The sequence below is a fragment of the Pseudopodoces humilis genome, chromosome 6 (assembly GCF_049639895.1).
Source record: "Pseudopodoces humilis isolate 2021_Gansu_Grassland_sample_001 chromosome 6, ASM4963989v1, whole genome shotgun sequence".
Lineage (NCBI taxonomy): Eukaryota > Metazoa > Chordata > Aves > Passeriformes > Paridae > Pseudopodoces > Pseudopodoces humilis.
In genome coordinates, this window is record NC_142205.1 from 18,299,074 (window position 1) to 18,556,057 (window position 256,984).

At 39.1% G+C, this 256,984-nt stretch overlaps 6 protein-coding genes and 1 long non-coding RNA gene across 20 annotated transcripts in view; 5 read left to right on the forward strand and 2 right to left on the reverse strand.

The window, feature by feature from the left end:
- SLC34A2 (solute carrier family 34 member 2) overlaps window positions 1-11,504 on the forward strand; it is a 17,529-nt gene extending 6,025 nt beyond the window's left edge. Inside the window, exons 3-13 of the mRNA XM_005517793.3 lie at window positions 71-208; window positions 682-810; window positions 1,712-1,855; window positions 2,447-2,558; window positions 3,406-3,601; window positions 4,333-4,428; window positions 6,807-6,927; window positions 7,628-7,795; window positions 9,151-9,267; window positions 9,356-9,480; window positions 10,529-11,504. Coding sequence (XP_005517850.2) covers window positions 71-208; window positions 682-810; window positions 1,712-1,855; window positions 2,447-2,558; window positions 3,406-3,601; window positions 4,333-4,428; window positions 6,807-6,927; window positions 7,628-7,795; window positions 9,151-9,267; window positions 9,356-9,480; window positions 10,529-11,104 — 1,922 coding nt within the window. The 3' untranslated portion in view covers window positions 11,105-11,504. The remainder of the gene's footprint in view (window positions 1-70; window positions 209-681; window positions 811-1,711; window positions 1,856-2,446; window positions 2,559-3,405; window positions 3,602-4,332; window positions 4,429-6,806; window positions 6,928-7,627; window positions 7,796-9,150; window positions 9,268-9,355; window positions 9,481-10,528) is intronic.
- A 7,877-nt stretch (window positions 11,505-19,381) lies between these two features.
- On the forward strand, window positions 19,382-30,470 carry LOC148184120 (uncharacterized). Its single transcript, XR_015772655.1, has 2 exons — window positions 19,382-19,510; window positions 30,138-30,470. It is a non-coding gene; the product is annotated as an uncharacterized LOC148184120 (long non-coding RNA).
- On the reverse strand, window positions 29,307-63,805 carry SEL1L3 (SEL1L family member 3). Of its 2 annotated transcripts, none has more exons than XM_014262751.2 (24): window positions 63,363-63,805; window positions 58,646-59,213; window positions 56,955-57,081; window positions 54,039-54,160; window positions 52,584-52,699; window positions 51,758-51,813; window positions 50,610-50,742; window positions 49,887-50,019; window positions 49,035-49,181; window positions 48,412-48,623; window positions 46,719-46,898; window positions 45,401-45,520; window positions 44,614-44,754; window positions 43,374-43,436; window positions 41,709-41,885; window positions 40,021-40,148; window positions 39,306-39,389; window positions 36,996-37,086; window positions 36,800-36,884; window positions 34,964-35,073; window positions 33,578-33,705; window positions 32,004-32,106; window positions 31,837-31,909; window positions 29,307-30,551 (listed from the first exon to the last, which is right to left on the reverse strand). In XM_014262751.2, exons 1-24 carry the CDS (start codon window positions 63,417-63,419, stop codon window positions 30,442-30,444), a joined length of 3,264 nt encoding a protein of 1,087 aa, XP_014118226.2. In that variant the 5' UTR covers window positions 63,420-63,805; the 3' UTR covers window positions 29,307-30,441. The 2 variants fall into 2 exon arrangements, with proteins under 2 accessions (XP_014118226.2, XP_005517849.3); XM_005517792.3 differs by having other exon boundaries at window positions 29,307-30,611; window positions 63,363-63,804.
- Window positions 63,806-63,932: 127 nt separating this feature from the next.
- Window positions 63,933-70,191, forward strand: SMIM20 (small integral membrane protein 20). The gene is made up of 3 exons (XM_005517791.3): window positions 63,933-64,102; window positions 68,396-68,452; window positions 69,743-70,191. Exons 1-3 carry the CDS (start codon window positions 63,994-63,996, stop codon window positions 69,778-69,780), a joined length of 204 nt encoding a protein of 67 aa, XP_005517848.1. The 5' UTR covers window positions 63,933-63,993; the 3' UTR covers window positions 69,781-70,191.
- A 2,880-nt stretch (window positions 70,192-73,071) lies between these two features.
- LOC106629130 (uncharacterized) lies at window positions 73,072-157,573 on the forward strand. 10 transcript variants are annotated; one of them, XR_015772848.1, is made up of 12 exons: window positions 73,072-73,385; window positions 74,264-74,495; window positions 74,702-74,755; window positions 76,170-76,303; window positions 77,783-77,904; window positions 78,243-78,501; window positions 139,844-139,919; window positions 140,912-140,955; window positions 153,778-153,878; window positions 154,115-154,231; window positions 154,409-154,632; window positions 157,307-157,573. XR_015772848.1 is itself a non-coding variant. In XM_088057124.1 (10 exons), the coding sequence occupies exons 6-10, from the start codon at window positions 78,464-78,466 to the stop codon at window positions 157,348-157,350; spliced, it is 303 nt and encodes a 100-aa protein (XP_087913250.1). In that variant the 5' UTR covers window positions 73,072-73,385; window positions 74,264-74,495; window positions 74,702-74,755; window positions 76,170-76,303; window positions 77,783-77,904; window positions 78,243-78,463; the 3' UTR covers window positions 157,351-157,573. The 10 variants fall into 10 exon arrangements, 1 of the variants encoding a protein (XP_087913250.1); XR_015772847.1 differs by having other exon boundaries at window positions 154,115-154,632; XR_015772842.1 differs by lacking the exon at window positions 154,115-154,231.
- Window positions 157,574-162,294: 4,721 nt separating this feature from the next.
- On the forward strand, window positions 162,295-220,791 carry RBPJ (recombination signal binding protein for immunoglobulin kappa J region). 3 transcript variants are annotated; one of them, XM_088056552.1, is made up of 11 exons: window positions 162,295-162,352; window positions 194,588-194,627; window positions 197,891-197,986; window positions 204,695-204,860; window positions 206,009-206,183; window positions 207,701-207,838; window positions 208,058-208,170; window positions 210,345-210,485; window positions 214,800-214,955; window positions 215,714-215,817; window positions 216,628-220,791. In XM_088056552.1, the coding sequence occupies exons 1-11, from the start codon at window positions 162,334-162,336 to the stop codon at window positions 216,941-216,943; spliced, it is 1,464 nt and encodes a 487-aa protein (XP_087912678.1). In that variant the 5' UTR covers window positions 162,295-162,333; the 3' UTR covers window positions 216,944-220,791. The 3 variants fall into 3 exon arrangements, with proteins under 3 accessions (XP_087912678.1, XP_005517847.2, XP_014117852.2); XM_005517790.3 differs by lacking the exon at window positions 162,295-162,352 and adding an exon at window positions 171,406-171,424 and having other exon boundaries at window positions 194,589-194,627; XM_014262377.2 differs by lacking the exon at window positions 162,295-162,352 and adding an exon at window positions 194,187-194,204 and having other exon boundaries at window positions 194,589-194,627.
- A 15,327-nt stretch (window positions 220,792-236,118) lies between these two features.
- CCKAR (cholecystokinin A receptor) lies at window positions 236,119-243,117 on the reverse strand. 2 transcript variants are annotated; one of them, XM_005517789.2, is made up of 5 exons: window positions 242,730-243,117; window positions 241,733-241,984; window positions 239,473-239,734; window positions 237,734-237,861; window positions 236,119-237,116 (listed from the first exon to the last, which is right to left on the reverse strand). In XM_005517789.2, exons 1-5 carry the CDS (start codon window positions 242,851-242,853, stop codon window positions 236,590-236,592), a joined length of 1,293 nt encoding a protein of 430 aa, XP_005517846.1. In that variant the 5' UTR covers window positions 242,854-243,117; the 3' UTR covers window positions 236,119-236,589. The 2 variants fall into 2 exon arrangements, with proteins under 2 accessions (XP_005517846.1, XP_087912775.1); XM_088056649.1 differs by having other exon boundaries at window positions 236,119-237,158.
- Between the last annotated feature and the right edge of the window lie 13,867 nt (window positions 243,118-256,984).

The window sequence follows — 256,984 nt, forward strand, 5'->3', positions numbered from 1 at the left end:
ATAAGTTTTGGAGATCCCTGGAGAAGATGGAAAGTAACTAAACAATTTTTTAAATATTCTATTTCATCAGGCAATGTGACTTCACTTGGAAATAAAGGGGAAATTCAACCTGCATTTTCCACAGTAGCTTTGATAGATGAGACAAGGCCAGAAGAAGAAGACCCGTGGGCTCTGCCGGAGCTGCAGGACACTGGGGTCAAGTGGTCAGGTAGCCATTTCTCTGTAAATAAGTTACCCACATTGTTTTCCTATCACGTGTCTCATGTTCTTCAAGAGTTAATGGGTGTATTATATTCAGTCAGTTAAGAAAAATCCTGAAATCATGCTTCTTACCCTCATTAAAACATAAGGAAATATGCGTAAAACAGTCCAGAACTGATATCGTTTTATATCCACACACCTTTTGGTCTTTTTTTACTCAATAGGATGACTATAAAACCAAGGGTCAATGTCAGATTTCATAAGGCTTTTGCCACATACCAAAAAGATTTTTTGTGGTTAAAGTAGGTAAACAAAATACCTGCTTCTGCAGTTAAAATATGATTAAGAACATTCTTTTGGGTTTAATCACACACTGGAGCCATGTCACTGTCTTTGTCTTCACTGTCTCTGCCTGTGCACTAGAGTATCCCAGAGAAAAATTCGAACAATTCTTTTATATATAATGTATTTGTTTTGCAGAACTGGATAGAAAAGGAAAAATCATTCGTGTACTCTATGGGATAGGGAAGTTCATTATGCTACTTGGATTACTCTACATGTTCGTGTGTTCTCTGGATGTCCTGAGCTCTGCTTTTCAACTGGTAGGAGGTATGAAAATATCTCAAGTATCAAGAATAAACTATGAATAAGGCAGTAAATTTTGTCTAAGACACTTAATTACAGCTACCAGTCTTCAAGAACATTCTTCATATGTGATGAGATGTAGATTGAGAAGGAAGTAGCTCTGACTGAACACTGACTTTCATTTGTTTGAAAGGGTCCTCTGTCTCCAGCTCCAAAGAGCTGTTGACATAAGGGTTCTTGGCCCCAGTCTCCCAGTAGATTCCAGTTACTTTAGTGACAGTTTACAAAAATATATCTGTGCATAAAACTGTTCCATGTAAAAGACATTTCAACAAGGTGAAATAGGAAAATTATGCTTTTGACCAAAGCATCTAGCACTGAAATGTCACCCAAATCCTTCAAAGATGAAAACTATTGAAATGTATTTTTTACATTTACTTCAAAGTGTTGAATTCAGGTGATGGACTCAGGAGTAGTTATCAGAGAAATATGTGCACTTCTGTGGAAGTATTTTGCAAACACCAAAAGGTACAGGAACAGAATTAATCAGTATTATTAAAAGCATTTTCCTTAATTCAGTATCCAAAAATACCAAGTAAAAGCATTGAAATCAAGGAATGTGTGGGTTTTTTGTCCTACAGTCTTTCTGCTGATGGCTGTGACATTATGTTCTTCTCTGCAGAGTTCAGCAGGGCTCATAGTCACTGAAAAGAGAGAATTTAAAGTATTCTCTAAAAACTGAGAAACTGAGAGTCCAGAACATGAATCTGGATCTCTGGGCTACATTGTACTTTTTTGGGATAACAAACATGGTTGTATATGTATCAATTAAATGGCTGAATGATCTTTAATTAAACACTCTGATAATTTCTGTGAATTTTACCTTGTACTTCCATCACTCTGAGAATATGGGGTTTTTTTATAGGTAAAGCAGCAGGAGACATATTTAAAGATGATTCAGTGCTCTCAAATCCTGTTGCGGGACTGGTGATTGGAGTTCTGGTGACTGTTATGGTACAGAGTTCCAGTACTTCCTCATCCATTATAGTCAGCATGGTGTCCTCCACGTGTAAGTCTGCCTACATTACCTTCCTAGAGATCACTCATAAACCTTTTCTCAGGTGCAAACATTCCCACTTGTGTTCAAGTTGTAGAAGCTTTGGGTAGAATAATAGAGACTGTAGGAAAAGATTTTCACAACTATAAATGAAATTTTAAAAAGGAATAATAATGGTATTAATATTAGTAGTAATAACAATAGTAGTAGTAGTACTAGTAATAATAGTAAAACCACAACTGCAATGAAAATCATTGTAAGCTTTGGCACTGAATGACTTAGTTTTGGAGTTATCTGCATACTTTTCTCATGTTAGGCAGTTAAATATTTCATTTTTTCTGTGGTATCATTTCAAAAATCTGTCCCTCTAAGATGTGGTGAAAATGGATACCCATGGGCCATAGTGTCTGTGGGGATCATGGAACTATGGAAGTGCCGAGTTCCCAGGGGGCTTGATAAAAGAAAATCTGTTTGGATTGGAGCAGCTAATCCCACTGACATCTGGGGAAGTCAAGGTTTCACTGATAGTAACAGAAGTTTTCATTGAAGCATAGAGCTGATGATCTGATTTTTTCATTCAGTGTTTCCTTTTCTGCTTTCCAGTGCTGACTGTTAGAGCAGCAATTCCTATCATCATGGGAGCAAACATTGGCACCTCAGTTACAAACACAATTGTGGCTCTTATGCAAGCTGGGGACAGGAATGAATTTAGAAGGTATTGTGCTTAACTGTTCAAGAAGTTAATATTACCTGAATTTGGTCTGGTTTCCTTAAAAGAGATTTCAATGTTGAAAGCTTCTTAAATCTACAGAAAGCAAGAGCTGGTAACAGTAGAGAAATGAAGTGTTCTGGCTGTCAAATATATACAAATGTATACAAATATATACAGTGACAACTTTTAGACTGACACTTGACATTGCCAATGAGAGAGTTTGTGGAGCTCATGGAGCACTTAGAGGCTTTCTGGAGATGGGCAGTAAACTTGGGAGGGATAGGAGCCTTTGGTACCTTGTCATTTATGGCCCACTGGGCATACTGAAATACTCTTAGCCAAAGCCTCTGAGGGAAGAGCTGTGGCTCTTCAGGCTTTGGAGGAGATGTAAGGGGCATCATCAGTTTGCAGAAACATGTGGGAGAGGTGCAAAGCACTCTTGCCCCAGGAGTCAGGGAGAACAGGTCCCGGAGGCAATGACTGGTTGAGGATTAAAAAGGTACCAAAAATGGGTGAGAGGCAAAATGAATACAGGCTGTACAGCCACTTCTTTCTTCAAACGAGTTCTCTTGGCAACCTCATGTTAAGGATCACTTTTGTCTTTTCTAGTTTTTCTTGCCGTTTTCTCGTTTTTCTTGTTTTACTCACCTGTCTGGCTCTTTAATTGGTCATCAGTGTGGAGACAACCCAGCACTCCATAACAAAGTAGCTGTCTCTTTTGACCCCAGAAATTAAATTATTCCCACCTTGAAATGGCCTTCATCTCTACTTTTATGATTTCATATCTAATTGATGTTGTACATGTTTTGTTTAATTAAAATCAGCTCTGATTTTTAATTTCTTCTTGCAGGGCCTTTGCTGGGGCAACAATCCATGATTTCTTTAACTGGCTAGCTGTGTTTGCGCTGTTGCCCATTGAAGTTATTTCTGGTTATCTCTACCATCTCACCAATGTTATAGTTGAGTCCTTTCATCTTGAAAGTGGTGAGGATGCCCCAGAGCTACTAAAAGTTATCACAGACCCCTTTACAAAGCTCATCATTGAGGTAAGCTCTTTCTCACTTCAAGGAATCTGCTTACTTGGTTCAGTCACAACTAATCTAGATGCTCTGATTTCTCTGCTCCTTTCTCTGTGTCCTCGGGGTAAAGTTCCTTAGCAGATGAATTCTTCTCTTTATTCATATTTCATAAAGCCCCATCTCTATTTTCCAGTTCCTATTTCCCCCACATTTCACCACAGCAATGGCAGATCTAGCTAGGAGGACTGGGAAGGCAGGTGAGGACAAGCACAGCCATGTGGGATGGATGGGAAGGCAGCCTGTTGCCTGGACATTGACAGACAGCACTAGCTGAGACAACCTGCCACAGCCAGAGGATCAGCATAGGACCTGATGATGACACTGAAATGATGGGATGTCTTGTGCATACAATCATGTGCATCTAGAGGCTGGGGAATGCACACAGCTTCTGAAGTGACAGTAAATACAGTCAGGCAAGTGTGTCAGAGCAGCTGATTAAACAGAAAGGGTGAGATGAGGTAGTGGATGATGTGGGGAGAATGAGACAAAGCGTTTGTGCATGTAGAGTTATACCTTTTTTCTAGGAGTAACCGCCCTCCTACCTGTTGGGTGGGAGTCCTAACATTAGAGTCATGCAGATTTTATATGGTTGAGCTTCTAAAGGGGGTTATTTGAGTAGAGCTGAACAGAAGTGTTGATACAAGCTGGAATAATTTAAATTTTTAAATTTTAAATTTTTTTTTATTCTTCTTTTTAAGCTTGATAAATCAGTAATAAATGCAATTGCCACTAATGATGAATCAGCAAAAAACAAAAGCCTGGTAAAGATCTGGTGTGTCACTGAAACCAATGTGGTGAGTATCGTGTTAAATTAATTGTCAGGTACCTCAGGAAATATGCTACTGCTCTGTAGCTGATGCTCCTTATCATAGGATTGTGAAATTAGAATTTTTAAATGAGGGTGGGGTTTTTATCAGCAGAAAAAGAATGAAAAAAATTGAATGTAGTTTTTGCTCCACTTAAACCAAGCATGGTCACCAGTGGTGACCCTGACCTGGCTGCTTTCAGTACGGTGCAGGCCCTTGCCTATCAGAACTTGGATTGGCACCAAGTCTTTTACTCCTTTCAAACCAAAATGCCTTTAAACTCTGATACTTCTACCAACTCCTTGAAAGTGGAAAAAATTGGCAACATAGGCCAGAGAAAAGATCACTTCAACCGCTGTTTATCTACTGATCTAATCTGCTTTAGTTTTACGTGTGTTGGGGTGATCTGGTGGCAGCTGGCTATTTCCAGCTTTCATGGAAAACTGCCCTTGGAGAAAGCCTCTGCAGGGCTGTGTCCTGTTCCTCTTCACCCAAGCAGCCCTGCAGCTCGGAGGAATCTCTTGCCCAGATTGACACCAATGAGTATTTTGGTAAACTATGGAGCTGAGTGTTTGGTTTGCATTGCTCAGCTAACTAGCACTTACAGCATTAAATATCCTTTGATTCTCTAATTTGAGTATTCTACTTGTTGGCATGTATAGAAAAGTAATTCCTGAAGTCCTGAGGCAGAAGATACTTAAGGAACACACTGTGGAGGTTGAAATTAAGTGCTCAGCTCCTATTGAATGACAGTTTGGATGGCCAGTGAAATGCTACCTATGGAGATAGTGCTGGAGCAGTGTTCTCACTGAAACCCTGCTCAGGTTACGCCGCAGGGTCTCTGGGGGTTTCACCCCGGGAGCCGCCACCAGAGCCCGGTCAGAGCCCCAGCCTGGTGCCCTCAGAGCCCCTGCAGGCACAGCCCGACCCTCAGCTGGAGAGGTCCAAGCCCTTGAGTCCTACACAAGACAAGAAACTACACAGAAAGTGCAGGCTGAGGGAAATGTGTATCTCTAGACACACACTTTATTCTGTGTTTGCCTGTATTTTGGCTGTATACCTACTGCTCAAGATTATAGACAAATTATAAAAACATGTGAAACCCCCAGAATTCTTACTTGATCTTGGTGGTGGAAAAGGAAAACCATTTAATTCACTTGCATTCCTACTGGGTTAAATGAATTTCTAGCAAAAATTATAAAATAGACTTATGGCAAGGCTATATACATGCAGACCACATATGTTTAAAGCAAAACAAATATTTTGACCTAGTGTAGCTGCTTTGAAACTCAGATGTTTGAAAAAATTTCAGGAAGGTGAGAAACAAGATTGTGTTGTGTTTGTAAAGATTTACAGGATGAGGGGCCTGGAGCCCAGATGCTCCCTGGAGATGTGGGGGCACTAGATCCACTCCCAGTTTTGCCCACCTGCATCATCTGCAGGGAGGTACAAATGCAGGTGTCAGTAGGAAGTACCCAGCAAAAAACCATGATTTTTCTTTCCCCATTTCTGCAAAAGAAAATCAGTCAAGCACTTTGGAAAGATACCTCGTGTTCGGGAGCACGGTTCAGAGTCCATTTGGCTGTTAGCTGCTCTCGTGTGGAAGTACAGCTCAGTCAGCAAACGCTTCCTTAATCTGCGTAATGACTTATGGACCTGGTGTCAGAATGCAGTATATCCGGTCTAGGAGGGCTTGTAAGGAAGGTTTTATTGTGGTAGACATAGAAATTCAGTAATTTAGTAATGCTAATCATAGTGCTTGTAATAAGCTCTTAGATAGCATTTGAACTTTGAAAATTCAAGTAGTGGCAGCACTTCTGTTTCTACAGACATGGAAACTGAGGCACAGAAAATCAGCTCAAGCACTTTGTGCTCATCCAGCAAGAGAGGCTGCACTAGTGTTATAGCATTCTGACTCACAGTCCTGTAGTACTCATCAGACCACAAACTGCATGGAGATGTCAGTAAAGGGGTCTCTCTTTGACCAAGGAAGCTGTGGCACTGGCTGGAAAAGGAAGGCCACTGTCCCACAGCTGCAGCTAAACATGAAGCTCACTCCACAAAAGCTGTCATCAGTAGTTAAGTTCCTTAGCTATTAGTGCCTTGGTGCTGTGTTTATTACAATGTAGAAGATTTTGGGGATATTTTAATCTTTAAATGTTGTACTGATTGGCTTAGGTAACAGCATAATCTCTTATTTTAAGAATGCAAAATGCTACCATGTCATTAATTAATGTGGTGCCAACATACAATTCTGACTTTTTAGCTGATGAATCTTGGTTGCAGTAAAATTTGAAAATTCTACATGAGCTCTTAATAAAGGATTGTAGATGACTGAACTATCTGCTTTGTCTGACAATCTTTAGACACAGCAGAATGTCACAATTCCATCTCCCGACAATTGCACATCTCCTGACTTCTGCTGGACTGAGGATAACGTGACATGGACCCTCCAGAATGTAACAGAAACAGAGTATATCAGTAAATGTAAGTAAAACTACTTCTCTTCAATATCTTTGTGTAGCTTTCTAATGGTGCTAACAGCCTGCTTCAGAGGTGTACCCACAAGCCCTCTCCTGCATACGGACACGTGGCACTGCGGGTGCTGCCTGAGGAGCTGTGCTCTGTTATAGCTCACAGCTGCAGTTACCAGCACCATCGTGCTATCTGGCTGCAGATGGATCTCTTTCCATGCTGCCTGATACCAGTAATTGAGGTCTTCAGTATCATGTCACCCTCGATGTTCGGATGGCTTGGAGCTACGGTTACTTCGCTGTAATGGTTGCTAGGATATCTCCATCCCCATGCATGCCTTGCAGGACTTTCAACAGCCCTTCTCAGGCATGCAGCCACCTCTGGGAAAAGCTGACTCACCATGCAGCTTGGAGCACGCCAAAATTTTCTCCTGCCTTTGTACTCCTCTCCCTTGCACATAGTCACCTAGTTCCCCCCATAGGGATGCCTGCTGTGTATTTTATAGGCATTTCTATAGAAGCACCTCTCCTGCCTCACTCAGACATGGCTTTTGTGGAGGACAAAAGATGGCATTTCCCCTCTTTGCATCAACCCCTCAAGTTTTGTGTGCTTTGGTCTAATTTTCTCAAGGCAGTGAATGAAAACCAGAGCTGGGCTTAGGATCACAGGCAAAAATGTGGGTAGGCTAATTAATTTTCCTTTTCTTCTTCAGGCAAACACATCTTTGTAAACTCAGACCTGCCTGATCTTGCCATCGGGCTCATCCTTCTGGCTTTGTCCCTGCTTGTTCTGTGCTCCTGTTTGATAATGATCGTGAAGCTATTAAACTCTGTGCTTAAAGGACAAGTGGCGAGTGTTATCAAGAAGACAATCAACACCGGTAACTATCTGCTTTTCCTAAGGATTGTTTCTAGGAATGACAAGGACACTGAGCATGTTTATTGATGTCTCCTGTTCTGGAAGACACTATAGAATATTTTAAAGAAAATACTATTGGATGAAAATCATGCACACTGCCCAACATTTTTTCTCCCAAGCATTTTTTTTCCTTTCATTTAAAAATCTATTAGTGAACAGCTTGATTGAGAAATGCAGCAGATTAACAGCATTAGAGACCAAAGTCCATGCTCTGTTTCTAGATGTATAATCATTAGCTGTTAGAAATGTAGTGTTCCTATCCTCAAAAGAGAGCACTGAAGTGCTGAGATTGTGATTGCCTATATATTCCTTCTAAAGTAAATTGAAAAAGTTTGTAGCAATGATCTTATCCTGTTCTGCTGCCTAAGCCTCTCTTCAGCAGGATAAGGCAGCCTGGAATGGTGGTGTTTTTCTGTCTTTCCCTGTGCTGTCCAGACATTTTTTTCAGCCTGGATCCATTGAGTGCAAATGTTAGGGTTTTTTTTCACCAGGCTGCTTTTGCTTCATACTGTCTTTTATGGAGAGATTAGAAGCTGTAGCAGAGAAAAGCAGTCCTGGTGCAGATCTCAGGCTGTGGTTGAAGTGAGCGTTCACAGAAATACAGAAGGCAACAAAGTGGTCCCCAAGCTGTCTTCTCCTGGGCAAAGAACATTGCCATAATTAAAAGCAAAGTGTAGAAAGTAAACAGCTGACCACTACTGCTTATTTAATTTGGGATCTGTTCTGCGCTCCTCTGCGTCTTTCCAGCTGATTAAGTCCTCACTTCTCAGTTCTCCCCATTAATCTGCAGACTACAGGGGAGCATTTGTGCCCCATTTCTCTAGTCAGTGTAATTAGCTGTTCTCTGCAAGAGTTAACAAGTGAATTTTTAGGAGATAATCTGCTTGGAACTAGTTAGAGCAAAGAACTTGGTTCTGTCAGGATGGTCTTCAGAGCTTTCTGAAGATCTGATCCATGCAGTGGGTGCCTGGTTGCAGAAACCAAGGCTTTCAAAACACCCACAAGGTTTTGTGTTGACCTCTGAGGAAACATTTCTGGTACCTAACTGTATCACAAAATGCACGCTACCCTGGGCCAGGACAGGTGTCTAGCTAGTCTGGTGTCCATCTCAAAGTGTATCCAGTGGTGCAAGACTGTAGAAGGAGCACAGCAAACAGGATAAATCAAAGTTGTAGAACTGACCCCAAATTGTCATTTGAGACCCAATATCCAAACAATATATCTACGTTTTAAGTGCTTAACAGTCTTCACTGTTGTGTTACTGTTGCATAGATCACTCTATTATGCTAACAGCAGTGCTTTCCTTTTAATTTTTAGATTTTCCATTTCCTTTTACTTGGCTTGCTGGATACCTGGCTATGCTCGCAGGGGCTGGCATGACCTTCGTTGTCCAAAGTAGTTCTGTTTTCACATCTGCTATTACACCCCTTGTTGGTAAGTTGTAAATTCTGTGCTCTTTATTACCATGTTTTATCTTCTCCATCACTCTGAAACCAACTCAGTTGTGTTTCTTTTCTTGTAGGAATTGGCGTTATAAGCATTGAGCGCTCTTACCCCCTCACTTTAGGAGCCAACATTGGCACAACCACAACAGCTATACTTGCAGCTTTAGCAAGTCCCGGGAGTACATTAAAATATTCATTACAGGTCAGTATGAAACAATGCTTTCTTGACTCCATTTATAAGTTGTAACTTTTCTGAAGAGAAACATGGCAGACAAAAGTGGCTGTGATGCAAATAAGCTGTTCATGTTGTGCCTCCTTTTGTGTGTGCTGTTAATGACAATGCATTCACTTCAACTGCTGGAGCAAAAAGGTTGCATTAAAAATTCTCAGAATATCAATGTACACCTAATCTTGTTTTCGTAAATTGTCTTGACCTGTGTGAATTGATTCAGAACTGAGACAGGGGAGGACACTTGACCCCTGAGTGTGGGGTCTTTGCTGCATGGAGTTCAGTGCTCACACACTGAGAACCCTCTGAGGGTTAATGACTTCTGTAAGCTCTCTTCTCAGGACCCTAATTCAGTTCATGAAGAGTACAAGGACTCCTGTAGCCTAAGTGAATGTTTCACAATCCTTGAGCTGGCAAGCCCTCTATCTATCTGACGTTGCAGTGAACATCATGGCATCTGTTTTTCTCATTGTAAATGCAATTTGAGTGGGTTTTATTGAATTCCTTTTTGCCTCACACTATTTTAAAAGTAGGAAGCCTGGCTTTGGCCTCCCTTTTTCCACCCAGTTAAGAACCTGGCAGAAAGTAACATTTGAATGAATGCTTTACATCAAAGAGTGAAAAGATAATGACGTTTCCTTGGTGAATACGATGGTGAATACTTTACTAGCTAAAGTAAATCATGAAAATTACAGAAGTCATTTTATTGTCCTCAGGCAACAGATGTAATCATGAAAAGACGCTATCTTGATAAAGCTCAGATTTCATGATAACATGCTCATTTTATAATGCCCTTTATAAATAAACCCCTGTACTTTCATGTTTACTTTAGTCTGATAACAGTTACAAAATTTAAATAGATTAGGTGAGCAGGGAATGTATTGTTTTGTTCAATATACGCTTATTCTAAGTGCCTCCTGTAAGCATTAAAAGGCTCAGGCTTGCTAAAGCAATTATCATGCGGGTAGGAGCATTTAATGGTGTTTTAGCTAATGAACTTCTCAAATGTTTTTGCTTTCAGATTGCCTTGTGCCACTTTTTCTTCAATGTCTCTGGGATTATTCTGTTTTATCCAATACCTTATACGCGCCTGCCAATCCGCATGTCCAAGACCTTGGGAAATATAACAGCCCAGTACAGATGGTTTGCTATATTTTATCTTCTCCTCTGTTTCTTTCTTTTGCCTTTGTTTGTATTTGGTCTGTCACTGGCAGGTTGGCCAGTCCTTTTGGGTGTTTGCCTTCCCCTGTTTGCTCTTTTTATTGCTGTGGTTGTAATTAATGTTATGCAGAAAAGGCGACCACATTCGCTGCCTGAGAAGCTCCAAAACTGGGATTTCCTACCTGTCTGGATGCACTCCCTAGAGCCCTGGGACAATATAATTATGTCTTCACTTGCTTTTTGTGGGAAACACTGCTGTGGCTTCTGCAAGTGTTGCAAAGTCAATGTTGAACAAGAGGGTGCCAAAGACAAGCAGCTAAAAACTATGGAAGTTTATGAAAACACCATGGCAATGGCTGATGAAGAAAGAGGTGGAAGAAGGGCACCAGCTGTAGCTTGTGTTGACAAATCAGGCACAAACAACACAGCCTTATAGTATTGGATGCATACATATTAGCAGAGATACAGCACAGGACAGCCAGGCTCATCAAAACCACCTTGGACCTTGCACTGAGGACAGAGTGAACATTTTGTTAGGTTTCTGAAGCCAGTGATACATCACTCATCAAGGAAGGGAGTCAGACAAGTTGACAGAGTCCCTAGAAAATCTGTGCTCAGTTGCAAAGCTAATGACAGATTTGCTCACAGAGGATCTACTATGTGGAACCTTCCTCCAATGTTATCAGTAGCAAACAAAAGAAATCCTCATGTAGTCCCATGAAGAGAGGGATGAAGGAAGTGGCAGTCAGTTCAAACTTTAAAAACCAATAAACAATGCACTTGTAGAACAGCCTTTCTGACCTACTGACTCAGCAGAAATTACTTCATAATACCTAAAAAGCCCTTGAAATAAAAAAAAAAAAAGGGGGGGGGGGAGGAATAGGGGAAGAAAAGGAAAAACAAAAAAGGGAATCCTCATGTTTTCATTGACCTGTCTGTAGTGGTCAAAATGGAAAACAGTAGCTTTCCTAGAATACACAGAATCTATGTGTGTGAAGGAAAATGAAATGCTGGGACACCCTTCTGAAGCTCTTGGAGTCCTACTCTGGCATAAGGGTGCACGTAAGCCCATTTGGAGCCCTCTCTATCTCCTCCAATAGTGGGGACAGGAGCTATAATCTTTTGTTATCTCAGGCTAAAGACTGTAAAAGTAATTGCTGCTCCCTCTGCCTGCTGAATGTTAAGAACTGTGCATGGAGACATCAGGCTGCTATCAAAGGCCTTGACTGACTGAGGATGTGATTGTGTGTCCACTCCTCTCTCTACATGGTTCTCTTCAGTCCTGTTCACCATGAAATCCCACAGCTAAGGACTGGTGCAGGACAGAGGACAAGTGGCCACTGTAGGAGAGGAGAGAGCTGTGCCAGCCTGGGTTGATGCCAGGAGATCTGTGTGCAGCTGTGGCTCCATTTGCCTGCATCACAAAAGGAGATAGCAGTGCAGACTGGCTTTAGACGTATAACAGAGGCAGCCTGCAGAGCAGATTATGGCTAGCACAGGGCATCTGGTAACGTTTACTGGAGAGAAAGGGGTTTTCACTACCCCTTTGTGTTCCAAACCACCCTACTTGGAAATAATGTGAATTCCACTAGCAATTTTATGTAGCAATCCAAATCCCAGATAAAATCCATTAGGAGTGTAGTCACTACAACGTCTAGCAAATCCATGGGTAGTGCAATACTTGGTAGGAAGCTGCTTGTGCTCAAATTTTACCTTACTGATGTTTTAGTAAATGCTTGTGAGACTGCTCTGAACCATGGGCTGACAGAAGACATAATTTCAAAGTCAGAAGAAGATAATTTCAAAGATGCACTCAGTACTTCTGCTGGTTTTCAACAGTTTAGATTTTACTAAGTATGGGACATTATCCCATCACTAACATTCAGAAAAAAAATAGGTGGCTGAGTATAAACCAAGTGTCATTGTCAAAGCCCATTTAAGTGGCTGAATTTGAAATTAAACGTGTAATGAAATGCTGAGAAGACCCTTAGTGTAACAAAGCCACTCAGTGCTGCTAGAACACAATTACTTCTGAATAGTTGTTTTCTGCAGAGCTTGGAATTCAATAGGTTAAATTCACCAATTAGGTAAATGCATACCTTTTAGAAGTGAAAATTGTTTTCATTTACTTTTTTAAACTAACATTAAAACTGGCAAAGTATCTGTTTGCAAATTGCATTCAAACTGAGATTTTAACTGTTTCTGCAATTGTGAGCCAGTGACAAAATGCTTAGAATCAGAGTGAATTTCCAAGAACATCTAGTTTTGGTATAGTTCTGCTCTTTTGGAGTGTAGTATCAAGCAGCAGAATTATGTCAAGTGTTCTTTTTAAAGTTATTTTCCTTATGCTTCATATAGTTGAAACAGAATTTTGTCAGCACCTAATTTTTAAAGTGGAATTTTTATATCTTCAGTAATTCTCCTTCAGTTTGTGCTCACAATTCTGGATGCTTTTTGAATTTGTTTCTTTAAATGTCAGTGTGCATTTCCCATGCCCTGTTTCTTTGGGAAAAATATGAGAAAAATATCCAGAATTGTTTTCAAGTTATCTTACGTTTCCATTGACCACCCATTGAAAGAGGAAACATTTTAGTCTATTTTTACTCATTTCTTAAACAACATGCACCTTATTTTGCTTCTTGAAGTAAAGCCATCAAGAACAGTGATAATGACTGTGGGAAAGCAATTCTTCCAAAAGAATCAGGGTAATAATTGTCAGGCATATCAGTACTTTATGGCTCCTCTTTGTAACGTCACCCCTATGATCTCCTCTCCTTGCTCCAGGCCATACCGTACCATTGTGTTAAGCAGATTCCAACAAATATTTCTGCTTAATACATCATGATATGTCCTGGTACACTCACCCCCACACTCTTACTAAAAGATATTTACATTTTATTTATAATTGTTTGAGTGTACAGAATTTTTCATAACTTATAGAAAAAAAGGCTTGTGATTGTGTTATATATTGCATATTTGAAAACTATGCAATGTTTATCTATAAAAATGTAAAAATAAACTACTGTATATTTTGTAATATAACTTTTCAATTGTTTGTAACTGTGTATACTGTGTATTATGGAGACTGTTGGCTCCATCAATAGGTTACTTAAAGATTGTTAGTAATGCAGAGACAGATTTCTTAAAGATGAAAAGCAACTATAGACTTTCATAATAGGGCTTAATACACAAGGATATTAAACACTATGTTTCTAAAAGATCTGAATTTTCTGTAATGATGAATTTTGGAAATACAATCTTTCTAAAATACTTTTTTAAACTCTTAAACACTTTATCTTTTAACTGTTTCAAGGAGAATATATGTCTTTATATTTTGTCATGAATGTTCATCTTGTCTGTCCTCATGCATTGAATGTAAAAATAAAGAGAAGTTTAAAAAAATCTTTTCATATTATCTATTAATATTCATATCATAGAATCCTGCTGAAAAATAAGTATTCAGACAAGTTCTAGCCTGAGCTGATGCAATGTGCAAGAAAAGAGAAGGATTTTTTAGCACCGAGCACTAAAGAAAAGCACCTGTGTGTCAAATATTTTCATGTGAATGAGAGATTTTCATATGGAGAAAAATAAAAAGAATTGCCTGGTGCAACTGCGTGGGTCAAGATATTTTCTGGCAGAGTGCTACAGATTATCCTTAGTGAAGGCAAGCATGTAAGAGCAAAGTCAATGCTATTGTGCCAATAGGATGCATGACTAGTCACCACAAATTACCTGTGTCACTGTAGGAGGCTCAGACTCCTCCTGCATTCTCTGGCAGAGTGTCTCCACAGTGCTTCTTATGCCCTGTGACCCGAGTGATGTCTGGCTTATAACTGGCAAAAATATCCATCTTTCTCCTATTTTTTCAATCACACATGACCTATGGAGCTTAAAATTAACCAGAGAGAGAGAAATAAAAAGTGGTCTTTAAATGTGTTAAAGAGTACTGAAAATGTTATTAGACTTCCTAATCATGAGCTCAAGAGTAGCTGAGGAACCAGCCCCAAAAGTGCCTTTCTTTCCCATTTACACCATGTTTTGTTGAAATGAGGAAAGCAGAAGTATTTCTTATAACACCAATATTTATGCACTAAAGTGCAGACTAGCTTCTTCTGAAAGTGCAGTAAGCACCCTAGGCCCATAACTTAGAGCTTCTTACACCCATGCATAAATACTGTAATTCATCACCTTCCATGACTCTCTGTCAGCTGGGAGTCAAAACACACCCGGGACAGGCACACATAGTGCCACCCACCTTTCCATTTCCAAACTGCTGGGACAAAGTTCAGCAGTGCTTATCACTATTTAACCAATAGCAGTTAAGTAATGGAGCTCTGCACTCATCAGAAGCTTTCAAAATGTGCAAACAATGCTTCAGCTCATTGCCTGTTCTCCGTCCTCTTCCCTTCTGCTTGCAACTTAACCATGTTGTCTACAGCTCCTTTTGGTGCTCCTGTGCCTTTTTAGTCTCTGCTGAAGTTCCACATTCACTTCCTCCAGTTTCAAACTCTTTATAACACTGCATTGAACTGCACCAGGTCTACCACTGTGCAGCTCACTTCTGGTTAGTCTGAAATGTTGCTTGAATGCTCCATCATCTCTTCCTTCATCTCACCATGTGGTGGTGGGCAGCCAGCCAGGCCCTTTGGCAACTCACTGTGCCATTGAGAAAGGCTATTCTCTGATTGACAGTAAATTATTGGGGGTGCAGGCTGCTGTGGTACCACTGGCAGCGGCTGAACCAACACACAATCAACAGTACACGATCTCATCAGGTCTTTTAAACATAAAAAAGTGTAAAGCAAAAATCTACTGTTTCAACAACTGCATAAGGAAAAATATTACACACACACACCAGGGAACATCAGACCATGTTTCTGTTGCATCATCTCAGTGGGCTGTGCTTCATGCAAGCACTTTATCTGCATTCGGATGTTTTTTTCACTATCTAATGGCCGCTCCTGGTGTTGCCACATGCCAGAGGCATGACACTGGATGTGTAAACCCAATCATGATATTTTTACAGAATATTCTTCAGATCTTAATCCCTTTATGACAATTCTACTACAAAGAAAACACATGATCCATATGAGAGAACTGAGTGTTCACTTTTCATATTGGATAGTAATCTCACTGATTTAATGGAGTTGTCCCTAAGCAGATTTCCCCTGACAACTGAGATCTGAGTGTTTCAACAAGACAACAAGAGAGGCAGAGCTAAGGCTAGAATTAAACTGTCACAAGCATTGTATCTTACCCAGCCCCTGATGAAATTCCCTAATAGCCATTTACACTTTTGGTGTATCAATCTTTTTACATGGCTCAACATCTAAGGACACATTACCATGACATAAACAGTCAGGATAATTACAGGAGCAGATGTTTTGCAACCAACACCACAGCTGATAGACTGGGTTTTTTTTTTACACAATGCAAAATGCATAAATTATAGGACAGGCAAACAATTTGTGGACCAAATGCTGCCCTCGGTGAGGCAATACGCGGCCATAATTGACATTAGGAAAATTGGTTCTCATGTGAGTGAGGAGAGAATTAAGCCCTATTTTAACTGACTAATGCAATGGCCTCAGGCATTGGATCTCAAATGGTTGCCAGCTCGAAGGCTGGCTCTGGTGTTGCTGCATAGTACAAGCAAAAGATACTGACTCCTGCTACTTGCTTCCTGCTCTTATATAATCTGAAAAGATACTCTTAAAGGTACTTATCAGTGCAATTTCCCTGTCTTCCTCAAAGACTGTGCTAGAACAGCTTCAAACACTCCCCAGCAGAATGGGATGCATATAGCTGCTCCCACCCACAAGGTGCAGAGCATCCTTTGGCCTGTGCTTGAGGACAGGCGTGACACAAGGAGCTTTTCTGAAGAAAATGACAGCATGATAGCTTAAATCACAGGCTTCAATGCTGGAAGTGGAAAGAAGCTGAATCTGAGTATATCCTGGGGAAATCTACTTAGCCTGGTTGCTGCCTTTGGCCAGGTTGGGCATGCCCTCACTGCCCTCAGAGCTGACACCTCTATCCATGGACAGGGGAAAGAAATCCCAAGCAGCTCATTGTGTCTCAGGTGGGACCCCATCTCTGCCTTCAGTTCTTTGTGCTTGTGGCAGTTCTTCTTCCTTCCCCTCAAACAGAGCAATGCTGCTAAACCAAGGAATCCCCAATCTGATGTTCACCCAGCTTGGGAAAAGGAAGGGCAGGGAATGACATTTTGTTTGTCCCTTCCCTCCATCACATTGCAAGCTTGGGTTGCTGAGGATTGAGGAATCACAGAGCAGCAGTGGGGCTGGAAGAACAGAGCTCCAAATCAGGTCAGGACTTCTGGGGGTGAGATGAGGTGGAATCGATACTGGGGCTGGGTGGCTGGCTGGACCTGATGGTTAGATAACTGCATGTACATGGCAGCAGGCAGAGCACTTTGCATTCATCAGCAGCAATTTCAACACTACCTTGAAACACAGGGAAAGGAATAAGTTTTACTTCCCTTGGAGTAAAACTAAGTGCCTGGTGAACCAAGCAAGGCATCCTAAGCTCAGAGGCATGGAGCTGGACATCTTCTCTAAGAATCTCATAGTTATGGATGTGATGGAGCAGCTCCAGTCCACCCCTCCTAATCAGGTGACCACCAGCCATGTATACACAATCTCAACAAAGCCCTAAATAAGATGGGCTCAAAGCATTCACTGAGGTGCTGTGAGGAAGGAGGTCAGTGCTCAGGGGCACCCCACCCCAGGGCTTCATCTCGGACACTGCCAGGGGAGGGATGGAGGAGACCTCCCTCCCTCTGCAGGACAGCAGCCAGGCCACTTCACCTCAGGTATGTACACACATGGAGTGTTGTGGGCAAGCACTTCAGGTGGGTGCACTTAGGACAGATGTCTGCAGCTGGAAGAATGACCCATGAGGGAAAATAACCAGACACCAGTGGCTATAAGGCTGAGATACTACAGCTAGGGAAACAACACTGTTGAAACCAGTAACTGAAAAAGGGTCCGAGAGATGAACTTGTGGGTCATTCAAGGTCATCATTAGTCCCTTCAGAGAATAAGAGGTCTGGTTCTTGATGAATTTGGAGATTCTGATTAAGCGGTCTTCTACTGTTGCAATGAGCTGTCCTGTGATAGATACAAATATTGCCTAAGAGCACCACAAAGAGTCTTCCTCTATTAAACTAACTTCTTACCAAGTCATGTTCAGCTGCCCCTCTTGGATGTGAGTCAGAGGTATAATACCTGAGAGGCAACTTTTGAAGCTGTTAAGATGTCTTGACCATGTGTAACAGGTGATTTGAATAAATTACATTAAGCCACAGCTTAGTGTAAAGCTTTTGGGCTTTCTTACACCATGTGCAGCAATTCCTTGCCAGGGAAGGCTTGTCACACCATTCTGGCAGGAGTGTTTGAAGCTACCTTTACTCAGCCTTTGTCACTTTTAATTAAAACCCAGTTTCAGGACACCCCATTGGGTAACTTTTGAGCAAGAGTAATTAACAAGATGTTCAGTCAGTGAAAATGTTTCCACAGAGACACTGTAGATGTCATCCTGGAAGGTGTTTTGGGGGTCAAAAATCTCAAGCTGATAAGAGCTGGAAGGACCACTCAGCCAGAGCATCCACAAAGGCAAAACATAACCCTTGGGTGCATTAGGGCATTTGCAGGGCAGAGATGCAGCAGGATACAGTAGCCAGGTCTGCTTTTCAGAGGTTGTCCCCATACTCACCCCATCAATGTGGTGGAGCTGCAGGGTCTTGAGGACATCCTGGTTCTTGGAGCTTCGACACCAGGGCTTGGGGCTGACTCAGACACAGGGCAGAATGTAGGCAGAGATCAGTGCAGGCTCCTCCCTCTTTTGTTCAGTCATAGACCTAAGCCAAAATGTCAAATACATGAGTTTTACAAAATGCTCTATTCCTCGCTAGATGGTGAACATTATTGCTTTCACATCAAATTTAGCGTTTAAAAGGTTTAGCATTCTTTTAAAATTGACAAGGCAGACTAGATGGCAGAATTCCTGTACACAGAGCATCTTCAACAAAACCAACTCTGGTTAATGGAGAATATCACAGAGCTGAGAACAGATTTCACATGTGACCAGTAGAAAGGGCCATTCCAGCACCATCTGTTGACACATCCTGGCAATTCTCCTAGCTGCAAATCCCAGAGGAATTTAAAATTTCCTCACCTGGACCAGGTGCCTTGCTCACCTCAGGAGGAGGCATTGACCTCAGCCTCTGTAGGGCATGATTTTCAAAGCCTGCCTGTGCCTGAATGTGCATGACGTATGATGGGCAGTTCTTAGTCTTAGGCCTGCAAATGACTGGTAGGATAACTGGTACTGGGTAAAATATCACAAGCAGTCAAAATTGTTGTTTATTTTTAAACAATCATATGTATTTCTATGCATGGAAATAAGAAAATTAAAGATAAATTAATAATGAAGTAGCCACCAAAACATTACTTTAAATTTATTGGATTACAAACAAATGCCATTCAAGATGGGCTGGAAAACTTTTTCCTGTTAAAAGTTTCAAGCAGCTTTTCAGCCCAAAAAGGATGAGAAAAATTGCTCTAGAAAAAGGAAGTATCTGAAATAGCTAAATCAAGGTTCCTGGGGCACAGGTGGGGAGGCTTAAAAGTAAAATAAAGGGATTAAAAACAGCTGAAAAGTGACTGAAGAAAAACAACTCTTGATAGGGGCAGTCAGCTGCAGGCTTGCTGGTATGAATCAGAAACAGCTCTGTATTTGTGTATCTGAAGTTTTGCTCATGGTGGGCAGGGCTGCTCCTGGACACACATAGTCTAAAATGTGGTTGTTTAATGAAGAGGTAGGTGTTCAATTTTTTTGTAATTTGGCACCTGTTACTTGGTCTGAATCCACAGTATTACAAGAGGAAGAAACAAGGTTTCTATTCAGAATATTTTCTTGAACCAGAGGAGATGTGGGGGAAGGACTTTTTTTTCTTGGGCATGTCAGCAATGTTCTGAAGGATGTACTCACTGGGGATTTTTTTGTCGAGTTTTATTGCCAATGTTATTCTTTTCTTTTTCTTCCCCAGTCACGAGCTAACTTGTGTAGAGTTTTTAAATGTAGTCAAAATTTGCTCTGTTGGCTGTGTGGTGGCTGCGATGGGAAAATACCAGTTGATTATTTATTATGTCTGTAGGAGAGAAAAAATTATTTCTGCAAAATATCCCATTTCTATCAGAAACTGTCCTGCTGGTTTTGTACAGTATTTTATCTGAAGTCAAATGTTCACAGGAACAATCTAATTCTTTGCTTTTTTTATTGGTGGCACACAAATGCTGTCCTCAGGATAGTGTTATGTGTGCTACTAGCAAACAGAGATCTTGAAGGATACTGAGAGAATGATTATATGTTCCAAGTGTAATGGAGGTAAAATAAATTTGTCTTGTGATGTAGATTATGTACCTTATGAATTTATGTCACCTGTGCCAATAAGTATAGATTGGGGTGGACTACCCTTCAGTGGTTGAGATATATGCTGGGGCTGGTGGCACAGAAACTATGGCAAAAATATGGAAAATTTACAGGGTACAAGCAGCAGACCCCAGTCCATCCATGTCCTGGACCAGTCATGGATGTTCAAAGTCTGAGATGCTTCCTGTGGGATTGCTGCTCAACATCAGCAATCTAATATGGCTTATGAACTCAAGCTGGGTTCAAGAGCTGTTACTGTCCGGACTTCACCCATTATTGTGGATGAAAGGGAACCATTATCTCCTCACTAAAGAGTAGAGGTCAGCTTTCTAATAGCATCTGGGATAGTCCATGCAAGGATGAATCATTCCTGGACTACTTTGTCTTCTGCTATACAAAACCTTCCAGGAGAATATTCTAAGCTCTTCTGTGCTGTTATAAACAAAATCACTGTAATTATCGGAGAAATGCAATCAAGACTAAGTGACCTGCTCTTCTCTTTCTGTATAGAAGAGTGATGGAAACTGTAAAAGGCGTCAGAATACTCTCAGGATTCCAGTGACTGGGGGGTTTGGGGTTTTTTTGTGTGTCCTTTTTACTTTTGTTTTTCCATTGCTTCCATTTATTCACAGCCAAAAATTGCTTTCTTTCAGAGCTACCCTCAATTTAAAGTATAAAGCTCTGGTTTTGTTTGTTGTGCTGGCTTTGGCTGAGTTAATTTTCTTTATAGTAGCTAGTATGGGGTCATGTTTTGGATTTTTTTCAGAAAACTGTTGACAATATGAAAATGTTTGCATTATTGCCAAGCAGTGCCTGCATGGTGTAAAAACTTTTTCTGGCCCTCACCCCATCCCAGCAGTGAGGAAGCTGGAGGTGCACAATGAGTTGAGAGGTGACATAGCTGGGACAGCTGACCCCAACTGACCCAAGGGAGGTTCCAACATACTGAGCACATACAGCTGGGGAAAGAAGAAGAGGGAGACATTTGGAGTGATGTTTGTCTTTCTGAGTCACTGTTATGTGTGATGGAGCTCCGTTCTCCTGGGTCTGTCTGAACACCTCCCTGCCTATGGGATGCATGAAAGAATTCCTGGTTTTACTTTGCCTTTATGCATGGCTTTTGCTTTACCTGTTAAAACATCTTTATCTCAATACACAAATATCCTCACAAATATCAAGGGTGAGATAAATATCTAAGATATTTTAGATCAATTATTCTTTAGTGAAGTAGCATTAATTGTGTATCTTCAAAAACCACATCTTGAACATCTTTGTCCTAGTCATGTATTTGTAACCATTTAAATGTTTCAAAGAAAATACTTTAATTGGATTAAGTGAAAGAATCAATTGCAGGTATCTTACATATTTGCAGAAGGGGTCTTTATTAAACCCAGACTCTCATCATCACCCCTTCAAGTTGTTCTGGAATTATATGAGGCACACAAAGCACTGGATAGATATCTGAATTTCTGCTTTCATCTGCAAGTGGTGGTGGGGTAGGTGGGTGCCTGGGTAATTCAAATGTTACGGTTTTTATAGGCAGACTTATGGTCATAAAAATTATTTCATCTGAACGAAGGATTTTTTTATATGCATGTACCCCTAACAAGCATTTACTGCATCACAAAATAATCTAAATATTCCTGGCATAATGGTTTTGGGACACAAGGTCAAGAGGCAGGGGAGGAGGTAGGGGTTTGCAAGCTAGTCTGGTTCCGTCTTGTTTTCTTTCTTTTGAACTGAATTATCACATGGGGTAACAAAGCTTTCTTGGAAGGGTGCATAGGTATTTTATTAATTGAAATGCTGAACAAGGTGGTTTCTATCTGACGTATCAGCAATAGAGTGTAACCAGCCCTGTTATGCACTACCCCTCTGCAGGGCTGATAATATCCAAGTGCCAAGGATATCCTGTGCATTGGCACCAGATATTTGAGATATGAAAATGAAGCTTTTTATCTCCCTTTAACTTTGTAAAGGCACAGAGGGTATGTTTGCAGGTCACACTAATGTAGTGCCACGCAGGATAGAAGAATTTGCCCTAGGAGAGCCCGAAAAACGGGCTGGGCAGCAACACTGCCTGACAGCCTCTGGCCCCTGGCACTAAGGGCTCACACCTGCACTTGCCATGGCTGTCACACTTCTGGTGGGTTTTGGCCTCCGTAAGGATGTGCTTTTAATCAGTGTAGATAACCAATATTAATCCTCTTAATTCAAATTGGTTATTTGAAGAATGTGGCAATTACTCTAGGCTTTGGAATATTTGGACTCATGTCTCTAATCTATGGCAGCTTTTCAGGTCAGAAAATTAAATCTTAAATATTGGCCTATTAGTGCTTCTGAAGGCTGCTGGTGATATTATAAAAACTTATTGATTTGGGTCAGACAGAGCTGAGCAGAAAAGGCTTAAAAAGATCTACAGGAAAAATTTCTGATCATAAATAGGGTAAAGATGGAAGAGACCAGGACTGGTTGGTTATCTGGTCCAACCTCCCTGCTCAGGTGGGATCACCCTAGAGCACACGGCACAGGGTTGCATCCAGATAGTTCTTGAATATCTCCAGTGACAGAGACCCCAAGACCTCTCTGGGCAACCTGTTCCAGTGTTCTGTCACTGACACAGTAGAGTTTTTCCTCATTCTCAGGTGGAACTTCCTGTGCATCAGTTTTTGTCTGCTGCCTCTTGTCCTATCGCTTGGAACCTCTGAGCAGAGCCTGGCTCCATCCTCCTGGCACCCTCCCTGCAGATACTGACAGACATTGGTGAGCTCCCCTTTCATTTGTGTCTTCTTGAGGCTCAGCTCCCTCAGCCTGTCCTCGTAACAGAGATGCTCCAGTCCCTTCATCATCTTTGTCACCCTCCACTGCACCTGCTCCAGGAGCTCCATGTCTCTTTACTGAGGAGCCCAGAACTGGACACAGCACTCCAGATGCCCCTCACCAGGGCTGAGTAGAGGGGCAGGATCACCTCCCTTGACCTGCTGTCAGTGCTCTCCCTAATGCAGCCCAGGGTACCATTGGCTCTCTTGGCCACAAGGTCGCTGCTGGCTCATGGACACTTGGTGTCCACCAGGTCCTTCTTTGCAGAGCTGAGCTTTCCAGCAGGTCAGCCCCCAGCCTGTGCTGGTGTATGGGATTACTCTTCCTCAGGTGCAGGACCCTGTATTTGTCTTTGTTGAATTTTAGATGGCTTTTCTCTGCCTGTCTCTTCAACCTCTGGAGGTGAGGGACGGTATCAAAAGCCTTGCTGAAGTTGAGGCAGAAAATGTCCACAGCTTTCTCCTCAACCATCCAGGTAGTTCTTTCACCACAGGAGGCAAGAAGGTTGGCCAAATGTGATTTATCTTTAGTGAGTCCATGCTGACTATTCCTGATCACCTTCATTTCATCCATGTGGATAGAGATGGCCTCCAGAAAGAGGTGCTCCATCATTTCTCCAGGGACTGAGGTGAGGCTGACAGGCTGGTAGTTCCCTGGGTCCTCTTCCCTGCCGTTTTTGAAGACAGGGGTGACCTTTGCTTTCTTGCAGTCCTCAGACACCTTTCTCGATCTCCATGACCTTTCAAACATGATCATGGGAGTCCTTGCTATGCCAGCTCTCTCAGCACTTACAGATGAATCCAGTCACGGCCCATGGACTTGTGGATATCAAGTTTACTTGGGTCTTCTCTAACCCAATTCTCCTTGTCCAAATGAAAGCCTTCTTTCCATCATTCCCTTACCTTGGTCTCCTGGGTCAGAGACTCCTGAGGGCTGCTCTTGTCAGTGAAGGCTGATGCAAAATAGGTGTTTGGTAACTCCTCTGCTTCCTCTGTTGAGAGTACGCCTCCATTTAGTGACAGGCCCACATCATCCTTTGTTTGCCTTCCATTATTGGTGTGTTTGAAGAAGTCTTTCTTGTCCTTGACATCCTAGGCCATATTTAATATCAGATGGGCCTTGACCTTCCCAGTCTCAGTCCTATGTACTCTGAAAATATCCCATATTCATTCAGAGTGGCCCAACCCTGCTTCCATCTCAAGTGTCTTTCCTGCTTACACCTGAGTAAGGACAGGAGGTCTTTAAACATCCACACAGGTCTCTTCACACCTTTGCCTGACTGCTTGCTTGTTGGGAGGCACTGTTCTTGAGTCTGAAGGAAGTGATCCTTGGCTTTCAACCGAAGCCCTTGAACCCCTTTTCCCTACAGTGCCTGTTTCCATGGGATTCTTCCAAGAGCATCCCTGAAGAGGCTAAACTTAGGCTCTCCTGAAGACCATTGCTGCAATCTTGCTTCCTGCCCTGTTTCCTCCTTGCCTGATACTGAACTCCAAATCTCATGGTCACTGAAGCCAAGGCTACCCCCAGGCTTCACATCTCCAGCCTTGGAGGCCTTCCCTGTTTGTTAGTATGAGGCTGAGATGCACAGTATTCCTTGTGGGAACTCCACTACCTGTGTCAGGAAGTTGTCATCAGTGCTTTCCAGGAACCTCCTGCATGGACTGTTTGTGCTTCACTCTATTGCTTCTCCAGCTGATGTCAGTGTAGATAAATTAATTCACAAGAACCTAGTGCCTGTGATTTTGAGGCTACTTACAGCTGCCAGTAGAAGGCCTCACCCATTTCCTTCTCCTGATCAGGCTGCCTGATCCTCTACAACTTATAATATTTGTTTAATGAACTAGCCTAGAGTTTTCTACATTAGAGTAGGTGCATCTGGGTTTCCCCTACTGGTATTGTAACCAACTCAACTGCAAAGGTTAACTTATTTTCTGGGACTAGTGTACTGTGCTTAACTCAAAAATTAAATTGGAAAGCTGTCCATGTGCAATGGGAGCTGGCTTGGAAGAGCAATGCAGCACTGATGAGAGATAGGAGCCTCTAAACCCTGTCACCTGGGTAGGACAGAAAACAGCGCTGACATGGGACAAGGAAGCAGGGACAGTGCTATTGCCACTACTAACTCTCCAGAGCAGAAGGGGAAAACTACAATCTGGTCTTCATGAAACAAGATAAAACATGAGTGGAGACTTTAATTTTTAATTCCAGTTAGTCAGTACTGGTGTTTTTTGGAAAGGCTGTCCTGTGTTCTACAAACACAGGCTGAGCACACTTGTTTCAAGAAAGCAAGCCTTCAAAACAGCTCTGAACACACTGGGGCTGCTGGAAGGCTCACACTGATAAACAGGCTGGCAAAATTGGAAGGACTAATTTCAGTCATTGCTTGCAGATGGAGTGGAGGGGGAACCTCATGGCCTGTAAAAGGCAAACAGTCTTGGTTCATCCGCACAACCAAACTGAGCAAGGGTCTGAAGGCACTGGGTTGGGATTATCACAGCTGTTTGGGGGCATGCTGCTTGACCTAGCTCAAGCCCATTTGAGAAGAATCCTCCTAGACCATGGCTGGGCACCATTACAGGACTTTATGGGCCAAGACGGGTCCCAAGAAGTAGCAGATGAGGTAAATGGGTTCACAGGGGAAGCTTAACTTACCACAACCAGACGGCAGAGCCTGGCCTTGGTTAGTTTATTAATACAAATCTATCCAGGGAGATTTGCTTGTAACTTGCACAATTACTTGCTGTGTAAATCAATTTCTCAGGACATGCTGCAATGAACAGATAGAAAATGCCAAGCAGGCATCTCAGTTCCTGCCTTGGCAGGCTATCAAAAAAGTGTGCTAGGTTTGCTAATGGGCTTGTGCTTTTTCCTGCTCACCTGGTATAACCGATAAGAGCAAATAGCAACGCTGAGCATTAGGAGCTATCTAGACAGTTCATGGGTGATCAAGGAGAGGTCAAAAGAAACAAACAAAAGACATAACAGAAATCAGAAAATGTGAACTGGGGAAGGAAGCAAGGTCAAGGAATACGTTAGCAGAAAGATCAATGAACACAGTTATAAACAAAGCTGTTGCAGCCAGTTTTCTTCTAAGGGGTTATTAAGATGCCCAAAGGTAGATGGGTATCTGATAGCACTTGTTAAATAACTCAAGTCCCTTAAGTCAACAGGCACTCAGCACTGTTGTTGCAATTTCAGTTTGGAACACCAGTGCTTCAGAATATCTGATTTGCTGCAGGTAATTTGGCTTCTGCTTAGTTGTGGTTTTTAGGTTTTTTTCTTGCTTACCTGTAACTATTACACAAGTATATACTGCAGTAATGCAAGTATCTTCTCCTTTCCATTTTGGTTACTCATTTCTCCTGGTCTGATTTTGATGCTCACTTATCTATATGTGGCTGCTTTTATGCAGACACCTTCTACTTAGGTATAGGCTCGCTGTTACTTTCCTTATTGCAAATATAACAAAGTCTCCTGGCGTAGGAATTACGTATTTAGATAAATAACAAAGCTGTGATGTGTTTCCAATGCACCTGTATTCCAGATGTGTTTTATTTACAATTTTCTGTTGATTATTCAGTAATTGTTCCTGTCACCTACATCTTAGAAGACAGCATAGGAAATTGCTCCATGCTCAGATTCCCGTTGACATTCTTTCATTTTCTTACCCTTGGGCTTTTTCTTTTAAAAATCCAGCCTTTTATTTTTGTTCTTTCTACATCCCAGTCTTTTAATAGAGTTCACATATTTATGTAAGGAAGGACAGAGTGCATGGATGGAATTCCTCTGCCAAAGCTTATTCAACTTGTTTCATGCCTTTGTGCTATCTTTCATCCAGGATAAGGGTCAACAGCCAGTGTTAAATGTCATAGTCCATTAGTCAGTGGGGACAGCTTACACAGACAAGAATCTGCTTTAAATCAATTCTCTTCACAGAAAATCCATGTTTCACATGTGGTTTTCAATCATCTATACTTTTCCAGTAGCTCAAATGGGAATACTAAAATACCAGTAAGGGGTATGTTTATAATATGTAATCACTATACCAGGATTAATTCACAAGTGTCCCCTCTATCACTGAGTAACATTGATACTGCAAGGTATTCTAGAACTTTAATTCTGTCCTCATGCCTATTTATTGGGATGCAAAGCTCCTCACTGTAGTCTGGGAAGCAACACCATGCAGTCAGTGGTCGGTCACCCCCATAAGGGTGTTCCCCACATTCGGTGCTGTCCTGCTACCACCCTACTGTTTGATCCAGAGCTGAACAAACTTTTCAGCATAGCTGCAAATCTTTCATAACTGGTTTGAATTGACTTCTTCATAAAGCTGTAGTTGGTAGCTACTCAACTGCTCAACATTAACTTCTTTTTTAGCTTATCTTTACCTACCTGATTCTCCCTTCTTCCCACAGTGTTTTGATACATTGCATGTAGCAACCTCTCTCCCCTTCATTTTCTTCCATTTACTTGGTGTAAATTGCATTCATTTTAGATAATTTGGCACCTGTTCTGTAAATAATTCTTCCAAAATTCTTTCTTGTCCATAATTTATTTGCTAGAGATGATTCGGAGCAGAACAAAGGGAGAGAGAAAAAGTCATCGCTTACACTGCCTTATGCATGACCTGAGTTGTTGAGATGGCTGGACTTCTAGCAAATGTGTATAAACAAACTACAGAGCAGCTCAGCCCTACATCCGAGATTTATTATTTCATTATTCCCACCCTGAACACTCAGCATGGGCTGCAGAAACTATAAACTTCAGTGATCATGTTTCAATTTATGAAAAATAATTCTTAATGCAGCAACACTTTTTCCCTTCTCTCTCTGCTTTCCTTGCGGCTGTAGTAGAATTATGTAGCTGCTTTACGTAACCATTCTCTTTCTCACTGGGAATTGGTTGATTCTCTAGATTGTCAATAGCCCCCTGGATCTTTTAAGAAATGAAGGATAATAATTATTTTAGCCTTCAGGATTGCCAGTTTATTGTGAAGAGCTGCTTATCTTAAAATACTTTGGTAGAACTTCTGATGTAACAGGTAACAATAAACAAAGATGGAACTATTAACTGCTGGCGTCATGAAATACATTGCAGCTTCAACAATTGCCATCTGAATATAGATGTTGAATCGTGTTTCTGGCAGAACTCTTAAAATTAGTTAATTACTAGAGTTCAGAACATGGGCTTTAGAGAGGACAACAGAGTGAGCCAGAGTGCTAACACTTAACTCTGACGTGTATGTACACAATCTAAACCACTGCTGCTCGGAGAGCTCCCAGATTGCAACACATGGGCCACAATCACACCACCACTGACAAACTCCCATGGGATTAGTATTTCACCAGGGGCTTCAGTTTTGCTACATGTGGCATTTGTAGCAAAATACACATTTAATGTGTAGCTAACTATAAGCAAGATTTGTCTCATGCAAGCCTAAATAGTTTTTTGTGAACATCTAACTGTGCGTGCCATTCAGTACCTAACCTAACACTGCCTATGTTGCGATACTTGTCTGCTTGCCCTCAAGGGCTACACTTGGCTTTCTGCAATGCTTTTGGCTTTACCATCTAAACCTGCTCCAGTTTTAATAGATGCACAGTCCTCTTTTATTAGGTGACAAAAATACAGTTGAGAGGGCTCTTGAAATAACTGTATCTTTCTGTTAAGGAATTTGATATAATCAAATTTAGCTGCACAAGTTTTTGCAACTCAAAACAGACTCTAAATAATGGGCACCATTTGCAATGAATATGAAATAGGCATAATCTAACCCCAGTGACTACAACAGCTTAGTATGTAAAAGTCAAGCTCCTTTCTAACACATGAAAATACTCACCTATACATAGAAAGAGCAAAATATGTATCTACAACTGTACTAAGAACAAAAAGTATTGTTTGCACAGTTCTTGATCAAATAAATTAAAAACTCAGTAAATTTACTTTCTTTGCGGGAGGGGGAGGAGTTCCAACATATTCATTTTTATCCCAGAGCACTGTTGCCCCAAAGCATCAACTCTTCCCTCAACACTTCTGAATTTTCAGTTTTCTGCAAGTGAAATGTGCCTTGATGATAGGTGTGTATAGACGTTTATATATAAATATAAAAATCTCTCTTGAAAGTCAGAGCTTTTTGCCTTCAAAATCATTCCTTTCTTACTGAAACTTCCTCGGTCTTGCTTGAAAAACAAATATTCTGGGTTTGCTCTGTAAGGAAGCTGTTTTCCTCAAAGAAAGTGAAAGCTGATTGTGTCATCTGAAGCTAAGAAAACAGACACATAAATAATGATATTGAGAGACTGTAACAGTAAGATAGTATTTCATCCTAGAGGTGCCTTAAAAGAAATTCCTCCACATATAGCTTGAATTAAAAAAATATTTTTATTTACAAGAGTAAATAATGTAGTGCAAGGCAAGTGGATTTAACCCTCAATAATGCATAGATTGATGCAATTTATAGTCTGTGATCTACATCATTTTGCAGAGGTGACTGCACATCTGCTTTAAAGGTTAGACTTTTCCTACAGCCACTTTACAGACAGCTTTAAATCAGATAGAAGGTATTTGCACTCCATACATGGTATTTATACATCCCATTCAACATTTATCAAATAAACTGTCACTTAAGTGTCTTTTAGAGTCACTATAGAACATGAAATAAATCCTTGCCAGTGTTATCTACAGAAGAATCCAAAAATAAATTTTTGTTCACTTTGTGTCATCTGATCACACTTAAACATTCTTTTATTTATTCATTGGGGAGCTCCTTTCTCTAATCGGTGGCTCCTGGCAGGAAGAGAAACATTTTCTTGTGTCCACCAGGGAATGCGGATTCTTGTAAAACTCTGAGTAAAACTTAGCAATCATAACTAATATGTTATGAACATATTGCAAATATTCCTGGTCTGTTTTCTTTCAAAACAAAACACTTTTCACATTGAAAAATCAGCATGGAATATAAAATGCCAAAAAACTTGTTACCATTGCATGTACCAAAGTCCCGACTGGTTTCCATGGAACTTGGAAAGTATTGGTAACTGGCTTTCGCTTTTATGTAATTTCCATGATTCAAATTTGGAAAACTTTGCTGATTTCAGCAATAAATAAGCTCAAATGCAGTAAAAGCAGTTTAATAAGAGATTAGACATGTAAGTAAAACTTCATTAAAACCTGTTTGCTTCTTTTTCAATTAGGCGAAGACTTTGCAGGTTTCCTTCCAGGTCCTTCCATAACATACAGTACGATTGTGTGCTGGGTATAGCGAGATAATCTGCATCATCACTGGAGTTAAATAAATCTGCATCATCATTGGACTTAAATAAATTATACGGATGCTTTTCCTCTATAGTGGAGAAGTCAGATCAGTGAACTTCCCTACACCTTCAGCTGTTGGACTGCATTATTAATGCCATGTACAGGGCTGGTTGCCAGTTCTCAGATTTGTAGTTGCTCACATCCCATCTTCCCAATGGACGTAAATCTGAAGAAAACTACACTTCAGCTGGTAACAAAGGGATTCTGAGGGTTTGACTCCTGCTGGGACAAATCATTTGAAAGAGTAGGTTCATCTCGCTGTACTGGTCTGGTAACATCCTCGCTGTCATTCCCTGAGGAAGAAGGGACGTCATGTGACAATGGTTCTGATCTTCTTCCAGGAGAATTACGAGCTTCAGAAGAATGTCAAAAGAAATCATTTAAGAAAACCCCACTTTGTCTAGGAAGTCTATTAATCAATATTTAAATATTATGTGGATGCAAAATTACACATAAAGAGAATATTCTAAGGTATGGAAATAATGAAAGAAGAGTATCTAAAATTATATATTTTATACATTTGTTGCATGATTACCAAGTTATGTAAATTGATAGCTAGTAAGAAAGGAAAACAGGATTTCAGAATTATTTCCACATTCAGCATATTCTTCAGAGTTACATGTCTTAATTCAAGTAATCTTTTCAAATGTAATGCTGTTGGGTTTTTTAAAATACTACTTCCTATAGGTGTAGATTATCAACATAAAAGTAATTTTTTCAGTATTTTATTACAGAACTATATCAGAAAGCATTATTTTCTGACATATACTTACTACTGGGGTTAAAACACAACATAAGAAAATGTATGTAGGGGAAGAAATTCTTTTTATAATGGGTAATATTCACAATTTCCTGATCAAGTCTCAAGATCTGAATTGAAACACTTGACTGAAGCAGGAAATGCTTTTTAAATGATGACTAATTATTTTTCATGTGATGCTAAGGGTTTTCTCCCTTTACTCAGCAATGTGATTTTGTCTCTGATATCTTTTTCAGTGTGGTAGAAAACATGATGACAGTTTTAATAGACTGAAGTCTAGCATTTCTGTTTGTTAATAGTCTTTGTCCCATCAAAAGACAACATAGAGCAAAACCTTCTGTTTTAGGACAGGAGGAGTTTGCAACTCCTGACTGAATGCATTTGCTGATTCTGTAATAGATGTTAAGAGTCTGAACTGATTCTTACTAAGTTACTCTAATGTAGCACCAGCTCTTTTTCTCCCACCTTGAATCTGATCCAGTCCTATGAAACAGGAGACACACTTTGGTTGCATATAGCAGAGATTACACAGGGAATCCAAGTCATATAAATACTGTAACAATACTGCATGTTGAGAGATGGAGAATAATCACCTACAGTTAATGTTTTTATTAAGAATCTCCTTTATTAAGAGAAAAAAAAAGGTTTAAAGTTGCTTTTACTTCATCTACCCCTTTTTAATGATCAAAAAGAATGACATGTTAAAGAAGCTATTGCTTAGAGGTACTTCTATCAAATATAGAATTCTGACTTCATTTTTGAATGTTCTACTGCCATAAAAAGACTATTCCTCTTTCTTCAGTTTTACACATACTCACCAGATGAAGATTGAAAAGACTGCACTGCAAATGCAACAAGTATTGATAAAAGAAAGGTTCCCATGAAGTAGATCTGTGACAATAATTTTAAAAACATAGTAAGAGCAGTGCAAAGCCAAGGTAGAGTTCCAAATCAATCGTGCATGTAATAAAGGAGCACTACATACCAGAGTAGAGTGTAAAACATTGTTCCAGAGAACTCTCATGTGAAAATAAAGTAATGCTAATGAACATGGACTAATTGATTCCTGGTTACTATTATTCCAGCACCTACAACAAGAAGATAAAAACAACTAATTAGTCCTCCTCTACAATTTTGGGGCATTGATCATCTGGGACTCTCAAAATTTTGTTACCTACACAGAACATTGATGCCAAAACTCCTTTAGAGATAATGCTGTACAGCAGTATGAAGTCAGAGCTTGAAGAGTGTTTTAGCTGACTAGCACAAGGCACCTATCTCCTGTGGGGTGAGCTGAGCAGCTTTCTCGATTCTATCAAATGAGTTCACCTACTAGAGCAGTTTAGACAGCTAAATCACAGGCATCTATTTAAAGCTTCAATTGATTCTCTTCTACAAAGCTAAGGAGAGGGAGTGGTGACGCATATATAGATGTATACCTTTTCTCTACAAATTGTTATACATTTAATTTAGTTATGAAGTCATAGACTGTGTGTGTATGTACATATATATGTATAGAGAGAGACACAAATACATAAAGGTATGTGCCCTTTTAGACAGACCTGTATGATGATGGGAAAGCCCTTCAGCACTGTCAACTCTGGAATTACTCTCACAGCAAAGCAGGTGCATTCAGCCCAAGTGAAGGCAGAATTCAGACTCAAGCTTACAATCCCAGATGGTCCAGAACCCCTATGTCTCTGACTAGTAGTTTCACGTGCAGTGGAAGTAATTTAGGATACAAGTTCAGTCTAACTGCAGTGAAGAACAATTTCAGCAAATTGCTGGAGAAGAGACAAATGAGGTTTTAACGTTGGTATTAGCTTCACTCTTTTGGGTTCACTCAGTAGCAGAACAGATGATAAACCACTCATCATTCACAGCCTCATGTATTAACCATTAGCTCCTCCTTCTTCAAATATTTGAAAGGCAATTCCACAAATTCACCAAATATTGTGTAAGCTTCAGATTCCCACTGTGCCTTCCAACACCTGTTGCTTTACCTGGGTATAAAGGGAAACCCAGGTTCTGCACCAGAACCCCAGAGTGTTCTGCGTGGTTTGTCAACAAACAGTGCTAGCACAGGTCGTTCAGGCAGCAGACCTGTAACATTCTCAGATACCTATTATTCTGTGCCAGCCTGGATATATTTGCAAAATCAATAGGTTTTATTATTTATTTATTTTATTGCTATTATCCCAGTTACACATTTTCAAATTCTGTATTAAATTATGTTACATTTATGAAATATTGGTTTGGACTGTGCACAAATCACCAGTACCTAACTTAGGAACTTACATATATTGAACTGGAAAAGATCACCTGGATTGTTGAATCCAGTCCCTACTATTTCAGGTAACCACATATAATCACATCTCTTTAAGAGGCATAAACTGAAATATACTTAGGGAATTAAAGAATTTCAAGTATGTTGACCTTAACCTGCCTTAAATCATAAAAGTGAACAAAGTTAATAGTAACATGAGTTGCTGTCCTCCAGGATAAATGTTACTCACATGGAAAAACAGAAGATGCTGATTAAGGGTAAAAAAGACTCACCTGTAATACAGTTCTTGAAGAAGTGATGTATTACTAGAATGCAATGCTTGATCAATTTCCAAGTGATCCAAAATATAGGAAGGTATGGAGTTGCCCTCTTCTATGACAAGGGCCAAATTGAAGAAACCCTAACAGTAAAAAAATGCACACTTTTTAAACATTAAATTTTCATATCTGAATTTAAGCACCAGGTATCTAAATAATTGTAACTTCCTTTCCTAAATTTGTTTAGCATAATGTGATATGCACCAAATAATTATGAGAGCCCTTTCTCCTAACCATATGCTCAGGTAAATAGCAAAAATGCAAAAGAAGCATTCAGATGTTGTGACACTGTTTTTTTAGCTCATATCCTTTTCCTGATGGTTTCTTTCTTATTTTCAGTTGCTCATTAAGCACAGTTACCATATCAAAATGTCATATTTTATCTCCTAGGGAAATACAGAGTGAAAACAGAAATTGATTTCTATTGTATTACTGTTCAATTCCCCTTCACACAGCTCTACAGATCAACAGAATCTGAATAGTGAAATTAAGAGCAGAAATTTCCTTCAGACAATTTGAGTCCTTAATCTTACAGTTTTGCTTATTTGGACAAGTCTTAGGCAATCCTGTGTCTCTTCAGAGTCAGGAAGATGAATACACATGAGACATTTTACAGGTTTCCCCACCACTTTGGCTTTCATGCTTTAAAGTAACTATGCATCTCCTCTTTCCTTTGCTAGTTTAGCAGTAATGTTATGTCCCAATAACCTCAAAACAGAACCAACCCATGCTACCTCTGATAAGTCACATACAAGACACTGCCTGGTGATATTGCCACAGAGACAGGGAGAACAGAATACTATACCCAGGAGGTGCAATAGGAGGGCCTGAGAACAGGAAACTCAGTGGTGAAACACTGCATGTCTTTGCTAATATACATGGTGTATTCTTTATTAAGCATTTTAAGATAAAGCCTTCATTAGCGAATAAAACTCACTCTGGGATTCACTTGGTATAATATACAAAGGGAAATGGGCCAGTCTTCTTTTTTTTTTAATCATAAAATGGCAGAGGATAGGACTAGAATACAACCCAGCAGTCTATTAATTCTTCCTCTTGCAATAGCAAAAACACTGAGTCAATTGTGCCAAGGGAAGGTAGCATTAAATTAGGCCATTTACCTCTAGCTTACAAAGCAGCCTAATTCTAGGACCATTCACCCATGCTAAGTTTATCTTCTATTATGAAACAGCAACTACTGACTCACAAGGTATTTTGAAATAATTGTAACTTATTCTAGTAGTATTCTTTGGTGCAGATGAGGCCAAGCAGAAGAACCAGTCACAGCTAAATTCTCAGACTGTTCTACACTCTGATGTTTTGCCATGACTGCAGACCCACCTGTGAATCACCCTCCAAGGCAGCCTGGGCATACATCCGCATGGAGAGCTCAAGGTCTTTACTCTGGTTCTGGTAACCATAGTAGTAGAAATCACCCATCTTCAAATAAGCTGTGGAAGAAACCAAAAACCAGGAAGATCATTTAGACTATTTATAGCAATAGAATTAACCAACTATTAATGTGATGGAGAAGTTAACAGTAATTCTATATAAAGCACAATATTAAAAAACAAATGTACTCTCTCTCTAATTGTCTCTGTGGCTACTTTATATCAGCCTCCTACTGAAAAGAATTATCCTGGATGAAATCTCTCATTGTTTCTCTAATGAATTTAGTGAGTGACATTGCTTTTACAAAAACAGAGGCTTGAGAGTCTTTATATAGCATTCCTTCTTCACTTGCTGAATCTGCCTTTGGACAACCTGAAGCTTTATTTAGTCAGATTAGACCTACTAAATTGATGAGGCTTAAAATCATGCCATCTATGTGTTTTCTCTGTACCTGACACTATGGTGGCTGAATCTTTCCCAAAAGTTATAGAATGCTGCTGCTGGTAATTTTATTAGTTTCAAATCCAACTCAACCCAGGACAACAGTAGGGTTACAATTTTCCTGTCCAGAAGGAAGCAATGCCCAGCAAATATTTTACAAACATCTTTCTGTGACATTGGACCATAATGAAATCCATCAAAAGAGAGGGCATTGACCCAGACAGGAGCAAGCATGATGTTGCACTAAGCTGTGCTATTGAATTCAAAAACTCCTATGGGTGTGTCTACACTTACCTGACCTAAGCTTTCCTCAAATGGTTTGAAACTCTTCTACACTTTGGCTTGTGCATCTATAGCAGCTCCCTAGAAATCCCATGAGTTTTTACAGTGGACTGAAATGGAATGACAGTCCCATCCTATGAGTCTGACCTCCAGAAGTTTTTCTAATGTAAGCTTGTACCAAAGGATCCACCAAAGGGTCAGCAAAACTACACCTTGCTAAGATGTCTACAAACTCTTCAGGAAAGCCAACAGTGTTTGTCAGCTCCTTTGGCTTCTGGCTATATCCATGTGGTATTCAGTTTCCACACATTTCCCACACTGTGTATTTAAATGAATAGCATGAACTATTTTCACACTCCACTTTTCCACATGCTTCTTACAAATCACTTAAATGCTGTTGTGAGACAATCAGATCAGTGTTTTTAAATATTCAGTAAAGCTTTCAGAGGCACCAAAATGACTTAGCTATGGAAGTCACAGATGTAGTAAAATTTAAGGCCTGAGGAATGTAACTTATTTGCAAATAGACCTTAGAGAATCCTTTAGTTCTCCAAGGTAAGCTCTGCCAATGTTGATAAACTCTGTACCCTAAGAGAAAAACTAGTAATAAATTAGATAAGGAATCCCTTAGCCTTTATTAGTTTCTCATGACTCAATTATGATATGGAAGTATATTTGCTTTTGGATTTTCCCTTTGATAAACCAAACAGCATGAGCTCCTAAGGTCTATTGCTTTTTTTCTTAAACTTTGAGTCAACTGCTCAGACTCCTAAATAACTAGCCCTTCCTCAGGGCTTAGCTTTTTTATTTTATTTTGTTAAATTTCTATCCATTTAATGCAATAAAAAGGAAATTTTCAGAAAACCCGTGCTGAAATACAACACTTAAATTACCTTTTTTCCCTTTATATTCATATCAAAATATGAAAAAGCAAAAGTATGATTAGTAGGAATTAATCTTCCCTCAACCTGCTTACTCATATATAAGTCATAACAAACACAGTTTTTGAAATTTAGAAAAAAAAAGTAAAATTAACATTTAGAAATAATTCTTTATACATACCAAATGATGGAGCATTGACTTGAGAAACAGAGAAATTGTAGTATCTCCAGACACAATCAGTTGCTAGGTATTTTCTTGCTAGGTCCTATAAAGAAAATAATTGGTGAATTCATATCCCAGGTAAGAGAACAATGACACACATTATCATTAACAAAGGCTCCTTTCAGGATAAGGAGTTATAATTTCATTTACTCACTGGTCTTTCTTCACAGATGTGTGCTAAATTTGACTGTGACACTTCAATCCCGGTTTCAGCTGCTAAAATGTAATGCAGCAGAGCTTCATGCCTAATGTTAGATAAAATAAATTAATGAAAAACCTTACAAAAATAACATGCATTTTAGTTACAGTTAAAAAAAACAAAAATCAAAAGCACTAAATAAATGTATAAAATTGTCTACAAGAAAAACTGTGGTACAAAGCTTAAGAGCAAGAGGCTGGGAAACCCATGCAACAGCGACATACACAGGCAATGCTTGGTGTAACCAGCCATGCTGGATCTCAAGAATTTGCAGCCCTTGCCCTCTTGCATTGAGGCTACTGGCTCCAGTGTGCATTTACTCCAAGTGCCAGACTGATGGGAAAGAAGAATTGATACTAAGCCAAATTTTCTATTTATATATTTCAGATAAAACATTCTTAAAAGACTCTACTTAAAAAAAAACCCTATAATTAACTTAACTGTGTATATATATCTGTCTAACATTCATCTGAGTATTTCTTTGGTATGCTTTACCTTTTATTTATGTGACTTTCTTGTCTTTTTAGACAGAGCTTTTTGAAAAAGGATTTGTCTATCCTTATATTTTAATGTATGAATAGATAAACAGTCTTGGTCCCTCTAAGGACTTTTTTCCTCTCACTGACTAAATCAAGTTGTAAAATTTAATATTGCATTTGCAGTATAGCAATTCAGTATTCTGATACTAGACGAGAGCATCTCTCATATTCTCTGGCACCCATCTACTCCATATTATGAAGACTACGCATTTAAAATTAAGAGGAAGTCTTTAAAATCACGTGTGTAGTTTTAAAATCCCAAGAGAGTAAAAAATCCCACTTGGTGTACTTTTTTCCTTCTGAAGTTTCCTATTAAAGAGTAGTGTTGCCAGTGATTTTCTTCTCCACAACACAAAGGTAAAACCATGGCAAGTTTCAGGGTTCAATGGCTGGTTTAACTGGAAGCTAACTGGAAGATATGGTAAATACACATTTGACTTCAACAGTAGCTGCTTAAGCAAAGCAACTTTAAATCAAATTGTGAAAGCAGTTGTTCTTACAAAACTGGCAGGTGTACCCTCCTGTTATCCAGCTACTTCTGCATTATTCTTGTACTTGCCCTGTACAAATATCTAGTACAAGAGAGATCTAGACTACAGAAGGAACTCAGGGGAAAGCTGGGAAATTGGTTGATCCTTATGTCTCAAAGGGCAACTAAGAAAAGAAATTACATTTACGACCTTTAAATCAATCTTTGAAGGTCCACCTATCGTGACAGACAGATGTGTTAAACACATGTCTGCAAATAATGACTGAAGAACACCTATTACTTGTACTTGGATGGATTAGCAGTGCAACAATTTATACCTATGCAATTTACACCCAGGCATCTCAAGTAGGACTCCAGGAGATTTCCCCCCCCCAGCTGCTGAGCCCAGACTTTCCAAAATCTAAATGCTCTGTCATCTGCCTGTGGACTGCAGGATGAACTGGGCAGAGCCACAGGCTTGCACAACAGCTGCTACAAAAATATCAACAGTTTTTCAGTGTTCGAAAGTGGGCTCAAGTCAAAAAAGAAATGTCTGTAACAGACTCAGTAAAAAGACACTTCTAGGTATGAGTTACTCCAGAACAGTCCACTGACAGTTTCTTGTAGAAAACAAGAAACACTAACTCAGTACTTACAGGGGAAAGCTGCAGGACTAAATGAGCCATTGTTTTAATCACGTATGACAGTCTGATGTTTGTACACACAATATCTGATGCTCATGCCTTGCTAAGATGGACCGTTAACCTGGACACTATTTTGAAACCTCTAGGCTGGCTCATTGGATATTACAGCCCCCTATTATATTTACACAAAAGACAGTATTAACCATACACAGAAAAAACAACAAATCTAATCCAGCAGCCGGTCTTTTCATGACACAGAAATATACAAAAGAGAGAAGGTAAAATACAAGATTTGTAACAGAGAGAACTGTAAAAGCAAAAGGTGTTCCTCTGGTTAATCCACTGCACATTACGCAAATATTATGGGATGAGAACCACAGTTGATACAACTATTTCACACTAAAATCTCCTTGGTTTTCACTTGATTCTGTCAGAATTGTTGAGTTGTATTTCAGATCAACTCCTCCTTCCCTTTATGTCAATGTATGTTTTGCAACTGATTTTTGTAGTGCTATTACTTTTTTTTCCTTTGAGGAGATGGTCCATTATAAACTATTTTATCTTGCTATACGTAAGTGAAAAATAGCAAATAAAGAGAACAGAAGAAACATACCATGAAAGTTCCAGATATGCATTGAGAGCTTTTCTGATTACATGACCTAAGTAGCCATTCTTCTCTGCAATGTGTTTTGCCCAGCTGTGGAATAGAAGAAACAAAAAATGAACGGTCATGCTTCACTAATGTTATTCCAACTCACACAGACTCAAAAAGCACAAAAGGTTATGGGATCACCATCTGACTTCTTCTGTAAGACAAACTATGGGACTTAACAGTAGTCACTACATCAATCCTGTAACTGTAATTGACTGAGAACATGAAGTCCATTCATCTCTATGAGTGTATTAGAAACAGCCTGTGTTTTTTTTCTCAGCAATGTTTTTTTAAAAAAACAAACATAAATTCTTGATGCTATCAAGAATTATATGCCTATTTTTTGATGCAAAATGCCAATTCTACCACATCACCAATAATTCTTGAAAAAAAACAAAAATAATGCGAGGCTTTGTTAGATACAACTTTTCAACAATCTCTCAGAGTTGTTCTGGAAAAAAAAAATACTAGAAGTACTCAATTATCTCTTAAAACCTACTGGTCATCTAAATAATACACATACTCATACAGATCAAATATTGCTGCAGAACCTTTTGCCATGAAGGTAAGCACTGTGAAGTACAAGGTGTCTAGGACACAGACTTAAAAATCACCAGTAAGCAAAATAACCACATTGGGAATATATTCTCCTTTAATAAATGGTCTCCTTACTTACATTACAGCTTTTTCTGGATCTCTAGGGAAGTCTTCCATATTTCCTGTGATGTAATACAGAGAGCATCTCAAAGTCCCCTCTATATGTCCTCCTTGGGCAGCTTTATAGAAATAGCGTGCAGCAACTGTCTGTGAAGAAACAAGACACAATTAGCAACTCTGCATTATTAATCTTTATTGAGATTTCTTCCTCAGGACTCATTTCATCAAAGGAACAAAAATAGGTAGCTGGATAATGAGGATAAGATAGTTAAACTACTTTTAATGTATTTAGATGAAATGAATTCTTTCTTCTAAATTTTTAATAGGCTTTAGAAAAAGTTTTGAAGAACATATATTAGGGTAATATATGGAATATCAAACAGAAGTGTCTAAATGTTTACCTAACACTCACTAACACAAAAATCTTAGCATATAACAAGCATATGACAAAAATAAAATTAGTTATTCACTAGTAGGAAGATTATTAAGGCATCCTGGAGAACAGAACTTTTGGACTTGTGATGCCAAATGAAGGCTGTGGACCAGGAGCAATTCTCTGTATGTTCAGCAGACCACAACCACAGTGCTCAAATCTTTGAAATTGGTTTATAAAAGATAAGACAGATTGAGTAAGCAGGGACAGAGCTACAGAAGTGGGAAGGCTGTGTGACTCCGCATTTTACCCTCAGGAACAGTAATCTGTAAAGTAAACCAAACCAGCATACAACCTGAAATAATTGATTTCAGGAAATTTTTAACCACCAATATATGTTTTCTGTTAGTGAGCATGGACTACACAGTCCTTCTTGCCATTTGCTTTGATGAATAAAGACACCTGGACACTTTTAGGTGTTCTCTTATAATCAGTTCACTCTGAAATGTGTATTTTGGTCCTTGGGGAAGGAAAATGTGTTTGCCAGATGCACATGTTGTTGAGCACTGCTGCTGTTGGCAGCAGAAATGCTCATTGTCTGGAGTATATCCAGATCTCAGAACTCAAAGGCCACACTGAAAGCATGTTTTAGCTCAAAGTATGAGGTCTGCTGGCATTTATTACAGTCTACCTCACTATACTTTTGCTGCTGTTCATATACTACCTAGTTAATTAAAAGAAATATAAATTAAGTAGACCATTCCTATTAAGGGAAAATCTATTTTGCACATATGTTAATGGGTTCTGTCACAGAAAAACAAAATAAAATACTGCTGTATACCAGGACTGTATCAAACAGTTAAATTTTCAAGTCTGGATTGGAGGCCTCTCACTGCAGTTCTGAGGCTCACAGAAGCTATGTGAACACAGCATAGCTATGAGTTCATGAGTTCAGGGACAAGGTTCTGCTGCCTTCAGTTATTGTGGAATCCCTTCCCTATAAACTTTTCAATTCAAAACTGAGAACCCAAAAGGTCACATGATGTGAGATCACACACTATCCTTCCTGGCTGCTGTCACTGGAAGGAGTAAAACCTGCACCTGGTTTGTTTCTAAATCAAAAGAATACAAACACATGCATATAATTTTGACTGAGATATTTGAGCAACATCTCTCTCCCTAAGCAACCTGACTGAATCCCCCAGTAAAATCCTTCTTTATGATAAAAGGTGACAAAATCCAACTTAGGGTGATCAGAGCAATATCGAGAATGGGGCAAAAACTTCTGAATTGGGCCCTAATGTAAGAAATAGTTCCATTAAATATTTACTCACTTGATTTCTACCAGGTACTCCTGGGTAAATCCCATCCAAATACAGGACACCGAGGTTGTATGATGCATCTGGATTTCCCAGTTCTTCAGCAATTAACCAGTGTTCAGCTGCTTTTCTATAGTCTCTTTTAAAATTGTGGAAATACCATCCTAATCCATTCACTGCCTGGGGCAAGCCCTTAGGGAAAAGAGCAGTCTCAGGTCATACATTTAATTCTGCTTTTTGTTACTTCTGGGAATAGGGGTTATAAAGCCTTTTTTCCCCACTACTTTCATCTGTGGCCTCATATATAGAGTGAGGAATAAGACTTCAGAGCCATCTTATATTCTACAGAGTCTCAGCCATGTGCTGACTTTCATTTGTTGACAAGAACAAATTTTGAGTATTTTTCCCCTTTCTCCTCTTCAAAGCCAAACAAGACACTTATTCTTGTGAACTCCCAGAAACCGGTTGAGAGGATTAGCAATCAAAAATCCCACTTCTTTTAAACTAGAACATTTCCTTGAGAATAAATAGAAAGCAATGAACACAGAATTACTTTGTAATGCTGCCTTCAAAATACATTTCAGATCTGCTTAAGATATTGCTACTTGTTACTCTTTGCATCTTGCAAAAGCATAAAAAATATAATATGCATAAAAAATAGCATACTTGTTATACTTTGCATCTTTACATCTTGGCTCAAGAGGAGAAAATCTTGAGACAGTTTTTATTTTTGTTGCAATGAGTCACCGCTTCCTTGCATAAACTGGTGGATCATATGGGGCTGTAAGTATGCCAGCAATGTTACTAACTTGCACATTAAAATGCAAAAGAAGTTAAACTTTTCAATAATTATGATGTTGTTTTTGTATAGAAAATATGCATTTGAACATAAGAATCCAAGTATCTGAGTTCAAGGAGAGTAAGGAAATTGACGTCTCTAGGAGTCTTCCAGGAAGCTGTTCCTCAGATCCTGAATCAAGGGAATTTTGATCACATCATAGAAGTCTCTCAGTTTATTTAAGCCTTTCCCAAACAGACAGTAGAACAGATAGTCTCTCCTGTTTCAAAGGAATCACAGAACTGGCACAAATCTTTTCTGACAGCAGTCAGAAATCCTACTGATAGTAGTGAAATCCTACTGTCATAATCAGTAATTTAACTCATTCTGGTTCTCAGAGCTAGGAATGTGTTCAAGGTCTAGATACTCTTTCATTTTTATTCTAAGGACCAGATCATGGCCTGGGTAACCTGGCTGTCTTAGAACATTAAATGGGAGTGAGGCTCGCTCCTCTGCTCTGTGGTGCCTGTCAATGTTTCTCCCTACTATGGAAAAGAAACCAGGAGACTTTGGGACATCCAGGTCTTCTCCATTAATGCTCAGGAATATGAGGCAAAAACATACTCCTGGATCAAATATTCACTTTGTAACTCACTTAAGTAACACCAAGTTCCAAAAGATGTAAGTAGAGAGAATTCCTTCACAGAAATTTTGGCTGATTTTGAGTGGTCTAGTCTCCCAACTTGGGAAAACAAGGCTTTCACCGCTCACGGTGATGACACTGGAAGAAGCAAGCAGTATTGACACAGAATTATGGCAACAGGCATTTTATATAAGTCAGAGTTCATTGTTATTAGCACCTAGTACAGAACTACTACAATAAATTATTTATTGTATTTTACCTTGGCTGCTGCTTTCTTCATCAATTCCAATGCAAGTTTTATATTCTTTTTCACACCTTGACCCTAGGAAACGGATATGTGAAACAATCATTGTTTACAAATGCAGGGTGATAAAAATTCACTTATACACATCCAAAATGCCTTTTAATATTTATACTATTATCTAATGTCATTCAGCTGTAAACAGTTATAACAAAACAAGCAGTTTTGTGTTCATCCATCCTTCACAGCTTTACAAAATCTCAGCGATTCAGTCTAGAAACAATTATCTCATCAGTATATTCAAGTGATTTTTATGAGTAAATAATATTACAGATATTTTTAAATTTATATTTAATATATTATATATATAATATATATACTTATATTATTTTAGATAGATATATTTATATATTATATTATTAGATATTTTTAATTTATATTTAATTTTGAGCAACTAAAGAAGAATGAATAGCATTCAAAGGGGCATAGGTTATGCACAGTTTGGCAGTGAGTAAGAGCTCTCAGCTCTCCTGAAAAAAGATATTAGTGTCTCTAGAGGAAATACACAGATGTCATGCTTATGATGTCCACATAAAATAATTCTAGACACAGGTAAAACAGATTATGTGTGCTCAAAATTAACACAAGCAACACTTAAGCAAGCATTTTCTAGAGAAAATGTCAAAGGAATGAGATGAAGACCTAACAGTTCCTCACCAGTATTTCGAAGCTTTAGTGCATGAACGTCTTATGGGTGACATCACTTCGCTGATACACCTTATTTGACTCAGGTGAGGTCATGCCTCAGTTTAACATCTTCTGTCTACTGCTTCTAGCAGGGAAAAACTAACTGCACGCAGCAATAATTTAATTCGAACTTAAAAAGCCATGCTAATAAAGGGTTCTGTTCTACAAAAGGATCAAACTTTTATCTACATCTCTACACCAAAGCCTATGCCTACTAGCTGGTTGGATTCTTGAGGTGACAAGACACTAGGAAAAATCTGGATCCACAATTTGGGTGATATTTTGATTCTGAATATGGCTAGGAAGAAAGTAATTAGACTGTTTCTAACTTGCTCTTTTTAAAACTTTTGTGCCTTTTTGGTACAATATTAGCTTCGTACCTATTGATTGCTTTTCAGAGTAAATCTAAAAGCACTTGTATACACTCTTACCCTGTGTCACTGCAGATAACTTAGAAACATCATGTTATAAGAACAATTATTTTGAAGTGAAAACATGAAATATGACTTACCTTAAACAACACAATGGCGTAATCATATATTAACACTGGATCTTCTGTTTCTATTGCACCCTTTGCATACCATTCAATTGCGGCTTCAGGATTTTTTGCCACTCCTTGTTGACCCCAAAACAGCATCTGAGCCAAACGTTGCTAAAAGAAAACAACTTAAGCAGTAATGCTATAAATGCTAATATTGAAACTGGAATTGCAGGAGCTGACTTTTTCAGGCTTAGATGCATTTCAGATGTGAGAATAAACAAGTATCCACCCTCAACAGTTTGAAAACAACTGTTTAACAGGAATATTCAGAGAGCTTTTCAGTGGTGGAATGTACTGATCCTAACTCTACAGCAGGCTTATTTCTACAGCTGTCAGCATCATAGAAGTCTAGACTGATTTAAGTGCAGAGATAAGGGATAGACAGATTTGGTGCATATAAATGGCTTGGTATTACAATATATTACTACTGGTCTCAGAGCAGCAGCAGTAATTGCAACATGTCAAATACAAAGCCAGGGAAAAGGATTAGAGACAGAGGTTGCCAACACTTGAAAACTATTCCCTTCTGCCTTGCATCCTTGTTATGGTCTTTGCATGGTTACTGGCTATTACTGAACAGGAGCATGAGAAATAGTCCAGGCTTGGAAAAAAGGAAGCAGTTCTGGGTGGAAGGAGAAAATGTCTGTCCACTCTCCTCTGCAGTTTTCCTACGTCGTCTAGGTATTAATACTAATGTACTCAGGTACATTCCTGAGTGTATTTAAAACCAAAAATGGGGAAATTTATTACTTTATACCTGTGCAGCAGCATTTCCTCTTGTTGCTTCATGTTTTAACCACATAAAGACATCACCATTTTCTTTTGTTTGAGCTTTTAGCAGTTCATCATCCATCAGTCTTATAGTTTCAACAAATGCCTGAAGAGCAGGTGAGCAGAAAAAAATTAACTTCCACATGAATTTCACAAAGTATTTCTACATCTGCAATCAGAATGAAAATGCTGTCCATTTCCTGCTCATCCCTAAAAATTCACCATCAGTTCTGGATTTTAACATTCTCATCACTCTTCTGATGCCCAGTGCATTAAGAACTATTGTTATATCCACTACAAAAAACATTTACTACTTTGTTCCAAAACTGCAAGTCCATTCTACACTGGAAAGATGTCAAGACACCAACAACTGAAAAAACCCTGAAAACCATCTTCTAATGCACTTAAAAATGGGTTTTAAATGCACTTAAAAATTACAAAAGGGGTTTTGAGTCTTTCAAGGCTTAAAAATTTCTATAGAAATTTCTTTCAAAATATTAAAAAAGGGCTGGCAGAAAGCTTGATAAAGACCTGACCCACAGCACTCTTACCTAGGTAAGTCTGCCCATTTTTAGCGCTTCAGCAATTAAAATCTCTCTATTTTTTTGTACAATAATCATGCTTTCTGATAAGTCAGGATTCTAGCACTAACCTACTTTGCAAATTCTTTATTTGCAAATTAAAATGCAAATTTTACATTTGCATTTACAAATGCCTATTCTTTACAAAAAAAGTTGTGTTACTTCCTGTTTAGGAGCTTATTCTAAAATAATTTTATTGTAACTTTATCAGATAACTATTTAATAACTAAGTCATTACATTTGATTATAGAAAAGGTTTAAGTATGGAGAGGACAATTCATCTTCTGCAGGAACTTTATGATGTCTGTTGAAATAGCAGATCAGCTGCTTAATAAACACATCCAATTATATTAATAATTAAAAATCTGAGTGAGGATTTAGGGGCCAAGAATAAGGCTTGGACTTCTATTAGAGACAGGCTTGTGGACAATTCTGAGGACTTGAGACTGATTTTGATTTTCATTCCCCCTTCCTAAGAAACACAGTAATAATACCCACATATAATTTGGGGGATTTTGTAACAATCATTGGATCATAGAATGATTTGGGCTGGAAGGGACTTTTAAAGACTTTTTTAGTCCAACATGCCTGCCAAAGGGAGGGACACGAATCAGATAAGCAAATATTTGTAAATCAAGACAAAAATCTTCTGGCCCCATAAATATGGATATGAAAAATAACTTGGACAGAAAACAAATTCAGATACACTTAAAACTCTTTTACCTGTTCCCCTTTTATGTTGTGTTGATCCAGGGATGTCTTTATTGCAATATTGCTATAATAAGCATATGACAGCTCCAAATCAAGTGGATAGTTATTAATGCCTTGGTAATGTTTATAGCCAAGATTCATCACAGAAAGTCTCTCATTCCCCTGAGCACCAACCAAACTGTACAGCAGTCCCTGGCAAAAATCAACATAAACAAGCGTAAAGTTGCTGCACATCTCACAAGTTAAGCACTTTGCAGAAGATTTACAGGAAACAGAATGTTCATACTGGTAGCTGATATAATAGCTGTATCATGTAAACACAGTTACAGAAGCAAACACAGCCATAAAGTGGTCAAAATGTCTTATGTTTGCACAGAAACACTTGAAAGAAAAACTAGGCTCTAAATACTTTTCAAATATTGCGTTTATTCTGTCATCTCTAAGTGTGCAGCAATTTTTAATGTCATTTTACTACAGTATTATTTACACTCTGATGCTTTTTATACTCAGCAGTGACTTAAATAGTCCCACTGATGCCAGCTAGAGTTTTCACACTGAATTCTGTGGAAACATATGGCAGCTAACAGTATTTGAGAATCTTACCCTAGGGATCTGACAGGACTAGCTGGATGGAATCTATGGCTGATAAGGTTTCAGCACAAATTTCCTTGAGGTACATGGTAATTGGTCTATGCACTACACATGTGCCAAAAAACATTTTCAGCACTACTATTATTTTTCACCTGCACAGTAAGAAAACCAGTGGAGTCCCGCCTGTGCTGGGCATTGAATTGTTTCCTACACTACCTGAAGCAGATCCAATGATGAAATTACTTAGCCTTCATAATAAGAACTATATACTCTATAATTAGGGTATAATAAAGGTTCCTATCTAAGGTTTCTTGATTTTGAAGAATTGCAGGTGAGCTTTGTCTCTGATTAGCTTGTCAGGGGTTCTTCTGACTTAAGGTCTGTAACCACAACAGACAGAGCTGCTATTCTTTATGAGTGTTTTCTATTATACTATTATATCACAATTAAATATCTGTTGCTAATTTTAGTGTTGCCTTCTTCCCCAGACATATAAACACCTTCCCTTTATTTGACCTAGAACACATTGAAACATTTCAGTTATTTGCAACCTGACTAAGAGGTCAGGAGTTCTCAAACTCTGCAGCTGCTCAGTTGAAGCACAGTCACTTTTTTACAAAAGAAAACTGCTCTACTTTGGTTACCCTTGCTCATTTGACCATAATATACTCAGTGTCACATTTTTGCACACTCTAAAATCAGACTTCTTTCCTGACTGTGCTATGCAACCTTTCCACTTTAGATCTGCCTGACCAAGACATTTTTCCTACCTGTCTTCAAATGACTGTGGATCACTCAAGAGCTCTTACTCATCCTGGCTCCACAGTGACTAGGCAAAGCAGTACTTTATGCTGTTCACTTTACTACCATCTTTACTATATCACTCATTTCATTGTTCTGCTTGAGCAGGATCAAGAGTCCCACCATCAGGCCTTCATAAAGATATCACTGCCATCAAGGTATTTATTAGTAGCTTTATTGGAGAATCCCTGCAACCACCACCTGGATCTGAGGGCCATTTCACTTTCTTTAATTCAATGGATCATCCCATTTCTTAACTGTCTTTAAAGGTAATTAATTCCACAGACATAACAGAACATGTTAAATATAATACCTTTATACGATCCACAGACACACCAAACCCTGTTTCAAATATAACTGCAAGGAAATAGGAAGCCTTATGGTATCCACAACAACTGGAATCCACCAGGAGAGGGACAGAAGATCCCAAACTGCTGAGGCCATTGGCATTGGAGAGACCTTTTACAACCTTCTCAAATATCCTCCGGCCAACTTCTACAACTGTATCACTTCCATCTCCTAACACTAAAAATAAAATATAGGACACACAGTTATTGCAAGAGTTAAAATTAGGAACCAACTTCCCCAGAAACTGAGTAACAGACAGAACAATAGATTCTGTTATTTCTCAAGCTGAATGGTATTTTCAATGCAGATTAAATTCCTAGAGACACAAGGTATTAATGAATATGCAGGGTGAATAAAAATCCAAAAGACCATCTCAAAGTAACTAACGACTAAAAACATAAGGTTATTTCTATAATTCCTTCTACCTAATAAGCCATACTATCATCTGCAGCATATTGCAACATATATGCCACATAACACTCCTTTATTACGTTAGCTAATATGAAAAAAATGGTCAAATGATACTAAACTAAGCAATAAATATTGTTGAGTTATTTCAGAACAATTTGAAAAAAGAAACACTATTACCATCTGGACTACTGAAATCCATCTCTTGTAACAGTTGGAACAAAGTGTGGTACTTTTCCCTTAGCTCTTTTCCCCACATGAAAGCATCACATTTAGATTTTTCTCCATACTTGTGGATCAACTCCAAATAATAGTTTTCATAGTAACCTACAGAAAATGACATATTTAAGACATGAAAGCTGACTTTTTCGTCTTGAAAACAGGACCATTTTTCTGACAGAAAAGAAGAAATTTCTAGTAAACTAAAAATTTACAGACAAGATGAGCACACCCTTAACAAGAAGCTAAAAACTCATCCAGCTAGCACAGGCCACTTAAATACATTTAGATTTCTTCTTCCATACTCTGGTCACAATGCATTCAATTGAATTCAAATTAGAAACACAAGCTAGTTTTCAGCACACATTTAAGCTATGTCATTCTCCTTTCACCAAAGTGGACTCTTTGGTAGAAACCTGTTAATTACTGAATGTTAGGCAACTGTGGCAGAAACATTCTAGCAAAATCCACCCATTTTCCTTTAGGGTCATCTTGAAAATGAAATGGAAGAAAGGCAATTGCATAGTGTACATGAAAGCTGGAGAGTATTTCTTTGTCCCCTTACGCACCTGGATTATTAAAGAAGCCATATCAAGATAATTTAAGTTTTTATTCCATAACACAGAAGTATTTCCAGAGATGAAACCCCAGTTCTAGCTACCATTAATGAGACAAAACTCTTCAAATTGCATTTTTTTCTTGTTACGGCTGAATTTAATTTTACATTGATGATCAATATCCAGATTGTTAAAGGAAAGAAAACAGGTCTCCAAAGATGTCAGTTTAAAATTCATGTCATAGACCAACACTTACAGCTGCTGTGTGTTTTTTCGCCTTGCCTTACAATGTATCTGTAATCATAAACTATTTCTTGAATTTCCATACATCTCTCGTAGTAAAGTTCAATTTGTTCCACTGTGTCTTTGTCATGAAGAGGATTAGAAATCTGTAAAAAGGCAAATGATGGATAAATGGAAGTCCCAATATCTGTTGTTGTGTATGCTCAACTAGAAAGATGCATTGTACACAAATAACAAAAGGAAACAGTTTGTTCAATACAATCAACTTATCTGGCACATCATATTAGTGTGTCAGACAACCTGATGCTGGCCACAGTAGACCACTGTCTATTTAAATGGTCAGCATAATTGAAAAATCACAAATGAATTTCCAAAACTGACCAAACCCATGTAACTTTTACCATCAGTTTTATCAAAACCATAGATTAATCAAATGTATTCAACACTGTATCATCAGAAATTCTGGGAAAAAAGCAATAATGAAAATATGTCCTTATTATAGGTTTACAAACACTGCTTTACACACTCATTTCCCAAAGTATTATCTTTTAGCATTTGAAATGGTGACTAATATTTCTAGATTTCAACAGAAAATTATCATGTATGACATATGTTCCCAGATACTATTGTGCTTCAAAGCTAGTTTATCACTTGATAAGCGCTCCATCCAAAAAATGAAATATAGTCAGAGTTGGCTGCTAATATTTCAGCATTTCCAAGTAGTGCTTTTGCTTACCTGTTCTGTTTCCAGCACATTGAGGCGATAGTACTTCACGGGTCCAAAGAATGCTTCAATACCATTTACATACCCACTCCCTCCAAGAACGAAGTATCCAGCAGTGTCATCATAATAGAAATCTTCCCTAAAACTTGAGAACATGAAAGAGAAGTAAGCTGACTATCTAGAGGTACTGTGAAAGAAGAAAGAGAAATTAGTATTTCTCAGAATTTTTGCAACTGACAGTCTTAAGCTTATTTCAAGTATCTTTTTCTTTTGTTATTTGATCATTCTCAAAATCTACTCTGCAATTTAGTGTGATAAATTATGGAGTAAATATAACAAATCCCTTGTCTACAAAAATATTAAACCAGCAGGGTGTTTTATTTTTCTGACCTGTAAGTATGTTTTGATATTTTATCTATCATTAGTCAACCTCAATTTTTTTCAGTTTCACCTTTCTCTTTCACTTTTCTAAAATCAGCATATGAAAATTTAACTTATCCGTCTCCTGGAGTTATCATCTGCAACTTATCAATTTCTGGATTTAAAGCATTAGCAGAGAAGGAAAACTCCCAAAGTCAGCCATGCAGTTCACTGTTACGTTGTTCATGTATTAACAGTGACATTTTTTAAATTATTTGTACAAGAAAGAGTCCATCTTAAATTATAGTGCAAGAAATTAACTAAAAATCCATTTAAAAAATATTCACTTGCTTAGAATAAAGGACAGAGCATGAATACTTTTGGTAGCAATTTTGCTCTCTAACTAAGCAAAGCAAGTAAACATTTCCTTGTTGAAATACTACCCCTCACAGCAACAGTAAAACTAGACTTCTGTAAGGCCAAAAGTTCATTTGAAGACTGATCTTAATGCCACTGACCTGCCAATCAGTTTTTAGTGAGGGTTATCAGACTCTAGTACTAGATCATGCACCACGTTAACTCACAGCATTAACAAAAATAGTCAGCTTGTGCTTAATGTAAGCACAGTAAAGCTTACATTTAATTAAAAAAACTGGTTTTGAAAGCAAAGTAGAAAAAGACCACAGACATTTTCAAAATCAATTAGAATCTCAGTTACAAACTTGTGCTGTTCTTCTCCCATTCTCTGTATCTGAACATACACACACATATTACTCCACAAAGGGGAAAATGCTGCTTACGTAAAAGATTGATGATGATATCTTTTCAAATTCTTCCCAACACTGCTTACTTCGATCTAAAAGAGCACAAAATATTAATTACAATAAAAGAAATTCTATAGGGTACATCTATTACAGTATCCAGTTACTCCAGGGGAGCTTTAAATTGGAAGTTAGGAAATATTTCTTCACTGAAAGGGTTGTCAAGCACTGGAACAGGCTGCCCACGTTAATTGTGGAGTCACCATCCCTGGAAGCGTTCAGGAAACAAGTGGATGCGGCACTCAGTGCTGTCGTATTAATTGATGGTGGTGTTTGGTCAAAGGTTAGACTTGATAATCTTTGAGGTCTTTTTCAGCCTTAATGATTCAATGATTCTTGTTGATCCACAGCCCAAAGTCCCTCTCCCCAGGGCTGTTCTCAACCTACTCTCTGCCCAGCCCGTGTTTGTGCTTGGGATTCCCCTGACCCAGGTACAACACTTCGCACTTGGACTTGTTGAACATCACAAGGTTCACATAGGCCCACCTCTCAAGCCTGTCCAGGTCCATCTGGATAGCATCCATCCCCTCCAGCATCTCAACTACACCACACAGCTTGGTGTCATTAGAAAACTTGCTGAGGGTGCACTCAGTCCAACTCAATCAATCGAAGTTGATTTCCCAAAGCTGGATGGTCTGAACACCCCCACACAACTTCTAGTGTTAGATTTTTCATTCTTTTGCTATGAGAGCATGTACAATTTACAATATTTCTCTCAGCCTCAGCTATTAAGGAGTTTGTCAGAGCCATAATCAAATTATACAGATTTCAGCCTTGATCCTGTAATTCAAGGTAGCAAGAATACCTGTCCACCCTTAAAAGAGAGATCCAGTCGAAACCACTGCTTCAGAGGAAGGCTGAAGCTAGTTTTCACTGCAAGGTCATCCCCTCTCATGAGATGCATCTGAATATGCACATAACCTGAAGGAAAGAAGGAAGAAATAAAGGAAGAAAAAGGAACTAAACACCATAGAAACATTAAGAATGGGTTTACTAACATGTTGTTCACAGCAATTCTGTCCTCTTCATCACTAACAACAAAAATCTGGGCCCTCACCAGGCCAAACATCAGCTCTCAGACCATTCCACAGACAGTGCTCCACATTTCAGTTACACATCTCAGATGCTGATGCTCAGGCTCCCACATGAAACCAGACTGAAAACCAGGGTTAGACTAAATAGACTAAACCTAAGACAAACAGGGAGGCTGTCACAGTTGATCTCAAATATCAGAAGGCAGTGTGACTTGCAGTAAACAGCAGAAGGGATCAGTAAACAATGACATCCACTCAGCACTCAATTGGTGGTACATGACTGCAATGGTCAAGTACAAGATGACTCCACCCTCCACTTCTTGGACCTGCAGAAGCTACACTCATGGTCTGAGCTTTTAGGACCAGAACAGGCTCTTATGATAATCTAGTCTAACACTGAGAATAAAACTGGCCCTAAAGCCTTGCCACGCAAATCTTGTATTAAGCTGATAACTTCCATATTTTTTGTTCTTCAAAGAAAAGCATCCAGTTTATAATGGAAAAATTAATTATTGAAATTGGCTACATGACAGAGAAAATGAAAATGACAAAAATAACAGAGAAGAAGTCAGTTGTCAAACTTGCAAAGGAGGAAAAAAAATGTATTATGAGAATGCCAGGTGTGCACTTTTAAAACTCTGCACGCTCATTTCCTCTGTGATCCTGTCAGCCAGCTCCCAGCCCTCTTCTGACAAGAACAGACCCCTGCTGCAAGTGTTACAAGACTAAGACAGTGCTTTAGAGCCTCTTAACTTTCTTCTGGATCAGGGAAATAGACTGGTTCTTGAACATTGCAATGAAGGCAAGACATTGAATGACTGACTTTTTCTGAGGCTACTTCAAATTATCAAAAATTTTCATGTTGTATATATATAGGAATTAAGATAAATTTAAAATAACACTTCAGTAATAAAGAAAGCTTGCTCATTGAGGTAAGACCATTTAGTCTCAGTGTATGTTCCTGGCTGCAAGATTCAGGCTGTTCTCCTGACAAAGCAGACATTTCCTGAAGTTAGCCAAGACTGGATGCTATGCAACTACTCACTTTTCTCCTGTTAATTTAGTAGCTGCTTTCCTACTGAGACACTACAGCCAAAAAGAAGCATTTTGCAATGGATCAATTTCACAAAATAGGTCTGATAACATTTTATAAATGTTATTCCTAGGCACAGATCAATGAAGACTGTATTAGACCTCTTCTGAAAGCCATCAATAATATTCCTTACCTTCCTCATTTAGAAATACAGCAGGAGTACCATACATTTCTTTTGAATCAATAAAATAGAGTATACCACACAGATCCTCTTCACAGTGATTTAGTAGATATAGCCAGATTGAAACAGTGAACCTGTACAAGCAAAAATAAACAAAAAATCAACTCCTGATGAGAAAGCTCTCTATATATATAATTTTGAAAAGCATGCATTTCACTTTAATTTAGCAAACCTGCATCACACATGTAATCTTCAGAACAGAACACATCCTCTGCAGTAAAAACCTTCAGAAAAACCACAATTAAGACTCTTGGATCTTTTGATCTCTAACCGCAGACTTTTGTGGTAACAACAGGAGAAGAGAATAAGGAAGCATTATCTGAATCAATTCCAGAATGCCAAGTCAGAGCTACTTCCAGATCCTACATCACCAAGGAACTGAAAACACAACTGAGACAAACTGGAGCCAAGCTCCTACATACAGACTAAAGTACCAAATCCCAGGTGCATGGTCTTGTCATCTTGACTGTTGAAGCCAGTAAAAACTATAAGCTCTATCTTCTATACTAAAAGTGAACTGTGAAAATATGCTTGGGAGAAGCAGTTAAAAATGAATCCATCCTCTGGACAGTACAGATAGGTATGAATAGCTGTCACAGAACTATCACAGGATAAATAAAGATGGAAGCTCTATCTATGGAACCGTGCAAAATAAAAAAAAACAAACACCAGCAGCACTATGTACTTAGAAATCTCTGTTCTAACTTGGCTGAGGCACTAAAAGCAGAATTTATACCACAATATCTAATTTTAAGGAGTTCCTCTGTGCCAGACTAAATCTGCTTCCGTGCTCTTAACAGAAATTTGATCACTTATACCTGTAACATTGCCACAGCAGCTAGGTCAATGTTGAATAACTTTGAAAATTGTACCTCCAATGTACAATTTAGCAAAACATTACAATTATTATATCTGATGAAATAGTTCACTCTTCTTAGTGACTTTTAGAAAGAGATCGTTTTTGCATTTCTATAATTAATAAAAATGGTCAATATTTGTTTATAATACTTTAGGATTAGGTCAGCTTGCCTTGCCTCTCTCTCAAAAAATTGGTTAACATAAGTACATTGCATCTTTTCCTAAATGAAACCACTGTAGGTTTCACCTGCTCTCCTGCTTTAAAAAAAAAATGCAAGGATGATTAGGTTTTCCCTAATGGAAAATATGCCTTAAACAGCTAATAACACCATTCTCTCCAGAGATGGTACATGAGTAGAAAGGTTTGTAAATTACAATCACTTGTATATTGACTGTTAGGACCTACAGGCCAACACTGTGCTTCTAAAAATAACTGCTCATGTGTTCATGCTTATATATTGCTCTTTTCAACTTTCATCTCTGCCAATACAGCAAACTCAAATGCCTCAGTCTCCATTTAATCCTTGATTGCCGGTCTGAGACCATGTTTGTTCTGGACACATTTCTTGGGACAGAGTTTGGGACAATGCTGACTCATTTCATATCCCCATTGCTGCAGAATGCCAAACAGCATGAGCAGTTCCTTACAGACCCACCCTGTCCTTGCTGCAGGCTCTCCAGTGGTAGCCACCTCAAACCACAGTTATGTATCTTGGGCTCTCTTTCTTTACAAATCCCTGAGAGAAGCCAAAAAAGTAATCTCAGTTAGATCCATCTACTTCTGTTGACCTTTTGTACAGTGGGGAACCATTGCTCACATACACAGAACAGAAAAAGAGCTGAAGAGAAGAACTCTCCCTCCTCCTAACAGAACTACCCGAGGCTGTCACACAACCACAAAGCACATTGAAGACATCACCTGAAGGCAAGGAACTATGTGGAGCAGATAAAAATATGCATAAATTCATGCCATATACTCTAAACCAGAGTTTGAGTGCCTCAGTGCCAGAAGCAGAATGCAACTGTGTTGGTGAGCCAAGAGCTGTTGCTCTGCTGTCACCCATTCAGAAGAAACCAGGAGTTAAAAACTGCTCTGTATTATGGCTTCAGTTATGGTTTGAGAGCTAGTAATTTGCATGCAACCTGTGCTCTCTGGCAAATCTTCCTGGCACTCTTCTTGGGGCCACAGGCCAAATGCAAACCAACAGTCAAGTTCCAGTTCCTGCAATCATTTCCTACTTCTGTAATAATGTTGCCAGGGTGAGAGCATCTGGTGGAAGGGAGGTATATTTATATATCTCTTTTCCCGTGAAGTTGCAAAATATGACTGGAGAGTTGTGACAGTTTTGGGAAGGGGGACCAGAGCAGAGCATGATGACCTTACAAGAGTGATTCCTCTGTAACTGAGCAGTGTGAAGGGGCTAAGGAGCTGTACTCCTGTCTAAATAGGAGAGTTTATACAGCAGTGGTAAAGGAAATTGACTGAGCTCAAGCTGGAAGACTTATCTAGGCAGAGGATTCTATCACTAAGGGCTTGTAAGATGCAAAATAAACTAGAGTGTGATTTTTTAGTGATAAAGCTGCTTCATGCTGCTTGCTCTTGCAGGAAATCCTACTCTGCTCTTGGTCTGCAAACAATGCTGGAAATGCAGATCTGTTTGCAATGCAGAAAACCAGGCTAGCTCGTTATGAGACAGCAGTCTGATCATGACAGCAGGTAACAGCTACCTCACCCTCCTAACTGTACCTAACCCATTCACTTACACCTTCTAGTGGCATCTCTAACACAGCACTGCACTAACATACATACTGTATCATACTGTATTCCTGAGGTTCAGCTTAAGCAGAACTGGAATCAGATGGAACTGCTAACTAGGCTCCTTTTATATCTCTTCTCAAATTTGTAGGCAGTATTCCTTTAATTTGTGGTACAGCCCAAGAGTTTAAGTATATTCTATAGCCTTCAAAAAAAAAAAATACAGCCCTGTTCAGTTACTTGCCTATACTTACATGGGATAATCAATCTGATGTTGTCTGACTGTCTCAAGTTCTCTGTTTTCAAACTGTTCAAATTTCTTCACAATTCCTGTTTTTTCCCCACTGGAAGCATATATAAATTCAAGAACCTGGACACCATCTGCAAAATACAGTCTTTTAATCTGACAGACATAGAAACTAATTAATTAGCTCACATTCCTACAGATAAACATTTAAATCACACAAAAGATTAAAAGTTAACACAAATACTCAGTAAGTCCTTAAACACAAGTTCACCTGCTGCTGTTAAATACATTACAGTCTTGGACCAAATAACCCACAAAAAGTGAAATTGAGCCTGTTTCCAGATGGTATTAGAAGCAGGGAAAGAACAGACATTTAAATTTAAGATACTTAAAGAATCAGCTAGTAAACAAGAAGTCTTAATTTATGTCATTCACTTAAATCTCATCCTATCTTTGGTTATGCCTAAGTGATATTTCTCCACATCTCTTGGACATGTCTCCACTTGTGCCTCTCTGTATTACACATATGCACAGATACCAATTCTGTTCTTAACTAATATAGATAATCCTGATATAAAACTAATTTAGCTGCCCCTCCTAAGAAGCAGGAGAAAAATCTTCAAGACCGTGATATATCATCAGCTTGCTTAGAGAAACCCAAATACCAAACAAAAAACCATCAAAGAAACAACAAAATAAACCAAACCCTGAGCAATTCATTACAGTATTATTTTAAGAAACAAAATTTGAGTATTATTTCTTCCTACTGTCTATTAAAGTGATTTAATCTGTAATAGAAATATATAATATAGACAATAAGATGCTTCATAGTGTTGTCAGATATCACATGCTGTCTCCAACAAGTACTTCAGAAAGCCCTTAAAGGAAGTGAAATGTTCCCTGTTCTTCTTCAGAGCCTTTACATGCCAATAGTGAAAATAAATGACACAAATATCATTATGGGATTATCTTGGAGAGAACCATTTAGAAACAAATGTTCTATTTCCTTCTAGGTTCTGCTTTGACCATGCATTGAGAGCAAAAGAATTGTCAGCAAGTGTAAAGCTAGAGATAGGCAGGCAGAAAAAAAAGAACTCAAAAAATCTAGAATGCAAAGTTGTTTCAGTAATCTATACAGTTGGCAAGACATGATTTTTTATTTAAAACTACTACTTTTTAAACTACTACTTTCGCTTGTTCATAATGATTCTAGGAAAAAAAAAAAAAGAGGTGCTGTAAAGTTTAGCTCACTACAAAGACTTGAAAATATGTTTCTGAGTGCGAGGCCATCATCTTAAGTAGAAAGAGACTACTTGTGTGAGAATTATGTGTGCACGAACCGCAGAACTGATTCTGAAGGAAAGCAATAAGGGACTGAACAACCCTCTCTGAAGATAAAGGTATGATGTCCACTGACTCTGGTGGGTTTTGACTAAAATTGTTTGAATATGCCTAGAAAACAGAGGGCCAGGCTGCTACCAACCTCCAGGCTGGCTGTGATGAAACAACTTGAAGAGCAAGATGGCTTCAGCAACTTGCAACTCTAACCTCACAGTCATGGAGATTACATATTCAACAATGCCTCCCAAGTAAACCACTATATGTAACATTTACTATTTATTACCAGTAGGCCCTTTTTAACAGCATACCAGAGGTGTTATTTGTTTCCTTGGGGGAAAAAAGTGACATTGCACCTACCACTTTCATGAGGGCACTGAGGTATCCTATTGGCCTGAAGCATCCATAAGTAGTCAGCACCCCACTGAAGACAAACTTTGTGGTCTTTATATGGCCGTTCAAAAGGCGGAACTGCCTCTAAAAATGTGTAATTCTTGGCAACTGCAGCCTGGTAGTCTTCATTCTGCTCATCATCATAGTTGCTAGCTGATTTGTGAATAATCCATGCATACAGTATCACACTGTGCACTATTATTGAGTTTCTGATGATATAATCATCTCTGTAAACCATGATGCTTGGAAATTTCAAGTGTACTTGTCGAGTTCTGCTAACATAAAGGTTCTTCTCATCCTTCCATCTCCTTCTATATACTGGTACACCAGTCTTGAACTCGGAGGAGGCTACTGCTTCCAAATTGACAATACAAGGCTTAGAACATAAATACTGAACTGACACCTCAGAATTGTTAAGAACTTTCTTTTCTAAAATGTTTAAATAGATAAAATCTACATAATCCATATTTTTCTGGAACTGTGGAGTAACTGCCGTTGTCCGTAACGTCTCCTTTCCAAAGGACAGCACAAAATTCTGAAAGAAAATCCAAAACACAAACATGTTAACCAGAGAATCAAAGTTTATGTGATTACTCATATACTCACAGTAATAACAGAACACTGCACAATCACATTTATATACCATACTTTAACTTCAAAATATGAGGTTTCTTTTACCCAGCAAGTAGACACGGATTACTGGAGAGCCACCATCAAGACTTTAATGGTAACAACTTCCCTATACCAAGTCCTCGAAGTTACACATACTTCTACAAACAAACTGTATTTACAGGGCGTATCCTTCAGCCCTTATGCAAGTGGAATCCGGTCTAAGATAGTGACTTACACGTCACACTATTTAAACGTGCTCCTAGGATCAGGCCTAGGGAGTGTACATGAAAATGTACTGGCATATATTCATTGTGTATCATTGTTTGCTAGGATTGCCACAGCCTCATGTTTCTGCATCTTCTTAAAAAGTTATCTAATTTTGTTACCTGTCATGCAGGTCCCTGAAGGACAAAATAACAACAAAGGTTTCCTGAGACTGAATTAATAGTCATGAAGCGTTTCATTTTTGACATACGCCTATCCTGAAGATGGACTTGGAAATCAGAGCAACAGGACCAGCAGGCTGAATTTTCTCAGCTTTTGCTCTCCGCAGAGAGCAAAATACATTAAATTAATAATAAATAAATACGTATCTACATTATATATATTTTGAGAGTGAGCACCTGGACATAAAATAGGACTATCTACTATGCTGAAGTTCTTGTCTCTAAGGCTTCAGCTTCTTTTCTTTCTGCCCTGCAGTCAGCATCCAGCTTGATGCACTGCCAAGGATAGTGGGGATTGCTCAGCTCTGAGGGCAGGTCACCAGCACAGCAGCTCCACCAGACTCTCTGGTCTAAAATATTCAGAATTGCTAGTTAGGATTATCAGGGAAGATCGTCATCAGGTTTGCTCAAAATGAGGTATGTCTTTAACTTTGCTAAGATTAAACAAATTGAAATAAAATTTATCTTGGATACCTATCTTGGATTAATGGCTTTTTCACTGTGTTTTTCAAAATATTAAAAAAGTTCGGCCTAGTCATTACTACATTGCTAATCACAGAAATTATGTGCTGTGCACCTGGAGAACTAGACCTTGCCCAGAATCCAATATGGGGATCAGTAAAAGTCCCCAATGATAAACTATTTTGCTTTTTATTTCTTAAGAATATGTTGACACTCCTTGAGAGCTACACTGAAAAAGCATCAAGCCAGTAAGACCTGTAAAGGTGTAAATATTAGGAAAAGTCAGAACTAAGTCCTATACTACTTCCTTGTTCCTAGAGATGAAGATTTTTTTATTTTTTGATGAAATGTGTGATCAAATGCTATTTTTCCCCCAGCTCCCTGCCTCCTTAGAGGTGCAAACAAGCTCAAGGGTTGTTAGTGGAATGCAATTATGCACAGAAGTGCTGCTTACTTCAAGTCCTTGACTTTATTAAGCGCAGTTACTGGAAGATGTAACTGAATGAGGGAACTTTTTGGATGAAAAATCTAGATATCATTGTGAGCAGATGTGTAGCTCTAGACGACTAGATCTGTTTTGTATTCCTAGGGAACATGTAACTTAAACGGCTTTCCATAACTGCAATAAAATGCTCTTTATCTTCTTGTATCCGACAAGAGACATTGCAAGTGAGATGTGCAGTGATGTTGAACACCGATAAACACATCTAAGCACCAAGATATACACCCTGAACAAATAAAACCCTAAAACCCCACAAAACAGTATGCAACTCAGTATTTCGGCTTTCTACAATAGGCAATCTCATCAGAGCGACAGCCTTCCTCTCTGCCTTATTTCCCACTCCACAAAATACATATCTGTTAGAACATGGTGCTAATAATGCCAAGCTTGTGGATATGATTCCTTTTATGGGCCATTCACTTAAAGAGTTGGACTCAATGATCCTTATGGGTCCCTTCCCACTCAGAATATTCTGTGATTCTGTGATACTGTAAAAACTATGCAAACTGAAGGAGCTAAAAAAGGAATAGCAACAGGAGGTTGGTGTCCATTGGAACACATATTATGGTGTCTACCATACTCAGGAATAACACACATACACAAATATTGAGATAAAAGTTGATGAGAGAGACTTGATTTTAATACTAATTTGAGTACCTTTCTGAGCTTGACTTGACAAAAGATACTATTCTTTTACATTTCCAACACAATTCTTCTTTGGTTTAAATACTTCCAAAAACATCAAAAGCCCATAGCAGCAACAAATTATTCTAAACCTCCTGTACTTGATGGTTAGCATTCGTATCTCTTGATCTTACAACAAAGAGCACTTGTAAATAGTTTAATCTTTGTGATATGGGGGCTGTGTCATGAGGAAGATGGTAATATACTAGGAACACAATGCCATGTAGTTTTCATGAGAAGAAAAATCTACCAGGTAGATACTACAAAGCATAGGGGTACTAATGTGTGATTACCACACACATGCACTCACTGTCAAAACACACACAGCCAGCTCTCAGTTTTCTCAGTGGTTATCCCGAGAGGTGGGAACTAAACTCCAGGAAAGACAGCTTGGGTCTGGCACAGTTCATTAACAAAGATGCAGCAGTGTATGAATATGTTCATCTGACTTCCAGTGAATGCCAGAAACTTTGTGGTGGGAATTCCAAAGCAGTAAGCTATGAAACCCAAACCCAGTTCTTTGTAGAACAATTTCCATGATGTTCCTAGAGCACTTAAGCACAATGCAACACACCTGCTGACGCCTAAGTTTAGCTTCAGCTCTGTTGATCTAGTGCCTTCTCTGTAGTGCCTGACCTGCTAAACGGCTCCTCATTTTACTTTGTATTCTTTAGTCCCTGGGTATTACTTGAGGCCTGTGCTGCTAAAATGCATGAAGTAGTTTTGAATCTGCTGTTACATCCCACCTAACAAACACCCCTTCTGGAGGCTCATCCAGTAAACAGCATGGAGCAAAGAAGTCTGAGCAGCCCCACATTGATGGAGGCCTGGCAGAAACTGCAGACCATAAACTTCCAGACCATGGCTGAGCTTCTGTTACCACTTGGTTGCCATTACACAGTGCATAGAGTGTGTATCACCTAAATGTTCCTACTTGGTGAGGAAGGCTCTGTTATATCAGACAAGGCAGAGTTAAATGTACATCACCTCTGACATAGAACAAGGATGAAAAGATTGCACGTTGAATGTGATTATGAGACTTAAAAATAAACGTTTCCCAGCACACTAGAGGCCAGCTACGCTGATTCAAAATATTATCATGAACTAGGCAAACAAGACAGACATAAAGGCTTTGTTGTGGGGGGCAACTTAGCCATTAAAGCTGTAAATGTTTTTTTTCTCTTTTCTTAAATGCTGCTGAATCTGAGTGAATTAGCCCAACATCCCATGGGATAAAAATCCATGTGGGAGGCAAACACTGCAAGTGTTAGGAAACTGAGCATTTTCAGTAATGTAATAATACAGAAATTATTGAGCAAGTAACTCTTTAGTTTGCTGGAGATTTCTACAGGACCCTCCATGAGTTTAGCCCTGTGGAAATTCCACATAACCCTGTGAAACCTGCACCTGTTTGCACAAAACCTGAAGATAACCGCAGTCCTTGACCTGCAAATGTCCAACACATCATGCTACACTTTAAGATGCTTTCACTTTAAGGCGAAAAGAAGACATGACACAAAAGGGGTGCTGATCTGCTGCTCTCCATCAGCACCAACATGGTACCGCCACACAAAGACTTTGACCAAAGCTTATGCTTCGCAAGAAAAAGGATGAAAAAGTAGTTTAGTAAATGGCCCTAAACCACGGTTGTTTCCGTAAGCCAGTGCAGCACTATGCTCACTGTCGTGCATCTGTAAGCAGATGTCAAAGGCCTCCCATTCTTTCCACTCTGGAAGTTTATCGTCGCCCAGGGCAGAAAGCTTAACCCCTGGATGTGACGACGACAGCGTGACGCTAGGGGCTGGAAGGGGGCGCAGAGCCAGGCCGGACAGCGGGGGGCTGGCTCTGAGAGGCGGCCCCGGCCCCGAGCCCCCCGCGCACCGCCGGACTCCGGCTCGCTGTGGGTACGGCCCTTGGCCGCCGCGACGCCCGGGCTGGGTCGGGACGCGCGGGCAGGTGCGGGGCCGGCGGCACTCACCGTGAGGAGGGCGAGGAGCAGCGGAGGGAGGCGGCGGGGCTCGGCCGGGGGCCGCATGCTGCTGCTGTGGCGGTGTCCAGCGCGGCAGGCACAGCGCGGCCGGCCCGGCGACAAGGATGCGGCAGATCCGGCTTCCTGGAGGAGGGGCCGCCGCCCAGGGCAGGGCCCGCTCCGCCGCCGCAGGTGCGGATGGGCTGGGCCAGAAGACGCCGAGGCCCGGCCGTGTTGCGCAGCTCTTTAGAGGCTCCTCGCAGCTCCGTACAGCAGGCGCCGGACGGCGTCCCGGGAGTGGCGCGCCCGGGAGGGTTCCCCGCGCAGGGCCGCGCCTGCCCGCTCCCTTGGCGGCTCCTTGGAGGCTTCCGCCCTCCCGCCTCGGCGCTGCGCTACCGGCGCAGTCCCGGGCCGGGCCGGCGCCCGCTGTCGGGCGAGGCGCTTTAGGGCGGGGCGGCGGGACCGGGGCGCATCCTCTCGGGCTGCCCGGGCCGGGCTGACGGCGCGGCCGCGCCACCCCCGGGCCGCACTTCGCCTCGGCGGCCGCGCGGGGGCGCCCCTTCGCCGTGCCGTCCGTCCCGCGCCGTTCGTGCGTGTCCCGGAAGGCCCCGCGCAGGCCCCGCACCGCCACCGCCGGGCCATGGCCGGGCTGTCCCGCACGCTCGGCATCTTCGGCGCCTTCGTGGCCGTGGTGGGAGCCGCCTTTTACCCCATTTATTTCCGGCCGCTGCTGCTGCCGGAGGAGTACAGTGAGTCCCTGCGCGGGGGGAGCTGGCTGGGCTCGCCTATGGCGCGGTCTGTGCCCGGGTTGGGGGGAAGGCTGGGGCTGCTGCTCGGTGAGTAACTCCCGAGCGGCTTTCTGCTCCTCTAGGAGATACCTGAAAACCGAAATAATACAGCTCGCCGTACTCTTATTTCAAGTTATTGGCCAGCACGTGATTAGCCTTCAGCTGCTCCTTAGAGGATTGAGATGCAGTTGAAGAGATTGAGATCATAGAGATGGAGCACCTCTCCTATGCAGAAAGGCTGAGAGTTGGGGTTCTTCAGCCTGGAGAAGAAAGGGCTTTGGGAAAACCTTGCAGAACACTTGAAGAGAGCTTGTAAGCAATCTGGGGCAGACTTCTTAGTAGGGCCTGTTGCAGTAGGACTAGAGGTAATAGTTCTAAGCTAGACAGAATAAATTCAGAGTAGATAGAAGAAATACATTTTTTTATGATGGTGGTGTTGAACCACTAGAACAGCTTACCCAGAGGAGTGGTGGGTGTCCCATTCCTGGAAACATTCAAGATCAGGTTCGACAGGACTGATCAACTTGATCTAGCTGAAGACGTCCCTGCTCAGTGTAGGAGAGGTGGGCTAGATGATCTTTAAAGGTCCCTTCCAGCCCAGAATATTCACTTATGCAGTTCAAGTTCAATGATGAGCAGTTCAAGTCCTGTTTTCCAGCTGCAACTGAACATCTAACTTAAAACTTGGCAACCAGTTGTGTTGATTTGCTAGAGCTGTTCTCAGTCTGCATTGTCTCTGAAGCTGACTCCTGAGGAAAACCCTGCTTTCCTTCCAGAAATGCCTGCCAGAAAACCTGCAAAAGCCTACAAGTGACTCTGTCCAGGAAGCCCTCGAAAGCACCTGCAGCTCCAGGTGTAAAGCCTCAGCGGCTCCAGGTGGGTGCTCCGTAGGGGGAGCACCCATAACTCCTCAACTTCTGGGAAATACTGTTGAGGGAAAGTTCTGGTGCAACCAGCCTTGACCCCTCTAATTTTTATGAAACGAAGCAAGCTGATAACATGAAGATATATGTGGTTAATCTGCCAAGACAAGTGAAGATTTCGAGGAAGGAAAAAGAAAAAAGGATAACAAACTTAGTGATCTTATTGGAGGGGCTTTGGCCTTGCATTAGAGCTCAAGTAAAATTTAACTTACAAGCAAGGTTTTATTCAAGGACGTGAAATTTCCCACAATTATGTTTCCTACTCTGTGTTCCCTTTGAAAACTTTATTACTAAATCTTTTATGTTTGTACTATACTTTCCAAAAATGCTTTGTTAGAAACGTGGCTTGGCAGTAGTGGAGCATGTCCTCCTTTGTACATGTGAATTATGTGAGTAGATGTTTCCTATCAGTTGAGGGATTTTTAATCTCTATTTAGGATATAAAACGATTGATGCACACTTAGCAAGTGCACAAACTTGTGCTTTGATACCTGATTCTAAACTTTACTTATTACCTGCAGCTGAGTCTCCATCTGATATCACCTTTATTCATTTCCAGTCAGCTTTTCTTGATGTTCATCACTGCAGTATGAGAGGGATAAGCATTTGTTATCACAATACTTGAGGCAAGGTTGTGGACTTGTACAGTTGTGGTTTTTGAACCAAAGTATTAAACTTTTGGGGTACAAAGGATTTTCTGACTACAGTCTAGTAAGCTGTATGACAACTTCTGTAGAAATTCCCACCCTCTATTGGCTTGAGCTGTGGGTCAATACTCAGTATTTCTGTCTTTGGGGATGCTGTGTCCCAAAAGTTGGGCATTTTGATTAGCATCACATAGTAATCATGCAAAAGGCAAGAATGAATTTTAGTTACCTGGGTTGACATTGAACTATGAAATGCAATCTGAATCATGAAATGCAATCTTTTCTTCCTTCACTCTCGTTTTTCCTGTGTATCTCCCAAATTCTACACAAGTGAAGTAGATCAGGAAGACTTTACGGCACAATTCTCAAACATCTTCAGAGGAATTCCTAGCAATTTAACAAATAAGTTGAAAGCTACTTGGAAAAACCGTATATAATCAAATTGTTGATATGAACCGTAAATAGTGCACAGAGGAGTTAGACTTAATTTCATACAGAAATGATATAATTTCATAGGTTTTTAATAGTTGTTTGTGCCTTTGCCATTTCTAATATTTTCTTGCCTATATCTAGCTGTAAAAAAGACTGTTTCCTCATATGAAACACACAGTTTAGTGGCAATGATGAAACTGTGAGGCCCTCAGCACAGACTTTCCACATGGATTAACTAAAACAGTGGCTTGACAGTTGGTCTTTGTGACATTTTCACAGATTTCCTGGTTTTCTGAATAGTGAGACTGTTCCTTACCCATCCTGTGATGTGGCTCTCCTGTCACTAAGACTGAATCTTCCTTGTTGTCCTCTCTTTGTCTAACCTGTCTTCCAAGTTGATTGTGGGCCCCACAGCAGCCTCCCTATTGACTGTTCTGTGTCCTATCTGTGTTTATCACCTCTTGCATTTTTGCACTGGTTTCTTTGCCTGACCATTTAACAGCTCCTGCTGCTAATAGCACAACCCAAGTGTGTCCCCAGAACTCTCAGATTAGTTCCTGTTTTTGTCCCTGCCTCTCTTCTAATCTAAGTTTCCACTCAAGACTGAATATCCTTCTCTGTCTCGTTAAGGACTTTTGGGTTAGGTTCTTTTTCTCTTTGAACTGAAGATTGACGAGAGGGAGGCAATTTTCTCTTATTCGGTCTTGGTTGTTTATTCTTTTCTTATCAGCATTACAAGCAACGAGGAGCTATGTGCACTATGATAGAAAGGTGTAAAATGGCTAAAAAGATCCTTTTCAAGGTCTTTTATATGTCCATTTACTCAATTAACAGATGCCAACTAAATTATTTTTCTTATTGACTCAATGACCTAACACCTGTGTACTGCATTTTGGCATTCTTTATCTAATCACTTACTACTACCCAAAAACCTCTAGGAGAAGAACATGAAGAAAGAAGAAAGACAAGAGACAACACCCTACATCCTCCATCTTGTCTTTTGCTCTCTAAACTACTTTTTCACCCTGTGCTTTAAGGAACTTTCTAATCTACACACGTACATTTTCAGTTTTTTCTGTCTAACTTAAACATTTGTTCTATCACCATGAAAACATGCTCATGAATTTCATGTTATATGAAATTCAGTGTTTCTTTGGATCTTAGAACTAAGTATTAGAAACAAGGGCACACACTCTGTATCTCAGACTCCAACACTTCTCCTTCATATCCTACAGGAAGTCTCCTTGCCCAAATCTGTTCTGTTCTCCCTTTTTGGGTTTTGTGCCCTTTCCTTTGATTCCTGAGATTTTGTCTGCTGAAATGGAAGAAATGGAATTACCATGCTCAGTGAACAGTGGAGAACCTGGATGTGCCTCTAGTGCCTGTCCCCTTGCAAGGAGAATCAATTATTGTGATATTTCAGCTAGTCTCCAGTAGCATTAGGCTTGTGCCTAGACAGCCTCATAGCATGTAGTGCCAGTGCATTCCCAGTGGGATAGGATAATGAAGAATTTCAGTTTCAAGCTGAGCTTAGTTCTGAGCTTCCTTTGCAAATGTGCACCCTGCAGGTTTTTAAAGGCCTCAAAAGTTCAAAGTGCAAAAGGTTAATCCACCTGAGCTTTGACTTCCTGCTTCAGACTACCACTGTGGTGGTAAAGTGCGTAACTGGAAGTGGAAGAAAAGGAGGGGCATTTAGTAAGGGAAAATAGTGTAGTTTTCTCCATTTCTCTTTGTGGAAGTGGTTGAATCTCTCAAAGGAAAAAGAAAAGCCTGAGACAGGCCCAGTGTATGGGAAAATATCCCTCAGATGCTGTATTTCACAAAGTTTGCAAGCAGCAATTTTGTAGGCGCTGTCACGAAATATGGTTGCAAGGTCTTTCAGGGCCTGAAAATGGGAATTGCCCTAAAGAAGAAAATCTTTTGACTAGTTTTATGATGAGCATGTGTATGACAGCTTCTAAAAGTACTAGTCATTCCTTAAGTTCTGGGACCGTGGCAGGTGTTTTGGCACCTTTATCAAACAGTAGGCAGTGTTTTAAGATGACTATCTTACTGTTTGTAGTCTCCCAAAACAGGCCCATTTCTCAGTGAAGTAGGAATACTACATTCACATTCAGTAGGTAGATACTCAATAGAATTTTACCATGTAGCATCTAGAATTATTAAAATTTTCAAGATTATTTTACTGGGTGCAATCAAGACATCTGGTATTTTCTTTTTTTTAGTAGTGTCCTTTCTGTTCTGTTTTCCAGAGAAAGAACAGTCAATAAACCGAGCTGGTATTGTTCAAGAGGATATTCAGCCTGCAGGTACACTTGATTTATGTGTTTGCATTGATTGTTTTAAGGACCCTCTTGAAGTAAGACCTGAATATTTATATGGATTTAAATAATACAGTGAAGAATACATTTAGTGAAAACATATTTAATAAACTTGCCATTAAGTTATTTTTTTCAGGCTAATTGCTCACTGAAAAATTACGGTTTTAATGCAAATCATCTTAAAATGACTCAACTGGCCAAAGAAGTTGCAGAGTTTCTGTTGTCTTCACACTTTCTTAAATAGAGGCCAGTTTCCACTTCTGAACCAGCTCAGAGCAAACGAGAACCATGGATAGGCTGAGCTGTAGCTATAAAGAACAAAGTTGCGCCCCAGTTTTGTGGAATACTGAACTCTGCTGAAACACAGCTCATCAGCACTTTGGCAGGGCCTTCTGGCCTCATGGATGGATGGGCCATGCAGAAATCCACTACACATGAAGGAAAATTTGGAATGCAGTGCTAATAGCTTTTGGATTCTTGCTGTTGACAGTGGAAAGCTTAGAAAAGCATATGAGGGAAGTAAAATTCAAGTATAGCAGGCTATCCTTGATAGTTCATTTTTTCATAATGCTAAATGGAGTGGCTGTTCATCAGCCACGCAAGGCTGGCATTTCTTGATTAAAGATGTGAGAATGCCTGTCTTGATGAAACATGTAATATCTGAATATGTTAAATGGTAATGTATTTTTGTTTTTGAAAAAGCCTAACATCAGCAGCAGGTGAAAATCAAGTAGGATTAAAGCTGATTACATGCATTGGTTAGACTATTAATGCAGGACTTGCTTTCCAGGGAAGTGGGTGAAATGCTGAAGAGAAGTAGGAAGGGTATTGTGAAGTAGAGGTCATGTAAACCTGTCTTTTTTACTAAATATTCAAGAGGACTGAACTGGCTCATTTATCTGAGATGCAGGTACTTCTGCATTCTGAGATGCAGTTCTTCTTAGTGTAAGTTCTTTTCATCTGAGTTTAGCTGCTGGTAAGTTTCGAGATCCATTAGTTGAAAAGGAAACTAAGACAAATTTAAGTGCAAGGTGCAGTTCTAAATGATTGATCCAATAATATTAGAATACCTTACCTAGGTGAATAACTAAGAATGTGATAGATGTTTCCATTATCTGAAGTTTAAGATCAAGATGAGGTTGTCTTTCTGTATATTTTTTCAAGTTTAAGCAGAGTTGCAAATTCAGTGCAGAAAAGCTGGAATAGCAGACCTGTTGTTTTTTTTTTCTCCAACAGTCTAAATTTTCAACTGCTGGTATTCTGATATTTGATTTGTAGGATTAAAAGTGTGGTCGAATCCATTTGGAAGAAAGTGATTGGTGGCTGGGTGTATTGCAAAACTGAAGATGGACGCCTTCAGCTGCTGCTTCTTTCACTGAAGTGTGTATTTGGGTGTCACTGGAAGAGAATTCTGATTATGCTGTGTGGTCACACAAGGAGCAACAAAGGCTACTGGTTGGAATCCCAAGAGATAAAACCAGGCTAGTTTTGAGAGAGAATGCTGATGCATAGCTCACAGACTGTTAGAAAGCTGAATGATTATTGAGTATAGAAATGGAGAATACTTATTTCCTTGAGAAAAGGGAAAAGGATTTGCTTCTAATCTGTAGACACTTGTTGAGTAAATTATGGATAGAATAAATCGTACAGATTGCTGCAATTTCCTCCCTAGTTTGAAAGTTACAATATGGTGAGTGTAAATTTGGACATTAAAATTTTTAAACCAATGTGCACTATTTTTCATTGTTTCGCAAGTGTATATGGAAGGTACCTTGGCCGCCTGCCAGGTGTCCCCCTGGCCATTCTTACTCCTGCTCCTCCACAGGGAAAGGGGAGTAAATAGAATGACAGAGCTTGTGGGTCTGGATAAACACAAGGAGGTTTCTTACCAGTTACTCTTGCAGGCAAACAGACTCAACTTGGAGAAAATTTATGTAGTTAAGTAAGTAGAATTATGACACATAACATTTTAAAGATCATTGCAGAATCCAATATGTTTTGAAAAATGTACGCTCAGAGTGTTACTCCTGACATTACCTGGTGTTTGTCATCTTTTTGGATGTCACACACTTTTATTGGGACAACAGATGAAAGCCTCCGTGTTTACAGTTTTATTTTCCAAGCTGCCATTCTGCTACTTGCTATTCTATTTCTACCTTTGTCATTATTCTTCCTCTCAGACACACCTCTCCTCCTCTGAGTTAGTTTTTATTTAGTCTTCTATTATCGCTCTAAGTATTAGAATATTTTCTGTTTGCTCACTGGGAAAATGTGGCCATGTTTGATTCCTGTGAGTTCTCAGGTCATTTTGCATTGTAGTTGGAGCCAGAGTGAGTGTACTCATTCAGTGTAGGGATCATAGATTGGTTTGAGTTGGAAGGCACCTTAGAGCTCATCTAGTTCCAACCCTGCTGCCATGATTTGGGACACATTCCACTAGACCAGGCTGCTCAGACCCCCATCCAGCTTGGCTTGGAGCACTTCCAGACATCCACAGCTTCTCGGAGCTACCTGTTCCCAGTGCCTCATCACCCTCATAGTGAAGAGCTGCTTCCTCATAGCTCATCTAAACCCACCCTCTTTCAGTCTGTATTTGCACTGCATGGAACAGAGCAACACTGTCAAAAAGCTAATTCAGTATTTGCTGCAAAAAGAGTAGGGCTGAAAAGGGGGATTTTTTATCATTTAAACCTTTCTTCAGTGAGACTCCAGAAATGAGGGAGCCTTGTTTTTTTTGTTTTCTTGAACAAAACATTCATGCATCAGACCACTTAAGCAAAGTTTTTTCATCAAAACCACCTCCTCAGTGAAAATAAAACATTGCTGAAATGCAGATACTCCGTCTATAACTGACAAGCTGCAAACCAAAGAGTTTTCAGAGAATGGGAATTTTTTTTCCGTGATGCAGCTTCTGTCACCTGGTGACACAAATGCTTAAAAATCATATATCATGGAAGTGTGGAACCATCAGTATAAATGATGTGACAGAGATTAGTTTGGGGTTAAGAGATAAGACAATCTCTTCTTGTTTGCTTTATGAAGTTGAGCAATTTGCTGAGTCTGGATCTTGCCTAGAAAAATGTTAGATGGTTTCTGAACAGTGGCTGCTGGTGGCAAGTGCTGAGCCTTTTGCCTTCATATTACTTAAATGTCGCAAAACATTTGATTTTGAATCTGAACTCAGTTATTTAGCATTTATAGAACTATACATATCTGTTAGTCATGAACATAAATTCCTTCTGGTGTAGGAAAGCTCAGTAAGTTTTGTGATTGCCAATTTGTATGGAATTTAGAGCCGTTTATATCAGTTGAATACTACTGAAGTGACAGTGTACGTTGGTATTAACGAGCATCACTTCCCACTCATGTTCCACCTAATAAAGTGGGCTGATGGAGCATGGCTTTAAAGCATTAGAATAGTGAATGTGTTTTTCACATTTTTGCTATTCTCTCTGAGTAAAACTACAAAGTCAACAAGGTACGTACTGCAATAATTTTCCAGAATTTACACTGAAATTTTCTGATTGCTCTGGCATGTGCCACTTGCCTGGAGACTTGCCCAATTCTCATGTGTTATGTTCTAGTCCTGCAGCTGACTTTGAGACAATGCTTTGTTCTGCTCATGGATGCTTGACATAAGCCTCTTATTCCAGGTACCCAGTGACAAGTGAAGTTCAATGTAGTGAACTGTGCTCTCCAGGACTCTTATCTTGCTCTGGAAGTAGGAGTTCTTCACTACTTTCATAATCTCCAATTGCTGTTAATTTGGTGATTGGGAGGAACTAGGCCTGGGTTCTGCAGAGCAACTAGATTTGCTAGTTTTGGTCAAGTTGCTCTGATTGTTTTGATAAAAATGCCTTCTTAAAATATTTTTAAAGCCATTATCTCTATCCTGTTACATGAATGTGTTTTGCTTATTTATTATAGCTGGATTGTGAATAGCAAATATACCTTCAACCCTTGAAGGACCGAAGAAAAGTGTTAAACAGTTGTTTGACATCCCAACAGAAACTGGTTGTACTAGGTTTTGGCCTACTATATGCTGATGTTCTGAAATTATTAAAACTTGTTCCATAAAGAGCAAATCAAGCATTTAGGTCTAAACACAGCTTAGTTTTGAAGCACTGCAGATTGTTGATGATGCAATGAAACCTTCAAGTACAAACACTTAAGGAGTTAATATAGCAAAATACATGGGCAGATTGCCAGATTATACACATGTGCAAGAAGGAACAATCTCAATAAATGAGTATAATATTCAGCAAGAAAAATCCCATAGGATTTTGAAAAAATCAAATGGCATTCTTCTTGCTGAATATTGTAATTATTTACTGAAATTGTTCCAAATTATGAGAAGGGATTTTATCTGTGATGCTCAAAGCACATCAAATAGCCTCCAGTTATTGTGAATTTTACTCTATGTATGTCCTCCTATGAAAAAACAGCCCAGAAGAAGCAGTCCTCATGATTTGCTCTTTTCTAAACCAGATTAAAGCATGTGTTTTCCCTTCTTGCAGTCTAGCAATAATTAACTACTCATTTTCTCTGTATTGTGTACACTCCTACTGACCTTCATGTTAACATGCAGATGCAGCAGTAAATGAAAAGCTGTATTGGCTTTTTCTGTTGTTCCACACAACCCAAAAAAGTATGTTTGTTAGTGGAAGGAAATTATTCTCCAGCTTCTGAGAAAGTGCTGTGGAATATACACTGTTTCTGTGTGGACAACGTACAGCAGATGAGAGCAAAACACAAAGTTCAGGTCAAAGCTTAGGTCGGACCTGTGATCCGAGGTCTCTTTCTCCATAGTGCAGACTGTGTGGGCCTTGCAAGAAAAATGGTGCAGTGTTTAAGACACTGTCTTGGAAAATAGGACTGTTGTAGTCAATTCCATATTCTACCCCGCTTTTTCTGGCAGCAGGTAAGTAATTTAGCCTTTGACCTTCAGTTCCATCTGTAAAATAGCCATAAGCAGTGTTCCCCTTATTTGCAATTGAAGGAAAATACAGGAGTGTGGGGTTTTTTGATGCTAGAAAACATTTTTTTTCTTGTGTGAGAAGTGTTCTTCAAGGTTAGGAAAAATTGGTCTGAATTTGTGTGAGAATCAGATATTTTGGTTCAGGAATTCATTCAGGTATTCAGGAATTTAAAATGTTTTGAGGAATCTTCCAAAAGAAAATAACAATGAAATTTCCTAGATCTTTATACTGCTGAAATACTATGTTATGAAAATGAAAATTTTAAATTTTGGGAGGCAAACAGAAAACTCATCTGTTTTTCACAATACTAATTTGTTTGGAAGAATTGTAAATATGAGTAAGTTTAAATTCAACCCAATGGGAATGTTTTGTAGAGCTATACAAAAAAGCAGAAAATTGGTCAGCTTTTTTTAGTGGTCCAGGTGCCTCAGCAATTTTTGTGACTCAGCAATTTTCAATATTTCAAATTGCTATTTCCCTTATTTTCTGTAACACTGGGTCCTCCCTTCTGACCTTGGCATGCCAAAAAAGCAACTGAAAACCTTCTAAGAGTTACAGGTACTGAGGAGAGGAGGTTGGGGCACAGTGAAAGGAGGTGAGAAAGAACTTCAGATACTGCTGGGAAGAGTGTTTTTCCTGTAGCCCTGGAGGAACACTTCTTGGAAGTGGAGTGGTGGATGTGAAGAGGAGACAGCATTCAGTTGAATGGGAGCATGAGGAACGCAGGACATAAATCCATTGGCATACAGCCTTTGTAGGCAAGCAGATTGGGCAGAGCAAATTGGGTTACCTCTTGACCTCTTTTTTGTTTCCTCCCCAGCAGTTTGGAAGTAAACCTTTCTAAAGAAAGTCCCTAGGCAAGACAAAGTTAACATGAGAAGAGAGTATCTGAGGAGGAATTTCATAGCTCTCCTTTGCTCTAGCCTACCTTAAGAGGCCAAACATCACAGAATCATTTGTGCTGGAAAGGACCTTGTGCTAAAAAGTGTCTGTCAGGCCCCAGGTCACAGGGGAAGATGCCTTCTATCAGCTTCTTTCCATAATTCAGAAGGGTGAGTATCAGCAATGCCAGTCAAGGTAGGGGAGGAAGGTGTTCCCTTTGCTTCAGAAATTCCTGTAAGAAGACTTCTCAGTGCCCCAAAAGTGGATGGCTCAGGCACAGTCTAGGAATGTATTCTTCCACTCTTGGTGAAGAGAAACCACTACGGATGTTAACCAGAAGTATTTGCTACCTTATCTATTCTGTATGAATTTTCAGGTGCCAGTGATTGTGGCAGGCCAGCTCTAGATCCGTAACTCCTCACATATACAGGTAGGAGGAAGGTTCATACAAGAACTGTAACTTGTAACATTTCTGGCTGAAACAGTACCATTAGGAGTCCTCTGAAGCCTGGAAAGCAGCTAATCTTAGAATCTCCACTGTCTGCTTCTGTCTTCCTCTGATTCTTACAGTTATCATGTGAGTGGCTGGATGTTCCATAACAAAGAATTTTTTACCCAAAATCCCACGTCCCACCTAAGAACCTTTGGGAGACATTTCTACTCCTTGCATTTTCTGTATGTTTTTAATAAGGGTTGTGTGATTTTGTGACCTCTGCTGCCTGCCTGCCTACCTCTCTCTGCTTCTGGATCAAAGCAACAATGCCAGCATGACCACTAAATGAAGGAGCCTGCAAGGAACTGTGAGGATCTGAGGGACACATTCCCATACATGAAGTCTGGCAATCCTAGCCATATGTCTCAGAGTTCCTCCTGGTTGCTTCCAGTTAACAAGCTTTTGGTGCAGTGCAAAAACTTGTTATTCTTTATTGCACTTAGCAGTTAAATTTTGACCCATAGCTACCATTCCAGCTATTTTTTTGCTCTGACATTGCCTCTCAAGTTGTTTAATCAGAAAATTTCATTAGTGTACTTTGACTTTTGTGCCAAAAAATTAAGTTAAATTTGTCCTGGGAAAGTATTTTGAGGAATGCCACCAGTAAAATCCATCCAGGCCAATGACTTCCCATTTGTCATTTCCGCTTTTAGCTACTTTCATTCTTGGCATACAGTTCTTGCAGCTATTAATTGTTTCCCGTGTGACATCATTCCAAATGCTTTGCTAAAGTCCAGAGGGAATATATCCCCCGGATTTTTGTCAGGTTGGCAAGCTGGTTTACCTGATTAGGTAGTACAATTAATACTCTGACATGTTCTACTTTGGGACTTCTCACTGTCCCCACTTTTCTTTATGTCACAGTTTGCTATGATTCTTGTGTGCTTTTCTGGAAAAAAGAGCAGGTAGACAGATGTTTTCCAAAGAAGTACCTGGACATTCTCATACTCCATCTGTCTGGATGCATCATGATGCACATAAAATTAACCATTCTGTTAGATGTACCTAAACATCAGAGAATGACCTGCCTCCCCAGTCCAGGTGGGAAGATGTTTGCTGCAATCAGTTTATTTAAAAAGCTCAGAAGTTAATAATCATCCTGTCTTTTGTCACTGATTAGTGACTTATAAGAACCAGGCTTGGCTAATAGAAAATTGCCATAAATAGTATAAGAACACAAGGATGGATTTATTTAGACAGAAAAATATCACTCATCAGACTTGGAGAAGAGGAAAGGCAGCAAGCAAGTCCAATTGACAAAATGTGATTAAGTGAATGGTCACATCTGCATTCATTAGCAAAATTGTTTGGGGGATGCAAAGGTGTTCTCACCTAGTTCTGGTTTCCACAGGTCATTGGGTGCCTGTCTCTTAGAAAGGCTCCTGACAAGGCAGGCATGACAACCAGATAATGAATGCTTTGAAGAACATAAGAAGCTTCACTTTGCTTCAATCCTTTGGGATCACAGAAGAGATACAGATAAAGGTAAAAATAAAATTTTTCAGTTGTGCCACCAGTTTTAGATGAATGACACTGATGGCACTTTGTGATTCATTCATGAAGTGTGACATCCTTTGGGAAGTACTTGGATTATGATCTGTATGCCCTGTTGGATCCTAGAAACTCTAAGGATATCTTTATCCCATTTCATGCCCTATTTACCATCAGTCACTCTGCCCATCCTTTTTCAGGAATCTTCCTGTGATGGCATGGTCTAGATAAAATTCTGATTGTCTCTATGTCTCAGAAGAGCAAAAGATGTTTTGTTGCTATTATTTTCTGTCTTCTAAGATAATAAGTTGGCATGCAACTCTCTGTTGAAACTACCATGAATCTTCACAACCAGGTTCTAATTCTAGCCCTGAATCAATGCAAAATTTCTCATCTTCTAGATGATTTTTTCTACCTATGTTTGCAGGCAGACAGTTACAGTACCAGAAGTGTCCATGTTAAGTGTTCTGCTGGTAGTACAGAAATGCATAACCACAAAACCAGTTTCATTCCAAAGAGACATTTAGGACTGCCTTGCTTAGGAACATGGCTCTTAGGGCAGATGTCTCCAACAGAAGTATGGAGGCTTCAACCACTTAATTCTTTCCAGATTCAGGAATTCTTTCTCCTCTGCAGTTTTTGAGATAAATCAAGGAAAAAATTGTAGTTCCAATTTACAGTATGGAAATCTTCTTCACTCTATCCTGAAATAATTCTCAAGCAGGCCTGTCAGATCCCAGCTATCTGAAAATAACTTCTGACATTTTCAAGATTGTGTTCTGGGTAAATAGTCTCATTTGTGTATGAAATGCTTATGAAATTGTACCTCTACTGTATACCAGAGGTATGATAATATTTATGCCTGCTTTGCTAATTTTACCTGGACTTAGGAGTCACACCCTCTGTTCTCTTAGTGTTAGTTAATGTGTTGACTATCCTGTTACCATTAAATTTCTCTTCCTGGCACACAGCAGGGGACAGCCCTTAAAATCATCTGCATATTCCAAGTGTGTATTCTTTATGGACAACTTCTTATTTATATTTCTGTGTTGAATGCCAGCTGTTACGTTGAAAGTCTTCCTCATCACGCTAATGGCTTTACCATCTTGTATCATTGTAGTAAACATGACAGTGATACTTCATATACAATAAGGAATAGATAAACTTATATTTGTGGGTTCTGGATATCCGGGGAAATGCTATGTTTAGTACAATATTGCTGTATATTTTCTGTTGTAGAAAGTGACAGGGAGTTTCTGAAGAGGAATTATGCATAGGAAAGGATATCCTTGCCTCAAACAACGTGAAAACATAATCCCAGAAGTCTTCTCTGAGTGTTAGGCATCTGTCCAATGTTTTTCTACTGTGCATTTAATTGATCGCAAGGGTCATCAAGAATCTTTGCCAGGATTACATTAATTCTAATTGAACTCCCAATCCCAAATCTGAGATCTTTCCATTGTTTATTCACAGATGTGCTGTCTTGAAAGCAGTCGTGTCACAAAATCACAGACTATACCCTGGAAATGACACTTGGAGAATGAAAGAATCTAATTCCCTGCTCAAAACAGGGCTGACTCTGGAGTTAGATCAAGGTACTAAGGGTTATTTGATGTCTCAGGATTATGTGCTGTCTTGTAGCTAGTTCCTCAAGCTTAGATAAGTCAGTACACAAGATCATTTTCTCCAGGAGCACTGCAGAATCGGTACGTACTTATCTGAAGTGTAGGTGGAAGTATCATCATATGTGTTGGTGCAAAGCTTGTTAGAATATACCAGGGACTGTGGTATTGATATCTCTGGACTTGAGACATGCATGCCCTAGAGAAATAGTATCCTTACAGTGATTCAAGGATTCACCTTTGTCCCTTTTCCGTGCATTACTTAGATAACAATAAATTTATGTTAGAATAAGTCTCTATTCTCACTTGAGGGCACCAGCATTGGGATCTGCATTGGATTCATCTGTCTTGCCAGGAGGCTCTATTCAGCCTGCAGTATTTTTAAGGAAGTGGAAGGTCATGGTGAAGTCTCAGTCTTTACCTGAGCAGGACCTGTTCAATGAATACTCTCATTCAAAGCGAAGAAAATCTAGAGAGCTCTATTTGCTTTTCCCACCGCAGATGAAGGAATCGGCTCCTAGTAAAAGTATGGATGGAACAGGATTTCCAAGAGGTATTTGAAGAGGAGAGGTGAGGAGCTATTTCTGGGTGAACTGGTCAACCATACCCCCTTTTGAAGCCTCACTGACAGAAGGGCTTTGGCATTGGGAAGGCAACCATGCAGTGGGGCATGAGTGGTAGTTACATCTCTTTCCACCCAGCAAAGCAAATGCCACAGTCGTGTTTGTGCAAATTCACCAGCAAAGGAACGGGCTGGTTCCAAGCCCAATCCAGTCCAGTCCACAACAAGAGAATCAACCCTCCAGTAGACTTCAAAGAGTCCACACAATTATTGCTTTTCAGACCAGTCAGTATTTCTAATTCTCTAAAGAAGGGCTACTAACATTTGGAAAGTCCCTACACGCAAGGTCTTTCCAAACACTCGATTCTCATTTCCCTTGGTCTGGAAATCATTTTAGATGTGCCAGCTGGGACTGATCCCCTGGGCTGATTCCAGCACCTGCGCCAATTCCAGCACCTATGCCTTGTTCTATGTCAAAGTGAGCTAGCTGAGCCTGTGGGACACTATAGTGTGCCCTGACGCAGGTGGTGCTTGGAAAGGTGCTGCCGGACTTCTGCAAGGAGCTGGAAAACAACAGTGTCAGTGGTTTCCAGTCCTTCAGATGTTTATTTCCTGGTGAGTGAGTGACACCTTTAAGAATATTTTTAATGTGTTTTTTTTTTTTTGTGGTAGTTGCAAGAAGTGATACATCAGTTGATTTTCATGTTTCTTTTGTCTTGAATTTTAGTGTGTCTGGTGCTAAAGATATAGTTACCCCTGCACTCCAGAAGAATCCCCAAAATAGGGACTAGTCTGCTGGATAGCTGCCTACTCCTAGGTGTCTAGATGTAGAGTGAAACTTCTCATTTAGCATTTTCTGGACTGCTTATTTTCCAGTGAAACAAATTTTCTTTTGATACAAAATATGTGGTACACTCTCTAGAGAATCCTATCTTTGTATTCTTCTTGTGCTTTATTCTTTTTACTAAGAAAACAAACAAGCAAACAAAAATAAACAAAACCCCCAAAACAAAGCAGTAATCTAAGTTCACAGCTGAAGAATGTAGACTTTCTTCCCAGGAAAAAATTGAAGACAAATTGTATTTTAGTTCTGTTATGTAACCAAGAAAATTCTTTCAGAGAACAGTGCTACACTTTCTCCTTAAAAGGTACTGTGTAATTAATTATGCTGTTATTCACAATGAGGAACAACGATGTTTCATTCACCTTGTTTTGTGAAAAGGAAATAAAAGGGTCATCAATCTGTCAAGTACAATGCAAATAAGAATTGAGAATTGTTTCTGAACACTGAAAATAGGACAGAGATAGGAAGTAGTGGGATAAGGATTGTCTCATGTACTTTGATGGCAACAGTGAAAGAAGGAATACAAGGTTTATTTGCAGTCTTCGTAGTAGCTTTCAATTAGAGCCTGGTTTATATTCAAAGCTATTGCCAAACATTTGGTTTTGCCAGTTTCAGGATTATTTATCAGCTTGGATTGACAAAATAAGCTTTGGGCCCATGATGTAAGTCAGATGTCTAAATCTGGTTTTGCATAGGGAACAGAGTGGGTTTTCCCAGCCTAATAAGCCAGAACTTGGTCTGTCAAAGGTGTCTGCCATGAGGGACTAGAGAATTAGTGAAGTCTGACTCTCGTCTGTGGAGGCTGTTTTTGAGAGCAGTACTACTCTGTGGCCATTAAAAATGGGCTGGCATCCTTTCTGTGTCTTTCTTCAGCAGGGTGGCCTCTTTCACAGCTGTCTGCTATGGCTCCTTTTCTAGCAGCTTCCACATGACCAGCTGCCCTCAGGGGGTCCTCCCAGCACAACAGACTTGAAGCTCAGGGAGCAGAATGTTGTGCATCATCTCAGGAGAGATGAATCCTGAGCTATTGGGTGTTGTATTTCTCTGGGTGGGTCTTCATGTACAGAGACTTGTGCATGAATTCACAAGCCCAGGCAGAGTTGGCACCTGTTTTCTCAGGTGTAAATACTGGCCTTTATTCTACTGCTCAGTGTTTTATAGGCTGAAGAATTGAAGTACTCTTAAGTGGTGCTACTTGTCCCATGCAGATGAGGAATTATTGAGGAAGTCAATATTGAGAAAGTCAGGTGAGCTTAGATACAGGACTCCCAAAACACCTGCTCTTGAGGAAACCAACTTGCACTGCAAGCAGTTCTTGGCACTGCCTGTAGTCCTCATTTCTGTGTACTGTTCCAAGTGACACCTCAGCTGTCAGCTGTTTTCTTCCCCTGATATCTAGTGCAAGCATGCCAAGTGGTTGCATGCCTGCAAGGAACCTCTCAGCAAGCTTGTGATGCTCAGAGAACTCAAAGAAGTAGCCATCAAGACCTGTCTTCAGTGGGTTTTCCTTGAAGATACTTCTGGACACTGACAGTATTTCTTTTACCTCAGTCCCTAGATAACTAGTGTTAGATATTAACGTGCTTCAGCTGCAAAATATCTTGGCCCTTTTTGTGACCTTTAGGGATGTCATCTAGAAATGCTGGATCCCAGTTTACACTGTAATTGTGTGCAGTGGCTGTACAAGCATTTGCACCAAGGCACTGTTGTCTTTTTTTTTTTTTTTTTTTTTTTCTTTTGCATTGTAGGGTTTGGACTTGAGTGATTTCTGAAACATTTGACCATCCCCTTAAGGCAAAACTCATATACTTCTGGGAGGAGACTAAGTAGACCTCTTGTGATGATCCTCAGAGCAGTGCATGTACTTTATGAAATTTCATGTGCAACCCATCACTTGGTTTACCAGCAGGTCTAGATCTACTGCAAATGATTTCTTTCCCTGTCTGCTATAGAAGTGATATATTTAAGTGTATTGCTTCTCAGATTTATCCTCTGAGTTGAATGAGGCTCAGTGGAGCTGCAATGGTGTTCTCTCTCCTCCTTTACAGTCTTTTGCCTGCTGTGGCCAGTTTATTCTTACAGTTTCCTGGGTAACTAGAGTCACAGCTTCTCAAAACAGAGGGTTTCGCCTGTACTTCCTGAAGACAGTGTTGAGCTCTGCTTGCTGAAGAAGGTGGTTCATCCTTCTCTGTTGTGGTGTGACACTAATGCCTCTCTGAACTTTCATGCCTGGCCTAGATATACATGCTGATAGTCCTGTTTCTGCTTAGAATCTACTAAACCCAGAAGTCCTTTGAGGGGGAGGCTTGTGTGCCTTGCAGGAAATACAGTTGCATACTGAGTATCTGCCTAAGCAGACTGTCAGAGGCTTGCTGGGGTCACATGGAGACAGGATGGCTGTGTGTAAGATGTCATGGTGAGTCAGCTTGCAGGTGTGTCAGCAATGCCAGTCAAGGTGGGAAGCTTGCTGCCAGGGTATTTGATGCTCTTTCCCTTGGCTGCAGCTCTTTTCTAGGCACATCTAATTGAATTTGCAACCAGCATGGGAGGTCATAGAACAGAGGGATGTTACATTACCAGTGCAAGCACTGCCCTTGAAGAACATGATGAGAGTGAGGCATGTGCTAAAAGAGAGAAATCCAGCAAGTCTTCCTTCTAGCGTAGTGTAAAAAGTCTCATCGAGTCAACTCAAACTTTGTTTTCCCTTTAGACGTCAGCCTGTTCCTCAGAGGAACAGACCCACTTCAGAAGGATGGATTCACTGCATGCAGAGAAGAAAAATAGAAGGTCAATGGGCCTTTAGGGAACCTAACTTGCTATGTAACTATTTATTAAACAAATATGTATTTTAAAAATCCATAAGGTGGCATGGTAACCTTGTGATGACCTTACTGAGCTGCAGTATATATGGCTGCTTTGTGACAAGGGTTCTGCAGGCTGCTATCTTATAGCATTAATTTACCTTGGCCCACTTCAGAACAAAAGAAGGCATATTTATTTAATTTTTCAAGGTTAACAAACTAGTGTTACTGAATAGACTGCCCTAGTATTTCCTTTGAAAATAATACATTTTTCTCTTTGTTTGTTATTTCTATTTCTCCGATGCTAGATAATTGACCTCAGGCTCCAGTTTGGTAAAGCACTTACGTGTTTAGTAGCACTTACGCATGTGTTTAAATTTAAAATTGATAACCTGAGATTTGACTGAATTGTTGCCCCGGTGATGATGCTTTTAATGGCAATGTAAATCCAGTCTCCCCAATGGCCAGTAGATGGGGCAAGTAGGCCTCCATATAATTATGGTGATTTTTTTTGTTTGTTTGTTTTTGAATGAAAGGTTAAAATGTAGCTGTTGTTGGCTCTTAGTTCAGCAGTCTAGTTTGAAGGCTCTTTTACCTTTGTACTGTAAAGGTAAATTACGAACTTTGACGTAACTGCACTATTTTCTTTACAAACATGTGTCGTAAACAATTGTTCTGTTCCTTGAATTTTTGAGATTTAAAATTATGTTCCTTTCTTTACACAGGGATGAAAACAAATCTTTTGAAGGTTTTGTTGTGCAAAGATATGGAAATGTGTGTTCCCTCCCCAAAAGTAGCCAATAGTTTGGTGTTTACAACACTCACGAGATGCAAGGGGTCCAAGTTTTAGTCCCTGGTAGTCTTCCATGTGCCTGTAGAGTGTACCAATGACAAGATCACCTTACTTGCCATTGGGTAATCAGTTCTCTCCTGAAAAAGCTGTTGTCACTTTTACACATTTATTGATGCACTGGACTTGTACAGACTACATGAGTGGCCATGGTTGCTGGCTACATTTGCTCTCTGCCCACACTCCTTGTTTCCTGTTAACACTTCATGTTATGTACTTATCTAAAGAGAGGGTGATCCTCAAGTCACTGAATACTGACTGTTAAGAGGAGTCTAGTCAGTCACTGAATACTGCCTGTTAAAAGGAATAAGAGATTTTTCTTGAACACATAGGTACACATAGGAAGAGTCCTCAGTTTCCCTTTAGCCACAATCACACGTCTGTTTGTTGCTCATGACATCAGCTCCTTAAGTGTGCTCTGCTTTGTCCCCACTTCTTGGAGCTCAGCTTGGTTGTGTGAGTCCTGGAGCAGGCTGTGCTCTTAGTGTGGTGCAGGTGCAAGAACTGTTTTCTGCATTACACTGAGGCAAGCAACTCCTGAGGTGCAGAGCCCAGGGATGATGGGGAGCTTCTGCTTGTCACAAAGACCAGATATGGTTTGCCTAGTTGAGTGTATCTTGCCCTTGTGAAAGCACCTCTTACTGTTCAGCCTTGAATAAAAGGTAGTGATATTTCTATTCTGTTTTATTTTAGAGTGGGGCAAGCTTCCTGAGATAGTTGGTGGAGGGGTGAGGAAACCTGTATCTATACTAAACTGGCCAGGCAAATACAGCATGTTAAAATAAAACAGTTTGTCTAAAGACTAAAAAAAAAAGAATCATCAACCCGCAGCTCTTTCTCCTCAAACTTTCAAAAGCTGAAATGGAGGAATAGATTTGAGCCTACCTTCTCAGATGTACAGGGAGACCCTCAGCTGCTGGGCTTTAGTTTAGCACAGGGGTCTGTATGTGCCACCATCTGTCATTAACTGTATGTGATATCCAGAACTTCTCTGAGTGGGACGGAGCACAGAGGAATTCCTGGCTGGATTGGCATGACTTTCTGCTCTTTCTTGAAGCTGTTACATGGTTAAATCTAAGATGGGTAATAGTTCAGAGTGGGGTACAAGGCTTAAGCTGGTGTAAACTGAGAGGAGCTCTTTCACAGACAATTAAAGTAACCAAACTCTACAGATGTCTAAACCAGTAAGAGTCTGGCTCACCTTGTCCAAAAGCACATTATACAGAATCTAGGCATTACCTTAACCTATTCCATATTTTGGAGTAGCAATGTGTGTTGTCTGTTTAAAAGGTTGTTCCAGCTTCTCTCTTTTGCAGCTTCATGATGCCCTCAGACCTCATCTCTAACACTGCCCCCTATGTGGTGAGCAGCAAGATTCAGACAGGACTTCTTGCAGCCAAATTCCTGCAGCCTGTGGCAGTCTTGCTTTCTTTACTTTCTGTTCAGTCCTCTGACAGTCCTAAAGCAAAAATTCCTTTGGCTCCTGCCATATCTATTTTTGCTTTTGAATATTTTTATTCACTTACTGTGTTTTGGATGAAATATAAATTCCTCAGTGCTTTTCCAGCCAGTGTTTGCATTTTGTTCACTGTGTATGTCTTGACTGTCCAGCACCCTTTGACTTCCTTGTGGTCTTCTTCTATTTATAATTTTCTTCATATCCTTCCCTGTTACCAAAGAGAAGTTCTCCTCGTAAGATGAGCAGTGTTATGAACTCTCTCTGCTTCCACCCTACTTCGGGCCTTCCCTGAAGAGCTGGTCATTTCTCTCTAAATTTTCTCGTTTGTGATATGGAAGAACTGCTTTAAAATAAATATATTGCTCCTGGTTCAGACTGCACAGACTCCTCAGGAACATGGGTTTTTATACAAATACCTCATGAGGCAGCTGGAAACACCTACAGCATGCGGTGTTTCAGAGTAAACCAACTGTTCAGTGACATGCTAGCCTCTGAGGAAAGTTATGCATGTTGCTAGCCAGAGGTATCTCAGGAGGACTGAGAGTCCGTCTGCTATTTGGCTCCTTGCAGACAGCAGCTGTTCCACAAGAAGGTGAAACATGCAATAAATGACTGCATTTACTTGAAGCAAATCAGAGCTCAAGCAAAGGCACTGGTCCAGCCAAGTATGTTTACTGCTCTGGGAATGCTTTTGTGCTGATGCAGCATCTTTCACCCAGAATTTCTGAACATTTTGAAAACATTAAGAAAGATAGGCTAATGCTTGTGTTTGCAGATGTATTTGAGCCAGGTTTTGGATGCTTCCATCCATATAGCCTACACTAAGTTCGGTACTGCTGTGGTTGCTTGGCCAAACATTTCCTTAAGTGCATAGATGGTTTCTGTAGCTGGTGCCAAGCTCATGCTGATGCAGTTACATTGGTAACAGGACCTGAGCAGGCCACTGCATGGCTGGCTCAGGCAGGTACACATGAGCTGTGGTCACTTGAGTATAAAAATACATTTGTCTTATTTTTAGGAGGCAAGAAGATCTGTGACCTGGACTGAAGACAAAAGATCAGTCCCAAAGATACATTTCTCTTTTCTACTGCTGCTTTTTAGGGGAGAGAAAGGGGGAAAAGTGAAATGTTTTGTAGATTGTCGCTAGTGAGAACAGATTCAGGCTAGGTTGTGTCATGTCCATCTGCTGAGTGAGTGTTCAGATAATGTCTAATACAGGAAAATGTCCAGTGACCCAGAAGCAAGAGAAGTAGTCTCTTCATGTGTGTGCATATTTTCCTCATAGAACAGCAGATAGGTCTTGGGATGCTTCTTTTGAGATGCAGAGGTCACTTGTTAATGTGCAATGGCATACAGAAAAGGGCTGTATCTTTAGCCAACAGGAGGCTGTTCATGCAAGGATTACATGTTATTTTTCTAGAAAACAAGATGCTGCCACATAAATATCACCTGCTTCCAAGCATGTGCAAGGGGTTTGGTGATGAGCTAAGGGCCAGAAGAACTGCACTGCCCTGAACTATTTCCAGCAGCGCCCTGGAGGCTGATAGCTCCAGAATGATTGAAGGATGGCTCTTCCTTGCTAAACTATCCCCAGACAGCTGGGGTGAGTGGCTCCTCCCTGATGGTCTAGTGGTCCTCTACTAATTTTTCCTCAACATATAAAAGGGGGAAAATTCTTGGAATAAACAGTTGCTTCCAACTTACACACATTTGACTGAGAAACTTGCTTGTTCCCTTATTGTTTACTTAGCTCACCCCTAGTGGTTTTCTGAAGATATTTCCCCCAGATGACCATGCTAGAACCACAGTGAAACCGAAGGCACTACCCATGGTCTACTCGGAGTCCCTTAACTACAAAATGTTTTCAATCTGTGGAGAGGGTTTTTTTCCTCTCTCTTTTATTCTCTCTGCTCCTTGGCTTCCCACAGTGACGTATCTGTTTGATTTGAGAGAAGCTTTGCATGTACTATGAGTGGCTCCTTCTGCTAACAATTTGTCCTCTGGAGTTTGTTGCTGCACAATATAAATGAATTTCACTGTTTAGTACTTCCCCATTTTGTTCCCCTGCTGCTGGCAGTGAGTTGACCTACCCTGTTTTGTTTTTCAAATTTATCTTTCTTTGCCCTTCTTATATGAGACAAAGTCACAAGATTAAATTAACAAGGATGCATTATTGATGCATAATTTTTTTTTGTTGTTTCATGCTGCACTAAAATTTCTGCATAAAATAGGAATTAAAATCTAGATTTACATTCTGGAATTGTATTCAGTTTAGTCTTAGGACGAGGAATAAAACTTTATCCCACTTCAAAAAGTCTAATGGTGTGTGCTGAATAGATGCAGTCTCCATATAAAAAGCATTTTTCAGTCATTCTGCCATATAAAATCAGTGTTTCTATAAACAATCTTCATTTGGCCATGCATGTATGCTGCTAGAATGACTAGGATGTTTAGCAAGTCAGTCCCTGCTGTGCAGTGGTGAATATAGGTACTGGAAGTTCTCCAGTTGTAGTACTATGCATGCCCCTGCAACCTCCAGCTCAGAATATGGTAAATATTTAGAGTGTCTGAGCCCAGTTTGGGCTCTGTGCTGTTTTAACTAGATTGTTTCTGCCTGCTTTAAAGCTGGCTTAGGCATTTATCCACTGCACCAGAATCACTGCGGAGTACATGTACCCCTAATTGGGTATGATGAAGGCCACAGTCATGTTTTCCATGGTTCTGAGCCTGAAGCTTAGAGCGCCTGAGGTTGTTTTTACTGCATGAATGTGACTGCATGTGGATTTTAATACAGAGAAAAACATACTGTGCCCAGCTAATGAAGTCAGTAAAGTGGTTACATTTGCCTACTTTCTCGGAAATTATCATAATTCCTGTCTTTCTTGGGATGAATAAAAGAAGTCTATCAACCTAGACAATATTATTTTTGTCTATTTTTGTATCTTATTATAGCATAAATAGATTTTGAATAATATAAGTCAAATGGTTTTTGTTTTCTCTCCCACTGACTTCTAAGTGAAGGACATCACCATGCACAGTGTAAAAAAGGCAAAGAGGAACAAACCCATTACCATCTGCATTTTAAAAACCAGATTTAAAAAAAAAAAAATACTTGAAGGAGGGGAAATTTGTCACCTTAACATTGCAAATTATGTGAAACCAGTATGTCCTCCCACCACAGCATATGTTTGTGGTGGGTAGGCGGGGGAGATGCAGGGAAGAGGTGATGGTATAAAAATACCTTGTAAAAACAAATGTTTGGCTAGGGGATAGAGTTTGTCACTTCAGCTAGACTAGAGGGGGAAACCAGACAGACAGGGGGTGGATGGGGGCGTGTGGGGAGGAACTTAAGTCACTTCAGCGAGGTAAATAACTTGACAGTGTCTCAGAAATACCAGTCAACTAATTAGCTGGAAAAGATCAGATATTAAAAAGAAGGTAGCCTAGAAAGTTAAGGAGTAAAAGGTATTTAAATGAAAAATTAAGACCTATGGGGTGTTAAGCATGTGCCAAATACAAAGCAGAAGGATGACAGGTAGAAGCCCCAAGATAAAGCTCATAGTCTTGCTAGCAGCCACCTTACTGTACTTTCATGAACTGAGAAATAGGATTTTTCTCATTTATCTTTCTAATCGGCATGCTAAGACAAACACAGACCGGGGGTCTATGTGGTAACATAAATGCAGCTTTGTAATGCGCTGCTAGCATGTCTCTCTCCCTCCAAATGCCATATGGAACAGTTTGTACACTCCACAGCATCCAGTACCGTGCAAATGCAGGCAGACACCAACATGACCACCCACAGTGGCAGCCAGGGTGGAAAATGACAGTTGCCTTGTCATGCCCGTGGGCAGTTTGTGTGCTGTGGAGGGAGACTGACATCCCCACATTGTGGGACTTGGAGGATGCAGAGGGAGGGAGGGCCAGGAGGGACAACACTCAGTGCCCTTGTGCAGTTCCAGATGGAAGTAGTAGCTGTGAGAGTCTCCTTCCTATCTGTGATAATTATAGTTTTAATTTGGTTTTAATTGACTTGCCTCAGTGGACAAGCAGGTGCCCAGCCCAAGGAAGAGTGGGTGTGTGCGAAAAAGAGACGTGAGGAGAGAGCGGGCTGGTGAGGTGCCCTTTACATCCGCCGATCTGTTACCCACATGTATCCTGTTTTATGGACAGCTTCAGATGCTGCTTTCCTTTCTACTTATTTCCTATTGCTTTAATCCAGGGAAATTTGAAAGTGATTTGAATGGACATCTCCATGAAAAGAAGTTTTACTAAGTCAGACAAAACCTTCTCACCTGCTTCCTCTCTTCTTTCACTTGGAAGTATGTCTTTCTTCTGCCTCGGTGGGTGACTTTTGGGGGTAGGTCAGCCTCCTCCCTCATGCTGGGGGACCTGCAGGGTATTTTAGCTGAATAAGCAAGGAAGGCTCTGTTGCTGTGAGTGCTTATGCCAACTGACCCTGTGCTGATAGACTGGCCGTGGGGCTTCTCAGCAACAAGTTGTTATAAGTGCAGGCCAAGTTTCAAGGGTGGCATATGCTGTGGAAGCTCCTTGGTTCTCAATTTCAGTCAAGGACAGAAGATTCAGCTCTCTTCTCCTTCTCTGACCTAAAACATATTTCTGAGGTCTGTTCCTCAGGGTGAAACTTTCCACCCGTAGGTGTTCACACAAGTTTGGCTATATCTGGCTATCTTCATATGTTGGTATACAGTCATTTCATACTTAGATTCCTCTGAAAAACAATGTGTATTTTCCCCCTTCAACAAATTTCAAAGAAAATACGCCAACAAAACATTGATAGAGAAATTTTGCATACTTCAGTCAAGAAACTGAAACCTAGAATACCTTCTGAGCCCCCGTCTGTGCAGCTGCACTGTTACTTTGTCCTTCAGGGCTGATTTAGGGTAGCTGTGGGGATTAGTAGTCTGAGTTCCCTGACTTAGATGCATGTAATATTAATGAAATATTTTGGTGGAAATCTAGCTTTTACATTTCAGATTTGTTTCATTGCAGCAGTTGGTGGATTGAAGCTGCCATCTCAGCAGCTGCCTGAATATCATGTAACACAACACGCCTTGATGCCTTGTCATATTTCAGTGTTTGCTCGTAGCACGAACAGTCCCAAGCATTGTGTTGTTTTTTTATGAAGGTCCAGAGTTAGTGAAATAGAGAGGATCCTTTTTCCTTCACTTTCTCACAACCCCCCAATTTCTCATGCCTTTCCACTATGCCTTTCACTGATTTAGGGATCCACCCTTTACTGTGCAAGTGCTCGGGGGTGCTTGCACTGTGGTAAGCAATGCAGTACAGAAAGCCTTCGCAGATGCTTCTGCATGTGGCTTCCTGAATCTACTGAGGTCTTCCTGCATATAGTGAGCAGGTAACACTAATAACTGAAGAGTGGATAGTATAACAGGCAAAACTACGAGGTTTACAATTAGTAAAGAACTTTTTTTGCTGGGGATCTTAACACCAAACCCTAAAACTTTTCATGAAAATTCAGTACTTGTGATGCAACTCTTTGGGGAGCTTCTTATGTGTAGAATGCAATTTCTGATAAAAAGGAGAGAAAGAGACCTATATGGTAGGGTGTTCAATGACCTGATCATTAGGTGATCACTGAGATGTGCAAGACAAAGTTGTAAGTTCTCTGGATGAATAAGAAGAAACAGAAATATCAATTAATTTCTCCAGTACTGTAGATAAGCATCATAACTGTCAGACTCCTGAGGAGGATGAATGAGTCTGATTTCTGTGGCTTCTTTGTGTGAAAACTCTCAGAGTCTTTATCCAGTTCTAAAATTCCTCTTTTTCTTTTTTGCTGGTAGTAAAAATTTATGGTTTTGCAAAATGAAAACCTTGTTATCCAGCCAGATAGAATAATAAAAGTTGTAGGTGTCTTGTGAACGTGAAGCAAAGAGGAAGAAAATGTGTTAATATATTGGCTCTCTATGAGAGGAAAGTCTGGGCTTCATTTTAAAGTCAAATGTAAATACCTTTTTTCTAACTTTGGCTTGTGGCAGATCAAGATTTGACATATTTTCATTTTTCCTAGCAAGCTGCTAAGGATTCAGACCAACTTGATGGAAATATACCTTTGGCAGATGACAGCAGGATTTCATGAGTGATTGCTATCTCAAGGTGGCTGCCCCTTCTCCACAGCCAACAAGTAGCATTTTAAAAGAAGGATGTCAGAGAGCAGCTTGGTTTTCTCAGTTGTCATAATTATTTGTTTCTCTCCTGGCCAAACCACCAGAAGCAGGTTAAGGATGACACAAACTAGCAACAAATCACTGGGTGGAGGACAGAGCATGTGACAATGCCCTGGCTATGGTGCAAACATTTGAGCTACGTTTCGAAAGCCTGGATTTGTGTTCAGCAGAGTTCATGAGTGAAAAATAAGTCTCTGACGATAACAATCAACAACCTCAATCTCATTAGTGTCTACTCTTCAGAGAAGAGGCTGGAGTGGATCCCATCAAGCTGTAATTTGGTTCACAGCACTGAGGAAGGTTCCTAGAAGCATTACCCCAGCTTCTTTACACTGTGCACTGAAGGGAAAAAAACAGCATTTGGCAATTTGTTGTCAATATTTGTATAACTCCTGATGCCACTAAAACTGCATATGTAGGCTTTAAACTAACAAAAACAAAGCCGTGGCCAAGCTGGAGAGCTGGATTTGTTTCCATGCACAATTAGGTTTATTTGTTTAGGTCTCATTTTATTTGCTTTCAGATGACTCAGATAGGAGTATTGCAATCCTTTCAAAGTGAAGTAGTGTTCTGTGTATTTTGGGCATTGGGCTTGGCCAAATGTGGAAAGAATTGGCTGCTCAGTGGTATTTTCCTATCCAGAGGTTTTTTCAGACTTTTGAGAGGAACTGAAGGAATGTCCCTTCCATGCCAGGCTTCCCCCCGCCTTTCCCTTCACAGCGTCTCTCTGCATTATTGTTAAAGAGCACAGGAATTTTAAAACACTTCTCTATTGTGCAACTGTTAGCAACTGCTCTTATTAATTGCTTTACCATTATGCTGCATATTTAAATTCTTGCTGGTGTCATCCACTACATGCTGCTGTGAGTGTCTTTTAACCCATTCCAATGGAATATATCAGTGGGGCCTTGCTCAGGATCTCCCATCCTGCTAGGCCAGCTCTGGGTTTGCTGAAAATGATTTCCTGCATACATGAAGGGATATGTACATTTTGGCAAGTAGCCAAGTTTTCTGTTGGGAATTAGTCACTAAGGGCAGATTATTTTCCAGTGGACATGCTGGCACGCTATCAGTGTTAAGAGAATTGTCTTCATCTTAGCAAAATGATGTTTCTTTTATCCCCCAGCCCCCCAGAAAACCAAAAAAACCAAAAATATTGGGGTTTTTTGTCTGTTCTGTCTTATATGCGTAGGAGGCAATGGCCTTTAATTAGTGCTTTAGTCACCACTGTATTTTTGGGGGGATTTTTTTCCTTTGTTTTCTTCTGATAATTTTGCTTCTAGAAATACTAGCTCAGATGATGTTTAAAATGGAGACAATATGAATAGGTCCACATTTATTTCTATTTCTATGAAACATAAAGGATTTCCTGCACTCACCAGAAGTATGCATTTGATTTATAGCCTTCCTTAATGTTCTTCCTACTCACACTCGTAAAAGAAATACAGTAACAAAGGCTAATAGATGATCTATTTCAAAGTTTGCCCTGATAAAACCAAACTGGAACTTTATTCAGTCTTAAATGTCAATTCTACAATTTGGGATGTTTTTCTAATCAAGAACAATAAATGTGGAAAGTGTCTCAGTGGAATGGAGCTGCGGCTCAGCACGCTTCTGGCCCTGTGCTGCACACACAGATGGGGTCTGCACATCATGGAGTCCTCCCCATGCAATCACTTGCCCTGCAAGACTGCTTGACCCTGGGAGGGACTGAACAATGCTTATGATATGGGATTTGTTGGGGTTTTGTTGGTGTTTTTTTTTTGTTTGTTTTTTTGTTGTTGTTGTTGTTTTTTAGATGATACGAACCCAAAATATATCTATGACAAATGACCACATTGAGGAAGAATGTAAATCTTCAGCTATGATATGGAAGAAAGAAATACTATAAATTTCCAAGCCTGTGTTAAGAAAACAAAAACCAGAAGAAATAATAAGGTGGGCAAACTGGATTGTGCCTAGAGATCTGTTCCATATGCCACTTTGTTTCCCTCCCTCTAGCTGTGGAGAACTGGGACTGTCAGAATAGATCAAACCCATTTAGTGGCCTTACTTACATGGTATCACTTTATAACACCTTCAGGGCATTTCAGCATTGTGCCTGGAAAGCTGTCAGACAGCATAGTCCAGTGTGCTGGCTGCAGCTCTCCTGCCCTTTCCCCACACACATTGTTTTGCTGTGTGCAGTTCTTCAAGTCTAATCTAAGGCTGCACGAGACTGTGGATTTCACTGGAATCTGAGAGAGGAGGCTGGATCAGGACCTGTCAGAAATTGTATTCTATGGGCTAGTGTTAAATAAGTAATTTGATTATCTAAGTATGCTTTTTGATGCAGGACACTAAATAGTTTGACTTCTATTGCCTAGCAAATATACAACTAGTTTTTATACACTGAAAATGTGTAACCATTCCAGATGCATATCCTTCAAGTGCATAGGAAAATATAAAGATGGTACACTGTATTATAGGTCCCTCATCCCATAAGAGACTTCCTATATTAAAGTGATTTTTAGAGTTTGGGCTCCCTTAGTTGCCATGTACAATTAAGTGGTAAGACAGAGACTTTTTTGGCAAGTTATATGTATCTTTTGCATTTTTGCTTACAACACACAGTGAGCTACATCCAGGCAGGTTGTGATTTCAATCTAAAGTGGTTTCACCCCTTCCTTCCTGCAGATGTCTAGTTGTGTGTAGGCAGATACTTGCTGATGCCTGGCTAGTAATTCAAGTATTGAGACTTGTGGTCTTACCACCACTTCCTGATATGCTTTACAGGTAAGCCTGAAAGAGGAAAGAGACTCTGGGGAGGAAAATTAGAAGAAAAGAAGTTAAAGATTTAAAGCACTAGCCTTGAAGCTACAAGGTAGTCAGGACATGGAAGGAATCACAGAGAACAGACTGTACTTCCTCTTCCATGTGTTGAGGGACCTGAACAGTTTAAGAATAGTAAAAATTTATGTCTGTGCCAAGCACAAGTAAGATAATGCACATGTTAATCCTATGTTATCCTATCCCTCTCTTCCCTAAGACAGAACGAAGTAAGTCTGTATCTAAAAGCCTGCTCCTTTTTAACTTCAGGGTAAAGTAAAATACCTCACCCTAAAACATCTCTGGGGGGTGTAAGCAAATCATAGTCCAGACAAGACATTCATGCTTTTCGTCTGTTGAGAAGTATTACATCTTAGCTGAGGGTGGGAAGGAGGTGGCTATCAGCCATGAAGGAGTAATTTAAATCACCTGAACATTAAATATATCCTAATCACTAATGACAGTACCAAATGCTGGGAAACATGAGGAGAAAGAAGGGTGGCATTAGATGAACCACCAATGAAGCTTTGAGATCTGAGCATGGCAGAATCTAGGAAGGCTCCAAAGGCTCAGAGGATACTTTGGCTGGTATCCTCTGAAACTGGATTTTTTCTCCATACCTGAGGCTTGGTACACATAGTCGGATTTAATCTAATAAAAGAGAGGATAAACTGTGGTCTGCTTTGATCTACAGGTGCTACTTGTCAAAAAACACTTTTCTCCCCCACTAATGCAGATCAAGCTGTCATTGAAAAATCAGTTATTTTGATAACCCAGCTTTTTTGTGATGTTTCACTTTCCACTGATAGTCTTTATTACCTTAACCTGTTCATTTCAAACAGGACCTTCAGTCTTCCATGATTAATAACCTTATCACAGTGATACATGTTTATTTCCTCATTGCTGGATTTCATAATGTTGAATTTACCATTTTTGAACTTCATCAAAGTAAAAAATACCAGGGATCTTCATTCCAGCAAATTTTTGTATGTTGCTTTTTTTATTGCTACTTCCTTTTACTGTATCTATAGCTGTGTGGTCACTCACTAGCACATAGGAGCTTCTTCTATATGTTCTCTCAGCTATGCCTGTAATTAGCAGGTTGCAAAGCCCAACTCATAAACTTGCAGCTGTGACTTAACACTTCTCTAAAAGGGCCACATAGCTTCCAGTTGGCCCTGAGTGCTGAAACATCTGTCTGCAATGGACCTTATAATAAATCCTGTGAGTCAGCGTGGTGGCTTCCTAGACAGATGAGTGCTGGTGTGCAGTTCAGTGGCCTATTTATGCCAAGATGGCATGGGCTTGAGTTAGGAGACCAGTGGAGCTAAAGGTCATGTAGGTAGGTGGAGCAAACAAGGTAGTATATGCAGAACTGAACAGTGACACACAAGCGAAGGTAAAACTGCGGGTTGTGAGATCATAGGATTGCAACTTTGGACAAACCTACAGATATGAACGAGGAGAAAATGGCACTGTGTAGGAGAGGAAATCCTTTTCTAACTTGTCCAAACTTACATGCAAAGCAGAATTGCTGAAGACTCTGATTCATGGTATTTGCCCTTTCTTCTCTCTACTATCACTCAAAAAAGTTTGGGTAGGGGACTAAACCACTGTGAAAGTACCCATTATGCCATTATGATGTCTGCCAGCTATGTGAAGAAAAGTCAGTGTGCCAGAGAGCATCACAGGTCTGTGGTATAAAACAAGCTTGTATGAGTGGGTGAATGTGGGGGATATGATACTCCATAACAATATTTGACCATGCATGACCAAGCTCTCACTTCCATATGAAGGGAAGAAACCTCTGTGTTTGTATGTCAAGACAAAAATCCATCTTTTCACCCTGCTTTCATTCACCTCTTGTTAAGCTTTATGACTAAGAGTCTGTTGTGCCTCGTTCTTTGTTTCTTCTGCCCAAGCATGCTACTGAGGAGCCATGCAGGGTCTGCACAGTGCAGCCAGAAGCTGTAGTGTTCCTTGGGAGTGGGTGCTGTGTCTCTTGCTTGCTCTGTGCAAATACTCTCTAAGCCCAATCTTGCACCTTGTTTAAATGTCTGTGTGCTTGTTAAGGGCACAGCTTTCCAGAGGATCATGTGTGACAGCTTTTTGTTGCTCTTGGGAGTCAGACATTCTCTCACTGTCTCAAGGGGACAGTCATTCCAAGAAGGGTTATTCCCAAACTGAAACTTTGCTGCAGGGTTTCCATGAGGATGACATCTGCTGATTTCATGCAGGGGTGCTGACCCAGGCACCATGGACCATAACCACTGGAATGGCCATTTTCAGCAAATCCTAGTTAACCAGACACTCTGAAATATCCAAGAAGTCTCCAGCTAAAAGAAAAACTGAGCTGTTTGCAATGAAATGTACCCCTTGCATAGTAATGGCTGCATGTAAGGACATTCTCAGAAATAAATGAAAGCCATGCTGGTAGCTGTCGGCACTTTACCGCAGCTCCAAGAGCTCTTTCTGTTTTCCTCCCCTAAAATGGTGCCAGGATGCTTTTGTTGCCTGACGGGCTGCTGGCAGGAGCCCCCGTTTTGGACAGTGCTGATGGTAGTGTTGCTTACTGCTGGCGAGCCCGGCAGCCAGGCTCTGTCTCACCGTCCCTGCCAGGAGCAGGCAGCCTGGGGGGCACCAGCCCTGGGCACCAGGCACTCCCAGGGACAGGCTGAGGCTGGACCAGGACATGGTGCCTGTGGCTTGGCAGGGCTGGGGGGAGCTGGAGACTGGTCCTGCTGCGGTGCCGCTGGGGCAGAGAGCAGTGACCCCAGGGGATAATGAAATGGGGTCCTGGACAGCGTGAAATGTGGGAGCCCTGGGGGTGACAATGCCCTCAGGGCCGCTTTGGCTCTCCAGCTCCAGCCTGTGCAGGGGTCCCGCTGGCAGCTGCTGTCTGGCTGTGGGCCTGGGGACTGACACACCTGCCTGCTCCATGCTCAGGCCTCCCCGAGGGCCTTCTCTGGGTCATAAACCTGGAATTTAATTGAATACTGGATTGTAATGATTCTGCCAGAAGAGGGTGACTGCTGGAGTCTGGCTGTGTTCCTGGACAGCTAGAGATGCTTCAGGAATGCTGATGTCCCTTGGGTCCAGCCAGACAAAATTATCATCTGGCCAGGCAGCAAACAGAGCCATTTCTTAAAGGTGAGTGCAAGTCCTCAGCATCAGCCTGGCCTTGTGGATATATCAAAATGCTTGTGGTAGTTTGAATTGAGGTCTCCCTGCAAACCCAGACTGAGTTTGCCCCTCAGCAGAGCACATTTAAATGGAAAACCAAGGAGAATGTCAAGCATCCAGTATGTGAAAAGTGATCTCACATAGAGCTAAACACCTGTAGACAGGTAAAAGGATCCTAATGTTAGGTAAGTAGGACCTGAGAATAACCTGCTGCTTAACAACTGCTAAGGAAAAGATGGCAGGATGGGAGAGGCCTCAATCTGTTTCAGAGACCTGACTTTCACCTCTGTGCTCATGGCAGTATTCTTCATTTGTGCAATATTTTTCACCCAAGAAACAATGCTGTTAAAGATGAAATGATACTCCTGATGAACTACTTGGTGTTAGCTTTCCAGTCAGAAAAGTGAAAGGGTGATGCATTTGTCATACTGAAATGATGTCACTTTGGGAAGGGAATAATGTTTTTGTACTATGAGATAATTAATGTCTTCTGTCCCTGAGGGTTTGATTAAACTATCAAGTACCAAGTGACATCTTTGTCATATGACACTTCTTTGGAAACTGTAAATGCCAGAACAGCATTTCAGTGTATACTTTGGCTAACGTAGAGCCACTGCTCCTCCCCAGGGCTGAATTTGTCATGACTCCTGGGCAGTGAGGAATCTTTGGTCTCTTGAAATAGGTTATTTCCTTTTTTGGAGAGAAATAAGAAGAATAAAGCAAGGGATTAATAAATTTTTAGGTAGAATTCCTGCAGCAAGGAACTGTGATCAATATGAAAAAGCAATAGTACCGAGACCTTGGGCTGTGTTGCTCTGGAGAAATACTTTGTGTTTCACAATAGTCACAAAGGGAGATACTGTTAATATTACTTTTTCTGTAGATGTTTAAAATACAGTTAACTAACGCTGACACCAGTAAAGTTACTTGTATTGAAGGCATTTCACTGATAAAATGTGAGGAACACCCATCTAAGACCAAAGAGGTAAAGAAAAGGGAGCAAAAAGGAGAGGGACATAGAGATAACAGAAATAAAGAATGACACAAATATGAGACAAAGTAATTGTTAGGAAATTAATCTAGGAATTACCCCAACACACTGGAAATCTGTGGGCCCTGGTGGTCTGGTAGATTACACTGTCCTAGCTGCTACCACTTCACTTTTAAAATGTAAAATCTGTCCTGATCCTCGCATGCCTTCAGCCATTTGAACTTCAGCTCAAGTTCTTGCAAGTGCTGTGCAAGAAAAATTCATGCACACCAGATCCAAAAGCAGTGAATACAGCAGGTAAAAAAATAGTTACTTAAAACTAAATCTTAAAGTCCTGTTGCAATTCCATCATGGGGCTTGACATTAAATGAATTTTCATATAAAAATAAGGGGAAAATATTTGGTTTTGTATTCTTATTTCTTTGCTTTTTTTAAGAAAATGTACCATAAAATTTTATAATGTCCAGTTATCATCACATACAAAGAGCTAATTTCCTGTTCTATAACTTCATGGCTGTCAAGAGCACCAGAGTCATGATGTTTTGTTGCTCCCTAGGTTTCCCAATTGGAAGGAAGTTTGTTGAGTACGTTAAACAATAGACATGAAAAAAGTAAAGGAAGAAACATCCCCATAACTCTACTAAATTTCTTAAATTCTATAGCAGGATGAAATGAGCAAAAACCCAAATGAAATTCAACTTGAAATATTTTGTTGGATTTTGTTTTAAACCTTTCTGTGAAAAGATTCAAGAGATATTTTAGCTCAATCCCTAAACTTCTTTTGGATGAACCTCAGTTTTGAAGATCCAGACATTTTACTGGCAGTAATGTTGGGCTGGTGTTAGAAGGCTTCACTCTTGTATTCCTCAGATTATTTCATTCACCTATGTCAGCCAAAATGCCCATGAAACAATTTGGGCATTCAGGACTGAAATGGGAAGATTTTGAATTGTTGCCCCATTAGTCAGAAACTGAAGTTCAGGATATATTTCCTTCTTTTTCACACGCAGCAGTAGAAACAGTCTCCAGTTTCAGTGATCTTGAATAAAAATTATTTTGCCATCACAATGTGGAAAGCAGAGAAAATGTGAAGCAAAAGGTGTTGAGTCCAAATGCAGTTAACTGACCAAGCTACTAGAAAACTCTCCCTAAGAATCTCAGATACATTTAAGTGTTTTATTAAAGAATTATGTAACTTGATGTCTCTTGTTTTATTTGTTCTAAGGATTTGTGTGTTTCTTAGCTTGCAAGGGCATGGGACTGGAATCTCTCATGGCTTCAAGAAAGGAAGTAATTTTTTTCTGAGATAAATTTCTTTCTTAAGTGAACTTATTTGTGTTGAAGAAGAAATCACTTAACTATTGTGGCTTCAGCTAGAGATATGAACTCATAGTATTAGACAAGGAGCAAGAGCCATCTTTATTCAGTTGTCCCTGTAATTTTTGTCCCTGCCTAGGTCACTTTGTCACTATATTGCATTATTCTTTAAGAGCCTGGTTCACAATCCTTCAAACAGCTCCCTGAAACTGCAATTTATGGTAGGTCCCAGAAGATTTCAGAAAATCTAAGAACAAAGTCCCATCATTTTCTGGAGGTAGACTAAAGGTAGCATATTCCACTAAAAAAAGGCTAAATCTTCAGTGTTGACAGAAGTTGAATTTCTTGCAAGATAGCTGTGATTGAAGCAAGTTTTTATGCAATACCTGTTGAGATTCAGTAACACATAGGGGAAAGTGATGATGCCACTTTGGTGGCACTGGTGTCATCATTCTAAGAACAAGAAGACCCTTGTGCACCTATGGAAGGAAAAAATAAAGCTCACCTGCCAAGCAGCTTTTGACTTTCTCTTGACTGTCATTAGGTAGGGCTGAATTGTTTTGGAGGGTTGAAAGAGTAACTCAGATGTGAGGCATCAAAAAGAATGAGGAATTGTTTATTTACTTATGTGGTGAACTAGTCCTGTTGTTGCTGTGGGTGAGTTATCTGACTTTTCATAAGGAAAAGGGAGTGATAATTTGGATTTTTTTTTTGAGATTTATTTACTTTTCAAAGTTAAAGACCTAAGAGACTAAGAACTAAGAGTTTTCACCTCTGGGTATCTTAGGTTATGACAATATGCAAAGTTTTATAGGAATCTTCATGATTGTCTCTAGGCAGCCTGTTGGAGATCAATGAAACATTTTGAATTATCTGAGTTACTGAAATAGGAAAGAATTATTTGAAGTAGTGAGATGTCACTTTTGCACTTTGTTGGCTTACCTTAGTAAAGCAGAAGTGAAATGTACATTGCCAGAATTTTTAAGAGCTTTGAACTTTTCAGAATCAACCAGGTATTTGTTCTACACATATGGTAGACCTGAGGTGTGTCTGTGTCTCTGCTTTTGCACTATTGAAAGCATTCCCAGACTTCACAGAGACAATCACCTGGTCTATAATATTCTCAGCAGAGGGCAGACAGTGGGATCTGATGTTGTACAGTCTATTTGCTACGATCTGTTACTGCTGGCATCTGTATGTGGGATTTATAGGTGATGTCCTACTCAGAGCTTTGGGAATTCAATCTTCTTATGCTTTCTTTAATAAATTGTCTTTTGCTGAAAAAAATTATAGCAGTATGGATTCTTATTGTCAGTATACTGAAGAGCACTCAGACTTTTGAAAAGGACCCACATATTTTATTAAGTGATGAAGAAGAGAGTATATGGAGAGCTGGGGTGGAAACTGAGGCTAAAATTATACCACATTTGAATTTTATTTTTTTTTTCTGTGAGGCTTCTTGTGCCCTTTGCTGAAACCTTTCCTGCTGGACACATAAATGGAAGTGTTCTGGCCTAAATGGACCTTGTGTCTAAATGAGTCTGGCAATTCCTATATTAAATATTTCAAGAATATACAAATAAAGGAGGTAACAGTTTATAGAATTCTATTTAACTTATATCCATTTCTTTCCATAATTCTTTTAACATGTGGAAATGAAGATACAAGTATTTACAGAGTTCATAGTTTATTTAATTTTGATTCATTATTATATTGAAAAGACAAGTTACTGAGTCACTGTTATAATAATTTTTTTCCTTAGCTGCAGATAATTTCTTGATCATGTTAGTTTTGGAAATTTTTATTCTTCAATTTATTCTCATAATTTGAGAATTTTTCTCCTGTTCCAATTTTTGATCTCAGGCCATCTTGTTTCTATAAAGTGTTGCCTTGCTTTGTTTTGTTTCTCAGAATGGTGGGTGATGTTGAAGTTCTCCTTGTGGGGCATCTCACCATTGCTCTGGTGTATCCATATTCTTGGACCACCACACTGGAATATAAGAAATGGTAGAACCATAACTGCAATACTTACAAGTTGCTAATTGATACATGAAATAATATGCTGAAGAAAGAATTTTGGCCCCTGTTTTAAAGGTCTGGGATTCTAGCCAGCCATGCCACTACCACTAGAATTAGGTAGGATCATAAGGTATCATAACACTAGATTTTTCATTTGAAAATAGGAAAGGGGCAGCAAGTCATACATGTCTTCAAAAGGCCTTGAATCTATAGGATGCAACTCTCTCGGAAGGGTGGTTTTTTTGCTATTCTGAATCTCCAAAAGGCACAGAAAGCATAATCTGAAACATGAAACCAGGCCTGAGGTCCTAAGCCACAATGAAAAAACAGAGTTGTTTCTTTTTCCAGATAAGTAATTACTCTTTGGAGCCAGGGAGGAGGGGCTTGGAATATCACTTGAAATTACTTCCCCCACACACACCTCCGCATTTTTTTAAGACTTTCCATGCAGTGAAGTCAGTGCTTAATTCTTAGGAGCACAGAAATGGTGATTTGTATACAGTGCAAGAGGAGTACCTCTTGAGAATTGCTGGGGGACTGTTTAAAAAAATAGAAGGAAAAGGGGAAAGGTCAGCTTAGATTCCAGGCTGTTAAATCATGGACACACATTCAAAGCCCATTCCAGCCATTCTGAATAACCAGAATGGCAGAAACTCTGGTCCAGATACACAGGCTGTTGCTCTTCTATTTTCATTGTTAGGATTGTCCATGTTAAAAGTGATATGAACTATCCAAGTTTCCTAGTGGAAACATTAAATTTCATTATATCTAACCACAAAATTGAGCAGTATTTAGGACACTCAGCTGAGAAACCCATCCTGATAAGCTTGTTCTTCTGCCTTTCTGTTCTCGACCACCTTCTTTCCACAAGAGTAAAAAAAGCTTTCCTTATCCTTGAGCTTCCCCCATGTTTATTCTGCTGTTCTTGTTAGCATGACTCTTTTGCCTGACTGCCTACACTCCTGTTTTTATTCCTCTTCAAAATTGGCTATTTATGGGATCAGTATCACTGTCTATTACCATGATGTGCAAATGCTATCTCTAAACATTATCAAAGTGCCTAGTAAATGTCATGGTAGATTGCTATACTCATTAGAAAACCCTAAGTGCTCAGGGTGCTTCTTTGCAGGGCTGGAAATTTGTTTGGGTTTTATTTAAGACAAGATCCATGATGGGGAGGAAGGTTTTGATGCATTGATTGCATTGGCCAAGAGGATAAAGCAGCTGCAGAGGCTTGCTGATCAGAATTACTTTTAGTTTCTGGAGTTCAGTCCGTCATCTGCTTTAGAAATTAGGAAAAATTTTCAAACCAGCTTCCAGTTTTCAAACCAGTTTCCACAGCTTTTGGAAGGACATCTTGACACAGGGTTCTGAGTCCATGAGAAAGAGGACAGAGGAAGTGTGTCAGTGGCTAAACATTGTATTTATTTTGCTACAGCAAGTGGAGCTGCCTGATTTTTGATCTGACCAAGGTATGGGTTGATCTTCACCAAGTAGGTAAGGAACAAGTTTTTCAGCAGACTAAAGGAGGGAAGAGATGGTTTCCAGCCATCCACACCTATGAGGACATCGGTCAGTACCCTATTGTACCGTATGGCTGTGATAGCTCTTAAAGCTTCAGGAGTATTTTCAGGCCCTTAAGCATTTTTCCCAGTCTCACCAAGTCTGACTTGTTGGAGTTTAGCATGAGTCAGTCATCCATACCTTACCAAAGAGCTGAATTCCTGTTGGTGTTCTGTCTTTTCAATAATAGTAAGAGCTGTAACTGTTGAGAATGAGTGTCTTTGCAATGTCATCAGCAATGCGTCTGTCTCCTTGGACTATCCACCAGAGATTAACAAAACCGATATGTGTGACCTTGCAGGTGAAGGCCTGGACAAAAGATACAATTACATACCATTCTGAGTTCTGCTTTAAACAATACATTGCAGGTACCACAAGCAGGGTGACCTCTTTCTGAATCCAGCATTTTCACTCCTACATATTGCTCTATACGGGAGTATCAGGGTTTTTTCTATATTAGTGATGGCCAGAGAGGCAAAAAAGACAGTCTCCATTCTGTGTCCTGATATGAACCCTGACTGTGAGGCCTCCAGAAAGCTGGCACTTGTATGCTGCTGGCATTTTCTGATTACTGTGTTTTTAATCATTTTGCCCAGAAATGAGACGGCAATTGCAGACATCTACAGGGATAATGTTTCCTTCCTGAGGAGTGGAAAAACTACTTACTTTTCAAGGAGCTTGATAGGTGAATCTCTCTGACTGAGGCACTATTTCCATCTTTGGCAGGCAAACTTCTTCTGCATTGCTACCAATACAGAAAGCCACAAAACTGATTCATATTTTATGGGTCTAATTTTTTTGCACTTTTCTTAAGCTTTGCCATGTGGATATGAGGTGGAATGAAACAGATAATGGTATCTGTTGAAAAATGAACCATAAATTCCCTATGTGCATTTACTTGATCTTACCAGTCCTGTATCTTGATGATTCTTCACAGGTTTCGGGGCTTTAGTCCAACACTGTAGTTAAACTGCCTGGCTTGATGAGCTGTTTTGTGTAGTGAACTTCTGATTCTGGTTTTAACTGTGTAACACTTTTAAAAGAGTGGTTTCTGTCTGTCAGATTCATTGGTCTTGAGCTACCTCTGAACTATGGTGAATTTCCTATCAGTGTATGCAGGTGGGAATTTACATGTTGATGACAATTAACATCAAGTCATTGGGCTACTGGGTAAGGCATTATTTGTACTCTGTTTGTGAGTGAACTTTTCAGTGATGAGATTCTTTTCCGAAGCAGACCTGTTTGGTGAGAAAATTCCAAAGCACTGAGGAAGCAGTGGTGAAACTTTGGCTTGGTAGCATCCTAATCAAACCAGAAAAGTGGTATGTTGGTTTCACTCCCATCAGCAATTCCAAAGTGTTCAGTCCTGTGCATAAGATCTGTAGGGTGTGTACCTTGTTCAGCCAGTGTGCTTTCTCTGTTTGACCACTTTCAGTGAAAACCTTACAGATACTACTTTACTATTGGTCTCTGGTCCATTGGAAGATTCTGGTTTTAAATAGCTATGCAGCTACCCTCTATGGGTTCATTCTGTGATTTGTTCTCAGAGACTAAGAGTTGTGTAGACTCAAAAATGATCAGAAATTGTCCTGGATAAGGCCGTCTAGTCCTTACCACTCAAGCTCCCTACATATCTAAGACTACTGTTAGTGTAATAATAAGGAATCAGGTCTTGTGCTTCATATACTACAATTTAGCTTTAGGGTTGGGGAAATGGGTTGCTTTATTTGTTGAGAGGGTTTTTTTGTTTTGTTTTGAATGAGAACTATGGCTCTCTTTCTGGAATGTCTGAAACTCATTTCTCTTTGTCGTCATTCATAATCAATTCCAGAGCTATCAAGTATTTCATAAAAAATGGTAGCTGCAGATTTTTTTCCTACATCAACCACTGGGACTGAAAAATAAATGCACATAATAGGACCAGATTCTCAAGGCACATGTGACACTTTATTAAGCCTGTGTATATCATTGTTTACAGCCTCAGAAAGTTCTTGTTCTTTTCTCTGATTATATTCTCAACTACTGTTCCATTCAAGTGTAGCCAAAGACATGTCATTCTTGTTCTAATTCCTATGAACAAAGCACACAGCTTTTAGTTTTCATTCTTGGCCTCATTAATAACGATAACGCAAAATTACAAAACAAATGTAAACGGCAAAGAACCTCTAGGTGATTGTCAAGTTCCACTTGAGGATACATTTCAGGAGCCCCATGTATTCAGCTTATCTGACAACCAGACAGTTCTTCCATGATTCATTTCAAACTGCTGGAAAAGGTAATGAGAAGCATTTCCCAAATGAAGTGAGAAAAATAATGTTTTACCTACCAAAAATCTCCAAACACTTTTTACTCAGTACCCACATGAAGAGGAACATGGCTGTACATCTGTCTCTAAAATACGTGTGCCTGAGTGAGAAAGGAACCCAGTGGTATTCTGGGCCAGCAAAGGCTACTTAAGATTCTATGGGTGCACTTTTTTGACCATTCCAGAAGAAGTTCAAGACATACTGGTTCTGAAGCCTACGGCCTTTCTTACTTTTCCTTATTCCACCAATTTTTTGTGTATATAAACACAAAATGCTGTTAAGTACTGCTTCCAAAGACAGCTTTTAGGTTAGTGAAAGAATGCCCAGTACAAACTAGTTTGCTGACCTCCAGTGTGAGCTCATAGATGTGGGGAAAAGATATAAATGGAAAATGCCATCCTGACTATTATATATATATATTTTTTTTTTTTTTTTAATTGTATTTTGAAATATTTACATATGAGCCTATAACATAATTATTGTGAGTAATGGAGCCTGAGAGTTGTTCCTTCTGATGGCATTAATTCTCATTGTCACTACTGTACGTATTATCTTCTAAAACTGGACTTAATCTGTGGTTTGGATTTGTGGGAGCTGCTTTTTTTGGCTTTGTTATGTAACCACACTTAGAACTGTGCCAAACAGCCTGCTTGTTTCAGTGGGATGATAATTTGTTAAAGCAGGAGGGAGGAGAGAGGGACTGAAGTGCCACGTCTGCTTGGTTTTGCAAATATGGTACCTCATACCCACAAAGCATTTGCAAACATATAGCCAGCAGTGTAGGTGGAAGCTGTGTAGCATACTTTAGGAATTACCTCTTTTCAAAGTCTCAGAAATCTTGTGGGCTCAAAATATTCATCAGCATACTGATGTTTAATAAGTTGCCATCTGTCAGCTGAAATGTGGTAAATCCAGCGTGAATGCTGTTAGCCCATGGAAAATGTAAGGAAATTTGATGTAGCTTTGCCTGCAAGAAAAGATGGCTAAACTAAGCCATACTATCCCTCATTTGGCCAAACTAAAAGTGTGCAGCCAGGTATTTCCAGGGCCTCAGCTGATTTACAATAACTTGACCCATGACTGAGGGTCCTTCTGCACCTCCATCTGCAGCCAGATGATACTCAGAAACTGAGATCTGGAGGGATGGCTAAATTTAGCTATTTTTAAATTTAATTCAACTGCTTTGGCACCGGAAAGCCTTTTAAAATTTTCTCTGGCCAAGATGCATGGAAAGTACGTGCTCTGACAATGTAACACTGATTATTTTATGGATTTCTACAGTTCAATATTGTGAGCATCCAGGAGCTAACCCCCTCTTCCTGCCCCTGCCAAAATCTTTCAAGTGATTTTGTGGAGAAAGGTTTCAGAGAAAAACTCAAGAGAAAGGAGCCATGTGCTTGGGTTTTGCTACCTATCACTGACTATTCTTGAAAAATTGCAGGGGAATTTGTGGGTTACGAGTGTTCAACTCATACTACACAGTGTAACTAAGTACAGTACTGTCTTGCAGGAAGTAAGGTTGGAATGTCACTCCTGGGCTTTGAGTACATTGCAGTGGGAAATGAACAGGAATTACCATTTCATCATGCATCAACTGACAGTTTACTTTGAAAATTCAACTTCTGCTTGACTGCCATATTCTTGAGGCTGAAAGACACATTATAATCTTTGTTTGTCCTTCCATGTGACACAGCTTGCAAAATCTACATTAACAGTTCCCAACTGAACCAAGCCTAGAACTCAAGCAGGCTCAATTGCAAATATTTAAATGTCCATTTTAAAGAAGAGTCAGCTGGAAACCTCAAACTGCAACACATTCTATCTTTAGAGGAAAATGAATTTGATTTAGATATGAACTTTGTGCCTTGGCCTTGACTCAGTTTTTTTCTAAATAAAATTAGTATCTGGCAAAAATACTCCAACCCCCTTGCTTATTGGGTAATATAGTTCATTGGTCATTTAAAGAAGTGTAAAAGGATATACCTGGGAGACTGCATTCCTTTGGAAGGATGCAGAGTACCTCAAATGCACAATAGCCCTCGCTGGGGTATGAAGTGCAGAAAAAAGCAACTGATTACAAAAATTTCTGATCAAAATCAAGATGCAAATAATCCTCATCTATTCAATCTGTATTGAAGTAATGACCCATTTGGAAAAAAAAAAGTTTTGATTTCACTTCTTTTTTTATTTAATGACTAAGTGTAGACACTAAAGAAGGGAATTGACTGATTTTACGAGCTGATTCCCTTTCCTTCCTCCTTGGCTCATGTGTCTCTCTGGTGACTAATGGGGAGGTTGCTTCTCTGGAACACAAGGGGAAAGTTTCAGTAAATTGCAAAAGCATGTTTGTTACTTGGAAGTCTTCTGGCACATTTTTGAGCAAAGTTCATGGAAACTGTAAAACTATTCTGGAAAAAGACATAGAGGCCGCATTATCAAAAAATGCACCTATGCACAGGGACCTGCTTGTGAAAAGTTCATTGCAGTGATCAGATCAAGAATCTGAGCTGTTGTGCAAACAGGTGTGCATAAAATCCATGACTGCATCTGCAGATGAGGTAGTTTCACTGTCATGGAAATACACAACTCTCAGATTTGCATGGTTGTCTATGTGTTTTATAAGGGTGAATTAAGTATCTAATTTTATCTGACAATTAAACTCTTTCCTTACCTCTTTCCTTGACCCTTCTGTTTTCCATGTGCAGAAGATAAAAGTTTGCCCTACAGAACAATCTAATGCTTCTAAAATGTCCTGCCCTCAGAGAAAGCAAAATTACTAATAACATTATATTGGAGACTGGTTTGCTCTCACAGAAACTTGATCTCAGTAAGACTTCTAAGTCTTCCTACCAGTAACTTGAGTTTTACTTTCTTATGTGAGGAAAACCATCAGAATCTATGGTATTGTAGGAACAAATAGAGGAGACTCGAGGAGAGGAGACTCGAGGAGAGGAGACTCGAGGAGAGGAGACTCAAGGAGAGGAGACTCGAGGAGAGGAGACTCGAGGAGACTCGAGGAGACTCGAGGAGAGGAGACTCGAGGAGAGGAGAGGAGAGGAGAGGAGAGGAGAGGAGAGGAGAGGAGAGGAGAGGAGAGGAGAGGAGAGGAGAGGAGAGGAGAGGAGAGGAGAGGAGAGGAGAGGAGAGGAGAGGAGAGGAGAGGAGAGGAGAGGAGAGGAGAGGAGAGGAGAGGAGAGGAGAGGAGAGGAGAGGAGAGGAGAGGAGAGAAGAGGATATCCTCTGGCAGGCTTTGAGTTCTGGAAGAATAAGCTCACACTAGTCTTTTGGCTGCCTGGGTTACATCTGCAGCTGTTCATGTGCTTTCTTTTTTATATGTCTGCTTGCTGGCTTTAGTAGTCATATTCAAAAAACCAATAGATTTTTCTTTTCTTAAAATGCCCATTAAAAATGGATATTGCAGTCATGAAAGCTGCTAAGTAAGCATGCTGAGACACCTGGGAGACATACATAGGACAGGAATATTTTTTGTTTCACTACCAGTATCTTTCCAGCTCAACTTGAAGCAAACAACTCTAATAGGAAAAGGAAGCTTCATTTTCCATAGTCCCTTAGGTCTTGGCTTCCCCAACAAGGAAGTCATATTAACATCTTCTCTGATGATGACTTAGGTGATGCAAATAGGCCTTTGCTGAGAATGGAACTGAAACTACATCTTCATTTCATACAATCCATAAAAGCATTATATAGGTCATCATTGGCGAGGTCTTAATTGGACGCCAACATATTTTTCCTGAGCTTCTCATAGTTCCTTCAACTTGCACTTTTTTACCAGTCCTGTACCCATCTTGGAGCAGTCTGCAGTGTGACCAACAGGAATGTGTTTGCATGTTTGCAACTGCCTTTAAAATACCTTGCTGATACGGCTGTTGGCAGCTGCTTGCTCTACCTTCCTTTGTCCTTGTATATTCACGTAACCTAAGACACGCTGGGAGCTTTTCAATTTCATTTGTGATTTACCTAAAATTCTTTCCTTTGGTTGTTTCAAATCATGTCAGATGTATCAACATGGGGTTTCTCTTCTGCAATACACTCTCCTAAAGGTGATTGCATAGGCGCGCACACACACACACGCACACACACAAAGAAGCTGCTGAAAATCAATAGATGTAACTTAAATACTGGGAGTGTATAAAAACATAAGCCACAATTCATCATTCAAAATGTATTAGCAAACGAGAGCCATGGAGAGAGCTGACATAAGCAATCTGCCCAACATACAGAGTGTTCATTTTCTGGAAATGCCCCATATGTGCTGACTATAACTACCTAACCCTAAAAACATTCATAGACAAGATTTTAAACAACTATTCGTAAGAGTAACAACTCTGACACTGGGTGTTGTCTGAGAATTAATGGCTGCCCACAATTAATGGCCCTCAACTGCGTTTGAGCCATTAACTCCTCTCAGCTATTCAATTAGTCCCTATACACAGTTCTCAAACTCCTGTTGTCTACTCAGTATTGGACCAGATGAAAATATATTGTCTCCAAACACTGAAAAAGCTTGTAGCAATGTAAACTTTCAGCAACTCTGCTGCTTGCTTGACAAGGTTTGCACTAGGGAAATTTCTATGTTGAGTTTGGTCCTAAATTACATCTTTTACATATCTTTTGATTCCCACAATTTATCACTGCACATCATCATAGGGAAAGACGACTTCCATATGCTGTAGTAATGAGAAGCCTCCAAGAAATGTGACTAATAGAGGAAATGTGCAGCTTGAGCCGTGAATTAATAATTTATATGAATTGCAAACAAGAGTTTGCATATGGTGCAAGCATGATTACAGATGAAGCTGTTCATGCAAATAAAAGGATCTGAGAAATAGTTCCACAGCTCAGGACCCAACTCCCTTTAAGACCAGGTCATAATAACTCTTATGACTTGGAAAATGCAGGGCTTGGTTACACAGAATATAAAATCTGGGGCTGTGACTTTGGCTTTAGAGTGTGATTCTGATCTGAAGAGAGACACCTCCAAAAATATGGCTTGCTCATTTTATGAAATCTCCCTAATCCTGTACTTGGAATCATACTTGCTAACCTTGGAGACACAAATCCTGTGCTGAAAAGCAACAGTAAGTAATGCAGGAGGTGGCACTGGGGCTAGGAGTGAGATGGAAGGAGTCGAGTCACTCACACAGTTCCTTGCTTTGGGACAGAAATTAGTTAAAAGCTGGGATTTCCCTGTCATGGAAAATATTGTCACTTTGCAAATTGCTGTCCTTCAGAGTGAAAACAGTTTGAAACTTCATGTGGAATGGAAATTCTGTTGAAATACTCTGTAAAAAATGTGTCACGGTACAAACAGAAGGCTTCCCGATCTGTAAAGGGCTTCTCCCTTGACTTAGACACAGCTGTCCACTTATAAAATAAAACATGAGAATCAGCTCATAGAATATTGAGAGCGTTGTACAGTACACATCCTTTTAGACAGCATTGCTACACTGCTGCTCAAAATGTCAATAACAATATGTTTAAACCCTCAAAAATAAATTTATTTTTATAACTTTTCATAACAGATTTCATTTGCAAATGTTTGTAGATTGTCTGGATTTGGTTTCAGGGCAAATTGAAGTCTTGTCAAAATTTTGGCTTCAGATTAAAAAAACTTCTTTTTTAATCTCTTAAAGACCAGTGCTTAGAAAAGATAAAGCTGTGTCAATCCCGTTCAGAGTTGCTGCACTGGTACCTCACGCAAACCAGCGCACCCACATTACCGAGCAAAGCGCCGTGTATCTGTTTTGAATTGGGTCCTGTCAGGACGTCCATCATAATGGTGTCTGTAAGTCTGAGAATGTAAAGCTACTTGCTTTGTGGCCAACCTCTAACTACTAATAAGGGTTAGGGAGAAAGTTTCCTTGGAGGCGGTTCATCCCCTAATTGCTTGCACAGATTTTCTAAAGCCCTTCTCAGATGAAGTTGGCATTAAATCCTGTCAGAGCCAAAGGTTTAGCCCACAAGGACAGCAGCAGCAGCTCCTACACTCCCACAGCCACGGCTGCCAGTGCTCCAGGGCCCACACTCCAGTGAGAGCTGGGGGATGCTGGAGACAGCATTGTTTGCAGAGGGCTTCAGTCAGGGCCAGGTGCCAGCACAGGCAAAGCTGAGCCTTGTCAAGGGTGGCAGATGTCTAGTGACAGCAAAAAAGGCTCTGCAGCTTCCTCAGTCTGTTGGAGGTCTTGCTCCTTGGCTTGTCACTATGGTCTCTGGCAAGGATGAGCAAGAGGGCAGAGTAGTTGAGCTCAGGGCCTCTTCCAATGTCAGGATGAGAAATGAGGGCTCTACCCTAAGTCTTTGTCATACCTCTGCTTTTTGCCCTCCCCTCCAACGACAGTCTGACCTCTCATCCAAAGGGAGGTAAAATGCATTTTTGTCCTCTCTGTTGAGAATCCATGAGACCTACATCTCCTTTTACTAAAGAGCTAGGACTGTGGGGAAGTGAATTTGTGAATAAGGAAAAATAGGGACCTATTTTTGTGAGATGTAAAATTATTATACTGAGTGGTTTAACAATAACCATACTTGCCTGGAGATGGGGAATATACTGAAGATATGAGGAGTGGATGAGGTCACTTGGTCTGTTCAGCCTGGAGAAGAGGAGATTGAGGGGAGACATAGCAGTCTACAACTTCCTCACAGGCAGAAGCTTAGGGGCAGGCACTGATCTCTTCTCCCTGGTGACCAGTGACAGGACCCAAGGGAGTGGCCTGAAACTGTGTCAGGGGAAGTTTATGCTACATATCAGGAAAAGAGTCCTCACCCAGCGGGAGGCTGGGCACTGGAACAGGCTCCCCAGGGAAGTGGTCACAGAACCAGCCTGCCAGACTCCAAGAAGCATTTGGACAATGCTCTCAGGCCTATGGTGTAATTCCTGGGGCTGTCCTCTACAGGGCTAAGAGCTGGACACAATGATGATTGTTGGGTCCCTTCCAACTCAGAATATTCCATGATTCTATGTTTCCATTAATATTTCCAGGTTGTGCTGGTTTAGACAGCTCAAGGGTCCTTTGATCTAACTGAAATGGCCAGGCTCCTACCTGAGAGCCCTGGCCCATGCTAACACAGGGTATCTCAGCAGGGACATGGTTGCCTGGCTTGCAGACCACAGTTCCCCCACAGATGGCCAGGTTGGAATATGAACAGGATGGGCTCAACTTTCCCTGAGTTCAGCTACCCTGGGCATGAGTCTATCAGATCTCTGGGACAGCTAAACAAAAGTGAATACCAGGCGGCAAGCCTGCAGTAGATATCTTTTTCACCCAGTCTTTTACCATGCCTACTGTCTGGATTTTTTGTTCCCCTGTCATCAGACGCCTTAAAGTTGGACCTGCTGCTTACATAGATCCTAGGTAAGGCACAGTCAAACAAATGAAGGTCTTTACTGTGGGGTTTTCTAGTGTCTTCTAAACCCAGTATTTCAAAGCTTTTCACAAACATTATGAAGTGTCATTTCACAAATTATGAAACTGAAGGATGAAGAGGGTTTGAAGATTGGTCCAAGGTAGCACAGTGGAAATGAGTGTGAGAATACAGATGTAATTCCCACAGGGTTTGGATCCTCACCAGAGGATCATAGCAAGATGCTGTAACCCCTTTAGACTATGATTTAAATTTATTTCTGTTTGCATATCAGAAAGGTTACTATCATAATACACACTGGGACTACTGCAGTAGCACTGTAGTAGTAACTTTTATATTACAGTCAATTAATAAAAAAGGCAGCATTCTAGAGATCTGAATGGCAGCCTTTGTTGTCACACAGTTTGGGTGACAGTGGTTGAGAATTGGCAGTGTCAGACCAAGAAGGTTTTTAAAGCTAATTGCCTGAACTGACATTAAGTGTACATAACAAGAAGAAACAAGAATAAATCATTTTAATATGAGAGAATGTAATTATTCCTGTGAGGTCTTTTTAAAAAAAAATCTCACTGTGAGCACAGTGGATGAAGTAACTGGCAGCAACATTCAGCACAAAGTCATTCACTGTTTATTAACAACAATTCTAACTAATCTGAAGTCAGATCGATCTAAACAAAAAATTATTTGCAATCAGTCTTCAAAGTATTCTGGAGAATCTGGTAGACTCTCCCTTCTGAAATACTCATATCTGATTATGAGGCTAGATTTAGTTGTGAGCTCCCCAAAACAAAATGTTTTCCGTAATGACAGACCAATATGCATAGAAACTTTCAAGATGACATGAGAAGACTGCAAAGTAGTATGAAATATTTCCTTCCTGAACCCTGCTATGTAATCAATAAATCCAGACAAATGTAAAAGAAGTGCAAGAGGGGTGAAATGGTCTCTTTATGGTGATTCTCTGTATAAGAAGGAGAGTGTAGGCTCAAGCAACCTCAGTGAGGTGGGGTTAGTGGGCTGGGATTCCATGAGCCTGGGGACATGATTCTACTCGCTGGGAAGTCAGAAGTAACTGGAAGCACTAGTGCTGGAAGTGTTTTCATTCACGTTCAAGTGGCCTATGAATGTGCAATAAGGAAGATGTATCAGGAGTATTTCAACCTAAGAACTTACTTGCAGTGGAGAAAGAAAGCTCTTACCTAGGTATTGTAGAAATGGCTGGGTGGAAAAAAACTTGGACCTCAAACTGCCCAGCACTGATGCAGGATCCTGTATCCATACGCATTTCTGACAGGTAATTTTAAACTTGTCATTATAGACCTCGTGAAGGAGATTTTATATTTTTTCAGGGATCTTACTGCAGTCTTTCACATCTTCATCTGAAAGCTGCATTAACACCTTCAACCCAACAGCATGAAAATGCAGAACTGCTTTGGGGATCCAAAGTAGTAACTGCCCAGACCTGGCCCCACTAGCTCAACTCCTCCCTGGACCATGCTGCACTGCTCCCTGTGTTGTAGACATACAGCCCAGGAAAGGCAGAGGAAGAGGCAGGATCTGACCTGCTAGCCTTTCCCCAGAGGCCAGAGGGAGCGGATCTCTATCAGCAGAGCAGATCTCAAACAGCTGCACACTTAGGGTGCCTGTGAACCCTGTGCAGTGAGTCAGAACTGCAGGGTTTGTGCTGCCAGTGGGAAGGGCAGGATGGGAAGGTGCCTCTCTGCATGTGCCTGGCATGGTTCCATAGGCACACATCTCAGCCCTGCACAGGAGAGCAAAACTAGGACCTACTCCTGCTGCTGCACAGGATACCAGTGCCTTGGGTGAAAGCAAGGTCAGTTAGCCAAATTAAGTTTTCCAAAATATTTGAAAGTTCAAAAAAGCTTATTTTATTACAATGAAGTCCATTCAGCTCTGAAATTATCTCGGTGTGCTAGTTTAATAAAGAGTGGAAAATTAAAACCCACTTAAGATGGTCTCTTCCCCCACCCTCTCCTGTCAGAGCGGCATTAAAAGCAGAAATTCTGAGTTAAGAACCATTTACTTGAAAAAACTGGGCCCTGCAGTACTTGGGAAGCTGCTTAGTCTGGACAGGAGTCGTGCTGCCAGGAAACAGCTGCAGAGGTAGTCTTGATGTAGGGGGTTCTCTTCCCCAGGGCAGCAGCAGCAGCAGCAGTCACCCCTCCATGGTTTCAGCAGCAGTTACAGCTCATGTGTGTTCAAGGGACCGGTCTATCTTTCCCCACCACCGAGGTAAGACTGACTCCACTTCCCACTTCCAGCAGCTCAGTATTTTCTGCTGAAACTGCACTCCCCTGCCATGACATGGATGGTATGGAATTTAACAGTGCTAGAAAACTCCACCTCTCTTTTTCTTCTGTACCCAGGACACTCAGTTTTCTTCTGCAAATGATTCCAGAATGCACAAATCTGGAAGATTTGAGACTGAGAGGATACCATATGTTATGTGAACAAAACTGTGACTCTTAGATAAGGTTGATGTTGGCCAATGCATCTTTCTCAGAAAGCAAGAAATATATACAGTTCTTCCTCAGCTTGACCAATTATGAGGAGGTTTATTGTAAAACTGCTACTGGACACAGACCAGTGAAGGACCGGGTATTTGGTGTAGGGCCTGGAGTATGTACCCTGTGAGGAAAAGCTGAGAGAGCTGGGACTATTCAGCCTGAAGACAAGGCACGTTGGGGTCCTTCTCATCAGTGTATATAAATATATGATGGGAGGGTGCTAACAGTATGACACCAGGCTCTTTTCAATGCTGTTTACTAACAGGACTAGAGAGAGCTGGCACAAACCTTCTGAATGTCAGGAAATACTGTTTCACTGGCACAGTTTGCCCTGAGGTTGGGGAGTTTTGATCCTTGGGGATAGTCAAATACCATCTGGACATGGTTCTGCACAACTGGCCCAGTCTTGAGCAGGCAGGTTGGACCAGATGATCTCTGGAGATTCTTTCCAACCTCAAACATTCTGTGATCGTGTGACCTTGACAAATACATAAAGTCTGTATTCGATACATCACTGAGACAAGGCATGACAATATTTTTTGTTATTTGATGTGCTATCTTGTACCTTTACTCCATTTGACTTAGGAACTGATCAAACAACTGCACTGACTCCTAACAATGACAACCTCAAATCCCAGTGTCATGTCAGGGTGTAAGCCTTGGTATCACATCTCAGTTTAAATCAAAATTTAAACCCCAAAGCCACTACGTAATCTTGCATGGCTACTCAGAACTGACTCAGCATCCTACATGTGGGACTGCCACCCTCTGGAAAGGGCCTTCTGAACCATTTTGAAATAGGGGCTGGCATGAAGTGACATAAAGGCCTTTAGACTTAATTTGAGATAGATCAGCCTGAGAATCTCTTTTGTTTTAATTCTGTCATTTTACTCTCTCCTGAAGCATTTTATCAAAATCATATGGTAGCTGTGATTGTGGTAGCTCCATGTCCACTTCCTCTCTCTTTAAATAACTGGTTAGAAAGACACCTTCAGTAAAGTTACTGCCTTTAGCTGCATGGCTTTCTTTGTTATTTCTTTGTCATAGAAAAATCTCTTGCCCTGCCTAAATGAAATATCTTCTTAAGTGGAAACTTATTGTGCTAGAATACTATATTACTCCTGACTGTGACCTATTTATACTCACGATGCATAAGCCCACACAAATCTTTTTTTCTGTAAATAATGATTTTCCCTGTTCTCTGTTTTTCCTGTTATTTCATTTTCTGTGGAATTAACAATAAATATTTTCTGTCACCGTGCATCACTCCAGAGGATACTTCAGCTAGATGATAACTACATAGAGTCTTGCCTATGGGAACTCCTTCTTACCTAGAACTGAGAGGAGTGTGGAAGTTAAGGACATGATTTATGCCACAGATGGCTCCTAGACCTCCTTGTGCAAGCATGCTTGTTTTAAAGGACTAGCGTAGAAAGTTTACTGCGCTCAGAAACAACAAAGATGGGCCACAGTGTATTTTTCCAATGCTATTTTAAACATGTGGTTATGGCTCTGAGAGACGGGGTTTCACCAGCCACACCCTTCTCCATTTCCCAGCTTCCTCAAATGGTTCCTCAGTGCTAGGGCAGATTCACTCCACGTGGAGCAATTGTGCAATCTTACATCATTCCTCACTCTTCGCCTCTCCATTTTCCCTATCTGTGTTGCTCCAATACACTCAAGACTTAATCAGAGGATTTTTAATCAAAGGTCCTGAAGTAGGAATTGCTATAATCCATTTGCATGTTTCCTATCTATTAAATGACCAACAGTTTCATGTCTAATATATCTGAATTTCACATTGGACAAATCAAATTTTCAGCAATACATTTATCACTGGCAAAGATTGTTGAAGGATACAAAGTTTTGTGGGATTATTTCCTTATATGATACTTAATTTCTTATATAAATAGTCTTTGATGATCCTATATTTTGATATATTTTTTTAATTTCATTTATATCAACATGTTGAAAGAAATAGTAAAAGAAATATTCTAATAAAAGACTCTCTAGACAAATACAGTGGTTTTGCAATGTTCTCTTGGGAATTAAGCAGAAAATGAAAAAGTTTACCAATGGGGTATTAGCACAGGTCTGCAGAAAGTGTGGAGGGGCCTGAAGTTAGGAATAAATTACAGGTATGGATACAGAGAGCTTTCACTCTAACATTTTCCTAATGGCCATTTTACAGTTTTTATTGCCATTGAACCTACTCATTAATACATGTGTTTTAACAGACATTTCTGTGCTACAAGGAAATAATTCTGTTTCATGGATGAGGAGTTAAGAAACAGAGATTAAGCAATTTATAAGAAGTCACACAGGAAGCATGTGGCTATCATTGCAAAAAAAAAATCAGTATGAGTTGTGATACAGTCCTACATTTGATATTGTATAAGATCAAGATGTTTATTAACATCTATTGTATTATTGATACAATGCATAACCCTTTATCTAGTATCTATGAATCCTGATCCTTATGTTCTACCATTTATTACAAAAATTGCTGCTGCTCAGAACACAGGATTTTACAACAAGGTCTATGAACACGGACATATCATTTTGGAAAGAAGTGAATAAATGATACTTGTTCTACTTGTGTGATTAAAATTATTTCTTTCCTATCATTGTAAGATGCAATCCGGTAGAAAATTGCTTAACTCTAACTTAATTCCAGCCCACAGCTGTGGTTAACCTGTGTTTGTGAACTTCCAGTGGTGCACAGAGTCCAGATTACCTCTACCCACAATACCTCATGTTTCTCTTACACCTTTGAATGTGTTTCAGAAATATGCTCAGAGAACATAAAATGATTGCTATTAAAAGATAATTTTTGATGGCTTTGTGTTGCTAAATTCTGTTGAGAAAATACAGTTGCTCATGCAGCTTTTTTAGATTTAGCATGTATCTTTTATATTATATGAAAACACTTCTATAACGACGCAGGCTACTTTGGATTTTGTGCAGGTCCCCTGACACATCCTTTCTGTGGCAGCTGGAAGACCACAATGTTCAAGCATATTGAGTTCTCCAGGTGGCAGCCCCTCCTAAAGTTCCTTCAAAACATTTTAATCAGGTTCAGTTTTCTCCTTGTCTTTTTATTTCCATGCCTCAACCCAAGATAATTTAGTTTTAGGATACCTTGCCATCAGTTTCCATGGCTATGTTTCCGTTGCTCTGTCACTGCCTCAGGAGGGGATGCTTGATGGGGATACTGTGCACCTGAGAAAACCTACACCTGCATTCTAAGCGGAAGAAGTAGAACAGCAAAGACAGAACTGGAAGTTAATTTTTCTTTTTCTCTTTTGGCTAAGTTCTTAAAATTTACTGATGGAAGAATCCAAAGACTAGGAACCTCTTGACTAAGAAGAAGGAGACAAAAGTCTAGTCCCTGACTAAAATCCTTTGGATGTTGGAGTAATTACAATTTTTCATTATCTGTGACTGGGTTGAGGTCAACTGGTTGAGGTTTAATTTGGCACAAAGGAACAGGAGTGGTAAACTGATGGGTCTTGATTTGTCCATTTGTTTAATAAAATGCTAAATAGGCATTGCAAAGGTACACCAGACCCAGGACCTGTTGATTCATATTTTCTGCTGGAAAAGTCTTTACTTTGGAGACTATTCTTATAGAGCTGACAGCCCAGAATCATCCTGCATCTAATGGAGGAGGAATGAGAAGAGCTAAAATGGATAGCTGAAGCAAAGGCATGTAGAATTAAGTTTGATACTGTAGACTAAGTTTTAATATTTTTTTGTGCAACACAAGAATACATTTTAAATAGTGAGAGTTCTATGAAGTCCTCTGGAAAATAGATGAAAGAGTTGGGAGGCTAATCATACATGCTGTAGGAAGGAAATTCTGCAGTTTACCAAAACCTCAGGAGGCTCTGGGAAATTTACTTGTTTCTTGCTTCTACAAGACCAAATAAAACTACAGCCTGTTGTCAAGTCCTTGAAATCTGTCTTTTCCACTGAAAATGGAAATTAGCCCTAAGTAAAAGCCTAGTCGTTAGTTAAGGACTTAAAATATGTCTTCTCAGATTGGCTGGGTCAAGTAGGTTCTCTATTTCATCACAGGGGCAGGACACAGCTGAGAAAAAAGGTTGCTCTTGAAGTACTGCAAGCAAGACTGAGCAACAGTAGTAAATGAACATACAACATGATAAAGAATGCTAAGCTGTATTTACATTTTCCACTCTAAAAAATGGAGGAAGAAAAAGAAGGGTGGTGGCTGGAGAAAGCAATTCAGTGTTTATAAAATTCATCCATGTGATCAAAACATGCAGCTAGTATTTCAGCTGCTGCTATAATAATTGATGACTTTAAGTGGGGTTACATTATTATAACGCTCATTTCTAAATTACCTAGTTTATTCAAACAAATCTTTCAAAAATCTATCAATTAGATTAGCTCAACGCATCAATCAGCAGCATTCAAAATTGTGCTGACTTCAGTTTTCGTGGTGTCTTCTTTACAGTACTGTTGCCCTTATAAAAATTGTGTCTGTGGTCCTTTCAGATTTCCAAAGTTGGCTGCCTCAAAATTCTTTTAGCAGTGGACATTTTGGGTAGTGAGGGATAACTATTTCCAAAACCACATTTAATTCATTTATTACCTCATCTCAGAACTTATTTTACCCTAGGGCACAACCAAACATATGTAACTAATTATCCTGAGAATGTCCACAGCTCCAGTAAGTATGATTTTTTTTTTAATCCTGCTATTTTTCATTCTTCCTGGTGACCATAAAGTCCTACTGAGATATTTCTGCTGAATAAATTCAGCTTTGAGTTCATGTGCAAATTTGTTTGTATTTCAGAATAGTCTGTTACATTTTTGCTGTTCAAGTACTCATCTAAATTTTGGCGCACAAACTTTTAAGTCTGTCAAACACTTCGGGGATATCAAAAAAGAAAGGCACAAAATGAAGGCATCAGGGCCCAGGTTTATTCAGTTAGATTCAACTAACATCTCCATGGTTGGCGATTCCTCTTGGCTACACACAGTTGAAGATGCAGGGGTAGCCAGAAGGAAACATCAAGCAAGAGAAATAAATCTTAATTTAGCCAATACAAATCAGGTGTATCTGATTTTGATTTAAAAAAATAACCCAAACCAAAAAAACTCTGAATTCTCTAGCATACAAAGCTGTCTTATGAGCCTGAAGTTTGTTTAAATGCAGATTTTTTTCACTATCTTTCTTCCAAAAGAGGGAAAGAATAAATACAAAAATAATTCTTGAACCGCAGTGGAGTCATAGCAGGAATACATTCAGGCCATTCTGATTAGGACTATGATACAAAGTGTTTAAAAAATAAAAAAAACAAACCCAAAACTCTATAGTAGGTTTTGGAAAAACTTTCAGGCAGATGGCTGCTAAATCTCTCTCAGGTATTCAGATTTTCTCCATTGCCACAGAACAGACTCTTCCAACCTGCTCATGGGATTCAGGAGAGTTGCACATTAAAACTGTGCTGGCCCCAGTTCAATGCAGTGTAAAAAACCAAACCTGTTCAGTCTAAATATTAGAAGCAGCTTAATTCTCACAGAGAGGAATTCCACCTATGCTAATTCATCTTACCAGGAAGCCTGGTAAATTAGCCTGAAGTAGCCGTCTCACACTGTCGAAAAGTTGAATGTACATAATAATATAGAGGAGGTACTTCTGGGTATCATTTTCTTTGCTGAAGATATGGGAGCTCAACACATTTAATATTCAGGCTCTTGACTAAAGGTAAAATTCCTGCCTCAGTGAAGGCAACAGCAGACTTCCCCGAGTTCATTGAGGCAAGATTAGCCTGATTAGGCTAATAAAGGACAGGTACTTCTTCAACACAGGAGCTGTTTGACTGCAGCACTTGGTGTACCTGACAACAGGATGTGACTCTACAGCGAACCACATGGAGTTTCCTGGTAGCCTCGCCATGCGGGAGCTAGTTCTCATTGGAACTGTTTGGTTTTAATCCTAAAAGCAAGGGGATTTAACATCTGCTTCTCTACATTTATAAACTCCATCACAGTTTGGTTTTTTAATTACTTTTATAAGAAATAATGTAGATGCCTGCTTTTTTTAATTAATCAAATCACAACACTATGCCTGGTTCCATGGAAGACTTACAAGTCAGTGTGCTCCCTGAAATATTAATCTTCCAGAGAAACATAGCGAAAGCAGGTTTAATGGAAGACATAGAAAAATAAGAACTGCTCCACATTTCATAACTGATTTTGATGCTGAGCTTTTATTTATTGTGTTTGCTGGACTTTTGAGGGACAATTTTCTTTGGAATGCAAACTACATTTGAGAGATTTTATAAAGAACCATGTCCTGAGTGGTTTTATTCTGCCCTTGCATGTGTCATGCATTTTTCTTGTTGCCCCTTGAAGCTAATGAGCCTATCCACAAGAGTAAACATAAGATGATAAAAATTTCCCCATTCAGACCCTAATTCACATCTCAAGATGTGTGACCAAATGTCGGACATTCCACTCAGAAGTCCAGATGAGCTCATCTCAGATAACTCACTGTGTTTCCATCTGGTTCAAATTTGAAGAAAACTATTTAGTTGGAAGAAGAAAAATACATTTTGTATCATTTTAATGCTGAACAGATTTAGTGACATACTTGCTTATTTAATCTACGGCTTTGGAGAGTCTAATGAACTGAGTAAGATACATATCTTGGCTCCAGTTCTGTTCTAGGATACACCAGAGAAGCCCCAATTGACTTAAATGGAATAGCATCTTTGTTAACGAGTGCAAAATATATTCCAGTGAAAAAATAGTCTACAAGCATGGTATGAATATAAGTATTTCAAACTATTGCAAATTACTTAACAGTTCATCTGCATTTATATCTTTATTTATGTGTTGTGTGGTTTTTTTAAGAGGAACAATATTGTTTAGTATAAACAGTAATAAAATACTCAATTTTTTTTTGATCTGAGGAATTTAAGCATGTAAATCCCATTCCAAATAGCTGAAGAAATAATAGGTATGTGGATTGTACAAATTCTGATGGGAAAGTGAAATCCAGTGTTGTGCTGTGCTGTACATCCCATTCTGTGGTGTGTGTGCCAGAGGTTACCTTTGACATAGTACAGTCCAGCCTGGGGGGTGCCAAGCATCTATTAAAGAGTTCAGGGCCATCTGCTCCATTTCAGGAAGATGTGTGTTCTCAGGATGATCCAAATGTGCTTCCTTTTTTTTGTAGTGAAAACACAGAGAGGTAACTGGCGTAAGAAACAGATCTTTCCATAACCCAAATTTTATGGGGAAATATGTGGCTCCTGGTGATCTTACCTGGAGAAACTACCAGGTAGCAGCAAATGCTGTAAGTCTGCTTGAAATGGCATCACCATTGCAATAAAAAGTATTGTTCTATCCATCTCCAGCTGCTTACTCATTCCTGGTTCTGATCTATCCATTTTTCCTATCATGCATGATGAAAAAGATCAAGGCAGAAGAACAGCTAAAGCTATCCAGTCCCTTTTGTGGGAAGGGGTCATATAGAAAAGAGAAGGTGGGAAAGAAAAGGGTACAGTGCATCAAGTGTGAGATCCATGTTTTCAGAGGCAGTTCCATTTTATGCTGATTAAAACATGTCACAGTATACTTGAGGGTACATTTTCTGCTCTCAGAGGTGGATAGGCCAGTTCAACAACAAGATCTCATTTTACTATCTCTGCCCCAAGCATCACCTATGGCTCCATTGTTCACATTTTTTTTCCATGCTAAATTATGCATATGAAACCCAAGTATTCTGCAAGTATTACTGCAGAAAAATAAATAAAAAAGGATTCAGAAAAAAAGTGAGTCTAAGTTTTGTTTATGAGTTGGGCTTGTTGTAGAGTTCAGTTTTCTTAAATGTTATGCTGACTATTTTTCTACATTTGTGTAGTCATCGAAGTTGCGGCATAAAGGACTTGATTCCTATGCATCAAGACTGGAGTGCTGTTTTCAGTGCAACTGATGAGAGAAAAGTTTAGAGGGCTCCTTCTTTTCTGAGAAGATTATACAGTAATAAATGGTAGAGAGAATGCTTTTTGGCCACTCAACTATAAAACATTAAGAGTCTTTTGACAGTTCTTTTTTTGTCCAAAAATGTCATTTTGTTGCAGCAGTCAAACATTGAAATGTCAGTTCACCAAAATTTGGCAAAATAGTTTCTCCAGATGATATATGGAGGGAAGGAGAGACAAGCTAAGAGAAAGGCCTTGGCTTTCTCCCAGCTATGGAAAACCAAGTTTCCAACCCCAGTCTGGTTAGTGAGAGCTCTCCAGAGAAGTCTCGTCCTTTCCTGGGGAGTGCAGCCACTGTGAACCTTCTCTGGGGGCTTTGTCACAGAGCAGGGCTTTGTTTTCAGTGGAAAGGTCGCGGATTGCATTCACATGAACACAGAAACAAATTTTGAAACTAGAAGCAGTTTAATGAAATGGAATTCCAATTTTCCAGTCAGCCTTCCTTGCTTCGTTTTGTCATCAGCAGAACTCAATGAAAAAGTAAGTAAAATGAAGTGTTCGCTAAAAGGAAACAGACTCAAGGGAACATATTTGAAACAGGTATAAATGCCAAATTTCCATTGCCATAAAATGCCACTTAGTGGCTGAGAAGTTCTGTCCTCTTCATCATGGACAGTCTGAGAGTGAGAAATTTTCTTATGAAGATGCCAGAGCATTTAACTGCCTTTTAAAATATCATATTGAGGCAGAAGCATGCATTCTGCTAAGTGCAATGGTTGCAGCAATAACAGGGAGTCAATTAAGAAGGCAGAAGCAGAGGAGGAACATTTGCTCTGAGTTCTTTTCAGTGAAGCACTTGGGCATAGAGATTCACAGGTGTTAATATGATCTTCTCTTTTATGACGCGATAACAAACAGTACCACTAATAATCACTTGGACATTTTTGGAGACCTGGGCAAAGAAGGAAACTGAGTTAATCCTCCTTCTTTTTTCTTTTCCATTTAGCTGCAGCAGATTCTTGTGAACATTCCTTTACTCTCTTGTTGTGAATTTTTATGGTGTTAACTGTCCCTTTGGTAAAACAGAAAAGAGATCATTTTGACTTTGAGTCAAAAAATGATCTCTTACTTAAAACTAACTCCTAGTTTCTTAAGGACAACACAAGACAAAAAAAATCCTATGAAGAGGGGGAGAATAGGGCAGCAAAACAGCAACAGAGTGATTTTCTTACTCTGCTTCCTCCAAGCTTGCTGCTAGACAAAGAAAAAAATGTAGCAGAAAGCTTTATCAGCCACTCTGAGATTTGGTAAATTTACACTAGTGTTGAGCTGCCAAAGGCAGCTCTTGGTTATCTTTCTGGCTGCAGGATTGCAGCAGTGCTGCAAAAGAAACAGTTTAGGACACACTAACTAAACAGATGGCAAGAATAGAGAAAGATTAACTGAATTAAAGAAGGAAAAAGAGATAGCAGGGAGAGCCTGGGAACAGTAACTTGAGCCTGACATGCTGGATATCATTCAGAAATGAACAGAAACTAGTAGAAATGGGGTTATCTTTTGGATCCTTCCCACCAACTCTGTCTGCCCGCATCATCTCTTAGCATTAAGAGAATTAAGGTTCAATAATGTCATAAAGAACCCTCAAGTCCCCACATATAGTAGGCATTTTCTGCTACAAAGGTACCTTTCACTCCTTTCAGCCTTCTTGGAATCAAATTATGGACACAAAAGTGCAATAATCAAAATAGGATTATTCTTTTGTTGTTTGCCAAATAAGCCAAATTTTCTGCTCATCAGTTTTGAAACATTTCTCCATTTTTAAAAAAAAATGTAATCTCATCAGCATTTCACTCAGCAAGCGTTTTTCTCTGAACTTTTACAGTCCTTTTGTCTATAATCTTTCCTGACTTTAAAAAGTCATTCATATAACAGGGAGAGGGAGACTTTTGTTACTTGGACATTGATATATGCATGCAATATGCCTTGTCAGTTTTGGATTAGTGGTTTTGGTTCAATGACATAGTCACTATTAGTTTCCCCTGAAAAAGAAATAAACTATTATTTTACAATGAGTTTTTCATTGTCTTCTAAAACATCTAATATTGTCAGCTATCAGGATGGGCCACTGAATGCTGATATACCAGCAACCCTACAGCTTCTGGGAGAGTGGTCTGTCCATTTTTAAAGGCTATTTCTCTCTCTAATATGCCTTGCAAAATATCTTAAGGCCATCTGATGGAAGTGATATCGCTGTGGAAGTGCCCCTGTGCTATGTGCCTATCTCCTTATAGATTTGTGGTAAGCAGAAATAACTTAAGGATATATTCAGACAGTAGTCTCAAGAGAATCAGTTTTAAGACACTACCTATGTCCTTGGCAGCATATCCAGTACCCACAAAAGTGAATATGTGGTACAACAGGGTTCATCCTGGGTGCTAGGAACTACCTGGAACCTTGGCTAAAATCTGTGCAGTTGTGTCCTCAGCCTCCACGTTGCTCTTCTCTCTGCAGGAAAGCAAGCATGGGCACACCAAGGCTTGCAGCAACCAGCTCTTTCTGCCATCACGTAAAAAAAGGAGTAAGAAATGAGAACGTTATGCAAAGAACACTACAGGGAACACTAAGCAAAAATTGTTCTTCAGTTGGAAAAATGTCATCAGCAGATTTCCTCTTTTTGCTTCTGTAAATTGCAGCATTTGGAGAAGGAGGGGAGGGAGAAGGAGGGGAGGGAGAAGGAGGGAAGTGGGCTTATGGCCAAAATTATATTGGCCATTTAAATGGTAGTCCAAACATACGCTAGGAAGTCTTCTGTTAAGAAACTATTTTTTTTCAGAGTTGTCTCAAGTTTATCAAAGTTTAATGCTGGTTTTATTACACTATTTGCCTCAATAACAAAATTCTGAAATTAAAATAGCCACCCTCTTGTGCATATTACCCCTTAATGGTGCAAAGGACAACCCTGACACAAGAAAACATCTATTTGGTAGTATTAAGAAGAAAAAGAAAAAAAAATCTTGTGTGACTTGAATTTGGATTTGCAAGGTATCTAATGCTGAACTCTAAAGAGAATCTAAAAGTAAGAACCAGCTTTTAAAACAGAAAGCTTTGCCCCCAGGAGGGGTGCCTTGAAATAGTAGCTCTATTTTAAATCTTACGGAGGAAGAGAAAGGCTCTATGACTTTCTTACCTTATGCAATCAGAATAGTGCATGAAATGATTAAAGGGAAAGAGTGAGCTTGTTCTCTAAACCCTAAGGAACTAGACATAGTTACTTAGGAACAGAAACTTGAGAACTGTTTTAATAAAAATTGGGAACTCTTCAAGGACCTACTGCTGCTTTGTCTACACACAGCATAAAGAAGTAAATGGAAACAAGACTAAGTTACAGTTCAACATTTACAGGTGACAAATGCAAGTCAGAAGAATAAAGAGCCCGTTTAGAGACAAGTCTGTTCTGTTTGAGGCGGAGCAGGAACGCATTCTTTTGGCTGGGCAGCAAATAATGTCACACTGTACCATCAGCTGCCTGTGCACAGATGTGTGAGGGCCTTCAGCACGGCATGTCAGTCACAGGGACTGAGTCTGGCATGTGCTGGGTTTATGGGAGGAAATCTGAAAACTACATTTCAATTCAACAGGCCTGATTAACTTAAGTCATATATACAGCCCTGTTACTGCAAGATACCTACCTATGCATCTAGCTAGCTAGATTGTTTGCCACCTTTGTACTCTCTTCTCTTGCACTAGTAAAGGTGAAATGGAAGGAGAGCAAGGGAATAAAATACAAACCAGAAAAAAGACTTGAGAATCTGAAAGCTGTTGCAGAAGGGAGATTATTTTGAAATGTTTTCTATGAAAATATCAACACTTTTCCCTGGCTCTAGTGAGTGCATGAAACAGAATTGCTGTGTTCTGGTGCTTCCTACTCCATTCAGCTTGCAGCCAAGGACAAGTATAGGTGGCTTTTTCTGCTTATGGATTTTTTGACAGGTTCTGTCTTCATCTTTTTATTTCCATTAGAAATCCACACAGAGCAAACCTTAAAATTTCCAAGCATCTCCTTAGTAACTGAAATTTAAAACACAAAAAACTCAACACTGAACTCATTACTTGCTCTCTGCCCTCCCAAACTCCCAGTGATACAGAGGATTCTAAGAAAAGGAAGTGGAATGTGCTAGTTATGGCCCAAGAGAAGAATCAGCTCCATAAAGACCTAAATCTAGGAAAGAAGCTGAACAAATGACGGTTTAGCAGAGGAGCTGTCTCTCATCTGCTGTATCCATGCTGTTGTGAGCGCCACTTTTTCTCTCATTGCAACAAAGCTCTAATAACAGTACTATCTAACTTCCACTTTTTGTGTTTTCATTGGAGAAAAGAAAATGCCAAAAGGAAATTCTTTTTGCCTTTGGCCAAGTACTGTTATACAAAAAATCTTGTGTTAGAAGAGGGTTGCTAAAATCCCTTTGGAATCTCCCTTGTGTAGTGTTTCTGTATGAACACAGCACGGCATTATGTTAAATCACCACAGCTGAATGATCTCTGCAATCCATAGGAAGGACAGGAGGAAAATAGATTGATCATATGGGTTGAATCACAATAGATAGGAAAGACTAATTGAGAATATATATTTCTTTAATTAGGAAATCTTTCTGTCTCAGGTACTCAAAAAGTCAAGTTAATTCATGTAAACATTTAACATCTGGGCACATTTAAAAATGTATCAGGACAGAATATTTTAAAGTTGCAACTTCCTAGGGGAAATTCAATAATTTTAAAAGGCCAAAACACTAAAGCCAGTAGGATTTTCCTCTGTAGAATCAGAATCAAACAAAAGAGCCCCCAACTCTCCCCTTGACTATTGATGACAGGCACCAGAGCTCTGCAAAGGAAAATAAAAAAGAGCACTAATGAATTTTGTAGTGAACTTGCCAAGTTGCAATACTGTCTTCATTTAAGTCTCTTCTAAGAATTTTTCCAAAGTATTAACAGGAAATAAATAGCTTATGAAAACAGTAGTATAATTTCAGTGGAGCCATTGACATACCCAGGAGCCCAAGTCAAAGCTTTTTCATGTGAGTGAGAGTCTCCATATCCACTGGCAGAACAGCAGACATTTCATGGGTTTAGGGGTTAGTTTGGCAAACACATGTGGCTACAGTTACTTTCTCTGCCCCTGCTTCCTCTGAAAGTCTTCACTACATTTTTGGATGATCCTTTCAGTTCCTTTGGGTACCTTTCCATTCAGAGATGACCAAGCCAGCACTAAACCTTTTCATACCAAGACAATTTCTAAAGCCAAATTTCAGATACTGAAAGAGTCCCTTAATGAGAAATCCTGGTTTCTGGAAGCAGGATAATCTCATTTGCAAGGCATAGGATGCTTTCCAGCAGGGCTGACTAGCTAAGCAAGCATGGCTGTTCTATTCCCAGTGCCTGTTTTGCTGCTACATGATTGAACTGTGCTGATTTGTGTGTCCCTGCACTGGGCTGCTTAGTTACAAGCACTGACTCTCAGTTCTTCATGTGTAAAATGAAAGCAGTAATAGCTTCCTCCTGCCATACACATACGTAAAGGAGAAAGCGTTAGAAGACGGAAGAGCATGTGGGTGTTTCTTGTAAAAGTTACTAGACCTGTCTAATATCTCAGATCTCTCTTTTTGACAACTTCGTGATTTTTGAACCTGATCAGTGCCAAATGGCCATGTGATTTCATAATTTTATCCCCAGTCCTGCTTTTATCCTGTTTCTCTCCTATTAGTCACATCCCTGCTTGGAAAGCACAACAGCTCTGAGGGATGATGAGAAATGGGAGAGACAGGTTATCACAGAGCTGGTGCTGGGGCTCTGTGAGTTACAGAATGCCTCAAATGCAGTGGAAAGCTGACTGGGTCAGAAGCTTTCCGCCACTTCCTTTTTCTGCTGCTACCACAGCATGGTGTGATGTGGAGTATGTTAAGACCTATCCTGAAACTCAGATGAACTTGACCATTTCATATGTCTCTACTTCTAGATTGTACTGGCAGTGCCACTCAAAGCAGTGACACTAGACAGGAGGATGTAATTGAGTTGTTTGCTAAGTTGGGAGGTTGGATACACATAATGGCTGGTTCTGTATATGAACAAAGCAACATGCAGTCCTGCAAATCAAAGGGAAAAAAAGCTTTTGAAGGCTGTTGCAAGCACAGGCAAAACTCTTCTCTGTATCCCCTCTCCCCTTGCTTGGGTAAGATGTCTCACACATAATACATGTTCCACATGCTACTGACTCATTTTCCTTCTCTTAATAAGATCACTTTTAAAGCAAAATTTCAGTCTTTGAAAGCAAGTCCCTGCCCTTTTATATTTTGCTAAAGTAAACTACTTCTCTAAAATATGTCTGAACTTCTCTGCAGTGGGTTTGTGGAGTTATATGACAGACCTGACAGTCATAGCGAAAGAGGAATATGACCTGCTCCATACATGAACCAGGAAGTCTGCTCTTTAGGTAGCTAGTGAATTTCAGATGAAAGAGCTGAATAAGTTCCTTTTTCTACTTTGAGCTAAACAAACAAAGTTTAGCCCAAAAGCCAGAGGGGTAAAGAGGAATGGGGATAGAGTAGGAGACTGTCGGTTCTGTGGCTCAGGAGGTCAAAGCACTTGCAAGATCATTGCAAGTTGATGCTGTAAACCAGATCCAGCGAAAGTCTAGCAAGTGCTTATCATACTATTTAAATTGCTTTAATGGTTTTTACTCACTCTGCTTCTGACCCACTTTGCAATGGCTTTTTTAGCAATACATTTCCTAAAGAAGAGGCCTTTATATAAGAATTGTTAAATTAACAACCTGGTGCTATAAAAAGGCAGAACTATGTAATTTTACATTTTCCCTGCCCTTCATGCCTAATTTTGAGAAATCTCATATCAGAAGGTAAAAGGACTGTATTTACTCTCCGTCTCTAGCTTTATTCACTCTGTGAGTCATATGTCTACAGTTTTGGGCCTCTAAAGAGAGCCTGAATGTCTCTGTGGATATATTTACATTGTATGAGAGGTACATGCTGTGAAGCACCTCAAGGTAGCTGTTTTCTAGCTCTTCACTTCAAGCATGAGGCTGAAGTGCGTGTTGGCTCCCACCTGCCCATGAGTCTCTTCAAGGAGCTGGGTGGGGAGGCAGTGAGCATCTGAATCTCTCTGAACTGTGACCAGGCATGTGTGTGTGCTGGTCAACGTGTCCTTAGCGTGGCTGGGGAAACAATGTCTCATATTTGTGGGCCTTTGATGAAGATCTTAAGTTTGAATGATAATCTCATTGATTATTTTGGCATTTTAACAGGAGGATGGAGCTAAGTGGTGGAATTCAATATGTAAAACACCAACCTGAGAAGCCAAGTAATTGAGTTGGCTGGGAGTTTCTGTAGCTGGCATTGCTTCAACAGCTTCTACTTGCTGTTCTTGGGCAGTTCTAGTTTTTACCTTTCAAGACTGATCTCAAAAAAAATTGGAGGGAACTCAAAGAGGATCCAAAGCAATGGTTGAAGACCTGGAGGATATACAAAGAGTGAAAGGAGCTCAACCTACTTATTAGGCATGTAATAAAGTTAGGAAAGAGTCTGCAAGTTGTGCTCATTGAAGAAGAAAGTATTTGATGATAAAGGGCTTTCTGACCCAATAGACACAAGCACAAGACCTAGATGTGATCTGAGGCCTCCCCTAAAAATCCAACAGAAAATAAAGTTTTTCCCACCACTTTGGTCCAACTGAGATTGTGGAGGGAACTGTTGCTTCTGCTGAATGCAGTTACTGCCTCCAGCAAGATGGGCCCTGGCCAAAGCCCTGCTCTGGCCTCGGTGGCATTGCATCTGTGCATTAGAGAAGGAGCCAGACAAGATATTATACAGCTGACAAGTCACCTGAAAATTCCTGGGGGATTCTTAGCAAGTCTGGATTGATTTTAGAATCATGAACCTGGCCTGGTAAATAATTTTTTTTAACATGCATTAGGACTGAGCAAAGTTAAAGAAGTAAGGTTTAAAAAGGGAAACATTTCATTTTTGCCCTCAGAAAAAGAACTTATTTTTTCTTCCCACTTTTGGGTGCTCTGATAGTTGAATTTGGCAACTTAGAGTCAGAGACTCAGAAATCCCATGGTACAGCTTGTTCCTACAGGTGCCTGCCAAATTCTGGAGCAATAAGGAGATTATTTCTGTTCTCATCATAATTTAGAAGCACCATTTCAGGCAAAAACGGTTAGAGAATTTCATCTCTCTGGCCAAACTTCGAATAAAATGCTAAAGAATCTTCTATCACTTTCCACTTCAAACAGATAACAGACCCTGCCATCAAAACTAGCACTGATCAAACTTCAGACAGAAGATTCTGAATGACTTCAGCAACAGCTGGACTTAGAAAGGTCTGAAATGACTGAAATTTTCTTGTAAAATGAAAAAAATGAGCCATTTACTTGTAGAATATTTTCTCTCCTTTTCTTGATATTATTAGATTTGGCAGTGAATAAGATACATTTAACTGAGTGTACTCTATAAAGGATTTCTGGAATAATGAAGGAATTTACAGGAAAATGCTATCACAAAATCCTTAAAGGAACTCAATAACAGCAGCTCTAATGATTCATAATTTTACTCTGCTTATCCTAATGTATGTCAACACAGAGTAGAGTTTTGTCTTTTTTGTATTACCTTAAGAAATAATTCATTTGTATGTTAAAAATTAAGGATATATCCATGGTTTTGGGGAGGTGGGAATAAGAGATGATTCCCAGACAATACAGATAAGTTCATTATAATTTTTAATATATATAAAATCAAGAACCAAAAGTAATGACACCAGAGAGAACTACAGACAATGTATTTAATCATTATTAGATGAAAATGAGAAATAAGGAAATTATTCAGAAAATCTAGAAATGTTAAGTAAGTGGTTTTGTTCTTTTCTAGGGGATGGGGAATGCAACACTGTATTCACATAATCTCTGGATGAAATACTATGCAGTATAGCAGTTCTCAAGGCATTTGTATTCAACACATAGAAATAGGAGCTTTTTACTGCTCATTTATCCCACCAGTCTTGGACTCCTCTCAGGACAGACTAAATCATTTTCCAAAAGTCCCTAAAGACAGAGGAGATGAACTCCATCCTCTGGGTCAAAGAACATAAATTTCTGTTGTAAAGTGGCATTCCTCACGAGGGCACAGTAAAAACCCCACAAATGAAAAGGCTAGTCACAGCCACAGGATGCAGTCAGAGGAACAAAGGGACCTGAATGCAAAAAAGGGACAAGTAATCTCAGGGTGAATCAGGTGAGGAAAGTTTTGTCTTAAAATTGGGAAAATATTAGTACTATTTTTCAAGAGTATTGGTAAGATACTATCTGGAAAATTTGTTCACTCATGTTTGAGAATTCATACTTGTGCATTAGTAAAGCAGGCACCTGGATGAAATGGAGAAAATTGCTCTGGTAGAGCAGACATGAAGGAGCTTGTCTTGTTTATCATAGAAAAAAAAAAAGCCTGGGATGTGATATGATTGCTTTTTGGAAATACATCAGAGGGCTGAGCACCACGAAAGGAGAAAGATATGTGAACTAACAGCATCTACAGGAAATGGAAGATCAGTAGGTAGATGGATAGATGTATGAATAGATAGTCACTTTCAACGTGACTCTTTCCTGTAGCACTGGTATCAGAGGCTCAAAGAGTTGGAAGCTGAAACTAGAAAAACTGAATTCAAAACCAGACAGAAATTTCAGCTGTGATGATAATTGTAGCAATTTATCAGTTTACAGTGGATTCTGTCTCAGTGGAAACTTTGAAATGAAAATGGCACATTTTCTCTAACAGACACATTTTTATTCATTCTTGGTGCTGCCCTTGAATCAGGACTAGTTCGTGTGCATCCTATGGCTCTTATTTTGCTGTGTGTCAACTAGGAAATTCTCAGAGTGCCCAAAGTCTTGTTGCTATTACTCTGTATTTTGGCTTTAGAGCTCCTTTTAAATTGCAAGAATAATGTAGATCAGATTCATTGGAAATAAAAATGGGGTCCTATGCTTTAGAACTTCTGTGAAACAGAAATACATTTTTTTAATCTGTCTTTAATCTGCTTTCTTGAATGGTTTTATTTCATACATGCTGATAGCTCAGCAGAAGGCTGTTGTTAGCTCACAATAATAGATAGCCACTAGGTTAACTTCTGGAAGTAACTTTGGAAACTATTTTTCAGGCAGTGCTCCAAGAAAAAGAGGCACATGTTGAGGAACTGACATAACTTTTTAACACCACAACCAGCATATTTCTTCATGCAAACCCAGCCAAAACAAGTTGCCAAAATCAATATTGATCTAGTCCTTCATCCAATCAACAAATGCCATTGTTTATAAGATATAACTTTTCTTGGTTAAAGTTCAAAGCAAAATGCCAAGGATTTGCAAAACTATTAAAATGAGAAGATTTAGGTTTCCAGAAACTCTGGCTTGCTTTCAGTCTCAGTGGGTATTCTGAGCCATCAGAAACTATCCAAAGAACCTCTGCAGTTTTTATACAGAACCTAATGGTGAAATGACAGCAAAGAGAACGTGAGTGCATGCACATGTGCATATGTGTGTGATACATATACACAAAAAAGTACTTTACAAATTATGTACTAAAAGATGTTACTTTGAATTTTTCTGCATCACTGAAATTTAATTTGGGACTAAGGAAAAATAATTATGCAGTATGATTTAAAGAAATTTGGAGGTTCTCCTGTTAGTTGGTAAAATATCTGCTCTTCCAATCTATCAAAATAAAAACTGTGCTGGGTTCAGAATTCCATGAATGTGGGTTTTATAATTATAAATACATTGAAACATTGCATAAGCATGGGATTTATTAATTAGCCTTTTCATTAAGATGTTTCTTTTACAGAATCTGTTATTCCTATTCCTGATTTTTCCATGGTAATATGTCCAGAACTACACAAACCCAGAACAGGAACTGCAAATGTTTATCTCCTTTAAGAAAAGATTTTAACAATTTCAGTTAAGGGTTATATTCCAGAATCTAGGCTTCATTTTTTGAGACACCCTATAAGATCTTTAGATAATTGACAGGTAGGCCATAGCGCAAAAAGCCAAGTTTTCAACTAAACTTCAGTAACCATGGCAAATGAGGCCTTCATATTTCAAAGTTTTCATTAATAATCTGTGCTCTAATGGCATTGTCAAGGTGTTATTTAAATATTACTGCATATTGTTATCTAGCTTTGGCCAGCCATTAGGCAATGGTGAAGCCTCTTGCTTAGATACTGAATAGTAAAATTTGTTGATTTTCATAGTCTTTAAATTCTTGGAGACACGGTGTAGGCTGATTTTTAACAGGTTTATATGATACTCTGAGGCTGCTACTTTGCTTTTTCCTTTAGGATTTTTGGTTTCCTAGCTTGAGGGTGAAGTGATTGGAGCCAATGTTGGATTATAATTTCCAGTGTTAACTCCTAAAAACACCACAAGTGCCTATTTACTAAGAATTCCAGTGTTCATTGCACCAGGCGGAGCTACTGCTGCCATCTCTCCATTTTGCCATTTCTGTGTCTGAAGACGGTCTCCAAAGCACTCTGGCAGTTCCTCTTTGTGCCTCCATATACTTTATCTTGTGGCACAACAGAGAGCAGTGGCTTGAATCCCCTTTTGTGCCATTTTATTACTGTTTTCTTAAAACTCCTGGTTTTGTAAACAGGCATGGTTCTGATCATGACAAAACTGATGCAAATTGTTTCACTTAGGGGTTTTTTGAAGTAACCTCCCTAAAAAAGATCATGGTGGATATAATCCGGTATCTGGTAATCAGGTTGTAAGATTAAAAACTCTGTTTACTAGAGAGTGGATCTTTGGTACAAAAATACAGAAAGGCTACTGTTTTATTTTAAGTATTCTGAGAGTCCTTCAGGTCTTCTTCTATGCAGAAAAAATATGAATTCGTTCTATTTACTGATGAACACTCTGAGAAAGATAGGTTTAGTTCTTCCAGACATTGTGCCTTCTTGTGGTCATGGTTTTGGGTCTCATCACAATTCCAGCATAGACTCTGTGGTAGGATATACATTTCAGGCTGTACCACAATTTACAAAATACCTAAAACATTTCCACAAAGAAACATCTTTGTCAACCTAGCTATTTTTGTATATCTCCAAAATGAGCATTCCACTCAGACCCTGGTAAGCAGAAAAATACCTACTTACCCCTAGTCTTTACCTGCAGGCCCATCATCTTTTCTTTATTAGATGCAACTTGTTTTGGGTTTAGAGCAAGCAAAGGTAAGATCCTTTCCTCCATCCTGCCAGGAGAGCCAAACCTCTGTCCAACATCATATGAGCTTCCCACCAACCTCAGCCCAGAACTTGGTCTGACCCTACAAAGGTATAGTGTGTAGTACCAGGAAGAGCCCCCAGGAGAACCTTGGACACAGCAGCACCACCAAGCTTTCAGAGGGAAGGGACAGAGTGGAGCACAAGTTTCCTCTCTGGACTGATCAGAAGGGGTGTTTCAGAGCAGGAGGGGTTCCTATAGCCAGATGGGCTGGTAGGGGTCAATCAGCCTTCTGCTGTGGCTGCCTGAGCTGCCTTGCAGACTGGCTGGTTTGCACTGTGGGGGCCTCATCTGAAAGTTCTGCCTGCTTGAAGGAGATGAGCTGCTGCTGTCGTTTTCAAGCCCCTACAGATGCAAGGTGCTATAAGGCACTTGGAGCTGTGGGGCCTGGGAAGCAGTGCTGGACTGGGTACATACCAGAGCATTGCTACACTCACAGGGGAGAAATTTCATGTTTATCTGCTAATAGCCTGTTATGAGTTTGGCCACCTGTTCTTGATTCACTTTTTTTAAGTGAACCCTATATAAATGTTTCACTGTGATGATTGTCACCGTGACTTACAAGACTGCATTGGGTTCATTTTTTCAGCATTTTAGGTTCAACTATGTCCATGCAACAAAACCAGAAAACCCTACTGTCCTCAGTCATTGATTTTTATGAAAATCTTTCCAGATATTGCTTTAAAGTAGCTGTTATTGTTCACACTTTTTCTTCTCTTAGATACTGAAGACCATTCTGGAGTGGAAATCCAATGATATATTTTGTTTTCAGGGAGATGCTTAAAAATATTTGAAATGAATTGCCAGTAAATATTTATACTATTCCCTGCAGAAAAACTTGTTCCCAGAAGTTGCCATAGGTGACATGGAAGTTCAGGAATGATAAATGTTTCTTTTTGCTGATGATTTCATATTTTCTTCTTGCCGCTGACATTTAGACAAAAGTTTTCTGCTGACATTAGAAAAAAATTATTTTCCTTTTCCAGACATTCCTGGCCAAAACATCACTTTTGTGCTTGCTTTTACATTCTTAAGTTCCCAGTTGTCCTAAACAAATTCCTTTTTATTGATCTAATGATTACTAGGTTCAAATTCTCCCTGATTATTCTTTCATTTTATGTTTTATATCTGTAGCTGTAATAGGAAAGCTGAATTGCTTCATCTTAATACTCTTAGTAATCTTCCTTTCTTTCTGCCTAGCTGCACAATTACTTTCACTTGACTTTAGGCAGGTGGCTGCACAAATTCATACAGGTTTTTTTCCAGCTGCTTGTGCAAGCCAAATGAGCAATACTTTCTTCATGCACAGTTCTCAAAAGTACACCAACCCCATCCTTTTGGTGCCTTTGTTTACGTGTTGTTTTATAGCAATGTGGTTACAGATTTCTATAATGGTTATTGTATTATTGCAATATGGTTACACTGCTCTTACATTATCAGGCATCTCTATTTCCCTCACCACATCTAGCATTGTCCATCCTCTTGAGTTCTGGGCTTAGTTTCTCTCTTAACATCATACATAATTTCTTCAGTTCTGTACAAAGTCAATTCAGGCCAAACTCAAGGCTGCAGTGGCCACAAATGAATGTATTTTGACGTGGCCTTAACTTTCTAGAACAAACATTCAGTATACGCTTTATGAGTTCCAGATTTGCACAGATTTTTAAACACTGCTAATTCAAAACTTTTGAATTTACTTTTATAACACTCAGACAATTAAAAGCAGGCTGGACATCAATGAACAAATCTGAGACTGGTTATGACACTATTGTTGTTAAAACAGTTCTGGCTGTTTGTATTTTGAAGCGAGAAAATGGAAAGTTATTCTGAACAAAACCAATGCTTATGAATGCTAAACTTTTAAACTCAATTTCACTGCCTTTGGTTTTTCTACCATGGAAAAAACATTCCTAAAAAAAACATGGCAAAAAAGTCTTATTGAGTGTCATTATCTGGCTGCCAATCAATAAGTAAGCAAGAAGAGAACATTCTGCAATAACACAGGAAAAGGAAAACAAAACATGCAGGCCAAATCCTAGCAGATCTGAAAAATTAAACCACTTTTACCTCAAAAGCCAAAACAGTTGGGGAGGGGCAACAAAAACTTTCAGCAGAAAAGCCTACTGCACCTTGGTAACTTGGAAAGATTTGTTCCATCAATTGGTGCCAAGGAAGAGAAGGAAGGACACAGTTTAGCAGGAAACACACAATTGTGCAAGACTTTTAATACTCTTCTTCTAAATCATGTAAATTGATATGAACTTATACACAGCTGTCCCCAGTGAGCAAATCTCTTATGGTGGTAATATAGATGAAGAAAAATATCTTGGTTTGTGTTCATACTTTTACTCCCCAAATAAAAAACACAGATCAGATACCTGCTAGTTGCTGTTTTCTGGAGTTCTGGATTCCTTTGATCTGCACCAGTAAAATAGCAGTTTGACTATGGAGTCAGACTTCCCATTCCCATGCTTGTACCTTTGCACATATGCAGGAAAAATTGTTTGCAGCAATAGAACCTACACTGAACTTTCTGTCCTGCTACTCCAAACACTGTCTAATAGCCTTTATCCTACTAACAATACAGGGATGGACACACTTGCCAAGAAAATTAAAATATTAAAGAATTACACAGTCTCCTAATTTTCAGCCCCACTGTCTCACAGTGCCACATACCATTCTGCCATACCACACTGGTTTTTTCTACCTTAACAATCAAAAGCAATAATACAATAATACTCTACCACATCTTGTTTAAAGCCTTGAAGCTTCAAATAGCTGCAAGGTTAAAGGCCCTGTTCCTGAGTGCTTGGCTGGAGGCAATATAAACAGATGAAAGCACATGCAGTGTGATGAAGGAACACCACAGAAGAGACTCTCTCCCTTTCTCCACTCAAAAATTCATTTTATTATAAGAACAAGAATTTCAAGCAGGAAACAGTCATCCAAAAAGTTCCTCATTTTGCTTTTCTGTTCATGCCACTCTTAGTACTCATGAGAACGGAGCAATGGAAATGAGAATTTGCTCAACTTCATGGAGGTATAATACTTCACACACTTCGTTTCATTTAAATGCATTTCATTTAACACCTTGCCTTAGGGAACAGAGAGGACTATATAAATAACAGGAAGTTTCCTGGTAAAACAGGAAGCTATTTTTAATTATTTTCAGAAGCCCTGCAGAAAGATATGGTAGCAGTGATGCTGTGCTCTATTTTTTCTACTCATATGACCTAGCACAATGGCTGCAGGGGCTTCCTTGTTTGGTAACCATAGCACCGCAGAATCATCTAAACCTATACACTGCTAACTGCAGAACGTAGAGAAACCAGCACTGAAACCAAGGCGATGCTAGATGCTCAGGCAAATGTCAGCTTTGGAGCCTTCTACAACTGGATTGAGTCTTTAAATGGTGGTGTAATCCTTGCAGCTCCATGGACTGGGAGCCTGGAAACCCTCAAATTAGCAGCGCAGCCCCCCCTAGGACACCTGGCAGGCAGGTGAATTTTGGCTTGATCTGGGGTTGCAAGCTGACTGCTATAAAGATGGAGGCCAAAATAAAGTTAAAAGTCAGAGCTTCCAAGGCTTCCTAGCTCTTCGCTGGAGTAGGATCCCAAATACCCCCTGGCCCCAGAGACAGCTTGCGCAGTGGGCTATTTTGGAACTGTGGGCTCTAGGATCTCACAGACAGAAACGTCACAATAATGCCTCTGCAGCCCACCAAAACCAGGAAAAGAGCACTTCAGGTCTGACATATTTCACAGAATCAGAGAATGGTTTGACATAGAAGGGACCTTAAAGATCATCAAGTTCCAACCCCTCTGCCATTGGCATGGACACCTTCCCCTACAGCATGGTTGCTCCAAACCCCATCCAATCTGGCCTTGAACACTTCGAGGGATGGGGCATCCACAACTTCTCCAGGCAACCTGGTCCAGTGCTCACTCACTCCTCTCGTGGTATCAAATTTCTTTCTGATATCCAATCTAAACCTACCTCTTTCAGTATAAAGGCATTACCCTTGACCTACCACTACATGCCCTTGCAGGGAGACCCCCTCCAGATTTCTTGTATGCCCTCTTCAGTTACTGGAAGGTGCTATGAAGTGTCTCCAGAGCCTTCACTTCTCCAGGCTGAACAACCCCAGCTCTCTCAGTCTGGCTTCCTAGGAGAGGTGCTCCAGACCTCTCCTCTGATCATCTTCATGGCCTCCTCAGGGCTTGTTCCAACTGGACCATGTCCTTGTGTTAGGGTCCCAGAGGTGGATGCAGTACTCCAGACTGGGTTTCACAAGAGCAGAGTAGAAAAAATTATGGAAAAGTTTTCTAACTTACTTTTTTAAAAAACTGACTAGCTGACCTCTAAATCAATTCTTCCATCCTGGCTATAGGAATGCATTATGTAAGAGGAAAATATAAATGCTTCAGACTGTATCATAATTTCATAGAATTAGTAAATGTGTCTCTAAAATTCCAGAAAAGTAATTTGCTGTGATGCCATCAATCCTATGATTGATGCTACAAAACTGATTTTTTAAAAAAATTGATTGATTACTACAAAATAAGATAAAAACTCTTCCTACTCATCTAAATTATCTTGCTATGGCCAAAATTGTCTTTATAATCGCACATTAACCACTATTTCTATATAATGTGTCAGCTGGAAGTGAACTAATAGAAGGACAACAGTATAAGAACTTGCCTGAACCAGAAACTTCAAAGGGTCATTTTGCCTTTGACTTTACTACAACTATATTTAATTATTTTTCCATGTCACTGTTCAAAGGACCCAAGTAAAGCAGTCCATCGTGGGAACTGAATGCAAACTGAGAACGCTTGTACTCCTGAAACTAAACTGCAGAGTAAGTTGAAGCACAAAGTGTCTAGTTTTTTAATAAGATACAGTTGTATCCATGCACTGAGACGATAAAATATGTGTATCAAAAACATTACAAAACATGACACTGAAACACAGTGATTCAATTTAAGACCCAGATTGGCAGAAAAAGAAAGCAGTTGTTAAAACTGCATTTTTGTGCATGTTGCTCGAAGGCCAAGACAGTACCCTTATCTCTGAAAGTACCCAGTGTAAGTTTCTCTGAAGGTATAATACTCTGCTGCTTCTAATTTCCTACTTCTGTAAATTCTGTCCTCACCATGCTAGTGATCAGCCTGTGAAGACGGACTGAGGCTTCTAGAGTCTCTCCCCAGCTGGTAATGTAGAAGTGGAAGCAGATGCAAAGACATTATAGAATGTAGCATCCATCCATGTAGAGGATCGTTTTTATTCCTTTGATGCTACATATGAACAACTATTCAAGCAACATTACCCTAATAAATAGAACAAATAATCGATAGGCAGGAGAAAAGCTGAAGTTCACATGCAACCATAGTTCTTTCCTCTTTCCACAAGACACTTTTTTTAAAACATGGACCAAGCTCATAATTCACATGCATCATGAACCCCACACTTCCCCTTCCCCCATCTGCCTATAAAGCATGAAAGTGGTGGGAAAATACTGTGACTGCTTCTTACTGATTACAGTACATTTTTGTGATAAAATGGTTTGGGAGACTATCAGGATGAACTTCAGCTGACTGCCTTCAGTCCAGCAATATTCCATGTAGTCAGGAACTAACCCTTGAAGCACTTCCTTCTTTCCTTAAGCTCTGCAGGGAGAAACACTGCCTAGTTATCTGTACATCTTGAGTGCTTCTCTGTGTTTCTTTAAAGCAAGACAAAGAGGCATTCAACAGGAATTTGCCTTTATTATATAGCTTCTACTTCTGCTTCTGCCATTACCACATATCAGCTGATTTTTGTTCCCCTGCCGATTCTTTTCATATTTTCCAGACCATTCAAGTGCCTGTGCCCAGCACCACAATGAAGTTTAATGAGTAAGTCAGTATTACTTCTTAAGCAAGCAATTAGTTTCGATTCATCTCTTTTTAGATCTGTAAGGGAAATGGTCAAAAGAAACCAGTGGAAAGAAGTTGTTGGTGCCGCTACCACGTGCTGGCTCTGAGCACAGTATATATGACATCTGCAGGAGTCATGAATGTGAAATCAAGGTGGATGAAGGCTTTTCTGTGAAAACAGTGCTGGTTTACTTTCACTCTTCTGCTGGAAAGAAGTCAGACAGTTCTTTCACAAGAGCTAAACTCAAAAATGTTCCAAGTTGGACTGCCTTGGGGAACCAGAGTAACCTCAATCTGAATTAACTCATCCAACCCTTTACCCTACTCCCAAACCTGTAAAACGTTCACAATGTTTGGGAGTTTGGCACCAATGACTGCTGCTATCTGAAGTAGCTCAGACCAGAATTAGGTATTTTGGAAGGAGATTTGGACATGAAAGCCCATTTACTTCAAGGTTGTTTTCTTTTCAAGGTTCTTGTTCTGTTGATCTGGAGTACAAAAGTTTTGCACACCAATGCCCTACCACGGCCAGCCTTTGTCCCTCTCACAAGGGAAACAGAGCAGAAGATGATAATTTCCACCAATTCTGACTATAGAGCATCTTTTTTTTTCCCTTTTCAGCTGTATATTTCCTTTCATATCTCAGCTGACAAGTATTACTTTATTTTTCCTTGTATCATTGACACTTTCTTATGCCTTGAATTTTTGTATTGGAGTATGAGACCTAACAGCCAGAACCCCTGATGTGATCCTATGACATATGATTTCCAAGTGGAGGGCAGAGGGAAGGAGTGTATATTGTAATCTGTAGGCTACTTCAGCATCTGATAGGTGCTATTTGGTCCTCCCTTCTCTAGGGAAGAGAAAGTAAAACCTAGTAAAACTAGGGTGCTAACTTTAGTCCTCAGTGTGTCTCATTTAGAGGCCAAAAGCAGATAGCTTTTGTCACTTTTCTACATGTGTACAGAAGAGCATTCATTGCCATCTTTGTGCTTCTGAGGACTAAGATGTCAGAAGAAATGTTGATGCCAATAACACTGCATCTTCTCACATGGACTTTGTACTAGAGCTCCTTATCTCTGTAACTGCTTGCATTTGAACTTCCTTTTTTTTCTCTCTGGATGATGCTAATATGAATACCTAATATTTATCTACTCTAATATTTATGCTGATATTAAAGTTGATGTTCAATTTTTTTTCATGTTTTATGTCTTCAGGCAGAGACAATATTAAGACCATTATTGAAAAATGAGTCAGCATTTTCAAAAACTGCCATCTTCAGTCTCCAAATTCATAACCCTATGAGAACAATTTTGTATTATTACTATAGGACTCCCAAGGCTTGGGCCTGGACTAGCTAGAAGTACAGTACTTGAGATGCTGATGTAAGTTTGTGACTTCTGTTTCACCTTAAAAAAGTTTCCAGTATCACATGAACATGTGAATGGGTGCAGAATAGTTGAGAGAAGACAGATTTAAACACACTTGCTTAGTTAGACATTAATTAAACTTGCTTAGGCATCTTTTCCCACTAGTATTTTGTTTCAGAGAAGCAGTGAGCTCTTCTGGCTTAGCAGGCTAAGGAACCATTCTCTCCCACAGGCAATTCCTAGACACAGGCAGCTGGAGTCCCAGTCCTCCAGTGCTCGTATTTTTTAGTCACATTATGGGGCTTGACCTGAAGATGAGAAATATGCCCAGGTTCCAAACTTTATCTTCTTTTGCCATCGATTTCTATTTGCATCATAAGTCTCTGACTTCACTATCATTAAAAGACCTTTGTCATACAGAACCATAATCACAGCTCCAATTTGTGGTACATATTTTGAACTTGCATAAAGCACATTCTCTTACCACACCTTCCACCTTCTCTCTGGAAACATCTCCTGATGTTGCCTGCTTTGGTTGTAAGGACAGGAGCCATTGCAGGTATTCCTCTGGACTGACTGTAGCAGAGTAAAAAGAACAGCGCAGCAACTTTCTAGGAAGGGTTTTTTTAAAAATGAAAACAAAGTCTATTGACTGGAAATGATCTAAATGTGATTATAGCCACTGCCAGGTCTCTTGGCAGTGTAAGCTGCCAGCTTTCCTTTCCTGCTTTTTTTCCCCCTCTGATAACATATGTAAACAATCAGTAGTACACATCAGAAGGTTTTTCTTAGGCTTGCGTAGGACCTGCACACACACAATACGGGATGGCGAAATCTCCATCAGACATAGAACTCACTCTGTCATAGGGCAAATTTGCATTTGCAGGACATAAAACAGCATGATGGTAATGGAACTATTTGCAATTCGGGGAAACAGATGCTGAGGACAGGGTCAGATGACTGGAAGCTTCTGCCCAAGGCACAGCGTGACATGAAAATTGCGTGGTCCTGGCTTCTCACACCCATCCCATGGTTCATTCCCATTTGCCCTCATAGGCTGACAGAGGCAAAAAGACCATTACTGCAAAAGCCAAGGTTTTGGGGAGTTTAAAAAAGTCTTCATATTTTTCTTATCCTGCTATGTGGGGTCATTTGATAAATTTGTCAGGGAGCCCTGAAGCTACCGAACGCTGTTGAACTTCATGATGCACATCAGGGATTGTTTCACTTTGTACACTCAGACACCAGGAGGGGAATCAGTGTCTGTTCAGAGGGAGTTATTTTAAAATGAAAACCAAGACTGTGATACAGTCAAATGAATCTCAGGGTGGCGGGGGCGGGGGGGGGTGGGGGGTGGATCTCAAATATTTTTTAAAATTTATACGTATACTTCCAGGTAAGCCTCTCCCACTTTAAGTCTCCCATCGGTTCTACATGCATTTTTCACTTGGTTGAAGCCCTTTAAATGCCTTTGTGCTCACCAAACTACCTATTTGGAGCAGGGACAGAACATGACATAAAAAGGCAGAAGAGACCAGAAATTACTGGTGAAAAACAAAACAAACAATCAAAGTTAAAAATATGAGCAAAAGTGCACCCCAAATCTTCTTCTGAAATGAAATCTCAGGAACAATGAAACTTGAGCTGGGTAACTAAACTTTTTGCCTTGTAAACTCAGACATGGGACACTCTGGGGTAGTTCTGAAACTTACCAGGTTTGATCACTGAAAGACTTCACAGCCACTGGAGAGTGTGACCAAAAATATGTTGTGTTGCCTTTTTTTGTTGTCTTCACCAATATAAACAACACAGAATTATGTCTGTCAAAGTATCCTTAGAGACATTGACCTTATGAATAAGGATTTTAAAGGAAATGTGAATGATGACATTGAATGAATCCCTGGCTCAAACAGTTGATCCTTTGTTATCTTGAGCTTTATTTAAGCAGAAGTGAACAATACCATTTAGGCACAGCAGAAAGCTTATCAATATTCCAGATAATTCTCACTGAACTATTAAGCAGGAAAATATGTTTCATTATTAAATGTAATTTGCCAGAATATTTGATACTGTGATGCTGGACAGAGAGCAAGGCAAGTACTTGGTAAAATGATATGGCAAAGTGATAAGTCACAGACAAAATGTGCCATCCCTGTACCAAGAAAGTAGTTATAAGTCATCCATTGCTTCATCCACACAGCACCTCTGTATTGCAGTCTGGAAAGGAGAGGTATAAAAAAGAGGCTTGAGCATCCAAAATTACATGTAATGTGTGCTCTCCTCACTACAGAGAGTTTTGAAAATATTTCACCCATAGCTGTAGAGCACACTGACTTTGTAGTTGACTGTAAGCAGCAGGAGATGGGATATCCACAACACCACGTTGCCCCATATTCCAGTCCACTTTTCTTGGTCACTGTATCTTGTCACAAACCAGAAAGCCAAGCTATCCACAAATGCACCTTCACTCCTATTTTAAAACCTGTGAGGCAGTCAGATTTCTGTTGCTAATACTTGATGGCCTGCCCTTCTCCAGAAGGTAAGAATAAGAAAAAGTCACTAAAAGCTGGGCTGTTTTTATTTTATTTCTTGAGACTGACCCAGACTCTCCAATTCCTTGTCCTTAGGGAAGATACAAGGAAATTATGCAATTCTTTTTGTGGCTTATTTTCATGTTTTGGACTTTTTTCTTTTTGGTATAATTTGTACTGGGCCTGTTTTTTTAATTAATCTGTATGGATTGTGCCAAAGTAAAAGCCTGAGCTGTCTGTCTCTGTACTCTCACATGTAATAGGGATGTAATGGTTAATTGTTAGCCATTCCTCCACAGTTAATGGTTGAGGGTAAGAAGAATTGACCTCCATGATACACCAGGTGACCCACCTAATTATTAATAATTACTAGGGAGTTCTGCAAGCTTTCTTTAGAGATCAGATTTTAAAAGGATGAATGAAATAAAATGAAATAAAAGAATGAATTCCATAAAATCGAAATTTTAAAAGTCTGCTAAAATTTTGAAAACACCTCTGTTTGAGAGATGCAGTTGTGATAATTCCTACTGCTCTTGCCGTAAAGCTGGGGTGGAAGGGCAGATCCTTTACATTTTTGTGTTTCATTAAAGGAAGAAAATCAGAAACACCTTTAAGATGAAACTCCTGGTGTTTCATTACCAAACTGAACTGAGACCTGATCTGTAAACATTCTTGTGGACCGCCTCCAGTTCAGATTAAAAACTAGATCTGAAGCTATCTGTAGACCATCAGGAAACTTTTTGTTTTGCAAAACTGGAGTGGAAAACTTTACAAAACTATCTCCTTATGAGAAGACAGATACATTTGTGTTGTTCTAGGATCAGGACTACAAAGGGAGATAATGTGCCCAGAGGCAGAGGATGTCCAGAAGGTGAACATAGGTTTGCCTTCTCTCAGACTCAGAAAGGAGCTCAGCATGGCTGTGTCTGAAATTTTCCTAAACTAGAATGATATTTCAAGGCATGAGTGATAAAGACATTCTAGAAGCTGGCTTTAATTATGGTGTGACATACCAGGAGTTTGGAGTCACAGCCAACTGACAGCTCCCTGGGAACCAGCATCTTCCACCTCTCTGGGCAAACTCAGCCTCTCATCTGGGGACAGGGAAAGTACAGTTCGGGACACTATCCTCAAAATATAATTGGCAAGAATATGGATCAAACTGCATATTGCACAAAAGTGTATGGCAACCTTCTACTAGGAGAAATCTTTCCTGCTTGTGTGCTCACACCATACAAAACCCCTTGGTGAGCCCCAGCATTGTTACACCAGAGCTGATCTGTCTGTCAGGTCTTTACAGCAGTAACAAAAGTTGACAGACAAATTGACAGACATAGCTCTGTATAAGTGTGCATGCACAACCACAGGTGGCAAAAAGCCCCCAGGTCAGAACAAGGAGGCTCTCAGTGAGCTTAGGCATATTGGTGGCAGTAGAGCATATTTGCTTGAATTTCCTGCAGTGCCTATCATTTCAGGTGCCACCATTCCCTTGGGCAGGTAGCAAAGCAGCCTGAAAAGTGGATTGTGGGTATAATCTGTGGTGTGAATATGGGTGTACTCTATTAAGATTAAACAGAAGCTGGGATGAAATTCTAATAGCATATAATAAGAACTTTAGGACATAACTGCTATTTTAAGTAATCAAATTCTTTTATGGATCAGACCCCAGTAGAAGAAATTCAAGAGCACTAGCACAAAGCCACTGGAGTACACCGCTATAGGAATTCTCTTTTTTTGCAATCAAATGCTTTTTGCCACTCATTTTACATTCCTTTCTATTGGCTTCCTGGAATAATGCATCCACTCAAAATGTGCCTGATCATTTGCCGAGAACAAATGCAAAAAACATATATGCAAGCATTAACTGAAATTAGATTTTGCACATCTACCAGCAGCTGCAGAAGAACCTTGTCTGAGCTCTAGCAATCCAGCCAAGGAACTGAAATTACACAAATGAATGTGAGTAATCAAAATTAATACTTTTAGTGCAAAAAGTTAGCCAGCAGTAGTAAATGAAATTCACCAGCCTTTTAATAACAAAATAATGATTCACTCAAATAAATAAACTGGAAATCAGAAAGGTAAACTGTTAAGTGTGGAACTCTTTCTTCTGCTCTTCAAAACATTAACATTGCTCTGCTTAGGTGGGAAACTGCATAGTAATGACTTGACAAAAGCTGAATTCACTGACAAAGTCAAAATTAGCATGCAGAAGTTCTGATTTCATGATCAATACCTCAATGCACTATATGATATCAAGCATATTGCTTTAAATGAAGCCTACACGATTCTGGACTTTTTTTCCTTCTCTCTTTATGCATTCTCATGAAATCCTATGGAGCACAGGGTCTTCTTTGATCACAGAAAATTAGGCTGTTTTCCTGATTTGGCAAACCCAACACTTTCTCTTTTTTGGAGAATTGAAACAAGGTTTTCATAATTTTTATATGAAAGCCAAACTCTTTATCACTTGATAAACTAAAATCTACTATTCTGAGTTGCATGTAAAGCACACAAGTAAGGATTTCTCTGCTTACATAACGATTCAGTGTAGCTTCCTTTCTCTTTTCATCATCAAACACACAGAACTTACCAGCGGTTTCTGGCCAGAAAAGTATACAAATACACATTTGAGTTTTATCATGCAAAATTGTTTGGTTTGCACACTAGAGAAAAATATGCAATGCCTTCCCAAAGCCACAAAAAAGATATGATTGCCTATATATTTACCATTTTGGTTCAGAGCAGTGATGCAGTTTTGCAACAAATCCCACCCCCTGACTGTTCCCATTTACTGCACACTGGCTCAGCTCCCAGAGCAGTTTTGGTGCACAGAAGCACTGAATTCCCTTCACAGGGAACTAACCCAGAAGCTCTGCTCAGTGCACATGAAGTGCACTCCAGTGAGGATGTTACGAGTCCAAACCAACCAGTGGGCCTTTGGGCAGCTTTTGGGCAGCTTGCATGGTGAGAAGAGCCAATCCAAGGGTTCAAGTTAAAGGTAACCCGAAGTTCAAATCCTTGTAATGTTTATAACAAACATACTGATTCCCAGCACTAACTACTTCAATATGGTGATCTGTTTCTGTTATGATGAATTACTCATTAATGTAATCAGAGCCAGACCATGAGACAAAAATAAAAGGGAAAAAAAATTCAAATAGTATTAGGTTTTTGCCCAGTATTTTGAGAGGTATCTCTATGTGTTTATTTATCATGCTGGTAGTTCCTCTACAGCCCTTGCTATCATCTTCTCCTATGACATGAAAAATACAGCTAAGATTTTAGAGATGAAGCAAAATACCTTTGCTGTAAATTAACTTAGATGAAAAAAATCTGAAATGTTAAATTTGAAAATATAGTACCAATTTTGATCTAGTATACATGAACTGAACAGATGAAATAAAAGAAAGAAAACATGAAAACATCTTATTCTTTACCTACTACACAATGGGTGATTCCTGATTGGATGGACATGATGGTGGTCTCAATTTGCAACTTCTAAAGTATCTGTAGGTTCTTTCAAAATTATAACACCCAGGAACTCATTAATAAAAATATCACAAAAAACCAGTTCTACACTGCCTACAATTCCTACAGAGAAAGACAAATTGATCACTGTTCTAAATACTGGGGATTGTGTAGAGGCAATGGGTCATGCTCAAATTAGGTTTGCTTTGAAGAAACAGATTTTATTTTTTTTTAACCTAAGCAATAACTACAGGAATAATCACTCATGACTGAAAATAACTGCCAAGCTAAGAGAGCAAATGGAAGCATTTTATTTTAAACCTGAATGATAAATGAGAATTTTTTAAGACGGTTTTATTAATTGCAAAACTCCTGTCACCAGGACAGAAGCCTTCCTTTGCTTAAAAATATAAGCTCATTTAAGATGATGACAGTGCAGTGCTCAAAGGCAAATGCACATAAATTGAGTTTACCCATTTTCAACTTGGACAATACAAAATTTACCCCCTTCTCGGTTCCGGGATGATATGACCTCTTGAAACTAACAGCAACAGTTCTATTTGTTTTAATGGCACACTTCTCTGACCTTCCAGAAAGTATGAAGAATTCCCAGAAAATCTGTAGATGCCAGTGCTCTCTCCCAAGCAGAATTCATTTTTGCATGTTACTGTACAAAGTTATTCCAAGTAAGAGCAGCTATCTGCAGTGAAAAAGTTGGTGCTGAAGACGCTGTGTTCACCCAGCATATGTTTCAGGGGATTTTAATTTGAAGGAGCTTGAGCTGGAACCATGAACTAAAAACTCCATGAGTCATGTGAGGACATTTGGGAAGCCCCTTCCAGTTTAGTTGCTTTGTAACTAACTTTGGTTCTGGCACTCCCAGATCTCCCTTCATCCTGAACAAGCAGCATAAACGGGAACAGCTGGGAGATCAATATACCACAGGCACATCCCCTGAGCTCTTGGATGTCCTACCTTATCACTGGCAGACACAGGAGAAAGAAATAAAACCTAGCCATGCTGCTTTGCTCTGAGCTATTGGTGACACTCTGGTTTTCACTCTGCTACACATTCTCATAGCTGATGCAATGAAGTAAAAGGGAAAGGAGAAAATGGGGAAGAAACGAGAAAGCAGGTCAGCTGCCTTGCTTTATTTTGGGCAGCATTTGTTTTCTCTCCAGGTTGTTCTGAGCAACAGTAAGGCACCATTCTCCTGACTTACAGGGCACTTTAAATCTTTCTGCTTCTCTCAGAAACAGAGGATGAAGGTAGTAGCTGTCCCATTCACAGTGCCATGTGGTCCCCTGTGTGGTATCTGGCATCTTCCAGTCACTCTGTCCTTCACAACAGTATTTGTGAAAGTAGGGGACTAAATTAAGCGTGTCTGTATCTCAGAGAGGCAAAGAAGGCAAACATTAGTAAAGTTTACCTCTTTTTCTCTTGTCTTTGTATCACAACTATACTCTTTGATAAAGCAGTGCAGAGGAGTCAAATATGACAAGGATGATTTATTTTTATTGCCCCTTTTGCAGTGATTAGCATATTTTTCTTTTGATTTTTGTCCTTCTGTCTTCAGTTGCTCCCTCATTCCTATTTAATTCTGCCCCCTTTCTTCCTTTCTCCCCCTTCCTTGTTTTGTCTCCCTCAGGTTCTTTCATTATCACATTGTGCTCCTTCAAATGCCGCACGCATTTTGTCAATGGAGCCTCTGTAGTGGCTGGAAACTGAGAAGACCCTGTACTGCTGCTTGCCAGGCAGCGGGGGACCAGGGATTTCTCAGTTTCCAGCTGCTTTTGAAGCAGCACTGATTGGTTTCTCTTGCTGCTGCAGAAAAGGCTGGCACACGGGAGCAACAAATTCAGCATGTCCTTCTGGCCTGTTTTCAATAGATCTGCAAGTGCCAGAACAGAGATGGGGAGCAATTTGATGCTGTCTGCTCAGCCACCCCTCTCTCTGTTTACCAAAGAAACTGTCTCTCCCTTTTGCCTTCCTACCAATTTTTCCTTAACTCGCATGATTTCTCTCTCTGCCACATCTCTTTCCAGTCCACTAATGCAGCCTAGCCAGAGTTTCTATAGAACCTAAAAGACATTTTTCTCTTGTGCTACTTCTGCAGCAGGATTTAAGCTGAGCAAACACAGTCCTATTGCTCAGTGAAGTGCTACTCAGTCACTAGCACAGTGCAATGACTTACAACATGCAAGTAAAGCTGCATTTGTAATCAACATAAGGAACAAGACAAAAGTTTCCTAAGTTTATTAAGGCAAGACTACCCTTTGAATATTCCTTTTATAAGATTTTTATAACAAAAAAAAAAACCCAACCAAACAAACCACCACAAAACACCACTAACAATGGAAACATTTAAATATTAAAAGCTTTTTCTCCCTCATGAAGTTTTAAGTATCTCTAATACATTTGAGGGACCTCCTATATCATGCTTAGGAAATACCACTGCAAAGATTTCTTCAATCAGGCAAATTGTCCGTAAGTGGGCAGAGTAAGCAGTGAGAAGGGATGCTGTACAAAAGCAATAAAAGTCCATGATAACCATATATATGCCCTAGGCCAGATGTAAATCACTAAAATATTGCTTTCCAAAAAATACATAATTGTATTTTATGAATCCATTATTTCCTAATGGCCATTAAGCATTAGAAACTGGCAGACATTACTGCAGATGTAATGCACAGAACAGGTAGGAAGAAGACAGGTTAATAGATTTGAAAACGAGTTCAAGGAAGATATGTTAAGAAACAGCATATAAGTGGTCTGGGGGTAAAAATTGGGCCAAGGCTCCAACAGGCAATAAATCCAAAGTTACAACAGTTAATCCCAGATCAAAACCATCACTGTCTCTTGATGCAATGTATTCAATTGGCACAGCTGAAGGTAAAATATTAAATTTGTGCAAAAACGCCAAACCTTCCCTCTGTACAATTTGAGTTTGATCAAACATCACTTTTTCTCCCATAGCTGTTATTGATGCAGCATAAAAAATAAAGCTGGCAAGAACAGCTGTGATGTGTATGTATTCTGTATGCTGTGTGACTCAGAGCCCTGATCTGGGCTGAATTTATGTTGCCCAGAGATGTGGTAACTTGCAGAACTACTCTTTATAAAAACATATGTACAACCTTGGAGATAAAGGGTAACACCAATGAAATAAAAGAGTCAATATAAAAGGTTAAACTGTTATTCTGGGCTAGATTTTCCCAACAGCTCATCTCCCACTGAAGTACCCAATCATAAAAGCTTCCACTCAACCCCTGGATGCTGCAGGGTTTCAACATTAGACTTGTATGGTGTGTGCATATCTGGATACCTACTGGGCTGGACATGGTATGGATTCATTTCATCTAGGCAATTAAGAAAAATAAACTGAACTCTTTATTTCCCTCAATGGTAGACTTACGACATAAGAGTTAAGACTATGGTTTATCCCGGGCAGCATTCATTTAAGTATGCCACATGTGATGGAGGAGGAGGGAATATTCCACCAAAAAGAGCATGGTTCAGTGGTAACATGCCATAGAACAAGAGTATCAGCACAGTTATTTTATTGCTCATTCAGTAAAAGCTTTATTTTTATCAGAAAACTTATTTATTAGTCAGAATGTATCTATTCTTGTGGTTTACATTTGCTAGTTACCACAAGTCCTGTAAAGTTCTTCCTGAATACTGAAGTCCCTTATTTATCTGTGGAATACATGAAACCAGTTCTGAATTTCCCTGGAATTATGTGAAGAATATCACATTATCCTAGAATGATTTGGGTTAGAAGGGATCTTAAAGACCATCTAGTTGAAATGGGCAGGGACACCTTCTACTACAACAAGCTCCTCAATGAAAGGACTGTGTCCAGAAGGATGACTGGGAAATAGTTTATCCCCTACACTAATCTAGACACTGGCTGGTAGAATAAAGCCTCCAGCACAGGTGCAAGCAGGCACTGAAATGAGATGATTTCCACAATGTAGAACCTCTCTATGGTGGACTAGACCTAGGACAATCACTTCTATTGGATTACTAATGGAAATGACTTTCAGTCCCCACACATTTTGAGCAGATGTACATCAATTACCTATAGGTTGAAGAGTTTCTGTCCTTTCATTTCATTACTAATATCATCACAGAGCCACTCTGCCAGCTTCCCATCCCCTGCCTTTTCCTCCCCAAAATTAGAGATACAGAATTAAATACACTTTGCATACATTTTATTATGTAAATGCATCTAAGCTATACATTGACTACTCTTCTGCACCTTTTACTTCAAACCCAGTTCCACAGGACTGGATGGTAAAAAAATTATTCCTTTTAGTTCTGACCCACTGCTGAAAGCCTGCCTAACTGCAGGACAAACCTGTGGAGTTCAGCTCTGTGTGGAATGGCTCAGGAAAATTGTCCTCCGAGTGCAGATATGTAACTGAGCTGGTGAGGTTCTCCAAGGAAACAAGCAAGGGCTGCTCTGCATGCCCTCGCAAGCTCCAGAACCAGCTCTGCGGCTCTGGCAGCTGGGGTGTCCTGGTGCCAGTGAGGCCAGGAAGGTGGAGTCTGGAAGACATGTGTGTGCAGCTACCTGGAGGTCTCCTCTTCCCTATCATGTTTCAGGCAAATCATCCAAGAAGGGCTGTCAAACATTACATGGACTGGAGAAGTTTTATGCAAAAAATGATGAGTGATGCTTAGCAAAAAGCAAGTGAGGATAGGACCTAACAAGAGTGTGTTTACTTGTGCCAAAACCACTAATTATCAGATGAAATGTCAAAGATTATGTATGTGGTAGTGCTGTGACAAACACTGTAGCTATGTGAGGCAGGGACTACAGCAGTCCTTCGTGTGTTTTTGCTAGCACAGCATAGTTTCTAGTTATTTGGCAATGAGCCTCACTTGAAAAATGTTCTGGGTGCAGCTCCACCTGCCCTTTTCATAGCTTTCCAGAACTGCTGCCTATTTCTCTCACCCCATGCTGGCACTGCTGCCTCTTTTAGCAGTGCTGATGCTGAGACCAAACGAATAAACTCAGCTGAATGCAGACGCCTCTGCACTGAGCCCCATTACTTCCCTGCTTCCATTTTGATGCAGCATCAAAACTCTGGATGTAGCTCTGCAGCAAGCTAGCCCAGACCTAAAAGAAGGGTTGTACTTTTTACCTCTATGCCTTAACATCCTGCCAGCAAAGCCACCTCGAGCTCTAGGCCCCACGGGTGTCATGCCTGTACGTGTATGTTCAGCCAAGGGTGCAGGACAGCACTAAGTGGAAGCTTTGCAGCACCCAACAGTAATGCTTGATGTGTCACTCCAGTGGTGGTGAAGCAGCCATTTTTAGCAGGAGAAATTAATTACTCACTAGCTGTTGTTAGGCCAAAGAGATGCTAAAACTGCTTATTTGGTTTCAACATCACAGTGACACAGTTGTACTCATCCAGTTTCCAGGAACTGTTCAGTTTACGTCAGTCAGGGCTCTCCACATCTCGCTCCAGCACATGGCATAAGCCCCAGAAAAAGAGATCTGCATGGACAAGCTGGGGTAAGTGGCAGAAATTATCTTGCTGCTGTTACAGAATAACATATCCAAGTTTTCAATATTTATCATCAAAGCTTTTCCCATCTAACTATTTTCTACAGATGACTTTGACAATAGGAAAATGGGAAACACAGAGACCCAGGCACCCTTTCAGCAATGCTGCGTCAATTACAAATACAATGATCACTAGGTCTGGGCTTATTGGTGACAGTTTTTCTTTCCTTCAATTTGTGTTACAGCCTGAGATCACAAAGCTGTGATCCCCAAGAACCTCCTTTGTAATGCATATCGAGTTTCGTTGTGCCCCTTTGTTCCCGATGTGATGGAGCATTGTGGTGCCTGTGTCCAGGGAGCAGGTTCGCTTTATTGTTCTTGTAAATATGTACTGCTGGGCGCAGCTCTGTGGAAGGCATTGAGTTTGTGCATGACTGACGCCGACCCGGACAACTGCTCTGACCCCCAGCAGATGGTGGTGCAGGGACTGCAATGATCTGGAAGTAATAGCATGTGCCATTTCTTTTTGTTTGGAACAGACAGCCAGACCCTGCGTTTCCCTCCCCTGTGCAGCAACAGCTGTATATACAGTAGGGACCGGCGCACCCCTAACTGCCACTCCAGTCCTCCTCCTCTGCCTGTAATCAGAAAACCTTGGGCTCTGAGACTTCATGGAGATTAAACACTATATGAACCCCACATGGCTCTTTCCAATGTTAATAAAATTGTGAGCATTGGGGCATTGTTGCTTTCCTGGAGAAAAGTGAGTAATAGTTAAATATATCTACCACCCCCGATATTAGACTTTGCAGTGATGGATTTGCTGGTTTTGAACCTCTGCACAGAAAAAGACAGGGTACAGGAGTCAGTATTAACTATGAATTTTAACTTTCAGACTACAAATAGCCTCTCTGTAGCCAAAATAAATTTTACTTGTCATTTGTATTTATCAGAGAACAAAGTAAGTGCTTGTTTTGAAAGGAAGGTACAAAATGGGTGAAAGCCCACAAGCAATGTTTTCTTTAAGGCCATGGGAGATTTTCTGCTTCAAAATGATAGCAGAGCAGTTTTCATTTGATTCTGTAAGAAGGCAAATTTTTTAATAACTCTCTGTATATGAGGCAGCTCATCAGAGGTCAGAAATGACAAATCATAGCATGATGGAGTTAATAATCACTCACTTTATGTCTGGCCTGTGTTACCAGTCTCCATAAAATTGTCCTGATGGTCCAGAAGGGAAGTTCCTTGGGATGGATGGAGCAACTGCTCCATGCTCCTCCCCTCTCAGTCCTAGCTGAGATGGCTGTCAAAGAAAGGGGCTGAAAACCAGCTGCACTCTAAACATTGCATTTCTGGCTGCTATAATGCTTCTGGGAGGGTTTCAGCTGGCAATTCAAAAAGACAGCACACGAAATTAGGAACAAAGGTAGGGTAGGAGTAATAGCGAGGAAATCCTTTAGACTTTTTCCCCACTTTATACTGGCATAAACACTTCTTGAGGATTTTATACACAAGACCCCCAAGCTATAAGCCCATGTTCTAACTGTGAGAGCATTCCTCTGAGAGAGGAAATGTTGTTTAATTCAGTGCAATCTCCCTATTTCTGTGCAGAAAGAGGAAACCTCTTCTGGGTTTGCTTCTCTCAATCTCCCCACATTAATGAAATATTCCTGGGGGGACCCAGAGTCTCCCAGGGCATAGCATCACGATTCTTCTTTCAGGTTACACTCAGCCTCTATTGCTGGGCTGGTGGCTGAGATGTCTCATATCTTTAATTTAGAAATTTCATCCTAGACTTGAGAAACAACCTTGTAAAGTTTGTTGAGACCAGCTTAATTCTTGATAAGTCCCCATCTTTTGAAGAAAAAGCAATGTTAGGAAATCCCTGCTCACCTCTAGTGTAAAACCATCTTGGGCTCATCACACATCAGAGCTGGGTCAAGAAAAAAATCTTTTAATTTCTCTTTGTATGACATTTAATGAAAATTATTGTTCAGTCTGAATTCCTTCCAGACTTCCCTCATCTTTCAGCACTACCTCAAACAACAAACATTTAAACAGAAGTAGCTTTACTTTCTTGACTAATCCCATTAGCTTTAATGAGTCTAATCACACTAGTAAAATTATGCATGTTCTTAGCTCTTGGCAAGGTCAGTGCCAGTAATGAGGAGAAAAACAAACTGATAATGAAAACTTGAGTAATAAGAATGTCTGGATATCTGCATTTCTAGGAAAAGATATGGCTGTCTAGAACATTAAAAATGAAACACCACTTATTAAGATTGAAGACGAGAGAGTGAATCCTGAACCTGAAAGAATGACAGTAAATAAAACTATAGAGAAATTCTTTAAGTAATTATCATCCATGACATGTCTTCAGTTACCGCCACAGCTAAAAGCTCATTACCTTAGTTATGACTTACCTGTTCATCCATTCCTTTATATGAAGCTCATCAATATGAGATCCAAGCACTAATGAACTTTAGCATTAAAAGGTTGTGTGTAATTCCCTAAGAGGCAAAAATTCAAAAGGTGTCAGCAACTCTGGATCTGGAGCAATATTCTCAGGCAATTTGTATGGAATTTATTTTCAGTAATTTCAGCCAGAAATAGTCTGTCTATTTTCAGGAGAAGGATTATGGGAAATGGTCTGTGGAACAGCAAAATGATAGTGGTATGAAAGCTAGACTATGTCCAAAACAACTAGAACTTTTATAACCCAAATAGATAACAACATGGCAGTAATACAAGATAACCATTTTTCAGGATTATATGTACTTTGGCGATGCCTTTAGATTACCTTCTGTTTCAAGACTGTGTAACTTCCTCAATGATTCAAATAAACAGCCCCAAACCAAGTATTGTCTTTATAGCCCACTGCCATGGACAGTCTCTAAGCTATTAAATACACAAAAATAGTTAAACTTCTCTATATAGGACCAGAATGAGGCTTACCTGTTGCTAAATTCTCCAAAGAGCATTGATATAGTATCCAGCTTTACACTTGTGAATCAATTAATTTGGTAACTCCTCTCTCTAGCCATAGGCAGAATTCCTGTGTGCACATCTATGTAGAATTATAGGTTAAGGATTTCTGTCCATATTTCTTCCTATTTGACATAGTGTGTAGTCATCATTGGGACAAAGACATTCCTAATACATAGTAAAATGGGATGGTTAACAATGGCAAATGGGGTTTTAGTAATAGCTTTATCAAGAGGTCATGTACAGTTTGTGGTTTTCTTTTACAGTAGGCTGAAGAATTATTTTTTTGTACCTTGTTATAGTTAGTCTGAAATTTCCTTAAGCATTGTTATGTTACATATTCCCTGTAAGTAAGAAAAATGTGTATAATTGACAGTGTGTACTTCTCTTGTGTTTTGTGGAATCAAATGAGTTTTAATTCTTTGTTTTCAAAAAACGCATTTTACTTACAGGTAGAGGTGAAGTCTGTCGGCATATATTTCCTCAAAAAGCCTAATGAATGAGAGACCAGACTAGCTGAAAAAATAGGTTCTAACTCAGTTACTAAATCACGGGCTTGGGTCTGAATGTAAATGGTGAATTAATACACATGAGGAAAACAACAGAACTGCAAGAGCACCTCTGGTTAAAATGCTTTCCTGCAGAAAGACATCTGTATTCACACCAATTAAGAACTGTAGCATTGCAAAGTCGATTAGTATTTATATACGAATAAAAGCAATAAAACATTTGGAGTCATGTAATCTTTAAATCTTCCTTTTGCTTTGTTAATTATTTGTGATAATTCACAGTCTAATCAACTAGTTTAATCTTCCCCGTTTTCTTGATTCAGTAGGATGCAGATAACTTCCTTAGGTGTCTTTACCTCACAGTCAGTCCTACAGAGATCAGACAGACTGAAAATAAGTTGTATCTTCTCTTGTACGTTTTGGAACATGGAGATTTTTACAGTTTATCCTGCTGTACTGTAATGAATGACTTCGTAATCCTGCATCCTGTGGTTTAACCTGAGAACTGTTTTGGCGCACGCACATGGCAGAAGATGCGGCAGCACAGCAGCCACGCTGCTGGCAGCACCAAGCTCTGCCGCTGCCCGGGAATGCTGGGCTGCGGGGGCTGGCACTACCCGCTGCGTGGCCTCCAGGGCATCTTAGCCTCCAGAGGATTCACTGAAGTCTGGTGGTACCTGCTGGGGCACCCCGAGGATGAGAGGGCTGATGGCACCAGCCATCACTGCAGAGGGCTGTGTATGGAGAGCGGGGCTAAGGAACAACCTGGCGCCACATTGTACTGGTGCGCAGGCATCATGTGCACGAGTGGAGGAACGCTGTGGAAGAGAGGTTCAGAGGTGGGCTCTTTGAAGAGCCCAGTAAAACTAAGGAGGGATTCTGGATAGTCTACACGCAAACTGACAGAAGATTTCACCCAGTGGAAAATAAGTGAAGATACTATTCTGGGGTAGGGTGAGGAGTAAAAGTGAATAAATACACTGCTAAGTGTCTTAACAGGCTGTTCTAGAAAACTATTTTAAAATAAGAGGTTATAGAAGTCAGTCATCAAGCTGTTCACACTGTTAACCTACATAACCACATGATGTTATTACTGTTAACCTCATCTTCACCCTCCCCCCCCCCCCGCCCCCCCCCCACTTCCTTCCTAATGTTTCCTATACTCCTTGCTTCTTGTCTTTACACTAAAAGAACACTCTGGGAAGGAACTGTACTTGCTTTCAAGGCAACACCATAATGAGGCCCAAGCTTGACTGGGGCTCTGGGGACTCCCATACCAAGGTATACTTATACCTGAGCCTGCATTAAGACACAGATTCAGAGTTTTTCTTTGCTCTACCACCCTCTTTGAGACTATGACACACAAGCAAAAACTATTTAACAGTGCTCCTGCTGCAAACTGCTAACTAGCCTATTCTTTCTCCTTGTCATCCTTAAGACAATGTTGCAAATTCTCTGAGCTGTGTTGAACATCAGCATCAATTTCAAAGAGCAGACACTTCCAACACTGAGCTGGCTGGCTAACAGCTTAAGTGATAACTTTTGTTGGCACATGCACCACAGTTCAGTTCTAAGAGATGTTCTGTGGGCAACTGCCTGTTTATTTGCTTTCCTAGACATGCGGCTGAACCACACTGTACATCCTGTGCTTATGAAATTCCAGCAGGGCTGTATCACAGTACCTACCACTAGAATGTGTGATTTACACCACCTACAAACTGCCACATCTCAAGATAAACCTGTTCCTTATAATGAAGATCCAGATAACTTTGGTTCTCACTACCTACAATGCTTTTTAAGGTCACTGGGTTTTAAAATAGCTGGGATCTTACAGGACACACTGTGAGATTTTTTTTTGTAAGACAGGCTGATCTGAGACAGAGTCTCTTGTCCCCTTGCCCATCTCTCACACGCTTGTGCTAAACACCTAAGAAACTTGGGTTTGCTTCTACACAAAAGTGTGCGTGTCATTTGTTTCCCATCTTTCTCCAAACCAGTGAGGTGGGAAGCAGTTGCCAAATGAGAAGCATATTAATTATGTGCTGTGCCCAAAGGAATGAGCTTAGGGGAAACCCAGGGCCAAGGCTGAGCTGGAGAAAGTTTGATCTGGACTGGTCAAACAAGCTGTTGAAATCTTTGGTCCGGTTATCACATCTTGCATCCCATGCTCCCTGCTCCTGCCTGCCCTTCTCCAAAGCACGGTGCTTGAGCACTGCTGGCCAGCAGTACCATTGGTGGGACAACACGCCAGGCCAAAAGACCTCTTTCCTGCCCACACAGAGGGCCTGATCACTAACAATTCTGTGGGCTTGTGTTAGGCTCCTTGTCTTTCCTCCTCTTTCCACACAAAGCAAGACTGAGAGGACAGGGGAACTGTATGCATTCCCGAGATGAAGCTGCTGAGATCCACTGAGCACTGGCCAAGTGGCTCTGTCCACATATACACATGTTGGTGAATCCAAGTCCGAGGTGATCCTGTTCCCCAGTTGACAAGCGAGAGTAAACTGGATTTCCTGCTTGAACAGCCTGCCATTTTCAAAGGTGACTAATGATTCTGAGCACCCAGCTGGAGTCACCTGGCAGAGCATCTGCCTGGAACACGGGTGAGGCCCAGCACTTGTGGAAATCACATCCTTCAAAGGTGCCTCCAAGCTGTGCTTCTCCAAATGAGCTCTGAAGTGACAGGCCTGATTCAAAACCATTTTGCCAACCTCAGCTGAGCGTAACTCAAAAAGTCAAACTACTGATTTGCATCGCAAACACAAAAATTTAAATGGTGCAAACCTGGTATTTAAACTTTTCTACCTCAGCTCTGGAAGTCCTTACATTCATCACAGGCTAGAAATTGAGGTCTAGTTCCCTGAGGTAGATGAGTAGATGCTTTCAGTTTCCAATAAAGTCAATAGGAATTGTTCACACTCTATTGTGAAATACAAACCTTGAGCAGCAAGAAGAAAATTCAACGCATAAACAAGATTAAAAAACCTTTAGTGGCTTATGATCCAGCTACTCACATGAAGTTCAAGTTATTATTTTTGATTTGAATTGTATTCCTGGCCTTTTGAACTGCAGATCATTTATAATTAAGAAAAAAAAATAAAAATCAATGGTTGTTTTATAATGTACTGCTGTCAGTGATGGAAAGGACTACAATGGTTTCTATGATTATTAATTATTCAAAATAATATACCTGCTCCAGTTTCCAATTAATCTGGTTATTAATCAAAGTGCCTTCATTGTAAACTATTAAAAGAGGTTAGACACTGCAGATTGTGTGCTATATTTTTAGATTTTCCAGTTTGATTCAAAACACACTAAAAGAGGGGCCCCATAAAATAACCATCTAGAGACAGTCCATGGCAAACATCCAGAAACTATTCTTAATGGAATGGAGTTAGCATGAGCTGAGATCATTCTCTAGCCTTGGGAGGAAAAAAAAAAAAAAAAAAAAAAAAGAGATGTTTTTAGGAAGAGATTTCCAAAGGGATTATGAGTTGCTCTTTGCAAACAATACAGAGGATTTCCAGTATGCACTGTGCTTTTGCCGAGAACTGTGCCTACAAGGGAGCCAATCAAAGTCCTCTTGTATCTAATGAGGAGGGGGAAATCATGTTGGGGAAAGTCCCTTAATGACAGGAGACAATAGCTGTTTGTACAGTGATACATACATAAAACTTTGCCACCAAGGAATCTCTTAAAACGTGATTTTACTTATCTGAGACATTAATCATTGAATAATTAGCATTAGCAGTGAAGCGCGTATGTGGGCGAGAAATCCGAAATCTTATTCATGGGATTACTGAAATGTTATTTTTTTTTTTCCATAATTTGGAAGACAGCGTAAGTACAGAGCTAAAGTAATAAAAAAGATGTGGGCTTCGGAATCTCAGCAATCTTTAATTCAATGTAGCATTTGTTCCGAAGTTAAACTGACATGTTATACTAAACACACAGAGGGAGTTGGACAGAAGTCTTGATGCAAAACGATTAGTTTTCAAATTTGGTCTCCTAACGGACAATCAGACCCGCACCCTGAAGGGGTATCGTTGCTAAATTAGTCCAAAATTGGGGTCTTCTTTTTTCTGTCGTACCAAAACGTCGGGGCACAGCCGGGCAGCTCCGGGTCGCATGTACGTCCTGTCCCCGAGCCCGCGCTCAGCCGTCTGTCGCCACAGGGCTCGCCCAGCTGGCTGGGGCTCTGCCAGACTCCTGTGTTTCTGTTTGCTAAACAAACGCATCTTACGCACTTCAGTTGCAGATGAAAACAAAATTATGAAACAGGGCTTTTAATGTAAAACCGACTTCTAAAAAACCTGATGTTAGCAATTCCACGTAAGGAACGCAAGAGTTATCCCTAAAGGCTGCGCCTCTCCAAATCTCGATCTCCGGCTCTTTTTATTCACCGTTTGACAAAGAGCTCCTCCCGCCCTGTCCCAGCTCCGCGCCAATGGCCGCTCGGCCCCGGTAGCGCCGCGGGTGTCTCCGGGCCGCGCACGTGCCGGGCCCACGGGCAGCACGAGGCGCGCGGCCCCACGCGCACTTCCCGCGGGGGTGGCGCGAGGAGGCGGCGGCGGCCGCGCACCGATCCCTGCGCGCGTAAGCGGCCGCTCCGCCCCTCCCTCCGCGCCCCGAGTGGCTCCTCCCCCTCCGCCCCGCCTCGCGCCGGCGGGGGCGAGACGCGCGAGCGGGCAGAGGGAATCCCTCGGTTTCTCCTGAGCGCGCTCCGCTCTCGCGAGACTTTTCCCGCTCTCCGCATGTCGGCTGGTGCCAGGATCTCGCGAGAGTGGCGCGGTTCCCACGCCCGGGCTGTTGTGTCTGAGGGGAGAAGCCCGGGCTCTGAGTGGGCGGTGCGCACCGCCCCCCCCCCCCCCCCCCCGCGCGTGTCTCGCGGGCCCGCGCCCGCGCGCCCGGGGACGCGGGGAGGGGGGCGCTCTCGCGAGAGTAGGAGTTTTGGCGAGAGTTTGTGGAAGATGGCGCCTGTTGTGACAGGGGGAGGGCGGGGCGTCCGGGGGGCCCGCCGGAGCCGCCGCCGCCCGGGGCTGCCTGGCCGAGGTCGTGCCGCGCCCGCCCGCCTGCTCCTCAGCCGCCGCTCGAGGGCATGGGGGGCTGCCCTCCGGACGACCCGCGGGCGGGCCCTGCGGCGCAAACCTCGCGGGGCTGGGGTCCCGCCGGGTGGGCGCACGGAGGAGGCGCCCCGGGTGCCGGCCCGGCAGCGGCCGCGCTCTCCGGCCGCCCTGTGGCGCGGGGGACCCAGCGGGTCTGGGCGCTCACTTTGCTTTCCTTTTCTCTGGCACGGACGCGCCGGTCGGGACTCCGTGCAGGGTCAGTGCTCATCCCGGCTGCTTCGGAGCCGGTTCCCCTCTGAGGGCTCCCAAGGGAGCGGCGGAGCCCAGCTGGGAGGGGACCTGGGGCTGGCACGGGCTGTTCTGCCTTCTCAGTCGCCCCGGCTCGTCCCGCCGCAGGCGGGGGTCCTCCAGGCTCCCCCGGCCACGTACCGGGAGCGCTCGGACAAAGGCTTTTGCTGCTGTGGTTGGAAGTTGAGCGCGGTGCCCCAGCGCCCCTCTCACGGCGGGGCCGGCCGGGGCCCGGCCCGGCGCTGTCACTTGGCGGGGGAGCGCTCCCGGTCGCGCTGAGCGCGGACGGGCTCTCCGCCCCTGCTAGCAGGACACCCATTCCGTCAGGCTGGGCGACCGAGGTTCCATTTCTCTCCTCTGTGCACACCATTCCCAGGGCTTTGTTGAGTTTTAGCTGCCTTCCTTCAAGTGCTGCGGTGCAGGGCAGGGTAGCAGCCTCCCTACGCCACTAAGCCACGCTGGATCATAATGAATGGTAGTCTCCATCCCTTTCAGCCACACTGGGTAATACTTAATCATAGCTAGCCAGCTGCAGCATGTGTCACTGTAATAAGTGACACCCTCTTAGCCACCTACAGCTGATGAATAATAACAGATCCACTGCTAGTATACAGTACGCAATCACACCTGCAGTGTTACATTGCACGTTGCCATTGTCGCCACATCTTGATTGCTGCTGCTTATTTTAAGTGCTGTATCCTTAATTTTGGACTATGCTGAGCAGCGTGTGTGACCTCTCTATGTGTTGAGGGAAGAGACAGGCGAAGAACAAGCTCTTTCTGTACACCACCTGTTCGTTCCAAATGAATTTTTGTCTGGTTAAAGTACTTCTAGGTCTTTCTAAAACGTGGACCTTATTTTAAGATTTCAGTGTGTCTGTGACCTTCTGTCTTCCCTGTGGGATTACATTGTCTACAGCATTGGCTCTGTGGTTAGAGAGCAACAGCCTGCTTGGGGGTGGGGTGGAGTTGGAGGTTGATGCTTTTGTTCTCGTGGAGAAGGTAGCATTATGGTATTTTGTTGTTTTGTTTGGCTGCAGTAATGTTTCCAATTCCTCACTCTTGTTTGTCCAAAAAGAAATCGAAGCTTTTGCTTGATTTCTCTCTTGATGAAGGCATCTTGTGGCTGATATACAATTTCCCAGTTAAATGTTCTTTAGGGAAGCTAATCTTGTTTGTTATGATTCCTGGAGTGTACTATTTTAGAGGTTGGACTTTAAAGAAGGGAACAAATGCTTTTAAAGTTTGCTATAACTATTAGCCTGTGCTCTAATTAGCAAGTAAGTTTTTCCACGTTTCTGTTAGTTTGCTCATCCAAATATTTGGGCTCCATTTCCTTTTGTTTATTGATTATTAGAAGATTGTCAGAAGTGTTGTCATGTTTGTGACATTAGTTTTATCCTTTTTAGATGTCTGTTAAAATGTTGACAAAAAAACTGGATTATTTTAAAAACAGTGATCAAATAATCAGAGCAGTAGAAAAAAATATTTTAACGAGAGTAAAAAATAGTGTATAGTTTTGGATTTTAATGCAACATTTATTATTTAAACCTAGAAGTCAAATAATTATCTTGAAAAATAATTTTGTTTTCTTATTGTTAAATACTTCAGTGTTGGTAAAATGAAATATGCTAACTTTTGTTAATGTTGTAGTTGTATTGCATGAAGAAACCTGATTTTTTATTTTATTTTTTTTTATTAAATGACCTGTTTTTGGAGTGTGGCTCTGATGCTGAGTTGTTTGTGTGTATTAGGATTAAAAATGAATGATTCTTCAGTAGCTGATTGATTTTTTTTTTTTTTCAAAATAGTTCATATAAGGAATTTTCTTTCTAAGCTGTTCTATAAATACTTACTTGGACAGGGGGGAAAGAAGTATTTGAAATTAAAAAGCAATAACTGAAGAATGTAATATGGAAATCCTGCATTGCATTTGAATGAGCATCCCATGGGCACTCAAACTTTGAGGTAGAGCTTATGGCACTTTTGCAGTCAGTGTTACCTGAATGAAAAAGCTTTTTTTATTTTCCTGTGAAAACTGTATGCCTAAGCTTAAGTTATGGTATGTAGGTTTGTGCAGTGTTGGAGTGGAATAGTAGGAGTTCAGTGCAGCAGTTTTGGGGGGCAGTCAGAGTACCTTACAGCTTTGTTGTTTGCAGCATGTGGCACACTCATGCTGCTGCCTCACAAGGAGCGTTTTGATGAAACTTGCTCATATGTACAGTGTGGCAAGCTAAACTGTACAGTGGCCAGATACAGTGAGAAAGCAAACAGAAACATGAGATAAGTAACTTAAAATGAATTACTATTCACAACTATTATTTAAAAGAAGTGGATAATTTATGGCTGGGATTATAGGATAGTATTTTTGGGGTTTTGTGAAGTATTTTTGGTTTTGGTTGTGAACAATTTAGGGAAATATCATTTTAAGATGACAAAATTAATGAAAATGCTTCTTTAATTATATTTTGAGTGTAAACCACTTGTTTTTCAATAATTGCTGATATTGCAAAAATACCTGTGGACATCCATTAGCTTGAAAATTGCTCTGCTAAGTCTAATAAAGCCATGTGACAGAGAAAAATCTCTAGTGCCTTGAACTTAATTTTGTAATTTTACAGTGACATAAAGTATGGAATGGTGCCTTCTTAGTAGCCTGGGACAACCTGATCTTTAAAATAGTAGAAGCCAACTTTGAAATAACAGATTGAAATTATAAATAGTAGGCATTGTCTTGAGTACTCGATTACCAGTTAAAACCTCAGTAATAGCAGAATACAATATAGCATTTGGATTATTTTTCAAACAGGTTGAAAAGCCTTGAAAAAGACAAAAATACTTTGAGTAGGCTTATTGCCGGTATGATGGTGGTTTTCCATAGACACTATAAAGCAGAAAATTGTTTTAGTCACATTTCTAATTAACTAGCTGTTCAAGTTCCGTGTCTGAATTAGTCATCCTGGAGTTCAGTGGTTATGAGGGGTTTCCTGACCCAGAATGCTTAATGGTTTAAGGGTAAGGGAAAACTCATGAGATCTGTGATGGCGCAGTAGAATGTTTGGCATCAGTGCCATGAATTTTAGTGTAGTAGTGTAGATGTGACAGCCATCTGGTCATTTTGTTTCTTTGGTTTTAATGAGAAACATGAAAATAACTTGTAGAAGGTTTTTGAAAGAGGATGCTGTTTCATGGAGCTCTCCCAACCACAAGGAAAAAGAAGTTGAGAGGTGAAAATGCAACAGTTTACCAGAACTTCAACCTCATCTACATCCTGATTAGTAATTTTAGAATGAGAACTTTGACAAGTAAGGGTCTTGAAGTAGAGAGTGTAGTGGATGCTGCTCAAGAAGTGAGATGGGGAAGGACTTGTGTGATCCAGCCATAGGCTAAAAAAAGCTGTTGAGAGAGTAATGTTCGTAAGGATCAGATCTGGATCTTGAAAGATGAAGAAGATTGCTTCACTCTTTCAGGTGTGAACTTCTGTGGTCACGTGATAAAATTTCAGCTGCTAGAAGGATATCTTAGTGATGTGATGGGCGTTGTTAGGATCTCAGCAGCAGGTTGTTTCTAGGACCTATACAGAACCTAGATTTGAGGGCTAATGTTTAGTTAAATTCAGGACTTGAAGTAGTGGAAAGGAGACTGATGCAGTGGTGGAATTAGCAAGACCTTTATGTTGTCTGTGCTGAGCTGATAGTGAGGCATCAGTATTGGAAAAAAGAGACTCAATCTGGGGTGTTGACTTGGACAAGCACAGGAGATAGGGAGTAGAAAGAATATTTCTGATTGATAGCAGGGAGTTCATAGTTGAATTTGAATCCTGGCCCTGGATAGAATGAAGACAAATGGAAAGGGATGCAAGACAAAAGCCAATGAAGTGATTCATAAAATAATACAGGTGTGCGAGGAGGATGAGTCATGGCAGCAACACCAAGGGAATGAGGGAGAGTTATTTCTGGAAAAGAAGCATTGCTGATAGTCTTGGGCGACAGACAGGTCTAGGACCATAACAATTACATACTGATTCTGAGCCTCGTCATAGGGCTAGGCTGCAAGAGATTTTAGAATGGTTTCACTGAAGCTTAAGGAGTGGAAAAAAGATGATGTAGACTATAGGACTAGAATTCATGGATGAGTTCTTCAGGCTACAGTTTTTACTGTCACTGAAGGTTTAAACAGTGCTTATTAAGATTTGAGTAATAGCATAACTACAGTTATTGTATTGTGTATATGCACCTGATGAATGTTAAAGATTGGGGAAAACTCGTTTACAATCAAATGAGTAGATGGTTTTGTGTGACTTGTTATCAAGGAACATGAGCTGTCTTAAGTCAGGCTATTGGGAAATCCTTGTGAGCACTGTATTCTTGAAGGAGTCTTCTGAAATGCTGGCAAATACTCTTGAGCTTTTTGTGCTTTCAGTAGAAGCAATTTTATGGACTTAAGGTCTTAATTTGGATTTTATTTGCTTTTGCTGTTTATTCATTATATTAAGTAGCTCTTTGTTGTTTGACTTACTCTGGTTGATATGGAGCACAAAGAAAGTTTGAAAATAATCTTTCTGTAGCTTGATTTCTCCAGAAATAATCTGTAGACTATTGTATTTGGCATAGTATGTATGGGCTTGTTACAGCCAGTTAAAAGGCAATATCCTTTTCTGATATCTCTTGGCAAAAATTGTTCTCTTATAAGTATTGTTCTGTATTATGAATTGCATAATGATTATGGGTTTGTGAATGAGAGTGAGTTTCTTTCCTCTGACTTACTAATTTCTGTTTTGCAGTAATAATTTATTTTAGGACTATTTTTCATTATTTTGAACTCCAATTTCTATGTTTAAAAATACTCTGAAAAGAAGAGCAAGTAGCCTGTAGGTGTGTATAATGTCTTTCTAAAAGACTTGTGGTGCCTTCACAGGTAAAGATTTTGAAAAAAGGTTTTATAGTTACTAATTCATTGTGGGTGAAGATTACAGTTAGGGTGCAGTGTGTACCTGTTCTGTGCTATGTTTGGTTTTAGATAAACTTGGAAAGATAGGTTGTCATTTTGAATTGTAAAATACATATTTAATACAAACAAGTATTCTATCTTAGGCATTTTGTCAGAATCTCTCTTGGGATGAAGAATGCAGTTTATGCACAGTATTAGTTTGATATTTGGAGAGCAAATCATGTCAGCAGAATTCTGAAGTTTCAGGACATCAATTTTCTGTGTTTGTAATACTTGCAACCCAAAATTCTTTGGATGTTAATTGCAAACACATTACTGTAACTGAACTATAGGGCACTAATGTGCTGAAATACTGCCTCCCAAGAGCATTTCACATGGAAGGTGTATTTTAAGTGGTGTTGTTTTGTTTTGTTTTAGTTTGTTATTTCAATGTTTCTAAAAATAGGGCAGTTGTGTATGCTGGCTTTTATAGAATTACTTGTTTTCATCTTTTGTGTTTAGGTGAAAAAGAGAAAAAGGTAAATGTCAGCTATATTGTCAGATGAGAGCTTAATTCTGTTGACAAAAGTGGATATGCCTTTTAAGTCTATAGTATTTCAAGGCAGTTATATAATTATAAATTATATTCTTATCTCACTAAACTTCCATTATTTTAATGTGGAAATGCTTATAGCATCCTTGCCATGAACATAATTGCATTAATTAGCAGTTAAGATTATGTGAGGTAAGGAAATAATACAGAATTATGGTTATCTTTTGTAATAAAATTCAGAAATTGAAACAGCCACACATTTTTGAAGAGGAAGTTATTAATAGAAGCCGTTTCTATATCCCTATATTCTTACTGAGTCTTGGAAAAGTAAGGATTAAACTTAGAGTTTCTCATTTCCTGGGGTTCTACTTATGTGGTGTTCTCTACTCATAATTTGTGTATTTATTTTGTGGTTGCGCCTTTTACAAAAAATGTTAAGTAAACTTTACAGCCTGAAGAAACTCTTTAGTCACCTTTGCTATGTCACATCACAGCCATTTTTCACAGCCTATTTATACTGTTTAAAATAATTTTATTTTCTGAAAAATAGTTCATACTGTTGAACTGCACTTTTGTTATCCAGATGGTGACATATGGCCATGTATCTTCTTGCTTTTATGCTTGTAAATGCATAAACTACATATTTGTGGTTGTAGACTTTTTTACCAGGAAGGAAAAGAACGTAAGGGTTTCAGTATGTACAGTGTGAGAAGTCTCTTGATTAAGCTTGCGGATTTGAATCCTTAAAAGAGACAGAGATTGTTACTTTGTATATAATATATTCTAATATTGTATATGTATTAAAATTATATATAAAATATAAAATGAAGACAAAGATACTGTTTTTTTAGTATTTTTATTTTTTAAAAGCTTGACTGATCTGTAAAATTTTACTATAAGATATAATTACCATGTTTTACTATTTGATTAATAAGATTGTTCAGTGAATGGCATGCTTATGGGACGTGATTTGTTCTCTCTAAAGCAGCCTGAACACTTCAGTCAACAGCACGTGTCTTCAGGAAGCTTGCAAGGCTCTTTTTTGAATGTCTTTTCATGTAGATAAGTCTTGAAACATTCTTGTTGAACTGAAATACGTATTTCCGTAGTTATTTAAACTAAGAGAAGCCCTGCAGAATGATCTTGGCTAGTTAGAGGACTGGGCAATCACCAGATGTCAAATTTAACAAGGGCAAGTGTTAGGGATGGGGCAGCTGTGGATGTGCATAGGCAAGGGAATGGGGGGCTGCAGAAAGGGACCTGGGGGTCCTGGTTGACAGAAAGTTGCACATGAGTCAGCAGTGCCCTGGCAACCAGGAGGGCCAAGCGTGTCCTGGGGTGCACCAGGCCCAGCATGGCCAGCCAGGCAAGGGAGGGGATTGTCCTGCTCTGCCCTGAGCTGGGGCAGCCTCACCTCGAATGCTGGGGGCAGTTTTGGGCACCACAAGGTGAGAAAGATGTAAAGCTCTTGGAGAGCATTCAAAGGAGTACCATGAAGATGGTGAAAGGTCTAGAGGGAAAATCATGTGAGGAATGACTGAGATCAGCTGTCCTAATCAGTATGGAGGAGACCAAGAAGAGACCTCATCATAGCCTAGAGCTTTCTCACAGGGGGAAGCACATGGGCAGATGCTGATCTCTTCTCTGGTGACCGGTGACAGGATGCAAGGGAATGGCCTGAATTTGTGTCAGGAAAGCTTTAGGTTAGGTATTACGAAAAGGTTCCCCAGGGAAGTGGTCACAGCACCGAGCCTGACAGAGTTCAAGAAGTATCTGGACAATGCTTTCAAGGCACATGGCGTGAATCTCCGGGTATCCTGCATGCGGCCAGGAATTGGGCCTCGTGATCCTGGTGGATCCCTTCCAACTCAGAATGTTCTATGAGTCTGATTCTAAAGTTGTTTACATGCTTCACTTGGAAAACATGAAGACCTTACAGTGGTAGTGGTTATGGTATAACTTTTCTTCATTTGTTTCTTATTCAGGAGCAGGAGTTTATCTCCATTTTGTTGTAACGCATGACTAGCTTGTATGCAGTGGTATTTCATCTGTGCATTGAAAATCCAGAACACTTTCTCAAATAGGCAATAAGCTGTATTGGCAACTAATAATTTTTAACTGCTCTGTGTAAGATCACAGCTGGTTGTTCTTTTAATTTTTCTAGTTCTTGTAGGTTGGATTAAAGGGTATATGCTACAATAGATCCTAGTTAGTGTTTTGGTTATTAATCTCTTACAGTTATTTGATTAGAGGAATGAATACCTAATTTTTTTCCTTTATGAGTACAGACAAATACAAACATTTTTCTTAATGTGCTAGAAAAAAAATATCTTTCTGCTTTTATTCTTGGTAACGTTGCTTGGTCTGTAGGGCCTTTCCTCTGCACTTTGTTTTTTTTTAAACCATACTTGCGGCATATTTTTAGTGTGTGGTGTTTTGGGAGATTACCAGGAAAAGTTGGTATCGAACTGAAACTTGATCAGGCTGCCGTGAAATTCAGAATTTTCCAAGCCTGAAAGGAGGAATTGGATTGTGCAAAATACTTCTCCCTAATTTTGCCAAACTGTAGAAACTGCATAGAATAAAATATTCTCTTCAGAAGACATCCTGCTTTCCTTTTCCTGGCAGCTCTTTTTTTTACTCTGTAATTTAATTTTTTCTGGGAGCAGTGGCAAAGGATCTTGCAGGCAGTGTTTGCAAGTTGCAAATTGTGGATTAGGAGCTGCCAGTGTAGAAAATAAAGTTACAGTTGTTTGCTCAGCAGAAGACTTTGTGAAACTAAACTTTTGTCAGTTATTGATTACAGGGGAGTTTGTCTTGGTAAGATGGTGAATCTTACATAAAGGGAGCTTCAAAATTAAGGTTTAGAGTCGTGGAGGTGCTTGTACACACTCTGAGTTTATGCCATTGTGGAAGAGTTCTTAGGCTAGGCAGAATAAATAATAATTAGTCTTACTCAGTTATTGTTGTTGTTCCAGCCGTCTGCGTAAAAGCTCTTCGTGTCCTGAACATGAAAAAACAAGCACAAAACCCTAGTGACTTGTCAAGGTCAAACAGTCTGTGGAGAGGTGGAAATAGAATTACTGTCTTCTGCCTCTGTTCTTGTACTTGGTGTAGTTATGGGCTGTTTACTGAGTTTTGACAGGTTGTCTCTCCCAGTTGTGGCCATGAAAGCTGGTCAGGAGAAATCGGACTTCCTTAGGTTTTTCATCTCCATAACAGAAAGGTATGGTACAGAATACTTGAGTAACTGTATTCATCCTTAATGTGTTCTGGTTACAGAGAACAGTATTGGAGTGAACACTAGAGAGATGCTGCTCTCTTACATAATTGAGACAGATGTGATGGTTGGGGCATGACCAGTAGATAAATGTGCCATGTAATAAAATGAAGTGGTGCTCCAGTGTGCTGTTGCCATGCCTTTATACTGCTGAAGAAATGATTCTGTATAGGTACTTATTTTCAAAATCGAAAATATTTCATTACTTTCCAAATCCAGCCACCCAGCTCTGATTTCAGTGGTGAGTGTCAGAACTCAGAAAGGAAGAGGCTTTGGTGAAAGACTGCTGTTATTCTGCATGTGTGTACTTCTTTTCGTGCCTAGTTATGTAGTATATATACAGTGATGACTAGTAAAATCCTCAATAATGTAATATCTTCCAGAAGTTATGGGGATATATCAAAACTATTTTGGACTTGTCTTTTTGTCCAAGTGTTTTTCTGGCCAAATTCTTTTCTTCTGCTGTTCAGTACTTTGTCAGCATTGAGTCCTGGGGTGTTCTTGGTTTGGTGTAGTTTGTTGGGTTGTTTTTTGTTTTTTGTTTTTTTTGTTTGGTTCGTTGGGGTTTTGTTTGTGTTGGGGATTTCTGTTTGTTTTTTTAATTTTCTTTTTGCATTCCATTTTTGTTTTCCATTTACTATTGCATGGTTGATGTTGCATTTCGTTTGTTTTCTTTATGTGTACATTACAAATTTCTCACAATAAGTGAGAAGCACGGAGAGCCGTTAATCAAAATAAGTATATGGGATTAGGCTTCCTCTTTGGAAGAGACTTGTAGCATGCTTGATGTGTTGTGACAAACTGTTTTAGTCAGCACAGATGATACTGAGATGGAATTCTGATCATGGTATAGAAGTTCAAGGGTTCTTTGTATTAAGTACTATACTTATAAGAGTGCCCTCCTCTCTTAATTGTTTTGCTGTTTATTATGGAGGTAACATATCTCTCAGTTTGTCTGTAAGAGTGATAGAAGAATATGTTAAGTTAGAGAAAAAGCAGGCAGTTCTCTAGAGCTAAAGCAAATTTTTTGATCTAAGAGTCACCTGAAGCAGGAAAGGTATGAAAAGCTATTTTGATAATCTGTTTTAATTAATAATATAGATGTTGGTCAGGCTTACATTCAGTTTTGATAATACAGTAAATAAGATTAGTGTTCCCAGTGCTTACATTTAGATAGCAGCACTCTCAAAATACCAAGAACTGTGTTAAAACAAATGTGAGAACTATGCCAAAACAAACGTCAGAACTTTCTGCAAAAACTTACTTTTTTTTTGCAATGGGCAAAATACCTGTATTTCACAACAACTATCAGGCAAAACAAAGGAGTCGTTATGAAATAAGGTTTAAAAAAGTTTTACTTAGTTTTACTCCCAATCAGCTTGTTGAAGTGATAAATCATACTTCAAATAGTAGCAAAGGAAAAGTAGACCAGGCCTTTACAGTAATTTGTGATTGTTAAAGTCTACTAGAAAGTATAGGGGAACTCTTGTTACTGGATCCCTTGTGCTATAAGGGTAATAGTCATTCTTTTTGACTGCCTGCAGCTGCATGTAGCTTTTGAGACTGCAGTAAACAAAAGGTGACCTCAGAAGATATAGTGAAAGTACCTCTCAAAACAGAGTTTGAAGCCAGTCCTTATGTGAGCATTCCTTGGACGTAGCCTGAATTTCCAAATGGAAATAAAGTGTAGAAGAAAAGCTCTGGGCATATCCCTTGTTTTTCCAATGTTTCTGAAAAAAATCTTAGTATTATTTTTGATTATTAAATACTTAGCAAATAATAAGAAAAACTGAACTGACCTTACTGCCTTAATGTCTCACCATATTGGTGGATGGCACTTAGGGTTAGCAGTAGACTGGTTAGACTTGTCAGTTTGCATAATCATGAAAGTACTATTGCATCAGGTTAAAATTAAAAGTTTATCTTTTTCAGTTTAACTAGTCCTCTAAAAAAAGCCAAACCAAAAACAACAGACCTATGCTTGCCAGAAGGTATTAGGCAGTGATGAATATTGTATCTGTAGAGATAAGAGACTTCTTCACTTACTGAAAGTTTTCCTCTGTCCTTAGGATTCGAATTGTGGATATCATTGTTGGAAGTATTCAGCAGATTTTACTGGTGGCATTTCTGATATTTTCTTTGTAGTGTTTAGTATTCTCCTACCTAATGGCCCTGATTGTAGAATAGATTTTTCAGTAATGATATTACATTTTGTAAGATGAATAATACTATCCTGCCATTGTACAAATTGAATTCCTAGCTAATATTTTCTCTTTTTTTGTTTTGACATTAGTTGAAAAATATATATAGCCAATGCTTGACATTCCTTTCCTCTGATTCCAGTTTATATCTGCTCAATTCTGCTTCCTCTTGTTACATATAAAGCATACTGAAATAAGATAGGGTATTGTATTTTGCTAAGTCATTTTCAGTTGTGTTCTCTCCCGAATTTTGTGAGCAGCTCTCAATTAGTTTTGCTTCTGGATAGTGTTTTATTTTATTTTATTTTCTTCCTTCTTTAATTATTTTTAATGGAGTAGCACACCAGAATACTTTTCCTGTTTTTTGGGGTTTTTTAATGAAGTTTCTGTGTAAGCCTCATTCTCTTTGTTCCTGGGCAATCCGTGTTCACTTATGTTTGTCCAGAGCAATATTTTCAGACTACTTACCAACACTGTTGTTCCTTTTTTCCTTTAAATTTTGCTGTTACTAGCCCTAAGGATTGTGGTGTACTTGGAGCATCACCACAACTGTTATCTACAGAGCAGGGAAGTCACTGTTGCTACTCAGCTAGTGTGATAATCTAACAACTGTATGTTTTAAATCAAGTCCAACCCTATTTTTTACTTTTGGGAACTTTAAAATTCGCTTTGTCAGTGTCTTGGATTATGGGAGGGGATGTCTAATAAGCACTTGTATGTGATTTGTCTCCACCCTTGAGAACTGGTGAGGATTGGAGAGAGAATAAAATCTGAAGAATTCAAGAACGTGAGATATCTATTGTAGCAAAAGGCAAAACATTGATGTGGAGAGAGAAGCGTAAAACTTAAGTTATTGGTAAAGCCAGAGAAAGATCCAGTGTTACTATTGTGAAGGCAGGAAATAATATTTTGGGAGAGGGAAGAAGACAGTGAAGGATCACTTAATTTTAGAGGAATTCTCTTTTTTGCTTTTTCCACCCTTCTTTCTTTTGAAATGTTTCAATCCTCTTCATGTATGGGAAGTTACTATTTTTTTATCCTTTTGCTACTCCAAAGAGAATGGGTAAAATAGATCTTTGAATGAATACAGACTGCAATCTGTTGCTAGTGGCTTTGTTGGGTGTATATTGAAAGCTGTGAGAAGCAGGACACTTTGTTCTTACTAACACGGTGTATTTCTAAAGCAACAGAGCAGGGAGAAAGGATTGTTTTTGAAGTGATGAAAGCAAATGAAGTTAAGCTGAGACCAGGTTAAATTAAGTAAATAAGCATTGCCCACAAGGTGGTGGGTGTGTGTCTGTGTGTATGTAGATACACTTAAAAGTGTTTGTTATACAGCTTTAATATACAACTTGGATTTATATTTACTATACAGACAGTTTCTTCTAACATAAGATGGGCTAAAAGAGCATGTGTGATGTTCTGCATAAAATTGTAACTGTTCTTTTTGCCTGGTTCAGTGGTTGAATGCGAGTATTTGATTTGCTTTTAATACCTTTTCAGGACCCTAGAGAAATGGTATCATACCAGAGTCTCTTAATGTAGATTAAAAATTACCAGTGTGATCAAGATAGTTCTCTTACACTTTTTGTTCTCATTATAGAAGGCATCTTTATTGGTGATACATGTCCTGATCTTCTGTTCTTGCTTAAAAAAAAAAAAAAAAGTATTTGAAAGCTTACTATACAGATAATCTGGAAGTAAATGTGTAACAATGGTGCACTTTTTCATCCAACAGTGAGCCTCAGTTTACTTTTGTGGATTAAACAGCTCATGTAGGCCTTTGTCTAAAGCATTTCTCATTTTGGATCAAAATTTAAAAGTCAAACAGGCATATCCCTTGGATATCAAAATTGAATAATTGTTCCAGCCAGCAAGGCTAATGTGTGCAACCTTGCTTCTTTGGTTAAAGGTTTGTTCCTTGGAGAAAGGAATCTTCAAACTATCAGTCTTGCAACACTGGTCCATAGTTGGAGAAACAGGAAGCAAACACTTCAGCATTGTCCCAGATCACCATTGCTCTTTCAGTCTGTGGTGTCTTCCTTTATTTCAGCTGCTTTCTTAAAGTCTTTCTTGGAAGCCAAAAGTAGCTTCATGCAGTTTTCCTAAGAGTAGTCATTTATCAGCTTCTCCTTTGCCAAATAATCTGTAATGGAATCCACTACATTTTCTCTGCCTGAGGCTGTTTATTGCATTGTCCACTTGATTTTGACTTGCTGTCTTGATTGCTTATTCTGTCTGTTTTCTGCAGTGTTGTAGTTAATTGTAGCTGTTAGAAACATCTTGAGGACTCTAAGTTCAAAGTGCCCTAGGTCTTGGCACAGCGTCTTTCCTGTAAGTGACCTGTATTCACCTGTCGTTCAAGCTGCTTGCAAGCTGTTGGGTGGCATACGGGTCCAGGGAGCCCTTTTAGCAGGGCTCTAGTATAACTTAAAGGGTGGACTTTGGTTTTCATTGTAAAACCAGCCAGGATAACTGGAGCTCTTTATGCTCCTTGTGTTTTGGGAAGAATGGTGTGCTGAATGTTGAGTGTACTTCAGGTTTGTCCCAAGGTGTGCTGGCAAGGCCAACCAGATTTAGAGCTAGAAAAAGGATCATAGTTGAAAAGCTGTTGGGTGTCTGTCGTGGCATTGTTTGTGTAGTTAATGAAGATTTATTTCCTAAAGGGCATTATGCTTTGTAGTTGCCAGTCTCTTGGGGGAAACTGGAAAATCCTTTCCTTTTTAAAAAAACCCAAAAAAATCTACTTGATCCAGAAAACTCCACAGCACCACTCCTTTGCTGCCCTCCCTGAAAAAAATTACCAGTAGGAATTTATTACGCTTTCCCTTAAAGTTTGTGGTTAATTTTATTAATAAACACTTGTATTATCATGCCATACTTGACAGCTGGTTTCTGTGGTGTTTTATTGTAGCACTTTGGTCAGCAGTGAGGTGCTGTGGCTGCTGAGCTGTGTGATTTGCAGGCTTTGCAAGTGTCAATCCTGTATGAACCTGGATTTACTGATCTGTTAAAACTAAATTTTAATTCCGGAGTGGGATGACTCTTTGAGGCTGATCATATTGATGATGTGTAGTTGCCTTGGGATTTCCTTGCAATGAACTGAAAATAGTCACAGATGGGAGAATGTTCAGGAGAGGTATTAGGCTTGTGTGGTTCTTACTCTTCTTCAGCTGTCCATTAATCCTACTGCTGGAAATGGAGAAATGGATTGCTGGAACCTTGGCCTGGATAAGAATAACCCATGCACCCTCTAGCAGTGGGAGCAGAAGGCCCTGCACCCCTCAGTGGATTGTCTTAACTCTATCCTTCTTCCTCCTCTCTGCCTCACTTTGTAATAGCAGAAGGGAATGGAGAGGAATGGGTGGATGTTGGTCTGGGACTGGGAAACAGAATGAACTCTCTGAAGGTAGATAATGATGTATATGTGTGTGGTGGCAGTTGTCTCTTGAATTTTCTGCTGCTGCAAAGACATTGAAGAGATTTTGGAGGTGGGAGAAGCAGATTTTGCTATCTCAGTGTACAAGTTTTTGTCTGATTCTTTGTTTTATTTATTGGGGTACGGAAACATTGAGTGGCTTCTCTGTTTTACAAATGTTCTTTTATTTAGCTGTAGGGAAGTTGTTCTTCCCCCCCAAGGGAGTTTCCTGTGTTTATGGAAAAATAAAAAACAGAAGTGAAAAATACCTCAAGCTTCCAAACCTGTCGCTCACGTTTCACTTCTCCCACTACCTTTCTTGTCATACAACTAGTTCAGCAGTCCTTCCCTTGCCCCATAGCAATGCCATCTATCTAAAAAGCTAGACACTGTCATAGGAAATATGGTAGCTAACTTGGCACACCAAATTATTACAACAACCTGTGAACCACTGGGGAAATAAAAAAAAATTTACACAGTGCTACACTTTCCTGGTGTTTATCTTTAACTTGCCAGAATGTTTTATTAGGCTTTTTTCAGGCTAGTAAATATAACATAACTTTGATACCTGTTCCAAGAGGTTTATAGTTACAAATAAATTCAGTATGCAACTCATGGGCTTTTTTTGTTTAAAAATCCACTTAAGGCAGGGGGCCTAAAATTGTGTGTAACTCAACAGTTAAGTTGCATTTCATAATGTGTTACTGTCACTAGAAATTCTGGAGACCCTCTGTTTACAATCTGACTATAGAGAAATGGTTTCTCTATTTCATATGCCTAGGTGAGCAGTATGTGGATAACATACTACATTCAATATGAATGCTGTCTTCTTGGTATTTAATCTTTCCCACAACCATATAAAATAATTTAAGCAGTTCAAAACTCATATTCTGAATTTCCTTCATTTGTTTAGACTGTGTTTTGTGTATGTTCTCTTGTCATCTAACTGGTTTGTGAGTTTTTAGTCTCTTAAATTGTTCTATAAATGGTAGGACTAAAGAACTTCTCTGTCTTGTACATTTGTGCTTTGTATGGTGAGGAAAGTTTATGGGACAGTACCATGAACTCTTTCATCCCTTTTGGACAAAGTGTAGTTTTTAATGGATCTAAGGCATAAGCTTACTGTCTAGCCAAGTGGCACATGCAAAGTGATCAGCTGTGAAACAGTAATTGCCAAATTCTGCTTTGTCTTTTTCAATGACTTTGGAAATGTCTATCCAGCTTCCAGTTTTCAGAAAACCCATAGCAACTTAATTTCTTTAAAAGCTTTTTTCTTCTTTTTAGACTTAGTTAATACTGATTTATGGGCACCTAAGTTATTGCAAGAATGGCTATTAACATTTATTAATTGTACTAATACAGTACTAAGCCTGCCCTGTGGACAGAGTGTGCCGTATTTTCCAGAATGCATTATTGCGTTGAAGAAAAGATACCATTTCTCTAAAACAGTGAATTCTAAGTGGCAACTTCTAATATAGGTTATCCCTTGACTTTCTTTTGGGTGAGACTTTTTTCCTTCATTTATCTTGGCTGTGTGGCTATCTGTGTATTTTCATTCCATCATTCAGGTTATCTATCTGATTGTTGAACTTTAATGATTGCATTTGTCAATTTTTCTTCTGTTTTGGAGAGTTCAGTCTGCCCTGTTTGAGGCAGCAATGAGCAGAAATTTCAGGAAGGAGATCTCTCTAGAGACTGGCGTGTTCCACATACTACATACTTGGTAATCCTGTGCTGGTAATCATTTTTAGCTGGTCAAAGTATGCTTGACAGGGTTGGTAGCTGCTAACTGAAATGATAAATTTGGTTGTTTGTGCTTTAAGATACTTCTGACAATTTACATTCCCTTCTGGCCTGAATGTACTTGGAAGGATGAGACAGTGTTTTGAAAAGAGGTTGGGCTCAGAGCTCAGCAGTTGGGAGCCTTCGCAACACTGCTTAGGCACGCTTTTCATGCTGTAAAATCCTTGCAAAAAAATTGCCAGCACAGGCGTTATTCTGGGAAAGTCGTGTGGTATCAGTCACAGGTTCAAGATCATGCAGAAGTTAAGTGCTGTTGGGTAAATTTTTTTTTAAAAAATAATAGTTCCTTAAATACTTAGAATACCTAACTTAAGTTTGTCTCAAAAAAACATTCTTGTTTTCAAACTGGCTTCATGGTTTATAGTCTACTTCATTAAGATGCAAGGAGAAGTTTTACCAGTAATTTGCATTTGTGTGGAGTTTAAACTTGACAAACCTGAAAAGCAAGCCTCCTTGAATTAAGTATGATTCACACAATTTCCATTTAAAAAAATGGACAATAATAACTGCTTTGCATTTGTGCTCTTCAGATTTTTTTTCTTATGAAATATGCTGCATAAAAGCTGTTAGGGCACAATAGGAGCATGTGTGACTGTAAGAGAGCTGTAATACTATAACACAAAAAAAAACTATGATAAGGTGTTAGCTTGCTGACATTCCAGCCATGTAATGTAATCTTTTCATATGGTTATTGTAAATGTACTGTGATAAGGAGTAAAAGTTTATTATTGGAGTGTCTGTTTAACTATCTTCTACAGGGATCATTGACCCAGTTACTATAACAGTTGTTAAAAGTATTATCATATTTGATGGTAAGCATTGTGGAGATTATATTTCTCTAGCAATTTATTTCTAAATATTTTAGTTTTACAATTATAAGTGGCAATAATTAGAAGTAGCTTCTAGCTTATAAAATTTAAACAGAAATAGAGTTTTTGCTGTACTTATCCTATTTTTGTTTTTCTCCTTCAGGTTTTTTTTAAATGGGAATATGACCTCCTGTCTGTCCTATATCAGAATGCTCTATTAATTATTGCAGGGGCTGTAGTTGCAGTGTAATGTAGTATCTTAAAAACTTTGAATTTAGCTGTAAATTAATTCAACAACAATGACAAAAAGTCCAAAGCTGTCAAATCTTTTAAAACATCTGTTTTTCTTAAAACACAGGTTTGTGAACTGTAGATGGAATATTAACTAATTTTGCTGTCTATGCAAAATGTGACTCTAGAGGTTTAAGAATAATTTGCTTGTACTAAATGCTTCCCAGTTAGAGACCTTCAACACAATCACAGGGAGAAAGCCTAACACTGGAGAATGGCCTCCAACTGATTTAGTTGTCCTAGAAAGTTGAAAAAGAGCCTTCTCATTCACATTAGTTTCTGGGATGTGTTTATTGCTGCTGTTTTTATATTCATGGGATGATGTATTCATAAGCTTAATTACGAAACAATACACTTGAGTTTGACTAATTCTAGGATACTGACAGCTCATTTTGCAACTGTGCCCAGTTAATGTTAGTGTAACCATGTAATTCCTGGGTGATGCAAGAAAACATCTGATATCTAGGAAACCCTATAATTTTGTAACATAGGTTGGTGCCAAATACAGCTTTGTTAAAAGGTATACGTATGCACAGGTTTTGTGTCATCAGTTTAATCTACTGAGGAGATAAATTTTATTTACCAATTTGGAAATTACTGTTTGCATGGCAACCTGCTTAGTTGCTGATAACCTATTTTCTAGTTGCAAACTGATACAATTTTTGAATTTTTTTATAAGTCTAGGATCAGTGGGTGAGACATAACTCAGTGAAATAAGCTTATAGAACTCTAGCAGTTTACTTTTATTGAATATAAGGAGCTGCTTTCATATTGCATTTTGAAGGTTCACAGTATAGAAGTTGGAGGAAGAAAGGGAATGAAAGGAGAGGGTTTGTACTGTAATAATATTGTGTAAAAAAAAAAATAAATTATATTGCATAAAAAACGTTGCCTGAAAGTGACTGAGTTGCCAGAGGAGGGAGATGATAGGGAATTGTCCCCATTTCTTAGTGGTGTTTTTTAGAAGTGTGAAAATACAGTAAAGATGTTTAAAACTGGCTCTTGAAACTTCCTTTTGAGGGCTAGGCACTGCTGTCAGAGCTTACAGTTCCCAAAACAAGACTAATTAAGGGAGTATATGAACTGGTTTTTGTTGGCTTTTTGCTATTACTGTTATCGTTATTAACATAATTTACAATAACATTAAGGGAGTCTAATTTGAAGGTAGGGGTACACAGGTTTCTAACAGTGTCCTGCTGCTGAAGTAGGTGGTCACGTTCTCCTGAGTTTGCCTGTTGATTGCACTGAGGTGGTGCTGGCATTCACTGGGATGGTGATTGAATCAATGAAGTCCCCTTTCCTTTACATCTCTGGCCTCCCCAAAAAGATAGGTCTTTTTTCTGGATTACTGGTTTGAATTTATCTGTAGTAAGGTCTGACAAGTGCTGGAATTTGGTGTTTGATGGTAAGGTCAGTGCAGCTGGGGGAAGCTGGCAGGCAAGACCTATTTGGCAGTGACAAATCAGCTCAGCTGCCTCTGAAGCCACAGTGCAACTGTGAACTGGAGCAGCTGGGATACAGGCACGTTTGCTTGCCCTGACCTAGCAGAGAGAGGTGGGAAAGGCATTTGAGATGGTGGTGACTTAAACTGTCACAGCAAGACTTGTCAGAGTTGGTCTGCTTAAACCTTAGAGATGTCACTTTACTTAGCTGTCACTTTGCATTAAGTTCTGACTGCACTTGGGGTGAGAGTCTTACAGGTATCCTAAGCTAAGCTTCAACTAAGGATGTTAGTCTCTTGGTAAGATCTTTCAATTTTGCTTAAGACTTGCATTTTGCAAGTAATTTTCTGTACTGAGTTTCCTCTGTTTTCTTGCATTATAATTCTTTCCCATTAGAGTGACAGGCTTGCTTAGCTGCTCCTGTAATGTTTTGGCTTCTATTGAAGTTGAGTTTGCTGAGGTGAGCAAACATCTTTCTGCAACCAACATGACGGGTTTCTGTCCCTGCTTCCCCATGTATTAGTGATGTACCAGATTGATGGAATGAGTTAGCTCCTTTTGAAGGTCTGAGCACTGCAGGTGGTACAGGGGAAGTGAGTTGAGGAGCTTGGAGCAGGGACAGTAAGCCCCTTAGAGACAGATTAGGCCATTCTCCTTGTTTTTCTGCTAGTAGGAAGCAGTTGCTGTAGCAATAAAGCTCCTTTGTTTATGAGAGTATAGGGTAAGGAAAAGGACATGTAAGAGTGATTATTGTATTGCTTTATTAGACCAGTGGTTAGAGATTTTGAAGCTGAGCAAGGACTGGCCCTGTCAAGAACCTGTTATCTCTTAAAGGGGTGTTCTAAAGAGATACATATTTGCCTTTATGATTAGTTAGGCTAGTCTGGCTTTTTGAGAATCTTTCGCCTTTGCAAATTCAGTATGGTTCTTTACCACTTCCATATAAAATCATTCACAATTTCTCCTTCTGTTACGTGTTTTTGGTATTACAGTGAATGGTGGTGATTCAAAGAAAACCATGAACCTTAACTTTTTGTCCTTCTTTTTCACTTTTTTTAAAGTTATCTTCTGCACAGAATATCAGTGCTTATTGTCCAGTTAAGGATGGAAATTATATTTACAGAGGAGAAACTGTTCTTTGAACACTGCAGACATTCAGTTACTGAAATGAAGGTTGAACAAATCCTTAGGTATTATACTATAGTGCTGGGTTCCTATATTGGCAGGAAAGTGGTTTTAAAAGTCTCCTCTTATATCTAATTCATGACTTTTCAAGTAATTGGGCAACAGAGATAAAAATCAGTACATTTAGTAATTTTTCCCTCATGCTTCTAAAAAAAAATTCTTCAAACTAAATCTTATTTGCAGTTATGGGCCAATAGTAATTCTAAAAAGCACTGGTTTGGTACTCAACACCTCTGTTCTTGCCATATTTAGAAGTTTCATTTTTTAAAAGGTAACTTCTTGTTTTTTAAGGACTTGCTGATACTTAAATTATGGTTTAGTAGGGGATATATAATCACTTTCTTAGGAAATAAAAGTCAAGTTTGTTTGTGAAGTATGTATTCAAAGGAGATGTGCCAGCTGAGATCCTGAGGAAAATTTGCTGTGTCAGATGGACAAGAAGAGTTCTAGTAATCATAAGCTGAGCAAAGTCATTGTCAATGAAAGTTGTGACTGGGGGATATTTTGTGTATAATCATGCTCTAGACTGATTTTATGTATCACCGTTACTTTAATAGTCAATTTTTGTGAACTATGTGCAGGTGTTTTCCTTTTTCCAAGTATCCACTCTCTTTTGGTTTGAATGGATGAAGATAAAACTAATGAGCATATTCCCTATGCAGCTAAAATAGCTGAGCCAAATTATACTGTGCTTTAGGGACTGAGATTCTGTTGGCATGCTGATTTTTCAAGCGAATAACTCGTTCAGTTGCTAAGGTACATGTGTCCAAGTCTGCGGTTTCCACTAAACATTTGAGCCAATGTTATTAGGCAATTAATAAAAAAACAAATAATAGCATGTGAATATAAAGGAATCATGGTAAATTTGAGTAATGTTTTCCTATGTTTCTTACATTCTGTACCACTCCAACATTTTAATGGCTTTATCCTTTAAGTTGATAGTATCCAAGTTCTTTAGAACTTGATATCTTTAGAACCTGAGATCTTTGGATTACTAGCTCCTTGCTGCAGGTACCTACAGCTAAAAGCAAAAGCAGGGAAAACACATCTCCAGGTGTATGTTTAGGCACTTCCTCATTAAACAAGCTATCACTGCTGACTTCCTTGCCTCATTTAGTGTGGCAGAGTTGTGTGAGTGCTTGGTTAAAATTCTGTTCTGCTTGGACAAGACCTTTGATTTTAGAGTCATATAGTATAGTACTATACTGTATAGTGGTTACTGCCTGGAGTTTTTTCCAAATCTAGGTAGACTGCTGTAGAGAAGCAAATTTGTTTACTTTCTGTAAGTTGTTTAAAAGTGAGCCTGCTTACTGATGCAGTGCAAGCTTTATTTAAATTGCAACTATGGTTCTGTGATTTTATGGGGATTGGAAAAGAGAGGACAATAATGAAAGCAGTGTGGGAGGATAAATGCAGGTCAGAAAAGGGATAGGGAGTTTCTAATTGAACCAGTGACTTGCAGTAAGAGGGCGTGACTAAGCGAAGCAGAGCTTTTTCTATTGTATTTTTGTCAGTATTATTTGATATAGTGCCAAAAGTGTGTACAGTGCTGTAGAGTGGAAGACTTGTTTCAATCATATAACATGCACCCTGTGTTGGAAGACCTAAATGCTTTAAGTATTGTCGGGGACAGTACAGAATCATGCAGTACAAAGATGTGTTAGTGCATGGTTGGTGGCATTCACCCTGGAGCAGGTGGGTCTTTTTTTTGTTGTTGTTGTTGTTCAAGAGGGAGAATGTTTTGTGTATTGATCAAAAACTTTCTGGTTTTGTGATTTCAGGGGCTGCTGTGCCCCCTGCTTCCAAAGAGTCACAGTGCAGTTGGACCACCCATCATTCACTCTTTACAGAAGAGAAAGGCACTTTAGGAGCAGTAGAAATCCATTGTTCATGTCTGTTAGACATTCTTGATTGGTGTGGTTTTAATTAATTTTATTTCCTTTTTTTTTAAGGATGGATAAGAAAGAGGGTACCTTGTGTAGTGTTTCAAAGCAAGTTGGCTGAGACTGTTTCTTTGTATGTGAATATGAAAACTGTATTTCTTTTTAAAAACGGGTTAGCTTTTATTTCAACTCGAACCTTCAGGACAAAGTCTTTATAGCAATATTTGTTGCAGTAGATACCCTAATGAGAATCAGGACCAAAGTGCTGCTGGCAGGCAAAAGTGAGAGTGAGTTGATGACTGCATGTGACTCTTACTGTGTGTGTTCAGGATGAACCAGCCTGTGATGGGTGAGCTGGAAGCTGTCAGTCAATTTGTTGACTTCGTCAGCCTCAGGAGGATCATTCTTATGGACATAATTGTGTCTGGAGGGAGCAAAATGGGGAGATAGGTGTCATTTCTTCAGCAGTTTCTATACCTCAGCTGTGTGATATTATAGAAGAACAAGGCAACAGAGTATATAGGGTGTGAGTAGTCTAAGGATTTAAAGACTCTTCACTCTTTGAGGCTATGCAGATAGTTAGGAACACAAGGTATACTGGGTCACATTAGACTGTATGTCATTACGTTACAACAACCAACAAAAATTAGTGGAGGGCAAAACCCAAAAAAACCTGTGGGACATGGAGGGGGAGTTTCCTGAGAAGTGCTGATCTGCTCAAAACTTTATGAAGAATGAAGGTGTGTGGAATTGTAGGCTGTGGAGTATAGAGTGGGTAAGAATTACTTCTTCCTCTGTCATTTCTTTTGACAATATCAACTTGTTTATTTTAGTTCTTTAGTTTGTGTTTCCAGTGTGGAGGTTGTTTAGTACTGAATGTTACTGGTAATACAACTGTTTCTGTTTCCCATAATCGGACTTGTGTATATCCAACCTGGTTTTGTTTTGGAGAAGATAAAATTTTCATTCTGAAGGTTTTGTTGTAGCCACTGGTATGGTTCATTTATTTAATATCTTCATCCATGGAGAAAATCAGTGTAAAATGTTCTGTTTGAGCATAGGTAATTGCTTGTGTTTACTTCCATTTTAAGTGACTTCTTATATACAATCATATGTCTTTCACATTAATCTCTTAGAATTTGTGTCCTTGAGGTGTTTTGACTTTTTAATCATGTGTAAAACCTGTAGATCATCACTTTTTTGAACTCTGCATTTTTAGCACTGACATATCATAATAATATGCTATTTTCAGATTAATTTAAAAATAAAGAATATCAGTGTGGAATAAAATACATGTATATAAATCAAATCCAGCAGTTATCTCCAACAGGAAACATATTTAAAGTGATGTGGATCCAACCACTGTATGAAATGTGGTAGTCTTTATAGGCCAGCTCATGCTGGATCATAAATGGCCCCTTTTTTAATATGTAGGAATTCTCTTTCGGTCTGTGAAACCAACAGATGGGCAAATGTTTTCTAGTTACAGGTCATTTCCCTTGGGAGTTGTGTTCTAAAGTGTTTGTAATAGACTATAGTTGTGTAGATGAATGCACAGAAATACTTTCAGTATTTACATCTTGTCTTTACTGAAATCTGTGCACAGAAAAGTATACCTACATTAACAGAATATCCTGTGTTTTAAAATGTACACCTGCTTCTGCTTTTGCAATTGATATAACATGTTGTCCTAAACATAGAAATCTGCAAAACCAAAACAAGTCTGATGTGGAGTGGCTAAGTTTTGCCATGTAGGTTGTAGTATGCTGTTCAGTCCAGAGGAAGTGTTTCTAGCAAATGCCAGATTCGGGGATCACTCCTGAGAATTAGTGTGTTGTGTACATGGGCACTGTTGCATATGTTGGCTTTGATAATTTCAAGCATGTTCAAAGTCCATAAATACGAACTTTCCTCAGTGCTTCTTCAGTTCTTCATTAATTTGTCGTGGTAAGGAAATTGAAGCTGGAAATGGACAGAGGATAGACAATTAAAAGAAAAAGAGAAAGTCCCAGCATGCTACTTAAATCCATCTCTTTCAGCTTTTCTCAGATGATGTCTCTGTTAGTGGCTGAAAAGGAATACTTTTCTATTGATCCTCAAACTTTGAATGGAAATCTGAGTATTTAACTTTTCTGTGTCTTAGATAAGGCCTCAGTAGGCCGAGTAAACCCTTGAGATTCCATACTGGTGAGCTTGTAGTATAGTTAGTTTGTGGTAACAGATCACAAAGTAACTTGAAATTCATTCTTTGAGAAGTATTTTCATTTCTCATGGTAGAAAGCCTTTTACAAGGGTCTGGTTATCTGGTGCTAAGAGCTGAAAAAATACTTGACAGACTTTCTAGCTTTCCAGATATGTAGCAGTTACTTTAAAGCTGAGGGAGAGTGATTAAAAAAATACCTGTAAATTACTGCTCTTATTTTAATTTCTTTCGTTAAAAGGCTTTTGTCTGATGAGTCACAAACTCTTGTTCATTCACAAGTTACATGGCATTGTAAGAGGTCTAGGAGAAGGTTTCACCTGACAGTTGACAGTGATTTTAGAACTGGAGTTAAGTGAAGGACAGGAGTTTGTTCTGCTGCATTCCTGGCTGAAATACACTTAAGAGTAGTTGAAATGTCAGTATTTCTCCTTCCCCAGTCCTATCACACATAGTGGATTGTAGGATATCAGCTATTTGATAGGTGTTAGATACGTTGGGACTCAACTTGAGCCTTTCACCAAACTTCATTGTCACTTCATATAGCTGGAGAGCAGAAGTTGGATTTTCTTGGGTTCTTTCTTACTGAATTGCATAATGTAGTTTGAGATGTTTCCAAAAACTATATAAAAATTTGGAGGATTTTATTAGACTCCTCCTCTTTCAAGCATTGTTTCCCTTGGATCCCCTCTGAGGAAGTAAAAACTTTCCTTATTCACTCTTTTCTGTATTTAATTTCTATGTTTAATACTCTGGTTCTTACACCGCCTTAAATTAGTGATTGCAGTATCTTATTTATCACAATGTTGAGACATTTGTGCTCTGGGAGATGGAACTGAAGCTATTAAACTGAACAGTGTGAAGTAAGTTCCTTCCAGGCCAGTTTCTTTGTGACACTTGTCCGGGGATTTTTCCAAAATCCATTCTGAGGTATTATTATTGTAGTCTATTAAAGAGTTCCTCTAACATGTTCTGCAGTACATACTGTGATATAGACAGTGATGTAACAGGACTAATAAAGAATTGAATTTGATGTTCAGAAATTATGTTAGGCCTTTGCTACGGCAGTTAAAAGCATCAGCAAGTGAGTAGGTCCAGTTGGAAATGATCTGGCAGTCAGGTGTTTGGGGGTGAAACTTTTCCAGTGAACAGGCAGGCACTCTGTGCCTTTTTAAAATCTGGCATTGGTTTCCCATGCAGAAAGCGTCCATTTTTCTTTTCTTATTGTACTGGGTCTGGCTGGGACAGAATTAATTTTCTTTGTAGCAGCTGTTAGGGTGCCATGTTCTTTGTGACCAGAACAGTGTTGGTAACACACTGATATTAGCCCTTTCTGAACAGTGTTTGCACAGCATCAAGGCCTTCTTTGTTTCTCACTCTGCCTGGTGTCTGTACCCCCAAAATGTCTGAGGGGTACAAGATAATGGGAGGGATATAACCAGGCAGGTGACCCAAACAAACTAAAGAGCTATTCCATGCCATATAATGTCATGCTCAGCATTAAACTGGAGGGGAGTGGGATTTAGAGAGGTTATCCAGCTATTGCTTAGGAAGTGGCTTGGTGTCGATTATGGGTGGTGGTGAGTGGCCCATATCACTTTGTTTTTCTCTACTTCCACTTCTGCTTTGTATGATAAACAATTATATTATCTCAATATACAAGTTTCTTTACTATTTATTCATGTTTTTCTCTTCACTCATCTGATGGTGAGGGGGAAATATGCACCTCAATGGTTTAGTTACCTACGGGTGACAAAGCACCACATGATCTCTTTATACTTGTGTAGGCAGAAAAGAAATAGAGATCTCAACACATGGATATTTGTTTTGAAAGGAACCTCTAAAGGTTATGGAGTCCAAATACCCTGCAACGAGCAAGGATGTCTTCAGTCAGATCAGGTTGCTCAGAACCCTGTCCAGTGGATGTTTCCAAGGATGGAGCATCTACCAGCTTTCTGGGAAGCCTGGTTTTGGATGCTGTGCTTTGGTATTCTTCAGGGTAAGGAAAGTATTTACTTTTATTTTCAGCATTCAAGTTTTTAAGACACCAGGGAAACTTCTGTCACAAAAAAAAAAAATTGACACAGAAAACAGTAACTGTAGTGTGTTTTTCTTGTGCTTTGTGTATTCTGGAGTTGAATGTTTTGCCTTGCCACAGATTTTTCTGGTGCCCCATTTCACATGGTCTCAGGTACATGTTTTTCATTTAGGAAGTCTTAGTCTGTAGCTCATGTCTTCTCATTCCTAGTCTGCACTGTTCCTGCTGTTCCTCCATGTTAGCCTCTCCAGCACACTTGCTTTCTGTTCAGCTGTTGTTTCTGATGTAGTCAAATTTGACAACTCCCTTTTGCATTTTGCTTCTCTGGAGACCATTTACAGAAAGATCCATGCTATTCTGACTAGATGCCAAAAATGGTGTCAGTCCGTAGGCCGAATGAAGATACACTACCTAATTGCTGAAGTTTGTCTCTATTTGCATGTTGTGGAAATATTTTTTAAGGCTTCTGTGCTCAGTACATAAAGGTGAATGGTCTTTCTGGGGGCTGTTCAAATGATGTTCTTGGCTGAAGACCAGTACTGGAAAAATTTGAAGTTCCTATTCCAGGCAGGAGGATGCTAGAGAGCTGTTCAGTGACCACAGATCGTCAGTTGAAGATAGGATAGCATGTGATATTTGTTGTGATTTTTTTCATAATTCTTTTTCTTGCAAATGGCAGAACTGTTTTGGTTAATTTTCATTTATATATTTTTCCATCCTAAGTTGACCTGACACATGAGAACCATTGAATAAAAACAATTGAGCCAAATTGTTTATGTTCAGAAAACAAGACTATATAACAAAAAAAAAAAAAAATTTGGCATGTTTGTAAAGGTATACAACTACTGATAGATGCTGAAAACAGTGAAAATTCATATTCCTGCAGCCATAGAAAATTGTAGTAAATACTGTATGTGAGGTAGGAATTCCAAATAGGATTTCACATTTTGTATTGTCTGAAAACATTTGAAACTTATCCTATATATTGTGCCATGTGTTTATCTAACCTGATGATATTAAAAGTTTGAGTGAAACTATCAACTGGTAAGATTAGTGTTAGTTCACTTACTAACTTCCATACTTACTTGAAGGGCAGTAAAAAGATAAAAGGAGAAAGAATATGTTTCTTTACATTTCTGTGAAAGGGGAAAAGAATTTTTAAATGGCAGACTTGCTTAATGAAAAGTATGGATTTGAAAAGAATGTTTTGGGACATGATGTTGAATAGAGAGTTATGCCTACAGTGCAAAGTGTGGAAGTGAAATTAATGTATGCAAATCTTCAGAAAACAAAACACGGGAAATAATAGACTACTAGCTGGTGGTTGGAAAAAACCAAAACCTCAGGACTGGGAAAAGAATTATTAGGACAAGTGTAACTTGCTCCAATAGCAAGTGATTATGGTGGGACTAATGCTCTCACTCATGTTTCCAGTACAGTGTGTTAGGATATACTAACATAGCTTGAACTGATGTGAATGAAACAGCAGCTTGATTGTATGTCTAGAATCCCAGTACAGGACACCTGAAAGAGCACTTAGTCTTGGATAGTACAGTTTAAAAGACCCAGGAAATTAAAGGAACTTGGTGAGCATTCAGATATAATGACACATAACCTGTAATTAAGACTTCAAATTGCATATATTTATCTTGTATAATAACCACTACAAGAATACAATTATGATACATTTTTAGTTTCCTTTACTGTACATTTGTGTTATTCATCAATCTGCATATTTTCAAGATGTAAGAAAGGAGAAATGGAAATACTGAATATATAAGGAAGTTCCAGACAGTGAAAATCTACACAAGAAAAGTGTTGCAGTCTCTGTCATATCTGAGAGGTAACCTTTTAATATCTGAACTGGCTCATTTTTCAACATACCAGTGAAATATGAAAGTTTGAAATAGCAAGCATCACAGCTTTGGCAGTGGATGTCATTTAATACAGAACCACAGATATGTATTTCTTGCATTTTCATCTGTCTTAATGTCAGAAAACTTAAAAAATATTCTTAGTTTTTTCTTCTGTGTAGTAGTTGCTGGTAGTTTCTGTCCTTCAGGTTACATTGTCAATACATATCTCTAGATTAGTTTGCAAACATATGGAAAAAGTAAACCAGATGAGTCATTAAAAGAAATACATGTGTTACATTTTTAAAAATAAATGTCTTGTTTGTATATTTGAGTTTTGTAGTGTGACTGAAAATCTGGCATCCTGGATGCAGTACTGCTTGGGAATATATCTGGCTCATAGGAGAATAGAGAGTGATCCATGCCTCCTAGTCATCAGGTCATCAGTAATGGATGAGTAAGGAAAGAATAAAATGATAAGGGTAAATGTAGATTGGTTTGGGTTTTTTTAACTCATGCTAATTTTTTTTGCTGCTGGTAGAACATAGTTTTGATTTTCGTGAGAGCAAGGTTGTAAAAAATAGGTCATTATACTTAATAGAATCTATTCGAGTTCTAAATCAGACTTCTGTTTAATCTTTTAAGGCCACTTCTGCTTTCAGCCTCCACAATATTCTCTAGCAGTATGTTTCACAACTTAGTTTTTTGTTTGAAGAGCAAGGAAAAAATATTCTAAAATTAAAATTTTGGTAATGGATGTATTTCCCAATTCCTGTGTTTGTGAGACAGAAGAGAATAACTCCACAGAAGAGAATAACTGTCTCCACATTTTGCATGTCTTTTGTTGGTCTCTTAGGTCTTTGCATCTATTTGTCACTTTTTTCTTGTACTCTTACTGAAGGCTGGAGTCTTAGGCAATTCCATTCAAAAACTATTGATTATTCAAACTGACTTTCATGCTAACTTTTAGTACTCTGAGATAACTTTTTTCCACTGCTGCAAGTTTTCAGAATTGTGAGGGTGTGGCAGAATAATACCATGACATGGTGATGTTTCAGTTTCCTATTTCATTCTTAATAATTTTTGAATTCTAACTTCTTTAACTATTGCTGTTAAGCTAGGGAGGTGAATATTTATGGGATAGTTTAAATTATTTTGTAATGATGCAGGAAAAGGCTGTTCTTTTGCACCATGGATATGGTACATAACCATCAGTATTCTGTCAAGACAACATTATTGAGGAAAAAAACCCGACTTTAATTTAGAAACAGTTAAAATGGGACTTAAAAGTTAATATCAAGATGCAATTTCCTCCAATTCTACCTCTCTCTAATGTATATCGAAAGAATAATAAAAGATGTACCCAATGTACATAATCTCTTCAAAAGGTTTGTGTTGCTAAGGGTAGCATTTATGTGTTTTTTTCACAGTTATATGAACATGTGCTCACAAGTTGATTACAGTGACATAAATAACTTCATTTTGTGTGGAGGAGGCCGGGGAAAGCTGATATATTAGTTAGAGAGGTACTGCATTGAGTGTCAGATCAGTTTAACCCTGTACACCTCCAGAGTGACTCAGTGCTTTAGCTCTGATTCTGAAGAATGGGGATTTTGGTACTTTTCTCCTGTGTTCAGGATTTGACTAAAGGAAAAGATGGAATTTACTTTTTTCAGTAATTGCAACTGTGTTGTGTAGATCTTGTTAATTAGTCTTTTTGGTAATTAAGTGTATGTGCAAAGGGAATGTATCTGCTGCACTCAGGAGTTTTGCCAAGGGTATATGTTACCTTAGGGCAGTGTGAGGTTTTGTCTGTAGGGCTTTTTTTGTGCTAAATGCAGTTTCTGGTGTATTAAGGTCCTCATCTTGGATTGGATCTATGGGCCACAGTACAAGTAATAAATGTTGTGTGTATAATGTCTTCTTCACTCCAAGATAAGCACATCTTAAATTTTTTTTGTGGTGAATTGAATTATGCAGAGGGATTGAAACAAATACAGTAGTTCTTCTCAAAAGCAGGGAGCTGATTTATAGGGATATTGTTTGTAGAGTATTGCTTAAAGGTAATCTGTTGTCTAGTCAGAGAGTCACAAACCCTCTGTCAGGTAGGATGATCATGGGTCTTCAGGGAAGAACAACAGCTACACAGATAGTTGGATGGGGGAGCTGGGATACACACCTACTCACACTTATCCAGGGAAAATCAGAGGCACAGGGTGTGCTCAAGAGGTAGCTGGGCAGATCCTGAAAAGGTAAGTGTTAAAAGCAGAAAGGCTTTGGATATAACTTTCCTGGTGCCAAATTGCAAAGCTGTTTGGGTTTTCTAGTTACCTTTTCTGCATCACAGATATGTCAGTGCAGTGATGCAAACCACAGAGAAAAATACAAATTTGTGTCCAGTAGACCTCAAAATTTAAAATATATGAGAACAAATCTCGCAGCAAGGAATCTGGTTCCATTGTTTCATTTAAAATTAAAATAAAGCCAGAGAAGTGAACTGTATATTAACAACAACTAAGTAAAACATGAAGGGAATTTATGTCTGGTTGGAAAAATAAATTTTTATTTCATTGTTTAAGCTGAAAAGAAAATTTGGCTTCATGTCATTTATTCAATTGGTCTATGTGGACTGCCAGTATTTTAGGAGACTTATTTCTCAAGTCTTGAAAAATAACTTTACAGTTGGCTGAATGTTGTCACTGCCCTGTCAGGAGAGTGCTATTTTGCTCAACTATATAAATGATAATGATTACATAATTGTACATTTCTAGGATTACAGAAATTAAATTGGAATGTATGAAATCATTCCACCACCAGTTGCTGTAGACCCATTGCATGAACAGGGGAATTTCTTGTCACATCACTTAATGATCAAATTCTTGTCCTAGGGAGCCTCCAGCACTCTTGTAGGACAATAGTAGGAAAGGGTTCTTTTCCCTGTCCAGGAAGCATTAAAGGAAAGCTATGCCCACCTACAAAATGTATTTGCAAGTCATAGAGATATTTATGAGCACTGCCAGCAAAAGCAGAATCTCTTATATCTCTGTTTATTTTTAGGCAAAAAGGTGTTAATCTAAGCCTGTCTTTTTGTTATGTTTTGGTTTTGTGCTGTGGGTTTCTTGGGGGTTTTTTCTCCTGTCTTTGTCATCATTTTAGCTTGTGGTTACACTTCCTCACCAGTATTAGCAGATGTACATTTCTGGGTGCAGCCTTCCTTTTTTCACATCTTTTACTTTAGCATTTTGGTTTAATCTGAGGATGTTTCTGGTAGTGAAAATGTATCTGCCATGTGTTAATTTGGTGTCTTATGTAAATAAAGACTTTCGTGGAAAGTCTTAGCCTAATGTAAAGAATATTCTTTCTCTCAAGAACAGTGTTGAAGCACTGAGAGAAGTACAGCTGTCTCAAACCACTTTATGGTGAAAAAACTTTGAGTGTATTGCAGGCTATTTATGGATCAAGCTTGGCTGCATTCCATAGGAGAGATTTTTCCTGTAATTCTGTACTGGCATATGTGTAAATGTTGTCATCCTTTTTGTAAGAAGTCATGAAGGAAAAACAGATTTTTGAGAAATCGTCCTGGTGGAAAGCCTTCACTGGTCTGTCAGTACAGATATGTCTGTTAATTTCTGTATGTTTACAGTAACTGCTTGTTGATGGCACTGCTGGTCAATTGTATGGCAAAGATCTTCTGCTTCTTTACATTCTTATGATGTGTGGACTTTTCAGAAGTGATTTTGAGAGCAGATGTGACTTCAAAAAAGAAAGTTACCGAGTGTTCAAATAAAAAAAAGCCTCTGCTGTTGTGGGAATAGCTGTTAAGGAGGCAGTTAATACTTTACTAATGATCTTATCTAGGAAATTACAAAGAAAAGACATCAAATTCTAATACAATTTCAAAAATTGTGAAATTGGGGTAGTAGAATATTTCTGTAAAATTATGACTAAACACTTTTGTTTCAAATTAGCAACTACTTCTTTTTTCAGGAAATTTGGAGAGCGACCTCAACCGAAACGGCTCACAAGGTAAGCATTAAAGAAACTCGGAATTTAACAATTTTTAAAGTTACCATTTTCATTCTCAGAAAAATTAAGTTAAAGATTTGTTTGTTGCTGACCCTAGAATTTTAAATATCAAAGCTTTTTAATTATATATACAATTAGCAGCCAGAAGTACAACTTTTAACAGTGGCTTATTTTTCATATATGAACTCAAAATGTATTTTTAGAAATGGTGTTACCTTCATGTATCAGTTATTGTACATTATTCAGTAGGATGTGGATCTGCTTATTTTTAAATCCTCGGGAATGAGATGATTTGTTTCTTGAGTAAAAGTGAAACACTTTTTGCTGCCAGAATTGAACACGGTGCTGTCAAGGAGTGATCTTAACCAATTTTTGGTGAACCCCAAACAATCAGAAAGAGTATCAAGTAGAACTAGCAAGTCAATCCATTCTGGAAAGTGTTTAGAGTGACTGGAGTACAGTGCTTCATTTGCTGCTGGCCCGCCTGGGACGTATTTACACCAGAAACTGCTAAGTAGACACCTTCTTTTTTTGAACTGCTTTAACACAGTCTGTGCAAATATTTATTATTCTGTGCCACAAACTGTGCTGATTATAATTAGCTCCTGGCTTTAAAATCCACTGTTTGCTTGAAAGCAAAACAGAATGTGCCACTTGTTTTATATTTTTGTGTAGTGATAGAGGAAGCCCCTTGTTACCCTGACAGCCTCTGTTGAGAACGTTATGTTAGCACATTGACATTTTTGTGTTGTGAATATTCGTCTCACTGAATTTCTGGATAAATTTTAGGTTAGCTTGTCATCATTAAACTTCAATTCAATGCAAAATTGATCCATACTGACTTAAAAGTATTTGAACAAACATGGAGGTTTCTTGTTGGCCTGCAGTCATCAGGGGTATTTGAAGATCCTGTGTTTTAAGTAATGAGCTGATTTCCATCTGGAGTAGTAACACCTATACTATAACCCTGAAGTTACTCATAGAACTTATCTTCCTTCATTTTTTTTTTTTTTTTAATAAAAATAATATATATATATATATAATGTATCTTCTGTGTTTTAAAAATATCAAAAAAAAGAAATGACTATGCAGTGGGAGCTTCTAACTAAGTTTTCTATTTACTATAGTTACTCTAAATTTCATGTGCAGGATTTTAGCTACTAGGTATGCTCGTTGCTCTTTCCTCAATACAGGGTGGGTATCTGAGAAGTGCCAGCCCTCCTTCAAAGCAGCAGTTTGGAAACCTTTCCTGAGATGGTAGAGGTTGGAAACAAGCAACCTAACTTTCCTCTGAAGACTAAACTGCTGAAACGGAAAACTGTCACCCAGATTTTTAAGACTTACTGGTTTATGTGATGATGGAAATGTATCTGTAAACCCTTAAAAACATTTAGTTCAATTATCAGAAATTTGCTGTGGGCTTTTTGTTTACAGGCTGCCTTGTTTGACTAAAGATCTGTTCATGATCATGCAAGCTCCAGCAGAACAACACTATTCTGTTCATACTATACTAGTTGGTTTTAGATGTAAACTAAAATAATACTACCTTCATGGAGAGTTTTAGGATGGAATAATGAAAAATGTCAAGTAAGATATCAGTGGGAGGGATTGGAAGGGAAACATCACTTGTTCTCACAAGAGCTTGAACTGTACAAATCCACTTTAGAAACAGACCAGTAGAAAACACAAATTTTCTTCCTCATACAATGCTAAATAAAGATTAGATAGCACCGAGCAGTTTTCTGTGCAGGTTGCTGGGTTTGTGGGTTCAAATTGTGATCTGAATTGATCAATTCAGATCAAAAGTTTTTAAACAACTTAAATGCAGCTAGTATATATCATCATGAAATGTATAATAATTTCACAGCGAATTATGTTTTGGGGTTTAAAATATATTCTTAAAAAATGGCTGTAAAGTAGTAAGTCTGTGGGCTTTGAAACAGTTCTTCCAGCTGTATTTTCTTGGATAAAGTTCAGTTTTACCAATGTCAAATGTAAATAGATCAAGTTAGTCCAATTTAAAACAGCAATTCAAGTCTGTTCTCTGTGCTTATATCTTGCTATTTACACAGAAAATCAGCTCACTAATCATGTTTCATGCAGGCATGACAAACACAAGAATTTGCAGAACATCATTAGCAAAGCTGAGTTGTGGTTGTCCAACCCAATCCTGGCTCAATCTACTTGCTTTTCTCTATGAAGCTGTTAGGGGATTTCTTTTGGAAAAGGTCTAGTCAATAAAATATTGCTTTATGTCTTCCATCATTTTTTTCACTAGAAATGTTTGGTTTTCTAGATCTGTCCTAAGGGAATTCCATAGTTGGTGCAGTTCACAGAAAAAAAGACAAAAACCCAAACAACTAAACAAAAAATCCTTCTTATATAGAATTTTATCTTTTCATATAAATTCCTGATAAATCCATAATTTATTTCTCTGCTAGATGGCTTTGAAGATGAGTGCATTGGTGGGCATTCAACCCACAAAAGCTCCTTCAGGAGCTGGGGTTCCTGCCAGCACTCCGGCACAGCTGATCCCTAGGGTGTTGAATTTGGCATGCTGCTTAATGAACAGTTAGATTATTATACAGAAGAGTGACTGGCTGTTATTGTTCCCTTGCTTCTCTCAAAGAATTGTTGTTGGTGTGTTTGAGGTAATTACAGCTTTTATATAACATCTGTAATTACAGTGATGACGAACAACAAAACATTTTTTAAAACTTTTTTTTTTTTTACCTGATTGTATGCAGGAAGTAGATCTCTCTAGAAAACTAAGTGAAAAAATATGCTGAAGAATTTATTTTTTTCTTAGTATTTTCAAAACCAAAAGAAAACTTGTATATAAACATTGCACTGATTTGGTTAAAAGCTTAGACAATTTGTCATTATCATGAGATAAATTGGTCATGAAGAAAATATTTAACTAATAAAATATGTTCTAATTTGTGGCATAGTGCTTAATTAAACGTGCTTTAAACATGGTGTAATTATTGGCATTGGTACGATTTTACATCACAAGAAATTTTTTTTCCTAGAAAATATAATAATTGTAAATTATCACAGACCCCATATTGCTAGTTTTGTGCAGGGTAGTTAGTTCTTTTTCCTATGTAATTGTCTTGAACAGTGAGCAAAAAACTGACCCTGTTAATAAAGGCCTTTTTGGTATTTCAGGTCCTGGGGTTTTTTTCCCTGAAGGTGTCTTCTGTTTGTTGTAAGGAAAACCAAAAGAACTTTCAAAGCTTATATTATGTTTTGATTTTTAGGGAAGCAATGCGAAATTACCTGAAGGAGCGAGGTGACCAAACAGTGCTAATACTCCATGCGAAAGTTGCGCAGAAATCATATGGAAATGAAAAAAGGTAACTTTTAATGCTGTACTGAGGTGTCTCTACAGCTGGGAGCTAAGGAAAGTATAGTGTGCAGTTGGCTGCACAGCACTTGGTAGAATTCCACAGATTGCACTGTAGCCTGAAGAAACATAAAATGCTTCCTCCTAAATCATTTAATTATGTAACAAGTGCTGCAAACCCATAGCATTCAGTGGAGTGATGCCTGTTTCTACAAAGAGGTTCCCTATCTATGGGCAAAGCTTCTTCCATTGCCTAAAATTGTTCTCATTTTAAAGTTTACATTTTAATGTTGGAATAAATTAGGTGATCAACAGTGAATATTTGTAGAGGAGTTTTTTCCTGAATAATTTCACATTAATATGAAAGAGGAATTGCTAGCCTCCATAAGATAAATTTTTGAATCACATCTGTAGTAAGTTTAAAAAGGATGATAGGTCAGTCATGACTGTATTTATGATACACATTCCCTTTCAAAAATCAATGCAGCACATGTTACAATTATAGGTACTTTTCTAAGGGGCAGAATCTGCAGGAATAAGTGCTTCTTAGGCAAAGGTGCTTTTCCTGCAGTCTTCTCTGTGTTATTTTGCATGACTAGTAGAAGCAAATAGGATGCTCCTTCATATGTGGGTTTGTAGACCTCTTATGATATAACACAGAATTCTTCAGTTGTAAGCAATGCTCTTCTACCTGACATTTCACTACAACAGTGCAGTATTTGGTTATTTTTTGTATTATTAATATTTGTTCACTACAAAAAGACCACATATTCAGCACATTAAGGGCTTTGAAATTTTAACCTTTTACCACTATTATATAAGTCTTGTTGCATCGCTATGTTTTTATAGCTTTGAGATTAGAGATTTATGTATAAGGCTGTTAGAAAACACAAGTTATAATTAAGCCTGCAGATTTCTCAGTTTGTTGTTACCTGAGTCACACTTTCTGATGTATGTGAATCAGAGATACAGACTATATTTCGAACTGTTTTTCAATAGTCTGTGCCTGAGTACTTGTCTTTCTCAGGTCATTTCTTTTGGGCAGCATTCAGGTTCTGCACGTCCATGGAATTGTGTAATCAAAGTGCTTTTTGGATATTTCTAAAATTCTTGATGTGAATTGAGTGGGAAGTTAGTGAAGGAGAAAAGGCAGAAAAGCAAATAAGTGTATTTGCTGTACAACTGTGCAGCCCTCTTGCTCCCTACCATGTTTAAATGTAAAAGAGTTGCAATGCCAGGCTGTTCTAGCAGTAAGGGATAACTATAACTCTTTGTGGCAAACTCAGGAGCCAGAAAGATTTATCATGACAATATAGAAACCTCTGATTGTTACCTGGTCACATGGTATTGTCCTTCAAGGCTTGCATAATTAACTCATCACTGCAGATGAGTAAAATGTACGTTACTCCCCAAAAATGAGGGGTGTGCCTTCAGATAAGAAAGTGACTTTCTAAACAGTGTATCTGTAACTTTGTCCTCCTGAGGCCAGAGCAGTTCATAAGGAACATTTTGCAAAGCTGTCCAGTGTATCATTATTTTGGAAGACAAATTGCATCAAAAGAAAGGAGAATATAAAAAGATAAAGTATGTAACTTTGATTATTGAAAGTTCCATTGCTATTTGGAAGACTTACAGAAGTGTTCTCAGGAATCAAGGGCAAAGCTTCAAATTGTTATTTGGTAGTGGTTTCTGAAAGCTCCTGTGTGCATTTCATAATATTGCTGTAAAATCCTGTTGACTTGAATATATGTGTATACTTTACCTGGTGCTTTACCATGGCACATACCTTACCTAAGCAGTGGTAATGTTTGGTAAAGTGCTTGAAACAATTGCTAACTGGAATTAGGCATTCTTTTACCACACTTTTTGAGGTGCAGTTCAGTATCTTAGCACAGCTGCATTTGTTCATGCAGGTTATATCAGATTTATCTGTTTAAGAATAGAAACATGTTAAATGAGTGTAGAAAACTTTAGAGCTTTATAAAAAAAGATCAGGAATGAAAATACTTGGTTTTTGGTTATCAATTAGTATGATGCTGAAACTATTGCTATTGTGCTATGGGTATGAAATGAAAGTGTTGAATCAGTCACCAAATCAGGTTGGAAGGGGCCACGGGGGAAACATCTGGTCCAACCTAGAGCATGTGGCACAGGATTGCATCCAGATGGTTCTTGAATGTCTCCAGTGAGGGAGACTCCACAACCTCTCTGGTCAGCCTGCTCCATGTGCGGTCACCTGCACAGTAAAAAAGTTCTTCCTTGTGTAGAAGTGGAACTTCATGCATCAGTTTCTGCCTGTTTCCTCTTGTCCTATACATACTTAGGTTTCATTTTTTATTAATTTTAAGTTTAAATATTTTAGTTTTTATTAAGCTTTAACATACCATGTAGCCTGTCTCTAATACCGTTCTTCTAGTTCCCAGACTGTCAGTATCAGTAATGATGTCCTGTTATTATCAGCATAAAGGAAAGTTCTAGTTATTAAATCCTTGGATCCATATGTGCCCTGAGGTACTTAGTAAAACTGAATGAAAACTTATTCTTTTTTTCTTGAGTTTTCTAATTGTTTCTGCTTTATTTATAGCAGACTGTGGCCTTTGTTTCTTCATATTTCTGGTGTAAGCAAAATTAGTAAAGTTTTAATGCTGCTTTATGCAACTGGACAGTCAAGTTTTCATTGTTTTTACATTCACTACTATTTCTGAAGTGAGTTTGCTTGTATACATTGTTATAGACAGAAACATGTATCATACCCATTTTTATAGACAAATTTCCAGTTTTCCATGGGATTTCATTATGGCATAGATACCATCTGGTTAACTTTTGGACCTTAAAAAATAACTTAATTTGCATAATTTCTGTAATGAAGAAATTCAAGTTACAAAAATATTTCTTAAATTTGACATCTCTTTTAAGTAAATATAGAACTTAAAAGAAACCTAGACAAACTTCCACTTCATGTTCCAGTCTTTATTTAACTATTCCTTGTTGCAAGGTTGTGGAAAATACTTGCCAATTAGCGAACTTTGCGCATCATAATTAAAAGGTTAGCACAATAACTATCTTTCAGTGTTTTGATGAGGGTTACTGGATGGTAAAATACTCCGTTAAAAACTTGCTGTAGATGGTGCAGATCTCATGTTGTGTAGCCTGGTTTAAATAGGCATTACAATAACACTATTCCAGGTGCATGGATGCAGACTATCTAGGTTAGTTTGAAAGTTTTCTGTACTTTTAAGTAACAGGAATGAAGGGAGTTGACTTTTTTGAGTCGACCATTCATACGAGTCTTGCACTTTCACAAAATTAATGGTTTTTAGCTTAACAAAGAAACCAGGAGGTAAGAAGCTCAGGTTGGGCTTCAGTTGAACTTAAGACTCTATGCCTGATGTTTCCTGTTGGATGACTCTCACCTTTCAAAGGCATTCAGCTCATAGAGACTCAGGTGCTGTTCAGTCCTGATAAGTGTGGGTATTTGGCTTACAGTTCTTGTATTGTTTTCCATATTTACCATTCACTGAGTCTTCTCTCTTCGAAGTCTGAACAGTGTGACCATTCAGCAGTTAAAGGACTGAAGTGTTTTGGATTCCAAAGCATAGTTCACCTAAAGACTTCAAGCCAGCTGGGTATTTTGATTTAACTGTTCAGAGTTAAACATGATCACTGCTGATTAGCATGAGAACGCTGTAGCTGCATCTTGTTTTACAGCTGTTAGTGTAGGAGCTTCTATAATTTCTGATCAAATCCTTCCTTCCGCTGAACTGAGTGTGCCTGTCCTCTGGATAAAATTCTTTTTTGAGAGCATTTTCCTAGGGCTTACCCTGTGGCTTCACTGCTTTGTCCTTAGCACTTTATTACCTAATGATTTTTTTATTTGTTTGTTGTCACATTGAGTTCCGTAGTTGAACTGTTAGTTCTTTGATCTCCTAGGAAGAAAGATTGCTGAGCAGTTGCATTCTCAGAACAGTGTGGGTAATTGACAAATATTTGGAATTGACCAGCAGATACATAGGAGAAATTTCCCTTCTAAAGTCAGTCTGGATATAAAGTAACTAGCTAGCAGAAGCATTTGAATTCTCCTGAAGGCTAAGACTTTTATAAGGTGAACACAGGGGTGACTTGGATGACTGGAAAAAGCAAACTTTTGTGACAGAATCCTGTGGTTTGAGGAGAGCACTGCGTGCATCAGAACTAGGTAGAAATTACACGAGTGGCTCTTATTTCCCTTTAAGCCCTTGCTTCCTGGCAAGTTCAGTTAGAGTAGCTTCTCTACTTGAAGTACCACACTTTCTCTGTTTTGATTGGCTTGAATTGACTGAAGGAATATTGTTCTCTCCTTTGATGATTATCTGATTTAATACAGTGTTTCCAAATTTCAGACCTGGTTCACTTTTTCTGTATTGGATAGAATATTCATAGCTCATTTCTTCTGTACATGAGTTTGCAGAACTGTAAATATGAAGTTAAAAAGACCCAAGACTGTAGCTGTCTATACCTGAAGACTGAGAAGGGGGTAGATATATAAGAGAGAAAACCCATTCAAGTTATGAGTGTCCAGACTCTTTCTTCATGTTTGTAGTTTTAGCCAAACTTAAAATTTTATCAGCTTTAAAATTTTCTTTTTTTGTCCAGTAAGTTTTCAAAGGTTTTTCTCTGCATTCTAATTTTAAGAGTGTGTTCATTATTGTGGTTTGTTTTCATCAGTGGGTTACACCTTGTTTCTTACAGGTCTTCATTGCCATCTAGTGGCTGTAGTTGTTCAAAGGACTCAGTTTAGAATAAAGCTGAAAAGAGTAAGGGTATGAAAAAAGTAGGGATTTCTTGTGTTCTAACTAGTAAGATAAATACAAAAGAGTACATGGGGAAAGAAGGTAAATGTGTCATGTGCTTTATGGTGTAATATTATTTGGAATAGGAGGTTTTTTTTTATTTTTTGTTTTGCTTTTGGTTGTTTGGTTGGTTTTTTTTAGCAAAGTATTGCTCTGTTAATAAAAGTTGACACTAATTTTTAATCTGTGTATTACTTCTTTGTCAGGAATAGCTCATAGCTGATGACCATGGTAATTTTGAAAGATTCATAGATATTTCAGCTGGATACATATTGATATAACACCTGCTTTTCTGTGTTGTAATAGAACGAATGTAAGTGGAAAATTTCAACTGTAGATTTATAGTCAAGAAAGAAAGTTCGAAGAGTTTTTTGCCTGCAGGCAGTAAATTTTTTTCATTTTCATAACCACCAAGACATTTTAAATTGCAGTAAAACTTAAAATATGGTGATTTGTTTCTCTGACAGAAAGCATACATTATTTGTGTCCATTAACCAAAAATACTACAAATACTTGCATTTAATGATACTAATTCTTAATATATATGTATTGAATTATGATATTACTAACGGCACTTTGGTTGCATCTATTAAGAATTATGTAACTTAGAAGAACAATTTGTATCTGTTAAATAAATGTGATCATGCTGATAAATAGGAGTTTTACACTGGATTTTCATTATGAAGCTACCATTAATGGTGTTTAATAATTAATAAATAAGAATCATTTAGGATGAAAAACACCTTTGAGATTGAGTCCAACTGGCACTGACCTTTCTTGCCCAGGACCCCCACAGACACTTCAGAAACGGAATAATTTTGTTCTCTGATCATTTTCCATGACTCGGAGGCCACAGTTCAGTTCACCCCCTGCCCTGGCAGCTTCTGCCCACGACTGCGACGGCCTGCGGGCAGCACAACTGGCTGCTGCCCCAGCATGGAGCCTGCTCCCCCTGCTCAGAATTCAGTTGTCTCAAGCCCAATTTAAAAAAAAAAAAAAAGACAGAAAACATCACCTGTAAGGTAGGAGTCATTGTTGGGTTGTAGAAATGCCAAGTTATAACACTACTCTCCAAATTCAAGTAAATAAAATAATCAGAAACTTTTTCATGTTCCCCTCCCTTACATGCCTCCTTAGCTATCTCACAGTTTGGTGTACTCATTCCACTTTAATCACAGTGAAATGATGATAAAAACACAGCAGCTTGTTTACTAACTAAAACTAAACCTTTCCAGGATTTGGGCTTTAAAAATTTGCAGAAACTTCAATACCAGTCCATTATAATATAATGCTGAATTTAATTTTTTACATATTTTTCTAAGTAGCATTTAGACTGACAGTCAGTGCTGCTGAAAACTAGGCAATATTTTTTACGCATACTTATGAAGATATAAAATTATCTATTCCATTTGAAAACTGGGGAGAGATTTATGTGTGGATGGAATCAACTCCCTCCTTGCTTATGACAAAATTCTAAATGTTTAGGAATGGTAGTCAGCAGTTGTCCATTAAATTAGTCTGTGGGACTGTTCTGTGTATATTAATTGCTTTGTCATGTAAATCACCTGCAAAATAGTATAACTTTTGAGGCCTTTTTTCCTTTCTTTCAGAAACTCTTTGTAAGGTGTTTTATAGAGATGCAGACTGTTACCTGACATATATTGAACTGGAAAAATTCCCAGTGACAGTGCATCTACTGCTGCTTTTCCTTGCTTTTGCTGCCTTTATTTTTTTTGTTTTAATTTGCGCTTTAGAAAATCTACAAGAGAAATGAAGAGTATGCCTATATAAACTCAAGTGCAAAATGTGAATGTGAAAACATTGAGTATACATCAGTTTGTTTATTTGGAAAACTGTGTGTAATTCCATAATGTGTTCTTCATTTTCAGGTTCTTTTGTCCTCCTCCATGTGTGTATCTCATGGGCAGTGGGTGGAAGAAAAAAAAAGAGCAAATGGAGCGGGATGGTTGCACTGAGCAGGAGTCACAACCTTGCGCCTTTATTGGGATAGGAAACAGTGACCAAGAAATGCAGCAGCTGAACTTGGAAGGAAAGGTAGAAAAACTGTAATAAACCACTAAGATAACTAACTGCAAAGGCTATTACAGCTACATGGTGCATATTTCAAGGAATGTCCTTTCTTATTTTTTGATCATTTTCTTACACTCCAGGTATTACATAATGGTTGGAGAAAGAATCCCTCAAAATATTTAGGAAAATTGAGTAGTTGATTTTGGCTCATAGGGTCATAGCAAGGTATTAACCATTAATTTTTAGGTTGTTGATGCAGACTCAGTAAACTGTTAGGTTATTTGGTAGGCATCATTGTCTAATTAAAGTATGGTTTCTGGCCCAAACTCTCTGTCCCGCTCCTTGGCTTGCATGAGTGGATAATCTTATCAAGGAAGGATCAGAATATCTGCTGCCAGAAGTAGTCTTTTAAGTCCCTTTGCCTAAAAATACGATTAAAGTAGTATCTTAAAAATTTAGTAGGTTATTTTTACAGCGGTGTAAATTGCTTACAAGATTTTTTTTAAGGCATTTCTGATGACTTAAATAGTTGGAATAGAACTAGCAGCAAAAGTGTTCATTTTACATGGTTGCTTTATTAAGCAGTATTTTATAGCTACCTGGTATTTCCAGCACAGTCTACCAGAAATGCTTCATATATACTAAATAGGAAAAGAATAATTGAAGTTCTCTATAAGATTTTTTTTTTTAATTCTGTTGTCACCTACCATAAACATTTAGCCAAAAGTAACTTCCTTGTGTTTCGAAACACAATCATTTCCCATCCTTTCAAGAAAAGTTTAGTTCAACACATTTCCTGCATAGCCGGTCCCTTGTGCATGCCCAGTGTAGGGTCTATACAACCCTAATCAAATGTAATTTTTAGTAGTGCTCTTGACCCCTCATCAGTGGCTTTGACACAATTATGGTCTCCAGTCTTGTCTTCTAATCCTGGTAAGGGTCTTTAGAATGATCATAGAGTAATGATGTTGAGTGCAACACTTCACTGAGCTAAACAGTAGACATAAAAGAATGCCTAAAAGATGCATAAAAGAGGAGATGGAAAAAACAGGTTCTCATCTGTTTTAGAAACTGTTGCATCAGTTTTCCTATTTTATTCATAATTAAATATGCTTAGCTTCTTGAACTGGGTTGACTTCAAAGAATAAACCACAGTATGTTTTCACCTACAGAATTATTGCACTGCCAAAACATTATACATATCAGACTCAGACAAAAGAAAGCACTTCATGTTATCGGTAAAAATGTTCTATGGCAATAGTGATGACATTGGTGTGTTCCTCAGTAAACGGATCAAAGTCATCTCCAAACCTTCTAAAAAGAAACAGTCACTGAAAAATGCAGACTGTAAGTATTTCACAGTTTTTCTTTATTTTGAAATTAATTTTGTTTCATACTAATTTTTTGTTACATATTCTAAGGTCTAACTGCAAGGGAAATACAATGAAATTTTCAACCTCTGGTTTCTTGCTGTATTTCAGAACTGTACACATCAGTGTATTTTAAAATATTCCAATATAGTTAGGTGACCCTGTTGAGTTTTATGCAGTCATGGTTAATTATTTAGTAAATGTAAATGGCCCACCCAAGCCCCCTTGTATTCTGAAGAATTAATTCATGTAGACAAGTGTATAAGGAATGTTCTACCTCAGTTTTCTAAGCTATTGGGTGTCTTTAACTGTGATGATCTGGTCCTTAGAATGTTTGATTAATATCAAAGGGATTGCTTTCAGATTGTGATAAATGACTAAGTATCATGTTACCTAAAATGCACTCTGTCACCTCACAGCCACCTTCTTATTGTCTCATGCCATTTTCATGTTCTTATTTTTGTTTTGCATGGTTCCTTTCAAGTAGTCACTTAAGAAATCTGTATGGTGATATTTCACCCAGATTTATTTGCTTACCATGTTTTTCAACTAATGATATCTCTGGTGCTAATGTATAATTGGGAACGTTTTTGCTCTTCCTCCAACATTTTTTGCTTGCATACCACTGGAGCACCTCAAGAGATACCCTTTTTTTTTGTTTGTTTTTCTCTCTCTCTTCACTAGTGCTTTAAAAGGCTCTTCCATCTGTGTTGGGCTGGAACCCATTCACCTATGGAATGTGGATCTCGGGGCCGCTAGCTTGGCACATGACTAAAGGCAATCTGTTGCTGTGCAGTTCACGCCCGTGGGCTCAGAGTATGCACTGTTGAATTTGTATTCAGACAGATAGTTTTGACGGACAGTGAATGTGAACCAAGCATTCTTCAATAGTAAATGTGAAACAAATAGAACAACATGCCCATTCTGATGGCAAAATTTTAGTTGCTGGTTTTTTTTAGGGGAGCAAACTTTACATTTCTCTCTTGAATGATAAGTAAGTTCGGATCTGAGAACATTTCAGGTTGCATGGTTATAATTTGACATAGTTACATCTATCTTCCTTTCAATTGCTTGTGATTTATAAGAATACTTTTTCTTTATATTTCAAATATTCTTCAAATGATTGCTGAAAGTTTTGTCTTAAGTACTTCACAAGGGCAAGCTAAAGTTTCTGCTTAAATAATCAGCTGGAGAACTATGAACGGAAGGAGTTTTCAGCTGGCGAGCACTGGCCCTTTTGGCTAAGTTGCAAAATTCTATGAGCTAGCATGCCTTTGGAGAACAGCCACTATGTATGTTATTGCATTCACACTTTTATGACTATTTTTGGTCTTTCACAAATATAAATGTTTTCTAAATTAACCAATATTTGATAATTATGTCTTGATTTCAAGTATTCTTCAGTTTATTTCATGTTATTTGTGACTTTTTGATACTTCTCTATGTAATAATGAAGTAATTTTATAATCTCAAGTCTGTATGTGTTCCTTGCAGTATGTATTGCATCAGGGACAAAAGTGGCACTATTTAATAGACTTCGATCCCAAACAGTTAGCACCAGATATTTGCACGTAGAAGGTGGTAATTTCCACGCCAGTTCACAACAGTGGGGAGCGTTTTACATTCACCTTTGTAAGTAAAAGAAGATCTCTGTAATTCTTTTTCACTTTCTTTCCTTCATCCTCACAAAAAAAAAAATCCTGCATTTTTTCCTCCATATTAATTGTTCATATGCAGGCTTGCTTAGTTACTGAGTGTATATTTGATGTAATAGTGTGATGTTAAATGTTTCTCCTATCAAAAAAAACGGTGATTAAAACAAGTAATTCTGAAAATTCCTGTTTCATGCAGTGGATGATGATGAATCAGAAGGAGAAGAATTCACAGTGAGAGATGGCTACATTCATTATGGGCAGACTGTCAAACTTGTATGCTCAGTTACTGGCATGGCACTCCCAAGACTGGTACAGTTTCATTTCTCCAATGCTGTAATTAATTTATAGATGGCAACTTAATGTAATTCCATAGTTGGGTTTGCAGTGTTTACAGTTTTTGGCCTTGTGTGTTGCCTTTGAGTAATACATGTTTTATATGGAAAATGGCATTTGTTTTAATTAAAGCATATTTTTGTATTTGCAGATTATTTCTGTAAACAAAGAACAACTTGTAAAATCAGGGAATTTTTCAGAATTTAAGCCTGCCAAAATAGGTTAATCTGTCTATTTTAAAAACAGTATTGCAAATTTATTTGTTCCAAAATGCTTCAAATATTGGTATTGAATAGATGAGTAAAATATTTGCAGCCAGTAGGACTCTTCCATGTGTTGAGTTCCAGCACAGCTTTAAAAATGTTCGACTGATTTGAATCTAAAAGCACTTCTGTGTACTCCTGAGGATGTATTATACCAGTAGCAGCTTGCAAAAAGCCATCTTTTCATATTTATTAATACTATCTGTTTTAAATCTGAAGCATGGGAATTGCCTCTGGAATAACCAGTTAAGGTTTGTGAACCAAAAAAAATAAATTACTTCTGGAGACACAGTACTGGGTTTTGTAAATAAAGTTAAGTATAATTATGGATTTTTTTTTCCCCTGTTTTATGCACTTAATGCCAGCCTAAGTGGAATTTCATGTGATTAATAATGAATAGTGCTTCATATGGGATCTTCTCTGAAATTGTGGTTTGTCAGCCTATTACAAGTTTCATACAAGGTTCTGCCAATTCCAGTTTAGGTAGAAGCAATCTTTAGAATGCACCAATATAAAAACAGGCTTCTTGCAGTCAGGCTTTTGTTCTCCTTTCCAGAATAATTTTGCTATGACTGTAATGTGAAATTCTCTCCCAGTACCAAACTTAGCTAAAAGAAAAAGATAATAGCCTGCTCAGCATAAATGGTACAAAATGAAAATTTTGTTTGACAGTAAAATCATTTACACTGGTTACACTACAGATATGGTTCAAGCGCAGGAAATTCAGTAAGAGGGTGTCACTTCTTTATGGAATTCATGTTAATACTTTTTTATTGCTGAAAGGAGATGCCATCATTTATTATTCCAGAAACCTTACTTGTAAGTATAAACAGATTAAAACAAATTAGGCCAAAGGTTCCTGTTTGGTTTGCCATGGGGAACATTTGTCATACTGCCTTACAGGACTGATGGAAGGTGATGCAATTAAAAGATAACTTGCAGATATTTTATTAGCAAATGCAGAAAATTTAGAAGAAAAATGTTTAAATTTATTTTCCTAATAGTACTATTTATTATAATTAGATATTGTAGAGGACATAGTTGAGCTTCTGTTTGTCAGCTTAGAAATACTCAGGCACTTTGGCTGCTGCATCTAGTAGTGCTGCATAAAGCATTAAATTTCTTTCTAGGAGTTGAGTTAAAGTTATGAGAAACGGATTTTCACTTGCTAAGGGAATAGCTTTAGATTTTTAGAAATAAATTGGTTAAATAGATCTGAATTAAGTCAGCAGTTATTTTTTCACTGAACTGCCAAATGTAAGGAACAATTGTTCTTTGCAGTTTTTTTAAGTAATATTTAATGACCAACTACTGGTTGTCTACTGATAAGACATGTTATGATTATTTCCAAAACTATACTTAAGGACATCTCAATACCTTTAGTTAATCCTTATTTTAATTATTCTCCTTCAGCAACCAGTTTGCCACAGAATGTTGTTGATCCGATCATTGGTGAAAGCTTCTGTGAAAATAATCACTAAGAGCAGTAATAATAATTGAAGACAACAGTATAATTAATAAATGCTTTTTTACACCAGCAAATGAAACAAAAGTAGATTTTGCTGAAGCTTCAATTTTTTTTCCTACCTCTTCAGCAGAAATAGATAAAATATATTTTTATAATTTTCTGTATTTATATCTATATATCTTTATATATATATTTATATATTTTATATTAATGCAGCACAGTGAAGTAGTACTGAGTATTGCTTCAATGTTGTGTTCTTGTTTCAAAACCATTAAGAATTATGAATCTAATGTTGATGCCAAAATGATAGGCATGAAAATGTTATAAAAAATTACTTTGCACTTCCTTTACTGACTGTATATATGTAATAAAGTATACAAATTGTTCTAAATATATATATGTACAATTTTCATTCACAGATAATTCGAAAAGTAGATAAACAAACGGCATTACTGGATGCAGATGATCCGGTATCACAGCTCCATAAATGTGCATTTTACCTTAAAGACACTGAGAGAATGTATTTGTGCCTTTCCCAGGAGAGAATAATCCAATTTCAAGTAAGTTGTTGAAAACTGTTTCAAAAGGTGAAAAGTGTAGTTGCGAAGTTTTCCCAGATATCCCCAAAATATGTATGAATGCCATTTTTGCAGTAGGTTTTGAAAAGAGAGGATGGAAAGCAATAAGCTGTTGTCTGTGCCTTTCCAAATCTGTTCTTCTTTCCTCATAATCTTCTTCCATGTCTGTCTGGAAAATGAATTCTGGTTTCTCCAATGGAGGAAAAGGAAATACTCTAGAAACTTGTGCATGTGATCATGATACTGTGGTTAATATGTTGACATATGCCAGTGGAGCTGCACCACTTGTTTGTGTGTCCCTTTCTAGGTAACAGCAAATAGGAAATTATACCGTTGATAATAGTCTTGTTTCATGATGAACTCAGCAGAGCTGCCATGTGTTGCTCTTGGCGAAGAGTGTAAACATAGACAGCTGTGGCAGTTGCCCACAGTTACTTGAAAAGCCACAGAAATTTGATTTGTCTGTGAAGAGTATAACTGTCTCAGGAATATTTTTTTCTCCAGCAGGTGGAGAAAAACATGGGGTTTTAGTCTTTTGTTTGTTAGCATGCTTCCATGTGGTAATTTGTACCAGACCAACAAGGACCCTGACATTGGCTCAGCTGGTCAGAGCATGGTGCTGAAAGCAACAAGGTGGTGGGTTCAATCCCTGAACATACTCAGTCTTTACTTGAGTTGGACTTGATGACCCTTTGTGGGTTACTTCCAACTCAGAATATTCTGTGACTCTGTGAAGACTTAAACCAAGTTCAGGACTACCTAAATATTGAAATGTTCTTTAAATATTTTGGGGGCAGCTCAGATAACAAAGGGTGTTGGGAGATAATGCTGTGCTTCAGGAAGATGGCCATTCTTGGGAAAGATTCAAGACTTTGTTAGAATAGCTATACCTTCTTGGGTAAGAAAAGTAGAGGTAGGAAATTACAAGATAACATTGAAGATGTCCCTTAATATAAGGGAAGGGACAGGAAAGCTTGGTGAAGAGAGACAGTTCAATTCTGTCCTGAGTTGGGACAATGGAAAAGAGAATATGAGAAGCTTTGTTCCTATTTCAGTAAACATATTCATGACTTGTGGATCAGAAGGGACTAGATCTGTTGTTTCTACCCACAGCACACAGCAGAAACACAAATATGTCAAAATATATATATATATATATATATCTGTCAATATATATTCTTGTAAAAGAGAATGGACTGTCATTTAGAAGAGAAAGCTGTGCAATGTGAACTACAATAACTCAGGATCAGCCTGATATTTAATCATTCTTAGAGTACTGTATGGGAAGTGCTGAATGAAGAAACAATTCCTGCTTCTTTGACAGCTGCCTTAGTTCATCATCCTGGAATTGCCTGTGGGACTATCAGGATGTTCTACCACTCTTCAGTTTCAGCAACACCCATGGAGCCCAGTCTGATAAGAGCTCTGAACTTTCTACATGGGTAGGAGTTAGATATAAGGACACTCCCTATCCTAAATTCTTTTAATGGAGTAGGTACCTGCTGCTTATTCTTGTTAAATAAAATCTGGTAACTTGCACATCAGTCTGTTACCATGCTTTGGTAGGTGAAATCACAATGGAAGATAAACTCTTTCTGCCAGTGTCAGGAGAGAAATCCTGTTTTGTCTGGGTTGTTTTGGGTTTTTTTGGATCAGAAGACAAAGACCAGGGAAACAACATGTGTATACTGTTCCTATAATAGGAATCTAGACAAACTAGTCACTGTTGGAAAAAAAAAAACAACCTACCCAAAAAAGTCCCAAAATTACCAAAACAACAATAACAACAACTCCCCAAAATCCTGAAACTTTAAGACAACAAGTCTCTCTTGGGTGGATGGAAATAGCCCTATATAGAGACCATAGAGGCTTAAAGCAAAGAGGCTGTAAAAAGTCTGCTGATAAGCATAAACCTTGAAATTCAGTTGCTGAAGCACCGGCCAAATCTCTCTTTCAAGACATGCATATGTTCTGGAGCATGGAAAGGGGTTATAAATTGTGCCTTACTAGATCAGTGCATAGTCCATGTCTGTGTCTAGTCTACCAGCAGCAGCAGGAGTTGGTGCTTAGGGGAAGCAGGTGGATCTGGTTGTTTTTCGATCCAGTGTGGTTGTACTCTGCCAGCATCCACACTGCTTGTACGAAGTGTGAAAGGCTGCATTCCTGATTCTTATCTCTTAGTGTCAGTTTTTAGTTGTGTACGTTGGTTTCATTACCTCATAATGTTCCTTTTCTCCAGTAATCTGTGGCAGAAATTTCAAGAGGTGTCTTGTTCACTGTGTAGTGTTTGCTGTATTTGTTGTGAATCATGTAACAATTTCTGAGAGTGATTCCTACTTCGTTTTGTAGTATTCAGTGAGCAACAGTTCTGCATTCACTTAGCCATGAACATCTTAATTTCTTCTCTCCTAATTGGAAAAGTAGAGTCTTCTCCATTTTGTCTCGTAAGTTCAGCACTCATTGACAGTTTTAGTTGCCCTTTCTGTCCCTTCTCTTGTTTTTTCTGCACAGCTTTTTTTGATGGGGAGACCACAGCTGCACCCAATATTACAGAATTAGGTGAACAAGGGATTTACACTGGCAAAATAATACCAGAGAGCTTGTTCTCAACACTTGTTTCTGATGGTGTCCAACATTGTGTCATCAATCCCAGCTGCCACTGCACAACAAGGTGGTGGTTTCAGAAAACTGTCAGTGGCAACCCTAGGTTCCCGAGTTGTAACTTCTGTCTCCAGCTGAAGCAAGACAGTACATGAGTACTAAGCATGATGCTAAGGCATTTTAATTTTTCAGTGACACCTGCTGAGAAAATTGACTGAAAGGAAAGAAAGGGTGAGAAATGTCCCTGGTGCCCTATTTGGAATTGAAAAGGAAGAATGCTTCTCTAGAAGAGGAATTGAAACCTTTAGAAGATTTCTGTAACAGATGGAGTAATGTGTTATTGAAATGATTCTTGATCATAGTAACAGGATTTTGAGAACAAATTCTGTGGAATTTGCCTTCCACATCGTGGACTTGGGAAATGTGAAAAAAAAATCAGTCAAGTATCTTTTTCAGCGTTGTTCATTTTTTCATATCCATGGTTTTATTTGTCATGATTCAAAGTACATCATTCCATGCCAACAAGAATTGCAATCAGTCTATAAGAAAGGTGTCATGCTTCAAAGTAGTATACAACAGTTCCTATAGGATGGCTTCACTTTTGAAGCTGGGCTAGTAATTCAGAAGCTGAATATGTTTCTGATGGAAGTTTCATTTAGAAATGCTGAGTTTGTAGTTACTGTCCATGTCACACGCTTCCTTTGCCAGCTGTTTTCAGTGCTTTCGACATGATTGGACCAGAATGAAGAGTCCACATGAAAATGCAGCACTTTTTTTTTATCAACTGATATGGACAATTCATGCTACTCGGTGTTTATCTGCCACTTTGAAGAGTGAAGGTCATGGTTCCATAGCAATATATCCTTAAAGCTTAATGGAGGAAAAAATAATCTAGCTATTAGAATTTTTTGGTCCCATGTTTTTCTGTGTTTAACCTATATGCAATTTTCTTTCAGGTTGCTAGGTGGTGAAATTGTTCAGAGAGGCTTCTGTTGCCATAAAAAATATTTATCTGCATGTTTATCCATCCATCCATCCATCCATCCATCCATCCATCCATCCATCCATCCATCCATCCAAATTTAGTAGTATTTAGAGGGAGATACTAGATGACCTTTGAGGTCCCTTCAAATTAAGCCATTCTGATTCCATTATTCTAATTTGTAAGGCTGTCATTTCAGCTTCTCTTCTGTGTTTTTGCACAGACACTGATATATAAGCTTGTGTTTTCTTTCATTTTGTGGAGGGTGAAGAATGCTAAAAAGAAAAAAAATATTGAGCAGATAAAAATCATAACTAATAAAAAGTATTCCACTTCAGTCTGTAGCTATTTCAGTCATTTTGCCTTAATAAAAGATCTGTTCTAAAGCAGCTACTTCTAGTTGCTGTAGTTTTTTATTAATGCCTATTGAATAACATTAAAACTTTGAAAGTTGAACTAAAATAAAACTCAAACATAAGGTTGGAAAGGTGACAGTGTCCTAGGTGAGAGTCATGGTGTTCTCACAAATACTAGTTTTCTAAGTAGTTTTTGTGAAATGTGAAGAGTGTTTCTGTAGGTCATACTTTAGAGAAAAAAATAAGGAAACATGTTTTTGAAATAACAGGTGTTATTACTGGATGAGTTGGTTTTTAGGTCTATGACTTGACAAACATGTCTACAGATCAGATTTTAAACTTTTCTTTCTCTCTAAGGCCACTCCATGCCCAAAAGAACCAAATAAAGAAATGATTAATGATGGAGCTTCTTGGACAATCATTAGCACAGACAAAGCAGAATACACATTTTATGAGGGGATGGGTCCAGTCCATGCTCCAGTGACACCCGTGCCTGTTGTAGAAAGTCTACAAGTAAGTTGGTAGTTTGTTTTAATAAACTGTTTTATATGAAATTATTTTTGTTATACTCATGTAGCTTTCATGAAGTCCTTACCTCTTTTAACCTTCATCTTGTGAAATACTGTAGGAAAACAGTCTTAATAGCTTTATAAATAAGAAAATTACTTTGTTGTAATAAATTTTCTTACTTACATTTTAGAATAAATTAGTCTATCCATCATAGAAATAATACTAATATTGTTGTATACAATTAGAATTTTATTTCTGAAAGTACCATGGCAGTGATATCCCTAGGACTGGTGTTTGATTATTTAGAAATTGTTTTTGACTCTTGCCAATTATAGATCAAAGAGAGCCCTACTAAAAAAAAAACCCAGTATTTGGCAGAGGAAAAACTTAAAGCTCCTCTAACACCGTCACTGAAAGATTTTGTTCTCTGTTTTCAAAGCCTTGTTGACATCTATTCTAAGTGGCCATTATCAGAACTTGGAAATTCATTCATAGTATCAAATTATTGGCAATACCTTTTAGATGTGTTACTTCTTTATACTTCAGTTGTGTCTATTGTGTTTGTGTTTTGGTTTTGTCCAGCTGATCAAAACAGCACTGTTTAATGGTTTAATGTTCTTATCTGCATGTGAAGGTTTTGTTTGTGACTTTTTTGGTTGGTGGGGTTTCTTGTTTTTTGGGTTTTTTTATGAGGGGTGAGTGTTTATTCTTAATAATGTATATTTGGGGGGATTTTCTTTTTCTATTTGCTCCATTTCCAGTTGAATGGTGGTGGGGATGTAGCAATGTTGGAACTCACAGGACAGAACTTCACTCCAAATTTACGTGTCTGGTTTGGGGATGTGGAAGCTGAAACCATGTACAGGTACAGTATTTTCTATTACTTTAATGGCGGTTTTGTTTTACTGGGTGCTTTGAAGAGTGTATCCCTGTGTCCACACCCAAGGAAGGGTACACTTTCCTGCACTGCAGAGAGGGGTCTAGGAGTGCTGATTGCTAGAGGCTCAGGATGAGTTAGCAATGCACTCTGGCAGCACGGAGGCCATACTGCCTGCAGCTGGTCAAAAGATGTTTCTAGTCCCACTGCAGACAGCACTGGTGCAGCTTCACCCTGAGCACTGCATGCAGTTCTGGGCTTCCCAGTTTAAGAAGGCTGTTCAGGTACCGGAACATGTCCAGAGAAGGGCAGCAAAGATGGTGAAGGGCTGGAAAGCCCCTATGAGTTTTAGCAGAGGACTTTGGGCTTGTCTGGTTAAGAGAAAAGTAGGCTGAGAGGTGACCTCATTGCTCTCTGCAGCTTCCTGAGCAGGGGAAGTAGACAGGGAGGTGCTGAGCTCTGCTTCCTGCTATCATGTGCCAGGACACATGGGAATAGTTCAAAGCTGCACCATGGAAGATTTAGACTGGACATTGGGCAATATTTCTTTACTGAGAAGGTGGTCAGACACCAGAATGGGCTTCCTAGAAGGGTCGTAGATGCCCCAGACCTCTCTGTGTTTAACCAAATAAAGGGTATTGGGCCTTAATAATAGGATAGTAACTCTTGGTTAGCCCTGACGTGGTCAGTGTGTGCACTTAGTTGAATGTTGTAGGTCCCTTCCAACAGAACTGTTCTTTTCTATTGTATTCTTTCAGTTTAAGTATGTTGTACTCAGTTGACTCTCCTGTTTTTCAGATGTGCAGAGAGCATGCTTTGTGTTGTTCCAGACATTTCTGCATTTCGAGAGGGTTGGAGGTGGGTCCGACAGCCAGTCCAGGTTCCAGTAACTTTGGTCCGTAACGATGGCATAATTTACTCCACCAGCCTTACCTTTACATACACACCGGAACCAGGGCCACGGCCACACTGCAGTGCTGCTGGAGCAATCCTCAGAGCCAACTCGAGCCTCATGGCTTCCAGTGAAACAAACACAAACAGTGAGGGAAGTTACACAAGTGTCAGCACAAACCCCACCAATGTCACATCATCTACAGCAACTGTAGTTTCCTAACTACTGTTGTTTGTCTGGACTTAAATTGACTTTTCGTGCTACATTCAAGAGAACTGAACAATTTTTGTGGTTTCATGGGAAAACACTTTTCCATTTTAGGTGATATGATTTGAACCTTGTTACCTGCAAGTGCTGATCTTAAAAACAGAAGCCACAATAAAAAAAAGAAAAAACCAACATCCGAAACATAAGAACTTTATTGAAAATCTATTTTTCAGCTGTGTTTTTTTAAGTGGGCAAGAAACAAAAATGTGGCTGGGATACATGTTGAGCAAACTAGAAAACATGAACACAACATAGTTTTTATGGACCAAGGAACTTGTATAAGCTTTAGTATAAAAGGTACATTTTCACCATACCTTTTTTGTATCACAACATATAGTACACTTTTGTTACCAAATAGTTTATATTTTTTTTTTCCTCTGAGCTTTTGCTCTGAAGTATATTCAGGTTCCAAGCCTGACCATGCTTGTATAATCTAATTACCATACTCTTCCAGTTTTAAAAAAAAAAATATATATTTTTGGTCTGTGGCTGGAACTGTTCCTTTTTTTAAACTGAAGTCTTGTGACTTTTTATGAACTGAAATTGTTTTTATTTCAGCAAGTAGAACCTTGTAAAGGCCAGCATATTTTTTTTAAGATTATATGAAGTCTGTGCAAAAGCTTTAAAAAATGCCTCTGCCTTGCCTGCAATACATGCAATGTATGTTAACTTTAGTGCTCTGTTTTCAGTCATTGTTAATAGTTATTTCTGTTTTTCTTTTTTAAATATGTATTTATAGTGATAATTCATGAGGTTCTAACATTACATGAGTTTTTTCCTAAAAGTGGCATCTCAAGCAGTCATATTAATGATTGTTCGTGTCACAGGCATATGTTGGTGTTTTTGAAGGGTTGTTACTGGGTTACTCCCCCTCTTCCTTGCTCGGTCATATTACATCTGAAAATGTTCCAGGATCTGTTCAGGTTTTTCTAATCTTGTACATAATTTGTATTAAGTGTAAGTTAAATGTTTTATTTCAAAAGTGGAATGTTCCAAATAACTTAATTTGGCAGCATGTCTTCTGTCTTGTTGGCATGTAACTAAAGTACCATGAGAAGTATGTGCTACAAATGGGATTGGTAGGTGATGCCCTTCATCACTTGAGAATCACAACAAGCATGTTTTTCATCATCCTGTTCAGTAAATTAGGCCAGATGTGTAACACTTGTATTGAGAACGTGCTTTCATTGTGAAGTGATCATGCAGTAATAACTAGAAGTAAATTTTATTACTTAGAAATGGGCAAATAGGAAATCATAAAGCACTATGAAGATGTCAACTCCTCCCATCTTTGTTTCCTGTGGGTTTCCCTTTATCTGCCAACAGCTTGTGCAACATTCAAGTCTTCTCTCCAGCATAAATTTAAGGCTCATTTGCACTTTGACTTTGTTGGTTGTTGCATTTGTTTTTCATTTTGACTTTACCATGTTTTCTCCCTCCTTGTAGACCTGCCTGCTTCATTTGTATTTGAAAGTATACCCCAGTAGTTAATTTGTAGTCACAGAGCTAGGCATAGACTTGTAGGGCAAGTTCTGACAGTGTGATCTTCTTCTATAAAAGCCAAAATTTCACGGTGTGTTTAGCCTTTTCTCTACCCTGAAGCAAAAGTCACAACTGCTGTGTAAATGTGAACCTGTGGTTTCCTACAGTGCATTGCTTACAAGCTTACCTGTTGACCATTTTCATAGGGTTTTTATTTCTGACCACTTACTCCAGTTTCAACACCCCACCACCATTTTAAGGCATCGTTTCTGCAACATATTTGTGTACTCTGACGCTCCATTCTACTTGTTTGCTTTAGTGTGCTCCGTTGTATGTGTGAAAACAGTGTGTTTAAAGGAAGAAATTGGTTATAAAGCATATTTAGCAAGTAGTAAAATCAGTGCCACTATCATCCTGAAATGTGCTTGTATTCTACCACAGGCCTTCATACTCGTTATTCTGTATTACGAAATGTGTTCCTGTGACGTAGTCGCGATGCTGGTTCCTAGCACTAGTGAATGCTGCCTCACCTCATCTCCATTTCAGTGACCAAGGGCAGGATTCATTGTGGCCTTATCTCTGTTTTAAACTGTTTACTGGCATTTACTTGCAAATCTGTTTACCTTTGTATGTGCTGTAAATTTTTGGTTTATTGTGTTGTGGCAGGAATCATTTCACAGTGTTTTTGTTAAAAGCACATAAATATCTTACAGTACAGTACAGCTTAGTTCAAGAGCCACAGATTTTCATCACTAATTAGACTGAGAATTAAAATAAGCAAGATTCATATATCAGATTTAGAGGGTATTCAAGAAACCATGGTAGGCAAACCATAACAAGCCTTTTAACCTTCAAAGACTATTTAAAATAGCTTTTCAGAACTTGACACATGCTTTTATACTCGTTATTTTAAATTTTCTACATATAAATGCAATACTTTTTATATTCATTTTCTTTATGTGCAGTAATTTTGCCCGATAGTTATACTGTCCTTTGACTTGTAAAGATTTAGCCTAATATCTGCTGTTCTAACACTACAGCAAAGTGGGTGAAAAAACAGCATATTTTGCTTACAAGACCATTTTAAAACACATTTTTTCATTTGGCTTGTGACTCTCTTGTTGCCAGTAGTTATTCTGTAGTACAGAAATGGTCTTCCAGGTCCTTACTGTTGTTAATACGTCCAGTTGTTCAGATATATTATCTTCCTGAACCTTTTTCTGTGGGGTGATATTGTTACATATATTGGCCTTGTGAGCTGTTATCAATTTTCATTATATTAACAATATCTCAAGATTTTGATAAAACTACTTATAGAATGTTTCAGTATGAAACTTATAACTGTTCAAGTCTAGCTGTTAAGTCTGCTGTTAATTCTGTATACATAGAAATTGAGTCTGTGTTCAGAATGTTGTTATAGTTCCAACTATAGGAAGAAGAAGCAAAGTGAGTGCTCTAATTTAGCTATGCCTTTTCTTGTTTTGTTGTTTGGAGCTGCGTTTCAGAATTCAACACTAGCGTAGTCTTTAATAATCTGCTGCTGATGTTTTTCCTAATTATTTGCCCTGAGGGCATCACACACCTGTGTTAATAATGGTATTCTGTACTTGTTTTCATTGCACAGACTTAAAAAATCAGAATGGTTACCTGAAAAGACATTAACTCAAGACATAAATTGGTGAATTCCCCATATAGAAAATATTAATGCTTAGTGAATCAAATTATCTATTGGAAGTAAGATACCCACTTGTGGATTAAATGACTCCATAGAGATGTCCATCTTGAAACTAAGATGCTCTTCAGTTATTAACCATATTATTTGCTTTCTTTCAAAAGCAACTGTGTTTATGAGTACTGAACAAATGTGTATACTTTCCTTTGCCAGACTTTTGACTTTGTTTTCAAGCACTGTACTGTGGGATTGAGTGGCAGCTTTGTTAGAAAAAGAAGTATATTAGGGTTTCTACTTAACCCTTTTAGGACTGAACAATTTCTTCCCTTTAGAAGCTGTAAAATAAATGAGCAGTTCTAACTTCGTAACCATTCTGTCTGTGTTCAGCACTGCATTTGCCCCATCTGGAGGTGCTATGCTAATGTCATTTTTTTAAATCCTGTAGCATGTGTATACATTCAGTCTTAAAAGGGTTATTTTTACAAACTGTGCACCTGTAAAGTTTCTTAGCAATAAAGGTAGAAAAATGAGCAAGTTTTTACCATAATTTTGTAGAATTAATTGCTCAGTTCCATATTTCATCAAGAAAACCCCTGCAATATGGGCAGTTTTGAGGATTAAATAAAAGTGAAATGTAAACCACATAAAAGTGTTCTTGTCAAGTGTACTCTGTGTGTGTATGTGCATAAACTACCGGGTTTCATTTTTTTCTACGAGGTTAAAGATAAAATGCCATGTTACTGTTGCTGTGACAAACGTAATTGAACATCTGTATGGTGATACAAAAGTACTTACAGTTTGAACAGGTGTTGAAATTTGCCACATTTTGTTGGTTTTTTTCAATGTTGACCAAGGAATATGGGTTTGTTTTTTGTTTGTTTCATTTGTTTTGGTTTTTTTTTTCCCCCCCAAATGAACAGTGAGTTCATCTATGGAACCCCAGAGCAACACAAAAGAAGACCAACCCTGGGAGTGAAAAGTCATCAGTACTTGTGAGGCTGTGCGCACTGGACTCCACTTAAATGGGATATGGAATGTCCACCCAAAAATATAAATTGGCTTCATTTTTGCTTGTATTATTGCTGAAGTTAGATAAGAAACTGTTTTTTAATAATTTGTAAAAAAAAAAAAGTTTCACTTTTTTATATAATTTATTAAATAAGAAAAAATGAACTGTGTTTAATTGTTTAACTTTAGCAACTTCATTTTTGCAACTAGTGCACCTGACTCCTTTAAATCTTACTCATAGTTGCAGAATGTCTGACATTTCATTCAGTTGGTTGATAACTAGAGCCAGAAACTCAGCAAATTAGCTTATTTCTTGTTTTGACAAGGCTTTAAGGAACAGCTAGAAATTATTCACTCTCAATTTATAAGCACAGGTGACACAACATTCATTTCAATAAAGTTTTTGAGATGGGAAGTGGACATGGCAGAGAGAGAATATAGAATAGCAGAAGCCTGCCAGTACTAACTAATGTTGTATTAAGCTGATTAAAGAACTACAAGTTTACCTGTAAGACTGTGAAGGAGCTAAAAGTGGCTCCTAAGTAGGGGTGGTGAGAACAACAACAAAAAAATCACTGGCTTTATAGAAGGATTACAGATTTTTTTAACTGGAACATCTGCAAGGTGTTTTCCATTAAGACACATAAAATAGTCAGAAACTCAACAGTTGTAGAACTTCGTTTATTGAAACAGGGGCAGTATGGATATTATTTCTGCAAACTATTTCCAAGACCCTTCAGTCATTTTCTGAAATAATAAACTCATTATTTTGGAACAGAGTAGAAATCAGATTTGAGGTTTCTGCAAAGAGAATGGTCACTTGCTAAACTTTAATTGTGGTGTTATTGGAAGAAACTGCCAGAGTTGGTGCTGGTCTTAGATGAAGAACTATGGATAGAAAAAACATCTCTTCAGCTAATCCTTGGCAATTACCTATATAGGTAGTCTCAATAATAAATCCTAGTAGGATCCAGAGAAAGAAGAGTAAAAGGAGAGTGATGTGAAATAACTGGACTAGAGGAAAGGATGCATTTAGTGTTTAAATCTAAAATGTACCATTTCAGAACTACTGAACTCGGTCAAGTAGTTGGCCTTTCACAGTGCCCTGTTCAGATTGCAGTTGCATGCTCCTAGCAGGGTAGAAAAAACTGCGTGCTCAGTTAGTGTCTCTGTAAAGGATATTTATTTCTGATAGCCAGTAGCACAAGCTTAATGTTAGATCAAAAGCATGAGGAGTTACAGCCCATATTACTTCAAATACTTCTGTATTGAATATAGACATTAATGATGTATGCTAAAGTGAGAGTTGAGAAAGTCTTGATTCTTTGTAGAAGCAAACTTGCAAGTTAACTACTGTCTGATGACATCTTTCAGATTCTGCATCTCCTTCAAATATGGAAAGGGATAGTTAAAAGTTGGATATTTTCTGTTCTGTGTGCTATTGCCTTTGTATTCTAGTCTCAGTTCCCTTATTTTTCATGTGTACTTTTCCAGATCATTAATTATGTTTCAGTTTTTGTCAGAATGTGTAAATTTTGCTGCATAATTTAGGAGAGGAGTTGGTTTTAAGTAAGGTGAACTCCCAGCTTTTGAGACTACACGCTGCCGTGTCTTGGTGCTGTTTCTACTGCTGGACTGTGGGGTGGAGCAAAAGAAATGTTACTGGTTTTTAGGCTGCTTGCAGATACATGGAGCAGAAGGTTCTACAGACATGGCCCTAAAGATCTACGGGTTTTCAGTTGGGGGGGTGGGGCACAATTCACAGCCATGTAAAGTTGTAAATCCTTTGAATTTAGAAACCCTTTGCTTTTTAATTATATTTTGTGTCATGTTGCCCCCTCATCTATGTTGATTTAAACCTTCAGTCTTCTCTGTTCTATTTGCTGCTATGTTCACTGGGAAACACTGGCTATTTCCACCTCCGTGAATCCCAGTGGGTGTGTTCACAGGAAAGATGGGGCCTTGTGCTATTGGAGCTACTTCTGTGCCCTACCTTCATCTCTTCTTTGTGCTTTAGCTTCTCTGGAGTGACTTGACTTTGAAGCCTTTGGCATTTGCAGCTAATAGGAACTGCATTCATCTGTTCATTGCTATACCAGTACATTGCAGCATTCAAACAGATTGCCGTCTATTGGCCATCCTTTAGAGAAGGAAGGATTTTGATACAGAAGTCACAGCCTTGCAGACCATACTATCAGAGTCCTTCCAAGAGCTTCATAGTTTGGAGAATAACTTCAACAGATATAAAAGATAGAAGAACAGATCTATACGTACTATGTTTTCTGTCTTGAAATCGTGTTTTAATAGCCAGCTGCTGACAAACAAACTTAGTTCTTAAAATCTCCAGATGAGTTTAGGGGACTTTTTTTTTTTTTTAACGAGATAGTTTGTTCTAGCATTTCTTCTTGATTTTGATAATTATAATGAAATTGTACATAATCTGCTGCACAAGACATGCTTATGCAGATAAAGAAGTATTTCTAGTTAGCCCTGAACTAAACTCTACATGGTGTTCATAAACATGCTGTTTTTTCTGTTAGATGAGCTTCAAATTCCATTTTAGTTCTTTTACTGCCAACAGTTTTTCTTTGTGGAAATTGGGAAAGGCAGTGGTGGGTTCATAGTTACTGAATTTGCTGCCTTAAAGAATGTAATTGGAAATTATCCAAAAATGTGAGAGACTTAGATTTTAACATGAAAGAAATCATTAGTTTAGGAAGTAGGATATCTGATTATTAGTGTCCTCATCATAGTCCTAAGGTGAAGTGTTACTATGCTTTGCCTTTGAAAGAAAGAATTTTAAATTTCTCACACTGTTTAGCGTAGCTCTGTGCAATTCCTTGTTTGCCAGTTTCAGAAAACAAACACTTAAGTGTACAGAGAGAGCCGTTGCATCTTGATGTCAGTGCCATTTCTAACACAGCCCCTGCTGATTTTAGGAGAGGAAGTGAGTGGTCCTTTTGTTCCTTTATCCTTGCTCTGCTTTCGTAGGAGCTGCAGCCCGGTCATTTCCAGCATTGTGGTGAGGTGTACTTGCTAAGTGGCACAGGCTGGCACTCTGCAGGAATGCAAAACAAGATGCCTTATGAAACCATAAAAAGAAAAGGTATTAAATCTTGTATTGCCCAGATCAACAGCTAACACAACATTCTCAACAGAGGCAGATTTTGGTTTATTTTTGTTCCACATGAAAATGTCTCATGGCTGTGCTGTAGAGATTACTTACCAGTTATGACAAATTTCAGAAGAGAGATCCAAGAAAATTAAACTATTTTTGAAGGATTTGATGTGGATTAATCTTTGTTTGGGCTTGTGCATCTGCCTTGACAGTCCTGCTGCTGCTCCAAACTTTTTACACCATTCCAGGGCTTAAGGAGCTGTCTGGGTTTTGGACTGTGCTTGATGTGGTAACCTCAGGTGTGAGACTGATGTTAAGTCCTCATTCAGAAAGCTTTGGACTTCTAAGTCAATTTCTTGGTGAACAGTTTTACCTTGGAGATTTAATAGACATGCAAATGAAACTGTGGTCTGAAAAAAATGGTTTATTCTTCATTTAGTTTAGAAATAATGTTGACAAGGAAAATTCCTTATTTTGGGACAATAAATGCAATTGGTGAGTGTTTAGACTTTCAAATACAACTCTGCTTTTGACCAAGTGGTTCATTCTTCAGGTTAACAATAATTTTATGCTATTTATTCAAAGAAAAAAAACCTAATCTGGTTGTTATTGTTGTTCTATATTTCTGGGTTTCTTTATATCCTGGACATCTTCCAGATCTAGAGCTTGAAATAATAAATTTTATAAAATTCTATTTTTGCACAACTTTTTACTCTCAGCTTACAGGTAAACTTGTAGAAAATAGATACTGGCTACCAAGATAAATGTGTTAAATTAGAAAACAAAGAATTTCTTCTCCTCTCACTGGATTTTAAGATGGTGAAACAATAAACTAGGCTTACTACCTACATGGGGTTGTCTTCACATCAAGGAGAAAATTGAAATAAGTCATGTAGTCATATCTTTTAAAGATAATATGAAGATCTCTGTTTGCAGCACATTTTTTCAGGCACCTGGAGGGATGGATACAGGTGTGAAATGTGGTAGAGTTTTGGATTCATCTGCTGGAATCTGAAAAAGCTCTATTAATCACTTACCCGTTATACCCATTTATATTATAATCTAACTTCTTTCTCTCACCTATACTTGCTTTTACTTGTTTTTACAAATTCTTTGCAGCTGGTAATACTAGAGTGGACACTAAAAATGTTGATATTTACTTTGTTTTTCAATTTATTCAGTATATGTGACTAAAACTTTCCAATTGTATAGACATATATATGAGAGAGAGAGAGAGTGAGTCATATAGGACAAGAGGATGGGCTGTTAAACACACATGAAACCCCTCTGTTGTGTACCTGATGTAGCCTTGATGGCCAGAACTTAGGAATCATTTTGTTCTAAAACCTGGTGATGTAAAATGGGGAAAATTAAGCAACAGAGTAATGGTAATTACAATTAAATGTACTGCTGGACTGTACTGGAACTGAGTTAAAAAATTTTACTCTCTAGCGATTCATTTGCCTTGGTAAACTGTCAAGGACTGAGATACAAAATATCAAAACATATACAAGATATTTACTAAAAAAACTGAGGCATGTGCCCCATCCAAGTTGAAATCATCATGAATTCACCTAATCTTAACCAATTTGATGTGTTTTGCCAGGGTTAGAGGGAGGAAGTCTAAAAATAAAAAAGGGGGAAAAGGGTAAAGAAAAAGTCTGGCCAAGATACTTACCTTGGATGCAAAGCTGGGGTGCATGTCACTGAAATAATATTTCTCTAGAAATTTATGTTTTCCTTGTTTTTTCAATAAAGAATAGTTCATATGCATTGATAAAGCATCAGAGCAGAGAGGCTGTAAAATCTGTCATCCATCTTAACCATTTAGTAAGTCCATCTTGTCTGGAATGCATCAAACTGAGCTTCCCTTTTCTGAGGCAGAAAGAACTAAAATCTGATTCTCTCCCACCTTAAATCAGAATTTCTCTCTTGGTTAATAATAGCTTACTTCCTGCTAAAAAATTAACTCAAACTGGCTTATCTCCATCAAAAATTTTCTATTGGGTAGTTTAATTGGAGAGCTCCTGAAGAACTCTCATTTCACCTAATTTCCCAGCTGGGAGTTGAACTGTAAAGTTCTTCAAGGAATGAATTATATTCCTGAGATGGAGAAATATGAATTATTTGGTGTGCACAATTGAAAAGTCGTATTAACCGAGGATGCTGAAGAACCATTTCCTTTAGCACTTTCAGGTCCTCAATAAGGATCTGGACGTGGCAGACCTCAGGCAAAAATGCAAGGGATAAGAATGTATTTGTATATAAGGGAAAGTGGGGATTACTGGACTTCAAGCTGTAGCTGCTGCCTGGAGAACCCCTGCTGTAGCAGTTGGAAGAGGAATATGCCAGTGGTGTGCTGGGTTTCTACTTGGTAAGGCACCTAAGTCAGTCATTCTGGTAATCAGCTGAGATTTTGGATGGAGAGATGGAGGAATCTCAGCTTGGAGACAGAGCTAAAAGTTCATTAGAAAAGTGACAGAGCTGTTTCCTTGTAAATGATACAAATGCTCCACTGCCTTACTACAGCACTAAACCTATTCTGCCTGTTTGAAAGGACATGAAAAATAGTAGTAAATGAAGCATGAGCTTTGACTGGGCCAATGGACTCAGCTTCTGTGGCCTTCCAAGCCCCACCCTCACCGTAGATGAGTGTTTGGGGTCAGAATCAAGTCCTGATGGACACACCCAGAGTAGGATTCTGGGCAGATGTATTTGTGACTAGTGTGGACAAATACTTGAAAACAAATGTACAATCTCTTGGATACTTGGAGAAAAGGCAAGTCGAAGAGCTGCTGTTTGGGATCAAGCAGGGTTAGATGGCCCTGACCTAGACTGAGTTTGAAGTAGAGCTAGCTAATAAATGTGTACAAGGTTTCAAGGTTGACATCAGCACCTCAGGTATTATGCACCTTTATTTACACCATTTCTTGCAAGATAGAGCTATTCCTTTCTGAACATTTCTGCTGCAGGTGTAAACTACCTCATCCACTCACCCATGCCAAAAGACTTCAAATGTCTGCGTTTTAGGCTGATTTCCTCTCCAACACAGATGCCATCTATGTGCTCAGTTTCACCAGGTGCTAGGAAGTTTAATCTCTTGCCTTGCTGCCGAAACATTTACCCTCCTTAATGAATTGTGTGCTGTATGTGACATGTATGTGCTGTCACTCCTTCCTTGCTATGTATTGCAGAGTGAAATCTAGAAAATACATCTGTGTCTCCTTATTTTCAGTGTCTACCATGGGCTGCTCCTAACAGGTAATTAATTGTCACATCTCACTTCAGCCCACAGAAAGAGCTGAAGGGCCCAAATGCAAGAAACCAAAATGTGCAAGATGGTCCAACAATTGCGGATGGTAATTTGTCAGGGCAGACATGGAAATCCTGAAATATTAGTAAAATTAACCTTTTAAATTTGATGGAGCTGAACACAATACATCAGGAGAAGCAATCAAGAACTGCTTTAGTTTCCTGGATATGAAAAAACCGTAGTTTTGTTGGTGACCTGTGTGTGAGATACTCCCCAAGGAGAAGGGGAATTGCTAGAATTAGAGATCAGTCAAAGGAGGTGAAAGAGAAAGATTCATGTTAAAGCTATTGAAATGAAGCAGAGAGACCTCAAGCCAGATGTGAAATTTTGCAGTATTAAAAAAATGGGGGAAAAAAAAGTGGGTGTAAATTTACTTGATCGTGTAACTAAAAAGCAGGTGTTCCCAAGTGCCCCTCCTTCAAAGCCCTCCCGCCTGATACCTACGATAACTGATCACACAGGTGGAGAGACTCTCAGAGACCCAGCAAAGTGCTCAAAAGCACTTGCACAAATAATGTTCCTCCAGAGAGGACCAAGGACGAATGTAAGTAAATAACAATTCTTGGCACACAAGTAGAGCCTGAAGTTGCACAGATGGCTACATTTGAGCCCACAGGCGCATGGAAATAATATCAAAGTTCCTCAGTTTGTTTTATGTGTTAGTAGATTAAAAAACATTATTCAAACTACATTTGGAGGAAGCACAGATACAACAAGAATCAGTTATAAAATTGCATTTTAGTAAGTTTATATTAATTTAGAAATGTTACTTTTGGTAGAGTTAGGAGAATAATTGAACCCTCAAGGCATTGTAGCCTAAGCAGACATACAGGTTTGAAATTTATTATCGAGCAAAGCCAGGTGGTAGCACCAAGATGCACCACAGACTGCTGCTGTCAGTCCTCAAAATGAGGACACAGGAACTCCGTGGTGAAAAGAGCTTTAGAAAAGTGAGCTGGAGGTGAGGCAGGAGAGGCAATACCTGTTTCCTTCCAGCAGAGTACTTTTAAACTCTATTTACAGAATGCTAGTGAAGAGCAGCCTGTTTCAGTTACCAGTGACTATTAAATGCAAACAGCAGTTTGGGGAGGGGTTTGGTTGTGGGGTCTTTTGGTTTCTTTTTTAAATAATCCCTTGCTTCATTAGGTAGTTGTTTTTCTACTTACCTGACTGCAATTGGTTTTTATGGTTTGTGAAGCCTTTGTCACTCCTACTCTGTCTCATGGAGTATCATGTCCCTGGAGGCTGCCTCCCACCGTGGCAGTGGTAGCAGAGGTGAGCTCTGTGTGGGTGGACAAGAAGTGGAAGAGCAGCTCTCAGCAGGTCCCATGGACATGCAGGGTGCTGGGCTTTGGGACAGAGGAACAGAGGTTGTGTTCTCTCAGCCCTTCAGGTCAGCTGCACTAGAGCCTCATGACACCTGGGCAGTGCAGTTTGAACTCCTCAGGTGAGAGATGCTCAGCTCATATTGTTGCCAGCAGGCCTGTGTGCTGCAGCTTCTCTGTGGCCCAGGAGCTCTTCTCTCTCTGGCTCCTGTGCTTGGGGCACATGGCTGAGACCCTCAGCTCTGCCTGTCTGGTCTATCCTGCTGACAGAATCCCTTCAGCTGCAGAACCCTACACAAGGCCCGTAGAAAAGAAATTAATTCCAGTGTAGTTGTTATCTCTTCAAATCTTTCCACCTTGCCTAAAATTCTCTAAATGTCTAAAGTTCTCTACCAAAAATGAAGTTTGATTTTCCTTCCATCTCGCTGCCTGGAGAAACCTTTCACTGCCTCCGCCCCCAGTATGTACTTCCTTCCCATACAGGGCACATCTGCCTTTTCTTTTACTTTCAGAAGGACAATCCCAAATTAAAAAGTGTATGCAATGATCTTCTCTCTCCACAGACCAAGACCATATTCTTTCATCCTCACTATGACTTTTTATCCCCCACCACTCAAGAAGGCCAAAATGTTTCCCATTCAGCTTCCCTTCCATTCCTGCCCCAGCCCTGTGTTTGGGCCCTGCAGAGACAGATTTCAGCTGCAAGTGCATCAGGTTCATCTTTGATTTCAATCACTATCTTCCTAAACCACTCTTCTACCAGTCTTATTAATCCTTTACAGATCTCACAAAAGCAGTATCAGACAAAGCTGTGCACCTGCAGCTTCCTTACTCTTCATTCCATCTCTACACAGCCTCTGTCACTGGACATGTCTTAGTCTTGACCTCAGTGTGTAGCAAAGGAAATCTGTCCTGGTTTTAATGAATGGTTGACAAATCAGTGCAGTAGAGGAGTCACACTGGATGTTAATAAACATTTGATTTTTGTGGAAAACCCAGCTTTTCAGTAAAAATTCTTTGAATTTCCATCAGCTTTTACTTTTCCCTGCTTAAAAAAAACAAAAAAAGGAAGGAAATAAACACAAAAGGAAAAAAATACTAGAAAAATACCAGGGAATACAGAACTCTGCCTGATAAGCTTTCCTGGACTGTATTGTTTTTCCTAAGTCAGCTGACAGTATTTAAACAGGTTTCCTATTTAAAAAACACAAGGGCCCTGAGATATATTTTCTGGATGCTTCCACTAAATCTGCAATCTCAGTGACATAAAAGTATTAGCAGAACTTAGTTCTTGTTAAAAATGCACTGTGAGAATCTGTTAGCTTTAGTTTTATTTGCTGTGGTCACCACTGATTTTTTTTGCAACTCATGAGCACTGACCACATCTGGACAGCAAATAAAAGGCTCTTTGTCTTAAAGACACAGCCTCTTCCTAATCCTGTGATAACCTCTTTCTCCCCACAGGATGGTCAGAGGAACATTAAATCAGTTGTAGTACCCTGGGAAGCTAGAACGGACATTATGTTGGTTCTCCAAAGAAGCAACAGCCGTGCCCTTGCTGATACCATGAATTAATTTCAGTGCCATACCTGTAGTGTTCTTTTTCCTACTTGCATGTGGCAGGACCATCTGACTCGATCTTCTCGAGTGTGGCCCGGCTAGCTCGGTGATGAGGTTTCTCTTCACTCGAGTTTCGAGCCAGCATATGTTTGTGGGGATCACTGATTTTCTTCAGGAATCCAAGTCTATAGAGCGAGTAAAGAGATCAGGGAGGGACTCTCTCTCTGGTTTGCATTCCACAGTTTATTTCTGTGAAGGGGAATCCAAAGGACGAGAGACAAAGGATTTGGGGTCTGGGGGGTCTCTTTTAACAGGGTTTCTCGGAGGGAGGGAACATCAGAGAGGGAACCAATTATTTTTCTCAGTTAGTACATCTTACAAACTTTCTACAAATCAAGGTTACACACACTAAGATAAGAAATAACAGACACCAACTTCTTCAAATGCCCACAAAGATGTAGGAGTATTCTATACAGAGGGGCAGAGGGGGAGAGAGGGGGGGCTTGGTTTCCCGGCAACACAGGGGGGAAAGAAAGGGAAGGCAAGGTAAGCATGCCCTCTCAGCTTCCATAGCTCAGAGCCATTCTGGGACAGGAAAAAGTTACAAACTTCCGTGTAGGAAAGAAGGGTTCTCTTCTCCCAACCCCGTGCTTTCCTGGGCTAAAGAAACTTCAAGCAGCTGGAAATGCCAGCGGGGTCCTCTCTTTACTCTATCCGGCCTCTCGCCGTGGGGCTGAGGAGAGAAACTTCAGTAACCATGGGAACTTGACGCCAGGTAAACAATTAGGAGAAAGAGAAGCTGGGGGTGGGGGGAGAATCACAACTAAAAGATGGGAAAAGATACATTTCAGGCTATCAACTACAACAACCATCTTTTGGGATGCCAACAGAAAAGGCAACTCCAAAGACAGAGTGTCTTGGATGACATTGCTCTCCTCATATTCCATTGCAATAACAGCAAGCCAGTCGCAGGAACACTGCCAGATGTCCCCACAGGGATATGGGCTGGGACTTGAGCTGGTTGCAGAGCAAGGAGCATCTGTGCTTGCTGCACACCTACCTTCAGTTTAGCTATGAAATCCTGACGATCTCAGGTGTTAGGAGGACCACAGCAGGTTTGTAGGAGTCAATGCAAAGTTCCCAGCTGGTTGGGAAGTTCTCTTGGGCACTGTTACCAGTTTAGCACAGTTGCCCCTGTGGTTTCTCCTCTCTGTGTCATTCTTCACTTGGTCAGGAATGAGGCCTCTTAGCAGCTGCTAAATATTCTCAGAACAAGGCCCTGAGCCAGTGTCCATTCAATAATACAAAAAAAAAATTGTCTCTGACAGCAAGCAAAGAGCATGAGTAGCCCCTTTCCTGTGAATTTGGGTTCTGTACATGTGACTTTTCTTCATGCCTGTTTTGTAACTGGTGTTTGTATGACTTTCACAGGACCTATGCAGTGATTTTTGTCTCCTGTCTTATATCAGACTTTGTATATAAGTTGCATTTCTTCATTCTATCAGGAAATATTTTTTTAAAATTTTAATAACTGTCAGAATAGCAGGACATCAATTAACTGGTGTTTACCCCATAGGGGATGATTCCTATTTGATGTTTATTACCAGCTGATGCTAATGAATATGTTTTGTTCATGTCTCACCGTACAGTGGAACAACTGACATCTCACTAACTCAAAATAAGCTTTTTGGACACAACTGGGAGTGGAAGCCAAGAAAACTCTTCATTAAATAGTTATCTGTGGAGATGCAGACAAATAGCTCCTAGCAGGGATGCATTACTATTAGGCAAGCAAAACAGGAGCTTTACAATTCATGAACATTTCCTTTGCATTTTTTTTTCTTTAGGAGGTACCCAAGGCAGCCTAACTAACATTGCAGAAGGAAAAAATAAAAAAGGTAATTCTAGAAGTTGAGGTTTTTATACACACTGAGAGAGAAATTCTGCCATGTTAAAGGCATGGATTACTATGCTGTACATAACCCCTGAGAAAAGAGCTGGATGTATGCTGGATGGATTGTGCATAAAAAGCTGAAGTTGTTTAACTGAAATTAATGATGCATATAGAAATATTGACTAGAAAACTGTGTCCAGAGGGTGAGCAAACTGCTGACCTACATGCACATGAATGAAGTTATATTTCGTTGGTCCATGTTATATTTGAAATGGAAGAGCAAAACATTTTACAAACAAATAAAACCCAATCAAGTCTAAACTTTCATTTTATACTCTCTACCACTCTGATGTTGTAATAAAAAGACTACGGCCACTGCTCTCACATAATCCTTTCTCAAATTCAAAACCATTAGGTTTTATCTTTCTATACTTTCCTTTAGAGAATAGGTATCTTTTGCCACTAGAAGCCCTCAGTTTAGCTCAACATCCATTTCAGTATTGACTGATCCTGAGGACATCTATTCCAGGCTAGAAAAGCACTGTGATGGACCATGGGCGTGCACCATCCCTGGGCTTGGAGGCAGGAGGATATGAGGGGATGCAGGAGCAGGTGGGATCACGGACAAGCTCCCAAGAAGGGCTTGGTGGTATTGGGAAAGAGGCCATGACTTGTGTAAGGGGGTGTAAACCTTTAGTGGCTGGAGTTCCACATGCAGCTTTCCATTCAGAGTATTAATTAGTCTTGGCAATAGTGAAATATGTTTACTTTGACACCTCACCAAGTCCTGTATTTAGCAGTACTGTAAGGCATCAGTATTAAAGCATGCCCTAATAATAGAGGTTACAAGTAATAGTGACAGAAGTACCAAAGGAGGATCTGGGTGTTATTTAATGCTCCACTTTTGTTTTCTGATCTAGTACATCCTGATTGTTAGAGAGCCAGTGTTCAAGAGCTGCTGTGTGAGCTCAGATGTAGGATTGTAGGGAGGGATTGCAGAACTGTTGTGTTCTGGGCAGGATATATTGCTTGGAGAAATGTGCTCCAGGAGTCTGTCAGCCAGAGATGATAGGGGGAAATGAAGATGAGAGTGCTTTCTGGGAAAGTAATTCTGGGAAGGAAAATAAACCTGTCAAAGAAACAAACATCATCTAGCAATTGGTGGTGGTGGGAAAGTAACCTAGAGACTGAGAAGCATGCAGGACAAAAATCAGATGGTGTCATGCAGCTGAAAGAGATAAAAGAAAGATGGAGGGGGCGGGGGGGGAACCCTGGGAGTCGGGAGAAAGGGAAAGAAGATAAAAACTTCCAAGATTTATGGATGTTCTGCACATGAAATTCATTGGTTTGCCATTTGTCTGCTACATCTGGAAAACAGTTTGTTTTTAGGGACTGCGTGTAGCAGGATAGGATTTTTCTCCACAACCCCTATAAGCTACTGCTAAAGTGAGAAGATTTCACAGGCTGTTTTTATTTTGGTATGTTTATTCCACCCATATTTATTGCTGAAGATACCTTTTCAGTGACATTGGCATCTGAATTAAAGGTACTGGGAGGATGCCATGTTTCTTTAACAATGGAAGGGCAACATTTGGACCCAGGAATGACTTCTGCAATGCACAGATCAGGAAAAATAGCATTAAGATGCAGAAACGCTGAAATTTCCTGTGCTAGGAGCAGGGCAGAAGACTACAAAATGACTGGATTGCAATATTGCATTTTAAAAGCTTAATTCCTACTTCTTGCTGGAATTTGGTATAAGGCTTGTGGCTTTGGGAGCTTGATCAAAAGAAATATTGTGTTGGTATAACAAGAAAATAGGTGCAGAGAGGGCAATGGAGGGGACGAGTGACGCACACAGATGGACCTTGGAGAAATGGCACATTTCAACCCTTCCCTGATTGTCTCCCAGCCACCACTCCATCAGTATCTTCTCCTGCCTTCCTCATTTCATCACCTCCAAATTGTGCTCTCTGACAGTTACAGGAAGGGAATCAATCAGAAGCTCTGCTCCTTCAGCCACAGCTCCTGGAGGCCGCGGGGGGCTGAGATCTGATTAAGGCATTGTTGAAAATAGCTTTTGGCTTTTGTCTGAAACCACTATCCTCAGACTCAGTCAGTGAGAGCAGGTGAACTGTGCCTCTCCTGTTATGGCACTCTACAGGTACAGGAGAAGCTACCTTTACAAAAAGGAATTTGCTTTTGAAAGAGCACCCAGAGCTGTGGCGTGGGCTGCCCTGTAATACAGCACATAGCCAGCAATACTCACAGCCGCTGTTTTATTAAAATGTGAGGGGTTTTCTTACTCAAACAACAATTCTTAAACTGTTATCTGTAATCAATCCAGGCTTTCAAATGGTATAAAATGCTTCACAAACTTGTTTTCTGCTGAAACTGTTCCACATAAATTCCAAAGCAGCTAAGTTTGTTCCTTCAGTTTCAACACACAGGACAGGTTTGTAGAGGGTCTCAACATGTATGCACAAGTGAAGTAGATTTTTCACTTTACTGCTATGAATTAAATCCCATAATTTAATTTGTTGGGTATTTACAAAAGGTCAGATTGATGTCAGTAATCTCAGCACCGTTCCAGGAGCAGTGCTACTTTATTAACTAGGCAGGCAAAACATTGTTTCTATGGATTGTGCATAAATAGTGTTTATAATTTTTTTTTTAATTTCCTGTCTGTGGACAATCTGGATGAAAAAGAAATAATAGCCAAGGTTGTGTGCTAAGTTGTTAGGCTAAACCATTTCAGGCAATAACTGAGTGTGGAACATGGATCTGGGTGCTGGAAATCACCGTATATTTCTAATTTAAAATCATTCTGTAAAGAGATCAGATTTTCCTGATTAAAAACCTTGAGAGGGCTTATGTTTAATATCCACATCTACATTCCATGCTGTGTTCAAATTTAATCTCTGTCTAATAACAAGGGTTTATAATGATATTGATTCAGCTAGAAGATAGTAGCATCTCCAACAGGATATTTTCACAAACCAAAACAAGTGATGTAACTTCTCTGAGTTCCACAGAGCAAAGGACAAGAGCTGAACACCCACACTCACCTGTGTGCTGCACAGGAAGGAGACTGGATCCCTTGCTCAACAGAGCACCAATAATTATATCATTCAAAGCTGATTTACTCTGTGTTAATCTGTTTACAAGGGTGTGTAGTTGGAGAAAATAGCTGCTCTGAAGTTTAGGAAACCTCTTTTCCAAGAAAGCCTTTCAACCTTTGCTCGTTGTATCTGCCCTTTCTGCCATTCTGCTCCCAATGCCTTTATTTCCATGTTGGCAGTGCTGTGCCTGAAGTGGCTGTGAATGCATTTATAAAATGTGACTGCCATGGGCACCAACCTATGTCTTCAGTCCTGCATCTTCTGTAAAACACCTCTTTGCTTTATCCCAAACATTTATCCCTGTGCTTGCCACTGTGGAAATTTCTACACAAGCCCTTGTGGCTCATCTTAGACCTTGCCACTTGCATATGTCAATGCTTTCAGCTGCACAGAAGAAAGCCACTTCTTTGTCCTTGTTCTGTGGTGTTTATTTAAGTGAAAAATACATTAAATTATGTTAAGTTATGCTATTGCCTGAGTGAAGAATGCATTCCACCCACAAAGCCAATGATATTTGTTTTAATTTTATTTTAAAAAAAGAAATTATTTTACTTAAAAGCATTAATTTCACATGGACAAGCCCATTCTTGCCACCTCAGTATTCCTGTGAGAGTGACACCAAAATTATCTCAACATGTATTACCTCGGCTAAAATAATGTGAAAAGATACTACAAATGTAACAGAAAGATTTTTGCTTATGAGGCATAGCTAGTGAAGTGAAGACTGCATTACATATATTCATGTTTGAGGAGAATCTATTTGCATCTCGGAAATTTTAGGAGATACTCAGAACTGCATCTGAAAACTGAGCAAAGCTGTGTATGTAGAGGACACCAATTTTTGCAGTGGAATTTATGCAAATAGAGCAACTTCTAAGGCTTTTCATAAAGTCCTTTATCTTCAGAGCTCTCTTCCTTCCTTGTACTTTTGAAGGGAAAGTGATGTAACACTCAGACAGTGATAGCATCAATTTCCCATAAAATTCTCACTGTGTTTACTGTCAACTGAAGTGTTTCATTAACTCCGAGCTAAATGGCGTTCAGCTGATGCCACAGTCACTCTCCAAGAGCAGACAATTCACCACGCATTGGCTCCCCTGGTGCAGCTCAGGGGGGTGCAGATGCAGACATGTGTGTGTAAGAACATTTGGAGAGGGAAGCCCTCGTCGTTTTCCCCTCCTCCTCATCACCAGCCTCTCCCCGAATTGCAGGGGGCTTTTGCTTGGCACAGCAGGTGAACGTGGCCAGGAAGGCCATGCGGAAACGCTTGTTCATGAAGCAGTAAATGATGGGGTTCACGCAGGCAGAAGTGTAGGACAGCAAGTGGATGAAGGAGATGGGAGCCCCCGAGAGACGCCGGTCTGCGGAAGCCGTGTCGAAGGCTCGCCAGGCATTGACACTGAAGATGGGAGTCCAGCAGATGAAAAACAAAACCACTATCACCATCAGCATACGGATGACAAGTTTCTTGGCCATTAAGTTGGCAGAAGAGCTGTTGCTTCTCACTCTCTCTATTTTGTTGTGGCTCATAGCAGAGAGCTGCTGCAATGGCATTTTCCTTTTTCTTTTGGTTTTGTTGAGGTAACATCCATCTCCATCCTCATATTTGGCGCTGCAGGTACTTATTCTTCTTTCTGTACGTATAAAGTGCTGTTTAAATGGTTGGCAAAATATCTCTGGACAGTGAGCCAAATAAAAAATGAAGAATGCAGTTTAAATCTAAATAACATAATTCGTAACTGAGCAACTGTTGCAAAGAAAGCACTGGCCTGCTTCTGAGTCAGTCATGTTATCAGCTCCTCTGAATCCGCTGTCTCCCGATATTCTCACATCTTACCTCTACATAAACCGATGCAAAAGGTGTAAGAATGTTGCTTAGTCCAGTATGGACAGAAGATGATTTTTGAGGTAATATGATTCTATTTTAATTTGACAATTTTAATTGTGACATTTTTTGACAAAAATTGTCCTCATCCATGGCCAGAAAAAACCCTTTGTATTTCTATAATAAACAAATTAGAAGTGTAATGTATTCTGCCCTGAATCTTTGCAAACAAGCCATAGGTGAGGTTTAGTTGCTAACAGCACAGTAGCTGTAATCAAGAAATGTGGCTGGCAAGTTCATGACATTACTGACCATAATGATCACTTTTGCAAGCAGAAAGGTTTCCTTTTACTAGCCTCAATGTGACTGCTCGTATCTTCAACTGTAACTTAAAAAAACCCACCCCAAACCAAAATGCATTGTTACCTCGTGAAGATTTTCTCTGGCTGGCATCAAATTTTATTCCTCTGTAGAGTTCCAAAGAAATTAGACCATACGCAACCATCATTATAATCCCAGGAATAAGAAAGAGTGTGAGTAGCAGGAAAGTGTACCTAGGGAATCAAAAGACACATTGAGAGAATAGGGAATGCCACAAAACCAGAAAAAGTCCTTTTTATACAACTGAGAATTGGGGAACACGGAATTTAAAGATTTTTTGAATTTTTTTCACACCAATACAAAGTATCATTTTGACACCTCAGAAATTTGAAGCTTCCTACTTCTCCTCCTGCTTCCCCCAGAAAGGTACAGCAAGAACAAGACTAATGGCTGAAAACCATCTTTCATCCCACCTATGCAGCCCAGCTATGTGGGAGATGGGCACTCTCACAGTGGTTAAAGGGGGTAGAAGCTCTCTCTGCCCATGAGTGGGGCTCCCTGCTGTTACCAGAGGAGCATTGGATGCCCTGTAGCTTTGGACAATGTGAAAACTGCCTTGCAGAAGCTAAATGAGCACCTGCTGATTCTCAAAGGGATCCTTGGTACGTTAAAAATATTTTAATGTTTGGGCTCAATGATCTTGGAGGTCTTTTCCAATGTAAGTTATTCCATTATTCTGCTTCAGAGAGATTTGACTTCCTGAGGGCAGTGGCGCACGTGGGCAAAGCCAGAGCAGCTGCAACCTTCATCCCTGGAGCCATGCAGAGCTCCTGAGGAGGGATCCCAGGATTGGCAATCTCTTTGGTAAAGGAAGCAACTTTTACTTGGTTTCACATCTGCTACTCTCCTAGTCAGCTTCTCTCATGTGATGACAAGTTGGGGAAATAATGATCTTTAAATGCATCCGTGAGCCTGTGTCTCTCCTGATCCCCATGACTTTGGTGCAAACTCAGTAACACACCTGGGAATCTGTAGGGAGACCACAGAGAAGAGAATTTTGTCCTGTACCCTTCCTCCTCATACCACCAAATACCTGAGACTACAACTGAAAGCATTAATGCAAAGTCACTCTCTTTGTGGACATACCATACCAAAATGGTACAGACTTTAATGTTTTTCCTAGTTCCACCTGACCTTCAGTATCAAAAAAAAAAAATCTTACACTTTCTCGGTGCCAGTCAGTGTTTAGTCAGTGTGCAAGGACATCATGTCTAAGTACTATTGCTGTTTGATAGTGCTGCTGTTTACCCTGCCTGGATGTGTAGGACGGGGAGCAAACCTCTCCCCACTTCTCTCTGCCCCTATTCTCCATAAGCAACCAAAAGGATTCTCGAGACATTTGCAGCCTCATATTCTACTTCTCTGCTACAGAGGACCTTCAAACAAATTAACAGGCAAGGCGGCACACAGAGGGGTGTTTGTCTGTTTCTCAAAGATTAATAAAGGACTCCTCTGAGAATACTGAAGTTTATGTGTAAATGAGTGAAAAGCAGTATTCCTACCACAAGTGACAGATGCTTTCTTTACAGTGACAGCTGGGGCTTAGCAGACCATGGTGTGAGAATCATTGCCATAATTTTTTTATGACAAGGGAAAATTCATGTAAATATCAAAATGTAAGCAGCTTAAAAATGTTGGGTGTTTTTTTACATCTTAAATAAGCATGATAGAGTGTAAATATTTGCTGAAGGTTAATACTTGATTTTTCATAGGCTTATTGCAACCATGAAATCCCGTTTTCCAGCAGATAATTACACATTTACTAACAGCCAGTTATGTCTTACCAAGACTGTTGAATGACATCGCTTGGCCAAAGGAGCCGACACATATTTGCTGTGGTGTTGTTGTACTTGGTGAAAGGTACCAGTTTGCTGTAGATTGGGTATGGTGACATGATAGTAAAGGAGACACACCAGGTCGCAGCAATGACTCTCAGGGCGTGAGATTTTGTCTGCCAGACCCTGGACTGCAGTGGTTTGCAAATGGCACTGTATCTCTCCAAAGATATGGCAACCAGGTTGAATGTAGAGACACTTACGGAGACACCTATATATATATATAACATAAAGAAGTAGTTTATTCTCTTGTTTTAAAGGTTGTGTTCAAATGGTCTTGCTAGCTTGCTGTATGCATACAAAGATTTAAAAATATAGCAAATTATTTATAACAAAGGTATTTATAAACACTGATTAGGGGCGGTGGGTCTGTGTCTCCAGACCACTCCAGACTGATACGCCTTTTCTGCGCTTCTCTTACTCCAAAAGTCCAAGAAAAAATATACTCTGTCAAACCATAAATTCTGGCAACAGGGAAAGAAGACAATTTTACTCCTAATTATTCTCTTTGCTACTGTGGTTTATTCACTCCACTAATTGCACTGAAATTCAAACAAAGCATTTGAAATCAGTTAATTACTCTCTTAACACAGATGTTCACAGTCCCTTTTCTATTGTTTTAAATTTTTGGAGTGTCCTGCTTGACTTGTGATCTGATTTTCTCATTCAAGAGAGTTAAACCTATTACAACTTTTTAATTAGATGCTAATGGAGTTACAAACAAGGAGAAATGAAGTCATGAAGCAGAATCTTTGTCCTTCAAGTACCCTTAATTTCTTCTGTTCAGATTTTATATAATAGAGTGCAGTTGTCTGTGTTTCTGTCATTGAGGTGCCCAAGTTCACCACTGTAAAATTATAAATATTTCTTCTTAACTTTGCCATAAACTTTTCTTTCAGTGAATGATCTTTTATTTGTCTTTGTGAATGTGGGTCAGACTATAAAATGCCAATATTGTTACAGTTGGCTTTACAGAAATCATATGTAATTGAAAATTTGTCTTTCTACATCTTAAAATGAAAAAATGAGCATAGTTGATGAAATGGTTGTCAGTGTCCGTTTGTCAGGTGAGTCCTCTGTTACCTGAACCTTTACTGGGAAATCTTCACATTCTGGCTCTTAAAATAAAACAGCTTCCTAACGAGAAATTTTATGTTGGTCTATTTCAGTGGATCTTTTTATAAAGTAATTTGCACTGTGTGCAAAAAGAGGAAGATGACAATGCTTCAGTAATGTTTAATGGTATGTTTGCCAGCAATTCATTATAATTGTTTAAACATGGCCTTTAGTTCTATTGGTTTTATCTACAAAAAGATGTTGATTTCCCATTCACACACTTTAGGTGTATACTTTCACATTACATCAAAGTTCTCAAGGGCATGGGTTGAAAGGGGACCAGAGGTTTCTGTAATCAACTAAAGGTCTCCCAAAGCGGCAAAAACTTTATATAATGTTCTCCTTTCTTCTTTCTTTTTATTCTTCAGTTTGGTTCTGTTTTGTTTGTTTTCATTTTTTTTGCTTAAGAAACAAGCAAATGCAGAGGAAACTTTAAAGTGAGACAAAAATCACTTACACACACATACACAACCCAGATATTTTGAAACTCCTGCCTCCTGGCTCCACAGTCAAAAGTATGGCAAGGCATACAAAAGTGATGCTTCTTAAAGTTAGCCTCTAAAATCTATATCTGTGTCTTATGGTCTTCTGGTAAGCTCTGGTCACACCTGGTCTGACTGCAAAGAGTACTTGCTCGAACTTCCAGCTCTGCAAATTACACCTACTTTGGCCTATTTCTTTTTTCTTTTTTATGTACCACTGCTGCCAAAAATCTGTGGGTAAAATCTGCCCTTAGTGAGGGTGTACAAGCCCATCATTTCTGGAGGGTGATCAGAACACTGATAAGAATCATGTCAGTGATGGGTGGTCAAGTGCATGTGCTGGGTTCCCCATTAAAGTTTGATTATGCAACATCTTCACATACAGCAAAACACTTCTGTGTGCCATTAAAGTTAATTGTGTGCCTCTGTGTTTTTCTGGATCAGACCAAGGACACCAGAACCATGAAGATTTGCACTACAAAGTTGTTTCTTCATAATATTGGTAACTTCAATGGTGGATGGAAGTAATCAGCCTTTGATAGATCTTTAAATACCTTCTCACCTGTCTCATTAGTCAGTCTTCAAAACAGGTATAAACTTCCCAGACTTACCCATGAAATAAGTGGCAGTTTTGCAAACAGCACTTCCAAAAATAAAATCTTTTAGCAGGTTGGGAATGAGGGTGAAAGGCATGCAGAAAAGGCAGAGCATCAGGTCACTGACTGCTAGTGACAGCAGAAATGTGTTGGTGACTGTTCTCATCCTCTTGTTTCTTATCAGCACCGTAATCACCAGAATGTTCCCCAAAATGCTGAGCAGAAATATCAAGCAATATAGCAGAATCCGTATTATCTGATGCAAATCTGAAAATTGTCACAAGAAAAGATGAGTTACACAGTATTCAACTCAGATTAATATTATGTATTTCAACCTTAAATCAAAAGGTCAAAGACTTCTGTATTCAATTTTATGAAGGTTTATGTCTTTATGGCAATGCAAAATCAGTAAAAGTGCTGAAATTCTTAAATGTGTTCTGATCTACCTAAGTTGCATAGAATTGAACTACAATACAAGCAATACAATGTACATTTGGAGAGTCAAATACAACTTCTTAAAGCATGTGCTTCTCATGCTACGTACTGTGCACCACTTACCACGGGAGATCCTATTTTATGCAAAAGTGAGAAAAGATCAAGCAATCAAAAGACATTTTAATATATGGATTTTTTTTCAGCTTCTGAGTGCTGTAATTTCATATTAAATCACTTTCATACATGGTATCAGATCTGATCACTCCATTGTTATTGAATTGAGTAAAAATCCTGTTTCACCAAGTCCTTAGCAGAGATATTTGCATTTTTTGCTCCAAAGTGCTACTGTTTTAGTTTTCCATTATATCCAAATTTTGTCCTAGTTTAATTTTGAACTTGGAAAACCATCACATGCTAAATTTTTTGCTGCCTGTGTCTCATACTAACTTAAAAGCAAGCAGTTGATTTTGCACTCTCTCAGAGAAAACGCCTTGCATAGCTCTTTCTTTCTATAGTATCTCTACATCCAGCTAGAATGAAAACTGCCTGGAAAAAATCCATTTCCAAACACACATACCTTTAGAAGGATAAGGTGCATCATCCACACAGAAAAAAGTGTCATTCTCCAAGATGATATCGCAGAGGAAATCAGTAATGTTGGTACCATTCCCAAGGAAGCTACTAACATCAACTATTTCCATTCTTCAGTATCCACAGGTTAGCTCTAATGAAGAAGAAGGTGGGTTTGTAACTATCTGTCCATGCTTTCAGTAAACAAATACGTTTCTGAATGAAGTCTTCAGAAGAAATACAAGAGAGGCAGCTGTGCAAGGAAGCTGTTCTGACTCTCCAGCAGGAGCACCCAGCACACAGAGTCCTGCTCTGGCTGAACAGGATTTATTCCAGGGGCACACCCGGCAGTTGAGAGAAGCAAAGCGTGTGTGCACACACACACACTCACACATATGCACACACACACAGACACACACAGAGCCCCTCCGGCACTTTTTAGATCCACCCTCTTCTGTTACCGCACCACTGTTGGGATTATAAACAGGCTAGAAAAAGATTACAGCATTAACCCTTTGCAAGATTGCTTCTACTCATGTCTCTGCAATATTTCTCAGAGTCAGCCTGTTATGTCACAGCCTATAAATGAGACCCAGTGAGTGAGGAGAGGGATAAATCTATCTCTCAACTAACATCTAAAATTGTAGGAGTCACTTAATAGAAGGGCAGAGAGGAAAGAAACATAGTGAGGATTTTGCATTCCTTACATGGAAATTATTCTTGTCTTCATATTTTTCAGAGTAAACTGATGATAGGGAAGACTCAGAAAAATAGTAAAAGCAGCTACATTTATCTCATTTGGCAAAGTGCTAGTTTCATATGGAAGTGCTGTACGTGCCTGATCCAAATCCCAGCAAGCCAACAGAAAAACTCACTAATTTCACTTAGTGGATCAAATCTTATGAAAGTCTATTAAGATTTTTAGTTAGTATAAGCAGAAGCCCATACATTTCCTCTGTGCAAGAACTTTTATGTGACTCGACAAACTTGATAAATCTGACAAATTGTGGCACGTTAATTACACACCAGCGGAAAACACAAAGATCTTGATGATTTAAACTGCTTTTTTAATACATAATCATCCTCACTGGTGTTTTCACAAAGTCATGGGCTTTTACTTTATACAGCTTGTTTATGGCCAGAAATGCAAATTAATATTAGAAATTAATATCTACTATAACTGAATGAAAAACTAATTTCACATTTAAAATCCCTTTTATGTAAAAGCAGAGCAGTAACAGGTTCTTTATAAGAAGTTCTGACCCCTCAAAGCTGATATACACAGACTGGAAAGAATTACTTTCTTTTCTGGTCTTGCCAGCTTTGCTTCATTGTATGAATAATGGGAGCAGGTATGTAGGAAAGTACAAATTACACTGAAAGTTATAATTTTTCAATTAATAATTATATTTTAATTAATTAAACATAAAAAATAACATTTAATCAACCTTAAAATTAATAAAACCTAATAATTAATAAAACAGGTTTAATTAAATATGATAATATTTCTAATAATTCTAGTTTCTCAATTCATAACTTCTCAAATTCTTTGTACCTCTGGGAGTGCTGGATGCAGCTGGCCATCAGTGGTCCATAGGACTGCACGGTGCCACTGCCCACCTTGCTCTCAGGGTGTGAGAGGCTGGCCAGGGCTGCAGGACAGCAATTAACACCGTAAAGCCAGTGCAGGTCTCTCATATCATTCTCAAACATGTGTGGGACGGGGTGAAGCACCAGCTTCTCCAGGACAGCAGGAGCCCCTCACTGAGCCCCAGCCCAAGGGATGTCAAGTGTCCTCAGTGTCAAGACATGCTTGCTAAGCCCATGCAGGATGGATGAAGCCAGTGAGGCCAGCAGCCACGGCTGGAGGCTTCGCAGAGTCGGTGAAAAGGCAAACTGAGCTGGGCTGCACTGGACACAGCTCACTTTGTGTGCTGTGCAGACAGCAAAGGAGCCAAGAACACAGGGGTAGGAGACAGCACGTGCAGCACGGGCTTGAAGAGTTGAGGGATAAGTACTGAGCCATGACTAATTCCAGAAGGTACTGATTTCAACCAAAAGCAAGAGCAGAATATGTGACGGAATGATATTCTGTGCAAATTCCAGCAAGTGTGGAACCACTGTTTAAAGCAAACTGGATCACCTTGTTCACGTGCTCAGGACTCTGAATGTATAAGGTGCAGCTTTCCTCTACAAATTTGTCCAGAGATTTTTATCTGTTACTAGAGTCCTCATCAGCTTTCCTTCTCTGAATGCCAGGCTTACACACTGGCTCATAATTCCAAGGGTTTAGTTCCCCTGGAGTCCTTTTTAAACACTGGCATCACATTTACACAGTTTTTTCCCCTGGCAACAATGTAGTTGTAAACAATAGATTGCACATCATAGTTAATAATTTTACTATTTCCTTTAGAAGTTCTGGATGAATACCATCTGGTCCTGGGCTGAGCTTGATTCAGCATCTGCTAGTTAAATTGCCAGAGTAAATGAGGAAGAATTTGCTCTGAACTCTTGATTCCCCTTTTGGAGCGTATTTCTGCATGAAACATATCAAGATCAAAGAGTTTGTTTTTCTAGGCTTTTATTTTGCATAGGTTTACTCAAATGTACAGCCAATAGCCCTCATGTTTGGACAGTTCTGAGTTGCCTTTATAATATAATTTCTCTCCACTACATTTAGCTAACTGCTCGATAGATCACCCTCCATGCAGACCAGTATCATCTCATTGTCTCCCTGCAAGTTTCAAGAGAGAAGAAAAGGAGGTTTTAATGAAATGCTTGCTCATTGCAGATGTAATTTTACCATTTAGGAGAAACAAAAACCTGAGTGTCTGTCCACTTGTAGTTAATCATGCATTATTTGGGATGTTGCAAGTTTTAGGCAAGAACTTGTCTGGAGCGGGCTTTTGTATTAGCAACACTGATTTATTAATAAAATTATTTTTTAATTAAGAAATATTGTAGGTAGCTTAATATGTCTGCATTGGTAGTTTAGACAAAAGTATACAAAAATATTTTCTCTATATTTGAAGGAGTCTTGCTAATCCATGATAACAAAATAATCTGTCTTTTTTTTCCCTTTTAATTCTAGTCTTAATCCTTTTCTACTCTGTAATGTCAGATACTGAACACACTGCCCTTGCAGCCAAAACAGTTGCTGTGCTCTGTCATTTCCTGCTATGTGTATGTATCTTTTCTCATCCAAAACTAAACCACATCAATTTACAGTTTCCTCATTCTTTTTTCCTGAAGAATACTCTGTTCTGTTTTTTCATTAATTTGACAAATATGTTTACTTATTTTAAATAGAAAGTCCACTTGAGAAATTATGAATTTCAAAAAGCATATCTTTATCTGGTGTCAAATTTACAAATATGTTTAGGTTCGTTGACAGGTCTTTTTTGTCCTGACAAGTAAAATTAAATAAAACAATTAGAAAAAAACATATATGTATTGTCATGGTCTACCTCTGTTCTCACTTGCCAGGTTTATGCTGACATTAGGCCTCTGTTTCAGTGGAGTTACTCTCACAGGCACAAACTACAGGGAGATCAGAACTAGGCCACACTTTTGGAGAATGCACAAAATTCTCATCAACACATTTATTGTAAACTTTTTCAAGGCAATCTGAGCCTAAGTATATCTCAGCAACTGAATTTAAAAAATTTATTTCATTCTGATCTGAACTAAATAACATAAGGATGAAATTTACTTCCGAGCACCTTGTTGTACAATCAGTGATTTCTGAAATACCATTCACCAACCATAGATGGGATCAAAGGCAAACAAGGTGCTCCTGCTGCCCCTGCAGTGCTTCTGCCACGTATTACATGGCATGCTGCTTAATAAATCTCTGGAAGACTCCAGAGGCCTTCAAGGATGAAATTCTTGTGTTAAGGTCACGTTATTATCAAGACACATCTCAAGGTATCTTTTAAATTGTTTGGGGATGACCACTTTTCACTGATTTGAAGTGCCAATTCATAGTGCTTGAACTTCCTGATGTCCATCCAGGCAGCCTTCCTGCCACCTGTCCTGCCACCTTCCTCAGCAGAGAGGAAATGAGCTCTCCCAGGTGATGGCTGTGAGTTCTGTACTGTGTTCAAGGCTCTCTCTCTGATGAATGGGATGAATAAAGCATATTGTCCTGTAAATTCTCAGGTTCAATTTCATAACCATGGTAAAGTTTCTATGGCCTTTCTATGGGGTGCGAAAGCGACTTCTGCTCCAGAGATTTCTATGCAAGTTCTGTATACAATTTAGGGAAACTGCTTCAAAGAAACATGCATAAATAATTTGTCCAGTGTAACATAAGTTCTCATTACAGTCCTTCTGTCGCCCTGTGATATTACTGAAGTCTGAGCTGAGTCATTATCCACTCATTCCACCCAAATGGTTCACTGTGCATGTTGCTACCCATGTTGGCACTTCTCAGACTGTCACTGAGCTCAGCTGCATCTCCTCTCCCCATAAAAACCTATAAAAACCAAGGGCAGAAGTTACATCAATGCTCTCTGAACAAGTGAAGCTGATCCTTTTCCTTTTTGTGTCTTATCATGAGGAATACATAAGTGCTATGAGGAATGAATACACACCCATGAAAGAGGAATATAGATATTTTTAAAAGGTGCTTGGTTTTTTTGCAGGCTATACATGATGTTGTACAACCTTTTTTGTCCCTTCACCTCGTGAATATTAATTTGATAGGAAAAAAACAGCTCAGGATTTAAGCTAGAGAGGCAAGCAAATAGCCCTGAATACCCTTATACTGGGGGTATATTATGTGCTAGAATCCCATGCCAACTAACCTGCATCAACACATGACCTAGATCACTTTTTTTGGATTATATTAACACTATCAAATGTTGGTACCATTAACGTTCTCCTTTGAGCAAATCTTTGCATACTAGACCAACATCAGTCAAAGTCAAAATCATGTTCTAAGGTACTGGTCATCTGAGACTTTCTGAGGTACAGTCACAGCATGATCTCTAAAAAACATATAAAAGATCGGGGATTGCCACCAGAAACCACCCCAATAGGTTATAATGGCCGCAACAAAATGGTACAATTCCTCTTGACAGTACTCAAGTCCATAAAGCTCAAAGAGGCTCCTCAAAGCTCAACAGGCTGCTAAATAAAATCCCACCTGTAACAACTGAGAACTGTAGTCTTTTATTTTAAGATTCCAATTAGGCACATAACAAAGAGTCACAACTATTTCACCACAAGAGATTTTTATGAGCATATCTCACAGAGGTATATTAATGAAATTAGTTATGTTGGCTGCAGCTGGTATGAGTTTCAGTTTAAAGATGAAAAAACAAAGCAAAGTATTTGGCACAGGCCACACAGTGGGAGGGTGGAAGAGTTGGGAAAAGCAAGGAAGTCTTTTAAGACTGCTGCTGTCTGATACTCTGCTCTCAAAAGAAGCCACGCTATCCTCATGATGTTAAGATCAAATGGATTTCCACATTTCCACAGAATTAGATAAAGAGATGCTAGTTTCACAACAACAACCAAGTAATTTAGAGACGGGCTGTGCAATTAGCAGGGAGGAAATGGAGAAGGTCAGCTGATGTATTATTGGGTGAATTGGTACCAGCATGTCTGAAGCCAAGGCTTTAATTTAAGATTCCAAAGGTTGTGTGTCTTACTATGTACAGAGAGAAATGACTTTGTGTTCCATAACATCTCATCTAACATCAACGTTTTTAGAGGGGTATCAGTGTCTGTTGATGGTAAATTCCCTTAAGGTAATACTACTGAGCTCTGTTCACTGACATCTGAGTTCCCAAGAGTCATCTCATCTTTGTTTTAAGGGAACCCAAGATATGGGAATCAAAAGAGGCATTATCTCTATTAGACAAATACTAAACATTACACTTACATAAAATAAATTTTATCAGCAATAGTAATTCTTTAAAGTTTCTGGTTTTTATAGAAAATGTAAACTTCCTATGAGCAGTCATCTGATTTGACATAAATTTGCACAAGTCTGCAGAAGAAATAGAATATATAATTTATTATATTTTGATGATCTCTCTTATTCAGTACTGAAGAGGAGCACATAGCCTCAGATTTTAAAGGGCAACTAACTGTCTAAACCTCATCTCAATAACTGATACCTGAGTATGAATTTTAATCATTTGAAACAATTCAAACATGAGGTGAGGGTAAAAACAAAAATTTTAGTGGACATTTGAAAATACGTCTCCATTAGAAGACCTGTCTATCATTACTACTGGTACAACATAGACAACTACTCTGCTCTATAAACTCCTGCCAGAAAAGCCCACAAGGAAGCAACACTCCTTGAAAGTACGTAACCAAAGTAGGATTTTGATCTAATAAACAGAAAATCAAAAGACTCTGGGATGTCTAGAATTTTGCTGGTTTCCCATTGTCATGATTTTGCATGGAAGAGTAGTCAGACGGCAAGACGACAGGTTGTCCCCTTCAAATTGTGGACTTATATAATGAAAGTAAGACTTTAAATTAGGCTCATGGCCTGCGTTTTGTTGTACACAATTTAAGTATTTTATTGCTTGACTCTTGTTCTCTTACTGTGACAATCTCCAGGCCAGTTTTTTTCAGTTAAATGGAACTCAGCTAGCTGGAACTTTGGTCTAATTATCGAACACAGTAAGAGGAGGTACGGGGAGACCTTCATGAGGAAACAAAATTTACCCAGGTGAAGTTCTCTTCCAGGTCTTAATTTATGGGATGTTTAGTTTTATTTGTAAATTAGCTAAATGCTCTTTTCATTTTGGACTTCTTTGATGGGTATAATAATTGGCTGTCCAATAACTGTATGTAGAAAGTTGTCAGTTATAATTTTCTGAGAAATTGGGGGAGGCAGGTCAAGTCCACAGTGACAAAATATACACTAATTTATTTCAATTATTGTGCTAAGCTGTCCTGGAAATATTTAATAGTGCTTTCAAAACATTATTAAAATACTGAAACACTGAAAATGCTACTTTTCAGTTTCAGCACAGATGGGCTGTTAAATGATGGCATTGTTGGCATTACTTGCCACGCTTTTGTCTATATAATCCTTAAGAAAACACATTCTGAGGAACAATTGCCATAGTTAGTTTGGAATATTTGCTCATGTTTATACAGTATTACATAGTGCAGGGAGTTAATGTGACTGAAAGTATGCAAGTTTTAAATTCATTTTCATTGTTTAGTCTTTGCTTACATTACAAAACGGTTTTAAATCTGCCAAGAAGCCTCAACTTGCAAAAGAAGGGAGAAACAAAACTCCAAGGACAACTCTGCTCTGAATTCTTTACACTCACTTTTTGACAGAGTCAGATTCAGTCAGGCTACTGCAGTGTGTCCAAATATCCAGGGCTTATAAATTGAGCATATCAGAAGCTGGATCTCTTGTATGTAATCCTTGTATATAGAAAAGTTACATGCCACACTCTTGACTTTGCTTTAACAAACATCTGAAAATTTGTGGTATATTGACTGCAATTAACTGGGTGATGTTTTCTAATATTTTTGTGTGTGTGCCTGAAGTCATTATCTCATATTTGCAATTTCATGCCATTCTGGTTTGGCCCTTTACAGAACCAGCTGCACTGGTGCTAAGTGTGCTTTCTACAGAAAAAGCAGTGCAAAACAGTCACAGATCACGCACACTCTGGCTACTGTGTCTCTTCTTGGACACCTAACCTCTTCACAATGTTTTGCTTTTATTCTAATGCAGTCATTTTGCAATCCTACAATGTGGGGAAAACTAATAAATTGAAGTTAGAAAGGTATTTCTGATGAGATAATATGACAAAAGATCAGTAACACTTAGTGTTCTGTTTTTACAAGCTTTGCTGACTGAAGTTCCTGGAGCAAGTAAAGGGTTTTTAAACTATTCTAAGCAATATGCTAGTGAAATACACCCAGATTTTACTGTCACCCACTCTGGTTTTAAACCCAGTGGTACTTAAAGTATAATCTTGCCCAAACCATAATCTAACAGTGATCTTATCACTTTAGTTTCAATTTACATTTCTGTTAGAATGTCAGAATTATCAGCTGTGATTTTACACTTTGTAGAGACAGACCTCCCCAAAGTCTTCACTTAATCCTCAATGACTGCTCAGGAAAGTTATTAAGAGTCAATGTTCTGGCAAAAAAGATAATAAATTACTATTTCATTACCTGTTAAACTGAGCCATTTCATACCAAAATATCTTTTTCAGAAGACCTTATAAAGAGAAGGCTGGAAATTTAAAATTGGATTCTGTGAGAAATATTCAAATAAATTATAAAAAATCAGATCATTACATAAATTGGTAAATAAGTTTTCATTTTCTGTTTCAAGAGGAGTAGAAGGTAGGTCATATACAATATTATCCAACCTAAAATAATAGGAAACTTTTATTCCTGTAGTCTGACATGTTGCTAAATAGCCAAGACCTTACAGATTTAACACTGCTGGAGAAGAAATTTGCAGTACAAATTGATAGTTTTTGATGAAATCCAGCTTACTTATCAAGAAGACAGTAAATTTCATTTCCCTTAATAGTACAGGGAAATGAGAAAAAGCCCAGGATTTTTTCTTGCTTACATTTTTCCCATCCCCCTGGCATGCTGGCTCATTTAGTTAGTGACATGATAACAACTTCTTCTGTTCCTTCTTCAGTGCATCCTCATGAGTGCTTCTTATTGCTCATCCTATTTGTGTGTAGTTTTCTCCTCCTTTAGGCCAACTTAACCAAAACTGTGAATTTGAAAATGGCATTTTAAGTCTGGAGTGTTCATCCCTTAGGCAACTCAACTGAGCTGGGTTCAGTACCTACAATAAGTGATGTTATTTCCAGTTCTAAGGAGGAAATAAATGTTAAAGTCTCAAAGATTTTTGACTCTTGGATAAGATTATGAAAGCTAGTAGTATTTATTTTTAATTTGTCCTATCCATATTCTTGCTGCAAAACTCACAGATATATCTGGAAACAGAAAAAAACCCCTACGTTTTAAAAGTAGCTTCCTTAAAAGAGTCAGTGTCATGAAGTTGTGTCAGGGGAGCTTTAGGTTGGAAATCAGGAAATCCAGAGGGAGGTTGGGCACTGGAACAGGCTCCCAGGGCAGTGGTCACAGCACCAGCCTGACAGAGCTCATGAAGCATTTGGACAACAGTCCCAGGCACATGGTGTGACTCTTGGGGACGGTGCTGCGCAGGGTCTGGAGCCAATGATCCTGAGGTCCCTTCCAACTCAGGATATTCTGTGATTCTATGATGGTCTCATGCTGTTATTTCCCTGTATGCCAATGCATATGTGAAGGGCTGAGCTTACATATTACACCTTTGATATAAAATTTTATTATGCTGCTTTTGTTATTAGCCTAATTTTGACAAAATATTAAAAAACAAAAAGCCCTTCTGTTGTTGATCAACTCCAATGAGGTATTTTAATTCTATATTTTAGGTTGATGCTATATATTATCCATCAGGAATCCACCCTGCTCTACTCTCTCTGAGTGCAAGCCTCAGTTCAGTTACAGACAAAGACCAGGGAATTTCATCCACACTAGCTGCTGGAGTGTATACATGTATTTATTTAAGCTCAGAGCACATTTTATCCCATCTGCTCTGGAAAATGTGTCCTTTTCTTATGAGTGGGTAGCAATGTTGGCCACAGGGGTCCTTCCTATGAAGAACAAAAGTGACCAAAGATAAATTGCATTGCTATATTAATTGCTATTATATTACGAATATTAATGACTGATAGTCTCAGCTAGGCTGTACAGTGTTTGGTTTATCAGTTTCATACCTTGTCTCTTTATTTTTGTGGGGTTTTTTTTTGCAATAAATACAATTTATTTCAACCCTTCCTGAGCCCTTTAGCACATTCACTTTTGTGAACGTTTTCTAATTTTCCTTCCTGGTCTTTCTGGGAACATGCTGCAATATAGATTGTAAGATTCAAGCCTGTATCCTGTAATTAACAAAATAATACAATTTTTTAGGTACTACCTCTGTCCTTTTTTTGATTTAGCAAATTTGTTGTGCATTTGAAAGATTTCTTTACAGACCTCTAAACCGTGATGCAAAACAGAAAACCTAACTGAATTTTTATATTTAAAATTTTTGGTTTCAATGTGCAGAGCTTCATCTGAAATCAAGTAATTTGGGTTTGTTTGTAATCCCTAGAGCTGTGTACAATATTTTGGTGTCATTTTTCCTTTAGGCAGATCCGTATATTAATTTGTATGTTTTGGGTTAGTGAATGCAGGGTAGTCTGCTACTGAATCCAGTCTTCAGAGCTGTGCTTCACATATGTGTGTTCTTCCATCCCCCTGTTACACTCTTTTTTGGGTGAATTTTTGAGCATGTTGTTATAGTGAACTTCTTTCCACAGTAAAAGTTTGATCATCTAGTTGTGCTTCGTATATGTACAACAATTCCTGTTAACAGGCAGTATTAGTAATCAATGTTTCAGATAATTTTCTACAACAATGTATTCCTCTATGCAAACAGAGAAACAGTAGAAATTTAGAAATTAGGGCTCACTTTCACATTTTGACTCTCTTTTGAACTAATACAGGACAACTGCAAGTATTTCAACACTGTATTCTTTAGGTCCCACTGTGGCCCGAGATGTGTCAGAGAGGATTCTATTCCATAGTTGGTGACAATATTTAATCAGTGCCCAGTGCTCCCTTTTAATTATACATGGCATTTGTCCCTACAGGGAAAGGAAAGCACCATCACTGGAGACAAAACTTGAGAAACTGAGGGTTTGCTTGCTATCTTCTGCTCATTCAGCATTTCCTTTTTGTTGTGTTTCCAGCTGTCTTTTCAACAGAGCAGACATCAAGTTAAGAAAGCAGAAATCAAGGCAAAGGATATGTGAAAAATCCTTGTAATGGAAGTAAAAATCTCCATGAGCAAAACTAGATTGTTTCTTTGAACAGTTATAGTAGTTGGTGAACCATAACCATTACAAAAATCCTTCAAGAGTTTCTAGTTCCTTTTGGTTTATTCTTCACTTTCGAATCTTTTGTTTGAAAACTTATCAAACTAGGAAATGAAACAAGGGAATAATCCTTCACATGATAAAAAAAAAAAAAAAAAAGACAGAAGAGGATTAATCAACTTTGTCATCGAATCTTAATCAGAAGAATAAAATGTACCCAAGAAGAAATCCTTGTTCTGCCACTGAAGTTTATAGTTCTACCTCTTAATGATTAAGGAGAAGGCAGCTATGATCTAGACACTAAATAATGTATCCAAAGTGGTCTGCTGGTTGTTGAAGACTTGCAACAGACACGCTGATATGACTGTGTTATAAATTGTATATATTCCAGGCAGTTAACAAAAATATAACAGACTACCTTAAAACATTTATTACATTTTCCACAGAAGACAAAATTCCCCTACTGCAATTAGGATATAGCATCAAGAAGCTGCTTCAGTGGAGTAATGCTCAATATTCTGTAACAAACAAACAGAGAATGAGAGGGTTTGATATTTTTCAAAAGTAGATATAAAACATTGCCACACATATGTTTTTCAATATTTTCATAGCATCATAGAAAGGCTTGGGTTGGAAGGAACCTTCAAGATCATTTAGTTTCAATCCCTCCCTCCAAGGGCAGGGATGCCATCCACTAGATCAGATTGTTCCCATTTTTAAAAAGAGCATACTTCTTGTGACAGACAGGACCCAAGTCCTGCCTGTATTTAGATCACATAGACTCGCTGGAGTCAACAGGTTTGAAAAGAACCTCACCCTAGCACACCCACACAGTAAACTCTGATATGGAAATGTTAACCAAGAATCCACCAAGTCAGTTCTTTTTATTTGCATTTCTTCCTCACAGACCAATTGGTTTAAGTTTGTAAAAACCTTGAAAGTAAAGTAAGATGCTATGTGTGAACTGAGAAAATGCTTGTTCGTGAGTGCTGAATCATGTCTTTTTAAAGGTTTGGCTAAGTACAACAGTTGTGTAAATTTCCCAACAGACTTGCTCTCAGGTGAACATACAATTTAAAGAAACAAAATACATATGCCAGGTGTGGAGTGCATAAACTACTCAATGTGTCAACTATAATTGTGATTTAGCATGTGTTTCTCTTCAGTGTGTATCTAGATCAAAAGACTCCATTTCTGCTTTAAGCCCAAGAAATCCTACATCAGCATAATTATTTCATAGTGCGCTGCAAGTGCACACATGGGATTTTACTATCCAGAAGATACAGAATATTACTGCTAAAACATGTGTCACTTGACTAATAAAAGAACACATGAAAAATTGACTAAATCTAATAAGACTAAAAAAACTAGAGACTCTGTGCATGTTTTGTTACACATCTGATAATTCACAGTTCCTACTATGACTCAGAAATGCTACCAAAAAGTGCCACTAACATATATTCTGACCTCAGATACGTGGTCCTCTCTAGGGAGGCTTACACTGTCTAAAGTCAAGGTTTGGTAGGAAATTACCTAAAATCAAGAACTGAAGCAATGTGAAACTCCTAAAACTAGACTGATAATCCTTGATATCACTGGTAGTCAAAGTCTAGCTCTCAAGTTCAGCCACATATTAAAGAAAATATATTACTTCTCATGAACAACATTCTGCACAAAGGGATGTTTTCTGCTCTGATAAGTGAAGATACATCATCTAAACTTCCTACATTCTTCAGATTGCATCAGTGGTATTGGGGCAAAAAAAAATCTCATTACTCCACAGGAACTGATTATTTTGAAGAAAGTACTGAAACTTGTCAAGATACACTCACTTTTTGGTAATTTGAATAAAATTTGAAAGTCAGGAGGGTGAGTCACTGACAGATCTTTCTTCTGTTGTCATACATCTGTTATCAGCTCCAAACAATATATCATGATTCAGACTGCACAAGGAAACCAGTGGATATTATGAAGAGGAGCTTGCAGGATTGGCCCATAACAGAGATTAAAGTTTAATACACATTTGTCTAATATAAAGAGTGAGCACATTGAATAAAAGAGTGAATATGATGTTCTCTGAAAGTACTTGCTTGGGTGAGAAATCTATTGGAACCTGACACTTTAGTTCACAGGAGAAGTTCTGATAATGGCTTGAAATGGAGGACTGGAGTTATGGATTTTAAGCCCTCATGAATTAAAATGATTCCAAGTGGAGAAAGAAGAAATGAAGTTTTGGACGGGAGTAGCTCTTTAGGTGAAAAAAACACTAATCAACTACACAAAAAACCCAGTTTATCTGAGTGGGGATAAAAGTACCCTGTCCAAAGAAAGGTGGATTTGGAGTTTTGGGGGTGTAAGGGAGGATGTGTGTGGCTTTTGTTTTTGTTGGGGTTTTTTCCTCTAATGTCTTATCCTTTTGTTTTGGTATAAAATAGAAAATTGTTGGGTTGGGTTGTTGTTGTTTTTTGGTTTTGATTTGGTTTTGGTTTTTTTTTTGTTGTTGTTGTTTTTTTATTTTCCTGAACCTGGGTTTCTATGGCATTTGGCTGATTTGGGACACAACCATCCTTACACCTGACCCAGATTGCCACTGGGGTTTTCCGTATATTCATCCTCCTGGTATTGTCATCCTCCTGGTATTGTCTTCTGTAGCACAAAAAAAAGGGGAATAACTTAGAGAGCTACACAATATTTATGATACTCTGTCAGGCTGAATTCACTGTGTAGTGCTATGTAGTGAACTGCCTCCTTTGCAGTGCCTAATTTGGAGGTCAACTGCCATATTACATGGAAAAAGCCAAGCTGACTGACTACATAATTTTTACTTTCTGTTTCCAAATTCTTGATGCTTTCCAGACCTGTTGTAGCAGACTAATTAAATATGCTTGGGATACCAGTATCAAGTACTGTTAAGTGAAGTAACGACACAAAATGCAGTAAAGTAAGGTATAACACTGTAGATCACTGCAGCTGCAAATGGAGGAAGAATACAAAGGGAAGAAAATTAGTGTTCAAGGGTATAAGACTGAGACACTGAGAAGAAAAGACCAACAACCCAAACCAGAAAATCTATGACATCTACACCAGACCCCCTGATAAAACCAACAAGCTACCTCTGGTATGTGGTGCTGGACATCACCAAACCACTCTATGCTTACTGTACTTGCTTGCTTTCTTGCAGTTTACAAGTAAATCATGATGAAAAAGCTGTAATTGTCAAAAACTTAACACATGAACCAAGTTAAACCAGTTGTGTGATACCAAGGGGATAGGCTAAAGCATTAGCTGGGATTCCTGCCAATGCCTGTTATTTAAGTGATATTTTCTAATA

Coding starts and splice junctions, on each gene's coding strand:
- SEL1L3 (XM_005517792.3), bottom strand. CDS start 63,419: ATGCGGCCCCCGGCCGAGCCCCGCCGCCTCCCTCCGCTGCTCCTCGCC. Junction 51,814..52,583: donor TCTCTTTTAAGGGTGGACAG/GTATTCTTGCTA, acceptor GTGCTCTTTTAG/ATCGAAGTAAGCAGTGTTGG. Junction 33,706..34,963: donor CCTTGGAGGGTGATTCACAG/GTGGGTCTGCAG, acceptor TTTTACTGTTAG/GGTTTCTTCAATTTGGCCCT.
- SMIM20 (XM_005517791.3), top strand. CDS start 63,994: ATGGCCGGGCTGTCCCGCACGCTCGGCATCTTCGGCGCCTTCGTGGCC. Junction 64,103..68,395: donor GCTGCTGCCGGAGGAGTACA/GTGAGTCCCTGC, acceptor TCTGTTTTCCAG/AGAAAGAACAGTCAATAAAC. Junction 68,453..69,742: donor AGAGGATATTCAGCCTGCAG/GTACACTTGATT, acceptor TTTGATTTGTAG/GATTAAAAGTGTGGTCGAAT.
- LOC106629130 (XM_088057124.1), top strand. CDS start 78,464: ATGGAACAGGATTTCCAAGAGGTATTTGAAGAGGAGAG. Junction 78,502..139,843: donor GAGGTATTTGAAGAGGAGAG/GTGAGGAGCTAT, acceptor CACTGTTCAAAG/GACCCAAGTAAAGCAGTCCA. Junction 139,920..140,911: donor TCCTGAAACTAAACTGCAGA/GTAAGTTGAAGC, acceptor CATATTTTCCAG/ACCATTCAAGTGCCTGTGCC.
- RBPJ (XM_088056552.1), top strand. Junction 210,486..214,799: donor AGAGAATAATCCAATTTCAA/GTAAGTTGTTGA, acceptor TTTCTCTCTAAG/GCCACTCCATGCCCAAAAGA. Junction 214,956..215,713: donor CTGTTGTAGAAAGTCTACAA/GTAAGTTGGTAG, acceptor CTCCATTTCCAG/TTGAATGGTGGTGGGGATGT.
- CCKAR (XM_088056649.1), bottom strand. CDS start 242,853: ATGGAAATAGTTGATGTTAGTAGCTTCCTTGGGAATGGTACCAACATT. Junction 241,985..242,729: donor TGCACCTTATCCTTCTAAAG/GTATGTGTGTTT, acceptor GACAATTTTCAG/ATTTGCATCAGATAATACGG. Junction 237,862..239,472: donor GATGTCATTCAACAGTCTTG/GTAAGACATAAC, acceptor TTGATTCCCTAG/GTACACTTTCCTGCTACTCA.